Source organism: Dama dama, chromosome 2 (assembly GCF_033118175.1).
Source record: "Dama dama isolate Ldn47 chromosome 2, ASM3311817v1, whole genome shotgun sequence".
Taxonomy (NCBI): Eukaryota; Metazoa; Chordata; class Mammalia; order Artiodactyla; family Cervidae; genus Dama; species Dama dama.
In genome coordinates, this window is record NC_083682.1 from 14,563,899 (window position 1) to 14,805,624 (window position 241,726).

Here is a 241,726-nt window from a genome sequence, read left to right on the forward strand (position 1 = left end):
GAAACTGGCAGAACAGGTCTTCAGATAGTTAGGTATTTTCATGTGCCGATTTTATGAGCCCAATTCTTGTATCTCCGCAAATCAAGAAAAGCACTAAAACTTCGTGGTGACTGCTATTTCTCATGACTAGCAGAAAGCTTCACGAGACCAGCAGAAACCTTCTGAAAAAAAAATATGTGCTTGACTGCATGTACTCCTGCTTCCCCAGAATCACATATACACTGTCCTTCCCCAGGACCTCTTCAGAGCAGTTTCTCAGAGCTCTCTGAGGTGCTGTCTCCTGGGCTGCAGTCCTCATGTTGCCCGCAATAAAACTTAACTTGCAACTCTCATGTTGTGGTTTTCTTTTTTAAGTCGACACAGTTCAGGGGTGCTTCAGAGCCTCACCAGCCTCCAAGCCTTTGACGTCACAGCACGTGCACCATTGTCCCAAACCCTGCTGTCCACGGGCAGACTCCCTGCCTCTCGCTCTGTCTTGCCCTTTCTGCCAAGATCACTCTCCCTTGGAAGGAACTAGCTCTGCCTCTTCCTCGGAATGCCTCTGGAAGCCAGGAACTGTTACCTCCCTCGGCAACTTTCTGGCCCGTGTTTGGAATGTGATTTACGTTACTGACCGCAAGTGCAAGAGAAGGCAAGGCCAGGCCCTCCCAGCTGAGTGCAGGGCTGGGTAGTTCCAGGTCCCCGCAACAATGCAGGCAGGGAGGGCCCCCTTCCAGAGAGCAGTGAGGGGTCTCTGCCTCTAGGGCCCCACAGTGTGGCGGTGGCAGAAGGGTCTCTTCCCACGATGGTACAATGTGGATACCACTGCAATGCCCTCCCAGTCCAATGGGTTGGTGGGTTAGGGTCCATCTGGGGAGCTTGAAGGAGATGCTGGGTTTGCTGGGACTTGCTGCTGGGACTGCGGGCTTCAGGCCTGACTCAGCCAGCAGGGCTGGGCTCAGGCCAAGGGCCGTGGAAAGACGGGGTCACACACGCGGCCACAGGCTGCGCTAGCTCAACCGCTGGGGCGGCCAGGGCTCACTGGGCAGCAGAGCGCGGCCCAGGGAGTCAAGACCTTTACGCAATTATAGAGGCTTTTTCTCCACTTTGGCAAGAAGACATTGCTCTCCCGAGGAGGAATTATGAAGCAGATTGTTCCTGACTCTCTTCAAAGGCCAGGGAGGTTAGGACACTCCTTCCTTCTCCAGGAGGCAGGTTTGTCTACTTTCCACGCTTCAGTGTAAGCCGCTGCCTCTGGTACCTTGACAGAGGCACCTCTGAGCCCCCAGTCTGGCTGCCAGTGGGACGCAGACTTCTTCTCTCCCTCTTTTCTAAGACTTTTTTTTCCCCTGTGAACCATTTTTAATGACTTTACTGAGTTTGTTACAATATTGATTCTGTTGTCTTTTATATTTTTGGTTTCTTGGCCTCGAGGCACCTGGGATCTTAGCTCCCTAACCAAGGATCAAACCCACAGCCCCTGCATTGGAAGGCAAAGTCTTAACCACTGGACCACCAGGGAAGTCCCTCCCCTTCCTCTCTTATTTGCTACAACACAATAAGATATACGTGTGCTGGTCCTTGTCCCCTGGTTCCTGACACAGGATTCCTAAAACACTTGTGATTTCCTGGGTGACAGAGATGCTAGAGGCATCCTTCTGTTCTATCATTTGGTCTTTGATGCTGGTTTCTGGTACAGAGCTCCTAAATCCTTGGAGTTTCCCACGTGAGAAAACCTCCATAAAAATCCCTCAACTATGCGGATGGGAACACACTATATGGTTGGGAAACTATTCTGGATTGGTCAACACACCCATGTGCTGAGGACGACACGCCCCAAGCCCACATGCGTAGGGACCCTCCTGGACCTTGCCCAGTGCACCTTCTCACCTGTTTGCCTGTGTCCTTCATCATGTCCTCTATCATAAACCAGGAAACATAAGCTAACGTTTGCCCCAGTTCCGTGAGCCGTTCCAGCTCAGAACTGAGAGGGAACCACGGGAAGCCTCAGCTTTTTAGTCAAGTAGGTCGGAAGTGTGGGGGCCCTGAGGACCCGTTACTTGTGACTGGATCTGAAGTGTGGGCAGTCTTGTGAGATAGAGCTCTTAACCTCTGGAGACTGATGCTAATTCCCAAAATGACTTTAACTAGAGGACACCCTGTTGGTGTCCAGAAAGCTGGAAATTGGGTGGCAAGGGGGAAAAAAACACATAAATTTGGTGTCAAAAGTGTTGCAAAGGTAGAGAAACAGCTTTTCCTTTAGCCTCTAACCCATGGGAACTTTTCCTCTCAGAGCTTTTACAGGCAATTGCTGCAATGGAAAACAGGAGGGACAACAAAAATAACAACCCCAGAAACGTGACAACGTTTTGGGTAATTTTACAAAGATCTTACAGTTGCTGACTGCCAGCTGAGACATCAGCCCCAACCCCCTCCGGATCCTGTCCAGGCTGCCAGTAGCTTGGAGAGCCAGGCAGGCTCTTCTAGCCCCTTGCTCCTTCCACCAGAACTTTCTGTCAAATGCTTTGTCCAAGCCCCCATCCTAGCCCCTCACCCTGGACCCCTCTCCAGGAGAAGCCCACTCATCTCTGAATCCCAAGTTAAAACCAAATAGTCACCCACCAAATTTGACTGCTTAACTGTGCTTGGAAACCCAGACTATGGACTTAAACACACCCTGAAGAAATAGGAAATCTACCCTCCCCCTAAATCTCACGGACTCCCTCCGTCACTGGGCAGATTAGGAAATGGGGCTCCAGAGACCGTCTCAGATCTGAGATCACTGCAAGTTTCTCAACCCTTAGTTGGATGTTCTTTAAAATATGTCATGCCTCTGCCCCGTCTGGAAATCTAGCATTGTCTGATCAAACCGGAACTAGGAAGAAGGAAAGGTTCTCCAGACGGAATGAAGCTTTCCCTCTGGAAACCTGGGATCCCTCCTAAGGCAGGTAGGGTACTGGGCCCCCTGACCTCAATCCAGCCCAGAGGCCGCCCCTCAGGCTGCCTGCATAGCTGTTCCTTCTGGCGCCCAGCCCCAGCCCCCACTCAGCAGGGTATGCTCCTCCCCACCAGCCCTCCTCCCTTGATCCCTCCCCCACACCCACTCCCGCAGACCCAAGTGCTTCTGCTCAGCCCAGGCCGACCCCTCTTTGCACTCACTGCACCTGTCACCACCTGGATCTTTTCCAGCCTGGGCGCTCACTGCACCAGGCAGGGACCCAAGGGCTGGCCCTCGGCGGGTGCTCAGAGAAGGTATGTAGAGAGAAGATGAAGGCACAGAGGCAGGACACGGGTCTTAAATACAGCTTTATTGGGAGCAGGCCGTCGTCCCCGCAGCAGCCAGCTCCCACGTATACACAGTATACACAGCCCCGCCAGCACCCAGGTCCTTCCGTCCTTCTACAGTACCCGGAATGCAAAAGAACCAAACACAAGAGGGGCTCTGTCCGTGACAGTGTCTAGCGCCTCTGAGAGCCAGCACCCAGGCCGAGGATGTTCAGGACCTTCCACCGGTCCTCAGCTCCCCACCCCCGCCCCCCACGGCAAGACCTGCGAGGCTGGGCCCCTGGAGTCAGTGCACTTGACAGGCAGACCCTTGCTGGTGCACGCCCCACCCAAGAGGTGGCTGCAGCCCCCAGCACGTTCCTCTTCTTCCACAGACATGAGAGATCACCTTAACTTTTTGCTCCGTCACCAGAAACCTGTGCCTTCAGGCTTCTCTCTGCTCATAGAGAAGAGTATGTTCTTGGAGAGTATGGTTGGATGAGTGACGTGGTCCCAGACAAGACATACCTCCCAACTTGTCTTGCTCGTACTTCTTTTCAAAGGGAAAAAAAAAAATGGTAAAAGAAAAACATCACGACAGAAAAGAGCATTGAGATCCAGCATGTGTCAGGAACAAGATTGGTTGTCCCTCCTTAAAATGATTCCTCAAGCCGCTCTGCTAGGGGCCAGACGCCCCCACGGACAGCCGCTCCCTTCCCACCCACCTTTCTGCACGTCCCCGCGCCACCTCACCTCTCCTCACCAGGGAGCGGTGCGCCGAGCGCGGGGTGCGGTGCTGTCGTCAGCTAGCGGGAGTCCACCTCTGCCCTGCAGCCCCCCAGCATTCACTCAGGCAGGAAGGGGGTTTCTCCTCTCTACCTTCTTCAAGGGTGACAGCAGCCCAGCCTAAGAGACCCACCTGCCCTCTGCCCCCAGCGGGAGCTTGTTCAAGGGCTCAGCCAGGGTTAGACCAGGATTAGAATACGGTCCCAGGCTCGCTGGCTGGCCCGCTGGTCTGCAGACTCTGACTTACAGGGAAACCCGATACAAGTGCTGACTGCCTTTCCCAGGGAAGACACTTGTTTTGCTGTCGCCTCACTGAGGTCCAGGACTCGCCACCTGCCCTCAGAACCAGAATCTCTGGTGTTCGTGCTAGCGCAGCTGCACCCTCAAGAAATACCCTGCTCAGCCAAAGAAGCTCTTAGCCCAAAGCATCTTCCCACTTGGAGCTGTAGGAAATATCCTGGTTTCCATTCCCCTACTGTGTCTCTGAGACAGACAAGTCTCCAGCAGCACCAAGGGCCTCTGGGTCAGCTAACTGATTGTTGCTGCCTCTTGAAACCTGTCCCCAAGGCACCTGAAGAGAGAGACCCTGTCGCATTTGGGGGCCTGGGGGATGGCCAGGCTGTGGGAGGCAGGAAGCAGGCACCCTAGTTCATCTCTGCGTCTGGGCAGCTCAGTCTATGGAGGACGACAGCTGGGGCTGCTGGAAGCACCAGGGTCACCACTGCCCTGGGGAGGGAAGGGCGTGTACCCAGAGAGCAGACCTGAGGTAGCAAACAGAGAACCCCATTATCCAACTGCAGAAAGTGTGGCCTGCGATGCAGTGGGATGGTCCCCAGGGCAGACCACGTGCAGCTGTTCAGACGATGTCCACCTGGATGTTCGGCACCTGGCCCTTCTGGGAGTGTCCCACGTCCCTCCAGCAGGGTAAGCACCATGGCCATGCTGGTTTAGGATAACGGCCTTATTTATACCTGCCTCCCTGGAGGAAGAAGCCTTCAGAACTGACGCCTCCTCCTCGCTCCCTAGGGTGACATGCCCTCAAAGCCTAGCCCTCGAGACAGCAGACCCTTCCAGATCACTCTTCACTGCTTCAGCAACAGAGCCTGTCACCCCTTGAAAGCTTCAGTATCTCTTTTGGGTGATCGGATCCCTCGTGAAGAAGACAACAGTCTCCGTGCTGCCCGCCTGCCTCCACCTGCAAAGCCTCAGAGGACACTGGCATGCAAGCCCTCCCACTAGTGTGGAGACCAGATGACATGGGGAGGAGAGGGGGCCCTCGGAGGGATGGCTGAGAGAGGAAGGCAGATGCACCCAGGCGGCTCCCCGCCCCTGCACACACCTCGTTCCACATGGAGTGGCCCAGGCTCCAGTTACACCTGCCCTGCCCCTGCCCCTCGGCTCTGCCCACCCCCAGCCAGTTTTCACTGTTCAGTCCCGGTCAGGCAGGAAAGAAAGTGGCTGAAAGCACCATAAACACCTGCCTGTTCAGAGACGGCTCAGAGCCCTGGGGCCCCCTGAGGGTGCCAAGCTGCTGGGCCGTGGCTCTTCCAGCAGCCTGCGACCTCCCTGCAGGGGGCTGGTCCCTGAAGTTCTGCTGCGAGGCGCCCGTCCATCCTCCTGTCCCTGGGAGGCTGGGCCCGCGCCTCCGGCCCAGCTCCGCACCCCTCTGAGCTTCGCTGTGAGGCTGGCCCCGGAGGAGCCGGGCGTGAGGTAGACTGTGCCTTAGTGACTTCGCTTCCCCGCCCAGGTCCTTGTCCCTGGATGTGGGTGACCTCGTGGCCTGGGCCCCGGGCCGCTGCCTTGTGTGGGCAGCTGGCAGGGAGGCGGCAGCATGACGGCCGACAGTGGGCAGGAGGGCCGCTGGCTCAGCACGGCCTCAGGATGCAGAAGTCCAGCTCCTGGGGCTTCCGGCGCAGGTCGCACTGGTCACGCGCCAGCAGCCGCCCTCCGTGGCCCACGCACTTGAGCGGACGCCGCTTGAACCCCCGGCCACAGCTCTTGGAGCAGGGCGACCAGGCGCCCAGCTCCCAGGTCGGACAGGGCTCCCCACAGCTGCGCGTCTCCACCGGGCGGTGTGCAGCGTCGCAGGTGGATGCCCCGCGCTGCCCCGGGGACCCGCGACAGTCCACCGGCCGCCGCTGAAGGCCGCCCCCACAGCTGGCCGAGCACGGGCCCCAGCTGCCCGCCACCCAGCGCGCGGGGGCCCGGGCGTCCGGCTGCTCCACCTGGTTGGAGAGGCTGAGGACGCTGTTGTGGTGTATGGAGGGCGCCCGGGGCTCCTTGGGCAGGTAGAAGGAGTAGCGGACCCGCGGCGGCGTCATCTTGCCCACGGAGAGCACCTCCACCGTCAGGGGCTCCAGGATGGGCCGCGAGGCCTGCAGGCTCTCCACCGCGGTCCCCGTGCCGCTGTAGCGCAGCAGGCTGCCCTTCACCACCAGGTCCCGCTCCACGGCCGACACCACGAAGTGCCCATTGAGCAGGTATTTGCCTTGGCTGTTCTTCAGGGCCAGGTAGTTGTCGTCTCCGATCAGCCCCTTGTAGCCGCGCTGGCGGATGTCGATGCTGGAAGCGCCTGCTGGGATGGCCACCACGAAATTGTAGCCGTGCCTGCAGTGGAAGGACGCGCGTTACAGGGCTGCAGGCCTCCTGACCCCACTGCCCTCCACCCCGAGATCAGTTCCTCTTCCCCAAACCCCCGGCGCTCACACAGGTGACAGAGCCCATAGCCTGGCCCCGTCCAGGGTCACACAAACCAAGTGGTGGTGAGACTGCCTCACCCACAACCAGATCCTTCAGAGGGAGTGGAGAGGAAGGAGGAGCAGCAGGTGGGGGGAGGCTGGGGCTCTGCGGGGAGGTGTGTGTGCATGCTCAGTCACTTCAGTTGTGTCCCGACTCTGTGCAAGACCGTGGACTGCAGCCCGCCAGGCTCCTCGGTCTGTGGGATTCTCCAGGCAAGAATAATGGAGTGGGTTGCCATGCCTTCCTCCAGGGGATCTTCCCCACCCAGGGACTGAACCCAGGTCTCCTAAATCTCCTGCACTGTCAGGCCGGCTCTTTACCACTAGCACCACCTGAGTGCAGGGAGGTTCATGGCCCCAGAGTCAGGGACCGCAACCAAGCCTTGACTGGGGTGTCAGCTCCCTGGTGACTACAAGCGAATCAGACTTTCTGGGGTCCACGGCTCATCTACACAATGAGCAGGTTAAAAGAACTGATGTCTTAGGCTCCTTCTGGCCCCACTAATCTATGAAAGGGACACCTGCCATTCAGCTGGTGAAGCAAGTCAGAGAATCTACCTTCAATTCCCCACTGGGTCTCCCCTGCAGGTCCGACTACAACAGCATTGGCTCCCAGTGTCCAAGCACCCAGAGAGGTTGCACCCAGGGCTCGACAGAGGGCACCGTGTCCGGGGCACAGTGGAGGCTCCTGGACAGCCATCAAGGCCTTCCTACCAGCAGCATGTGGACCCCCAAGTTCTCAGAGCCAACCACATCCCCTCAACTGAGACAGCAGGGGCTCCGCTTGCCTCCTCTTCTCCCAGAGAGTGGGTTTGGACTTTCCAAGGAGCACAATCCCCTGAAAAACAGGGACTGTGCTGGACCTTGCAAAGCCAGGAGCCCAGGCTCTGCTGGGACAATTCTCTGGATGATCCAGGCACCCATGTCCCAGGGAGGGGGCTCCCTCGAGCCAGCTGCTCACTCCCCCATCTCCCTGAAGTTTAGTGCCATTCTTGCCTTCATCCCATCCCAAGGCCAGGGCCTCATGCTCAGGAATCAGGGAGACTGTCACATCTATCCCCAGGTACCTTTTGCTTTTTATCAACATCAAGAACATTTAGTGAGCATTTATTATGCACCAGGTACTATGCTAAGCATGTTACTCGAATTAATTCCCTTAACCTTCACAACAGCAGGACTGGAAATACACTAGCACCATACTCACTTTACAAGGGGGTAAATCTGAAAGCCTAGAGATGGCGTCACTGGACCAGGGTCATTCAGAAAGTGGGAAATGGGATCTGAACTCAGGTCAGTCTCACTCTAGAACCCAAGACGGGCCCTAATGACTTTACTATCTCCCTAAATATCATCTCCTGCTAAGCAGGGTCCTACTCAAGACTCCATCTTTGTTGGATGAATGAATGAATGAATGAACATCACACTCACGGGCAAGCATGAGTGGCCTCCACAGCAAGGGTGCTGGCCAGGATCTGACATTTAACCCATCTAACCCACACTTCCGGGGCCTGGGGGGTAACTCCTCCCCTCCCGCCCCCATCCCTCCTCTCCCTGCCCTGGACACACCCCCAGGGCCCAGAACTCACATGGGCTTGGTGAAGAGTCCTGACACCTTCTTGCAGCTCTTATTGTCTCCTCCACATACCCCACACTTGTCGAACTTCTTTTTGGAGCCCAGGTTCCCATCACAGCCCGCCTTGATGCACTTGCCCTGGACGCAGACTGAGGTGGAGTCTGGGGTGCAAGGCGTGCCATCCACCACCTGCAGGGCCCCCCGGGCAGGGAGAAGAGGAGCAGGGGCAGCTCAGCCCAACATTCCCCAAGACTGTGTCCCCCCACCCCCTGGCCTCCTGCCCGGGCTCACCCACCTTGGGAGCCAGCACGTAGAAGTAGCCGGTGCCGTTGGCTCGGCAGATGAGCTTGCACTTGTCCCGTGGGGAGACGCCCGAGTACTTGGGCACCCAGGCCACGGCCAGGGTGAGCCGGTTGGTGCTGTGGTTGTAGCCGTTGAAGGCCTCGCACTGCTCCTCCCGGAAACTCTTACCAGAGGCTGGGGAGGGAGGAAGCACATGCAGGAAGCTAAAGGGAGGGGCAGTCGGAGAGAGGGCAAATAGGACCCTGCCCCGTGTGGTTGCTCAGCCTCCCTTGGCTCTAAACAGCTCCTCTCCACCCTCGGCTGAGTGGTCCTCATCACCAAATCCACCCCATCTCAAAGGACCAATGCAGGCTGGGACCAAAGGATGCAGGATACAGATGATAATGCATCCCCCAGGCAATGTGCCACCTTTCCCAGTGGTCCAGCCTTAAATTCCCTCTACAACAGGAATCCTAAATAGAAGTCTTCAGTGACCTATTGAGACTGTTTGCAGAATGTTCCTAAATGCATAAAATACATACATAGATCACAAAGAATACCAATTATATTAACACACAACAATCAATATATTTTGAAACATATTTGTGATGCATGTGCTTCCTTGTTAACTCATTACATAACAAGATTCAAAGATGAGTCTAAAAAACAACCAGAAGATCTTCCCTGGAGGTCCAGGGGTTAAGACTCCAGCTTCCACTGCAAGGGGCGAGGGTTATTTCCCTGATTGGGAAGCTAAAGGTCCTACACGTCATGCCACACAGACAAAAAAATAAAATTAGGTAAAATACTTTTTTAAAACTTAAAAAAAAAAAACACTAAGTGTGAAGTGGTGGTGAGCACAAATGGCATTTTGAGAAATCTGCCACAACTGAAAATATGTAACATATGAAAATACCTGGGATTTATAGTGGTGGCAGAGCCACAGACCAGCAATATAGTTTGTTGCCTAACTAAGAGAAATACTAAATTTTAGGTGGAAAGGTTAGCTATGTATATATATACTAAATTTCTAACTGTTTAAATTTTAGATTAAAAAGTTAATAAATATAGAGATGTCATCTTCCCCCCACCCAAGTTCAAGAGGCTTGGATGAAAAATTCCTGCTCATATGTAAGTAAGAACCATCTCTGAGTTCTAAGCTGGGCTGTATCTATTCCAGTCTCATAAAAATAGCAAGAAACTGAGAATGTGGAAAAGATGTAATTTACTTTTATCCCAGCAAATTACAGAGAGCTGATCATGGTCTATAGGAAAGTCAAACAAGGGATATGTAACAATTTTTCTTTTTTTTTCCTAAACCATTTTATTTTCATTCTACTATTGTTATTGCAAAGGATTATTCTTAGAAACCAAATAAATTAAAAGCTAACCTGTCTAAAAGAATTCCTGCTTATGAAGATAGGCTTGTCAGTGCTCAACTAAGAGGGTTCTAGTGTCCTGTCCCCCTTGGACCATTTAGCCTTCCAGCCTCAGCCTCAGAGGATAACAGCCCTGGCAGAGGTGAGTGGGCAGAGAAATGATACCCTGAGGTACCTCTGCACATGCAGACTCTGCCCCAGGGGTGAGGACCTCAGTTGAAGTAGCTCTGGGGCCTCCAGCCCACCTCCCCAGCCATGCCACGGGCACCCCCTCCTCACCCGAGCTGGGGCAGGACTCCAGGTTGCAAGAGCGGTATTTCACCCTCACCCCCTCACAGTACTTGCCGCCGTTGGTGGGGGTGGGGTTGCTGCACTGCCTCCGGGCCAGCTGCACGCCCCCTCCACAGGTGCGCGAGCAGGGGCCGTAGGGCTCCCACTTGGCCCAGGAGCCGTCCACCTGCAAGGAGGGGACTGTTACACTCCTGCAGGGTCCAGGCGCCACACCCACACCGGGATCCTACAGGAGAGCTACACAGGGACAGCCTCCACCATCCCAGCCCACCAGAACAAAACCCACTTTGTTTCCGTGCCCGGGACACACACCACACTGTAGCCTGGAGATGAGCAAATGGCCACTGCTCTCAGTTACAAGCCAGGCCACACGGGAGGACGGGGCTCCTGGCTGTAGAGTCAGTCAGGGACGCTCCACCTGTGCCCTCACCACGTGGGTGGTCTTGAGCAAAGCAGAAAAGCTTCCTTAAGTTTCAGGTGTTTCATGTGCAAAATGGAGCCAGCACATCTGACCTCAGGCATGAGGTCAGGTGGAAGATTGAAATGATGTGTGATATTTCCTAGTACCTCACAGTAGCTCAAGGTTCTTCTTTACATATTGTTAGTGTCCTTACAAGAGTCTCTGGATCTAAAGTGGCCAGTAAACCATGTCACGATAGATATCCAAATAGTCTCATCTGTAAGATTTCTAGAATTCAGACTTTTCACCAAACCAGATTGGTTGTCACCTCAGTCTGGGGTTGCATTTTTGAAAGTTTTGTTATAAGCAGATGTAATGTTTGGGTTCAGAGGAGATAAAGAGAGGAGACTATTAAGCAATCCTCAAAGTCTCTTTGGCTTTGGGGTGAATTATGCAGTGTTGTTGTACTTTTCAAGAGGGTGGAGAGAGGAGAGAGAATTTATAGTCTTCATTATGTTTTTCTTAGGATGACAGTAAAGTTAAATTCTCGGCACTGAAAACACATGGGTTGGGCCACAGGGGCTGAGGCCCCACTGTACAGGCTGGGGTGGAAACACGGTCACAGATCATCCAAAGCCACCAACCCAAGAGGAGATAGATACTATAACTGATGTAGGTACTCAGAGCATTTCGCCCATCTGTTCTCTGTCAGAAAGTTTCTGTTTCATTGTTGCCAGCGTGTCTGTTTCATCCTGCAGAAGAACACTTTCCCTTAACCCTGCTTTCTCCTCAAATCAGAGCCCACACCAACTCAGCGCTCCCCTTCCTCAGCGAGTCAGCTACACCTGCTCTTTCTACCTGCTGCCTCCTCTGTGCCTCGCACACAGGAGCCCCCTGGCCAAGGCAGCAGTGACCCCCTAGAGACTGAAAGAGTCCATGCCCAGGCCTGTGGTCCCCAGTCTTCAATATTTAACTTTGCTCCTGTGGCTTCTGAGATGATGCTACATCGTTTTACCTGGCATCACTTCTTCCTGCACGCTCCTACAGGAAACACTCCTGCCATGCGCCATCCAACCACTCATTTGCCCAGTATTTATTGAATTGTTACTAGAAGCAAATCTCTGCCTTCAGAGCAAACACATCCCAGCAGGGAAGACAAACAATAAAAAGAAGCCTGTGTGCCTGCCGTCAGATGGGATTGAAGCAGGTGGGGTAGAGGGAGGTGGGGCTGGTCCTGGCAAGGTGGGCCGGCACCACTGGGGATGGGAGAGAGTCAGATGCCACGGGGGGGTGGCTGAGCCCAGTGAATACAATGAACAGGGACGGGGCAGGGGAGTGTCTGTGAAGGAGTGATTCCAACGCTGGACCACCAAGTCTTCACTCAGTAACAGGCTGGTGAGGATCTGAGATGCGTGAGGGACGATGGAAAGATGGTCAGATCAATGGATGGACTGTACATAAAATGGACTTGAAGAATTGCTGGAGTGCAGAAGCTAGAGGCAGTTAAGCTGGGGGAAATGGGGCCTCAGTGGACAGAGTAGGATTCTTGAACTGAGGTCACTGGGGTGATTAATAAGCTCTGTGCTTTGACCCTGACTGTTGAGGGCAGTGACCCCCTGAAGAGCCAAGGTAGAGAAGGGACAGTCTGTTCAGAAGTGAGGTTGAGGACAGAGTGGATTTGGCTACTGATGGGCTGAGAGATCCAGAGCGCCTCTCACATCACATTTGCTATACCCAACATCCTCTTAACCTATCTCTTTACCCTCCAGACTCTTCTTCCCAAGAGAATGAACCGGCCATGACTGGCCTGTCCTCAGGAGCTCCCAGCCTCTGTGCAGCAGACGAGGGGTCCAGGCAGCCTCGGGCTGGTTCCAAACCACCCTCTCAAAGATGTCCCTGACGGAGCGCTGATCCCCACAAGCCTCCAGCTCAGCCCACCTTCCGGACTCAGCCCCATCTCTGCCGTTGAGACCCTACTTAACCCTCAAGACTCTCTCCCGGTCACCCTCCTCATCAGTGCTTTTTCAGGCCCCCCCCCCATCATCAGTGGTCTCTCACCCTTGTTCTCTACAACATATGTCATGCTCTGTCTCAACATACAGCGTACACGCCTCCACCCCTTGGATGACAGTTACATTTCTAATTTCCCCACTAGACTGTGTGCTTTCTGACATGGCCCATGTTTTCTTTGTTTTTCTGACCACCCAGAACAACCCAGAATACAGTGGGTTGTTGCCTAATGAATGAAGTTTTAATTAAATGTATATTCCCAGAACAGAAGATTTTACAGAATTCTGTACCAAACCCATCTCAGGGAAATTGATAAAGTATTTGATGAATGCTTTTTTTGTCATGTTGCCTCTGAGTACATAAAAACCCCAAGGCAAGCTCTCCTATGGCCAGGGCCAAGGCAGAAGATGGATGGACAGTCCCCATCAGGATCAAGGGAGAGGGTGGACCTCCTGCCTGGAAAAGTGCCAACCCCTTTGCTACCCCAACCCAAGATCTGAAAAATATAAAACTCTTACTATATTCAGAGAGTATAGTTCTGGGTTTTGAATTTGTTCTGGTTTGGTTGGTATTCCTGTTTATCAGGAAAAAAATAACTTTCATTCATTTATGTTTCAACTTCAAAAACAACCAATCACAACAGAAACTGAAGCTAAGTTCAGGATATAACAAATGAGCCTGGTGCACCTCGGGCTCCCTGGCCGTGAACTACCCAAAAAAGGTAGAAATGAAGAGCAGATCATGAGCCAGTCGGAGCTTCGGGGGCTGGAGTCCGGGTCCCGAGCCCCTCCATGGGAGATGGGGTGCAGTTCAGGACTGGGAGGTAGGAGGCTTGCCAGCTTCCCTGACTGGCCACATCATTTTTCTCCAGTCTCAGAATCAAGAAGAGGACAGGGCCACTGCCAGTCATGGAGACACACACAGCAATCTGTGCTGAGGCTGGTCCCCTGGGGAGGCTCCTGAGCACCCCCCACCCCCGACCCTCCGTGCGGCGGCAGCCCACTCACCCGGTACTTGCTGAGGTTGTGTCTCTCCACGCAGGCCCCCTTGAGGCAGAAGCGGCCCTCGCCGCAGCCCGTGCCGTCTGCCCAGGGGAAGTGGCGCGTCTGGCACACCATCTGGCCCTTGGCCTTGCCCGTGCACCACAGCTTGGTGCAGGACTGCATGTAGGGGCAGGGTTTGGAGCCCACACCGAAGGCCAGCTCACACTGCTGGCTCAGCGGGTAGCTGGCGCCCGGCAGGTCCTCGGGCAGGGAGACGGGCTTGCTGGGCTGGTCCAGGAGGCAGTCTCCTGCGGGAGCCGAGGGTGTTCATCAGGGACGGGCCCGGAAAGGCGGCCATGGCCAGCGTGGGGTCTCGAAGGCAGGGAGAGGACGAAGCCAGGGACACGGAATGGGCCCCGCCAGAGCCCGGCTCTTTGGGTCGCGAGTGCGGTGGGTAACAGAAGACAGATGGGCCGGGCGGCCCACCTCCCCAGGCCCCGCTCACCGTGCCCACTGTCCAGAAAGTCGGTGACGATGGCCGCGCTGCAAGCTGACCAGGGGTTGGCACGGTCGATTTGGATGAGTGTTGGGGACATCATGTGGTTGCCCCGGAGCTTCCCGAATACCTCCTCGCACACCTTCACATTGTCGTGGGGCATGTTGAACACGTGACCTGCAGGGGAGACAAGGGGCCTCAGAGGGTGGCCGGGGCATGGGCGACCCATGCGGTAGGCCCACCCAGAAGAGAGAGCCACTGCTAAAGGGCCTCGAAGGAAAAAGACAAATGCCCACCCCTGCTCAGAGCAGCCAGCGCACACCCAGAGGGAGCAGAAGGGAGCCCTGCCCTCTCGACCCCCACCCCGAGAGCCCTGCGTACCCAGCTCGTGGGCGGTGGTGAAGGCCGAGGGCAGCCCATCATCCTCGATCACAGAGCAGCTCCTCTTGGGGTCGCACATGGTGCCCACATCGGCCATGCCCAGGGTGTCACAGGTGGTGGCCCCACACAGGTCCTGCCAGGGCAGGGGAGAAGCAGAGGCCAGCAGAAGTTAGAGATGTAACATGGAGACCCATTGAGAAGAAAGGGCACTCAACCCACTCCCAGGGCACATGGGCCCATCACCTCCCAGCCAGGCCCTTTGCCCAGCGGGTTGTGGGCTGCTATTTCTGGAATCAGCCCAGGCCTCAGGAGGGAAGCTTACTGGCTTGTGAGCTGAGAAGATGCTGCCCAAATCCTACCCAGGGAAGCCCCGGGGAGGAAATCAAGGGGCCATAATTACACGAGAAGGACCACTGCTTCCTAGAGAGGCTACCTTCCAGCCCAGGAAGTGGGGACTCCCCAGCTGGGTGAGGTTCTGGTCGTGGCTAACTGGGCAGAGGGGGTGGAAAGCCAGCGCTCTCCGAGCAGAGTCTGCTCTGGGAGCCTGGGTCCTCGATGGGGGATGGACTTCAGACAACCATGAATTAAGCTCAGACTCTCAGCCAGCGGGTCACTGGCCAAGGACCCGCCCTGCCTGAGGCCCAGCTGCTATGGCTGGGAGGGGCAGAGAGAGGCAGATGCAGGCCCAGATCTAAACCCCACTCCACTGGCCATAGAGCTCAGGGGACCACAGGCTTGACAGCCGCTACGAAGACTATACATTACAGGGGCCATGACCTGAGCAGGAAGGGCTGTCCCTCTTTTTGTAATGAAACAAGCTGCAGCGGGCCAGGGCCTCCAGCAGCCCTCAGGGAGTGTATCCCACAGGGCTTGGGAGCACCGTGGGCCAGTGACACGCCAGGGACCTTGGCACCCGAGCGGGATGAGAACAGGACCCCTGTGCACATTCTGATCCTCCTGAAAAGACACTCTGAAGAGGTGATACTGATGCTGTCTGTGTCCTATCCCTGCCTGCACTGCAGAAGGCATTAGGCTGTTTACAAGAAGTTTACGGGCAGCATCTCACATGCCCCAGCACAGGCTGAGGAGGCAGAGGTGTTATCACGCACATCTGCTGAGGGTGGAGCCTGCGACTCGTGATCACATCTCATCACGGTGGTGACCTTGGGTCTGCACCTGACGCGCAGAGTCCTGGGAATCCTCCAACCCAGCCCGGAGTAGGGCTTTCGGCACCACCCTCTACAGACGCCCTCTTCAGACGACCCTGAAGCTCGGAGATGCTCAAGCCCCAGCCAGGACCTGGGGTCTGGACACTCAGGCTCCTTCGGCCTCATCACTGCCATTCACCCAGCACCTCGAGAGCCCCCCCGGGGGAGAAAGCGCTTCTGGTGTTTCCCTGGGGAGCCCAGCGGCTCACACAGCACACACACAGAGCTGTGCTCGGCTGTATGTCTCTAGGGGTGTGTGCATGTGTGTGAGCGTGCACACCCATGCCGATGTGGGGAAAATGTAGGCAGCCCGGAGGCATAAGTGGGGCCAGGGGGCATGGGAGGAAATGCGGTCATAGTACAGAAAATCAGCAAAATTTAATCTCGAGCACTTAGAGGTTTACCACCTGAGCAGTCAGGCTTGGCTTCCCACAATCAGGTGACAGTCACAGCTCCTCACAAGTTCACAGGGCTTCTGGCCAGAGAACCCCCAGGGGATCAGACCAAACCAGAGGACACCCGAGTCACTGGTGGGTGAAATGCGTCTCACCCTGGCTCACAGCACCTCCGCCCCTTCTTCAAGCCCTGCAGACACACCTCAAATTCCGTCTCTTTCAAGTACCCTTTCCTCATCAAAGGCTCAGAAAGCTCTCCTTTCTGCCCCACCCGCGGCCCCTGAGTTCTGAAACCCAGAAAACACCTGCTGACAGGACACGGCAGGAAGCAGGGAAGAAGCTCACCTGACCAGTGGTTCAAGGACCGTGGCCACCGAGGAGCAGGCTGGGTGGACAGAGTGACCTGGGGACAGAGGACGGAAGGGAGACAGGAATGGAAGGGAGGCAGGAAGGCCCATGCAGGGGCAGAGTGAGGGGACACGGGAGCACAGGACTCCATAGAGGTGGTGACCCCTGGAAGTTCCAGCCCAGCAATCACAGCCTGCAGGGACAGCCTCTGCCAGACAAGCGTGTCACACTGTCCCAGGCTGCCATGGGTGCCCTGCACTGGCCTTGAGTGGGAGAGGGCAGGACCAAGAAGCCTAGAGGCTGACCCTGACCCATCACAACACAGATGTGTCACACTGTCCCCAGATTACCATGGGCACCCAGCACTGGCCTCATGTGGGAGAGGGCAAGACCAAGAAGCCTAGACCCATCACAACACAGACATGTCCCTTCAGGCAAGTCCACCTATTCCTGGGCCTTGCTCCCCTCCTGGAAGGGCCAGCTCACACTGAGAACCAAGACAGTCCAAGTGCTCTGAGCCTCTACCCCTTGTCAGCTCAGAGGTGTCAGCCCCTCTGGCCTCTAGGTTATAAAAAGAACACTCAGAATGGTCTACTTGCAGAATGGAAGAAACCTAAGGCCGATCTTGTCTGCCGACACACACTATGCAGCTGATAAAAGTGACTCACAGAAACGTGAAGTCACCCACAAGGAGACTCAGAGGACCAGCCCCTGCCTTGCTCAGTGGAAGAGGCCGGAGCAGAGCGAGAGCTCAGGCCAGGGTCCAGCGGCTGCTGCAAAGCCCGCCTCTGCAGCCCGGAGGCCCTGGAAGCTGAGAGCTTTCTCCTTGCCCTCTCTTCTCTCTTGTCCTCCTTCCTCTCGGGGAGGCAGGTTTTCTCTGCAGCAGATGTGCCACTGCAGGCCCCTCCTGGCCAGGAGCAACCTGTTCTTGCCATCAAGAAACCCCAGTTTCTCTGGATCAAACAAGAGGAACAAGGCAAGAGCCGGCAACCTTCCTGAGGGTCGGGGTGCAGCCAAGAGCGGCCATGCTGCAAGAACCAGCCTGTCGCTGGGGGAAAACCACCTGCTGGGTGTCAGGGGCTCTGCCAGGCCCTCAGCCCCGAGTCAGGACTCAGAGGGACTCTCGCTGGGCCTCCTGCTTTCAACGCCCACGGGTGACTGTGCAGGGCCCGCCGTGCCTGCCTTGTGGCACTGAGTCTCCACCCTTTTGGAAGGATCTCACACGCACTCCAGCTGTCTTAACCGCTTCACACGAAGCACTTGTCTCCAGAATCAGAGCCGCTTCTGGGTCCTTCCACCTGCAGGGTGCCGGCACCGCCCAGTCCAGTCACCATCTGCCTCACTATTTCTGGGGACTTGCCGATTCCTCTTATAGCCACAGCCACTTTCCCAAAGGACCCAAGAATCTTCTTGGCCAAGAACCTAATCCTCCTGGATCATTCTTCTCTGTCTCTTTTTATAACAATAATTTAGGATTGGAGCCACAATTTGAAAACAAATAAGGATAGCACCTCACTCAGTTAGGTAAAGAATCCACCTGCCATGCCTACAATGCAAGAGACCCAGGTTCGACCCCTGGGTTGGGAAGATCACCTGGAAAAAGAAATGACTACCCACTCCAATATTCTTGCCTGGGAAATCCCGTGGACAGAGGAGCCTGGCAGGCTGAGTCCACGGGGTTGCAAAGAGTTGCAAACGACTTAGTGACTGAGCCACCCACACCGCTGCCACCTCACAGGGCTCACCCTTTTCCCCCAGACTGTGAGCTGCACACACACCACCCCTCCCGACCAGTGTCCTCCCGCAGTCCTCCTTCCACCTCGTCTCACTTTCCCCACCATCTACTGAGGTGCTTGTTGTTTTCCGGCAGCATGAAGAGAGGGAACGACAGAGGGTGAGATGGTTGGATGGCATCACCGACTCAATGGACATGAGTTTGGGTAAACATGAGTTGGTGACGGACAGGGATGCCAGGCATGCTGCAGTTCATGGGGTCGCAAAGAGCTGGACATGACTGAGTGACTGAACTGAGACTGAACTGTATAGCTCAGGAACTCTACTCAATGACCTGTGGTGACTTACATGGGAAGGAAATCCAAAACAGAGAGGATATACGTATACCTGTGGCTGATTCACTTCACTGTACAGCAGAAACTTACACAACATTATAAAGCAGCTATTCTTCAGTAAAAATTAATTTAAAACATCAAGCACAGTAAACTTTTTAATGTGGCAGAAGACACATGTTCTGATGGAGACAGCTTTCCCGCTCACATTGAATTTCTGGGCATGAGAGCCCACACTCATGGTTGCAAGTCACATCACAGCTTCCAAGAATTCTACCCACAGTTCTACACAGCCTCTCTCTCATTCTACAGGTGAGGAAACCGGGGCTCCAAGGGCTATGATGACTCCCTGCCAAAGCCAGGCCACTTTGAAGTAAAGAATGGAGATAGAATCCACACCCTGGGACACCCAGGGCAGCAAGGCCTTTAGTCTGAACAGAATCATGTGAGCTAGGGCTCAGTTCACCACTGGTGAGACCACCTGCACTGGTATTAACATGGCCCCTGTAGTCGGTTGCCCATCTGAATCTCTCTCATGCGTCACTGGAGTTCCTCGTCAAACTCAAAACCCACTTCTGTTTGCAATCCCCAAGGACAAGATGGCCTTGCTTTGCTAGAAGGAAAAGAATCTGTCCGTTCAGGGTCTGGGCAGCCTGACTCAGGAAGCCTGGTGAGAAGAGGCTGGCGTGTCCTACCAACTTGTATCCGCAGGTTCTGTTCCCCCAGGTCTCCTGCGTGGCAGATGGATCATTTACTGCCTGAGGCACCAGGGAAGCCTGATTCTGTTCCACCAGAATACAGATCCCTTGAGATGCATGGATCAGTGTCTCAGCAAGAGATGGAGGGAATCAGACAGGAAGGCCCTCAGCGAGGAAGCAGAGGAACCCACAGTTTGCAGGGGACCAGACTGTCTCCAAAAACCATCCAACAGTCACTAGCATTCACGTAGCAGATGCTGTTCTAAGCACTCCACCTGCTTGTTGTTGGACTCCTCACTGCAGCTTTGTGAAGGAGATGCCACAACCAGGCCCCATCTACAGATGAGGCCTGGGAGACCATGCATAACCAGCCCAGGGTCAACAGTGAGCTCGAGGTGAGATGGGGAAGGAGGATCTGAGTGAGGGCTGAACCCAGGCCGTGAAGTCATGGAGCCTGATCCTCCCCAGGCCTGTGTGCTGCCTCTGGGGCACGAACACTCCAAGAATGAAGGGGCTGGGGAGGGGCTCAAGAGGACAAGGTGGTCCACTCCAGACCCCTGCCCCCCAGAGCTCAGGCTGGTCACCAGTGGGGAGAGGCCGGGAGAGACCTGGGCAGAGGCGAAGCAGGCTCAGCGGCCAAGAGTGCTCTGGGAGAGGGGTCTGTGCCTGGCTCCTGACGCCATACTGACACGCCGAGCCCACCCCTGTGGTGCACCAGGGCAAAGTCAGAGGCAAAGAGCCTCAGTGCGATGCCAAAGAACCTAAGGCTCCCTCTCACAACTCTTTTAGGCAACAGCCTCAAGCGATGGAGGAACGATCCACCAGAAGGAAGGTGAAACCACCTGAACACCCAGGGTTCTGTGGTCATCCCACCCCATGAATGACAGCAACGTGCAAGGTCCCATCAGAGGGGCTACACAGATGCAGGGAGGCCCTGCCTGAAGGCAGTTTACACATCCCTGGGACTGGCCACTTTGGAGTCCAGAGTCTCCACACACAGTGAAAGTGTCAGGGCATACCTGCAAGGGGCAGAAGGCTTCGCAGCAGGGCCATATTAAACCTAAGCTCCAGCCAGGGGCCCACCCGCAATAACTGGACAACGGCAAACACACAGTGAGACTGAGGCAATGATAGTCACAGGGCACCGATTCTGGAACACTCAGTAACTCATCCCCTCAGCAGCCCTGCACAGAATCATTATCCCTGTTTTGTGGAAGAGGATAGAGAACTTCAAGCGGCTGATACATTCAGTGTCATGACTAAACATGCAAGCACTGAGATCCCAAGTCAGCTCCGCCCGCCTCCATGCCTGTGTTCTTTCCATCACTCCACGCGACCCAGGCAAGTGTCACAGCAAACAGCTGTGAGACGTTCAGAGGCAGGGGAGGGGCAGGACCCACAGGGGACAGACCTCGCTGGCTCTCCTGACTAACCAGTGTCTAAAAACGCAAAGAAAAGTTTTCAGTGCACGTTCCTCCCTCCAAACATCCCCCCCACCCTGGCCCATCACCCTTGGCTTCCTTATGTGCTGTAAGTGAGAAACGGGGCAGAAGAACCATCTCCTACAGACGGGGAGAACTGTCTCCCCTCTGTGCTGTCTGCCTCCTCCCTCCCTGAAGGAGCGCGGCTGAGTTTCCATTTAGTGATCAAGATTTACAAACTGTTAAATACCAAATTTACAGCTGTCTCTCTCTCTCTGCTAACATCTTCCTCCAAGGCTTGACTTCAAAAAAGATCCTGACAAAAGACAAAAATTCTAATTCCAAAAGATACACGCTCCCCAGTGCTCACAGCAGCACTATTTACAACAGCCAAGACATGAATGCAACCTAAAATTCCACTGTCAGATGACTGGATAAAGAAGATACAGTCTCTATATACAATGGAATATTACTCAGCTATAAAAAAAAAAATGAAAAAAAAAAAAAGAATAAAATAATGCCAGTTGCAGCAACGTGGATGAATCTAGAGATTGTCATACTGACTGAAGTAAGCCAGACAGAGAAAGACAAATACCATATGATATCACTTACATGTGGAATCTAAAATATGATAAATAAACTTATTTACAAAACAGAAATAGAGCAAGAGACATAGAAGAAACTTATGGTAACCAAAGGGGGACAGGGTTAAGAAAGGGATAAATTAGAAGTTTGGGATTAACATATATACACTAAGATATATAAAATAGGTAATTTTACAATAAGGTTTTACTGTATAGCATAGGGAAATATACTCAATATTTTGTAATCATCTATAAGGGAAAAGAATCTGAAAACGTGTATATATATATATATATATATACACACTCAGATATATGTATGGCTTCCCTGATGGCTTAGCAGTAAAGAATCCACTTGCCAATTCAAGAGCCACAAGTTCTTCCTGGGTCAGAAAGATCCATCCTCCAGAGAAGGAAATGGCAGCCTACTCCAGTATTCTTGTCTGAGAAATCCCATGGACAGAGGAGCCTGGCAGGCTACAGTCAGTCCACGAGGTCACAAAGGAGTTGGACTTGACTTAGCGACTAAACAATAACGATAACAATATATGTACATATATAAATGATTCACTTTGTTGTATACCTGAAACTAATACAAGGTAAATCATAAACAAAAACAAACAAACAAAAAGATCTTGACAAAATTATGATTCTTTTTATTATATTGATAGATATGTATGAAAGACATTTATCATTTTACTATTAGCCTTTTTGTCTGAACACTAAATTTTACTGTCATGTTGCATCTAGTTCATTATGGAAAGAACTGACCTCTATTTCAAATAAGACTCCGGAATGTCGATCGATCCTATGCAGTGTAGGATACAGATTTGTTGTTCAGTCGCTAAGTCGTGTCCTCTCTTTGCAGCTCCAGGGAATGCACCCACCAGGCTCCCCTGTCCTTCACTAACTCCCGGAGTTTGTTCAAGCTAATGTCCATTGAGTCAGTGATGCTATACATACACATCTATGCTGTACATATACACATGGTATACATACACATCCCCACAAAACCCAAGGCCAGAACAGGAAGACGAGTGCCAAGCTTGAGATGTGAAAGGAAGAAAGGTAAGAGCAGGAGTTAGGAGAGGAAGAGGATGACAGAGACCCTGCCTTGACGACCTTACAAGAGGAAGAAGAGAGCTTGGAGGAAATTAGGGAAGGGAGCAGCTAAGGGAGCAGCATGCAGGGTACTCAGCACACTCAGGAAAAACAGGTACATGAAGAAATAAGCGGGCAAACCCTGCAAACTACAAACCCTAAAACATGTCAGTCCCAGGGAGAAGACATCACAGGGAGCAAACTAGAGCAGGGACTGGAGGAGCAGGCCTCCCACAAGAAAGAAGCAAGCTTCCTGTCCCATCAACACCACCTACTTCCTTCCCGCCAGTCCTTCCATCCAGCATCTGTTTGTCCCTTGTCCTCGGCTTCTGCACTCTGGCGTTAAAGAGAATGATTTGGCCTCCAGCAAAGAGGGATCTTAGTCTTCTCCAGGGCAGTCACACCACCTTGTATTGGTTGTTTCCTTGTTGGAGGTCCCTGACACACGGTGAATTCCTGGGGGCCAGAGGCCACATCTTGCAAGTATCTGTTATCTCCACAGCCCAGGAAAGCACTGCAAGTAATAGATGCTCAGCAAGCGTTAAGAGAATGTATGGATAAATGAGTGGAAGTCAGCCAACTGCAGAGCTACCCAAAGTGCACAGGCATCCAACCTAAAGAAGAGAGAAGACCCAAGGAAGTGTGATCCCACTGGACCTCTGCCCAGCAGAGCGGAAGCCATAGAAACTTCTCCTCATAGAAATAAAAGTCCACGCAGAACAACTGGCTCTCATTCTCCACAGATCCTGGTTCCAATTCCGTGTGACCTCACCCCGCTGTTATGAGCTGGAAGCTGATTGCTTTGCAGAATCCAACATGCACTCTTCCTCCAGGAACTTAGACTCATTCTGAATCTTTAAGGAAACTCCTCAAATTGTCAAAATCCTTGCTGTGTGATCCATGGTTCCTCCTTTGTGGACAGTAAAGGATCCTCCCTGGGTCTCGTCTTCCCAGTGTTTTGATTTCAACGCCCCACATCCCTCCCTCCGCCTGCCAAGAGGACAGCAGGCTCCCCACAGCCTGGCCCAGGCTTGTTTCCACCACTGCAGCACTGAGAGGTTGGAAGGGAGCTCCACGTCCGCCCGTCCAGCCCTTCTCCTGCTCTTCGCCGGGCACCCCAGAGCACCTGGAGCTCCCCAGAGCTGCTCGCCCCTTGTCATCACAGGAGGAAATACGACCCGGACAAGCCCGACCTCTCCCTAACTGCTTCCACCCCGTGAAAAACACAACTGTGTGATCAGAGACAATCACACCATTTTTCCACTATCTCCAAGAGAGCCAAGAAATAAGTGACTCTAAATGTGCCTGTCAGTTCAAGATCCTTTAGAGACAAAAGGTAATTTACAAAATGAGCGCATTTCTAAAAATGTTTAATCCAAACAAAGTATATATGGCTTCCCAGATGGCATTAGTGATAAAGAACCTGCCTGCCAGTGCAGGAGATTTAAGAGACTCAACTTTGACCCCAGATCGGGAAGATCTCCTGGAGGAGGGCATGGCAACCTACTCCAGTATTCTTGCCTGGAGAATCCCAAGGACAGAGGAGCCTGGCGGGCTACAGTCCATGGGATTGCAAAGAGTCAGACATGACTAAAGCAACTTAGCATGCATGTATAATTCTTTTCAAATTTTAGTTTGAAAAAGCATTAATTACACCAATATTCTGATAAATATAAGCAGAGAAGCTCACACATCCAATTTAAAGGATTACTCCTGACCCTTACAAAAGTAAAGAATCTGCCTGCAGTGTAGGAGACCTGTGTTCAATCTCTGGGTTGGGAAGAACCCTTGGAGAAGGAAATGGCAACCCACTACAGTATTCTTGCCTGGAGAATCCAAGGGACAGAGGAACCTGGTAAGCTACAGTCCATGGGGCTGAAAGAGTCGGACACAACTGAGCGACTAACACAATAACTTACAAAGTGAGACAAAAGTCCCTCTTGTGTTGGCGCAGAGAGGTGGCTCCAGACTCCTGGAGCCCATGCCGGCCTCTGTCTAGAAAGCGCAGCTGTGTGCTGGCGTTCTCATCTCATACTGTATCTTCCCCCGGGAGCTCAGGAATGAGCCATTCCTAAGACTCTGAGAACGCGGCAGGCCCCAGAGTCTGTGCTGGTGAGGAGGTGGGGGAGAGACGTTTGCTCTAAAGCATAAAGCACATATCTGCAGGATGGGCCTGCCAACACAGCCTCCCCACTCTCTGGCTTTGCCCTCACGATGCCTAAGGGAAAGACAGCTTCTAAGGGGTCACACCGCACACACCCCTGCTTCTGACCCAAGTGGCCACACATCTTGTGTCCATTATGCGTGGCCAACAAGGCCCCCTGGGAGGGGGGAATCTAGCCCACACCAGCAACAAACAGAAGCTGTCACGCTGTTTGATTGCTGCTACTTTACAAGGCAGATCCTTCCGATAGCATGACCTACACTCCTGCAGGAATCCTGTTCCCAGGACTGGTTCCAAAATTGAGCCACGCCACGAGGCGGCGGAGACACAGGTCTGTAACATTAGACCAGTGAGCAACCTTCACAGGGCATCCCAGGTAGTAGGTAGGCCAACAGCTGCTTTGCCCATTAAGAGATCCTGTTCTTGGCCTCTGCTCTCTCCCCAGCCATCTGACTGCTGAGCTGGTCTGTGTGCAGAGGTCGAGGCCTCCTCCCTTGCAGCTTTCCTGTGACTCAGGCAGAGCTAGGAGGAGCCGGGCAGTGACAGCTCCACAGACCTCAGTTGGAAGAATGAGCACAAGGAAACAGATTCGGGCCAAAGACCTCCCTAGAGGAGCCAGGTGGTGGGAGGAGAAGGCTGGGAAAGGAGGAAGTTCAGCCCCAGGAAGGGCCCAGCTGTGCCAGCTGGGTCAGTGTGGAAGGCTCCTGCCCCAGCCCCGTGTGCACCAGTCCACCTGCATTCAGCAGAGACTCAGGACCCCACAGGTACCTGAGGGCTCCGTGCCATCCCCAGAAGGCTGTGGTTATGACATGAGCCAAGTGAGAGCCTGGCACTGATTCAAGCCCCAGCTCCCAGGGTCCGAGGAAGCAGGTCACACTGACGCCCTCTTCCCTCGCAGTCTCTCATACCTGAGAAATTTCAAGAGTCTGACAACTCAGCACCCAATCTATGAATCTAAAATGTCAATAGATCCATAGCACCAAAGGCTTCTCTGATCTGCTGTTCTGACCTTTCTAATCCCCAGACTCAGTGCCTTTCCAGCCCTGCAGCCGGGATCTGCGGACTCTGTCACTGAGCTGACTCCTTCTGCGCGGCCGGGGGTGGGAGGTGGAGCCTTCACAGGACGTGCCAGTGAGCCTGCTCCTGCGGAGCTACCTCAGGGAGCCCAGGCCCCCCATCCCCCGACCTGCCAACAGGGATACGGGACAACTCAGCTCAGCTCCGAGCGAAGCTCCACTTGGAGCTCCAGGCTCCGAACTCTCTGACTACTCTGCCTGCTCTGAATGGGCCTGAAGCCCCTCCGAGAGGAGCCAGACCCCGTGCTGCCCGGGGAGAGAGAAGCAACAAAAAGAGAAGGCTCCCTTGTACGTGAGTCTGCCCTTTCGCTGCAACCCACAAAAAAATCCAAACGAGCCCCCCACCCCAATCCAGACCTCCCAGGCCCAAGACAGAAAGAGGACTGCAACGTGCTGCCCTCGAGAAGAACAGCGAGCGCTCAGCTCCCAGGTCCCGGAGCAGAAGAAGGAAGGCTGGGAAGGAGGGTCCGGAAGGACTCGGACGCCCCCTTGAAGGAGAGAGCCGGACTCTCCAACACCATCCTCGGGGCGCCTCCTATTGGCCGTGCAGACCAACCGCTGCACCGGGGCGGCAACTTCCTGGGTCCCGGCCCCTCGGCGTCATTGGCCGCGCCGGGCCAACACCTTCCGAAGGAGCGGGTGTTCCTCCTACCGCCCACGTGCGTCCGCATGCAAGCGAGTCAGAGCTCTGCCGAGGCTAGCGGCAGGCTTTCCCCGAAAAGCCCAAGTGGCAGTCGGAAGAGATCAACGAAATTCAAACTCGGAGGTGAGGAGGTGACTGCGCAGCATAAAGGACATTCGGAGAGTTAAGGGCGGGCACTCCCGCTCCCCTCCCCCCCAAAATGGGGGCTACCTGGGTCCAAAGAGATGACGGGTCGACTCACCTGCCGGGTGAAGAGGATGGCCGTGTCCCAGTACTCCGGGTGCTTGTCACTCACTTTGTTCAGCTTCTTCTGCCACGCGCAGAAGTTGCGCAGCGTCAACGCCGCATTGCCCGTGACCTTGGGCCCCGTGTCGCGGTCTCCGAGAAGCAGCACCTTGACCACGACGATGTTGATGGGGTTGAGGATGCTGGGGTGGCGGTACAGCCGCGCCGCGGTGGCCAGCAGCGTCAGCAGATAGTGCTCCAGGTCCGCGCCGTGGAACTTGACCATCGACTCGTCCGCCACCACCAGCGTCTCCACGTATCGCGGGATAGAGACGAAGCGTTTGGCGCGCCCGGACCTGCGTCGGCTGCGAGCCTCCCCTAAGCCGATCCGCCGAGGCGTGTAAGGGTCCAGGGCCCGCAGGATGGCGGGGTTCCAGCCTGAGCCCACCCCGCAGCGAGACGTGGGATCTCCTGGAGGCCCGCCGGGGGCGCCCCGGCGCTGGAGGAGGTGTGCGCCCTGGCTGTTGCGCTGCGCCGCCGGCGCGCTGGTGTTGGGCAGCGGGCTAATGACATACTCGGCGCCCCGGTAGCCGAAGGCTCCGCGTAGCCCCCCGCACAGGCTCAGGGCAGCGAACGAATCTGGCTCGGCATTCACGTCCCCAGAATAGAAGCAACGTCTCAAGTCCGGAGAGCTGCGGATGAGTCCCTGGAGGGGGACGCCCAGATGCTCAGTGGCAAAGGCGGGTGCCAAGAACTGAGCATCTGGCTTCAGGTGTAGGTAAAAGTCCTCCTGAAACGCTGTGATCTGAAAAATGAGTCCCTGATCCCCGGAGTCCTCGGGACCCTGCCAATAGTAGTGGCGGCCGTTGATGTCCGGGTCTAGTCGGATGGGAACCACCACCTCCCGCTCTGGCTCTGAGCCGCCAGCGGGTGCCCCGGCGAGAACCAGCATTAAGATGCCCAGCGGAAGCATGGCGCCGAGCAGCGCACAGCCGCGCTCTCGGAAGGGCCCGGCCCGGCTCCCCGGCCGCCGGCACAGTCTCCTTGCAGCCCGCACACCGGAACCACCGACGCCCCGGGCCGCCCGCAGCTCCCAGAAAGGAGAACCCCAGGGAGGGAGACTCCTCCCAGAGCTGTGAGCGTGCACCGGGCAGCTCGCGCCTCCTACCTGTGCCTTTCCAAGCAGAGCGCGCCCAGGGAGCTTAAGTACAATCGCTGTCAAGTGCAAGGACGAAGATTTGCAGCGGAGAGCTAGAGGGAGGTGCCGGCCGCTTCTCCGAACCCCAGCGGTTCGCAGCGCCTCAAACCAGGAGCTGGGCGAGCCTATTAAAGGCCCCCTCCTCTTTGGACTGCCCAGTCAGCGCTCTCCCTCCCTCCTCTCCCAGCCTCCCAAAGCTTGCAGCCTCCTGGGGCCACCGAAGAACTCGATCCCGCCTCCCGAACACAGAGCCACTTGGCGGGGAGGGAGTGGCGTTGCGCTGAGGCAGGAGGCGTGGGCTGGCCAGAGCAACCAGCGGCGGAGTCTGCATTTGCGTCCGGCCCCAGTGCCCAGAGCATCAGTCCGGACCCTCGGCTGGCTGCGCCCTGGGTCTCAAGGCAGTTGGGGTCAGGAATGCAATATGAAGACTGGAGGCTAACCCCCTCTCCCAGACCCACCTCAGCCCTCCCGTTGCAATTTCCTCATCACAGTGTCCCCTAAAAAATCCAGAACCAAGAATTGCCCCTGTACATGTGCTACTGCTGCCAGAAGGGCACATTCTGGGGCCTATGGAGAGCTTGTTTGGAACCCATGGCTGCCCGGGCCACGGGTGGGCAGGATGGGCTGGTACCAATGGTTCGTTTTCAAGAACTTTGCCAATCAGCTGTTACACAGTTGTCACTAACATTTTAGTTATGTGAACTTATAAATCATGTGTAATAACAAGCCCCATCACGTCCTAATGATTTGAGCACAATTATCTGTGCTCTGGAGCCTGGGGGATCATCACCAGTCCTCCAGGACAGACCCCGGCACCTTGCGGGGGAGGTGCAGAGAGGAGAGCAGAGGGTGAGGGTGGGAGGGCAGGACTGAGCGGTGCCCGTCCCACATCACCCCGTGCAGGGGCATCATGACAGAAGCTCGGACCAGGTCCTGTGGGAGTGTTCATACCGCTCAAGGGGGCAAATGCTGCCACCCAGGACTGGAGGGGGTTGGGTGATGGAGAGCCATATTTAGCACTGACCAGCAAGCACACCAGTGCCCAGGGATGTGGAGAAAAGGGTGGTCTTCCTGCCAAAGAGGGGCTGAGGCACTGGTGGACAGTGGAAAAATCATCAAGAAAAGGTACTTTCTGGGACTTCACTGGTGGTCCAGTGGCTAAGACTCCAGACTCCCAATGCAGGGGGGCCCGGGTTCAATCCCTGGTCAGGGAACAAGATTCCACATGCCACAACTAAGACCCAGAGCAGCCAAATAAATAAATGAAAATAGACATTTTTTTTTAAGGGAGCATCCTCAAAGTATTTCTTAGAAAAGAAAGAAAGAGTACTTCCTCCCTGACTTTCTCTCCTGTGATCCTTGACCAAACACAGGAAGGACACTGGAGTGAGAAGCTGAGGGTGTGCAGTGCCATCAAGTCACGAGTTCGAGCTGACTTTGAGGGGAGTCTGGGAGCCCTGTTTCAGGCTCTGGGCCCCAAGGTCCTTCTTAGCTCTCAGTAAAACCTACGTCTTTCTTCTGAGAAGGATGGAGGGCAAGTAGAGCAAGGAAGGCTATCCTGTCTCTCCTGAGACCTAGAAAATCTTTCCAAAACCAAAGGGCTCTGGGTTGAGCCTGTAAGAGGAGGAGCAGGAGTGGGACAGTGCGTGAAGATCTGAAGCATGAGAAGGGGGTGTGCGGAAGAAGTTTGGAATTTTCTTAGGAGAGTGGCTGCTGGAGTCAACAACTCTGCTGTGGAAGGGAACGCTGGGACTAGTCCCAGAAAGAGCACTTTCTGCCCATTATTCTCTCCCCGTAAAGGATCCGGGCGCAAGAGCCCCCCTGGGGCTTTGGAACAGGAAGAGTGCTCTGGTGCCCACTATTCTCCTGGGGCCCCGCTTCAGCTGAGATGTGTGGGGCTGAAATTCATTATGTGAATGAGTAAGAGATGGTGTTTACGCTCTGGAAATGAAAGGGAGAGTGTGCATGTGGAGGTCTGTGAGAGAGAGAGTTCACGTTGACAAAGGCCTTCTGTGTCCAAGTGTTTAAAGAGGGGCTGTAATTAAAGAGAAACACAGACAACCAAGGGCGATCATAAGTCACCTCTTTAGGGCAGGCAATTGTTTTCCTACATGCAGCAGTTTTAATGGTGAGTTACAAGGTTTCCAATGACATTTTACGTGATCCATGGGGTTTGGTAAGGACTGTGATGTGTCACTAGCGATGACGGGCTCAGAAGAAGAAACCCTTCTCCACCTGTTGGCCTCATTTCCCCTTCCCCAGTCACACCTCAAGCACAGAAATGGGCCATGTGGACATCCTCAAAGGCGTTGGTGTACACTGAGCCCTTACTCTGCGCTTAGCACTACACCAATTTTCATGTGCGTCTTTTTCTGTGACCCTGGTCTCTCCCCTCTTGGGGAGCTTCACTCTGTCCAGTTGCTCTTGCCAGGGGTTCCTAAGCAGGGTTGAGGCTCTAGGAGAATGCAGGTTGAGCATTCACTAGAGTAGAAGTCAGGAGAACTCCACATGGACCCTCCGTTTCCATCACTTATCTGATTCTCTGACTCTGTACACTCTCATCTGTCAAAAGAAGAGGGACCGCCCACCATCAGAGGTCTTCAGTCAGAAGACTGCATTGGAAATCTCAAGTCTAGATACCATCTAAGATCACTTCCATATCAAATACTGAATGACCGCTGGAGGCCTGTGGAAGGCAACAAGAGCGCGGTGACTGAGAACCCAAGCTCAGAGGACCCCATGTGCGTCCTGACTCCACCCCATCTTAGTTGTGCCTGATTGGGTGAGTTACTGTACCTCCTGAAGCCTCAGTTTCTTCATGATTAAAATTAGCATACTGATACAAACCATGTCCTATACTCATTTTGAGGATTAAATAAGTGAATTTTTAAAAAGTGCTCAGAAGTGCTTGATGCATCATAAAAAAGCATTCTTAAAGTTATCCAGCAGTGCTGTTCGTATTTTTATTGTTGCTGTGTTAGTTGCTCAGTCTGTCTGACTCTTTGTGGCCCCATGGACTGTAGCCCGCCAAACTCCTCTGTCCATGGGATTCTCCAGGCAAGAATACTGGAATGGGTAGCCATTCCCTTCTCCAGGGGATCCTCCTGACCCAGGGATCAAAGCCAGATCTTGTGAACTGCAGGCGGATTCTTATTATTTTTATTACTACCAAGCCTTACTTGATCCTCCAAGATGCTTCCATCATCACCTTCTGGGGTTTCTGGTATTTCTATTGGGAAAAGAGGAGATCTAGTGGGCCCACCTTCTCCTAACTCCCCTCAGGGGCCTTCAGGGTCACTCCAGTGGCCCTGCTTTCACACTAGGACAGTGCAAGTGCCACCCTCCAAGATCTTAAGATCTTTGGGAAATAAAAAAGACCTCTCCCCCAGAGAAAGACTGGGGCACTCCCTGCTGTCAGATCTGAAGGCCTCAGCTTGGTCATCATACCCTTCACCTATTGAGCTGACCTATTCCTGGCCTTCTGGCCTCAGCCCAAGTGCCACTCCTTCAGAGAAGTCTTCCTAGACCACCCAACCTAGCAAGCCCAAATCATGACTATGAGCCTGTATTTTATTTTTCTCCACAGCATGTACTTCTATCTAAACCTATTTTGTTCACTTGGATCTTTACTCTTTAATTGACTATCTGCCCCCCAATTCCTCAACTAGAACAACAGTCAGACCTCCTCTGTCTCATGCACTGTTACCCATCCAGGGCCTGGTCCACTGCTTGGCCAGTAGGAACTCTCCATAGTGGCTCAGATGGTAAAGAATCTTCCTGCAATGAGGGAGACCTGGGTTCGATCTCTGGGTCAGTCAGGAAGATCCCCTGGAGAAGGGAATGGCTACCCACTCCAGTATTCTTGCCTGGAGAATTCCATGGACAGAGGAGCCTGGTGGGCTAGAGTCCACGAGGTCACAAAGAGTCAGACACAACCGAGGGACTAACACACATACGTAAATACAGAGTAAATGAATGAATGCACCCAAATCTAACCTCAGCTCAGCCTCACAGCAGACAGGGGCTCCAGATCTAAAATGGGAGTAAGGGGCTTCCCTGGCAGTCTAGTGGTTAAGTCTCTGCACTTTCAATGCAGGGAGCATGGGTTTGATCTCTGGTTGGGGAATTAAGATCCCACATGCTGTGCAGTGTGGCCAAAATAAAAAGTAGTAAGAAAAATAAATAAAAATTACAAAAATACAATGGGGGTCAGGCTAGCTCCTAGGAGGATTGGGAAATTGGGATTGCCTGAAATACTCCTGCTATAATTATCTGTGTCCCCTCTGTGAGGGGACCTCAGCCCAGCACCCTAGTCACCCAGCCCAGGACCCTCATGTCATAATGGAGGCCACTGAGGTCTAGAGAAAATTCCTTGTCTAAGGCTGCCCAGAGAGATGCTTTGCTCATCTCATAACTCATTCTCTTTACCCTTTCCATGAAAACCTGGCTCTGGCTAAATTAATCAATTTGGCTTCTTCTGCTGCAAAGCTGTTGCTTCAGCTCGCCACCTCCCCAGTGCGGGGGTTGCCCTCTCAGCCTCACCTCTGCTTGTCTCAACCTCTGGCCTCCTGTAGGAAACCACTTCATTTAACTCATAAAGCTTTGATGGCTCCTTTTGTCTTAGCTCCTTCAGCATTTGTGTATTCCATTTCTAGCAAATGAGTATTTGATTTGAACTTGCTTGTCTTTCATCGAACTCAATGGACATGAGTTTAAGCAAGCTCCGAGAGTTGGTGGTGGACAGGGAAGCCTGGCGTGCTGCAGTCCATGGGGTCACAAAGAGTCAGACATGACTGAGTGACTGAACTGAACTGCTTGCCTTTTGCTAATTAAATGCTACACCTTTTCCTGGGACTGGGCTACAGGCACCCTTGACTGGAAACTCATCAAAACCGGGGCTTCTTTTCCTTTCACATGATTCTCCATGACAGTCCCCAGAGCAGGTGTGGAAGGCATGGCTGGGCCAGGTGGGTGCAGAAGATTTCAGGTAGGAGATCAGCCCCAGAGGGTGATGCCCTGAGGCTGGAGAGGGGTTCTCTTAGGAGACTCAGAATTCACCCCTTTCAGGTTCTAAATATTCACCAACATCAGGACCAAGGGTGACTTCTGCCTCTTGAAAAAATCAAGCATCCTGGCATATCTTCTCAAACAGGAAATAAGAATTAAGGAGAAAAGAGCTGGGGAGAAAGGAGGAAGAAATTCTATGGTCCAGGCAAGATTTCAGTGGGGAGGGGTGACTCGCAACTCCTCAGATCAGGTATTATTAGTTCATTGGTTTACCATGTTCAAGGTATCCTTTGTGGCTCAGATGGTAAAGAATCTGCCTGCAGTGCAGGAGACCTGGGTTCAGTCCTTGGGTCAGGAAGAGTCCCTGGAGAAGGAAATGGCTACCCACTCCAGTATTCTTGCCTGGAGAATCCCACGGACAGAGGAGCCTGGCAGGCTACAGTCCATGGTGTCGCAAAGAGTCGGACATGACTGAGCAAATAATACTTTCCATGTTCACATTTAGATCAGAAAATAGATTTAAGAATATACCATTTTTGTGCTGTATGTCTCTGGCATTCTCTGGCAAAGATCCCTGAAAGTCCCAAGTATGTTTAATCTGCTTTTCATGGACACCATGCCCCAGAGTCAGGCAAAGCAGACAACATCCACTGAGGCATTTGGGAAGCTTCTTGGAAGGCTCAGGAAGTGTTAAACTGTGGAGACATCAGCCACGGGCTCCCAGCAGTGCCGGAGCTCTTGGCCTGTCTTCCCCCAGATGTGGAGACAGCTGAAGCAGCTGGAGATTCATCTAAGGCTCCATGAATTATAGCCCTGGGCTTGGGTCCATTCTTCTCTGCTCAGAGGAAATATTTAACTCTATTTTTTCCCTCTCTGCCACCCACTCTGTTTTTTCTCTGGGGCTCAGTATTTAACAGATGTCCCTTTGGTACTTAAGTCCTGTATCTGTCCTCTTGGATGCTAGGGGGCTATAATAAAGGGTCCTGAGTTGGCCTGGGGACACTCACCAGGCAGTTCCAGGCTGCCTCCTTCTTGTACCCTGAATACCCCTCATACCATCTTGAATAGCAGCCACCACCCTCATATCTCAGGCCCACCAATTTAGTAATGCATTTCATAGATTTACACACACACACATATACACATCAGTGTGAATGACTGGGACTCTTAGCTGTTTAGGATCTCGCTGGTGTTCGAACTGGTACAGGAGGAATACCTAGGACAGAGACAAAATGTGTGCTAAATCCTCAACTCCTGCCTGGGGATTTAGAAAGCACTTGTTCTTTCTGCCAAGCAAGCTTCTCTCTGCTCTGCTCCTCTCGCTGTACAGTATTCTCTTTCCCACCACCATCAGCATCCAGAATGGTAGCTTCAAGATCGAGCTTGGACTGGAGCCTCAGGCCCCTTGTGCAGTCAGTGGGAAGCACCACCTTTACACAGGATGTCAGGATGTCAGGTGAGGCCCCAAAATAAAATTCATCCTTCCTCCCAAGTGCCATGTTTTCTTCCATCAACCCATCCTCCTTCTTAATAAAAATACTTTATATATACAAAAACAGCATATGGTTTGTAAATGAGTTCATATATATTGTCTGACTTCATCCTCACAAAACACTGGGGGGAGTGGTGGGACAGGAATTATTAACATCTCCACTTTGGGTAAGAAAAACAATTAACCTGATGGCCCTAATGTCTTTGGAGTTTTTACAGAAAGTCACAGAGAACTCCCTAACATAGTATAGTAGAGGTGTGTTATTTGATTTGTATTCAAAGGGCATTTTTTCTGTTGTATTCAAATATTTTCACTTCCTTCCTTCCTTCTAAGCTATGACATTAAGAGAACTCAGCTCAGTGGAACTCGGTTAGATTGCAGTTTGCTCTGATGCAGTGATCCTAAGCCACTTCGGGCCCACAGAGGATGCTGTAAACACTGAGAAACCCGATCCTTGGAAACACCCAGACACGGACACACACTCAGAGCTTTGCCCGTAACTTTGGGAGATTTGTAGATCCCCCAAGCAAGTCCTGCCTGTGCCCAAGCAGAAGGAAAAGCCTCCTCTCATACCTGTTGTTAAAAATGCAGAACAGCAGGGAACCTCCCTGGTGGTCAGGTGGCCAAGTCTCTGCACTCCCAATGCAGAAGCCTGGGTTTGACCCCTGGTCAGGGAACTAGATCCCACATGCCGCAACTAAAAGCTTGCATGCCACAGCTAAAGATCCCACATGCCTCAGAGAAGATCGAAGATCCTACATGCTGCAACTAAGACCCGGTGCAGCCAAATAAATAAATGTTTTAAATACTTGAATATCAAACAGGCCACATGGGACATGGGCAGAAAACAGCAGCCCTTATGTGACTGAGAGTAGCTCACTGCTCCAAACTGCAGATCTGCAAGCTGGGGCCCAGCCCCAGCCCTGCTTGGTGGTGGGTTGTTCGTGGTGCCAGCTAAGTGGCCCTATCTCCTACAACTTAGAATTCCTTCTGAATGAAAAAGGAGGGATATTTGTACTGTCATTAGTAAGGACACCATTTAGAACTCTTGCAGTGAGAAAGTACAATACAGTTCTCACTTGAGGAGTTTGCAAGGAAAACGGAGGTGAACTGCAGGCTCTGGCTGCCTTCCTGTGGATAAACCGAGGTGGGACGTGCGGCCTGTGGAAGCCAGGGCCGCCAGCGCCTCTTCTCCGTGCCAGGCCCTCCCCCTTCTTCCCCTTTCACCTTACCCTCTCTCCAGTTCTTCTCCTGCACCCTCTCTCCCCTTTCTCAAAGTTTGCTGCTGCCAGCAGTTTCATTTTCACTAAGGCCAAGACAACTCATAACAGCATTATATTGTTTCCATTCACGTATATTTACACCTTAAAAGAACCCAAGCCTTTTCCAAAACAAAGTAGACAGTAGACTCTCAGACAGCAGCTACCAACGGAGCTGCTTATACCAGGAGAAAACCGTCACTCAGAAAGACAGACACACCCCAGTACTCACTGCAGCACTATTTACAGGAGCCAGGACACGGAAACAACCTAGATGTCCATCAATAGAGGAATGGATAAAGAAGGTGTGGTGCGTACATACAGTGGAATATTACTCAGCCACAAAAAGGAACAGAACTGTGCCATTTGCAGAGATGTGAATGGACCTAAAGAGTGTCACGCAGAGTGAAGTAATCAGAAAGAGGAAAACAAATATCGTACATTAACACACTTATGTGGAATCTAGAAAAATGGCCTAGATGATCTCATTTGTAAAGCAGAAGTAGAGACACAGACATAGAAAACAAATGTATGGATATCAAGGTGGGAGGGGTGTGGGATGAATTGGGAGACTGGGATTGACACATACATACACTATGTATAAAATAGATAACTAAGGGGAACCTACTGCATAGCTCGGGGATCTCCACTCAGTGAGGAAACCGAAAAAAGAGGGGATATGTGTATGAGTATGGCTGATTCGGGCTTCCTTCGTAGTTCAGCTAATAAAGAATCTAACTGCAATTCGGGAGACTTGGGTTCAATCCCTGGGTGGGGAAGATCCCTGGAGGAGGGCATGGCAACACACTGCAGTATCCTTGCCCGGAGAATCCCGTGGACAGAGGAGCCTGGGGGCCCACAGTCCATGGGGTCGCAGAGTCGGACACGACTGAGTGACGAAGCAGAGCAACTGTACTCTCATAAAAAGTGCTTTAAAAAGAGCGCAGGCAGGGGACGGGGTGGCACCAAGACCCTCCCAGGCAGGGTCACAGACCAGCTCCAGGGGCGCGAAGAAAACCACCTGTGCAGCATCGGAATCACGTCCCACCTGCTGCCACTCATCTCACTGCTCTTCACTGTAAAGTCGCCTGCCTCGAGTTTTCTCCTCTGGCACCTCCTATAGAAATGCTTTGTGAACTGCCTCTCTGCTCTGTCCGGATCGCTGAGTAACCGAGTCCATGCGCTTTGCCTCAGCCCAGGCTTCAGGAACTCTCTGCCTTACCCCGGAAGTGGAGAAGTGAGGGGAAAGGGGCCAGATATGTGGATGGCCAAGCACAGAGCAGAAGCCAGAGCAGCAGAGACAATGCCCGCCTGAGCCTCCGTGACCCCACAGTCTCGGCCATGCTTACAAGACATCAGAAATCAAAGGGCTGACTGGGAATTCCCTGGAAGTCCAGTGTTTAGGACTCTGTGCTTCCAGGGCTCCAGTCCTTGGTTGGGGAACTAAGATCCCCGGTGTTGTGAAGCTTGGCAGAAAGAAAGAAATTAAAAGGCAGAAAACCCTGGTGTTTAACTAGAGAATATAGAATGAGCCCCTGACAAGGCCAACAGGAGAAATGTTACTCTGGCTCCCCTGGTACAGGCCCCCTCCCACCAGAGTGAGGGTCCCAGAGCAGAGACTGCTTGCTCCCACTCTGGGTGCTCCAAAGCTCTTCCAGACCCAGGCGTTCCCCCCTTCATCAGAGCTCTGCACGCTCTGCCTGCCCTCGCCTCCTCCCTGCACCTCTGCATGGCCTCCCTTGTCACCACTGAGAGCCAAGAGGTGATGGGATACAGCAATGTCACTGCTTAGCCAACCTGGCAGAAGCAGCCCAGCAATGCGTCCAGTATTTTCCAGCTGGGGTTGGTGAGACTCCAGAAATCGAGTTACTCCAAGTAGACATCCGCCTTCCTCTCCTGCTTTCTCCAGACCAGCCAGGAATCCCCTCCCTCACCAGGACATCCCACCCTGATGTCTGAATCAGGAACGGACCAACCAGGAGACACCTGCAGACTACAGAGCCCAGGTAGGTGCAAATCACTGCATTTCATAAAGGAAGACAGAGGGTGCTGGCTCTTGGAGAAAGACCCCAGACCGGCAGGCTGGCCTCACCTGTGCTCTGGGAAGCGCGAGAAGAGAGGACAGTGAAAGAATGGGAGATGCTGAGAAGATGAGTAGAAACTCAGGAGGAAGTGAAGAGGATCCTTGACAGCACATGTATTTGTAGATCAGGGCATGCACACCGTTTCAGCCGCCATCCTGGCAGCCGGCTCTGCAGCCACATACCAGCGCCATCCCTGCCTGAGCCACGAGGGTGTGCATCCATCCACACCAGCCATCCCAGAAGGTGCTCCACAAGCCTGGACACAGACGTGCTTCTCCCTCCACGCACGTGCCCAAAGCTTGTACATGTACACCTTTGTCCTTGTACACGGCACCTCCACCCACCTCCCCTCTCCGCAGGCGCCTCAGCCCCATCTCCTCTTTCCCCACAGCTCCAGAGGCCCCAGTGCATTCCTGCCCGTCTCCACCACCCCTTCCCTCAGGCTCATGCCGCCTCTGGAAAGCATGCGCTAACAGGTCCCCATCACTCCAATCCCTGCCTTAATACCACCCCGGTTTTTACGTAACAGCTGAAGTCATCCTTCTACAAGAAAAATGCAGCCATGTCACTTCCCTGCATACAAGTTCTTTAATGAATCTGCACGGCCTGCTGGAAGAAAAGTCAAGTGCCCAGGTCAAAAATACACCCTCACACCTGTGCCCACAGCACCTGTTTCACTGCCCACTTTCCTACACTCCCACCTGCAAGGCACACCCAACTCCATTCCTTCTCAAGTGCAAAAGCTTCTTTAATGTCCTTGTGTGTGTCTGTGTGTATATATGCTAGAGAGAGAGAGTGGGTGTATGGATATGAGTGGGTGTGTGGTGCGCGCGCGCACACCACACACCCACACCCACACACACACACGATGTGGAAAAAAGCCTTTGACATTTCCAAGCTTCAAAGCTAATCAGAAAGTTTTCCCATGCAAGGGCACCAGCCCTTAGTCCCTGTCCTCTTCCCCTGCCTCCCCAGCCATGCGGCTGCTCTAAGTCCCACTTTCTTCCTAAGTCCCCAGGCCTTTCCTATTTCCCCACCTCCTTTTGAGGCATTCAGAAGACACCTCCACATTCTTAGGATCACTCGGAGTGAAGCCCTCCTTTGTAAATCATTAAATATGGCTAAAGTCTAAATACTTGGAATTCTTCCTCAATGGAAGGCTCTTTCACTGAATAAAAAGCAAACAGCCAAGGAACATGGTGGCATGCTAGGTGATGCAGCACACTGAAACACACCAGCTGGCCCTGCTGCAGCCCAGGGGCCAGGGCTCTGGGGCCACAACCATCTTCCAGAGGGGCTGGGCCTGGCTGGAGGCACAGGATCCCTCCAAGCTCAGGTCTTGCTCTGCAGGAGCATGTGGCCTCAGATGGACACAGAACACTGGGCTGAGAACGCACCTTCACACCCTGAATTGCTTCTCTGTCAACCAGCAGTGTGACTCAGGGACAAGGATGGCCTTGCAGGCCTCAACCTCCCCATCTGTAAAGTGGGAAGATGGAGGAAAGACCTCCTGCTCATCTAATGTCTACATTCCTCTTTAAATTCTCTAAGGCAGTGAGCTTGATGAGACCGCAAACAGGGAGGACTGCTTGGAAGAATATTCTGAAAAAAGAGAAATAAGTCCTGTGCCCTGAGGAAATGGGTGGACAATTTGCACTAGGCCCAGACATATAAGAGAAAAAACCTGGATTCTTTAATCCAGAATCAAGAGAATGCTTGTTTCCTCCACTTATCTGAGGACACCCAGAAAGCAGAACAAAGGGGGCTCTAACATTCTCATAATATCGTCTCTCACCCAATTCAAACGTCCTCTTTTAACTTGAAAAAGAATGGATACATGTATATGTATAACTGAATCAGTTTGCTATACACCTGAAATGGGCATCATGTTAATCAACTATACTCTAATATAAAAGCTTAAAACATCTGCTTTTAACACCCTTGCAGGTGCCTCCATCTGTCATTTAGGAGCCCTGATGTGTGTCCTTGGCCCCCAGATTTCTCACTCAGTCTAAGGCAACCATGTCTCAAATTCCACCACTAGTTGTTCACTTATTTTGGTTTCCCTTACTCGAGACTCTTAACATTCAAATACTCCTAGGAGTACTTGCTATTAAACCGAAGTGTTAATGACTTGAATTCCCTTCTGTGGATGACAGCAGATCAGGGAAGCTCCCTGATGACTCTAAAGAAGAGACACTGAGGATGAGGGGAATGAAGCGAGGTGAACTAGGGGTTGGGGGGTAGACAACTATGATGACGTTTACACAAACAGTGACCGTTTAACATGCCTACCGTGAGTCAAACACTCTTCTTGGTACTTCCCATCCTAACTCACAGGGAAGATATTTATAAAACATAGATCATTTTTATATGAAGTTCCTTGATGACCTAGAATTAAGCACTTCATATGCCCTGAAATCACCCTCCATCCTGAAATCTCCTGCATCCCTCTTTTCTTCCCCCAACACAAGGAGAAATGGTATACAGCTCTGCAAGTTAGTACAATAAAGTATATATTTATACATATATGTGTGCCTGTGAGTGTAAAATCAAAAGTGGTAAATTAGGAGCATCCATTAGAGCGATTTGAGACCCCACATCATCGGCTGTAAAAAGTAAATGTGACAAGACTCCCACCTGGTGGTACGAGTCAACCATGAAGATATGAAGGAGATGTACTGTTTTCACTAAAAATTAAAGGATGCACCAGAGCCAAACCATTCTCACAATTAAGGTGGTCCCAGGCCTGAAGACACCTCAGCTTGGCCAACTCTCCAAGACTGCCAGAGAATTTGAGTTGAGAGACACTTGTCTGATGAAGACCAGTAATTATAGTAAGGAAAAGTAAAAATGTTAGTTACTCAGTCGTGTCCAACTCTTTGCAGCCCCATAGACTGTAGCCCACCAGGCTCCTCTGTCCATGGGATTCTCCAGGCAAGAATACTGGAGTGGAGTAGTGATCCCTGAGACCACCCAGGGATCGAACCTGGGTCTCCCGCATTGCAGGCAGATTCTCTGAGTCACCAGGGAAGCCCCAGTAAAGACTGGACAGTGGAAAAGGGAAAAACACAGGTCATGTCAAGCACGATGACCACAGGATACCTCCTTCAACATTCTCCAGGGACTGGGTGTAAGAAACAGAATGAACATTCAGATTTATGTGTATAATTTTGAAAGATTGCTGTCTCAGACTTGCATGCTGTGATAAAAATGTCTAACTTTTGAAGAAGTTGCTCTGTAAGGGGAAAAAAAAAGAAGAAGAAAAAAAAAACTAAGCCGATAAATAGCAAGTTGAACATTGCCACCTGCTGGCCATTTGATGGTAAAGCAAGCAAGACCCGAGTCAGCCATTCCTTTTTGTGGACTTTGTAAGACTCAAAATGCGCAAGAGACTGAATGGCCAGTTACAGTACTGACCACAGATGTTCATCACAGTTACATCCCGGTTGGGATCAACCTTATATGGGGGTGCCCAACAATGAGCCCAAGACTTGGCAGTTAGTCATTGAAAATACAAAGTCGGAACAAAAAATTTTGTTTGCTGCAGCTCCGGGTACTAAAATCAATCAACATCTGGCCAGCAAGAAAGCCTACGTCAATATCAGACTTAAGTTTGTGCTAGAGCTGGTTCTCAGTGATATAAATAACAGAATTGGGAGTGTGCCCACTGAGACTGTAAACACCAGACAGCCAGATGAAGATAGGAAAAATAACCAGAGTAGCTTGTGCTCCGCGGGAACTGGGACATTGAACTTAAAACAGCCTCAAGAATATGAATTAATGATTTTCCATATACTGTGTGAAGTTCCAAATGTTCCAAAAGATGGATGCTTAGGACTAAGGGATAAACAGATAAAAATACAGAGGAATGCTTGTGTACAAGTGGTGATCACAAAACTCTGCACACCAAAGGGAGTACAAAGGCACGTCAGCACAAAAGTGATATCAAAACCAAACCCTGACTGCTGGGAATCTGAGCTCACTAGTGAGAGAGAGGAGAACCAGGAAATCCTCCCTCTGTTATAGGCAACATGGAGGCCACAGCAGTTAGCCAAAGTTATAAAAATGAACATGAATTGCAGCAAAAAAAAAAAAGTATTACTTTGTTTAGAAAAAAGAACTCTGTTTATATTTAAATGCTATCACAGGCTTTTGAGAAAAGTTGTTTATTTCCTTCTTTGAAATCTTTAAAAATGAAAACCTAGAGGTCCTTCCAGCTCAGTAATACCATGATTTAATCATTGGTTCTAAACAAAGAAACACTAAATCAGTGTAGGATGATGTCACTAGAAAAATATTATATTTAATTGGTAGTTTATGAATGCGACCTTTAGTTAAGAATGCCGTTTCCACCACTTATTAACTGAGTGACCATAAGCAACTTATCTAACCTCCCTAAACCTATTTATCTATGGGACGTCTTTTCAGAGGATTGTCATGGTGATAAAGTGAAATCATGTTTGGGGGCTGTTCAGCACAGTGCCGAGCCATAGCAAGCAGTCAAAAGGTGGATGCTATATTTACCCAAGACTTAAGGAAAATTAAATTTAAATGAGCCTTTAGAACAATGCCTGGCCCAAAGTAAGCACTCACTTTTAACAAAAAGGTATGGATTACAAATGAAATTTGAAAGCAATAAACAGTTTTTTTTTTCCTTAATCTTTACACAGGAGGTCCCATAGTATTTTAAGAAAATTTGTTACCACTAATTATGTGCCTTGGGTAAGTCACTGAAAACTCTACATTTCTACTTTTTCTCTGCAAAATTTGAGTGGAAGTGGATTAGATAGCCACTAATGGATCTTCCAATTGAAAAGAGATTCTAGAGAATACTAGAGCTTAGGATATATTAAAAATTTATAATATATACTCTATAAAAACCTAATGATAAACTGAGAAATTACCAGTTACTAATAGTTATGAGTTAACTAAAATGTCAATATTCACAACAGATCTGTAGTACTGCTGTTGTTCGGTTGCTAAGTCGTGTCTGATTCTTTGTGACCCCATAGACTGCAGCAAGACAGGATCCTCTGTCCTCCACTATCTCCTGGAGTTTGCTCAAATTCATGTCCATTAAGTTGGTGATGCTATCTAACCACCTCTTCTTCTGCCGCCCCCTTCTCCTTTTGCCTTCAATCTTTCCCAGCATCAGGGTCTTTCCCAATGAGTTAGCTCCTCGCATCAGGCGGCCACAGTATTGGAGCTTCAGCTTCAGCATCAGCTCTTCCAATGAATATTCAGGGTTGATTTCCTTTAGGATTGACTGGTTTGACCTCCTTGCTGTTCAAGAGTCCAAGACTCTTGAAAGTCTTCTCCAGCACCATGATACGAAAGCATTAATTTTTTGGCATTCACCCTTCTTTATGGTCCAGTTTTCACATCTGTACATGACTACCAGAAAAACCAAAGCTTTGACTATATGGAATTTGTCAGTAAAGTGATGCCTCTGCTTTTTACTAAACTGTCTAGGTTTGTCATAGTTTTCTTTTCAAGAAGCAAATGTCTTTTAATTTTATGACTGCAGTCAGCATACACAGTGATTTTGGAGCCAACAAAAATACCATAAACATAAAAATTCTTCAGTTACTTAAGGACTAATTAAATAATAAATAACTGCTAGATATAGGATTCAAGACAGACACAGATATTTTAATTTTCATTTTTAATATGTTAGCCTTCATATTCAGAGTAAGAAATCATGTAAAAACTTCCTATTCCACATTAATCACAGACACTGAGTCTAAATAATCCCACATTCCAAATCTAAGCACTCCAAATTAATGCTGCTTTACTGTAATTCAGAGGTCAGAAAACTATTTCTGTAAAAGGTCAGATTGCACATATATTTTAGGTGTGCTTAACCCTGCTCTCAAAGCATAAGAACAGCCAGTGTGTAGACCATGCACAAGGCAACCGTCTTTCAATAAAACATTATGTATGGACACTGATATGTGAATTTCATACCTTTTTCTAGCATCATGAAATTTTAGTTTTCTTTTTCATGTTTTTAATCATTTACAAAATGGGAATAGGAAACATCTTTAGTTTGTGGACGATACAAAAACAGGCAGTGTGCAGGACTCAACTCATGGGCCGCAGCATGCCTCCTCTGCTGTAATTACATACTTGGGGAAAGAACATGGTAAGGTAGGAAATCTGCAACTGGCAGATAGCCCCTGGGAATTTCACTAGCTGCTTGTTGCATTCATTTTCTTGTGCTGTGTCCACCTACCACTCTCCTGGGGCTTTCACCACAAACCAGGGAACCCCCCTTCTCAGTCCCTGTATACAAGGCACCAGATGGAAGCCTGACACCTTGAGGACACAGTGCTAGCGGCAGGCACAGGCCTGGAGTTACTGGCAAGGCCCACAGAGCTGTGGGGAAGGGTGAATCCTGGAGGGCGGACGGAGGCCAGCCATCAGGTTCAGACCCACGTCCTCAACCTGACCTCTCTCCAAAGAACTGTCTTTGGGGACATCTCATTCTGTTTAAAAACAATAACTTCCAGAGACTTCCCAATTGAAACCTGGGGGCCCAAGGATGTCTAAGAATTTCCCTGATCTGGTTAAGACTCCCACCTGCAGCCATTGGATTTGCTGAAAGTTTTACTTTCATTATAGGTTTAAAGGATTTGTTAACAAAAGAAACCACTCATTACATACAAATAAAACAATTTCAGTTTCTTATAGAATATTGGTTGTCTGAGGAAACCTTACAAAACGGTTGAGGAGGCCTTACAAATAGTTGAGAAAAGAAGAGAAGTGAAAGGCAAAGAAGAAAAGGAAAGATATATCCATCTGAATACCGAGTTCCAAAGAATAGCAAGGAGACATAAAAAAGCCTTCCTAAGTGAACAAAGCAAAGAAATAGAGGAAAACAATAGAATGGGAAAGACTAGAGATCTCTTCAAGAAAATTAGAGATCCAAGGGAACACTTCCTGCAAAGATGGGCACAATAAAGGACAGAAATGGTATGGACCTAACAGAAGCAGAAGATATTAAGAAGAGGTGGCAAGATTACACAGAAGAACTATACAAAAAAGATTTTAATGACCCAGAAAACCATGATGGTGTGATCACTCACCTAGAAACAGATATCCTGGAGTGCAAAGTCAAGTGGGCCTTAGGAAGCATCACTATGAACAAAGCTAGTGGAGGTGATGGAATTCCAGCTGAGCTATTTTAAATCCTAAAAGATGATGCTGTGAAAGTGATGCACTCAATACACCAGCAAATTTGGAAAATTCACTAATGGCCAAAGGTCAGTTTTCATTCCAATCCCAAAGAAGGGCAATGCCAAAGAATGTTCAAACTAGCGCACAATTGCACTCATTTCACACACTAGCAAAGTAATGCTCAAAATTCTCCATGCTAGGCTTCAACAGTACATGAACCAAGAACTCCCATACGTTCAAGTTGGATTTAGAAAAGGAAGGGGAACCAGAGATCAAGTTGCCAGCATCCATTGGATCACAGAAAAAACAAGAGAATTCCAGAAAAATAACTACTTCTGCTTTATTGACTATGCCAAAGCCTTTGACTGTGTGGATCACGACAAATACTGGAAATCTTCAAGAGATGGGAATACCAGGCCACCTTACCTACCTCCTGAGAAACCTGTATACAGGTCAAGAAGCAACAGTTAGAACTGGACATGGAACAACAGACTGGTTCAAAATTGGGAAAGAAGTACGTCAAGAATGTATATCGTCACTTTGCTTATTTAACTAAGATGCAGAGTATATCATGCAAAATGCCAGGCTGGATGAAGCACAAGCTGGAATCAAGATTGCAAGGAGAAACATCAATAACCTCAGACATGCAGATGACACCACCCTTATGGCAGAAAGTGAAGAAGAACTAAAGAGCCTCTTGATGAAGGTGAAAGAGGAGAGTGAAAAAGTTGGCTTAAAACTCATCATCCAAAAAACAAAGATCATGGCATCCAGTCCCATCACTTCATGGCAAATAGATGGGGAGACAGTGGAAACAGTGACAGACTTTATTCTGGGGGGCTCCAAAATCACTGCAGATGGTGACCGCAGCCATGAAATTAAAAGATACTCCTTGGAAGAAAAGCTATGACAAACCTAGATAGTGTATTAAAAAGTAGAGACATTACTTGCTGGCAAAGGTCCATATAGTCAAAGTTATGGTTTTTCCAGTAGTCATGTATGGATGTGAGAGTTGGATCATAAAGAAAGCTGAGTACCAAAGAAGTGATGCTTTTGAACTGTGGTGTTGGAAAAGACTCTTGAGAGTCGCTTGGATGGCAAGGAGATCAAACCAGTCAATCCTAATGGAAATCAACCCTGACTATTCATTGGAAGGACTGATGCTGAAGCGGAAATTCCAATACTTTGGCCACACGATGGGAAGAACTGACTCATTTGAAAAGACCCTGATGCTGGGAAAGAGTGAAGGCAGGAGGAGAAGGGGACAACAGAGGATGAGATTGTTGGATGGTATCACCGACTTGATGGACATGAGTTTGAACAATCTCCAGGAGTTGGTGATGGACAGGGAGGCCTGGTGTGCTGCAGTCCATGGAGTCGCAGAGTCAGACATGACTGACTGAACTGAACTGATAGAAGATTATTGTTGTTTTTGTTTGGTCACTCAGTCATGTCTGACTCTTTGCACCCCCATGGACTGCAGCAAGCCAGGTTCCTTTGTCCTCCACTGTTTCTCAGAGTTTGCTCAAATTCATGTCCATTGAGTCAGTGATGTTATTTAACCATCCCATCCTCTGTTTCCCCCTTCTCCTCTTGCCTACAGACTTTCCCAGCATCAAAGTCTCTTCCAATGAGTAGGCTCTTCCCATCAAGGGGTCCAAGGTATTGGGAGTTTCACCTTCAGCATCAGTCTTTCCAGTGACGATTCAGGGTTGATTTCCTTCAGGAGTGACTGACTTAATCTTCTTGCATTTCAAGGAACTCTCAGCAGCCCTCGAAAGCATCAGTTCTTCAGTGCTCAGCTTTCTTTGTGGTCCAGCTCTCACATCCGTACATGACTACTGGAAACCATAGCTTTGACTATACGGACCTTTGTCAGCAAAGGGATGTCTCTGCTTTTTATAGAAGATTATTTGACTTAATGTCAATATACAGTCATCAGAGGAAGAGAAATAGAAACAATAGAGAAAAGTAAGCACAAATATCATCAAAGTGCGCTGACAACATACATCCAGACTTGAACAGCAATGGCAAGTCCCTGGTTACGAGTAATCTGCAGTCCCAGTTCAGAAAAGGTCCCAGGCTGTATGTCCACTCCATGGGTGAGACTTCAAATTGTAGTTTTGGGGGCTCCTGCTTATAATCCCAGACCACAAACTGATATAATCATCAGTTCGTGCCCCCAAAATACAGGCTTGGTTTTACTTTAACTTTTACAGTGGTGTTTGTTTCACCTTGTGAGTCGTAGGATTTCATAAGACCTGGGGGGTAGGCCAGGCCCTTACCGGTTTAAGCGATTCCAAGACCCACTCCTTTTCCTATCTAAAGTGCTACCTGACTTGCTGTGCTTGCAGGAGGGCAAAGCATCCCAGTGGTCTCCAAGCAGCTCAGAAACAAGGAGAGGTCTGCTCTCCTGCTTCTAAAAACTGAACACTTCCTCCATTTTAATTTCCCTAACAGTTGGCCTCAGGATTGTTTAGGCTGAAGAGCATAGGAATAAGGCAAAATAACATGAGCAGTCTTCTTAATTCTCTAACTCAAATAACAATTCCAGATAGTCCATAGAAATAAAGTGATCAAAGAAACAAGTAATGGGATAAACAATGCAGAAAACAATTTTTGAGCAGTAGGGGATTTAGTATCAAAAAAGTCCCACCCACCACAAATGAGAAGTATGCTCTTGTATATCAGCTCCTACATGCATCAACTTATGGGTAGCAATAATAGTAACAACAGGGTGTTCTATCAAGTTACAATTAGGTTTATTTATGAAACTTTGTAACTGTTTGGTTCCTTACAAATGTTAAGTAAGGTTTCTAAGAGAAAACTAATACTGGGAACAGAAAGAGTAGGGAATAACATTTGAGTTCACAATACCTGAGTTCTCATGGATAGAAAGTAATAGGTGGTCCCCTTCCAATATAAAGGATCAACATGTGTCCGTCATCGGAAAAAGTGGTTTCTACCTGATACGAAGAAATCGTTTCTACATTATTATTTACAATACATAAAAATTGAGGGGCCATTTTCAAAAAACAATGTAGTATAGGATTTAGGGAAGATAGTCCATTCACAAGAGTTGATGGAGTTCTCCAATGAGCAGGATTCCAAAATGCGAGACATTGGTCCACACAGCAGTCCCTTGGTAAATCCTGTCACAATCCATCAGTCAATGACTGTGGCGATCAAAGCCCAAATAACTCCCAGTGAAACGAGGCAACCAGTGTTCTTCTCCACATACAGTAGGTAACACATGACACTGGCACATGCTGTGCTAACTCTGCCATAATGATAGAGTGCTACTTGGCACCAGGCGTTAGTGCACTTTGTAATGCCATCGAGGATAAGCACTCAATGACTGGTAGGAATCCATTCTCTAAATAAGTTTTGCCATGCACACACATTAGTAGACATGACAATTCCTTGGGATTATTCTTTCAAGCAACATAATATAATAGATGCTTAGAACAAACAGTCCAATCAAATATGTCAATTAATGACTTAGTTTTGTGGAGCTGGAATATTACTGAGTCATTGAACAGCTGTAAAACAGTCTTTGTTACAAATCAAGCTGAGGTCGTGGGGCTTTAACATTATAGGCACCCATTTAGCACTGATAGTTAAGGCCCGAGCTATGTCTTTGCCAGTGCTGTCTAACCTAGCAAATAGGTACATTTTGTCCACAGAATGTCAAGGTTAAGAAAAGACAGGTCTTGTTTGCTGGGCAGGTGAACTTATCCTGAGTTTGAGTCCAAATTGTGTTTCTCCAGCTGGAGATTCCTCAGTAGCTTTCTTCATAATTTTAATTTTAACACATCCTTGAAGGTTGAGGCATGAATGACAATCCACATTACAGTCAGAATTCCAAGAATAATCCATTCACGAGAGTAACAGTGACTGATGACACATATTTCCATGCCTCCTGTCCAGGAATCATTAATACGGTCTTATCCATTCCCTGCAGAGTGACACCAGTGGGTCCAGGAGGACCGCTAGGTCTGAGTGAAGCTGCTTCACCCAGACTTTAGTTCCAACTGCACTTATTCCATTTGCAGATCCAAACCCTACATCACCTCTAACTGCTAGATAGGCTGGAAATTCTCCTTTTTCTACTTTGCCAATTACACATAGAAGAACCAGAAATTGGGCAATTAGATCATGTTTAGTAATAAATAGATCATCCTTTCCTTTATTCTGTTGAATTACTCAAATTTCTCCGTGGTAGTCTGGGTCTATAACTCCACCATGGACACAGATCCCTTTGAAAACTGAACTGGAGCATTCTTTGATTAATCCAAAGTGTCCGGGAGGCATTTTAATTCTGATACCAATCGAAACAGCAGACATCAATCTTTTAATAGGTCTGTGTTCAGATACAGATACAAATCCAGTCCTGCGACCTCAGGAGTAGCCCAGAAAAGAGAGAGTGCCCCAGGCTAATTTCAAAATACTCAGTTGTCTCAGGATAGAAGTCTATTTTATGAATCTGTCAGTTTGGAATAGTCATTCTCATCAAATGAGTTTCTGATTCTCCTGTAGGTCTATTATATAAAATGTTGAAGGCAGTATTCAAGTTAGTCCTCCAGTTTTTATAAGAGCCCTCTTCAAGTTTAATTAATTGTTTAAGCAAACCATTCATTCTTTCAATCAAACCCGCAGCCTGAGAATAACAATATGAAAGATCCATTGTGTAGTATGTTAATGGGCAAATGCTTGTATAAACTTACCTTTAAAATGTGACCCCTTGTCACCTTGAATATAAAGTAGAACACAATATAAATTAATTATTTCCAATGTTTTAATGGTATTAGTCTGATTGCCATTCCCAAAATGAATTACCAATGAATATCCAGAATAGGAGTCCATAGCAGTACACACATATTGGCATCGTTTATTTTGAATTAATGGACCAATATAATCAACTTGTCATATCTGCGCAGGCAGCCTGCCACATGCCAATTGTCCTTCGACTAATATGTCAAGCTTCTCTGCTTAATATGTTGACAAACTGGACATTGTAAAATAACAGATTCAATGAGATCCATAGGTAAGGAAATACCTTGATCCTGAGCCCACCTGTATGTTGCTTTTTTTCCCAGCTGGCCACATTTTTGGTGTGCCCACAAGTCAAACCTTTTAAGTCACTGGAGTGTGGATCAACTTCTACTGCTTGGATATGGGTTTGTTCATCTGTAATAGAGATAGAGCACCATTCATAGAATTTGGAAGACTGAGAGAATCTACTGAAAGATTAGTAGCTCAAACAATTCCCAAATGTCAGACCATAATTCCTTTCCACATAGTTCTCTGGAGTGAATTTGCCAGTTATTCTTTACCCAAAGGGGAAGCCAAGTGGCCAATCCATTGGCCACCAACCAAGAATCTGTATATGTGGCATTCAGTTAAACTCTCTTGCTTAATACCTGGTGAATAGCATATAATTCGGCAAATTGGTTACTTTTACCTTCCCCAGTACTTGGCAGCAATTTAGTAGTGACAGAATTATTTGCAACCACTTTTCAATAGCAAGTGCATCCTATATATTCACTGATCCATCAGTAAATCATGCATGCTGTTTTTCTTGTGCAGTTAAAAAGAGTCAAATGACTTTCCCCATTTTACAGGTGATTCAGATAGATAGCTCATGCTTAATTATATCCTCTTGCTCCAGGCCTTCCATAGAAATCCTTTCATGTAAGACAGCGACCCCATGTGGTCCAGGTTTGGCTTGGTCCTAAATACAACATTTTCATTTGATTATGCTGGACTCCTGGGCTTGCTGAATGCTGTAGATTTGGGGCGAACTTTGTACCCATTGCATGATTGTCACTTGAGGTCTTAATACTATAGTATAATCTATAATCAAATGTTACATATCAATCAGAGCCCAGTAACAAGCCAATAATTGTTTTTCAAAGGTAGTGGCATTTCTCTCTGCCTCTCAGAATTTCCTACTCCAGAAGCCCAAAGGAACTCTCTCCACCTTGTGTTTTTGCCACAAGATCCATTAGCATACAATTCTCTTACAACACACAAAATTCTACAGCACTGGGTTGTACTGGCCAGAAGTCTAAAGCATGTTGAAATGGACTTTTAGTGGCATCAAAAGTCTATTATCATTAATCACACCACTGAAATTCGTTATCTATTCCTAGTTACTTTGTAAAGCAGATTCAGTACTGACCCAAATGTGGAATACGCTGTCGCCAGATACCAAAGAGCCCTATAAATTTCTGAGCCACCTTTTTTGTCTGGGGAGTTTTAAACTCCATTGTCTATTGTCTATCGGTAGGTAAAATCTATGTCCTTTAACCCATTGTATCCCCTAAACTTTACAGTCAGACTCCCTCAAAGCTGTTATACTTCTGTGTCCTTATGTGTTTTGCTCATTTTTGGAAAGGATTGAAGAGGCCATTCTTTCCATTCCCCTGCCTCCAGAAGTGTGTTTTCCCACACTGAGTTATTCCTATCTTGTAAATTACCCAGGAAAGATTAGGCGGCATGCTAGGATAGAAAGCTCAGCTTTCTGTGTTTCTCAGAAGCAAGGAGCAGGGACCCTTGGAGAGGATTTGCCAGGACTTGCCCTGGTATTCCGTGATCACTAAGGAACGTCTGTGTCTGTGGGGGCCTCCTCTTTGAGAGTAAGAAGCCCTGAGAGGTCACATTCATGTGGATCCTCCATAGATGGTGATGGAGTGGGAGGACTGAAGTGAAGTCACCATCAACTGCACACTAACTGCAGACACCATAACCCAGGCGGAGAGTCAGGCAGCTGGGGCAGGGGATCGGGCAAAGGAGTTCAACGTCCTGACCTCTAGGAATCTCCCTCAAGGACACCTAGGAGCCCATCCTTAGAGAACAGGACCCTCAGGCGAGCTCAGACCTTGGCCATTAGGACTGGGGCATCATCAAGTGCTGCATTTTGTGTTCTTCAAAGAGGTCTGTGGACTATTCCCTTCTCCAGGTTACAGCCCCTCTCACCCCAGGGAGGTGATGTTGCAGGACACCATAATCCACTCGCATCCACATTGGAACCCACAGCCACAAGCAGTGGGGGGAGGGATGCCACCCATCCTGAGGTGCCAAGGCAGCTGAGCACTATTCTGACTGACTTTTCAGGGCCAAAGACGAAGTTGCAAGCGCTTACTGCCCCCTCCCTTCTGGTAACTTACCCCCTTGCTGAGTTCTGCTCCCCTCCCCAGCCTCTGACCAGGCAGTGAGAGTCCTTAGTTGTGTCAACCAGGTGGTATTGTTTGCACTGATCCCCAGTTTGGGGTGAAAAACGTGATTTTTAGCAGGGAGCTTGAGTTTAATATGATCTTTCTCACCCCTCTCCTTTGCTTTACAATGAAAAGCTCTAGAACCCTCTCTGGGAACCTCGTTTTTGCAGTCGGATCCCCAAGTTACACTGTTGTAGGGACCTGTGCAAGGGTCTCCTGGGGGTGTGTCCTGGGCACCTGACCAGAGAGGAAGAAGCGACTGGGCCCTCCCCAAGACCATTGACCGAAGGGCACGTCCAGAGCTGGAGGAATTAACGTGGCACCACGGAAAACGAGGGGGAAAGAGCTGGTTTTGACTCCTACAGGAGGAGGGGCGGGGGAGCCAGTCTCGCTGACTCCTGATTGGTTTTACATTTCATCCAGAATTTTTTTCTCTCCTCTCTTGCTCTCTCTTTTCAGTTTCTCTCTCTGATCCCAGGGGAGGGGAAACGGGAATAGTGAGAGATCAAAAATAAACCTCTTATGTCAAAGCCGGGAAGGAAGTATAAATACGAAGAGCTCGGCAGCCCACTCGGTGCTTCCCGGGGTGTGGAGGAGGCGGGCGTGAAGGGCGCGCACGCGGCCAGGGCGCCAGCTGCTGCAGCTCCACTGGCCGGGCGGGCGCGAGCCTGAGAGGTTGCCTGGGGACCGCCGCCGCTAGACGCCCACCGGACACACGCCCGGCCAGCCGCCGAGCGCCTACCCGCGAGGACAGCGGCCGGGCCGCCCGCACCTGCCCGCGCCGGGCCCCCTTCCTGCGCCTTCCGCGCCGCCGCCGCAGCCCCCATGCCCCGCGCCGCCCCCCGGTGGCCGCCGCTTCTGCTGCTGCTGCTGCTGCCGCCGCTCACCCGCGGCGCCCCGGCCCGGCCCGGAGGCAGGGGGCCGGCCTCCGCGCTCGTGGTGCCCAAGCGGTTGCAGAGCATCGCCGGGGAGGTCGCGCTCCACCTGTCCGCCTTCGGCCGCGACTTGGAGCTGCGCCTGGAGCCCGATGACAGCTTCCTGGCGCCGGAGTTCAAGATCGCGCGCCTCGGGGGCTCCGGCGGGGCGGCCGGGCGCGAGAGGGAGCTGCGCGGCTGCATCTTCTCTGGCACGGTGAACCGGGACCCCGAGTCGCTGGCGGCCGTCAGCCTCTGCCGCGGGCTGAGCGGCACCTTCCTGCTGGAAGGCCAGGAGTTCACCATCAAGCCCCAAGGCGCTGGGCACTCCCTGCATCAGCCACACCTCCTGCAGCGCTGGGGGCACGTGCACCCCGCCACTGCAGCCCAGCCCCTGTCCAGAGCGTCTGAGAGGGAGGCGCAGACGGGAGAGGGTGAGAGGCAAGAGAGAAGAGCCGGCACAGCGGAGGAGGACGAAGAGGGCCAAGAAGAGGAGGAAGAAAGTTCCAGCGAGCCACCACCAACTCTGGGGGCCAAGAGCAGGACCAAACGGTTTGTGTCGGAGGACCGCTTTGTGGAAATGCTGCTGGTGGCCGATGCATCCATGGCTGCTTTCTACGGAGAGGATCTAGAGGTAAGACTTGCTGTGCAGGGGTATCCTGATCACCTCCCAGAGTCTCCAAATTGTTCCCTTTCCCGTCCCTCTGAGAAAATCCTTCCCGCTCCTCACCCCAAATAGGGTCCTCTCCTTTCTGAGAACGGAAAGTAACTCTTTTCATGACCTCTGACACCCAGGAGACCACCTGCTCCTGCCACTACCTCCCTTCTGATTGGAGGGGAGGCCCTAGGCCCCCTTCTCCATGTCCACCCCCATCCCACAGATGCTGAACTGAAATTGGGTTTTAAAGCACCCCCACCCCAGACACCTGCCTCGCCCAGCAGAGAGGATAAGTGAGCATTTGGGAAGAGCATCTACCCCAGGCCCCATTTCTCAGCCCCCTACTGTCTCCAGACCTGAGGGGCTCCCAAGGAAAGGCCGCTGGGATGCAAAGGTGTCCTTTGCCTGCAGAACTGAGGCTGACTTAAGTAAAAGACACTGTTTGCAGGGAGTTGAGGCTGGAAAGGGGCTGCCCAACTTCTGTGTGCCCAGCTGGTTCTGATCAGGGGCACAGATACCTTGCCAACCTGGCGCTCAGCCCTGGCAGAACTTGGCAGCACCGGAGTCAGCACGAGAAGGGAGGGGAACAGAATTTCTGTCTGGGGACTCAGCCCAGGAACCTGAAGCTTCAGGGGAGAGGGAAGGAGAAGATGATGGGGATCTGACCTCCTGTGGTGAGTGTTCCTGGTGGAGCCAGAACTATTCTCGGCCCACCTGAGCTGCCCTCCGCCCAGACACAGCTCTCTACTGAGCTGGGGCAGGGCACTGAGTCCAGGGGACAGCTCCTGCAGCCAGGCCGATTCCAACTAGATTTACTGATGCTGCAGACTCAGCAGGAGGTGTGTGTGTCACCCTACACCCCAGCACCTCCTCCAAGGACCAAGTGAAGCAGAAGGCTCCAGGCGAGGCCACACGCTCTCTTATCCTGGGAGCGCAGAACCAGAGATGTGCCCCGTGGAGGACTGACCTCCCCAGAAGGCACCGATTCCTGAAACGGGCACCCTGGCCGCAGCTGCAGCTCAGTTGCTGCCATTTTGGTGATGGCAGTCTTGGCCACCATCCTATTCTAGCCTCAGCCTGTGCCCAGCTGATGCCTGCCTCGAGGGCTTTGGCACCACCTGTGCACAACAGTCTACATGAAGCACGGTGGGCCCTTCTATTTCTTGCCCCAGCTTTCTCAGTCTGTCAGTCACTGGGAAATGCATTCTAGGTGCAAAGGTGGGAAGAACTGGAGGTGAAAGGTCCATGTGGCTGCTTCCCTGGATGCTGCCAGGGTGGTTCAAACCCGTCTGTGTATTGGCAGTGTTGGCAGTGTTGGCAGTCTGTGTATTCGCCCCTCCCAGAGCTTGGGATGACAGCTTTGACCCCGCAGCCCAGTTCTGCCCAAGGACTGTGGGTCTGCACTGACCAAGTATCTGTTTCCCGGCCTTCCAGGAGAGCAGGGAAAGGTGCCAGCCACCTCCTCTGACTCCTGCCCCAGCATGTCTTCCAGAGGGTGGCAGGTGGGGCTTCTCCCTTCTCAGGTTGAGGACAGCCATACCTGGCTACCAGGGACCCTGGCAAAGTCCCTCCAACTTAAACCCAGAGTGCGGTGCTGCGCCCTCCCACACACAATTCCTTTCTGACAGCTGCCTGACAATCAGAAGTGGGAAAGAATAGGGAGACGCAGCGGGAAAAGTCATTGCTTTTTGGTCTTCAGAGTCAAAATGTCCTCCCTGATGTTTCCCTACCATCTCAGCTCAGCTCAGCGCCCACACACTTACGATGCTGTGTATTTGCCTCCAGCATGTACTCGGCAGCTCCAGAGGTCAGAGCCACCTGAAAGCAGACATGCGGGCTGCCAGGCACCAGGCTTCCCAGGCCGCTGAGGCAAGGGCAGGGCTGGGTTCTGCCCCCAGGTCTGCCGCACCAGGCAGCTGGCTTCCTCTCTGCACCCAGGGCCACTTGTACCCTCACAGGACTCTTGGCTGGATGACCCATCATGTGCATGTCCCATGTGGTCCCCTCCACACACACAGGTTTCTGGACATTCACAGACGGGACTGCTGCAGCAGCCCAGTACCCCCCTGGGTCAGAAGAACACCCCAGAAGAGCCGTCAGGCACCTTGAAAGCTGAGGTCCTTCCCTGGGTGGGTGGGGCTCCCTCTACCTTTGGGGCCAGCCCTGACACCTCTCCCTTCCTGTCTCTGCCTGCATGCCCTTGTCACTGCCCCAGGTGGGGCTGAGGCCGAGGCACAGTTGTTTCTATGACTGACCCCTGGCCCCTCTGCTCTGACTGTTCACCCGCTATGGAGATGCCACAGGATAGACCTGAACTTCTCAGCTCAATCCCCTGGACTGGCCCATGAGCTCAGCCAAGGCACAAGTGAATGTCAAGGCCAGGTTCCCTAGGACCTGGCCTGCCCAGACACACCTCCTCAAATATAACCTAGTTCTCTGCAAGTAACTCTTCAAGGAGTCCCCTGGAGACCTCGTTCACACAGATGGAGGTGCTTTGGGGTGTCCCAGCCACCAGGGTATGTAATGAGGATAAAGAGGTGCTTCCCCCTCCCCTGTGAAGAGACGCACCTGGACTTGGTAATGGAGTCTAGTCTAAGCATTGCTGAGGCTGCTTCCTAGTGAGCCTTCTGGAAAGTTCAGCACCCCGTGGGGAAGCCACACGCTGAGGACATTCAATCTGCGGAGCGGTTTACAGGGACCACACAGTGCAAACACCTGTGAGGGGGCAGAGGAAGAGAGCGAAGGTTACAGAGGATCTGTGACCTCCTCCAGGTCTCCTCACCCGACGGCCGTGCTGGTGCACTGGGCCCTGCCGCTTGCTCAGCACAGGAGGGTTTGTGACTCTGGCCCTGCCTCCCCTGACATCGTCCATGCTGTGGGAATGGGTCACTGAGCCCAGCAGCCCAAACAGGTCCAGCCACCGTGGGAGGCCCAGTCCTGAGAAGAAACTGCCTTCAAGGCCAGAGAAAGAACCATGCACAAGACTGGCTTCACCGCGAAGTGACAAGGAAGTTTTCCAGACTCTGTACACTTGAGGAGCGCAGACAAAGGGGACTTTCTGAGAGGGGGGACCACCTCAGAAGAGACCTTAACTCTGTATGCACCCAGCCGCTGCTGACTGTTCCTGGATGAAACCGCACGAGGAAGGGGCGATAGTGGGGAGCAGCGCCCCACGCTCAGTCTGGAAAATTGTCTAGCCAGACCATCAGCTGCTGAGCTTCTCAAGGTGCTGCTGAGCAGGGAGGTCCCCAAAGAAGACCAGAGGCATCCCAGAGTCAAGCTACTAGCCAGTGGCTTCAGGGAGGGCTAAGTCACTTGTTCCCATTCCACTGCCCTCCGGGAAAATGTCTCCCACCAGCCCTATCACCAGAGTGGCCAAGTATCCTGGCTTGCCCAGCACAGCCCCTGGCTAGGATTATCTTGACTTAATTATTAACACTTCATCTTCACTCTCAGAAGTGTCCTGTTTTGGATAATAACAGAACAGACACATGTCTGAGTCTCTGCGGGCATGTTATATGCCCGTGAAGTATGAACCCCCACTGGAAAAGACCAAGTCTTCATTCCTTCAGTCTGTTGCCATCAGAATGATCGACCATATAAAGTACTTCCCAGTTTAAAAAGGCCCTAGTCTTCAATGGTCCTTGAGTCACCACGTAACTCTCCTCCTGTCCCACTGGGAAGGCAGGTAGGACAGAGACAATGTCAAGGGCACGCGGTCTTGCTTGCATACTTTGTTTTCACTGTGCTGCAGTTGTCCTTGCAACAGCAGAGGTGGGTGGCAGTCAGTGCCATGAAGAAGAGCATAGACTTTGACGGAAAATAGACATGCATGACTTGAGTAAGTTACCCCTTTTTCTGAACCTCAATTTCTTCACCAGCCTGACAGGCACTGTTATACCAAGGATCTGGGAGTGTCTGCAGGAGACAGTAAAATACGAAAGGCATCTGACCCAGGGCCTGACACATAGCAGATGCTCAGCAAAGCACAGCTAACACCAGAGTTGCCTTGGATGGTACTTTTGGGCCTGCCCTCTGTGGGACTGGAAGTCAGACCTGCCCCCTGGACCAGGAGATAGGCCCAGAAGTGGGGTTCACAGTCTCATGGCTGCCTGCCTGCCCAGGCCTGGCTCCCTGCCCCCAGGGTCAGTTAGATGCACAGGCATCCAAGCCACCAGTCCTCAGAGGAACTTCTCATCCCCAAAATCTCAGTGAGATTAGAGAAATGGTAGGTGGGCCAGACCAGGACTGCGGACTTTAACAGACACTTTGGACCATACAGGCCTGGCAGCCCTCTTGCGATGGGAATTATCTTAGAAGAGAGCATCCAGGGGAACCTTCATTGTCCTCCCATAAAACCCACTGCCTAAAAGGAAAACTGCTCTCAAGCAGGCTCAGCCTGCCACTTGCATGATTGGAGAGGATGCTATGAGCTCCCTGAACCCCAGGGAGGAGAATCCACGAGCCCCAGGCCGTACATCCTGTGTGCTCATGTGGGCACCCTGGAAGCAGCGGATAACTGGAGGGAGGCGCCTGACAGGCTGCCACTCCTCAGCCCTCACCCCCAGCTGCCTAATGAGGTGGTTACTTGTTTCCCTCAGGAATCTGACTCCGGGAGCGGGTGCCAAGTTTCAGCTTTGCTGATAAGATGTTTGCATCAGCCTAAACGTAGCTGGAACGCCTGACACACTAAGTGACCTGCCGACCTGTTTATAGGGCTTACCAAATATCTGGCTGGTTGCCGGTGAGATGAACAGACAGATCCCATTCACAAATAATGGGATTCATCTGGAACTCCCACACATGGCCTCAGCCCCGGAATGTCCCTCTGTAACCTTTCACCTTCAGTTCCTTCCTTCCAGTCCCACCTTCCAGATCACAGGAGGGAAGAAAAAGAGGCTACAGGAGTGTGGAGCCCTGAGGGGCAAGGAGCAGGACTGGCCACACTCCTGGTGGAGGACCATCCCCTTGGTTTCCTGTTCTGTAAAATCATCCTAGATGACGCCCTTCTGGAGGTCCCGGAGGCAGGAGGGTGACCTGATCTGGCCTCCCCGGAGGTCTTGGGAGCTGTTGGCAGCCCAGGGTTGGGCAGAGGCCAAGCACCGATGTCCAGTCTTCCTCTCACCTTGGTGGGACCAGAAGCAGTGTGAGCCTGAGAGCCTGGGTCTCACCAGCCCATCTGGTTCTCTCCTGCCTCAAGCTGAGGAGAATAAACCCCCTGGGCTGTCCAGGCAGAAGCCAGGAGGCCAGGCCCTGGGAAGCTTAATGAGAAGAGTGTAGACCTCAGAGGCAGACATGCCTGTGCTACACTCCAGCTTTAAGAGCTGGGTGGCTGTAGACATGATATTTGACTTGTGAGAACCTCCACTTCCTTGTTGGAGAAATGGGGATAACCATCCCTACTGCCCAGATCATTGTGAGCATTTCCTGAGGTGACGCATGTCCAGTGTGCAGAGGAGCTCTTGTTAGGAGTGACCATTACAGCAAAGTTTCCTTCCTGAAGAGTAGGGGTTACCCCAGCAGACTGAGGACAATTTTTCATGAACTCTAACCTTGAGTGCTCAGACAAGTGCTTCTGGGCTGACAGCATGAGGGGACGGGTGACTGGCAGGGAGACGGTGGGTGTCCAGGTTAAGGTAGATAACACGTGCAGTCCAGTTGAAGAACTTTCTGTGACGATGGAAATGTTCTGCAGCAGCCATGAGTCATATGTGGCTATTGGTGCTCTTGAAATGTGCCTGGTGTGGCAGAGGGACAGTGATTTTAATTGGATTGAATTTTAATGGATTTAGATGTCCATGGCCATGTGTGGCTGGGCAGGATGTTAAACACACAAGCTTTGGAGCCAGGCCTTCAGGGTTCACGGGCTGGCTGACACACTAGCTCTGGACCTCAGGCCACTTACTCAGCCATGAATTTCTAATAAGTACAAGGAAGGGAAATAATGCCAGTACTTGGGGGGTTTTAGGAGCCTACCCAAAGAGGCTATACACCAATGCCCTGCAGTGAGGAGTGCACAACTCAGGTGACAGCAGGGGTGGGCACTGCTGGGAGGTTGATCCCTCCCTCTCCACCCCTGCTTCCCCCAGAACCACATCCTGATGCTGATGTCCATGGCCGCCCGCATCTACAAGCACCCCAGCATCGGTAACTCCATCAACCTGGTGATGATAAAGTTGGTGATCATGGGGGATGAGAAGCTGGGCCCCGAGGTGTCAGACAACAGCGGGCTGATACTGCGTGACTTCTGCACCTGGCAGCGGGATGCCAACCAGCCCAGAGACCGGCACCCCGAGCACTTCGACACGGCCGTCCTGCTCACCAGAGAGGTTGAAGGCCTCCAGACTCTGTGGGGAAAGGGGCGGGCACATTGCTGGTCAAGGGGGGGTGTGGCTCAAATGTGGAGCCAGCCCAAATGTGGCGACTGGCTCCCTGCTGGCCCTAGCTGGACAGAGAGCCTTGAATTGGATGAGGGGGAGGGGGAGGAGGAGGAGGTCACGAGGACAAGTATGAGGTATTTCAAGGGAAGCAGAGGAATGCATAAGGGCTCTTGTCCAGGAGTTTGCGACCAACTGTCTGCTGAGGTCATGACAAGATGAAAAGGGCTCAAACTGCCCTGAGAGACATGTGGAGATGGAACAAAGTTCAGAGGTGCGGCTGCAGGTGCGGGGTTTAAATCCAGGGGCAGGTAACCAGGGCCTTCCTATAATGTCTCCAAATCAGGAGGCCTTTCCACCTTCCTAGTGAGGTTTAAGTAGGTGGTTTCCTAAAGCCTAGCCAGAGTCATCATGGGTGGAGGCCCTGCTCCCTGCCCCACAGGCCTCAAGACAACCCTGAGGCCAATGCTGCATGTTTAGCCCCACTTCACAGCTAGGGAATCCGAGGTCCAGGGGTCAGAGCCCACCAGTCTCCCTATGGGGGGGTCCATAGCCTCATCACTCATCAGGCTATCCTGCCTCCCAGGACAGACTTCCCAGGCCCACAGCCTGATGTCTTGCTGATCTAGATGACAAATGTCCTTTGTGAAGAAATAGAGATTTGGCTGAAAACATGTCCCTCATCTCAGGAGGTGCAGGAACATGCAGTTCCCGTCCTCTTTCTGTCCTCACCCCTCACTTTCTCCTGAGCAGAACCTTTGCGGGCAGGAGGGCAGGTGCGACACCCTGGGAGTGGCCAACGTTGGCACCATCTGTGAACCCAGCAAGAGCTGCTCTGTGATCCAGGACCAGGGCCTGCAGGCGGCCTACACTCTGGCCCACGAGCTCGGTGAGACTCCCACCTCCAGAGGCCACGACTGCTGGGCGGGGGGACCTGCCTTCCAGAGGCCAGTGGTGCAGCCCCAGGACTGTGCCATGCCTCCTGGTTGTCACAGAGTAACTGCCCTCATGCTCTCCATCCCGACCCTGCATGAAGGGCCAGCCTCAGGGGGCACAGTGCTCAGATAGAGCCGCGAGGGGGTGTCCTGGCTAGGCAGTCAGGATTCAGAAGGTCAACTGCAATGACAGTGTGAGAAAGTGAGCAAACGATTAAGGGGAATGTGAATCAGCAAAGGCCCCAGCAGAAAAGAGAGGGACCCCAGTGCTTCCGGTTCCCCTGGGAGAGTGGGCTGAGAACTGTCCTTGAGGAAGAAGTAGGTGGGGTTCCTGGATGAGCTGGCACTGCTTAGGTCTTCAGAGCACTGTACCCCATGGCTGACAGCAGTAGAGGTGGCAGGTGGACTAGGGGTCTCGTCCTCCGCAGGGCACGTCCTTGGCATGCCCCACGACGACTCCAAGCTTTGTACTCGGCTGTTCGGGCCCCTGGACAAGCACCACATGATGGCGCCGCTCTACGTCCAGCTGAACAAAACACGGCCCTGGTCCCCCTGCAGTGCCTCGTTCCTCAGAGAGTTCCTGGACCGTGGGTACGGTAGGTCCCCCGCTTCTCCCTGGCCAGTGGCGGGCACCCGCATTCCTGGACCATGGGTATGGTAGGTCCCCTGCTTCTCCCTGGCCAGCGGCGGGCACCCGCATTCCTGGACCGTGGGTACAGTAAGTCCCTGCTTCTCCCTGGCCAGCAACAGGCACCCTCATTCCTAGACCGTGGGTATGGTAGGTCCCCCACTTCTCCCTGGCCAGCGGCGGGCACCCGCATTCCTGGACTGTGGGTATGGTAGGTCCCTGCTTCTCCCTGGCCAGCAACAGGCACCCGCATTCCTGGACCATGGGTATGGTAGGTTCCCGCTTCTCCCTGGCCAGCGGTGGGCACCTGCATTGCTGGCATCTCGGGATGGGAGACACTGGGCAGCTGTGTCCTCACTGCCCTCCAGGGCTGAGTGCTCTAACCACTCCTCTAGCCTCAGCCCAGCTTCTAGCACCAATGAGATTATCTGCAGAGCAGATAGAAGTGGTCTGAGAAGGTCTGTTGGAAAAGGTGGGTTCCCACAGACCTTGAGGGAATGGAAGACTGTTTGTCATACAGAGCAGAGAATGGAGCCTCTGGCTGGAGCCATACATCACAGGGTAGTGTGAAAACAGCAGAGAGGCAGGAATGCCCCCTGAGAGCAAGGAGTGGGGCAAGGTGCCTGGTGCAGGCAGCCTGGCTTGTGCAGTAAAGAAGTGAAGACACAATTGATTCTTGATGCAAAAATAATAGATTGTTCAAACATCAGTACTTTGGCTTTAATTCTCTGGGCCTGGATTTAAGAGTCCATTTACATCCCCAATTATACTGTGACTTAAGATTAGTGTTAAAATTAGCTGGCCTTCCCTAGGTAACCACTGACTACAAATAAGACGTTCCGGATGACAAAGAATTCAATCCTTTAAATAAACGTGCTACTGATAGTCAAAACTTGGGAGGAATTTCTCTAGATGATGGAGTGTTGACAGCTTGTGGACTGAGGTCAAGGAAACCTTGAGTGTCAAGTGCGAGGAGGGAACCCCTGGCCCTTATTCCTGTTTCTCTGCTTCCTCCATTCCTCAGGGGACTGCCTTTTGGATGCCCCCTCCTGGGCCATGGCCCTGCCCACAGACCTCCCTGGCCGCAGGGCCCTCTATGACCTGGACCAACAGTGCAAGCAGATCTTTGGGCTGGGCTTCCGCCACTGCCCCAACTCCTCTGAGCAGAACACCTGCGCGCAGCTCTGGTGCCGCATTGATGGCCCCGACCCCCTTTGCCACACGAGGAATGCCAGCCTGCCCTGGGCCGACGGAACACCCTGCGGGCCCAGGCACCTCTGCTGGGAGGGCAGCTGCCTGCCTGAGGAGGAAGTGGAAAAGCCCGAGGTGAGGGATGACCACTGGGTGTCAGGGAGAGGGAAAGGGGGAGGGCTGTTTCCATGGAGGAAGCCACACTTGAAAGCTAGGAACCAGGAGACTTGGGGCCAGATGCAACTATGAGTAGAACCACACATCCTTTGACACACAAAGCAAAGCATATTTATTCAAACACAAGAGGAGCCCTTCAAGGGTGTACTCAGAGCAAATGGACGATGCTATCAGGGCTTGGGTGTTTGGGGAGCTTGCCTTTGGGACAGCGGTGGACTCTGACTTGGAGGATTGGTGCTAGGTGTGGACACTTCTGCACAAGACTATCGTGGACACTCAATAAACAGAAGCCATTATGAATTCTATTATAAATAGAGTGAGTGACAGCAGAGAGGGATATCCCATCAAGAAGGAGGGGAAAGTATTCATGCCCTACCCATGTCTGAGGTGAATTCATAGCTAGGGGTCAGGACAGTGGGAGGAAGTGTGGGGACCCCTTGTTCCAGGAGGAGGGAAGAAGGAAGGGGAACCACCTCTGAGCCTCAGAGAAAACTTGGCAGAGTGAACCTGCAGGAAAGGCAAGGCAATGTTGAGAAGGGGTTTTAATTGACAGGCTCCTTTGCCCTGCTCTTAGTACTTCCAGACTGTGAGGCTAGTCACCTTTCTCTAACTGGAGTCACTGAGCCATCTCTGAAATAATGTCCGATGGGTCCCAGCCTGGGTCTGGCCCAGCTCTGAATCACCACGGTGGCCTGCGCTCGCACCCTCCGGAAGGCTGTCCTCAGGGCACATCCTGTGCACTGAGGCCCAGGGGCCTGTGTGGCCAGGTAATCCACACGTTCCTTCTAAGCTTGGGCCAGGATGGGCATCATGGATTCATTCTAAGCCCCCTCCTAGCCCCTGCCCAACACGTGGCTTTTCCCAACCCCGTCCGGTAGTGTGGGCTTCACACAGTCCTGAGGGGGAAAGATGGGAAGGGGGTCCCCTCCCACCTTCCCCAGCAGTGCAGCCAAGCTCCACACAGGAAAAGTTAGCCAGAAAGTGATCCCAGGCTAGTGCTTCTAATGTATTTTTAAGGGGAAAAGACAGATCGGAAATACTGCATATATTGACAGAATCATGTCTCTGTAAAATAAAAACACAGCACCTTCATGATGATAGTCAGAGCAAAGGTACAAAGGGATATTGATGAAAATCATGTCAGTGGCTTCATCTAGGTAGTGGTATATTTTTAAGCGTTACTTTCTCTCACATCTTTCCTATTTTTCATTTTTTATAGGATCACGTATGACTCTTGTAACCTTTAAAAAATTATTTTCATTTTTAAAACTCTGTGTACCCATCCATCACAACTGCCTGACCTCAGGGTCAGTTGTAAAGTTGGATGCGACTCTGTTTGTTTCCAGCATGTCCTACTCACTCCTGGACCTGGTGGCTAGTAGAGTAGCAGCCTCACCTCCCAGAGAGCCTTCCTTTAGGTCAGCGCTGCTCAGCCTCAGCACTGGTGGTGTCCGGGCTGTGTGCACCCTGGCTGTATAGGCTGAGCAGCTCCCTGCCCCCCACTCGCTGGAGGCCAACAGCGTACACCCGGCCCAGCTGTGACAACCACAGTGTCTCCAAACACTGTGGGAGTCTCAGCCCCCATGGGAAACCACTGTATTTTCTTCAGCCTTATTCCCATAAAAGTGTTTCATTCAGCAGCTCCTACTGAGCACCTAATAAAGGGCGAGGCACTGTTCTAGACCCCTGGGTGCTTGGGGGGCAGCCGAGGGCCAGGCCAGCACAGACCGTGGTCACTGGGAAAACGAATCGGGCAGTTACCAAACTCCACCCACCAGTATAAGCACAGGTAGGAGAGAAGGTCCCACCAAGAGCCTAGGCCCTCTCCCCTCCCCCCACTCAGCGCGGCCTTGTGTGTTGCAGGCTGTGGTGGATGGAGGCTGGGCCCCGTGGGGACCCTGGGGTGCATGTTCACGGACTTGCGGAGGAGGAGTACAGTTTTCATACCGCGAGTGCACCAACCCCGAGCCTCAGAACGGAGGGAAGTACTGCCTGGGTCAGAGAGCCAAGTACCAGTCGTGCCACACCGAGGAGTGCCCCCCGGACGGTAATGGCCAGAGCGGCTGCTGCGGCGCCTGCAGCACATCCCTGGAGGAGGGCGGTCTTCCGGGTTCAGGGCTTTCCAGGGTGTAGACAGAAACGGGCTCTCGAGGTACCACACTTCGGGGCAGCCTGCAGCGCCCCTCACTGTGCAGGGAGAGCCTGGCGAAATCAGAGAGAAACAGCCCTGGTTTTTGGAGACATGGACATGGAGGACCTAATTCCCAACCTGCTTATGCACTGGGGTCGGGGGAGGGCTCTGCAGAAGGCGAGAGGACAGTAATACTCCTCCTGGAGGAGTCTAAATCCTGGTCTGTGTGCAGAACAATGGAGGCATTGTCCAAAGCAATTGTTGGAGCCACCTCCAGGGTCACTCCAACCGATGTTCAGCCCAGGGCAGAGGGAAGGTTTCTGAATCTGATCCTAGCACACACTTCTCCTGAGAAGGTTGCCCATCTCCCCTTGGGGCCATGGCATCTGCCTGCGGGAACCTTCCTGGGAAGTGGCCTCATGTCTGCCTCCCAGGCACATCCCCCAGTGCCCACAAGAAAGCACAAGCCTTAACTCCTTAACTCAGAGCAGTGACAGCTGCAGAGACATCAGAGGGAGTCCCTGCAGATCTTTGCCCCACCACCCTGTCCAGCTCCCCGTCGCAGTTTCAGGGAGTGTGGCAGGTAGCAGATGGCACACACTTTTAGGGAGGTTAGAGAAGTTCCTCCAAGCACAGAGGCCCAGCCCAGGGAGGGCAAATAGCGAGAGAGTCTGGAGGCTTTGTAGTTTGGCAAGACGAGGAGGAGCTGTAATGGCAGGAGTCTCTAGAGCCTCTGCCTGGAATTGTGGGCATCCTCCTGGCACACTAGTGAAGGGCTCCTGGGGAAATGAGAGAGAGAGGAGAGGAGAGGGGAATGAATACGAGGCACGAAGGAGACACAGACAGGAGCTGAGACCAGGATTTCAGGTGCACTGGTACCAGCCATCTCTGTCAGTGGGTGTCTAGCACCTCTTGTGAGCCTCAGCTGTCCTGACACTCTCTCAGGAGGGGGTGTGGCCACCCGGGGTTTGAAGCTCCACAGACCATGAAGGTGTCCAGCTGGGTGGGGAACCTCAGCAGTAAGAGCAGTGCTAACTTCAGGACCGCGAGAAGGAAACACCCAGGTCTTCCTGTCTTAGAAGCAGCAGGATGGGTGGGAGACTGGGCACCAAGTCTCACAGGAAACCCCCAGCCTTGGCTTGTGAGCAGTGGACTGAGTTGCGGAGTGTGGGAAGGAGCATGCAAAACCTCAGCTCATCCTGAACAGAGGACAGGACTTAGTGACATGCTGGAAATAGCAGATATAGGTGCTCAAATGTCGAGAAGATACCAGGGTTCCAGTCTCAGGCAGGAAGGTGGTAACATCACCCAATGAAGAGTCAACCAGGTGATGGAGGAACCACATGGAGTCGGGCCTCACTGAGCTGGAGGTAATCGCAGTGTCTCCAAGTGGACTCCCCCAAGGGCACCCAGAATTACAGCAAGTAGAGTGCAGAGGCAAGATCAGAATTAGGGGCAGAGGGGGCCTTTGTCTAAACATCCAGTGTCAAGAGTCATGATCAGCAGAGGGTCCAAAATATACCTCCATGTGTCATTCTCTGCTTCCCAGGCCTACTGAGTTATCCCTATGCTCACCTAGGTTTGGTGTTGGTGGTGGTTTAGTCGCTAAGTCATGTCCAACTCCTGCAACCCCATGGACTGTAGCCTGCCAGGCTCCTCTGTCCATAGGATTTTCCAGGCAAGAATACTGGAGTGAGTTGCCATTTCCTTCTCCAAGGGGTCTTCTCAATCCAGGAATCGAGCCCAGGTCTCCCGCACTGCAGGCGGATTCTTTATACCAACTGAGCCATGAGAGAAATCTAATCGGTAAAGCAGAATTAAGACCCTCCCCAATAGAAATGCTGTCTTTCCCAGAAAACCCCCCCAGGGCTGGCTGCTCCTTTCCTGCCTCATGAGTCAGCACCGAGGTCAGTACTGAGGAAGGGAGGGCTAAGATGACTGGCATCCTGGGGCCAGGTCAAGTCCAGGAGGAAGAAGGTTGCCCGGAATCTAGGCATCTCCCCCTCGGGGTCCTCCCTGCTTCAGTTCAGCATGGTGACTCCGTGACCTCTCATCCTTGTTTTAGGGAAAAGCTTCAGGGAGCAGCAGTGTGAGAAGTTCAATGCCTACAATTACACAGACGTGGAGGGAAACCTACTGCAGTGGGTCCCCAAGTATGCGGGGGTGTCCCCCCGGGACCGCTGCAAACTGTTCTGCCTAGCCAGGGGGCGGAGCGAGTTCAGAATATTTGAGGACAAGGTGAGGAACCTTCTGGAACTCAGATGCACGGGTGGGGAGGAAGGCCTCCTGGCCCAGACCATGTGCAGGCTGCATCTATGCTCAGGTCCCTTGAGACCCCGCTTCCTTTCTGCAGGTGATCGACGGCACCCTGTGCGGACCCGATACTCTGGCCATCTGTGTCCGTGGCCAGTGTGTCAAGGCTGGCTGTGATCACGTGTTGGACTCACCTAAGAAGCTGGACAAGTGTGGGGTGTGTGGGGGCAAAGGCGACTCATGCAGGAAGGTGTCTGGCTCCTTCAGTCCCTCCAGGTGGGTCTCCCAGGAGTCCTGTCCCTAGCTGCGGGAGTGGACCGGGCTTTAGAGATAGACAGTGGCAGCCCCTGCATACCCAGGAGCGCTAGCTGCAGTGTCTGCATGAACTCGGTGTCCTCTCTGTCTCAAAGTGGTTGTGAGGGGTCAGGAGGTGGGAGAGCACATGGCGCAGTCTGATCAGCAGAGGGACCACTGGAGGCCACGTGCACAGGGCTGCATCATCTCTGAGTCAGTCGGCAGCAGATCTGCGCTGAGTAACCAGGACCCCTGCCAGAAGCAGCTGCTCCAGGCCTGCTGTGGGAAGGACGTTTCACCTGTACCTGGCGGGCCCTGCCCTTTCTGCAGGTGGATCTTCAGAAAGGGGGTTCTTGGGGGACCTTGGCAGTCTTGGAGCTTCCTGAATCTGAGAGCCCCAGATCCTTTCTCACACCTTAAATCCATAAGTTCATGTGAAGTGAAGTGAAAGTTGCTCAGTCTGGTCTGACTCTTTGCGACCCCATGGAGTATGCAGTCCATGGAATTCTCTTGGCCAGAATACTGGAGTGGGTAGCCTTTCCCTTCTCCAGGGGATCTTCACAACCCAGGGACTGAACCCAGATCTCCCGCATTGCAGGAAGATTCTTTACCAAATGAGCCACAAGGGAAGCCCTCCTATATTTAAGTGCTTTCTGATTGACTCCTAATATGAGTCTGTCAGGGCCAGGATGGTCATTCCCTGTTTATAGATGAGAAAACGGAGGCACGAAGAGATAACATGATCATCTGAGGTCACCATGGCAGGTAACGACGTCCAAGGAGAACCCAGTTTTCTCCTTTCCTAGGGGTTTTTTCCTGCCCTGCACACACTTCCTAGAGAAGAAGGGCAAGGGTCCATGGCCACACTGCACCCCTACTCAACTCCTTCATGCTACCTCATCTCATCAGAATCAAAGAACAGAATCTGCTTTCAAATACAACTCGCGAGTCTGTTCAAATTTAAACTCAATGATGTAGAAAAGAGAACCATGGTGTGTGGGGCGGTCAAAGGGGGAGTCCCCACAGTGCTCATTCAGGCCTTAGAGCAGGGGCCAGCGTCCTCTCAAGCTTCCCAGTGGGCATGAGGCAAGAATAGCAAATAACAGAGTGACCGCCCTCCTCAGTCCTCTTCACCTCCCTCCTAGCCTGTGAGACCAAATACTTTCTACCCGCAAAGAAGAATAAGATTCAGGGTTCTCCATCCCACAGAAAGCCCAAGGCCCACAGTAAAGGGGAGACATTTGCCCCAGAGCACGCTGTCCCCCCAGACGGCCCAGCTCCTGGTGCTGGCACACCCAGGAGAAGGCCCCTGGGCACAGAGTGTCACCCTGCTCCCTGCCCTCAGCCACACAGCCACATCTCCAGGAACAGACGGACTCTGGGAGGGGAGTGAGGCATCCATCTGGTCAGATCCTGGAATGCGCATGGGGAGCAGAGTCTTCCACGCGGACTCGAGCAGCAACAGCCCAGCTTTCACTTCCCTTTGGGCTGCCTTCCCCTCTGTGCTATCGTCAAGATCTCATCTCCAAACATTTACAATAGAGCTGCCGGGCAAAGCAAAAATCCCAATGTACAGAGCATTCTTGCTGGCCTCACCAGCTAATTTACTGGCAACTTTATGCAACTATTTCCTGGTTTGATAGTGCAAATTTTTGTCTGCCCACCTCCAATCACTCCACTCTGACCTCCTGAGTGCCTGGCTGGGGAGCCACAGGTCCTAAGGGTATCTTTCTGTTCCTGTCACAGTTATGGCTACAATGACATCGTCACCTTCCCAGCTGGCTCCACAAACATTGATGTGAAACAGCGGAGTCCACCGGGAGTTCAGAACGATGGCAACTACCTGGCCTTGAAGACCACAGATGGGGAGTACCTGCTCAATGGAAACAACGCCATCTTTCCCACAGAACAGTACATCCTGCTGAACGGGACTGTCCTCAGGTACAGCGGTGCCTTCACCTCCCTGGAGCGGCTGCAGAGCTTCCAGTCCCTGCCCGAGCCACTGACCTTACAGCTCCTGAAGGTCCATGGGGATCCCCTCAAGGTCAAATATACCTTCTTTGTCCCTGACGACGTGAACTCCAGCAAACAGAGCAGCAGAGAGAGGACAACCACCAATGTCATCCAGGCCCTGCTCAACACGCAGTGGGTGCTGGGGGACTGGTCTGAATGCTCTCACAGCTGTGGGGCTGGCTGGCAGCGGCGGACAGTGCAGTGCCGTGACCCCAGCGGCCAGACCTCTGCTGCCTGTGACGAGGCTCTGAAGCCTGAGGATACCAAGCTCTGCAGAAGCCTGCCTTGCTTCTCGTGATCCAGAGCAGGTGACTTCTGCTCATGGACTCGGGGTGCGGGGTGTAGACAAGGCCGCACTATGGTGACCCCACATCTGGAGGTGGTATTGCCAGCCTACCCAGGCCTTACACCGCCATGGCCCTCCATCTGGGCATGAATCTACAAGGGGAGGAGAGGAGAGTGGAGACAGACCACAGATGCTGTGGGGTGGACCCTCCTTGGTCCAAGTAGAGGGCATAAGGTAAAAGGGACACAAACAGAAGATTCGTTCAGCCTATTTGAAAGGGGGAAGCAAAGTTAAATGAAAAAACTGTTTTCTACTTGGTTCCCTTGATAAATAATCTACCTCAGTGAGGAAAATATTAGTCACAGAGAGACGGGGAGTTGGGGTGATGGTGAGCATCAAGGCAAGCCCCGTATTTGCGCCCTGAGGTGTCTTCAGAGATGACCGGGACTATCTCCAGTATTAAACCCATCGGCTGGAGGGCTGCAAGCCCAGAACTGTGAAGAGCCCCGTGTTCTCAGGCTCCCACCTGCAGGGGTGGATCCACTTCAAGTATTTATGCAAATGTGTCTCTGAACTAAAGTGTGCGCTTGTGCCAATTCAGTGGTCTGATCTGGCTCTGTACTTCTCTGGAAGGGCAGGGGACCCTGGGCCCCAGGACAGAGGCTGAAACTAGGTCAGCTCACCTTGAGCACACCCATGGAAGCTGGCACCTTGCCTGCATCTCTGAGACCTCCCTCTGAGTGCTCTTGTCTGCCGAGTCCAGACAGTTGAGGCAAGGCTGTATCTGCATACTCCAGACTGGAGGTTTCCCAACTTCAGTGGGCATTAGGGTCATTAAAGGCCTGCTTGAAACACAGATGGCAGGGCCCAACCCCAAGGGTTTCTGAGTCAGTGGGTCAGGGACTGCAAATCTGCTTTTCTAACAAGTTCCCAGATGACATGAAGGCTGCTAGTTTGGGGACCCTGCTTTGAGAAGCCCTGCTCTAGTGGAAACTTCCAACTCTGGGGTAACAAAGGTTTGGCAATGCCCTCAGGTTGCTTATTCTCGGGAAATCCTCTCCCATTCCACTCTGCGTGCATCCTCATCCTCATATTTACATACCAACCAGCCGGAGAAACAAGATTCTCTTAGCATCTGAGGAATGCCGCACCTGTTTCTAAGGACCATCATCCCAGTGACCTCAGCTCCTCTCCACATCGAGTTCAGCCCCAAACCACAACTCTTTTGACTACACAAACGGCAGCTGTCCCCATCAGCGCTGTTACACAGAATGACCTCCCCACCAGCACCTGAAACCTGCCCGAGAACCCCCTGATCCCACCTTACTCCAGGTCCCCTCATCTCTGCCTGGCTCTGAGCAAGCCCCCAGCTCAACTTCCATGTGGTCTGGTGTACAAGGAGCTTAGTCCCTGGGCACAGTGGATGGAAAGGAACAGACGACATCAAGAGGCAACACTCTAATGAAGATGGGAGAACTCTGAATGAGGATCTTCCCTTTTCTGTCCCCTTTGGCCCCCTGGTCCTTCCCTTTAGCATTCTCCAAAGACCCCTTCTAATGAAAAGTGGGCTCAGCAGAGAGGATGCTGCACAGAGCCTGTGTGAGAGGAAAGGTGCCCCTGGGAGGACTTGGTTGTGGGAGGCAGGCAAATGGTATTTCAGCCCCAACCCAGCCTTCCGAGGGTTGTCTTGATGTGGTGCAAACTCCACGTGGTGGCCGTGGACACCACTGACCACTTTTCCCTGACTGCCATGTCCTTGGTGAGTGGGAGGCCAGGCTTGCCTCAGCATAAACAAGCACACACAGGCATGTTGATGATGACCAGAAGTGCCATATTTGTCCTTGTTGCGCACCAGCTTTGTTGAGATAGACTGTGTATTTCTGCAATTCTTTGTCTCTTTCCGTCCTCTTTCTCCCCCAAATAATCAAGGCCAAGTGTGTCCACAGTAACTGCCCAGCATGCCCAGCTGTGCCTTCCCTACAGGCTGCATCATTACCGGGCACAGAGTCTGCTTGGCACTCAGCTGGCAGAAGAGCTGCTGGTGCGCAGAGCAGAATAATATCCCGCTTGGCTCCTCCTTGCTGTGTGGGCTCAGCAAGGCTCACAGAAGACAGGCTTGTTTGTGTCTGGAAACTCAGCAGCTGCAGCTCAGGGACTCCGAAAACAGATCTGCGGGGAGAGACAGGCTGTTGCTCCCCCAGCCCACCACGACCACCCTTCTTGCCCAGAGAGAAGACTGACTTTCCTCCTGACAGCTTGCACCCTCAGCAGGGATTCTTCACCGAAGTGGCACCAGTGCCTCCCCTGAAACTCCCTGAGGCCCTGACTTGGCAGGTAACATGGTCATTCCTGTGGGCCCTCTGAGCTCCTGGCAGAAATATTCCAAAGGTGGTCCTTTAGCCTCAAAGTTTATTTCCGACCTTCCATCCTTGAGATAAGTCAGTCCTTGTTGGGGTTATTCTCTCCCCTTCACTCCCCTGTAGCTGACCAGAGGGTGTGTGACTTCACAGAAGTGTGCTATCTCACTGTCCCCGACCAGCTCGGTAAAGCACTGCTCTCTCCCAGGGCGAGGGGCTCGTCTCCCCGCTGCACGTGGTGCTCTCTGAAGGCGCCCACCCGGCGTTATGTCCTGCATTTGGGGGCTTCTTAACCAAGTGTGCCCTTTAACTGAAGACCTCCCCCTTAGCATCCAAACATCTGTTCTTCTTGCTTTCCTCTGGGGCCCTCTTCATTTTTACCATGCCTTCCCTCCACCAAAAAGAAAAAAATGACAGGAACAATAGGAAAGTCCTTCAGAGTATGCTGTCTTATGCTTTGTCGTGTGACCTCTATGTGGTCCAAGAAAACTGAGTGACTTTGTCACAGTTGTGTTCTCAGATCTGCAAAGTAAGCTGGTGCCTCTGCATACGTCCCAAGAACCCCATGTCTGAGTCTCCCCAGGTCTCAAGGAAAGGGGGTCCGGAGCCCCAGCGATATCTGCTGTGTGGGCTCTGCCTCAGATCCCCAAACTCCTCAGGAAGCAGCAACCTCCCCTTGACTATTCGGGAATTAGGACTGGTTTGATTACAAGAGTGAATACAATGTGGAATTTACCAAAGAGAATCAGGTGCAGTGCTATCCTTGGAATTCGAGATTTCTCCGGACACAGCTGCATCACTGCCTTTTGCCTCTTGGGTGAGTTGAAGCTAAATTATTTAATACTCAGTCAAAGTTAAAGACAAGACACGGTGAGCATGATGAAGGCTGTGAAGACAGAGTTCTAGGCAAGAATGCATCCACACCCCGACACCTATCCTCCTCCACCCTCTCCCCGTGCAGAGTGGAGAGACCTGTATCCACAGCAGTATCTTCCACCCCTAACTCCACCAGGGGACTGGATCCTCAGCCACCCCAAGGCCCTGAGCAGGCTGCCCGTGTGTCCTGGGAGGAAGGAGGGGAGGGCACAGGCAGTACCACCCTGCCCTGTAGAAATGCAAACCAGGGTTGGCCGACCTGTGGGGGCTGTGACTGCAGGACAGCATGTCTTTCTAAGAAAGGTCTCTACTAGCACGGCACGTTTCCCCACCCCATCCAGGTCCTCTGGCTGAGCCTGTAGCTTCAAGAAAAGTGCCCACGGAATGTGAGAAGAAATGAGGGCACAAACCTAAGTTGATGTTTTTGCTAGTTCAATCTCGTTGATCCGTGGAGACATACTGTGGTCAGATCAACCTTACATAAGAAACAATTCCAAACAAATCAACATAAAGCGCAAGGGGAATGAGAGGTTGACAGCGCTGAGCAAGCAAGGCGGTTGGGCTGTGCCCCTGCCTAGAGGGCACCTCATGAGCCCCTCTCAGGCGCCTGTCTGCTTTCTGGTCAGCACTTCCCCACAGCCAGGTCAGGCTTACAGAACAGGTGCACCCTGTGACAGCTCAGTGCCCGCTTCCTCAGAGGGAGACCTCTCTGATATCCCACTGGGAAGGTAGTGGGCCTTCCCGGCTGAAAACTGAGTGTCAACCAACCCACAACCCAAAACTAAACCCTGCTCAAGTACTGGGAAGAAAAGATGAGACCCAATGCCCAGTGGATCCTGAGCTGAGATGCTAGAGCTGGGAGAAAAGCCCTCAAATGCACCTGTCTCTTTAGGACATATGTTCCCTCAGGCCTGGGGCTCAGCAACAAAAGACAGGAAAGTTCTGGCTGGCTTTGCATCTCCACCAGCTGCCCAGCCCATCCCTGGCAGACGTACAGATGCCCCCAGGAAAGGAGAGGGAAGAGGAGTCTTCCCCAACCCTCACTGTTCCTCATTCCAAACATTCTGTGAGTCCTAGCACACTGGAAGAGTGTGTCCTCAGCGAAGCACAGCTTCCTGTTTCTAAGAAAGGGAATAAAAAATAGTTGAAAGGGTTTTTGGACCATGGAGAGCTTAAGTTTCTAGTAACACAAATGAATCAGACACAGGTGAAAGAATTTTCTCCAGAAGTAAAGAAAGATGCTATGAGCTCCTCTTATTGGACCAGAAAGTGGGGAAAGGATAGCTGAGAAGGGACATGCATCCAAGGCTGAAAGGAAGGAGAAAACCATTGTGAATGGTAGATCAAAGAGAGGGTCTGGTGACGACCCTCCCAAGGGTCTGGAGGTCTGGATCCCAAGGCACATCCTGAACTTGCTTATAACTCAACTTCACCTCCAAAGTCATAGATTTATTTTTTTTTAAGTCATACATTTAAATATTGTGTCCACCAACCACAACTTCCAATCTTTCCAGACCTTTCATGCTCCCTCAATACTTATTCTAGGGACCCCAGATCCTTGACCATCACCCACACCCACATCCCCATCTTTATTTCACCTCCATCTCTGCTTCTTTCCCTGTGCACATGGAGTCCATATCCCAGCACGTCAAGCTCCATCTTGCCAACATTCCCATCTTCCTTGCCCCACTGACTGAGTGGGACTCTGCAGCAGGGCCCACAGAGACCACTGCACCCTCTGCCCCAGGCTTACCATCATGGTGTTGACTCTGACAACCAGGGTCCATGCCACTGAAGTTCAAGGGGCCACCACGAAGTTAGCATGTCCAGTGGAAGCTCTGACCAGCCACCCAACCAGGCCTCCCTCATTAGTTCTATTGCTGATCCTATACAAAATTACCTTCCACTTTCTTTACTCTTCTGATGAGTTCATGATCCCACCATGAGTGGAAGACCTCACCTCTCCCAACTCAGCAGAACTCAACCCGACATCACCCATGATTTGAGGAGAAAGGACACACAGTCTCGCTGTTGACCAGTCAGGCAACAGACCCGAAGCTAGAGGAACACCCTGATTTTATCTTATTTTAGAACCAAGAAGCATATTCCAGTAACTCTCAAGTCCATAGTAGAGGGGGTACTTGAGACCTTATTAAATTAATCTCCCAGGTCCTCCAGGCATAGCACATAGGCTTCCAGGACTCCCTACTCCGTCATCCTTGCCTGCCCCTCTCTCTTCTACCTCCCACCCAGAGTCCTGCCTTTCCTTGTGCTTGCTCCCTGACATGATTTATCAGTTAGTCCACACTGTCTGCTGTCACTGCTGCATGGACCTGGATCTTCAGATCTCAGGGTAGATGAGGGGAAGCTAGACAAGCCCTCATGGGGACACAATCAAGGACAACAATGACAGCAGCCTCCCCACACTTGCCTATCTCTGAGGCACTGTGATGCTGGAAGAATGTGTCCTTCTTCTCCATCTGGAGTTATGTTACCAAAGATCTGTCTATTTTTCTAGTCGCCAGATGTGCTAGATCTCAGAAAAGGGATGGGATTAAAAAAAAAAAAAAAAAAAAACCCTGCCCACAAGAGAATGAAAGTCATCATATAAGAAAGCACAGTATCTTGCAACCAGTCTTAAGGTCTGACCCATAGCTCTACTTAGTCTTTTAGAACCATCCTTTTTTCCTGTTTCTGTTACACACTGAGCTATTTTCTCCAGGTAGAATCACTTCCTTGCAGACACCACAGCCCTCTCCACTCTCAGGTCCTCAGCCCACATCTATTCTTCCCTCTTCCCGAAATGACCTTGCTCCCTTTTTCTACTCCCCCAACTTCAACAATGCCCTACTTATTCATAAATTCCCAGATTCAAGGTCACTTAGTCAAAGAAGCCCTCAGGTTAGGTGCAACACGCCACAGCCTCATGTACTTTGCTTTTCAGACACTAAGCTGGACCACAGACCCTGTGAGGCCAGGACCACACCCTGGGTTCACTGCATCACTGGCGTCTGTTGCCTGTCGTACAGCGCACTTAATAAATAAAACAAATGATCAAGTCATTTCCATCTTACAATGTGTTTACATCTCCCCACATCCCTCTGTTCCTTCCACTCTCCTAATCTGCTACCAAGTCACTCTCCCCACAGCCTCCCACAGGACTGCTCGCAAGGCTGACAATGACCTTGCTCAGTCCCGCAGACGTTCCTTTCTCCTGCCGCCTGAGTCCTCACCTCCTTTGTGGTTCCTGCCCCCCAGTCACTCCTAACTTGTGGAGACCCTCAGGTCCCTACTCATGCTTCCTGGGGCATCTCACACACTCCCATGCTCATGGTTTTTTCCAACATGCAGATCATTCCCAAATTCAAATCCTGAGACTGTGTCAGGGGTCCCCAAGGTCACCTCATCATCAGAGATTCACTAGAATGCACAACATTCAGTGCAAGTTGTGTTTACAGCTGAGATTTATTACAGAGACACAGAGAGAATAGTGGCCGAATCATAAGGACAGAGATACAGGTGGGTCCAGAGGAGTCACCGTAAGGCTTCCCTGTGCTCACTCCCCCCCAATATGAGGGGTCACACGGAGCTCACTCTTCCCCAAACACATGCCTGTGAGGTGTCAGCCCAGGGAAGCCCAGCAGGGACTCAGAGCTCAGGGCTGTCCCTGGGGGCTGCTCACAAAGGTGCCCTCTGCCTCACATACCAACATTCTAGACTCCCAGAAGGAGAACAGGTGTTCAGCATAAACCACATGGTCTGCACAAACAGTCCAGGCACCAAAAAGCAGCCTTATCAGTTAACTGGTGATGGGGACACTTTGAGAGCCAAGTTCCCAGATGCCAGCCAAGGCCAGCCTTGTGACAGGCCTCTCTAGGGACAGCAGCCTGGGCCCGATGTGTCCCTTCCTTTCTGCACAGGCTGGATAGGTCTCCTGAACCATGAGTCCGTATGTTTACAGCTTCCCACCAGACTCAGTGCCTCAAACTCACCCTCTCCCAGCTGCTGCGCCTGTTACCTGTCTTCTGTTCCCCTCCCACTCCTCACCATCCTGTGCACCGGCTCCCACATGAACTACATCCCTTTAATCTGCCTGCTGCTCAGGACCCCCAAACCTAGGTCAGCATCCACCATGCATCCCACCCCTCCCATCTGATTCTCATGTTATTCATAGTTTTCCTTAGAAGGAAAGCTATGACAAATCAAGACAGTATATTAAAATACAGAGACATTACTTTGCCAACAGAAGTCCATTTAGTCAAAGCTGTGGTTTTTCCAATAGTCATGTATGGATGTGAGAGTTGGACCATAAAAAGGCTGAGCACGTAAGAATTGATGCTTTTGAACTGTGGTGTTGAATAAGACTCTTGAGAATCCCTTGGGCTGCAAGGAGATCAAACCAGTCAATCCTAAAGGAAATCAACTCTGACTATTCATTGGAAGGACTGATGCTGAGGCTGAAGCTCCAATACTTCGGCCACCTGATGCAAACAACCAACTCATTGGAAAAGACCCTGATGCTGGGAAAGATTAAAGGCAAAAGGAGAAGGGGACAGCAGAAGATGAGATGGTTAGATAGCATCACTGACTCAGTGGACATGAATTTGAGCAAATTCCGGGAGATAGTGAAGGACAGGGGAGCCTGGCATGCTGCAGTCTATGAGGTCGCAAAGAGTTGGACAGGATTTATTGACAGAACAACAATAACAAATCTTTTAAATACAAACATTGGATCATTTCACTTCTCCACTTAAACCCTCTCATCAAGATGTGCCAGTTCCCAAGTGACCATCACCTGAAACTCCCAGTGACACTGTGTCTTGTCAGCTTCTCCCCAAACCTGGTCACCCCAGGCCTTGCACGCCCTCCCCAAGGCTACAGTGCTCTTTCTTCTGCTCAACCTGCTCCCTCCACTCATCCTTCATGTTGAAGACTGAAGTCACATCCTCAGAAGTCCTCCCCCACTTTCCATAGTCTAAATGAGGCCTGATTGCTCTCTTCCATAATAATAACTGTGTATGTCTGCGAGGAATATTCATCTGATGCCTCCTTCAAGCTCCATGGAGCCAAGACCCTGTGTTTGCCCTGGATTTCCAGAGCCAAGCCAGTGCTGAGAAATGGCTGTGTGCTTCTCCATCTGGGCAGGCTGCCATGACAAAGCCCTGGAGATGAGGGGCTTAAGGAACAGGAATCTGATTCTCACTGTTTCAGAGGCTGCAAGTTCCGAGACCAGGGTGCAATCATGGTCAGTTCCTGGTGAAGACCCACTTCCTGGCTTGCCAACGGCTACCTTCCCTGTGCCTTCTTAGGGCTTTTCCTTGGTACATGCTCATGGGGAGAGGGAGAGAACTTCCTCCAAGTTCCTTCATAATTCCCTCCTCCTGTAGGACAATTCTTGAGGTCCTCAGCACAGCTTCTGAGCTTGCGCACAGCCAGCCCACCTCTCAACCTGGTGTATCTCTCAGCAGCGCCCCTGCGAGGCTCCCTCTTCTCCTGCAGAAGTAGGTCCAGTGCCCCGGCTGCCCTCACACCCCTGCCTCCTACAGGGCGGCACTCTCTGTGGGGCCAGCAGACTGCACCCACAGCTCCTTCACACCTTACTTTCCTGCATCAGGGGTGGTGCATCCAAGGAAGCCTGGTGAGTGGATGCAGCAGAACCGCCCAAACCTGTGTTCGTAGGAGCCAAGGCACTGCCAGAGACACATCCCAAGGGAGGAGCCATACCAGTGAGCCAGGGGGCAGAGACCAGCTCGCTGTGCTCACTCAGCACGGGGTCCAAAGCCCCTCAGTCCCTGGCCGCCGTGGGGAACTCCCACGCCCACTGCTGGAGCAGAGCTGGCCCACCATGCCACTGCTTCCACTGCCTCTGGTGCCTGTCCTCCCCAAGTTCTGAGCGTGGCTATTGGTGAGTGAGGTACACAGTGGACACTTCTTACATAGAGGTCCTCCCTCCCTCTTCCTGCTGCCCCTCTCTAGCCCACCCCTGACTCCACATCACACGTGTGCCTCCTGTCCTCCACCCTCCCGCCATTCTTTCCTCCTCCTTGGACAACTGGCATTGACCTCACCGTGTTGTATACCACTCCAGGGGATCCATGTGGATAAACTGGTCCATCATCCCTTTTGTCTGAAGAGCTTCAATCTATCTAGTGATGGAAATAAAAATTGAGCATAAATTGCTAGCACCTCTGCCATATTCCAAGTTGAAAGCTCACTTGGATGTCACACATGTGGCAAAAGGGTGAGCATATGTACTAGAAAAGCAGCGGACGGAGTGTTAGGTGACCTGGCTTCCAGCTTTGTGTCTGTCAGTTATCAACAAAGTGAACTTGGGCAAGCCACACAGTCCCTCTGAGAAAAGTTCCTTCATGGAGAGAATGTCCTGCCAACTGCAGAGCATTTGTACAAGATTTAGATGAAAGAATGCTATGTGAAAGTGCACTGCCAATTATCACATGCTACAGAAATGTAGGGAATTCAATACGCTAAGTCTTGGGAGAGTGGACTTGCTGGATCAGGATTTTGGTTACAATTAAATCCCTGGGTTGGAGAAGGATGTAGGCAGAGAAGGAGAAAGAAAAGCATGCAATTACCTAGCTTAGTGAACACCAGAACTGGTAGCATAAGTCCTCTATGTGATGACAAGTTGATGGGGATTGGGCGGAACCAAAGAGCCAGCCTGGACGTGCCAGCCCCAGTGGTCCGGGGCTTCACCTCAAGTGCCAGACTGGGCAGATGTTCAGAGGGTGGGCCACACTCCTCTCCCCTCCCAGTACTGAGCCTTGAGAAATAAACACAAGCTCTGAGGATCGAATAAACTGATTTATATTTTTATTACAACAGCAAAAGATTAGAAACTACCAAATGCCTGTCATATGGAACTTGTTAAACAAATTATGGAAATTCATTCAATGATACACTACATAGCCCTTTTAAAAGGTGAAAAAAACAAAAGGATGCTAAACAATATAGTATGCTACCAACTGTGGGGAAATATATGATTTGTTTGCTAATGTACATTTAAAACATGTGCAGAGGACCCTGGTGGGCTCTACAGAGGGGACTAAGAAGCTAAGGGGCAGGAGTGTGGGAAGATGTATACGCCCGTTGTGTCTTCTGCATTTTCAACTATGTGACTGTGAGACCACCTGCCCTGTGTGCACCTGTGTGTGCATGCGTGGGTGCATGCATGTATGTGTGTGTGTGTGTACAGCTTTATTGGACTGGATCAATGCCTTGAACCTGAAGCCAATGGGCTCTCTCCTTCCTAACAGTTGGGTCTCCACCCTAATTTCAGGCCCTATGACCCGCACATGCAAAAATCAAATCCAGACAGCAACATGCGTGATAAGAGCAACAGAACATGTGCTGTCGGTCCCTGGGAAGCAGCCCAGGGCTGTGGACAGCAGTGCGGTTCTCCCAGTCTCGACAGTGGGAAGAGAGGGCTTGGACATTTCTCCAACTGGATGGCCTTTCCCTGCCATGTCAATGTAAACGGTGGGCTGACAAGCATCCTCCCTAACAGTACAAGAAAAGTCAGCATCAAGTGGAGGAAGAAAAGATAGACCACATATGTGAAACGGTTGAAGCTGGGGAGGTGCGTTCAGAGAAGGAAGCTGATCAGAGTCTGCAAAGCTAAGTCAAAGGATTCTGAGAAAAATTAAGCGGTGTCAGAGTGTCATGGGTCACAACTTCCATGAGGGCCAAGGGCCCAAATATTTTATATTGCATCCATTAGTAAGACGGAAGCATAAAGGGGATGTAACCTTTGATCTGGCATAATGAGCGGGTATGCTGACAAGATGGGAGCATGATTCAGTCTGGTTCTAAGGAAGCCCCTCCCTTTCCTGGTCCCTCACTGCCCCTCACTGCCTTCCTGCTCCCCACTTGGTTCGGTGTTCCAGCATTCTGTTTTACATTTGGCTTTGTTCAATTCCTGCATCTGCTTAGCCAATTTCTGCTTAGAAGCTAAAGTGCCAAGAAGCTACACGAGAAGACAGGGCCTGGGCAGGATCAGAACTGCTGGAGATTTTGCCACCAAGATTGCCAGGAGAGCTTTGCAAATGGAATCAATCTGAATGCAGCTGATGAGAAACATGTGAATGAGCAAAGCCAGCACAAACAGAAACTGTTGAGTTTCCCACCGCAGTAGCCTGGAGTGGCTTCTCCAGAGATTCTACTCATATGTGTTTGCCTTGCTGTCACAAGGAAGACACATGCTTCTTCTTGGAAACGCTTCCAGATCCTGCTGATTAACCCTCACCTTACAAAGCCCATGTCTCCTTGAGCCCACTTAGCGTTCCTTTGTGTGTAGTTTGCCCAGTAGCCAACTGGTTCCTCTGTTTGGTACGTGCTTATGGGAGACGGGTGGGAGGTAAGTTTTGTTCAGTATGGTGCCTCCTCTTCCCTGGAATTTGAAAAGGTTAGAAAAGCTCACCCCTGACTAGGTATGTCCTCATCATCCCCAAATAAAAGATCAAGATGTCTCTCAAATGTAGTCAAAGAATTTGGGGCATTCTCCTGTAATTTCTTCAAAGAGGCATACTTGATGTCAGACATTCATTGGCATCATTCACTGTGACACGTCTCAGACGAGGTTATAATAAAGGAACATGATTATTTGCCTAGAGCTAAGAAAAAGAGTCAGATGGTAACAACTGAACAGAGGTTGTCAAGCAACTTCTGAGGAAAAAGGCACTCTGATTCCTACTAATTCTTGCCCTGGAGCCCAGTCTGCTATGTGTTCAGAGTAGAGCAATCCCAACACCCCCACAAGATATTAACTTCAGAGAAACATAGTTCTGGCAGTGTCTGGTTTCCTTTTCCTAGTCCATCTTCACCACACAGCCTTTTCCATCTCAGTTGAGAGCAGCTGGCCAGCTCCAACGGCCCTGACAGTGGCCATTAGCTACCCGGACATTATGCTTTATCTCTCAGGTGCTGTGTGTTTAGCTGGCATGATTTTGGGCAAATGCCACATGGGGATTTGGCATCTGCAAAGCTCTGGTCCAGACCTGGGAATGATAGTGATTGATGGCTCTGTGATTCAATATTTGGGAGTCATCTAGCCACCAGTCCAGAAACAATTAAACCACTGGTCAGGGAGTTGTTCTATTCCTTAGGTTCGCTGAAGGATAACTTAGCTATGTGTTACTCTGAGCATAAACATTACACTGACCTCGATCCAGGAATTTAAACAGTGTCATTTAATGTAAACGCTAGCAAATACCTTCTTGCTGAAGTGGTCTGTTTTCAGGATGGCTTAGTGTTTCTTCTCTCCAAAAGTACTTTGGGGCAGTGGATTTTAAACTCTTAGTCAGATCTGCATTTCTTCTCTCATTTACATGGCTTGGCCTCCCGAGCATCAGTAGCCGCTTCTAAAGTTGAGGGAGCCCTCTGCTGATAGCCTGGGTGTAACTTCACAGCACACAGCAAGGAGATTAAGGGAAGTCTCCGGAGCTCCTGAATTTGAAAACTGTCTAGACGCACAGCACACTTTGCTGTGAAAAGTCTGGCTCTAGAAATGTCCTTTATTTCCTTGAAGTATCCACATTGTTTCCAATTTTATTCTTCCAGGAAGTAGAAGAAAAAAGTCATCTGTCTCTCTCTGCAACTGCAATGCCATGATCCACTCTAGAACAACTCTGGTCAGCATGTGTCCTGCAGTAAAGGAGTGGGAGCTGCCAGAATATATACAGAACCCCAGCATCATGAGACTGGATTTAGGAACATTTACCCTTTGTGGTGTGTCCAGACCAAGAACTTGATGAGGCCACAACTTGAAAGAGGAATTATTCCCAGTAGCTGTGGCCTTGATGCTTGAGGTTAACAGCTTAACACCAGGGTGTGGTGCCCAATCTTGAAGTCTGAAAATTTACGGTGATAAAGGCAGGCTGCCTGCCAAGGCCTGCAGTGTGAATCCCAAGAGGAGCACCTTCTATTCTGAGACCTCTCTCAACCCAGGGCACACCGTCCTATGCTTTGATGACTGTCCCACCTCTCTGCCTATATACTTCTTTCTCCAACTCCTTTATTCCTAAACTTTCTTTTCAACCTACAGACAATGAGGACAACTTACTCCTTGACCCATCTGACTCTCAGAAAAGAAGTCACAAGGTAAAGTGAGTGAAATACCTGCCCCAGATGTCAGCAGGGAGAACAAAAGTACAACTTCCCTTGCTGCAGGCATCAAAGGGAAGGGTAAAGAAATGGCAAACAGAGTTTCAAACCTGGATGAAAGGGAACAAAAGAACAATAAGATCCTTTTCCTTGAGATGGCTCCCCTGGAAAAAAAAAGAAAAGTGAAATCTCATGCCTCATAACACAACCAACACTACTAATAACCACGGCAGAAGGAGCCATCTGGAAAATCAAAAGGTCTTTGGTGCTCAGAATTCTTCAGTGAGTCCCCATGGCCCAGTGCAACCTCAAGTTCTCAAGAGGATATTCAGCATGCTTTGCTTTTTCTGCTGCAGTCCCTACCTGACCCAACACATGGACACAGAGCTCACTCTCATTTTGCAGTTAGACCATTTTCCCCTCATGTCTTCCTGATCCTATCCCTTCCTCCTCCGTTTGTCAGAGGCACACCCACCACCCCATTCTTCAAGACTGAGCACAAATGTCCCATCCTCCATGAAGGCTTCTCCAGCACTGCCAGACAGAATTAACTCCTCTCTCCCTTACCTTCCCAAGGGTTTTTGTTGACATCCTGCTCCACCCCCACCATTATCACACTTAATGTACAGTCCTGACAGTCATCTCCTCTGCAGTTTACAAATAGGATGAAGCCACACATTCATTCCTTCATCTCCCCTCGAATTCCCTCCTCCACCAGGTTTCTTCATACCCTACCATTCACCAACCTCATTCTTCCTTCCAAGGGACTATCATAGCATCTTTCACATTGGACAGTCTCAATACTCTGCTTATTCCATTAAATTACATTAATAACTAAGAAGATCAGGAGATTATTGTTCACTCTAAAGACAGAAGAAGGCAGTAATATGACAACAGGTAAGTGAGATATTACTTCAGATCTTAAGTCATAAACACCCTCGTTTGTCAGCTCCAAGAAGCTCGTCTAGAAGCTTCTCAAAATTTCTAATTTCTCCAGTTTTCGAACCCTGCCTTCTATATGTGACCATAGAGCACTGAGAACAACTTCTGAGCAACTGTGAATTAGGAACCACTCCCCCACCCACCTTGCTCAAGACACTTTACTTCCATCTGCTAGAAATTTGTCATAAAAATGATCCAAACATGCTAAGAATAGGGGCCAAGTGCTGACCTCAGAGCTGTGCAATGACTAGCCCTAAGTGGCCTCGAACATGAGAAGTTGAAAATATCCAATCAGTATTTGTCCTTCAAGATGATCATCACAGTGGTCAATGGACTTTGGAGTCTAACAAACCTGAATCCAAATCAAAGTTAAACATTTTAACCTTCAGTTTCCATACCTCTGAAATGGAGCTAATAAAATCTCTCTTCATCATCAGGTTGCTTTTAGTATTAAACGGGATTTTGAATATTAAGTACTTAATTACTCACAAGAAATGCTCAGTAAGTGAAAGCTATTCTTATTACAATAATGCTTCCATAATTTAATACATTTCTGAAAGTTATCTTTTGGAATCACCTTCAAAGCCCTTTTACAAGTCACATGTAAAAATCATGGTTTTTTTTTTTTCTAATTTTTTTTATTCCTTATTTTGTACTAAAACAGTACCATCTTCAAGTCTCTATTTTATTAATTAGATTTATCTAAACATTTTATTTATAGGTTCACAAAAGTCAAATCCACTGTTTAAAGAACAAGTGTTGCAATCACTGCCTATATGTTTCAAGTACTTATGGAATTCCAAAGGCATTGTTCAAAACCCAAATACTATATAGAAAGCATTTATATCTTACACAAACATCCCAGACCCATTCCCCACAATAGTAAAAGGTTAGAACTACTGTTCCTAGCTTAATTCAAATCAAGTATTTTACTGAGCAAATGAATATATGAAGGTTATTGAGGGATGGATACTGCAAAAATCAGGTCTTTTGAGTTCATAGAATAGAATGCCAAGAAACCCCAAACTGTGGAAGAAACCCAGCTTGGAAGTTGAGTTAAGCTGCCATTCTAGATGACTCAAGGGCACTTCAGTGGAGAGATAAGTCTCTGAGCTCCCTTCTGGACCTGAGAATAACTTCAATTATTACCTCATATTCCAATTTTTCACTGCGTAGTCAGAGAATGTCCTTGAAAGGCCACTAGATTCACTCAGACACTGCTAGAGCTCTGCTTCTTCAAGAGTGGATTATTATTCATTTAGAGGTGGTTGGATGGCATCACTGACTCAATGGACATGAGTCTGAGTAAACTCTGGGAGTTGGTGATGGACAGGGAGGCCTGGCATGCTGCAGTCCCTGGGGTCGCAAAGAGTCAAACACGACTGAACAACTGAACTGACTGACTGAATCAACAAGCACTTCCTGGCTCCTTTTGTATATATAGCACTTAACACCATAGGAAGATAATGCATGGCCCCTGACCTCATGGGCTTTCTGTTCTAGAGACTAGAATCTAGAATTTCAATGTGAAAAATGTCCATTCTAAATAGTACATGAGACTACAAAGAATCTATCATAAGTAACATAGTGATTCATTGAGTAAACAGTAGAAACAATGCATGCTATGGAGAGAAAGACACCTATGAAGGGAGTGGTCCTGGAGGCCCTGGAATAAAACTCAGCCCAAGAAGAGAGAAAGGCTTTCAGTAGGCAGAGAGAAGGGGAGTGATTCCAGGGGAGGGGACCAATGCAATAAAGGCAGAGTGATATAAGAGGCCTTGGACCAAGACTCTTAAAGAGTCTAAAGTACGAATGGAGTGGTTATAGAGTGAGAAAGGTAGTTTGGGACCAGATTGTAAAGCATCTGAATGGCAGGAATTCATACTTAATCCTATAGAGTCTAGGACTTAATATTACCCTGTTGTCGGCTGGAGAAAGTTAGGCAGGAGACACGGTAACAATAAGCTTTCAATGGGCCCTTTTGACATGAGCTCCATAATCAAAGGGTCTCACAGTCAACTGAGTCTAAATTTTCTGCCTTAGAAAAAATAGGGGGATTAGCTGTACATTTTAGTCTTCTATGTTCACTCTGGCCTCTCCAACTGAGGGTCACCAGTGATGGGCAGCTGAAGCAAGAAAAGCCAAAGAAACTCAGAGCTGCAAGTGGCTGGAAAGAAATTGTCCCTGGCAGTGAAATCTGCCCCACCAATGCCTGGGATAGAGCAGTGGGATTAGGTGGTTTGCTGGGCCCCATGGCATGGTCTGCGGTGCTGTCAGCAGCCTTTCATCAAAACCTGATGTTGCAGCAGGCAGTGGTGGCTGGTTTATGTTCTGGATATGAAATGCAGGCTTACGTGTCCTCTATTTATACATGCACCCAGGCCTGCTGGATGACTGCCATTCCATTCAAAGGAGGTAAAATAAAACCTTCTCATGTAGCACGCTGACACACACACCACACATTCCTGGAAGCAGCAGGCAAGAAAGGGTTTGACCTCCAGCCACAAAAAGAGAATCCAGTAGGGGAAACCACACAGTGGCCTAACAGACCACAAAGAAATCCATTCTCAGGGTGTGGAAAGCTGGTCTTTGTAAAAAAGCAGTAAGTGGCATTTTGAACAAACCAAACCAATTTTGAAGCAAGATGAAAGGCACCAGGGGAACCACCTGTCCCGTTTGCATCAGCTTCATTGTCAGACTCGTCTTATCGAAATTCTTACATTGGGAGCCCACATAGTTTACACTAACTTCATCCCCCATGCCTCAGGCATATCTTACAGCAGAAACTAAGCCAGTTTCAACCCAAAGAGAAGCAGATTGCAGAAGTCAGCATGGCTGGTTGTATGATGGCTAAGTTAAATTTGAAGGCTCCTAGAAATACAGCTCGGAGAAGGCAATGGCACCCCACTCCAGTACTCTTGCCTGGAAAATCCCATGGACGGAGGAGCCTGGCAGACTGCAGTCCATGGGGTCGCAAAGAGTCGGACATGACTGAGTGACTTCACTTTCACTTTTCACTTTCATGCATTGGAGAAGGAAATGGCAACCCACTCCAGTGTTCTTGCCTGGAGAATCCCAGGGATGGGGTCGCACAGAGTTGGACACGACTGAAGTGACTCAGCAGTAGCAGAGATACAGCTGGGATTTCCTAGGTGGCGCAGCAGTAAAAAAGCAGCCTGCCAGTGCAGAAGATGCAGGAGACAGGGGTTTGATCCCTGTCGATTCCCCTCCAGGCAAGAGCCCCTGGAGGAGAAAATGGCAACCCACCCCAGTATTCTTGCCTTGAGAATTCCACGGACAGAGGAGTCTGGTGGGTTACAGTCCATAGGGTCACAAAGAGTTGGACACAACTGAGCGACTAAACAACAACAGAGATATAACCGGTAGGCTGAGTACTCTGACAAAATCCACCACTTCATGGACCTTCAGTTTCAACTCCCAGCCTCCCATTCCTTCCAGATTCCCCACGAATGAGTGTCTATAAACAGACCCATATTTTATTTTATCAGCCACCTCCTTCCTAATGCTTTCCCAGGTTTCTAGGATTAATGCCACCTCTTCTGAACTTGTGATAATCTCATGGCACTTTTCACATACCTCATTTTGTCTGGTTATTTACATATACAGCTTTTCCCATGCTAGTTTGTGAACCCCTGTGGGTGAGATATAATCTCCCTCTCTCCCCATATCACCTTAAACATCAGAGATATTCAATAAACTCTCATTGAAAAATATATACAAATACTTTTTGTATCATTGGGAAACTATAAATCATTTAGGAAAAAAGTGGAAACTGTCAAAGATTTATGAGTGGGAGACCACTTAGGATACAACTGCCATAGTTCAAGGAACATTTAGTCAGCATCCGAATTTAAGGGGGCAGGGGTGGTGGGCAGACAGAATGAGACATGTGGCCTCGATACGTGCTGCTGACTCGTTCATTGACTTTTAGAGCAAAGTAGCAACTTAAGCAAAGCACAAATATCCTCCAAGATGAAGATCACAGTCAAATAGGACGCTCTCTGTCCAAACTTTGACTGGCTCTGAACAGATAATTGGGTATTAAAACCAGTACTATTCAAATCTAAAAGTAGAAGAACCATCAGATTTGAGGAGGTGACCACCAACCTCGAGGCAAAGAAGGAAATGTGAGCATTTTTCCCTCCAGCCTCCCTTCACCTTCATCCTTCCTTCCCTCCCCCAAAGTCATCTTTTCCCCACCCAGTCCTCACAGCCCCTTCTCTCCTCTACCCCCTGAGTTAAACGCTCACTGTCCCCTGAACTGTGGCAGTTGTCTCTCACTGATAAATAGTCTCTGGTTTCCATTTTTTTCTAAATGGTTTATAGTTTCCCAAACACGTCCCACACATTCCCACCCCCAGATCTCTGTTGAAGGCTTTGTGGGGCCAGTGGAATATTTTTCCCCATGTCTGCCTATTAAAATTTTATTCTTCAAGATTCAGTTTAACCACTTCAACCTTCACTGAGTCTTCTCTAAAATTTCCTGGACACAATTTCTCTTTTTCTGAACTCTCATAGCACTTGGCATCTTTTTACTATATTTAGCACACTCTATCTTACATCTTTCCATGTACATCTTCACTCTCCAATTAAAATGGAAATTCCTGAGGACACGAATTTTATCTCCATGGCATCATGCATTGCTAATTTCATATATGTGCTCAATGAATATTTGTTGGGTGGATGATATTTGTTGTATGAATGAATGAGGATATAAAACAATATAAATAATGGAATGAATGGGATGGATTTTCAATATTTCTCAGATTTAAGGAAAGGGAAAGTCACTCCAGATATTTTTGAGGTTGAACCTCTTACTTTTTACCTTTCAGTTAATTATAATTAGCCTCATAACACAGACAAAGCAATTGAGGTCAATGTAGACTAAATGCTTATGGAAATCATATTGCCCAATGCAAGGCTCTTTATTTTATGCCATTCTACTCAAAGTTAGTCTCTATTTTTTTTAGTATCTGGCACATATATCATGGGGTTATCTTCAAGAAAACAAGAAAAGATAACCTAGTTCTTTTTATTCCCTTCTCATTAACCCTGTTTTATTTCCATGCCTTCATAGAGGGTACAGATAGATGAGCACTTACAATAGGAAGATGTCCTACTCAATAGAAACAAAACAGACCTGGTCTAAGTATATCCAAAAAGCAAAAGTCTTTCAGGATCAAAAGTAATTACCAAAGAATTCCCTGGATGTCCAATGGTTAGGATGTGGCACTTTTGCTGCCATGGACAGAGTTCAACTCATGGTTGGGGAACTGAGATCTCACAAGCCACGTGATGCAGCCAAGACAAAAGGAATTTCCAGATTAGAGTCTATGAACATGATAAGGAGGAAACTTTTATCAAAAGAAATGGCCTACTTGTGCAGAATATGAGGAATGACTCAATCACAGGTGCCTCCTTCAAGGCCAGGAAAACAACTGGCTGCCAAGTGTTCCTGTCTCCCCTGGTCGTAACACCACAGGATCTCGTTGGTAGGTGGCTCCCTGGACTTGGGTCAAAGCCCATGAATGGAAACTCTCAGGGCAAGCTTATTCTTCTTGCTGCTGGCAAACTGCCACAGCAACATTCCAACCCCCTGGGCTCCACCAGGAAGCAGGCATCAGATCAGAAGAGCAGAGCACCAGCAGTGGACTTGGCTCATTAGAGGCCCCAGACTCCAAGAAGTGGGAAGATCACTAAACAGGTTGATTCTGCTGCAGCAGGAAGACTTAAGGCCTGCTCCTGAGAAATCTCTGGCAAACTTTCTCACAGTATGAGTTGTGAACAGCAGTTCCTGATAAAAACTCAGAAAGAAGATAGTAGCTATTAACACCCTCTGGGCTGAGGTCTGCAACTCTCTTGACAGTCTTTCTGCATGTTAGACAAAGGTGTGCAGAAAATCAGAACGATTTACAGGCAGGTGGGGGCTATAGCTGCAGACTGGAATCAGAAGGTAGTTCTCACCTGGCCTTTCTAAGAGATAAAAAGATACATGTTTTTGTGCCTCTATCTCCCCAATTGGAGGTTGGGTTTTCCTGGATTGAGACTGTTGTGCTTGTATGTAAAATGCTGGAATCCATGTTCTGTAAGTATCAGCCAAATGTCCTACAACCACATCAGCCTGGAGTGGGAACCCCAATGGTCACTTCAGGCTCACCTTCTCAGGGGCTGCTTCATCCTGGCAGCTCAGTCACTGGACATTGTCGCCCTTCCTCTGGCTACAGCAAGCCCACTGGATCCCCAGTCTGGGCCACAGAGCTGTGCTGCCCCTGCAAACACTCGTGCAGCATTATGGTGCTCGGCTCCAACCCTCTCTCCCAGAGGGTAGGCATCTGCTGCTCTCAGATTGCTTTACATTCTCTTCTTGAGCTCCCACATTACACAGACCTTGAGGGAAGTCTCTGACTGGTTTCTGTGGTTCACTAAGCTTCCTTGGAGGGTTGGGGTAAAAGACCATTCAAAAGGCAATTTCATCATGTCATACTCTTCTAAAGTGTCCTTATCTTGGGACTTTCCTGCCGTCCAGTGATTAAGACTTTGCCTTCCAATGTAGAGGGTGTGCGTTCAATTCCTTGGGGAGCTAAGATCCTACATGCCTCCTGGTCAGAAAGCCAAAAATATAAAACAGAAGTAATATTGTAACAAATTCAATAAAGACTTTAAAAATGGTCCACCTTAAGAGGAAAATAGAGTGTCCTTATCTTAATGTTGAGGACATTTTTAAACATAATCACTATGCTTTCTTATTGCACTTTGTATTGCAAATTTCAGACCTAAATTGAAGAAAGTAGGGAAAATCACTAGGCCTTTAAGGTATGACCTAAATCAAAACCCTGACAATAATTTAGTGGAAGTGACAAATAGATTCAAGGGATTATATCTGATAGACAAAGTGCCTGAAGAACCATAGACGGAGGTTTGTGACATTGTACAGGAGGTGGTGACCAAAACAATCCCCAAGAAAAAGAAATGCAAAAAGGCAAAATGGTTGTCTGAGGAGGCCTTACAGATAACTGAGAAGAGAAGTGAAAGGCAAAGGAGAAAAGGAAAGATATACCCATCTGAATGCAGAGTTCCAAAGAATAGCAAGCAGAGATAAGAATAAGAAAGCCTTCCTTAAGCGAACAGTGCAAAGTAATAGAGGAAAACAATAGAATGAGAAAGACTAGAGATCTCTTCAAGAAAATTAGACATATTAAGGGAACATTTCATGCAAAGATGGGCACAATAAAGGACAAAAACGGTATGGACCTATCAGAAGCAGAAGATATTGAGAAGAGGTAGCAAAAATACACAGAAGAACTATACAAAAAAAAATCTTAATGACCCAGATAACCATGATGGTGTGATCACTCACCTAGAAACAGATATCCCGGAGTGAGAAGTTAGGTGGGCCTTAGGAAGCACTACTACAAAAAAAGCTGGTGGAGGTGATGGAATTCTAGCAGAGCTATTTCAAATCCTAAAAGATGATGCTGTGAAAATGCTGCACTCAACATGCTAGCAAATTTGGAAAACTCAGCAGTGGTCACTGGACTGGAAAAGGTCAGTTATCATTACAATTACAAAGAAGGGCAATGCCAAAGAATGTTCAAACTAGTGCACAATTGCACTCATTTCACACACTAGCAAAGTAATGCTCAAAATTCTCCATGTTAGGCTTCAACAGTACATGAATCAAGAACTCCCAGATGTTCAAGCTGGATTTAGAAAAGGCAGAGGAACCAGAGATCAAATTGCCAACATCCATTGGATCACAGAAAAAACAAGAGAATTCCAGAAAAATATCTACTTCTGCTTTATTGACTACGCCAAAGCCTTTGACTGTGTGGATCACAACAAATGCTGGAAAAGTCTTCAAGAGATGGGAATACCAGATCACCTTACCTGCCTCCTGAGAAACCTGTATGCAGGTCAAGAAGAAACAGTTAGAACTGGACATGGAACAATGGACTGATTCTGAATTGGGAAAAGAGTACGTCAAGACTGTATATTGCCATCCTGCTTATTTAACTTATATGCAGAGTACATCATGCAAAATACTGGGCTGGATGAAGCACAAGCTGCAATCAAGATTGCAGGGAGAAAAATCAATAAACTCAGATATGCAGATGACACCACCCTTATGGCAGAAAGTGAAGAGGGACTAAAGACTCTCTTGATAAAGGTGAAAGAGGAGAGTGAAAAAGCTGACTTAAAACTCAGTATTCAAAAAACTAAGATCATGGCATCCAGTCCCATCACTTCTTGGCAAATAGATGAGGAAACAGTGACAGACTTTATTTTCTTGGGCTCCAAAGTCACTGCAGATGGTGACTGCAGCCATGAAATTAAAAGACACTTACTCCTTGGAAGCAAAGCTATGACAAACCTAGATAGCGTGTTAAAAAGTAGAGACATTACTTTGCCGAAAAAGGTCCATATAGTCAAAGCTATGGTTTTTCCAGTAGTCATGTATGAATGTGAGAGTTGGACCATAAATAAGGCTGAGTGCCAAAGAATTGATGCTTTTGAATTGCAGTGTTGGAGAAGACTCTCTAGAGTCCCTTGCACAGCAACAAGATCAAACCAGTCAATCCTAAAGGAAATCAACCCTGAATATTCATTGGAAGGACTGTTGCTGAGACTAAAGCTGCAATACTTTGGTCACCTGATGCAAAGAACTGACTCATTGGAAAAGACCCTGATGCTGGGAAAGAGTGAAGGCAGGAGAAGAAGGGGATGACAGAGGATGAGATGGTTGGATGGCATCACCAACTCAATGGACATGAGTTTGAGCAAGCTCCAGGAGTTGGTGATGGACAGAGAAGCCTGGCGTGCTGCAGTCTGAGGTTGCAAAGAGTCGGACATGACCAAGTGACTGAACAACAACTGTGCTTTCATCACACTTACCAAAAATAACAATAATTCCTTAATGTCCTCTTTTACTAATCCCTATGCATATTTCCTTGATTTTCCCAATCTTCTTCTTGTTGATTTGTTTCCATCAGGATCCAAACAAGGGTCTCACAATGTATTTGGTTATGTCCTCTTAGTCTGTTTTACCTGATAGTAACTCACTCTCCCTTTTCCCATAATGCCATTTTCATTGGAGCAGAATCCTCATTTGTTGGAAAAACTCAGTCACTTTTCCTACAGGATGTCCCACCTTCTGGATTTAGCTACAAACATTGTATCCTTGTCATTTGGACTTCTCAGACGGCACTAGGGGTAAAAAACCTACCTGCCAATGCAGGAGACACAGGTTTGATCCCTGAGTCAGAAAGATCCCCTGGAGGAGGGCATGGCAATCCACTCCAGTATTCTTGCCTGGGAAATCCCATGGACAGAGAAGCCTGGTGGGCTATGGTCCACAGGGTTACAAAGAGTCAGATATAACTGAAGCGCTTAGCATGCATGCACACACACATCCTTGTCATTTAAGTAGTTCTTCCATCCCCTGTATTTCCTATAAATTAATAGCCGTTCTGATGACTTGATTCAAGTCAGGATCAATATTTTAGGCAAGAAACATTCTAGGAGACACTTACTGTTGCCTCAGTCCATATAATGTCTGTGCTGCCCCCTTTTACAGAGGGTAAGACTGATCACAGGGTGTAGGTGGTATCAGCCTGATCCTTCCATTATAATGTTCTGCATTGACATTTCAGTTAATAATTTTAGCCTCTTTAATGGATGTTGCCTGGATCAACTATTTCTTTAGAGGTTGAAAATGGTGCATTTTTTAAAATTCTGTTATTTCTTCTGCATTTATTAGATGGGATTCTTCTATTATAAGACCTACTTTTATCAAAGATTTAGTTACCCAAAATATATGGCATAGAAAAGATAAAATATATGCTTTCTCATTATTTATCCATTTTCAGAATAATAAGTTATTACCTTTGCAACTCCCAGTGGCAGGTTATTACATTGTTTATAGGGTTTTTTGGTTTCATTATGAACTCATGGTTTTTATGTATGTGACAGTTTTTAATCCATTATAGTTATCCTTCTTTTTGATGCAGAAATTGCCCTATTTGGACCAATAGGAGTGCCTTTAAAGTGGCTCCTGTGTTGTTTGGACATGATTTCAGCTAGTCTGGGAGAGCTTTCTTGCAAAACAAGTTGTCCATGGCTCATCACGCAGATTTCTTGTCTGAAAGCTGAACTCAGCCATCTCACCATGAGGAATGGTATTTAGAGACTTCAGGATTTTTTTTTCCCCAATTAAGCATTGCAAAAATAATTGAGACTTCCTGTGCAGACATCTCTCAGATCTCATTGTCTTTTTTTCCCCATTGGAGGTAAATACTACCATGAATATGTTGTTTATCACTCTTGTTTAGGTTTTTATTCTTTTATTATGTATTTTGGGTACATATATTTTAAATGGCATTGTCTTGCAGATATTTAAATCTTATTAGATGGTATTACACTGTGTGTATCTTATTTCAACCCATATTTTCCACACAGAGCTATATTCCTTATACTTACCCATATTGGTAGATTTATTGCTGGTTCATATTAACTGCTGTGTGTTATTTCATAGTATACACATACCACAATTTTTTTTCCTGTTGATGAATTCTTTGGTTCTCAAATTTTGCCATTACAAACAAAACCTCAGTGAAGATTGTTGATCATACCTCACTGCAGACTACATGAGAATCTCTAGGGTATACTTCTAGATGCAAACCAGCTCAGTCATTGGGTATGAGCACTTTCACATTTACTAAATACTGTCAACTGCTCTTCAGGATGGTTGTACAAATTTATGCTTCCACCAGCAGTGTACAAAAGTCCACACTTTCTTCCTACATCCTCACTCAAACTTGGTATTATCAGATATTTTAATTTGTGAAGTGATTTCTCCTTGGCACCTTAACTTCTTGGCACTTTAACTTCTCTGCTAGTGAGATGAAAATTCTTCTGGTGTGTGTGTTGACTCTGTGGGTTGATGTTTCTATTGCATTTGAGAGTATAGTAATTAAAACCATAAGATCTGGAGCCAGAATCCTAGGCTCAAGCTCAGCTCCATCTCTTAACTATCAGTGACGTTAAGCATGCTATTTAACCCTTTCTCTATTTCTTTACCTGCAGAATGGGGGTGATAAATATTTGTCTCATAGAAATATAATAAAGATTAAATGAGTTAGTATATCTCAAGTGCTTAGGACAGTACCTGGCTATTATAATCACAGTCATTGTTATTGGTTTGTCAGGGTTCTTTCCATATTCTGGGTACAATTTCTTTGTCAGATTTTGCATTTTAAATATCTTTTCCCAAATGTTTGTGATTCATTTTTTACTTTGTTTTTTGGTATCTTTTACTACTGCAGAAAGTTTAGGGTTAATAAAAATTTGTCCTTACTTTTTCCTATACAGTTGGAAGTTTTGTTGTAAAGCTTAGGGAATCTTTCTTAAATCTTTCACAAGGTCCTAAGGCCTATATTTTCTTTAAAATTTTTTAAAGATTCTTTTTTGTATCCCTTGTAGGATTTTTAACTTACTTGTGATGTAAGAGAGAAACCAAACTTTGTGTTTTTCCCCACAGATAATTGATTTTCCAAGCACCATTTACTGAATAATCATTGTTTTCCCATTTATTTAAAATTCTACTTTTATCATATATTGTGTCCACAAATATGTGGCTGGGTTTCTGGGCTTCTTATCCAGTTCCATTGATTCATTTTTCAATTTTTGCATCATCCCACTATGTCCAAATACCTAAGACATATATAAAAATAAGCCTTCATATTTCACAGAACAAGCCCCATCTCTTCTTTTTTGAGGTGGAATCTAAGTTCTTGGCCCGCTCCTCCATAGAGTCTCCTATAGCCTGAAAGACAGTGAAGACTGTGCCTAACGTCTGAGAAATCTGGACAAGAAACTGCTCTCCTGGCAGAGCAAACTTAGGAAGATCCCACAGTCCCAAGATTTATCTGAGCAAAGTACAGAGATATTTCCCATGAGCCAGCTGTGGGCCATAAGAAAGAGTATTTGCCCTTGTGGGATCATCTGAGATCCATGTAAGAGGACCAGCTTCTACAAAGAGGTAGAGTTGATAGTAATCTAAGTAACCAGGGTGCCTGAGAACCTGTAGTTTCACTTTAGTAACCACTCTAGAAGTCTTGTAAATGGACAAGTTTGGGGAATACACAGAAAGAGACTAAGCATGGGCTTTGGAGTCAGGCCAGAGCTGCATAATGACTCACTCTCTAACAGTTGTGGGCTTAGAATATGCCATTTAATCTCTCTATGCCTCTGTGTCCTTATCTAGAAAGGGGGGTTTGTTGTACCTTCCTGGTTGGGTAGCCATAGGATTAAACGAGAGGACTAATCTACAACACTCTGTGAGATGTCCAGCACTTGGTAAATGGTCATCTTTATTATACAGTCTTCAGGGAAAAGGTGTTAGGCTTAAATTTCTAACCTACAAAGGCATTCATTTGTGAGGCTGACATGAAGGGATAGTGCCTCAGTTCTTCTTGTTTGCTTAGCATTTGGTCCCATTTTTCTGGTAGCAGGGACCATTTTTTCTTAGACAGTCATCACCACCTTCTAGTGCCAGTTCATGTAGTTCAGGCTGATGGATTTGACCCTGCCCTCCACCTCCAGGGCTGAGAGTGATCAAGGCCTGGCCAATCAGCACCCTTCATTCTCCCTGGCTGCCATAATTGGTTCTGAATAAGGGCATGACCCAAGTTGGTCCAATGAAATCCAACCCTGGGACTTGCACTAGAGCTGTGAGCCCAGAGCTGAGCTGCCAGCTGCTCTCTCCCCAGAGGAAGGGAGGGCTCAAACCAGCAGTAGAGGAGAGAAGGGCCAAGATATGGGGACCGTGGGACCAAAACTCAAAGATACTCTGGGCCCTGGAATCAAGACGCTGCTGCTGCTAAGTCGCTTCAGTCGTGTCCGACTCCGTGGGACTCCATAGACGGCAGCCCACCAGGCTCCCCCATCCCTGAGATTCTCCAGGCGAGAACACTGGAGTGGGCTGCCATTTCCTTCGCCAATGCATGAAAGTGAAAAGTGAAAGTGAAGTCACTCAGTCGTGTCCGACTCTTAGCGATATGCTGAAGCAATTCCATCCTGGGACTTTTCAGTTATGTGAAACAATACTTTTTTTTTTTTTTTTTTTTAACTTAAGACAGTTTGAGTTAAATTTTCTGTTACTTGCATTCAAAAGGGTTCTGACAATGATTTTTAAGGCATTTCTTCTACTTTAGTCTCCAGCTTACTGTATAATCATGTAAGCCCCTTTCTTGTCTGCTGCATTTCCTAACTTTATTAGGAAGAAGAAATCCCATGGCCTTAGTATTTAGACTTGATGGATAATGGAAATTGCTAAGGCATGAGCACTCCCTGAGGATTAGAAAAGGCAAATCCTTTCCATCTAAATGGATTCTTTTCTCTCAGGGTGGGAAGAAGCTGATATTTAGGTAGGTCTCCTGTTTTTGTTCTCCAAACTCTGAGAAAGGTTGCTGTTAAAGGGCAACACAACAATTAAAAGCTGTTGGATATGAGAATGACAAGCTTGGCTGGTATGCAATACTGTGCAGCTGAGATGATTATTCTCAATTAATGGGCAAACATTACACAATTGTCTCTTTCAAGTCCAGAGTGCTAATATATAATACACAATCAGAGGGCATTGTACATCGGAATATAACTCATTAGCCAGTGCCAATTCTTTACCCTCTAGAAATAAAATAGTCCGTTGTCTATGAAAGCTGCAATTTTGAGTCTTTTAAATTTGCAGCTATATAGACCAGGTGAAGGATTTCTATTTAGGAAGAATCCAAATGGAATTGCAAGTTGAAATTCCTATTGGGAAATCATTATTAAGGCAAATTCAGCTTTTGTAGAATGGGGGTGGGGGTGGACTTTGATCTCCCGTGACTCTTGCCAGGAACCCCATTCAAGGACTCTTGGCCAATCTGACTGAGGCAGCATCTGCCTGGCTGAGGGACATCCCAGAATGGACATGTCCCTGTGTGACTGCCCAGTGAATGCCAAATCGATTGGGTCATTTTATTCAAACCTGGGGAACTTGGCTACCCAGGCACATGCTCTGTGGATGAACTCACTTTTGCTTTAGTCCACATGGCTGGCAAAGTCTGTGGCTCAGACAGCAAGGGACAGAGGTGAGGAGAATGCAGGGCGGGAGATCAGAGAAGTCTGTGGAGGAGGATTGAGTTACTGTCAGATCACAGGGTGTTGGAGACTCTGGGACAGATTGATGGCAGAGCCTACCCGGCTGGCAGGGAGCTGAGAACCGTCAGCACAGACGGCTGTGCTGCACCAGCTGCCTTGTGTGCACACGCAGAGGGCAAGCTAAACGGGAGCAGTGAATCTCAACAGCTACCAAAACACTAGGCCATCCATCAGCCCACCTAACTGGAAAACAAAGCAGGCCTTTAAACTCCAAATCCCCCAGACCAAAACGAAACCTACACTGTTATCCAGTGTCTTCCTTCCCAGGGCATGTCTTTACCAGTCTTTCCACACACACCTATTAAGAGCTGCTAAAAGTCAGGACTGGCTGTGCTAGGTGCTGGGGATGTGAAGGAAACATGAACGGTACTTCACTCTAAGGCTCTTACCACCTACTAAACAATTACAAAAAAGGTGGAAAATGTAGTAGGAACTGGAATAAAAGAGAGCACAAACACTGAAAGAACCCACTAAACAGGCACCAGCTCATGTAAGTTGTGATGTAAAGCTAAGGAATTTATATCTTCAAACATGCATGAACTACTCTTCAAATGCCACCCAACAGTTGTCTCTCATCCAATCCAGGCTCATATCCATGACCTCAACATGATAAAAATATCCCCAGGGTACTTAAGGTCTAGCAATAATTTAATGTTTTGTTCTTCTCTGTATGTTCTCTGATACATTTTCATATCTTCAATGTCTTTCTTCTTGAGGGTGTTATTTACTCTGGTTGGTAGGATATGATATTAAAGGTCAAGGCTTTAATTTTGTGGAGCATTTAGCTTCATTTGGAAAGAGAATTAAGCCCCGACAACCAGAGGATTGCCCCTCATCAGAGTCTCAGTCATTCACAAATGTCAACTATGTCCTTCCTTACTGGGACCAGAACAACAGACAAAGAGAGGTTCACTCCATTCAAATCCATCATCATTACCAGACAATACACCATTGGCAGAACACAGCCGTTAGGTAATGTGGCAGCATTACTGTGATCATAAAAAATAGTAAACATTGGTGTGTATGTATATGTGTGCATGTGTAATGTCTTGCAATCTTCTTGAGGACACTGGAAATAGTAATTACTATGAATGACAAGCAGAACCCCAGATGCTAACAAGTCACACTCCCTCATATCTTTCATGACTGTACTTAACATCACCTCCTCAGAAAGTCTTTCCCTCATCACCACTAGAATGTAAATTCACTAGGATTTTTGTCTATTTTGCTCACTGTCCACAAAATTAAAGGCCTGAGCTTTTTAAATATCATATTCCACTGAGTATATTAAACAATATATTCAAGAAGAAAGATGACATATATAGGATGAATAAACAACAGGTGTTACTGTATAGCACAGGGAACTATATTCAGTATTCTGTAGCAAACCATAATGGAAAAGAACATGAAAAAGAGTATATATGCATATGTATAACTGCATCAGTTTACTGTACAGTAGAAACTACCACAAGATTGTAAATCAACTATACTTCAATAGAATAAATTTTTAAAAAAAAGAAAGATGACCAAGCTGTGAAAACATATACAAAGAACCTACACAGAGGAGAACACAAACATTAAATTGTTACTAAAACTATATGGCTTGGGATATTTTTACTCTGTTTAGGTCATGGATATGAGACTAATGGGACAAGAGAAAACCACTGGACAGACGTAAGAGAAGCTGTGGCATCTGAGAGTGGCTTCTGTGGCTGAGAACAGTAACAAACTCTTCAGCTTTACATCACAGCTTACATGATGTGGTGTCACCTTCTGGGCGCAGCTCCTAGAACAGTGCCTGCCATATGATAGGTGCTCAGAAACTTTTATTGAATGTCAAGTGCTCTTTAATAAAGCTTTCATTTGGTTCCTTTAACAATTTAATTTTGTAACAAGGTAGTATGTTGACATAGTTCAACATTCATTTTAGTGTAAAAAGGTAACACAAAGCCTTGTTCTAATCCTGCTCTCTGCCTAACCGGGTCCCACATCTTACACAGCAAACTTGTCCTATAACCATTTCTATTACTTTTCTTCCAGACTTTGTTTCTGCAAATCAAATACAACTATATTTTTACTTTATTATGCAAAAGATAACTCTGATATTAACCTTGATTTTGGTTATTTGATAATATAACTTGATGAATGGGTAAAGAAAAATGTGGTATATTTATATAATAGAATATAATTCTGCCATAAAAAAGAAGGAAATTCTGCCATTTGTGATAACATGGATGGACCTTGAGGGTATCATGCTAAGTGAAATGAGTCAGACAAAAAGTCAAACACTTCATGATCTCATTTATATGTGAAATCTAAAAAAAAATCAAACTCAGAGAAACAGAGAACAAGTTGGTGGTTAGAGGCTGGGGGTGGGTATGGAGAAATTGAGTGAAGGCAATCAAAAGGAACAAACTTCTAGGTCTAAGATAAAGAAGTTCTAGAGATGTCATGTGAAACATGGTGAATATAGCTAATGCTATATAGCGTATTTGAACGTTGCTAAGTTCCCATCACAAGGAAAAAATAGTTGTAATTATATGAGGTGATGGATGTTAACTAAGCCTATTGTGGTGATCATTTTGCAATACACTTGTACATCAAATCATTATGTTGTACATCTTAAACTAATATAATGTCATGTCAATTGTTTCTCAATAAAATGGAATGGAAAAGATACAATTTAGAGATTCTTCATATTCAACTTGGTGTCTCCAATTTTTTTTACAGTTCTAGTTAATTCTACTGTTTAAATATTCCAGTTTATTAAACCAGCCCATATGGATGAACACTTGTGTTGTTTCCAATCTTTAAAGTAATTAAAAAATGAACCAAAAGAACTTAATACTATATAATAATATAAATTCCCAGGGATAGGATTGCTAGGTCAAATAGTCTATGTATTGGTAATTTCATATACATATTGACAAATTGCCTTCCAAAAGGGTTATATAAATTTATATCCTCATCAACAATGTAAAAAAAAAAAATGTCTTTTTTTCCCACAGCCTTTCCAGCAGAGTCTTATCACACTCAGAGTTTTGCTAATCTAGTTAGTAAAAAAGAAATATCTCAGTATGGTTTTTACTTGAATTTCTCTTGTGACACAGAGCATCTCTTTATTTCTATGAATGAACACTTCATATTTTTCTTATGTTTCTGTTAGGTTAATAGTCTTTTTATACTTGGCTTATAAGAAGCACATTACATAGAGGGAGAGTAGCCCTTTCTCTGTGAGTTTCAATTTTTTTTTCCCAGTGGTGTGTTGGCTAGTGTTTAGTAATGGTCTCTGGGGAAAATAAATCCTGTTTTATAGCATGTGCTAATATTCATGATGTAAACGTTCTCTCCACAGCTACCAACATTCTACATCTGTGGAATTTGGGAGAAATGTGTAACACCAAGCCATTATGCAATATCTCCATGATACAGACACAATAGATGTCAATCACTCCAAAAGTATGAATGATAACAAAATGTAGTTAAACAATTAGAGTGATGAGTTTTTGGATATATATTATCTTTGTTTGTAACATTCTTTATTCATAAGTTCACATAACTTAATTTTAAATAAGTTGACAACCAGCTTACAAATTTTCTAAAATTTAATAATCAGCTTCTATGAGCTAGTATAGGGCATCTCCAACACACCACTGTCTTTTATTCTATTTGTTTCCTGCCTTTTGACTTTTTTTTCAAATGATATTTTTCATCACACAAATGTTTTTGATGTAGTTTTATTGATCAGTCATATTCTTTATGAGTTCAGAATTCTGAATAATGATTAGGAAGACCTTCCCCATTCCAAGATTATAAAAGAATTTTACCATGTTTTCTTCGAACACTTTTATGGTTTCATTTTTACATTTAAATCTTTAATCCATTTAGAGTATATACTAGTGTGCGGAGGCGGGTGCGGCTCCTCCTTGCATTTTTTTTTTTCCAGATGCTTATTCAGTTGTCTCACAACAGGCATTGAATAGTCCATCTTTTCCCACAGATTTGTAAAGTCATTGTTATATGATGCAGCTCTCTTGATTTTAATGAACATGGTATTTATAATTACCTAAATAATGTTTTAAGTATGACTCTAGTTTATAAACAGCTTCCTTGTGTCTGCTTATTTGATTCTTTAACCTGCAGTAGTAGGTTTGGTAGATTATAACAGCTACAATATTTTCATGCCCAGCATAGTTTTCCATCCTCTACCTCCTTAATCCTTTAGGGAATTCTCCCTTCATGCATGTAATCCTGGAGAGGCAGTCAGTTGTGTTACCCTGGCCAAATACTGGGTTATACATCTGACCTAGGATGGCCAATCCAAAAATGCCAACATGCAGTGATTGATTAGGGTTTGGACATCTGACCTGAGCAAGGCAATATCATCTTTAAAATTATATTTAAAAACAACTTTCTCTTAGAATCGTTAAGCTGGGAGATGTGTTCTTTAGATCATCTTAACTGACACATAAATTAAAACCATTTAAGGAAAAGCCAAACCAAAATAAGCAGAAATAATGGAGGGCCAAAAATTTCTAAAGGCATCCTTTGGATCTTTGGATCCAGCTTGCCCAAAAGCCAAAGATCTTGGACATCCAGGAGTAAAAACCTACAAATTCCTTTTTTTAAATTTCTGGTTTATGTTCATATGTTCAGTATGGCTTCTTATAATTTGTAATCAAGAGTTCTAATGCTCTTCAATAGATATTAATGCTTCCACATTATAGAGGAAGAAACAGAGGCTGGGAGAAGTTAAATTCAGTCAGTGATAACATGTTTCCCACTCTTTGCTCGTACTTTCTGGGACCTGTCCTTCCAGAACCAGCAGATCCTTAATTTGTATACTGTATTCCAAAGATTTTCTGATGATGACTGGGAAGAAAGGCCATATAATGTATGGAGGCTGCTTACTATCTTCTAAAATAGTCAAGATTTACGTTAGATTTGTTCTGTTCCTCCTCAACAGCCTTTCCTTTCCTATAGCTGTGTGAAAATTTCCCTGACTTGACTTCTCAACATGGTCAAAGTTTTGGCTTTATCCTTGGTACCTCTGACTGGAAAAGTATAAAAGCTCATTATCCACTGATGTCACATTCAAGTCAGCCTCAGAGCTTCTTTTCATACTGGGAGGAGAAATTTTATTTTCTAAAGCCCTTTTATAATTAGGAATTTTTTATACTACCTAGAACAGAGTATACCTTAAAAAATATTCTGAGTTAGAATTGGTCCTCTAAAAATTCTCTTTCCCATGGAATATCTGGGCTTTCCTGGTGGCTCAGACAGTAAAGAATCTGCCTGCAATACAGAAGACCCAGGTTGGATCCCTGGGTCAGGAAGATCCCCTGGAGAAGGAACTGGCTACCCACTCCAGTATTCTTGCCTGGAAAATTCCATGGACATAGGGGCATGGAGGGCTACAGTCCATGGAGTCGCAAAGAGCTGGACACAACTGAGCACGTAGCGTGCGCGCACACACATGCGCGCGCTCGCGCACACACACACACACACACACACGGAACAACTAATACTTAGAGCTTCGCAAATAGAATTGTTTTTTTTTCAGGACTTTCCTAGTGGTACAGTATATAAGAATCTACCTGCCAATGCAGGGGACAAAGGTTCAGTCAGTCCTTGATCCAGGAGGATTCCATATGCTGAGGAGCAATTAAAGCTGGTGGGCGATAGCCCCATGCTCTAAAGTCTGTGCTCTGCAACAAAAGAAGCCACCTCAAGGAGAAGCCTGAGCAATGCAACGAGGAGTAGCCCTTGCTCACCACAACTAGAAAGCCTACGTGCAGCAATGAAGACCCAGTGCAACCAAAAATAATAATTTTTAAAAAAATAAATGTTTTCTTCCAGCATGAAACACAGAAACTTCTGTTAAAATGCAAACAGTCCCTAGACAGGTTTACATACAAGTCTTATTGGCCATATGCACCTTAATGTGAATTTAGCAGATCAGAACATATTTTCACTGAGGGAATAGGAAACAGAGGAGAGTTAAGTAGTTGGGAAAAAAATGGAAGGAAAGGCAGGGGATACTACTGATGGGAGAAGGAGTGAAGACATGGAGAGGCGGAGACAATTACTAAAGGCTTTCCTCCCAAGTCACTACTGAGATACAGCTGTGAACCACAGCCAGGGTCAGGACAAGCTGATATGACAGCTACCACTAGGAATGAACTGAATTAGACAGATTCTCTGAGCTCTGAAGGGAGAATCTAATTTACCACCAGAACCATATCATTATCTTCACATTTTCTTCTACTTGGTCATTTTTGGCATTACTCAAGACCCCTCATGAGCTGGAATTAGTATGCCTCCAGAAATCAAACCCAACCATTTGCAGCATGTAACTGCAGCTGTCCCACACTGTCAGCAAGCACCAGCTCCCTGAGCAATTTACTACCTGGACAGAGCTGCATTTCACAAGCCTATCTGTTCTCAACTGTCATCCAATAGCCTAGTGGATTCCTCATCTATAAAATTTCAGCTTTCCAAGCAAGTTCCTATTTCAAGCCTCCTTACAGTGGCTCAGAGGTCTTTGTTCCGCCATTTTTCAGTGACTGCACACACCTTCTCTTAGATTACATGCCGAGTGCTCCTTGTTGAAAGTCCAAAGTGAAGGCGAAACTACGTTAAAGAAAAAGACATCAGCAAAATGGTAGCCTAGGAAGCTCCAAGTTTTCATTTCCCAACAGAAATATATTTTAAAAAGGCAGCAACTGTCTGAACCATATTTCCTGGACCTCTGGAAAACACTCAAAGTTTTATAGCCACCAAACAAATACCCAGTCAATAAAAAGCCATCTTCAAAATGGTAGGAAAGTTTTATAGCATCTTCACCTACCATTACTCTATCCCTCTCATACTTGGCAGTGATTTTGGTCTTGAAGTGGTGGCAGCCTTGTTTCCAGTATCATTCCTCAAACTAGAAAAAACAAAGCAGAAATTATTTGCAAATTATTGTGTATATTTGTCCTAAACTATCTGGTGGATACCTGAAGGACTGACACAAGAGCCTGTCTGTTACTTCTAACTCAGAACTCAGGTGGTAAAAGTGGTGGGTGCTACTCATAAAACTTGCAAGATGACTATAGACCCACAAAATCCTGGAGCAAAAAATTATAGGTGAGAACATACAACAGACCTTCTAAGACACAGAAGAAAAGCTGGGGTAAGACTGAGTATCTAGGACATTTGAAAGCAGCCAAAAACATGGCAGGGGAGGGGGATTTATTACTGCACGGTAAGGGTTGTTTGAACCCTTGGATGTCAAACAGAAGATCTGGAGAACGAATTCTAAACTTATAACCAGATTTTCACTGTGTGGAGGTTGGAACCCCAACCCTTAAATTTTCAAGAGTCAACTGTACTTAATACTCAAAAGGATGAATAATACCCAAAAAGCAAAAAAAGAAAATTACAAGTGTTTATGAGAATGAGGAGAAATTGGAACTCTTGTTTATTGCTGGTGGAAATGTAAAATGGTGCAGCAACTATGTAAAATGGTATGATGATTCCTCAAAAAGGTAAACAGAGAACTACCATATGATCTAGCAATTCCACTTCTAGATAGATATCCAAAAAAATTTGAAACCAAGGACTCAAACAGATACTTGTACACCAGTATTCACAGCAGCATTATTCTCAGTAGCCAAAAGGTTGAGGCAATCCAAGCATGTGTCCATTAACAGATGAATGGATAAAAAAATAAGAGTAGGTAAATAGAATGGAATATTTTTTTAGCCTTGCAAATGAATGAAATTCTTGTACATGCTATAACATAGATGAACCTAGAAAACACTATGTTCAGTAAAATAATACAGATACAAAAGGACAGATACTGTTTGAATTTTAAGAATTGCACTTATATGAGTTACCAAGAATAGGCAAATTCACAGAAACAAGACAGTAGAGGTAACCAAAGGTCACAGGGAAGGTGGAATGTACAGATTTTCTGTTTGGGATAATGAAAGCATTCTGAAAAGAGTTAGTGGTAATGGTTACAAAATAAATTGAATGTACTTGGTGTCACTGAATTGTATACTTTAAAATGGACAAAATGTTAAGTTTCATGTTATAAATATTTTACCACACAAAAAAAATGTTAAGCTAAACTGAAGATAAAATGTGTTTTCATAGCCCTCTCAAATCACCCATTAAGTGTCATTTAATCTTTTCCCCTTATTCAAGTAAAATGTATTGATTGCGACATATATATACCTATGGCTGACTCATGTTAATATTTGATAGAAAACAAAAAAATTCTGTAAAGCAATTATCCTTCAATTAAAACATAAATTAAAAAATTTAATGTATTGATTGCTACAGCAGATATCAGCTGATAGGTTCTCAGCTTTCAAAGATACACGGAATAGTCTCTGTCATAAAGAGCTTTATAATCTGCTTGGAAAGGCATAAAAGTAAAATTAACGGGCCAAACCAGGTGATAAATACCATGACATTGGTATAATGTACAGAATTTAGGAAGCATGTAGGTAGGAGCATTTAGCTAACCAGTAAATATCTGGAAACACTTTCTGAAGGATGTTAGTGACAGAGCTGAGTCTCAGCATACACAAATGGCTAACTCCTGGCTAGGAGAAAGGGGATAAGCTTCTTAGGCAAGAAAAGTAATATGTAAAAAGACACAAACAGCAAAGCGAATATGAAGGTATTAAGAAAAATAGGATAATATATGAAATTGGTGGGGTGGGGTGGAGAGAGGAGTATGAATATTGAAGAGTTGGAAAGGGTTCAGAAAATACATTTTGTTTTTTTTTTAATACTTTCTTGGCCACACTGCACAGCAGGTGAGATCATAGTTCCCAACCAGGGATTGAACCTGCATCCCTTGCCTTGGAAGCATGAAGCCTTAACTATTGGATCACCAGGAAAGTCTCAGGAAATGCAAGAGTTTGTACTTTATCCTAAGGGTAAAGAGTAGCCATTTTATAAGGTTTCAGAAAGAGGAATCACGTGATCAGCTATGTCTTTAAAAGAGACCTCCCTGGCTACACCAAGGACAATGGACAGAAGAGGGGCTGGAGCCAAGTGAGAACTAATGAAGGGCCTGAATAAGGCACTGGCAAGACCCACAGAGCCTGGTAGACAGAGTGAGGAAATGTTCATGATAACAACTCATAAGACTAGTTAATGTTTGGATGTAAGTGATAGGAAAACTCTTTGAGTTTCTAGCTTGGGAAATTTGGTGAGTGGTAAGACAGTTCACTGAAATGAGAAACCCAGAAGAAACAGGTCTGGGGCAAGAGAGGTCCTTTCTGTTCAGAAATGTTGCACCAGAGGCAACTGTGGAGCAAACACAAAATAGATGGCTATTTAGGTGTGGGGTTTAGGGAAAATGCTTGACATACATATAGATGGGAGAGCCCACTGAAAACAAAGGAAAATGTGCCTTAAAGAAACCAATGTCTAAATGTACAAGCGCATTATAGAAGTAATTATACTCCCATCCACCACAGAGTAATTCAAGGAAAGGAGCAGGTCCTCTGTGTGACATCAAAGTCAAACCATATGAGCAGCCATTCACTCAACCTTCCATGTAATAAGGCTTATGAGAATAAACTGATTATCAAATAAACCTGCCAACTTTCCAAATGGTTTTCATTTTGAAGCAACAAGAACTTCTGATATATATCTTGTGTGTGGCAAATCAAATCCTAAATCTATATTTATATTTGAGATCAATCCTTTGGGAATCTTGTCAACAATCAGAAAAGAGTAGCTATAAAACAAAACAAAAATAAAACAAGTTTTAGTGTACTCTGTTCTTTTTTAAAAATAGGCATCTGTCCATTTTCCCCATATCTGTTGTTCTTTCCTTCCAGTGCTGACAAAAATGTTTCTTCCAAGTAGATAGATTTTACCTACAGAATTCCAAAAAAATAAATGGATCACATCATATACAGAAGACAAAGACAAGACTTTGAGTATGAAAATCCTGAGTTTGGATTTCATCATTTACAAGATCATGGACAAATTTATTTATTCACTCATTCATTCAAGCAACAAACATGTATGGGTTTCTATATGATATGTCTTGTTCTAAATACATATATTATACTTAGCTGAAAGTGCAAAGTGTTCATAGACCAATGAGGAGATAGCTATGCAAACACAATATCGTGAATATGGTAATTTCTAGAAAATTGGGAAACACAGTTCACCCAACTCTGCTTTTTAGAAAAGCTTTACTGAGAATTGAAGGGGGAGATGTTCAGCAGGTAAGAGAGATGCTAAGAACTGTAAGAGACTAACGGACCCTGGAGAGATGGGAAACAGAGTGGGAGGGGATTCTTGGTAGAAGGAAGTGAGACCAAAGTTAAGATGGCACTAGAAAGTAAACATTGGGTTCTAAGAGCTTCAAGTCATTTTTATAGGGCAAGTACATGAATGACAGAGATAGGTGTGAGGCTTGGCGCTCAAGCTGGTTCCACATCATGCACGTTCTTCTTGCTTTGTTGCCTGGAGGCACCATTGAGGCATCCTCCTTTCCCTCCACTTAGACACAAGAAATACTACTCTTTTGGGTAAATACTGCCTTTTCATGTTATTGCTCTCATCTCTCTACTTCAGAAACTCCCACTCATTATTTGGGGACTCTGTTTGTTCATATGCTCCTCTAAATTCTATAGCATCCTGTTACTCAGGGGTTCTTCAGAGAAACAAAACAAATAGGATATAGAGGTACAGAAAGAGAGATTTCAAGGACTTAGCTCACACAATTGTGGGGGCTAGCAAGTCCAAAATCTGCAGGGCAGGCCAGCAGGCAGGAAATTCAGGCAGGATTCCATGTTGCCATTTTGAGGCAGAACTGCTTTTTCTTTAAGAAACTTCAGCCTTTAGGCTTTCAACTGATCTAATGGAACACATCCACATTATGAGGGATAATGTGCTTTAAACAAAGTTTGTGTATATATGGGCTTCCCCAGTGGTGCAGTGGTAAAGAATCTGCCTACCAGTGCAAGAAACACAGGAGACACAGGTTTGATCCCTAGGTCAGGAAGATTCCCTGGAGTAGGAAACGGCAAACCACTCCAGTATTCTTGCCTAGAAAATTCCACAAACGGAGGAGCCTAGCAGGCTACAGTCCACGGGGGCTGCAAAAAGTCAGACACGACTGAGCAACTGAGCATGCACATGCATGGTGTATACATTCACGAGCAGGCAGAGAGAGAAAGTTAATCACACTTAAAAATACATCTTCACAGAAACATCTAGACTGGTGGTTGACCAAATCACTGGGTACCACAGCCTAGCCAGGTTGACACACAACATTAACTGTTGCACATCCTTTGAGACTTCTTTTTATAAACTGAAATATAGCTAATTTGGGGCTTCCCTGATAGCTCAGTTGGTAAATAATCTGCCTGCATGCAGGAGACCCCGGTTCAATTCCTGGGTCACGAAGATCCACTAGAGAAGGAATAGGCTACCCACTCCAGGATTCTTGGGCTTCCCTTGTGGCTCAGCTGGTAAAGAATCTGCCTGCAATGCAGGAGACTTGGGTTCAATCCCTGGGTTGGGAAGATCCCCTGGAAAAGGGAAAGGCTACCCTCTCCAGTATTCTGGCCTGGAAAATTCCATGGACTCTATGGTCCATGGGGTCACAAAGAGTCAGGCACGACTGAGTGACTTTCACTTTCATTGTTGATTTTTTAACACAATGTTATGTTAGTTTCATGTGTGCAGTAAAGTGGTTCAGTTATACATATATTCTTTTTCAGATGCTTTTCTATATGTTGCTTTCCCTTTCCTTCTAAAGGTTTGTTTATTTTTAAGTTATGGATATCTTTATGGATATTTGTCTTTTCCAGAAGAATAACATACACAATTTAAGTCATATGAGTTCAAGTGGGCTTGAGAGAGAGAAACCTAAGTGTAATTTCGCTAAGTGAGTGGATGCTCAGAGTGAGCAGGAGGTAGGAGATGTGAATCTGTCATTTGCTTGGCTGGTCCCAGTATCTGGATGCGTCCCATGGTGTGGATGCCCAGCAGTCTTGAGTGAGAAGCTCACAACCTCCTCTGGTACCCAAGAGAGGAATGAGCAGTCTGTCCCCACACTGCAGGGAACACCCATTGGGTCAGTGGCATGTCAGCCTCCAACACGGCTCATCAATACAATGCACTGTACTTTACAGGTGACTAAGAGATTTTCCAAGGTAATTTCAACTACAACTGATTTTTAAAATTTATAACATGTGCTGTTTGAATATTTTAGGAATTTTCTACATTTACTATAGAAAATAAGATTTTAAAAAAGGAAGGAGACTAGATGAAACTGAGTATTTGAAATGAAAGTGAAATGAACATTTGAGGAATGTTGGAGAGATATAAAAACAAGTGGAGCGTACATGTTCCAAACTAGATAGAAAGGGAAGGAAGGACCAAGATGTACCAAACATTCATGATTCAGTAAATACATATGAGGTACAACAAGCATCCAACGTTTATGAGGCCTTAAATCAACCACCCACAGATAATACCATTCTGGCCCCACTGGTCATCTGCCCAAGAAATGTAGATGAGACCACAGCTACTCACCAGGGTAACTGACAAGATACAGGTCTTTGCCTGATATACTTGCCCTTGCATCTTTCCAATAGACAAGTGTATATGATGCCCCCATGTACCTTCAGCCTGTGGGATCCCGTTGCTCAGACTCAACTCCAATTCCCATAACCCCACCACCAGATAGGCAAGCTGACACAACAAGGAAAAAACAGGACGATGAACTTTGTATTAGGCTCAGGTAGAGTTGTTCCTCCACTCTGTTTGTAGCTTATCCAATGTGTGTCCATCCACACCTTTTCCTTTACTTCTCATTATGTGTTTTAAACTTTTTTGATAAACTGTGATTTTACCTCCTTAGTTTGGTCTGTGAACTTTTCTTCTTTGTGGCCTCTGGGAAAACTTTACCTAATATGGATCTTGGAGTTTATCTCTGGCTCAAGGTAAACTCAGCAGCAGGAGCTGACTTTAGAATCTTTGCAAAAGAATGTGGCTCTCCATATGACCCAGCAATCCCACTTCTGGGCATACACACTGAGGAAACCAGATCTGAAAGAGACACGTGCACCCCAATGTTCATCGCAGCACTGTTTATAATAGCCAGGACATGGAAGCAACCTAGATGCCCATCAGCAGATGAATGGATAAGGAAGCTGTGGTACATATACACCATGGAATATTACTCAGCCGTTAAAAAGAATTCATTTGAACCAGTCCTAATGAGATGGATGAAGCTGGAGCCCCTTATACAGAGTGAAGTAAGCCAGAAAGATAAAGAACATTACAGCATACTATCACATATATATGGAATTTAGAAAGATGGTAACGACAACTCTATATGCAAAACAGAAAAAGAGACACAGAAATACAGAACGGACTTTTGAACTCTGTGGGAGAATGTGAGGGTGGGATATTTCAAAAGAACAGCATGTATACTATCTATGGTGAAACAGATCACCAGCCCAGGTGGGATGCATGAGACAAGAGCTCCAGCCTGGTGCACTGGGAGGACTCGGGGGAATCGGGTGGAGAGGGAGGTGGGAGCGGGGATTGGGATGGGGAATACGTGTAAATCCATGGCTGATTCATATCAATGTATGACAAAACCCACTGAAATGTTGTGAAGTGATTGGCCTCCAACTAATAAAAAAAAAAAAAGGATTTAAAAAAAAAAAAATATATCAAATCACTGTGTTATACACCTGAAGAAAAAAAAAAAAAAAGAATGTGGCTCTCTTTTGATGGTCATTAAATTTGTGATTTAGCCCATAGGTTGCGAAATTCTGTCAAATCATATCCAGACATGATCAACAGAGATTCTGGGAATCAGAGATGAATGCGGTAGCTGGTTATATCTTTAAATGGTTTCTCATTAAGGAGGCAAGGTATCTGTTTTTCTATGTGGGGAAAGAGCATGATGTTAGACAAGGGAATTGATGATATTGAATGTATGGGGAGAAATACATGGGGTACCCTCAATGAGATTTCCTTCCTGGCATGACCCCTTCTCCTGGAAATTGTCCCTCTGCATGGAATCTACATGTCCTGATGGTGGCCACTGCACTGATCTTGGTTGGTTTAGGAATGACTACCTGACTTGAGCTAAGCCAATGAGCCCCTTCTCTAGGATTTTCGAATTTAGGACTCAAAAAATTGAGATCAGCTCCTCTCCAGTACAGACAGCTGTATGGTGTATTCTTACACCCTGACATATATTAGGGTTCTAACCTTATATTGGGGCTTTCCTGATAGCTCAGTTGGTAAAGAATCCACCTGCAATGCAGGAGACCCCGGTTCAATTCCTAAGTTGGGATTATCTGCTGGAGAAGGGATAGGCTACCAACTCCAGGATTCCTGGGCTTCCCTTGTGGCTCAGCTGGTAAACGATCTGCCTGCAATGCTGGAGACCTGGGTTTGATCTCTGGGTTGGGAAGATCCCCTGGAAAAGGGAAATGCTACCCACTCCAGTATTCTGGCCTGAAAAATTCCATGGACTTCTATAGTCCATGGGATTACAAAGAGTCAGACATGACTGACTTTTTCACTTCAACCTTATATGTTGGGTTCTAGAGCCAGATTGCTTAGATTTGAATCCTGATCTTTACCATCTATGTGAACCTGGGCAAATGGCTTACTCTCTCTTCAGTTCCTTAACTGTCAATTAGAGATAATTATAATATATACTTCATAAGATAAAGATTATAAAGAGTATTATGAGAATTTAGGCCAGTACCTTATACTCACTAAATGTTAGTTATCTTCACTCTTTGTCTCTTATTTATTTTTCCCAAATCTGACTTCAATTTGTGCTGAGTTGCTCAGTCATTATCTGACACTCTGCGACCCCATGGACTGTAGCCTGCCAGGCTCCTCTATCCATGGGATTCTCTAGGCAAGAACACTGGAGTGGGTTGCCATTTCCTCCTCTAGGGGATCTTTCCAACCCAAGAATCAAACCTGTGTCTCCTGCACTGGTAGGCAGATTCTTTACCACTGAGCCACCTGTAGCTTCTATTCACTGTTATTCAATTCAGCACTTATTTTTTGCACAGATGCTATTGGGTTGGCCAAAACGTTTGCTTGAGTATTTCTGTAACATCTTATGGAAGAGTCCAAACAAACGTTTTGGCTAATCCAATATATTCCAAGCATTAAATTAAGCTTAGAAAAAAATATGGTACCAAAGTAGACATGGTCCTGCCTTTTTGGATCTTTTAGTTTAATAAGGGAGGCAAATATTAAACAAATATTTAATTGTTCAGTTCAGTTCAGTCGCTCAGTCGCGTCCGACTCTTTGTGACCCCATGAACCGCAGAACGCCAGGCCTCTCTGTCCATCACCAACTCCTGGAGTTTACCCAAACTCATGTCCATTGAGTCAGTGATGCCATCCAACCATCTCATCCTCTGTTGTCCCCTTCTCCCCCTACCCTCAATCTTTCCCAGCATCAGGGCCTTTTCAAATGAGTCAGTTCTTTGCATCAGGTGGCCAAAGTATTAGAGTTTCAGCTTCAGCAACAGTCCTTCCAATGAACACCCAGGACTGATCTCCTTTAAGATGGACTGGTTGGATCTCCTTGCTGTCCAAGGGACTCTCAAGAGTCTTCTCCAACACCACAGTTCAAAAGCATCAATTCTTCAGTGCTTAGCTTTCTTTATGGTCCAACTCTCACATCCATACGTGACTACTGGAACAACCATAGCTTTGACTAGACGAATCGTTGTTGGCAAAGTAACGTCTCTGCTTTTTAATATACTGTCTGGGTTGGTCTTTTCTTCCAAGGAGCAAGTGTCTTTTAATTTCATGGTTCCACTATCTGCAGTGATTTTGGAGCCCCAAAAAATAAAGTCTTTCACTGTTTCTACTATTTCCCCATCTATTTGCCATGAAGTGATGGGACAGGATGCCATGATCTTAGTTTTCTGAATGTTGAGTTTTAAGCCAACTTTTTCACTCTCTTCTTTCACTTTCATCAAAAGGCTCTTTAGTTCTTCTTCGCTTTCTGCCGTAAGTGTGGTGTCATCTGCATATCTGAGGTTATTGATATTTCTCTCGGCAATCTTGATTCCAGCTTGCACTTCTTCCAGCCCAGCGTTTCTCATGATGTACTCTGCATATAAGTTAAATAAGCGGGTGACAGTATACAGCCTTGACGTACTCCTTTCCGGATTTGGAACCAGCCTGTTGTTCCATGTCCAGTTCTAACTGTTGCTTCTTGACCAGCACACAGATTTCTCAGGAGGCAGGTCAGGTGGTCTGGTATTCCCAACTCTAAGAATTTTCCACAGTTTGTTGTGATCAACACAAAGGCTTTGGCATAGTCAGTAAAGCAGAAGTAGATGTTTTTCTTGAACTCTCTTGCTTTTTTGATGATCATGGATGTTGGCAATTTGATCTCTGATTCCTCATAGGGGACTGGAATACAAAAGTAGGAAGTCAAGAAATACCTGGAGTAACAGACAAATTTGGCCTTGGAGTACAGAATGAAGCAGGGCAAAGGCTAATAGAGTTTTGCCAAGAAAACACACTGATCATAGCAAACATCCTCTTCCAACAATACAAGAGAAGACTCTACACATGGACATCACCAGATGATCAATTCCGAAATGAGACTGATTATATTCTTTGCGGCCAAAGATGGAGAAGCTCTATATAGTCAGAAAAAACAAGACTGGGAGCTCACTGTGGCTCAGATCATGAACTCCTTATTGCCAAATTCAGGCTTAAATTGAAGACAGTAGGGAAAACCACTAGACTATTCATGTATGACCTAAATCAAATCCCTTACGATTATACAGTGGAAGTGACTAATAGATTCAAGGGATTAGATCTGATAGACAGAGTGCTTGAAGAACTATGAATGGAGGTTCATGACATTGTACAGGAGGCAGTGATCAAGACCATCCCCAAGAAAAAGAAATACAAAAAGGCAAAATGGTTGTCTGAGACTTCCAAACTGGTTAATTAACATCAATTCCTGGTAAAGGTTGAAACTGCAGTTAGGTCAAGTACTAAATCTAGTTTTGCTATCATGGGCTTCATCAAACTAATGCCATTTGGGCGTGTGGTTTTTCTCTTTAAATACTTATATATGTAGAAGAGATGTCAATTGAGATGAATTAGCTAAGGAACAAAGTATATATACACAGAGGGAATCATGTGCACATTGGAGGAAAGTGTGTGGCATTTTGAAGATTCGAAAAAAAAATCTGCAGCTGGCACAATTCCTTGAAAGAATATGAGAGTTGAAGCTGAAGTTATATATTAAACAGGCTCATGTTATGTAGCTGTGAAAGCCATGATAAAAGTTTGAGATTTTATCCTAAAAACAGTATTCCCGGTGAATTTAAGGTTCTTTCTTTGCAGCAAAAGAATTCACAGATAAAGCAGGGAGGTTAAGAAAGTTAGAGCTTATTTAAGAGGAGGGAGTGGCAGAAGACATAGCTAGATAGCATCACAGACTCAGTGGACATGAATCTGAGCAAATTCCAGGAGATAGTGGAAGACAAAGACCAACAAAGGTCTGTTTAGTCAAAGCTATGGTTCTTCCAGTAGTCATGTATGGACGTGAGAGTTGGACCATAAAGAAAGCTGAGCACCAAAGAATTGATACTTTTGAACTGTGGTGTTGGAGAAGACTCTTGAGAGTACCTCTGACTGCAAGGAGATCAAACTAGTCTATCTTAAGGAAATCAGTCCTGAATATTCATTGGAAGGACTGATGTTCAAGCTGAAACTCCAATATTTTGGCCACCTGATGCAAAGAACTGACTCATTGGAAAAGACCCTGATGCTGGGCAAGATTGAAGGCAGGAAGAGAAGGGGACGACAGAGGATGAGATGGTTGAATGACATCAATGACACAAAGGACATGAGTTTGAGTAGGCTCTGGGAGTTGGTGATGGACAGGGAAGCCTGGCTTGCTGCAGTCCATTGGGTCTGAGTTGGAAGCAACTCAGCTGCTGAACAATGATGCTCTCAGAGGGCAAACAGGTGAGGAGCTGCAGCCCTGTGTTTCTTTGGCAAGCTGGTTATGAGTGGCATACAAATGAAGGGGCAGAAGATTCACCGGGGAAGGAGTTTAGGGATTGTATTCCCTAGAATACAATTTTTCATCCCAGCTCCATTTTCCTGAGGGGAGGAGGGATTTTTGTCCTTTAGCTTAGATCAGAAGTTTCATCACTTCAGAGCATGATTGGTACTTATCTGCAAGGCTAATTTTATTTTAAGAAAACAATGAACAAGGTTACAGTTGGATGCAGGAGATTCCCGCTTTTCCCCACCTTTCTTTTTCTGATTCCAGGACACTTATCACCTCAAAGGTGTGGTTTCCTGTCAGTCTGGAGGTTCCTGTTTTTCTTTGTCTGCCCATGGACCCCCGCTATTTACAAGAGTTGCAAGATTTCCTGCCACCTGGTCCCTGCCCCCATTCTCTGCCCATACCTAGCTATCTGCCTGCTATAACAACAGGAAGCCATTGTTGTGTGATACTAAGCATTGTAACTCTGGCTATGCAGAGTGAAGAGAGGGGGCAGTATATTTGGGAAACCAGGTAGTCAGTATGACAATTCTCTGGGCACAAGGTATTGGTTGTAGTTAGATTAGGATGGTGGCCGTGGGAATGGCTTCCCTGATAGCTCAGTTGGTAAAGAATCCACCTGCAATGCAGGAGACCTGGGTTTGATCTCTGGGTTGGGAAGACCCCCTGGAGAAGGGAAAGGCTACCCACTCCAGTATTCTGGCCTGGAGGATTCCATGGACTGTATAGTCCATGGGGTTGCAAAGCATCAGACATGACTGAGCAATTCACACAGGAAAGGACAAAATCAGCAGGACATGTTGATGGGTTGGAACTGAGATGTGGCAGAGCAGTGAAGCTGATGGGCTCAAGTGGACAGATGATGAACTGAGAATACTAGAAGAGGTCCAAGTTTCAGGGTTGGGGAACAAAAAAGATTAATTTCGTTAATATAGTTGGAACATATTAATAAGGGAGCAAGGGTGCTGTGTGCAGTAATGAGTTCTCTACTGGAATTATCCAAGTCGGACCAGAGATCTCTGAGCTATGTGTTCAGTGTTCATACTCTGAAGTAAGTTGTGGACTAAATAACCAAGTTCCTATTCATCCCTAATGGGTGACCACAAGCTAGTGCCATTTCTGCCAGAATTTGGTCCCCCAAACAGTTCACGAATAAAATAAAACCCTCTTCTTCTGGAATTTGAATTCCTCAGAATCACCCACACCAGGTTAATAATTAAAGGTTCCTCATACTGTCTTCCTTTGTTTGTTTCACCTGTGTGCAGGATTCTGGTTTCATAAAATCCTCCCAGCAGTATTATTTAATCTAGTGTCAAAGAAAGGTGTGTATATTCCACCAACCCAAGGGCAAGTCTCTACTAGCCCAAGAAGGTGGGAGGCGCAGAAGCCACAGAAACTGACCCTGCCCAAAGCCAAAACAGAGGAGAGGACTCCTTCAAAGCTAACCTTTGTATTTTTTCTCACACCCTATCCAAGCATCTAGCACTGTGCCCTTAGGGCCCCACAGCTATTCGCTAGCCCCACAGATCCACTGATCCTCCAGTCCTAGGGTGGGGGTGAAAGAATGATAATTTTCAAACATAAAATCAAAAATAGAAAAGTATAAAAGGGGAGAAGAAACAAGAGAGTAATATATATTTTGTGTCAGGGCTGCCTCCTCAGTCCCCAGGGAAGCAGTAAACATAAACACTTGCCTAGTGGTCCTTTTTTGACTGTCCTATTAAATGCCCTAGGAGAAGTCGAGGGGATTTGTTTGACAGCTTCATTCCCACCCGATTCTTCTCCAGGTACTAAGTCGCACACCTACCCTAACACAAGGCCCACCAGGACTTCAGGCTCCTGCCCTTCCTTCAGACTTGCTCTGTTGCTGCTGTTCCTCTAAGGGTAAGCATTTCGCCTTCTTTTCCTTCTCCTTCAAATCTCAGCACAAAACTTTCTGGGCCTCATTTGCATCTTCCTGACTTTCCTCATCTCTGAAACGGGAATAATAAACACGATAGTGGGAGTAACAGTAAAACTTAGCCTATTACAATTGCTGTGAGGATTAAACATTATGTATACTTGAAAACCTGCTGGAAACCGCAAAACACTATAAAGTTAGATTTTGTTTTCTGGCCTTTATTTCTAAAGTATATTTAGGTAGTTGGAATGGGTGGGTACCAGAGTGCTATTCTCTCAGGTAGATTAATGCCGTTGCCAAGCGTTTCAGAAGAAAACGCCACTCTGCTTCAAAAGGGACGTCAAGCCCACCTTGCACATAGCCTTTTGGTTGTCTTTCGGTGCAAGAGCTGGGGGCGTGGGAAAACGATGTATGCAGATGCGGGGCGCCTCACGAGTCGCAAGCCGCAGCCTCTCCGCCCCCGCGCAGCCCTCCGCTTGCCTGGGGCGCCCTTCCTCCACCCCCTGCCTGGGGACGGTAAGGCTTGGGGTCTCGAGAGCTCTAACCCTGAGCGCGATTCTGCAGGTGACCGAGAACTCTCGAGCCCCCGGCAGAACTTATCACTTCTGGGCGTCCCGAACACGCCCTCGTCGGAAAGTCAGGTTAGTGGAGGTGGAACCCAAGGAGGCTCCAGGTGTGGAAGGAACAGGCCTACATGGGGAGCGGCTCTAGGTGCCCTCGTGTTGGGGGAGCAAGGTGAATCTCGCCACCCATTTCAGAGCCGGACGTCCCGCCAGGCGGCCGGGGGACTTTCTAGAACAACCCCCGGCGCCGAGGCCGCAGGGGGCCGGAACCCGGTCGGGCGCGGTAGCCGGCGGGGCTCGACGTCCTCACCTGTCTGGGGCCGCCTCTCCGCAGGCCTCAGTTTCCGTGTGTGAGAAATGGGCTGACTACGAGCTCACCCCCTCACCGAGAGAAAGCGGCTGGGGTGTTCCGGCTCAGCGCCGCTACAGAAACCACTCGAGAAAACAGAGTCTGTTTCGGTTTTAGTTCAAAGAAGGAAAAAAAAAAAAAAAAGCAATAGCTGTGAACCTTGCCCAGAAATGCTTGTCAGGTTGAGCGAGAAGCCGGCTAAGCGAACGAGCACAAGAAGGACGAATTGGCCAGGGCGCAGGTGGCTGGTGAAGGTAACTCGGCACTTGTGAAGATGCACCGGCCGTATCAGAACCCACCGCTGCCTCAGGAGACTGAGTCGCAGACGGTTGAAGTAACGGCTACCGGGAGCGGCCTTCTCTGCGCTTGCGCAGTACCCGCGTCTCCCCCGCCTCTCGCTCGCGCCCCGCCCCCGAGCTCGCTCTCGCCCCGCCCACTTGCCCTCCCCTTCCCCAGCCCGGCCGCCCGCGCAGAGCATTGTGGGACACAAACAAAGTGCCCCCAAACAGGCTGGAGTGAGCCGAGCGGCAACGGCGGCGGCGCCGGCCCGCACGCGCGCGGCGGCGGCTCCCTCCCAACCTCCCCCTCCCTCCCCCTCACTCCCCTTCCCCTTCCCCACCCCGCCCCGCCGGGAAAACGCGAGCCGTCGCCGCGCTCCCTAAACCGCCGCCTGCCCTCGGCCAACCGCCCCCAACGGCCGCCCGCGCGTGGCTCGCCAGGCCCCCTCGCTCCTCCCCCTCAGGCCCCCGGAGCGCTCCCCTCCCTCCGCCTCGCACTCTCGCACCTCGCAGGCTCGCCGCCGTTGGGAGCTGCCATGCCCCTGCCGCAGGCTGTCCACGGGCCTAGGCGCGGCGGCCCGAGATAGGGTCCCCTCCGCCTCCCGGGGGAGGAGAGAGGCAGCGGGCCGCGCGCTCCGCCCCCTCCCCCCGGGCCGCCGCCGCCGCCGCCACCTCGCCGCCTCAGCCTGGCGGGGAGGAGGAGGAGGAGCAGCAGGCCTCCGGCCCCCGGCACCGCCGTCCGCAGGTAACCGGGAAGGGAGGGCAAGGCCGGCCCCTCCTCGCCGCCCGCGCCCTCGGGCGGCCCCCCATCTGGGTGCTGGGCGGAAGGGAACGCCGGGTCTCGTCACCCCCATCCGCCCCGGGAGACACCCCGCAGGTTCCCCTCAAAGGCGTCTAAGCCTTCAGGGAGGAGATTGGCCCTGCGTCCCGCCGTCTGGGAGAAATTGCCCCGATCTCCCAGGGCGCCCCTCGACCGCGCGCGCGTGTGCTCAGCACCCTGACCCCGAGGAGGCGGGGTGCTAGCGTTTCACCTGGTCGAGCCAAAACACACAGTTACCCCCGCTCTCCCCCGCTTCTTTTTCTTTGGTATTGGAAAGAAAGGGGTGGCATTTATTTAAAAAACGAAAACCTTTTTTCTTCCCTACCTGGGGCACAGTCTGCATATAGGCGTTTTCTGCTGGCCTAACCAGAAAAGGGCTACCTGCGAGTGAAATGATGAGTACGTTAGAAGGAAACTGCATGCTTGTTAGTGGTTTGAAGCTTAACCAAAATTTAGAATAAAGCCTAATAATGGTGTGCCTTATTGGAACTTAGAGAAATGAAGGCCAAAGCTTACATGTTTTTCGGCAGGTAAGTGAATTATAGATTTTGGTTAAGACATTCTAACTTCCACTTATTTTCTTACTGTTTTATTCGGATAGAGGCTAATACCAAAAGCAAACTTCACAATTTGAGAGCTACTAATAGTTTGGATAGGTAGATTTTTTTTGTCTAGAGGGTTTCAGTTGGAATTACTGCATTTAAAACAATACTGTGTAAATCTTCATGTATAATGTTACTCTCATTACTTCCCTTTGACTGCCAATGAATATTTAATTTTACCTGATGTAGTTTCCTAATCACAGAATGTGGCAGTAATGAAGGGAATGTTTTCTTATAGTCTTGTATTTTACAGTGTTTGCATTAATTAATTATGAGAACCTTTTCCATATCTGATCTGATTTGCAGAACAACCTAATGACTTAGATATTATTACTTGAGTTTTACAGGTGAGACAAACTTAAGTAATGTTAAGTAACTTGCTTTGGGCCACACTACTAGTGATAAAGGTGAGATTTATACCCAGATATGTTTCCAGTGTAGGTGTGTTTTCTACTGTACCTTCAGTACAGGTACACCATTTTTTTAACACTTATTTATGAAAAATAATCAGTCTCTTTGAAATTGAGGAAAAATTTCAATGACTATCTAGTACCTAGGTTCTGTGATTGACATTTCTGCCATGTTGTTCCCCCCTTTCTGTGTGTAATCACTTGAAAGTAAATTGCAAACACCGGGACACTCCCGTATTTCCTCCTGTGGTTATACTGACCCCAATATCATTATCAACACTTTTCTAAATTAGCAATCCATATGCAAATATCTGGGGTCTCTGGAAAATCCACCCCCACCCCACCCCCCAGCTGTATTCAGTTAAGATTCACACATTGCATTTGTTATTATGCCTTGGATCCTTTTTTTAAGAAGACCAGTACCCATCTCCTTTCATTCTGCCAATGAACCAAACCACTTGCTTTATAAGAATGCTCCCAGTTTTAGGATTTATTCATTTCCTAATGGTGTCATTTAATGTAATCCTCTGTCCTCCTAATTTTCCTCTTACTGGAAGTTAGGTCTAAAGAAAAGCTAGATTAGTTTAAGGAAAACTTTTATTTGGCAAGAATATTTCATAGATGATGCTATGTACCTATGTACTTTTATGTTACATCATGCTACACTATTAAGGATACTAAATGTGACCACTTGCTCAGAGTGGTAACTACCAGATTTACTATAAAGGTTTGGTTTGCCTGTTTGTGATTTATATATGATCTTGGGGTAATATCTTGACCCCAAACATACAACCTGTTTCTGGGTACCTTTTGCTCTGTGATAGCATCCAGCGATGACTCTTGCTTCAATCAGTTATTTTATTGGAGATTTTCTGTCAAGATTTCTTTCATTAACTAGAAGTGAACTGAACTTTCTCCTAAAAATGTTAATGTCCTCCTTTTAGTTACTAGCATTCAGGGTAAAGAGTTGGGGAGTTAGTCACCCCCACTGCGTGCATTGCATAATGGTGGCAAATCAGAATTTTTTTTTCTCCTTATTTGTGGGAATACTATGGACGGATGAGTTTTAATCTTTTTTTTAATATATATAACCATTACAGTTTTTTCTTTTTGATGCTCAAACTGTCCCAAATTTGGACAGTAAAACCCTTTCAAATTGGTTCCTGTGTCTTTTTAATGCTCCTGCTCACCATTAGTCTTGGAATGCTCTCTGGTGCAGAATATCCCAGGCTTACCTTGTTACTTTGCTTGTTCCAGATCAGGAATGGGCTTTTCATCCAAGAAGTCCTGACTCTTGTTAGTGAGAAATGGTGTATGGAAACCAGGATCTGACTGTTTGGCATATTCATTGCTGCTGGAGCGTCACTGCATCTAGGCCCTTTGAGAGGGGAGAACAAAAAATGGTGTTTTGCTTGTTTGTTTAAGCAAGTTCATAGAGATATATCCAATTCAAATTTAACATAGCAGGTTTTTCTTTTCTTTGATTCTGTATTTGTCTCTCGTCTTAAACGAAAATCTTAGTTCCTAATAAAATGAACATACTTGCAGTATCCTACTATATATACTTAAAATCATTTCAATATTTTACCAATATCACTACTAGCAGTAAACTTCTTAGTAAAGTTTTAAGATTTCTTTGCATTTATTTTTGTTGTTAGAACATATTGCATGAAGGCTGTGTAATCAGAGTATTTATATTTACTGTGTTCAGAAGTCACTTGAAGTACTTTCTCTGGTTATGCTGCCAATTTGTTATGGTTCATTAGTTCCATTTTTTATTTTATGGTTTTCTTTTTTTTTATTTTCCAAAAGAAACAACTCTTTATTGAAGTACAGTTGATTTAAAACATGTTAGTTTCAGGTGTACAGCAAAGTGATTCACATATATATATTCTTTTTCAAATTCTTTTCCTTTATAGGTTATTACAAGATATTGGATATAGTGTCCTGTATCATACAGTAGGTCCTTGTTGCTTATTTTATATCTAGTAGTGTGTATCTGTTAATCCCAAACCCCTAATTTCCTCCCCGCTTTGGTAGCCATAAGTTTTGTTTGCTTTTTGTGCGTCTGTTTCTGTTTTGTAAATAAGTTCATCTCTATCACTTTTTTTAGATTCCACATATAAGTGATATATGATATTTGTCTTTCTCTGTCTTACTTCCCTTAGTATGATAATCTCTAGGTTCATGGCATTATTTCATTCATTTTTATGGTTGAGTAATATTCCATTGTGTGTGCACATACCACATCTTCTTTATCCATTTACCTGTCGATGGTCATTTAGGTTGCTTCCTTGTGTTGGCTGTTGTAAATAGTGCTATATTGAACACAGATACATGCCCAGTAGTGGGATTGCAGGATCATTTGGTAGCTCTGTTTTTAATTTTTTAAGGAACCTCCATACTGTTCTCTATAGTGGCTGCACTAGTTTACCTTCCCAGCAACAGTGTAGAAGGATTCCCTTTTTAAATTTTATTTTTGAATGTATAAATTATACGTGCTTAGTCGCTCCATCAAGTCTGACTATTTGTGACCCCATGGACTATAGCCTGCCAGGGGGACTTGTCCATGGAGATTTTCCAGGCAAGAATACTGGTGTGGGTTGCCATGCCCTCCTCCAGGGGATCTTGCCAACCCAGGGATTGAACCCAGTTCCCACAATACAGGCAGATTCTTTTTTTCTCTTTTCTTTTTTTCTTTTCTTTTTTTTTCCATTTATTTTTATTAGTTGGAGGCTAATTACTTTACAATATTGTAGTGGTTTTTGTCATACATTGACATGAATCAGCCATGGACTTACATGTGTTCCCCATCCCGATCCCCCCTCCCACCTCCCTCTGCACCCAGTCCCTCTGGGTCTTGCCAGTGCACCAGGCCCGAGCACTTGTCTCATGCATCCAACCTGGGCTGATGATCTGTTTCACCCTAGATAATATACGTTTCGATGCTGTTCTCTCGAAACATCCCACCCTCGCCTTCTCCCACAGAGTCCAAAAGTCTGTTCTGTACATCTGTGTCTCTTTTTCTGTTTTGCATTTAGGGTTATCGTTAACATCTTTCTAAATTCCATATATATGTGTTAGTATACTGTATTGGTCTTTATCTTTCTGCCTTACTTCACTCTGTATAATGGGCTCCCGTTTCATCCATCTTATGAGAACTGATTCAAATGAATTCTTTTTAACGGCTGAGTAATATTCCATGGTGTATATGTACCACAGCTTCCTTATCCGTTCATCTGCTGATGGGCATCTAGGTTATTTCCATGTCCTGGCTATTATAAACAGTGCTGCGATGAACATTCAGGCAAATTCTTTACCATCTGAGCCACTAGGGAAGCCCATGAATACTGGAGTGGGTAGCCTGTCCCTTCTCCAGAGGGTCTTTCCGACCCAGTTATTAAACAGAGCTCTCTTGCATTGCAGACAGATTCTTTGCCAGCTGAACTACCAGGGAAGGCCATATAAACCATATACAAGGTTCAGAAGTCAAATATTTTAAAAGTATTCTTAAAGCCTTACCCAAGTTTTAAAATGAAGTGTTATTTAACTCTGTCATACCTTTTAATATCTAATAGACTTATATTATCTTCACTGTAGGAGGATTAACAGTGGACAGAGTGTGTTACTTAACGTGAAGTGATATTGGAGTACATAATTTTGCAATTAGATTCCAGTTTCTCTGGCAAAGAGCACTAGACTAATCTTTAGAGGTGAGCAGAGAAGTAGATTTCAGGCTAATTTTTGCAAGCTTTACTTTGAAAATCACTTTATTGATGGGTCAGTTCTTTTTTCTTTTGGCCACATGGCCTGCGGGATCTTAGTTCCCCGACCAGGTATTGAACCTGGGCCCTGGCAGCAAAAGCCTGAAATCCTAACCACTAGGCCACCAGAGAATTCTGAAAATCATAATCTTCAAAGAGGCAGGCAGTTGATACAGTTTTATAAATCCATCTACTTATATGTCACACAACAGAACTGGCGTACATATGCTATCTGCAGATATAAAAGGTATTTGGATGTGTGATCAGTGAAGATAGCACTTTTTTTTGATTGGGCAAAATGTGATAGAATCTATAATTATGCCTTCAGATGAGGATTTAAGAGGGAGCAATCAGTGGCTGTCTGAAGTGAGAATACAATTACACAGTTTATCAGCTGCCTGTTACCCAGGAAAAGATGAGCCCACAGTGTGTTTCCCTCTGTACACCAGCACTGCTTTTGTTAACAGAGCAAACATTTCTTTCCTCAAGGAATAGAGTGGGAAAATGAGCAATGCATATGCATTGGGCCCATTTGCCTTCATCCTGTCTTTAATCTTGGTGAAATATACTGCTGAAGATTATTAGGAAACATAAAGTGATGAAAAAGTGCCACAAACAGTAGCACAGGTATATATTCTTACATAGCAGCTAGAAACTGTTTTGGTAGACTGAGTGGGCTAATACAGTTATGAGAACTGCCAGCATTTGTTGAGCCTTTCAAAAAGGTATCACTATGCTAAATATTTTATACATCATCTCATTCAGATCCCACTTTAACCCTTTGTTATTGCCACTTGTATCTTTGCAAATAAGTAAAGTGATATCCAGGTGTCAAACTAAAGTCTGTCTTCAGTGTTGTACTTAACACATTGCTGCATCTCACAATTAAATATGTGTCATAAAATTGGATATATTTTCATTCATCATGAATCAAATACATGACTGACATTAGTCCTACAGCAACACTGAAGATTGCATCTGAAATTTTCCATAATGTTGGAGGTTTTAAACTTTGAGGAAATCTTTCTAGCCTTGTAAAGGCTAGAATTCTCTTGTTACTGAAAACGCTGAAGCATCAGAGATTTTTGTAAAGGGATTTCCCTCATTAGTTAGAGGGCTCCAAATTAATTGGGCTTCTTCCAACTATAGTTTTTAATATATATATTGAATATGTGTCTGTGTGTATATGTGAAGTGAGTGAAGTCGCTCAGTCGTGTCCGATTCTTTGTGACCCCATGGACTGTAGCCTACAAATCTCCTCTGTCCATGGGATTTTCCAGGCAAGAGTACTGGAGTGGGTTGCCATTTACTTCTCCAGGGGATCTTCCTGACCCAGGGATCGAACCCGGGTCTCCTGCATTGCAGGCAGACACTTTACCCTCAAAGCCACCAGGGAAGCCCTAATATATATAAATACATATATGTCCCCGCCAACCCCACCGTGGTTTCCTGGCATTTTGTAGACTACAAGTGAGCATATCTTTATATATGCTATAATGGGATGTCTTTACATTAAATGCAACCACCACATTCATGATTGAAACAGTTCTTCCTGTATCTTGACTGATTTCTTGAAACTTATCTCCTGTTAAACTGAAAGCCACTTTAGTTTTTTCTTTTGTTCTTTATATAAGAAATACTTCATAATGAGCTGGAAATCTCTGGATTTTTAGTCACGGCATCGAAAAATAGTGATTGTATATGTGCCTTTAAAAAGATAAAGATACATTAAATTTATATTACACTCCTGCTTGATGGGCACTTTCTTCACTAACATTATCATTAGTGCCAAAGGTGACTTTAGCCAGCACATTTTTACATAACTGATTCTGGGGTAAATCACTGACTTATATCATTGTGATCTTTCACATTGATAATTCTGTCTTGCTGCTGCTGCTGATTCGCTTCAGTCGTGTCTGACTCTGTGCCACCCCGTAGAGCCCACTAGGCTCCCTTGTCCCTGGGATTCTCCAGGCAAGGCTACTGGAGTGGGTTGCCGTTTCCTTCTCCCATGCATGAGTGCTAAGTCACTTCAGTTGTGTCTGACTCTGCGACCCTATGGACAGCAGCCCACCAGGCTCCTCTGTCCACGGGATTCTCTAGGCAAGAATACTGGAGTGGGTTGCCATTTCCTTCTCTGAATTCTGTCTTATAAGAGTGAAAATTGATGAATGAAACTTATTAATGCCTCAGTTTTCTAGGAGAACATGATTTCTGTCTCTATATTAAATATTCTTCCATTTTAGTAATTATAGCTTTTTTAAAAAACCCTTAAAATTACAAATGTTTGATACCCCAGTTTCAATGTTCTATACTGTTATCCTATAGGTATTAAATGGTATAGGTAGGTTGGTTTTGTGTTTTGTTTTTTTTTTTTTAATGTTGACATGATTTGCTACTTACTTGGTTTTAACTGTTTTTGATGCATTCAGCTTACAGACAACTTAGGGTTACATCTAACCAAGAGTTTGAATATTTGGAATCAGGATTTTGTGGAACTACTACCCTCTGGCTTATGAAACAATATAACTCTTTTTAAAAGTGATTTTTCCTTAATTCAGATCTTAACCTATGTATCTGATTATCACCTACTGTTAGCAAGCAAGCCTGTTCAGAACTTTGTTGTTTTTTAGTTGCTGAGTCGTGTCCAGGCTCTTCTATCCATGGCGATTTTTCAGGCAAGAATACTGAAGTGGGTTGCCATTTCATTCTCCAGGGTATCCCTGGATCAGGGATTGAACCTGTGTCTCCTGCACTGACAGGTGGATTCTTACTACTGAGCCACCAGGTAAGCCCCTATTCGGAACTGTCCTCTATTAAATGTGGCATGTTTAGTTTTGGAGGCTGGATAATTTCATTAGGCTAATGAGTGGGAGGATTATTCCAACTATTTTGGAGAAGGGGCAGAGAGTTTCAGGAACTGGGCCACTGCCTACTTTTTAGGCTTTATAGTCAGCCTTGGAACTATCTTGGGGGCTTCCCAAGTAGCTCAAATGGTAAAGAAACTGACTGCATATGCCAGAGACCTAGGTTCAATCCCTGGGTCAGGAAGATCCCCTGGAGAAGGACATGGCAACCCACTCCAGTATTCTTGCCTGGAGAATCCCATGGACAGAGGAGCCTGGCAGACTCTATAGTCTGTGGGGTCACAAATAGTTGGACCCAGGTGAGCAACTAACACACACAGACACACACACACTTGGAACTATCTTGGCACCTGTGGATGTTTCATTTAGCGTGCTGCTTGTTATAGTGAGTTAGGCTCAGTGTCTAGTGGAAGTAGACTTGTGTGCCACCTTGGTCCTACTTGCTTTATGTCATGTCCTCGGGCTATATCATTCTTTTAAAGGCTGTGCCCTGCCACCTTCCCTCCTGTTTCATATTTGGAGTGCTTCCTAGGCGGGAAGTGAGCCACTTGAGGCTAAGTCACTCTGGTGTATACAACTGGCCTCAATTTGGGCTTTTTTCTCTCAAGTCAATTTGTCTTGCATTTGATTGGCATACCCTGTTGAAGAGAGGAATTGTTGTTAGACTGCCTGATTTGGGAACCGGTTCATTTGCTTTTCCAGAGCTAGGCTTGCCAGTTTGTTTGGAGGCCTCCATTTGGGAGTGGAAGTGAAATTTTAGACTACACCTCTTCTGATTTTCTGTGTTACCATAGCTTAGTTGGCTTAGTTGTTATTTGTGTTTTTGTGTTTGTCACTTTGGGATAAGCTACATGTAGTCCTTTTTTCTGAGCTACACTTGCATCTGATTATTTCTTTGTGGGGTAATATGTATGTTGTTTGTATGTGTGTTAGTACCTGCATTGGCCAGTTGAGACATCTTTGGTGAATGACAGGGCTTGGTTGTGATAATACCAACTTTCTTTTTTTTTTTTTTTTTTAAAAATATGGAACGCTTCACGAATTTGCGTGTCATCCCTGCGCAGGGGCCATGCTAATCTTCTCTGTATCGTTCCAATTTTAGTATATGTGCTGCCGAAGCGAGCACAATACCAACTTTCTTATTGCTTAGGTTTCGCCTGTGGTGGAGCGTTGGTTAGGATCTTCGCTTTTGAACTATCCTTGGTCATTCATTCAGCTTTATTGCCGATGGAGCATTGGTTGGGTGCTAGGGAACTGTGACACTGAGAGAACAATTTGAATTGCTGTTTGCTTGTTAATTGGTGACACCAGCCATGAATAATTAAGTGTAGATGATCAGAGTTTTTATTTCATCTTATAGTCCCCTGGGGTTATTTGCAAAACTAAGAAATCTTTAGCTATGCTTTGTAAATGAACGAAAATGTATCAATCAATACTCCCTGAGATCTGGAAGGCAAAGGCCCCTAATAGATTGACTATTTTGTCAAAGTGGGTCTTTTGCAGTTGCTTTTATCTTGAGGGTGTGTGTGTGTGTGTGTGTGAACGAGTGTCTTGGTACCTGAATCCAAATCTTTTTCTCATTTTGCTGTAAAAAGACTTGCAAATGTGAGTGGATGGTATGTATTACTGTATTTGTTTAAACTGACTTGTTTCACTTAGTGTAATATCCTCAAGGTTCATCATAGCATATATCAGAATTTTCTTCCTTTTTAAGGCTAAATAATATTCCATTTTTATATATACCACATTTTGTTTATCCATTTATCTGTTGATAGATATGGGCTATAGTGAATAATGCTCCTATGAACATTCATGTTACAAGTATATGTTCATGTCTCTGCTTTCAGTTCTTTGGAGTATATACCCAGAAGTATAATTGCTGGTCGCATCACTTCATGGCAAATAGATGGGGAAACAGTGGCTGACTTTATTTTTGGGGGCTCCAAAATTACTGCAGATGGTGATTGCAGCCATGAAATTAAAAGACGCTACTCCTTGGAAGGAAGGTTATGACCAACCTAGATAGCATATTAAAAAGCAGAGACATTACTTAGCCAACAAAGGTCCATCTAATCAAGGCTGTGGTTTTTCCAGTGGTCATGTATGGATGTGAGAGTTGGACTATAAAGAAAGCTGAGCACTGAAGAATTGATGCTTTGGAACTGTGGTGTTGGAGAAGACTCTTTAGAGTCCCTTGGACTGCAAGGAGATCCAACCAGTCCACCATAAAGGAGATCAGTCCTGGGTGTTCACTGGAAGGACTGATGCTGAAGCTGAAACTCCAATACTTTGGCCACCTGATGCGAAGAGCTGACTCATTTGAAAAGACCCTGATGCTGGGAAAGATTGAGGGCAAGAGGAGAAGGGGATGACAGAGGATGAGATGGTTGGGTGGCATCACCGACTCAATGGATATGGGTTTGAGTGGACTCCCGGAGTTGGTGATGCAGAGGGAGGCCTGGTGTGCTGCGGTTCATGGGGTCGCAAAGAGTCAGACACGAATGAGAGACTGAACTGAACTGATGGTAATTCTGTGTTTAATTTCTTTGAGTAACAGCCATAGTATTTTACATAGTATCTATGCTTACATTCCCACCAACAGTTCACAAGGGCTCTTTATCCACATCCTTGGCAACACTTATCTTCTGTTATTTTGTCTTTTTATAGTAGTCACGTTAATAAATGTGAGATGGCAAAGTGTGTGGGGATAGGTCACTGATTTTCTAGACTGTCTTCTCTTTGTATACATTTAAAGGTATAAATTTTACTCTAAGCACTACTTTATCTGCATTCCACAAATGTTGATAATGTTGTATTTTCAATATCGCTCAGTTAGAAATACTTTCCAGGGATTTCCCTGTCAGATCTAGTGGTTAAGACTGCTTCCAAGGCAGGGGCCATGGGTTTGGTCATTGGTTGGGAAACTAAGATCCCACATGCTCTGTGGCAAAAAAAAAAGACGAAACAAAGCTTTCTAATTTCCTTTGTTGATTCCTTCATTACTTTGGGTTATTTAGAAGTGTATTATTTAAAATACCTGGAATTTTCTTGATAGTTCACTGATTGCTGATTTTTAAATTTGTGATTAGAGAACACACTCTGGGCAGATTCATTCTTTTAAAATTTGTTAAGATTTGTTTTATGGCCCAATTGGTGAACATACCTTGTTGCACTTGAAATATGTACCATTGATTTTGTGTCACTGGTAATACTTCTTGTCATGAAGTATACTTTGTCTCATGTTAGGGATAGCCAACTCTTGCCTTCCAGTACTTACAGTTTGCATGGTATATCTTCTAACATACCTCTTTGATTTTTTATTTAAAGTAGATTTCTTATAAAGTGCATGTAGTTGGGCTTGCTTTTTCAATCCTATGATAGTGATAGTGAAAGTTGCTCAGGTGTGTCCGAGTCTTTGTGACCCCATTGGACTGTTCAGTCCATGGAATTCTCCAGGTCAGAATACTGGAGTGGGTAGCCTATTCCTTCTCCAGGGGATCTTCCCAACCCAGGAATTGAACCAGAGTTTTCTGCATTGCAGGCAGATTCTTTACCAACTGAACTGTCAGGGAAGCCTAGTCTCTCTTCCTTTTAGTTGAAATGTCTATTAGTCCATTAAAATGTAATGTAGTTACATTTTACAGTATTTCGAAAAGCAGACACGTATTTGTCTGCTACCACTCCTCTGGCAAAAGTACCACAACCCGGATGGCTTAAAAAGAAACTTGTCTTCGCTCTGGAGGTTAGAAGTCTGAAATCTTGGTGTTGGCAGGGTTGGTTCCTCTTAAGGGAAGGAACTTATGAGGGAAGGAGCTCTTCTTGGCCGCTCTCCTTGCTTTTGCTTGTGGCAGCATAATTTCAGTCTTAACATGGCCTCTGTCTTTGAATTTTACTTTATATAAGTACATCCTGATTACCTCAGTTTAGTTTGATTACTTTTGTAAAAAGCCTGTTTCCAAATAAGGTAATATACTCAGGTACTGGGGATTAGGATTTCAACATATCTTTTAGGGGATACGCTTCATAAGACAGCAGTGCAAAAGCGTTTTGGGTAAAGTCACTATACTCGTGTACATATTTTAAAGCATACAGAGTAGGACACAGAAGTACTTGGTATGAACACTTAAAAACTCTTTAGGGAAACACAGAGCTCTTTAAATGCTAATTGACTATAAAAGTGACTTAAATTTGACTTGCTTATGTAAGGATCCAAGAGACTGAATAAGATATACCCTTTCTTCAGGCTTGCTTTTTAGTAAGAATGATTTGATGTTAACTGCTGGTATTCCTTAAGTATTGTGGTTGAATTCTTGTAAATGGCAACTTGTAAGTTGGGGAGAAGGGACTGAATCTGTGTTTGTTAGTCAGATCTTTCTTCAGATCCTGGTTTTATTCTTATAGGAATGTGGACAAGTTAATTTAACTTTCTATTTCCTCCTTTTAACTGGATCTTGAAAATTCTTTCCTGAGAATTGTGACCACGGTGAAATAAAGACACTTGGTGGGAATTACTCAGTGTATATTAATGTATTTGCCCTGGATGTAAAAATTAATAATAAGCACAACTCTGGTTAACAGAGGAAATTCTAATAATTTAATGTTACTGGTTTTATTGATTTATTGTTTTAACTCTAGGTAAATCTCATTCTTTTTCTCAAAGTGCTGAACTAGAAAGAACTTGTTCATGTAGTAAAATGATTAAAATTTTTACCTGCTTTACTTGATTAAAAAGTGGCTAGTTATAAAAGTTAAAATGACCTTTTTTTATAACTCAGATACAGTAATTCATTTGGAATTCTTTGTAAAAAATCAAGACTTAAGGAAGACCCTTGAGGGTTAAACTGTTGTCAGATAAAAATCACATGCACTTTTGTTAGTGTTCATGCTCTCAAATATGAGTACTCATATGAAAACGTTGAGTACTCCATTAAAAAAAAAAAGGTGTGATTCCTTTCATGGGAAAATACAGATACTTGTTTTTGCTTAGACTGACAACAGTGACAGTTTTTCTTACAACAAAAATTAAAGTATGAGGCACTGTAGCATTTGTCCAAAACAGTTGATTCTAAAGGAAATGATAGTGAAAGACATTTTAACAATAACTTTCTGGAGAAGAAAGTTGGTGAGTTATAATTTTCACTACTTCACTCAGATTTCTGTGTAATTTGAGCATGAACTTTTTTCTCCCATCCTTACTTAAACCATGTATATTGACAAGTTTTATATAAAATATTTGTATTTTATATAAAATCATAATTTTATATTTTAAAATATTTGTATGTTAAACTCCTTAAAATATATATTTTAGGTATTTTGTCTGAAGCTTTAAATAATTGTACTTTTATTAATAATATGAGTGAACATAAAAGAATATGCTTATTCCAAAAGTAAGCACCATAAATCACATTTATTCAGCTTTTTTAAAAATGTACCCTCGTCTGTGTTAGGCAGTTATAGAATATACACAGGCTAAATGTTTTCCCACAAGTAGCATATGGATCTATAGGAAAGCAAGATCTGTAGACACTAATTGACTACCTGTGATACATAAAATACTGATTAATAGAGCAGTGATCCTTTTGTGGCCATAAAGAAATGCCCAGTTGAGAACCACTGTACTATAATAAGCAATGTTTTGATAAGAGTGTAGCACATGTTAATGGTGTAGACAGAAATGATTAAGAAACTGCTGGTATGTTTACATGAAGACTGCACAAATAGTCATAGCAACTTTATATGTAATAGCCCCAAACTGGGAACAGCTCAGAGTTTGTTCTCTGTTAGGTGATAACCAAGACTGTGGTAATTGCACACAGTGGAATAGTATTCAGCAGAAAACAAAAAGTAACAAAAATTCTGGAGCCTAACAGCATAGATGAATCTCAAAATAATTATATCCAGTGAAAGAAGCCAGATGAATAAGAAAATATGTACTACCTGATTCTGTATATATTAAATTCTAGAAAATGCAACTAATCTAAAATGAAAAGCAAATTAGTGGTGGAGGGGAGAGGCTGGTGGGAGAGATTATGAAGAGGCACAAGGAAAATTACAGGAGTCATGGAAGTGTTCCTTATCGTGATATCCTGATGATGCCTGTGTGAAAACTGACCTGATTGTGTTGCAGGAAGGGGGACCCCTTCCAGGGCCCAAATGGTAGCATCAGGATGTCAATTGCTGTTTACTAGCCTTATGAACTTAGATAAATCTGTCATTTATTCTCTGAGCTTCAGTTTCCTCACCAATATAATGAATCGTGGGATAATAGTTGGCCTTAGAATACCTAAACAGACATTTCTCCAAAGAAGACTTAACACAGCTAGAAAACACATGAAAAGATGCTTAACATCACTCATTATTAGAGAAATGCAAATCAAAGCTACTGTAGTATCACCTTAAACCGTCAGAGTGGCCATCATCGAAAAGTCTACAACCGTAAATGCAGGAGAGTATGGGAATCCTCTTGTGCTGTTGGTGGGAATGTAAATTGATACAACCACTATGAAAAACAGTATGGAGATTCCCTAAACTAGGAATATGACCCAACGGTCGCACTTCTGAGCATATACACTGAGGAAATCATAATCGAAAAAGACACACGTACCTCGCTGTCCATTGCAGCACTATTTACTATAGCTAGGATATGGAAGCAACCTAGATGTCCATCAGCAGATGAATGGATGAAAAAGTGGTGGTAAGTATGTACAGTGGAATATTCAGTTCAGTTGTGTCCAACTCTTTGTGACCCCGTGAATCGGAGCACACCAGGCCTCCCTGTCCATCACCAACTCCTGGAGATTACTCAAACTCATGTCCATCAAGTCAATGATTCCATCCAGCCATCTCATCCTCTGTCGTCCCCTTCTCTTCCTGCCCCCAATCCCTCCCAGCGTCAGGGTCTTTTCCAGTGAGTCAACTCTTCACATGAGGTGGCCAAAGTTGTAGTTTCAGCTTCAGCATCAGTCCTTCCAGTGAACACCCAGGACTGATCTCCTTTATGGTGGACTGGTTGGATCTCCTTGCAGTCCAAGGGACTCTAAAGAGTCTTCTCCAACACCACAGTTTCAAAGCATCAATTCTTCAGTGCTCAGCTTTCTTCACAGTCCAACTCTCACATCCATACATGACCACTGGAAAAACCATAGCCTTGACTAGATGGACATTTGTTGGCAAAGTAATGTCTCTGCTTTTTAATATGCTATCTAGGTTGGTCATAACTTTCCTTCCGAGGAGTAAGCGTCTTTTAATTTCATGGCTGCAGTCACCATCTGCAGTAATTTTGGAGCCCCCAAAAATAAAGTCAGCTACAGTTTCCGCTGTTTCCCCATCTATTTCCCATGAAGGGATGGGACCAGATGCCATGATCTTAGTTTTCTGAATGTTGAGCTTTAAGCCAACTTTTCCACTCTCCTCTTTCACTTTCATCAAGAGGCTTTTTAGTTCCTCTTCACTTTCTGCCATAAGGGTGGTGTCATCTGCATAACTGAGGTTATTTATATTTCCCCCAGCAATCTTGATTTCCAACAACACAAGAGAAGACTCTACACATGGACATCACCAGATGGTCAACCCCGAAATCAGATTGATTATATTCTTTGCAGGCAAAGATGGAGAAGCTCTATACAGTCAGCAAAAATAAGATCGGGAGCTGACTGTGGCTCAGATCATGAACTCCTTATTTCCAAATTCAGACTTAAATTGAAGAAAGTAGGGAAAACCACTAGATCATTCAGGTATGACCTAAATCAAATCCCTTATGATTATACAGTGGAAGTGAGAAATAGATTTAAGGGACTAGATCTGATAGACAGAGTGCCTGATGAACTATGGACAGAGGTTCGTGACATTGTACAGGAGACAGGGATCAAGACCATCCCCATGGAAGAGAAATGCAAAAAAGCAAAATGGCTGTCTGAGGAGGCCTTACAAATAGCTGTGAAAAGAAGAGAAGCAAAAAGCAAAGGAGAAAAGGAAAGATATTCCCATTTGAATGCAGAGTTCCAAAGAATAGCCAGGAGAGATAAGAAAGCCTTCCTCAGCGATCAATGCAAAGAAATACAGGAAAACAACAGAATGGCAAAGACTAGAGATCTCTTCAAGACAATTAGAGATACCAAGGGAACATTTCATGCAAAGATGGGTTCGATAAAGAACAGAAATGGTATGGACCTAACAGAAGCAGAAGATACTAAGAAGAGGTGGCAAGAATACACAGAAGAACTGTACAAAAAAGATCTTCATGACCCAGATAATCAGGATGGTGTGATCACTCACCTAGAGCCAGAAATCCTGGAATGTGAAGTCAAGTGGGCCTTAGAAAGCATCACTACGAACAAAGCTAGTGGATGTGATGGAATTCCAGTTGAGCTATTTCAAATCTTGAAAGATGATGCTGTGAAAGTGCTGCACTCAATATGCCAGCAAATTTGGAAAACTCTGCAGTGGCCACAGGACTGGAAAAGGTCAGTTTTCATTCCAGTCCCTAAGAAAGGCAATCCCAAAGAATGCTCAAACTGCCACACAGTTCCACTCATCTCACATGCCAGTAAAGTAATGCTCAAAATTCTCCAAGCCAGGCTTCAGCAATATGTGAACCGTGAACTTCCAGATGTTCAAGCTGGTTTTAGGAAAGGCAGAGGAACCAGAGATCACATTGCCAACATCAACTGGATCATCGAAAAAGCAAGCGAGTTCAAGAAAAACATCTGTTTCTGCTTTATTGACTATGCCAAAGCCTTTGACTATGTGGATCACAATAAACTGTGGAAAATTCTGAAAGAGATGGGAATACCAGACCACGTGACCTGCCTCTTGAGAAACCTATATGCAGGTCAGGAAGCAACAGTTAGAACTGGACATGGAACAACAGGCTGGTTCCAGATAGGTAAAGGAGTACGTCGAGGCTGTTTATTGTCACCCTGCTTATTTAACTCATATGCAGAGTACATCATGAGAAACGCTGGGCTGGAAGAAGCACAAGCTAGAATCAAATTTGCTGGGAGAAAGATAAATAACCTCAGATATACAATGGAATATTATTCAGCCATAAAAAGGATTGCATTTGAGTCAGTTCTTATGAGTTGGATGAACCTAGAACCTATTATACAGAGTGAAGTAAGTCATAAAAAGAAAAATATCATATTAATATATATATATGGAATCTTAAAAGATGGTACTGATGAACCTATTTGCAGGGCAGCAGTGGAGATGCCAACATAGAAAACAGACTTGTAGACACAGTGGTGGAAGGAGAGGGTATGGCGATTTGAAAGAATAGCACTGAAACATATACATTACCATATGTAAAATAGATAGCTAGTGAGAATTTGCCATATGATGAAGGGATCTCACACCTGGTGCTCTATGACAACCTAGGGGGTGGGAGGAAAGTGGGAGGTTCAGGAGGGAGAGGACATGTGTATACCTGTGACTGATTCATGTTGGCACATGGCAGAAACCAACACGTTATTGTAAAGCAGTTATCCTCCAAAAAATAAACTAATAAAAAATAGTCTGCCTTATCTCAAGTGTTTTATATATTGAAATCAATTGATATCGAATGATATAAATGCAAATGCTGAGAATTCAGTGCTGTTAAGAGTCGTACTGGGTGATAGCTAAAGCATGAGGTAATTGCTGGACTAAAATGATTGGATTTTAGACAGTTTGAACAGTGAGGGATTAACTCAACATTGGTGAGACTAAAGGCAGGGAGAACAATCAGGATGTTCAAGGGCAGTGGCCAAAAAAGAAAGGATTGATTTGATATAGGTCTTAGTGACCAAGTCTGTGTTTGGAGGAAAAGTGAAGAACAGAAGTTGTATTAGTTTCTTCCGGCTCTTGTAATAAATTATCACAGCCTGGATGGCTTTAAACAGCAAACTCATCCTTTCACAATTCTGGAATCTAGCAATTCATAATTGGTATCATTGGATTGAAATCAAGATGTTGGCAGGTAGCGTTTTTCTCCAAAGACTCTGGTCAGGGTGGGAAATCCATTCCTTGCCTCTTTTAGTTTCTGGTGACTATGCATTCTATGATTTGCAGCCTCATCACTCCAATTTATGCCTGTCTTCCCCATCACCTTCTCTGATATCGGTGTCATATCTTCTAACTTCTCTCTTAGAAGGATGCTAAAGATTGTACCTAGGGGCCACTTGGATATCCAGAGATGTCTCCCTATGTTGGGATACTTCACCCCACCTGCAAAGTCCTCCATAAAAACCGTTTGCAAATTCCAGGGATTAGGACATAGACTTATCTGAGGGAGTGACTTTTTTTAGACTACTGTAGAAGTCAAAGATGACGCCCAGGTTTTTTGCTTTTTGGAATGATGGTATCTTGGGCCAGAGAATTTGAAAAGAAAGAGTACATTTGGAGAAATGATGATTAATTCATTTGGATCTGTTGAAGTACCTATGGGGGGGGTCTCTATGTGGATATTTATTTTGTGGATCAGAAAACTTTTATTTTATTTTTTATTTTTTATTTTTTTTTGTTCAGAAAACTTAATGGAATGAGTTAAAACACTATTTCAAAAAAAAAAATTCTAGAGTAAGGCAGCTTCAGAGTTAATTACTCTGCAATTCAGTGACATCATCAAGAGCCTCAGTTCTCAACTTTTTGTTTTGCCATCCTTAAGTTAATTCTCGTTATGGTTCCGAGGTGACCCACCACAATTCTAAGACTTAAGTTCAGAGATGAAAACACCTAACTGAATTTTGTGTGCCTTTTTATTTTTTAATCACCCTAACCCCTGAAGCTCTGAAGCAAGCTCTATTCCTTTTAGCCAGATAAACCTTTTAATGTTTTCTTTGTTATCTTTTACCTAAATAGACCTATTATGTCTATGTTGCAATTGGAACTTACGATTGGACAAATGGATTTTACTACTCTTTGATGTGCAAATTTGAATACACAAACCATGTCTCTGGCCTGGCTCAGAAAAGCAGCCTGTTGACCTTGTTGAGCCTTTTCTATTATTAGGTTCTTGGCTAAAAATTTCTAACCATCTCCTGATTTAACATTAAATGTTAAGGCATTTAAAAACATTTATAATTTTTCTGAATTTGCCTATGAAGCGGGGAGTAGCTAAGGGAAAATTTCCAGATTTTGAGAGGAGATGGTGAATCAAAAATAAGTACTAGATTTTAAGCTCTGGGGGAATGGTTAATTAAAAGCATCTATCATTAGCAGTTAGAAATCCTGTAGTGGAGTGTCAGTTGAGAAGAATTTGAGTTCAGTTTCAGGCAGTGAATTTGAAAGATGGCAGACCTATTCAGATAGAATTGCCTAGCATCCTCGCTGATCACACAGAGGAGCCTGGCGGGCTACAATCCATGGGGTCACAGAGTCCGGACACAACTACGTGACTGAGCACACATGCACTAGCTCATAAGAGGCCCAGAACTGGAGCTCAGGAAGGGCGCTGGGGTTAGAAATGGGAGATAGACCAAGCCAAAGGTGATAGAGACCTGTCAGAATAGACTGATCACTCAGTGCTGAATGGCGTTCTTCTGTGTATGCTGTGTGCTAGGCACTGGGCACTTCCCATGTACTTGTTTTATCTTGCTTAACTCCTGCCACATTTAACTAGTTTAAGGGCATCCAGTAAGTTCAGTGATACAGACATGATTAAGATCCAGGTTTGTAGAGGAAGATAAATACTAAATGATACTGCTTATATGTGGAATCTTAAAAAAAGCAACAACAACAAACTAATGACCATAACATAAAAGAAGCAGACTCACAGATCCAGACAACAGATTAGTGATTTCCAGTTGGGGTGGGCAAAATAAAGGTGCGGTGAATCAGAGGTACAAGCTATTGGCTATAAGACAGACTCAAGCATGTATTATACAACATGGAGTATATAGCCAATATTTTGTAATAACTTAAAATGGAAAGTGACCTTTAAAATTGTGTAAAAATAAGGCAGCTTTTTAGTTTAAAAAAAATTCCTTGAAGGTCCAGCGGTTAGGATTCTGAGGTTCTGCAGGAGGCATAGATTCAGTTTCTGGGTTCCTGGTTAGGGAGCTGAGATCCGACAAGCCATGTAACACAGCCAGGAAAAAAAAAGGACACTGAAGCAGACCCACAGACATAGAGAACAAGCTTATTACCAAAGGAGAGGGATGCAGGGACAAATTAGAAATTTGAGATTGTAACAGATACAAACTACTATACATAAAACAGATAAGCAACAAGGATTTGCTGTATATATAGCAGGGAATTGTGCCCAAAACCTTGTAGTAACCTACAATGGAATATAATCTAAAAAAAAAAAACAAAACCAACACTGAATCACTGTGCTCTACCCTTGAAACTAATACAGTATTATAAATTAACTATTCTTGAGTAATAAACAGGTTATAAAACAATAGCAACAACAAATATCCAGATTTGTCTGAAGTACAAAGCAGTGCTCTTCCTACTATATAAACTATTTCTAGGCAACATTAATTTATTGATACTGAATTGGGTATAGTAAAATAAAGAATGCTTAGTTATACATGAGGTGGAGAAGTCTGTTATTGGACTTGAGCAATGTGAAAAGACTTTTAATTAATGCATTATACTGTGTCAAAAGACTTAATGTATTTATCCTTATAGAAGTTTATCATTCAAAGGGACATGGATACTGAGAGTATCTATCTATTACATATATCTAGAATTTAAAACCTTAATAGCAATTGAGGAATTATGATATATATATTGCTCATTGGGGACATGTGAGATAGTAGTTTCTAAGAAAATTTGAATTAAGAGGTGTTTTTTTAAAGACTTCATTGTATATTTCTATATAGATTGAAGAGTTGTAACAATAAACATGTATTTTTGGGGGGCAATCAGATAATCATAATAGGCTAATGTTTGGTGCTTTCACAGTCACCTTTTCCTCTTTAGGTTATTTTGCAGCAAAGACTAAACTCAGCTTTTAAAATTCTGGTCCAACAGCAGTTTCTTTATTTCAAACATCATTTTGTTACAGAATTTGCCTAACTAAATCTTTGACAATTTAGAAAGGTATTTAATGAGTCCTAACCTTTTCCTATCCCACGCTGTTTCCAGTTGTTCCTATATGGAAACAGTTATTCTTACACTATTATCAAATCAATGGAAAGAGTACTTGTTGTAATTTAGGAGTAATGGTTGCAGGTCCTATTTTTAACTGTGATTTTTGTACAAAACAGTAGACTCCGAGAATCAAGTAATCTGAGGCTCCACTCCTGTCTTCCATTGAGTTGTGACTGGTTAACCTTTCTGGGCTTTTTAGCATAGTATTTATATTTAGCACCTGATAATGTTTGTTGAGCTAAACTTTTTAAACCATAATCCTCTTTGAGCTTTAAAATTCAAATTCCTTCATTCTATTTTCTGAGGGTTTTTGCCCCCATTGAGGGGGGAAAATTTGCCTCTTTTCGATATATTCCTCCATTATCTCTTTAAGCTTTAAGATAATGATCAAGCCATGATCTTACTCTGTAGAGTAAGAGAATGAAAACTCTCAGTTCCAGAGACATACCTCACAGTCTGCCATATGGTTCCTCTGGAGACACTTAATATAGTATTGACTATATAAAAGTGCAATGTTTTTCCATGGTTGTCTATATCTTCAAATACTGGTGATGTCCAGAGTTACTGTAGGAATTCCTGTTCTTGACCAGTTTGAGTCAGGAGTCTTCAAAGGACTGGGTCTTACCAGAGGGTTTTGTTTTTTTTTAATTGGAGGCTAATTACTTTACAATATTGTGGTGGTTTTTGCCATACATCAACATGAATCAGCCACGCGTGTGCCTGTGTCCCCCCATCCTGAACCCAACTCCCTCCCTACCCTATTCCTCTGGGTTGTCCCAGAGACTGGCTTTGAATGCCCTGCTTCATGCATCGAACTTGCACTGGTTATCTGTTTACCAGAGGTTTTGTGATTGCTCTTAATCAGTTGTGAGTTAAAGCTAGAGCTATTGTATAGAACCATTACTAATGTACGGTACCACTAACAGTTGTGGCAATTGTGAATTATTTATGTGTTTGTGATTATCACAGTTACTTTTATTTTATTCTATCCATGAGTAAATTTTTAATGAAAAAGATGAGTCAGCTAGACGTCAATTGCATGTCCATATTGCCTATAAGCAAGAATGATTCAGTGAAAAAATTTGTAGTAACATACAGTGTAATTCTGTAAATTTTACCTACCTGTGTGCTGCCTTTTTAATATTGCCTGTGGAGTAGAGAATCAAAAATAAAATCAAGATCCCTTCTTATTAAATAAAGCTCAATTTTTAAAAATGAAATTGAACATGTTTTCTTTATATAAAATGAAGTTTCTTGATATATTTAAATGATGAGCTTATTTCTTACACACTTTGTAAGATTCTTTTGGGACTATCATGCCAAAGTAAAGTCTGTGATGCTTTTGTTCTCTGCAGTTCTTTTGAGTGTTCTCAAAATCTGTCCTTGTCAATGACAAAATTTTAGAAGTAGATAATGGTGCTATCTGCACAGCAGTGTGAATGTACTTTATGCCACTGAACTGACACTTAAAATTGTTTAGAATGGCAAATTTTATGTTAACATGTATTGAGCACAGTTTTTTTTTTAATCTGCCCTTGCCCATGGAGGTGTATCATACATGTGAATATCCTCTGTCATATGTGCCATGGCTAAATTAAAATACTGGTGGTAGTTTCCAACTTGGAAAAGAGAAATGTGAACAGTTTAAAGTGGTAGCCACTTAAGATGATACAGAGTTTTTTAATTGTGATAATTTGTATCAAATTATTTAAATATTAGAAGGCTATGAAACTAGATGACCTCTAAGATTGATCTCTACCTGGAGATTCTTTGAATTTGTAAATAAATCCTGCTTTCATTAGTTAAGTAGAGAATTAAAAAACAACACAAATCTTCATCAGATTCATCAGATGCATATGTAAATAAAATATACAGTGGGATATTATACAGTCTTTAAAAAGGAGGGGAATTCTGGTACCTGCTACAGAGTGGATGAAGACTTCGTGCTAATTGAAATAAGCTAGTTGCAAAAGGACAACTGTTTGATGCTTCCACTTACATGATGTACCTAGAGTACGAAAATTCATAGAGATAGAATTAGAAGGTTGGCTGCCAGAGTCTGGTAGAGAGTGGAGGATGAGGAATGAGGAGTTATTGTTTGATGGATACTGAGTTTCATTTCAGAATGATGAAAAGTGCTGGACATACTGGTGATGGTTGCACAACAGTGTGAATGTCCTTAAAGCCCTGTACTGTACACTTTAAAATGACAAATTTTGTTTTATTTTGCCACAGTATTAAAAAACCTATATTAACTGCTATTAGTTAAATAACGGAGAATGTGGGCGTTTTCATTTATAATAGAATTTTGGAGAACTTTTTTTAAATAAAGTGATATGTGCACATTACTAATTCAGTACAAGTGCTTTTTTACATATTACTTTAAATGTGTCTAGTGACATTGAGAGCTGAATTTTCAATTTAATTTAAATTAAAATTACCACGTGATCGGCAGCTCCTTCATTGGACAGTATAATTCTGTATTTTTTTCATCCTTTTATAGTACTTTAAACCTCCTTATATCATTATTTTGAAATGAGTGTCTTATGGTAGTTGGCTCATGTTTTTAAAATATCCATCCTACCAGTCTTTGTCTTCTAGTTGGTTTTATTTGGACTGTGTACATTCAAGGAAATTATTGATATGTTGAGATTTAAGTAGACCATTTTATTTTTGTTTTTATTTGTTCCCTCTGTTCTTTGTTATTTTCCTGCCTTCCTGTGGCTTATTGTACCTTTTTGAAAATTTCATTTTGATCTGTCCTTGGTGTTTTGAGGGCATGTCTTTTATATATTATTTTGAATCTGCTCTAGGTATTATATATACATAAATAACTTTTTTATCACAGTCCACTGATGTCAATACAGTATCAGTCTGAGTGAAGGCTTACCTCTTTTTGAAGTTACACTCCCCTGTTTATAATTTTCTTAAATACTAACTTTACATACTTTGAGAATCACATCAACATTAGGATAGTTTTTGCTTCAATTATGTGAAACATAATTTAGAAAAGTCAGAGGGAGAGGGAAGACTAACCTATACAGTTGACCCTTGAACACGGCAGCAGTCAGGGGCACTGAGCTGACCCTGCAGAGCAGATAATCTGCATATAAGTATAGTCAGCCCTGCGAATCTGACAGTTCCTCTGTATCCGGGGTTCTGCATCTTCAGATTCAGCCAACTGCAGACCAGGTAGTAGTGTAGTATTCACTATTGGAAAAACACCATGTATGAGTGGACTTGCACAGTTCAAAGACTCAGCTATATGTTTTTACTATTCATTACTCTTGATCTGAACTTATTCTTTGTGGGTGAATCTGCTGACAACAGCCAATTCTCTAGTTTTCTTTCATATGAGAAAGCGTTGATTTTCTCTTTCTTCCTAAAGGGTGTTTTTGTTGGCTGTAGTGTTCTTGGTTGGCTGTTCTTTTCTTTGGTTACTTAGAAAGTGTTGTGTCACTTCCTTCTTAGCTCATGGTTTCTGATGAGAAGTACTCCATTATTTGAATTGTTTTCCCCTTATAAGTAGGGAGTCATTCCCTTCTTGCTGCTTTTAAGATTTTTCCCTTTGTCTTTTTGTTTCCAACAGTTTGTATCTGAGCATGGACCTATTTGAATTTATCTTGTTTAGGTGTGTTGAACTTCTTAAATCTCTAAGTGTAGATTTTAAAATTAGTATACCATACCCTACATATTCACCCATTTAAAGTGTACAGTTCAGTGACTTTTAGTGTATTCGCTGATTTGTGTATCAGTCACCACAATCAATTTTAGGCCATTTTCTGTTATCTAAAAAAAATCCCTGAGTCCCTTAGCTTTTAACCCCAAATTTCCCCCACCGCCCCCCCAACCCGAGGCGACCACTCATTTACTTTCCGTCTCTATAGATTTGCCTGTTTGGAACATTGCCTATAAATGGAATCATACAATATGTGGCCCTTTGTAACTGGCCTTTTCACTTAGCATGTTTTCAGATTTTATCCGTGTTGTAGGCATGTATCTACTTAAATTCTTTGCTGTAAAGTAATATTCCATTGTATAAATATACCACATTTTATTTGTCCGTTTATCATAATGGATATTTGGATTGGTTTCACTTTTTGAATATTATGAATAATACTGCTATGCTCTATACGTTTCTGTATGGATATGTTTTCTATTCTTTACGGCGGGTGGGAGTTGCTGCGTCGTATCTAAAGGTCCTAGTATCTGCTACTAAACACAGTCAACGAGTACAGATGTTTTCGTATGTAAATTCCACCTGGATATTCCTATTGGAGGCATCTTAAACTCAGAAACATCAGCAACTTTCTTTTCTGTCCTTAATCTGTTTTAATGAGAATATAGGAGGGAAACAAAATTATATCTGGCATTTCCCAGTCTAATCTTCATCTTCCTCCCATCCCATACCTCCATCTTTACTATGCTGTGTACCATATGTGTGTAACCATTACGTTGTACAAACATGATGTACAGAAGATACTTAGAATTTATTTTATTTTTGTCTTCCACCATACATATAAATTTGCTCTGTAGGGTTAGTACTCCCTCCAGTTCCTTGAAGGGCAAGTCTTAACTTTTCTGGTCACTTTTAGGGAATAGAAACATTATTTTCAAGAACTAATAAACTTAATTCAGAGTTAATGGTTTTCTTATTTGCCCACCTCAGGCCTACTACAGGTCTGCAGTGGAAAGAGATTTGTTTGGCTTCCTTTTTCTTTCTGTTTTTCCCCCTCTGCCTTTTTTTTCTTCCTTATTTGGTGACTGTGGTTTCTGGCCCATCCAAGACTGGGAGAGGCACAGGATTGAGTAAGAAGAAAGTTCTCTAGTAACAGTAGCAGCAGCACCAAGACTGATGTTCTGTAGCATTTATTTCATGCTGAGTACTGTTAAAAGCACTTCACATGTATCAGGCCAGTTAATCCTCAGAACTCTCTGAGGTAGGTTGTCTTACCCTGTTTCACTGCTGAAGAAATGAAGGTGCAGTATGGTGACTTGCCTAAGGTCCCACAGTGACACAGGGCAGAACAGGGCATGCACCCAGTGTTGGGGCTCCAGAGGATCGTTACCACTCCAGGTATTGCTTTTATTTACTGTTGGGAAGTAATAAGCATACTCCCTAGTCTTGGCCAGGGTTTAAATCAGACCTGTATCCTTTAGATTTGTTTCAAGTGTGACACATTTTCCATAGACCTAAAACAAAGGGCAAACTTGCCTCAACTCCTTTCCCTTACAGGGGAGTACAAGGGAGTGGGAGAAGGATTGGAACTCAAAACACACTAATCTCTCTCCGCAGGAATCTTTTTCTGATATTTAACTCTTTACCTCCTTGCATAGGTTGCCTTGCACCTCACTTTGAAATGGTAGTATCTGTTGTTTGGAACCTCCACCCAAATTGCGATTGAGATGTTTTCAACATCCCGTTGCACATACTCTCCAAACACATTATTTAATGTCTTGCCTTCACACCTTTGTTCATGCAGATGGTCCCTGGATTATGAGTGTCACTTGCTTAGAGGCATGCTCCTGCCTGAACCGTGTGATCGCCATCAAACTAAGTGCTCTTGATGGTTGGACTTTTAAAGAAGCCAGTTTACTGGGGTGTAGCATATGGACAAAAAACTTGATGTAAAACCTTCCATTTTTTTTTCGTCTTCATTTCATTCCTATGAGAGAGAAATCAACAGTATGTTGACCGATACTCTGGTTAGATCAATCCTGGCTGCCTGGTGTCTTATGTTTACTTGTCTTTGGGAAAGTAGAGTGGAGCAGGTTTATGTTTGAACTGTTACCTCTGATGTGGTTAACTGTTTCAGTGGCCTTACCTGGCTGTCTTGGCACAAGGCTTTATGCCATTTATTGTGTTATCAGACCAAGAAGATTCTTAAATTTATCATTTTGTCTTCTTATATTAGAATATTCTAATTCTAATTAGAATTATTAGAATTCCAATATATCATTTTGTCTTCTTATATTAGAATATTCTAATTCTAATTAGAATAATCTAATAATCAGTGGATTATTTATATCTATTCAGCTGGAAATCATTATAATGTCTTTTTAAAAATTATTTCCCCTTCACATGTACATTTACCTACAAAGGACATTCAAAGGGGTTGTTTATATAGTGGATTGATGTTTGAACTGACGTTGACCTCTTCATCCTTCACATTTAGAATAACTTCCCTGGTGGTTCAGATGGTAAAGCGTCTGCCTACAATGAGGTAGACCTGCGTTCAATCCCTGGGTCAGGAATATCTCCTGGAGAAGGAAGTGGCAACCCACTCCAGTATTCTTGCCTGGAAAATCCCTTGGACAGAGGAGCCTGGAAGGCTACAGTCCATGGGGTCGCAAAGAGTCGGACATGACTGAGCGACTTCACTTTACAGTGCCATTAACAACAGTCAGCCAGTACAGTGCACCTGAGGCACGTCAGGATGGTGGGCCCTCACTGAGATCATGTGAGGTCCCATGAGAGCTTGGTGCACCTGTTTGCTTTATCACCTGCAGAGTTCTTTCATGAGGCCCTGCCCTCTGATTCCTCTTCTGCCTTGCAAACTCAGAATTAAATGTTTCATTGTTTGCTTTCACGTAGCACTAGCTGTGTAGTCTTAATTAAGTACATATGTCATTTTCATAAAGACTGTAAGCTTAATGAGGTAAAGGACAATGTTTTACTTGTAATTGTGTTCCTCTCTTACATAATAAAGTTCCTCACATCTAATAAGTCGATTATTAAGTTTTCATTAGTGTAAACAAAATCAGTAGTATGGCTTCACTGTCACAATACCCAGTTTAGTCTTATTTGTGCCGAGACAAGGAAGGTAAAGATAGTAAAGTTATGTCAAGTTATAATTCTGCCGTACCTGTCACATTGTATGCAACTCTTTGAACCAGTCTTAAGGGAATATGGGAAGTGGAGATTGTTGAGCCGAGCGAGGATATTCATTAAATTTTAAGAGGCACTTAGAGGGACAAGGGATGTTTAACTTATAGAAGAGAACCTTAGGAAAGGAATGTGACTGCCATCTTCAGTTTTGAAAGCTTTTTCAAGGGGAAAGAAAAAGGCCTACTCTGCATGACTTTTGGGGTCCAAACCAGGAGAAACTGAAGCCCTAGTATGTGTGTGCATGCTCAGATGCATCTGACTCTCTACCCCGTAAACTGTAGCCTGCCATGCTCCTCTGTCCATGGAATTTCCCAGGCAAGAATCCTGGAATGGGTTGCCATGTCCTCCTCCAGGGGATCTTCCTGACCCAGGGATCAAACCCAGGTCTCCTGACTTGTCAGGTGGGTTCTTTACCACTGAGCCACCTGGGAAGCCTCAAGCCCTATTACACTGCTTTTTCAAAGGAAACAAATGTTTAATGTGAGAAAGAATAAACACCCATATGTTACCAATGATTTGCATAAATATGAAGAAACTATATGCAGACATCTTTCTGTGTACAGTTTCAAGAAGATCATGGCCCCTTAGTGAATCCATGAATCTCTAGTTAAGATCTTATGTTCTCTTGCTCTGTGTGTGTGTCTGTGTGTACAAATACATACATATATGTATATATTTCACAAAGATGGTTATTGTCTGTGTACTTTGATGACATTTTTCACTAAATACATAACTACTACTATTGAGTGTTCACTGTATTTAGTGATTGTGCTTTAATTAATGCTCAGAACCACACATTTTCCCAGGTCAATTAAATATTCATCAACTTTTAAACATCATTTTTTTTTAAACTGGTAGCTCTGATTTTGAGGTATTTGAAACTTCTTTAACTAGAGATGGCTTAAAAAAGTATTTCCCCAAATATGCTTTGTTTTATATTTATATTTATTTTAGTACTTTTTTTTTTTTAAAGGTTATTTATCTTAGATAATAGCTATGTGTTTTCATATTGGAAAAGTACTGTGATCAAACAGTAAAAAGACCCAGATCTTAGCTTTGGTTATCATTTGTTAGTCACTTAACTTCCCTGAGTATTAGCTTTCTTATCTTTATCAAGGGGCTAACATAAGCCTCCCTGACTTCACATAGAGGATGTAAAAACAGTTTAAGGGGAAAGTACTATAAGAACTAGTATTTAAAAGTATTATTAGATTTGAGAAATTAAAAGTATTTAAGAAGGTCAGTTTTTTTTAACTTTTAGTAAATAAATGTAAAATCTGATAAAGGCAAATCAGTGTTTTGTTTTTTTTTTAAGGAAAAACCCAATCAAGTGTCTGATTTTAAACATTTGTTTTATAAATTTCCTTCCAGAAAGGTGGTTTTGTTGTGTTAGTAATATAAAAAGCAGTCACTTTTTTCTTGTCGCACAAAGTGCCGAATACCGTGCTTACGCATGTGCTGCATGTGTTTTATTCAGATCTTATAACAACCTTGGAGGAATTGTTGAAGAAAGAATGCAGACCTATTACATTCTAAGACCTAGACTCTTGGCCACTTGTACTCACCTCATATCCTGAAAGAGGCAGGATAAAGCATTGAGGTTTAGGGTGCAGGTTCTGGGGCCAGCCTGCCTGGATTTGAACCCTAGGTCTGCAACTTAACAACTTTGACTTCTTCAAGGTAGTTAGCCCTTTTCTCTTCAACAGCAGTAAAATGTACCTATTGGTAGAGACATGACAATCAAATTATGAAATGTGACACATTTGAACAGTATCTGGCATGTGGTTTGCAAGCAGTGGCAGTTATAGGGGCTCGTCTTGTGTAAGCTATGCGTATGACATGAGCACACAGACTCCTCTGGTAGGATGCTTCAGGGCGCAGGCACCGGGAGTATATTTTAACGTGGTTCTTACCTTGGACTTTCCCATGGCCACCTTTCACCTTTCTACTTAGCATGGTGGCCTCATGAAAACAATCTCAATCACCTTGTATTTCAGCTACTGAACCATTAATTAATGCTTATTTTATGTATCTTTTAGGACATTTCTGACTCATTTGCATCCTTGAAGAGCATCTATAGAAGAGGAAGGGAAAGATGGGTGTGAAAACGTTTACTCATAGCTCCTCTTCCCACAGCCAGGAAATGCTTGGAAAGCTAAATATGCTTCGAAATGATGGACATTTTTGTGATATCACTATTCGTGTCCAGGACAAAATCTTTCGGGCACATAAGGTGGTACTAGCAGCTTGCAGTGATTTCTTTCGCACCAAACTTGTAGGCCAAGCAGAGGATGAGAACAAGAATGTGTTGGATTTGCATCATGTTACAGTGACTGGCTTTATACCCCTTTTAGAGTATGCATACACAGCCACTCTGTCAATTAACACAGAAAATATCATTGATGTTCTAGCTGCAGCCAGCTATATGCAAATGTTCAGTGTTGCTAGCACCTGCTCAGAGTTCATGAAATCAAGCATTTTATGGAATACACCCAACAGCCAACCAGAAAAGGGTCTGGATGCTGGACAAGAAAATAACTCTAACTGCAATTTTACGTCTCGAGATGGAAGCATTTCTCCAGTGTCTTCAGAGTGCAGTGTGGTAGAAAGAACCATCCCCGTCTGCCGAGAATCACGGAGAAAGCGCAAAAGCTACATTGTTATGTCTCCTGAAAGTCCTGTAAAGTGTAGCACACAAACAAGTTCTCCCCAGGTGTTGAATTCTTCAACTTCCTATTCAGAAAATAGAAATCAACCAGTTGACTCTTCTCTAGCTTTTCCCTGGACTTTTCCTTTTGGAATTGATCGAAGGAATCAGCCTGATAAGGTTAAGCAAGCGGAAAATACCCGGACTTTAGAATTACCTGGCCCATCTGAGACAGGGAGAAGAATGACTGATTATGTGACTTGCGAGAGCACAAAAGCTACCTTGTCTCTGGGTGCTGAGGAAGATGTCCGGGTCAAAGTGGAAAGGTTAAGTGACGAGGAGGTCCATGAGGAAGTATCCCAGCCTGTCAGTGCATCTCAGAGTTCACTGAGTGATCAGCAGACAGTGCCAGGAAGTGAGCAAGTGCAAGAGGACCTTCTGATTAGTCCCCAGTCTTCCTCCATAGGTATCATGTCTTCTGTGTTTTCCATGATGCTATAAAGTATGGGCAGGCATTTTTAAATGCTTACTAGATAAGTTTTGTACTGTATCCTATAGGAAATATTAAGAAGAATAAAACATGGTAACTGAGATTTTTTAGATGCTATCAGTCCTACCATATTTTTTTAGTGAGTTACACATGAGTAGAAAGAAAGTAGTTGAACAGTATCTGATGGGACACATATATTATGGCACAGTTCATATACCAATGAATTGTGAATTACTTTCAGTACAAAAAATACCAGTTTTAAAAATGCAGTTAGTGTTTTGTTCTTTACTAAAATTATTTATTAAAAACTTACCATGTGCCAAACTTGGGGGAATAAATGATGAAAAAGACAGTGCTTGCATCCGAGGAGTTAACACCATTAATTGAGAAAGCAGATGAGTAAGTCAACAATTAAAACTAGGCTAGAGGTATAAACAGTGTTAGAGGTTCACACAGGAGAGATCAAGTTAACACTGCATGTTTGAGCTGGATCTTACGTAATAAGTAGGAGTTTACCCAAGTGAGGGAATAACATTCCTTTGAAAATGTATAGAAGCTCAGAGATGTGGAAGAACATTCACTGCATGTTTGATAAAGCAGTGAATTCAAAGCACAGTGATGTGAATAAAGCATGAAAACCTGCAAGTATAGAATATAATGGGAAATAAGAAAAATGAGTGATTGAGAACATGTTTGAAAAGCCTCAAACACTAGTTTCAGTTAGGATTGCATTCAACTGCATATAACAATCCCTTCAAAGTGGCTTAAACCCAACGGGATTTTTTTTTTTTTGCGTAGAATGTTCAGAAATAGGAAGTCCAGGAGTAGTATAGTGGCTCTGCAGTGGCCTAGGTCCCTTGTATTTTTGCAGTCCACCATCTTTAGTCTGTCATCTGTATACTTCGTGGTTACAGGTTTTTTGCTTCATCTTTAGCCTTGTATTTTAGAAAGGGGTAATGCTTGTATGGAAAATGTTTCTAGAACTCTCAAAAAAACTTCTGCCAGATAATGTCATATGTGTGGCCTTTCCCAGCTGCAAAATAATCTGGGGGTATATATATATTAGTTGAGTATGTAACTACCTCACAAAATTATAGGAAAATAGATATTGTCTGCAACTAGCAGTGTCTACCACAGCTAGGGCAAGTAAACTTGGGTTTTATCCTAGTGATAATAAGGAGTCTACCTTAAATGGAATGAAAAAGTATTTTACAGATATTTTAGGAAAATTGGTCAAATTCATAAGGGGTTGGCTGGGGAGAGACAGTCCACAAGCCAGATATAGTACAGTTGTCTTTGTGTGAAAGAAGATACTTGAAGTCATACTGTAAAGAAAATGGGTATGAAGAAACTTTGTAAAGGAAGAATCATTACTACCTGATGTTAATGAATATGTGGTTTGAGGGAATAAGAAGGTCAGGGTTCATGGATGACTAGAAAAAGAGATAACATTATTGTCATTGATTATAAGTCACAGTTTTTCACATTTTATTATCTCTAAATTCAGATATGCTTTACAATTAATAATCTTTACAGTTACTTTTTCTTTCTTAATGGTGCAAAAAATAATGGTAATCGTACACTTGATAGGAATCTATTAAATACCATAACTACGATGAAAGTCATTGGGAGGAGGTAGAAGCCCAGTTTTAAGAGTTAACTCAGCAAGATCAATTCTTTGTGAACTGTGCTTGGGTGATGACTAGGCAACGTGCCTCAGAGCCCTTGAGGTCAGGACTGGAGGTGATCACTTTAGCACTTTTAGCAGTGACACATTGACTCTCAACAGGAAAATGTGTTTGTAAGAGCCAGAACCAGAGAACTGCTCCTTGAGAAATAATCTATATTCAGGGAGAGAAGGGAAGCCAGCAGAGATGAGTGAAGAGGATTTCTCCACGAGGTTGGAGAACCAGGAGGGCTGTGTTAACGTTGTTACGTTCTTGGATTCTGATGCACTACATGAGTTTCCCAGGGTTGCCACACCAGCCGCTACAGACGTCACACGGCAGAATTGTATTCTCTCACAGTTCAGAAGGCCGAAAATCTGAACTTAAGGTGCCGGCAGGTCTGTAGGGAAGGATCTTTCTTTGCTCTTTTCTAGCTGCTGACAGTCATTAACACTCCTGATGGGCCTCAGAGTTTAGCTGCATCTCTTCACTTTCTGCCCCCATCTTTCTGGGCCTTCTTCCAGATCTCCCTCCTCAGGACACCAGTCATTGGATTATGGCCCACCCTACTACAGTATGATCTCTTCTAACTTGTATATTAGCTGGGTATGAAACCACCTCACAGAATTGTAGGAGAATGGATATTGTTTGCAACTAGCAGTGTCTACCACAACTAGGTAGAGATAATCATATACTCTGTTGTTGTTGTTGTTTAGTCGATAAGTCATGTCCGACTCTTTGCTAGCCCACCAGACTCCTCTGTGCATGGGATTCTCTAGGCAAGAATACTGGAGTGGGTTGCCATTTGCTTCATACACTCTAGGTAATGGTAATTACCTAGGTCTCTCTGCAGAGACCTTGTTTCCAAATAAGAGTATATTTACTGGTATTGGAGGTTAGAGCGTGAGTATGCCTTGGGGGGGATGGGAAGGAATGCAGTTCTTCCCACAATACCTATTAAAGATAATATTTCTAAAGTTGGATCAAGATAATTTTGTACTTTCCAGATAACCACACATTGAATAATGTATTTGATGGCAGGAGATCCTAGCTATGTGTCAATATAACCCGGTTTTTGTTAAATTACTGACATCTTTAATCTTGAAAACACCTTTGTACCTTCTAAATAGTGAACTAACAGGTAATTATTATTACTATTAATTATTTATCTGAGAACTTAGAAATCAAATACTAATATAACTGAACATCTTGCTAACTAGCTATGTGAAATAGCCTTATTTTAACCACTCTCGAGTATACCTAATCAGCTCAAGCTTTGCCTTGTTATTAACACAATTAAATAGAGAAGTTAGGACCATAGTACAATAAGCCTTTCAGTTACCCAAGAATAATTTCCAGTATATACTATTACAAATGTAGATTCTGTTACAGATCAGACATATGAAAGAACTCTGATCTGAATAATCAAATTATCCAAATGAGTTGTCTTTTCTTTACCTTCAGAGCAAACGCACTAATTACTCTCAGCTACCCCTGTTAACTCCAAATGTATACACTAAACGCCTTACAGAAAAGTGAAATTCAATGAAATTTGTTTAAATGAAAAGGACTCTAGACTCTAAAATCTGCCATTAAAAGAGAAGTGATTGTTACGAGGGTCAGTTAAGATGTTGAGAAATAGTTTGACAGTTTCTCGGTAGCATTAGTGAGTAGGTAAACTAGTTGGGGTGAGCAGTTAGAATGATGGAGCATATGTGCAGTATGGGGAAATGATGAAAAGTTCAGGACTTGGAGTCAGGCAGGTCTAGAATCTGCTCTCAGTTTCTGCCGCTTACTAGATGTGTGACTTTGAATAAGTCCCTGAGCCTCACTAGGTTCCCACAACCATAAAGTAATGACAGTAGTCACTCTGTGTTGTATGTCAGTGCTCTCCAGCAAGACCACCAGGAATACACCTGCAGTTGAACACATTGAGATGGTGGTTTGAATATCTGAAAATCCCTAACAATTAGCTAACTATACAGGATAAGTTAGTGTGCAGCAAGCTTGGGTAAACCCTGTGTCCACATAGAAGTAGTGTTCTAGTAGTGGGCATATTGAAAGTGTAAGAACTGCTCACTGCAGCAGGAGTGAGGCAGTTTTGGTCCCTTAAAATGGACAGATTCTTTGAATGGAGTTAAACAGTTTCTGCAAGTCAGACTCAAGTGTCTCTGAAGAGAACCAACTGGCTATCATAATTGGGATGGTTCTAGGATTCTGGTCTTTCTGACTGAATAGGCCTTGCTGTTAGGATTGTAATTGCAGCAGAAGCATGTTGGTTTGAGGTCAGGGTCCATTTCTCTGTGGCAGAAGGCTGAAATATGATATATAATGTTGCCTATAAAAGGGACTCTACCTTCTGCGGTGCTTAAAAGAACAGTTACTAAATTTTTGTCAGCAGGGTCAGATGGAGGATAATAGATCCAACAATCTGTTAAATTCATATTAGTGACTGTGGTCTAGGGTGGGGGTACAAGAGGTTTTTTCTTAAGTGGCAGAAGGAGATCTTAGGAGGTCAGAAACAATAGGGTGAAGATGAAAGACCATATTGGCTTTAATAGGAATGATTAATAGTATTAGTAAAGAGAGAAGTACTGAAGAGTCAGAAAATTAATCTGATTTTGCCATCTTGGGTAGGAGCTGTCCACTTTTGAGGTCGTTACCTTTTGGAGAATACCTTAGAGGGAATGGATGTACAGGAGTCAGAAGGATGTGATGTCTTTCAAGTTGGAAACTATGAATCCAGTGAATGTCACCTCGAACTGTTACTGCTGAACCAGTGGTAACATCTGATCAGTTCCTTTCTATTGATACCACTGGACAGTTTTCTCTGGTGGCATCTTTTCCAGAAGACAAAACTCCAGATTTTAAATCATTCATAGGCTCTTCTGTGTTTGTGATAAACCTGGAGTATCATTGTAGTATTTAATCGTATCAGTTGGTAACCAGGTAGAACCTAAAATTTAAACCAAAATTCCCACCTGAAACAGGAACCCACTGTTACCTCATAAGGGGTCACCTTGTGGATCTTAGAGATGATTTATCTTATTGCCATCAAGACTCTTGGCAGTACTTAGGACTGTGGAAGTTTGAGGGTTCTTAAGTGCTTTGATAAATATAGTTTTAGAATTCCATTTGTTCTCTTTTTCTAAACTTTTGTGGATGATGGGGATATTGGAGAGTCTGTTTTTAAAAGATCATGCTTATGGGGTTTTTCCAAAGCAAAATCAGTGTAATGTGTGGTCCTATTACTTGAGAAATAGTTGCTATTTCCTAGTCAGGAATACAGAATCTGCTCATTTTTCTTCTGCCATTACAGCATAGCCCTTTAGCATGAGGAAGCCTCAATCTACCTTAAAAGTAAACAATAAACAAACCAATAGCTCATTTGAAGGTGTTTAAAAGTGTACCTCAGTGCTTGGTTCTTGTTCTTGTCTTAAACAAGGTTATGTCATTTCCAGGAAGACCATACGCCAGAAGCATCCATCGGGGTACCTCTTGAAGTCCCTGCTTCAGTGTTGGTACAGTGTTGATGTATCACAAATGAACAATCTTGTTCATGCCTGAAGCTCCCCACAAAACTGCTACTTCCAACTCCGAATTGTCCTTGGTGAAATTGAGTCAGCTGAGAGATAAGTGTAACGTGTTAGTTACGGAGAAAGCATGAAGGAAGCAGATGTTTGGCCAGAGAGAGATGCAGTTTCAGATTGAGATACCCCATGAGAACTGTAGCAGTCCACAAGAATAATGCTTGTGTAATTTTTTATTTCCAGTTGCAGAGGCCAGGGATCGGACAAAATCTGGTTCTGGGCATTTGAAACTAAGCAAACCCATTCTCAGGACACGAAGACAAACTTGAAGTCAGGTCCTTATAAGGTTTTTTTAAACGTCTTTATTGAAATACAATTTATATATCATGAAATTTACCCATTAAAAGTGTATACAGTAGTGGGTTTTAGTATGTTCACAGAGTTGTATAGTCATCCCCCCAAAAGAAACCCCACAATCCCTCTCTCCAGGACCCACCCCTAGTCCCAGATAAATACTTATACACTGTCTGTATAGATTTGCCTGTTCCAGATATTTCCTATAAATGAGAGCAGCAATATGTAGTCTTTTCTGACTGACATCTGTCATTTTACATTATATTTTCAAGATTTTATGTCATACCTTTTAAAGTTTTGAAATGTTTTTGCCAGTCAGCGGTCTTTCTGACCTCAGCCTCGAGGGCCAGTTCATAGGGACTGATCTTGTCTGTATCCATCCACTCATTACAGTGTATTCCTCTTGTAGATGGGAGTCGACTCTCAATAGGTTATAGGAGCAGGTGTTAGAAGGCCAGAAAATAGTTTCATCAAGGAACAGTGACAAGTCTAATTGGATACCCAGTATATTCCCCAGAGACCACCAGGAGCCACCTATAATTCAGCAAGTTGAGTTCAGTGCCCATTTGCAGTGAGGGAGATCACACACTGGTGGGAGCGGGGCCTTCAGGGCTTCTCATAAGAACGTGTTGGAAAGGACTTAGTAGAGGGTTTGGGCTTGTGTTATGTGATTTTAAGGAGGATTCAAGGAAGTGGGATTTGCTCAGGGACTGGTGATATCAGAAATCACAGATGACTTACTGAGAATCTTAACAGAGATCTAGGAATGCAGACCAAAGTGAACCTAAAGCAGCAGGGACATCCATTACTTTTGCAAGGGGAGGTTCAGTTTGTATGATTGCACAATAACCTTGTTTTTGTCTGTGCTTAAAAAAAGTTACGTGTTTGAGACCAGTGTGACAGGGTCCGATGTTGATATTCTGTGAGGTTGTTTTACGTCCAACAGAAAAACGCGTCAGTGTCAAGCCAGTTCCTCTTTCTCAAGTATGACATAAGGTGTGTTTAACACATGCAGAGCAGTGGCTGGCGTATGGTAAAAGCTCAGTAGTAGATGACCACTGTGATTATTTCTCACCACCAGAAGGGTTTTTTAAGTGTCTTAAGTACTTAAACAATGGTTAGCAAAAACAAGACTCATTTTGATGGAAGAGCACTGCTTAATGGTGGAAGAGAGTAGAATCTCTCTTGATAAGGTAGCCTTAACATATAAAGCTGGTAAGTCAGAATTCTTAATCCCCATACCACTGAGAGCAGAATTCTTATAGTTTAAACAGGAAACTTTGTTATAATAATTTAATAAACATCACTGTTACCTCAGCAAAGTAAATGCTGTGTATCCTTCTATTAAATCGGTTCAAGTAACATTCCAATTAATATGATTACTTGCATTGATGGGCAGAAGCCATCATGTTAGGAAAAAGAAAAAATTTACAAGATTTATTTTTGTGTATAGTTGCATAACTGATACAACACTGTGTTACAGTGCCCACAGTATGGATAGATTTCTAAAAGTCTGTTTTAACTCTTAATTTAGCTTGGAATGGTTTTTATTTTTAGCTTTTGGCTCATTTAATGTGTCATGGACAAGAAGAGAGTGCCCTTTGTTTTACTTTCCATGCTTTCTATCTATCAAGTTAGGGATCTAGAGGCCAAGGTTTAGATATTTTAGAATGTGGAAGTAGATTTGTTTTAAGAGGGACCATCTGTTAGGTATGTCTTGTTCTCCATCTTAGTTCTTTTTGACCAGCTTTTAAAGCAAACTCTTGGTAATACCAGAATCAATCTGAAGCACAGTGAGTTTTATTTCTACCTCACCACGACCCCACCCTCTCCTGAAGTATTATAGCTTGCCTTGCCTGGTGGTCATATGTCAGTTAGGTCAGTCTTTCTGGCCTGCCCAAATCACACCCCCAGGCTTTTTTTTTTTTTTTTTTCCCGCAAATCTTTACCTATAAGCTTTAATGTTGCCTGCATTCTGAACAACTGCAGAATACTATAAAGTAGATTTGTTTGTGTGTCCATGGTGACCATATCCAAATACTGAAACTTTTCCAGTTTTTATCCTCAGACAGATTGAAATGTTAGAGTTCCCTCTTCTTTAAAGGAAAAAGTGACAATGGGAAGAAATTGACAAGAGCTTTTTCTTAAACAAAATGCAGCATTATCTGGTCTTCCAACCCACATCTGGTTTGAAAACCAATGAGAAGGATCAGGAATAAGTTGGATGAGTAGGCGTAAGGAAAAGGCATAAATGTCTTGACAGTAAGGGAAAGAGAAAAAGAAAAGGCATGCACTGAAATGCCAAACACAGACCAGTAAGGGAGAGAGATGGCATGGGGGTGGAAGGAATAGAGGTGCAGTTGGGGATTAATGTAAACACATAGGGTCTTGTCTCCTTTCGGAAGCCTCTGTCAGTGTATTGGAACAAGGTGTAACAATTGGTGTTCTTGAGTCATCAAGAAACAAGAAAAAGTTAATCTTTAATGTTCTATATTTAAGAAGTCAAGGCAAAATATACAGCTCTGGCACAAATTTTGTAATGCAAATGATTTAATAAAGTTTGGATGCCTTAAAAGGGATTAGGTTAGTTTTTTAGGAGAATTTTACTTAAGTGGAAAGCATATTCATTTCCTGATGTCACCTGGTTCGAGTGTTCCAAGAGGGAAAACTGAAGTGCTGGATTCTAAATTTTCACTGGGAGGAAATTTAATCTTATGTGTCTGTTAACAGATGATGTTTATTAAATGTTCACGTGTATGTGGTGTTGTACAAACTGTTACAGTTAGTACATTTTAGTTTTTTGTTACAACACTGCCACCAGAAGAGTGTACAGCTGCAGAGGCTCCTTGGTTCAGTTGGGGCAGCACAGCTTTCTGCACATGGTAGACACATCGACCGAATTCAACACCTGATGAGAGCTGGCGAGACTGATTGGATCTACCCTCCCATTGAAAACAAAAATACCTTTTTTTTTTTTTAAGTCACCTTTTAAGGTATTTGAAAAGATGATCAGGGTTAATTTTAAGGAAGAGTCTGACCCGGAGAGGTAAGTACTCACCAGAGCACTAAAACCTGTTTTTCCCTAAACATTTGCCTAAACACGAATGGGCTTTGGTTCATCAGCTGAAAGGGTGAGGGAGACAGAGGTCAACCCAGAGCATAGGAAAGCTGCAAAGTCTTAGAGAAGGTGAATGCATGAAGTAGGGGCCCCAGAGTTCACATAGCACAAGGACTGCACCTGCTCACCTTCCTTCAGACTCCAGGGGAACTTTGGAGACAGCTACCTTGGCAGTGGGCTGCCTAGAAGATGAAAAGGGGGAAAAAACACACCCCTGAGATTGATGGATAGAACCCTTGCAGATTTCTGTCATGCTTGCTCCTTGCGGGCGCAGGCCAAGGAATCTCAAACAGTAAATTGGTTTAGATAGTGCCTACCTTCCAGGAACCTCACAGAGGCAAACAGAAATCTTTTCTGGAAGAGGGCACATTCATCCTTCCCTCAGCAAGTCAGTCCTCTCCAGGGTGTTTTCAAGGGCAATAACCACTGTCAGAAACAACCAGCACAAAGGAACCATGGCTAATCAAATATTTTGGCAGCAGGTTGAATTGAGCAGAAGAGAGAATTGGCAAATCAGAAGATAAATTAGAAGAAACCACCCAAGCGCTGCACAAACTGTTAGGGTTCTCCAGAGGAACAAACCCAGTAGGACAGATAGGCAGAGGCGTATGCAGGGTGAGGCGGGAGGTGGGGGATTCGCTCACGTGGTTATGGAGGACCAGAAGTCCCGGAGTCTGCTGTCTTCTAGGTGGAGGCCAGGAAAGCTGGTAGTGTAGTTCCAGCCCAAATCCTAAGGCCTGGGAACTTCAGGGCTGGTAGTATCAGTCCCAGTTCAAGACTAAAGGCCTGAGAACCAGAAGCACTGATGTTCAAAAGCAGGAGACCACGGATGTCTCAGCTCAAGCAGAGAGCAGTTTGCCCTTCTTTCACCTTTGTGTTCTGTTCAGCCCTTCACCATACTGAATAATACCCACCTGCATTGGTGAAGATGATTCTCCTTACTCGGGTCTACCAAAATGCTAATCTTTCTAGAAACATGCTCACAGGTACACCTGGAAGTGATATATTACCTGCTCTCTGGCCACCCCTTAGCCCAGTATGTTGACACAGAAATTAACCATCACAGAGATAACGGTAGAGACTGCAGGTGTAGAAGAGGGTAAGGCTTATGGACGGTACGAATGTAGGTATATTTAACTTCTTAATAATGTTAGAGACCAATGAAATGATATCTTTAATGTGCTAAGGAAAATAAATGTGAATCTAAATGTCTGCACACAGAGTATCTTTGAAGAATGAAGGTGAAATGCATTCTCAAAGAAAAATGATTCAGAATATCATCACTAAAAAAACATTTAAGGATAGACTACAGGTAGACGTAAAGTGAACATGGAAAGTTTAATATACAAAAGAATGAAGAGCAAAGGTAAACATGAACAGATGTGGACAAACATTGCTTATATGAAAAAATAGAGGCTTTATCCAGATAAAGAAATAAAACATCAGGCAGTAATTTGTAAATTGCAAAATCCTTCTGTTGTCCAGGCAGAAGTAGTTTTCTTTCGATTTTGGTAAGTACATGTCTGATTTCCAAAGCAACCAGTAAAGTGAATAGGAAAAGATTGTGTAATTTCCAAACTGATAGAAAGGGAGAAATGAAATAATTATCACTTACATTCAACAAGTTAATTCTAAAATGTATAAAGAAATGCAAAGATATTCAGGAAGGAAATGAGCAAGGTAAGAGGATTTACTCAGCCTGACATCAAGATTATTCTAAAACTGCAGTAAGTACAGTGTGGCATTCATGCAAATACAGACCAGCAGATGGAACTAGTACCTGGAAACAAACCCATGCCTTTAGAGCTCTGCGGAGCAGAGAAGAAAGGAGACTTTTCAGTAAGTGTTCCCTTCACAAAATCAACTCCAGGTGTGTTCAAGAAAGATATAAGTGTCGAGGGCAAAATCTAAATCTTTCATAAAGTAATTTGAGATAGGAAAGGATTTTTAAAAACAAGCCCCCAAAGCCATAACCATAAAGGAAAAGACTGATCAATTAAAGTATAAATCTTTGAGTCATCAAAAGAAACCATGAAAAGAGGAGTCATGGAAGAGGGGGAAATATTTGTAACATCTTTCACTGATAAAAGACTTTGTATCCAAAACATGGAAAGAACTTTTATAATGAAGGGGGCAACTCAGTAGCAAGACTTGAACAAGCATTTCATAGAAAGTGAATATGGTAGTCACTCAGTTCATGTCTGACTCTATGACCCCACGGACTAGCTCACCAGGCTTCTCTGTCCATGGGATTCTCCTGGCAAGAATACTGGAGTGGGTTGCCATTTCCTTCTCCAGGGGATCTTCCTGACCCAGGGATTGAACCCCAGTCTCCAGATTGCAGGCAAACTCTTTACCAACTGAGCCACCAGGGAAGGGTTCAACAAATACATGAAGTTAAAAAAATATATATCCTATGACCAAGCAAATCCATTCCTGATTTAGATACCATAGGGGAAAAAAAAAAAAAAAAAAAACATGCATACGTGCACTGTTGTACAAGAATACTCACAACAGAGAATTCCCTGGTGGTCCAGTGGTTAGGGCTTAGCGCTTTCACTGTTAGAAGTGCTGGTTGAATCTCTGGTAAGGGAATATTCCACAAGCCACATGTCACAGCCAAAAAAATGAAGAAGGGTGAGGAAAAAAGGAAACAAGTTATAACTGTGAAAGACAGGATGATGATTGCTCTTGGAAAGAGGGGTTTGTGATCAGGGAAGGGTAATGGGGACTTTAAAGAAGCTGCCAGTGTAGTGTGTTAGGGTTTGTGAGAACATTGTACACATGTTCACTCTACAGTTGTCTTTTTATTTGTGTAAAAAGTGTATGTACAAGTTAGCTGTGTAGCACCATAAAATGTCTTTAAAAAAACTTGTCAGTGATTCCTTAAATGTTACATTATTTAGTTTTATGTCAATTTTTGTTTCATTTATATTTGAATTTCTGTGCTCCTTTCTAAATTAAATACTCAAAGAAATAATCCAAAGAATTTAAGTAGTAATATAAGAATCTGTTGTTTTACACGTGATTTTTAAAATCACATGTAGATAATCTGTTCAAAGTCTTACAGACAGAGCTTGCAATTTATATCCTGGTTTATTTATTTCACCTGAGTACTGACAGCTGTCCTCTTGTTCACAGGCTCAGTAGATGAAGGCATCACGGAAGGATTGCCTACACTTCAGGGTACTTCTAGCACCAACGCTCACGTAGATGATGATGATCGGTTAGTACCAACACAGTAGGACGTTTTCTTGTAAGGGTCCCGCATGTAATTCTGAATCCGAGCATTTTATCTAGGATTACATAAAAGTTTACTGAAACCTGACTTTTGTATATTTTGTAATCATGAGGTAGCCACATAAATTAGACAAGGTTTTTCAGGCATTTCCTAAACTTCCCAGCTCCATTGCTTTAAGTAGTATCTGTTTCAAGTGTTGGCAAACTTGAGGCCCACAGGCCAATTCTCTCTCCCACCATCTTTATTTGTAAATCAAATTTTATTGGGACACAACCATGCTGTGTCTGTGGATGGCAGAATTGAGTGGTTGATATAGAGATCACGTAGTGTGCAAAGCCAAAAATAATTATACCTGACCTGCTACCAAAACAGTTCACCAAACCCTTTTCCTTATACTCATGTTTCCCAGGTCATTGTCTTCACATTGACCCTTCCTGCTGATATCCTCACATAGATGTAGCAGGGCCATTTCAGACTTAAGACTAAGACAGTGCTCCAGCCTCCTCCCTCAGACCTGCTCTTCTAGCCTTCCTGTCTCAGTAAACCGCATCATCATCAAGCCCCGATTTCTTCGGCAGTGTCTCTGGGAATTATACTTGATCCTTTCCCTCAAACCCACCCCTGTGTTTCATCCACAAGTCCTTTGGGCTCTGCATCCAAAACACGTTCCTTGTCAATCCACTTTTCCTCCAGCTCTGCTGCAACCACCTCAGCCCAGGTCACCACCACCTTTCGCCTTGACTGCTGCAGTAACCTTCAGCTGGCCCCTGATTTCGTGATCCCCTCTACTCCCGTCCTTCTCCGTGTAGCAGCCAGAATTTTGTTTTTTACATTAAGTCAGATTGTGTTGCTGTTCTAAGTAGCAAACTCTTTAAATTCTCCAGTAGTTCAGTTCAGTCGCTCAGTTGTGTCTGACTCTTTGCAACCCCTTGGACTGCAGCAAGCCAGACCTTCCTCTCTATCACCAACTCCTGGAGTTTACTCAGACTCGTCCATTGAGTCGTTGATGCCACCCAACCATCTCATCCTCTGTCATCCCCTTCTCTCGCCTTTAAACTTTCCCAGCATCAGGGTCTTTTCAAATGAGTCAGTTCTTTGCATCAGGTGGCCAAAGTTATGGAGTTCCAGCTTCAGTATCAGTCCTTCCAGTGAATATTCAGAACTAATCTCATTTAGGATGGACTGGTTGGATCTCCTTGCAGTCCAAGGGATTCTCAAGAGTCTTCTCCAACACCACAGCTCAAAAGCATCAATTCTTCAGCACTCAGCTTTCTTTACAGTCCAACTCTCACGTCCATACGTGACTACTAGAAAAACCACAGCCTTGACTAGACGGACCTTCGTTGGCAAAGTAGCGTCTCTGCTTTTTAATATGCTGTCTAGGTTGGTCATAACTTTTCTTCCAAGGAGCAAGCGTCTTTTAATTTCATGGCTACAGTCACCATCTGCAGTAATTTTGGAGCCCCAAAAAATAATGTCTGTCACTGTTCCCACTGTTTCCCCATCCATTTGCCATGAAGTGATGGGACCAGATGCCATGATCTTAGTTTTCTGAATGTTGAGTTTTAAACCAACTTTTTCACTCTCCTCTTTCACTTTTCATCAAGAGGCTCTTTAATTCTTCTTCACTTTCTGCCATCAGTGTGGTATCATCTGCATATCTGAGGTTATTGTTATTTCTCCCAGCAATCTTGATTCTAGCTTGTTCTTTCACCCAGCCCAGCATTTCTCATGATGTACTCTGCATATAAGTCATTTAACTTATTTAAGCAAGGTGACAGTATACAGCCTTGACCAAGTACCCCTTTCCGGATTTGGAACCAGTCTGTTGTTCCATGTCGGGTTCTAACTGTTGCTTTTTGACCTGCACATAGATTTCCCAGGAGGCAGGTCAGGTGGTCTGGTATTCCCATCTCTAAGAATTTTCCACAGTTTGTTGTGATCCACACAGTCAAAGGCTTTGGTGTAGTCAGTAAAGCAGAAGTAGATGTTTTTCTGGAACTCTTACTTTTTTGATGATCCAACCGATGTTGGTGATTTGCTCTGGTTCCTCTGCCTTTTCTAAATCCAGCTTGAACATCTGGAAGTTCATGGTTCACAAACTGTTGAAGCCTGGCTTGGAGAATTTTGAGCATTACTTTACTAGCGTGTGAGATGAGTGCGATTGTGCAGTAGTTTGAGCATTCTTTGGCATTGCCTTTCTTTGGGATTAGAATGAGTCGATTTTTTTTTTTTTTCCTATTACCTTTCTTTTTAATGGTGACCCTCTTGGCAGAGATTTCTGATCACAAAATAGGCCACACTCTTTTCAGGATTCTATTGGATTCTATTGGGTGGTCCCTTTGCTTAGGATGTTCTCCCCCTCCCCCATTAACCCTTTAAAGTCTAGCTGAAACGTGCATAGAGCTTTCTTTGTGAATGGTAGCCCCTGTGCTGAACAAAAGGCAGGCCAGTGTCTATTTCATCTCAGTATAATCCATTATACTTTGTACCAATGAAATGAGTAGATTCTTAAATCTAGACTCCTCGCCATGCCTTGAAAGCCGTACACGATGTGATTCTAGCCTGAACGCCCTTCAGACCATACGCCTCGTAGACCACGTTCTGGCCATGCTGACCTTCTTCAGTTCCTGGAGTCGTCCATGTTTGTTCTGGTTTGCAGGCCTGCCATTTTAAGGCCTTTCTTCTGCCTGAAATGCTTTCTTCCCTAATTTTCACTTTGCTCCCTCTTTCTTCATTCTTCAGATCACTGTCTGTCAGTTCTGAAAGTTTTTCCTGACCACCAGTCTAAAGTAAAACAGCACCAATCATTGTTGGATCACTCCACTTTAATTCTCTGTTCTGATCATTTTTTTGAGTGCTTATGGTCTGTTTCTGACCACTGAATATAAAACTTCACTGCAGTAACACCTCATCATTTGAGTCCAGGACAGACTTTAGAAGTGTGTTGAAAACTCAAAGGATTCAAAGAATTCAAATACGATTTACTGTATTTGAGAAGATAACCTGGTGTAGAGCAGGTTGTGAACCAGAGTCCTTTGAGTAAATTATTGAAGGTGTAAGCAAATGGAAATATGCCTAGATTCCTTAATTTCAAACATGAATGGGGTTGTCTGTTCTGTACTAGATACTCTGCTGAGTGGTGGGGATATTGAAATGAGAGGTAACCCTTGTCCTCAGAGGTCACACCGACACTGGGGCCGGGAGAGAGGTTAAAGACAGACAAGTAAGCAGATAACATGAGTGATCTGCAGAGGAGTCTTGCTCTGCATAGGAGAGTACTTGCCTAAATCACTGGTGAATCAAAGAAGGCTTTCAGGAGGAGGAGGTAACTTCTTGGCTACATCTCATAAAATGACTGGTGTGTTATCTAAGCAAAAAGGGTAGGCAGGTAGAGGAAGTTAAACATATGAAAGCACAGCACTGAGAGAGAAGTGTTAAGGAGGCATTGCTTGGTATGGGTATGTTTGGGGAGTATGACAAGAATGAAACTGGAGAAGTATACAGACCCAGATCATGAGTCTTGTATGCCTTCATTCTGAAGATAGCAGTGAACCATCACAGGACTGTTATCAAGAGACTGATTTAATCAGATCACTGTGGAAGGGGTGTGGGGCAAAATAGAAAGAGATAGCCATATATTGACCAGAGCCTGAATTAAAGCAGTAGTAGGAAGGAAAGGATTATTAGATTAAGGATATCTAAAGTAAAATCATTTAAGTGTTTATTTCCTTTTGTTCATTTAAACTTGTGCAGAACTGTTTATTGAACTTAAAAATCAGAGCCTGGTTGCCTTCTTTGGTCTGTTTTTTAGATTGGAAAATGTTCAGTATCCCTACCAACTCTACATTGCTCCTTCCACCAGCAGCACAGAACGGCCAAGTCCCAATGGTCCAGATAGACCTTTTCAGTGTCCAACGTGTGGGGTGCGATTCACCCGTATTCAGAACCTGAAGCAGCACATGCTGATCCACTCAGGTAATGCCATCGTTCCTCTTGTGGCATAAATGAACCCGCTAGAACATTTTATTTTGGAAGTCCAGTTAAAAATAGTAAACAGATGCTTTTGAGTTAGGAAAAAGTATATCTCTGGGAAGTCTAGTGAGAACTGATAAATTCAGGTCTGTTGCTGATTTGTTGCATTGTCAGAAAGATACTTGCTTAATACGTTGGTCACAGGCATAAATCTTCTGATTGGAACTTGGGGCAAGTGTGATATGCACGTGATACACATGAAAGAGACATCAGATACATGTATGTGTGTATGTGAGGGAGAAAAGCACGAGTGCATCTGGTAAAGCAGATGGGCCTGAAAGGTCGTATGTTGGCGTTCTCTGTGCTGGTCTTCTCATTTTTCTTAAGTTTGTAATTCCAAATAAAAAGTGTTTTTAAAAGTACAAGAATTTTATTTCAATTGTGCAATCCTAAATTTCTCTGTGTCCTGAGAAATTTCTCTGTGCCCTATTCAGCCAGCCTTGCAGTATTATTTTAGTGTAAAAAAGATTTTGGATAAATGGTGGGTAGAACATACTTGAACCTTAAGTTCAGTGTCCACGTAAAGACAATAAAATTCTTATGGATAGAACACTGGCCTCTGATAACGAAGAAATCTTTGCTACTATTCTCAGCTGTTTAACTGTCTCACTTTCCTCTTCTTCAGATAGGTCTAACAATCCTGTTGTAACACTAATTCCCTGTGACTTTGTTGAATCAACAGATTATGTTTTGAAGGTTTTTGATATTTTTTTGCTAAGACTGTGATAATGAATTGGAAGAGACCATAAATGCACTTTACATTTCATATATTAATCTCTACATATTTATGTCACTATTACATTAAGTACCCCAAAACTTAACCAAAGATAGTTCTGTTACAATCACTAATTGTGTTCAGAGACGTTAGAATTTTTCTTTTTTCTTCTCATTTTTCTCTGAGATAGGAAATGAAGATTAGATAACTGATCAATTTACACATCTTCTTGATATAAACCTTACTACTTTAATGAAATGAAATAATAATAGGTGAAGAATTGGGGTCTGCTTAAATAAATACTCTTGTTAAATTATATTTTGAAGTCTAAGAAGATTTGGAAGAATTCGAAAATCAAATGGAGTATATATCACTTTGATTACCCGCACCCCCGTGGTGCCTTTCTTGCTTGCTTGCTTTTTTCAAGCACTAGTGACTTTTCAGATGTTTTGCACTTTTTCTAAGATGCTGAATTTGGGACTCACTTCTGCTGATGATTTTTATCTTTTCAGATTATCTCTTGCTACAAAATTATAGTTCAGAAATTTGTGAAGTTTATGGCATTTCCATTTATTTTGTTTTTAGATAATATTTTGTATTGCTTTATTTTATAGGAATTAAACCATTTCAGTGTGACCGCTGTGGGAAAAAGTTCACCAGGGCTTACTCGCTAAAGATGCATCGCCTAAAGCATGAAGGTAAACGCTGTTTCCGGTGCCAGATATGTAGTGCCACTTTCACTTCCTTCGGGGAATATAAACACCACATGAGGGTTTCCCGGCATATTATCCGCAAGCCTCGGATTTACGAGTGCAAAACATGTGGCGCCATGTTCACCAACTCTGGAAATTTAATCGTGCACCTGAGGAGTCTGAACCATGAAGCGTCAGAGCTAGCAAACTACTTCCAGAGCAGGTGAGGTGCACACCGAAAATGGAACCAGGGAAACTGCTTTCTAAACTCTCTCTTCCTGTTGTTAGGGCAGCCTGCTGTGTTTTGTTTTGTTTTTTAATCAGGTTGCCAGCTAATCAATCACATTCCTTAAAAATTCCCACTATCCAATAACACTGATCTCCTGATAAAATTTTCCTAATTCTTCTAAGTATAAACAGTTTTAAATACTTTTATAGTTGGCATTAGAAATCTTTTCCTACAGAGATAGACTACTTATCCACTTGTTTTGGGTTTTGGGGTTTTTTTTGGGGGGGGGGGCGTTGTTGTGGTTTTGTTTTTTTGTTTGTTTGTTTGTTTTTTAATGTAAGGTTAAAGTAATTCTGTAGTAGATTTTAAATAGACCTGACTGGAAAATTTACCATGTCAGATGATATTTGGCGACAGTGGATTACTTCCCATTCTTTGGATGTTGGTTAAATTCTTGACTACTTCTCTCTTTTTTTTCTCTAAATAATGAGAGAAACTTCAGCAGCAACTATAATTGATAGTTTACATCAAATGAAGTTTTCCTCTTTTTCTTTCAGTTTAGAACTCCATACTTTGAATATTAAAAATTTATGATAGAGTTAACCTTTCTGATTTATCGGGTAGCAGAGGATCGGGTTCTAGTTCTGGCTCTGCCGCTCACTGCTGGTATGATTGAACACGTCACTTCACAGATGAAGAAGCTTGAACTTAGAGAAGGATAATGTGTAAGCTTTAAAGATGATTGCTAAGGTCTCCTCTAGATATAAAATTCTGTTGTCTATTTTTAATACTTTATCAGAATTGTACATCTATAGGAATCCTTAGTTTCTTATAAAACAAAATCAAATTTTACACCACCTTTATTTTTTTAATCTTATTTTTCTATAAATTTTTTTCTTGCATTGATTTTGTTTTTCTCTTCAAGCCAGACATTTTTCTAATGTAATCATTTCTGACTCTGAGTGTCTGGTTATTATATCCCTAAACCTATATTATACATGACATATCAAAGTTTGTTCAGGAATAAAATCGTGTCCCAGTTAACTAACTGCACAGCCTGTTTTCTGTATCTTCCCTGTGCTGAGCCCTCTGTCCTCCACTCTTTAACATCTGAAGACTTTTTATAACCGAGGACATCTTAAATTGCTTTGCAAATGAGCAGACTTTAATTTTTTTAATTAATAGTGGACAAATTATAAAATAACCTAAAGTATATTAGTTATTGAGATTATAAAGTGTAATGAACATTTTTGTTCAACAGTAAAGATTTAAATAAAGCATCTTAAGTGGTTTTTTACATTTTTCTATATGGTAGATTGTATATAAGGTCATTTATGCATGAGGATTAGTTTTTTAACTGTATCCAAGAAGTAATAAAAAGCTAGGTTTATATACCTTATAATTAGTGTATAATCCAAGAAATGTTACACATAAGTTATTCAAATGATTTTGTTTAAATGAACATGCTATTTGCGTTTGTTTTGTGCACAGAAACTCTTCTACATAGAAGGAGAAAGGCTGTTTAGGTGTCCACAGTGACACTGAATGTGATCTCTCTCGTGATGGTAGGGAGAATTGATATACTTGGGTTCTAATGGATGGTTTTGGCTCATATTTAGGAAAGTTTAGAAGCTGAAAATTCCTGAGTTATAATCTTCATTCAAGAATTAAAGAATGAAAATTCCCAATCTTGTTTTACAAATCAGGTCTTTTTATTATGTCTTATTTATTCTTGGCTTGAAAATTGACTCCCTGTTTCATCCTTTGCCTCTTACCTAGTGATTTCCTAGTACCGGACTACTTAAACCAGGAGCAAGAAGAGACCCTTGTTCAATATGATCTTGGAGAACACAGTTTTGAAAGCAACTCCTCTGTTCAAATGCCTGTAATTTCACAGGTCTCCTCGACCCAGAATTGTGAAAGCACTTTTCCCTTGGGGTCTCTTGGGCTGACAGAAAAGGAGGAAGAAATGCCAGAGCAGCCAAAGACCAGTGCTTCTGCCGAGGCAACCAGAGATGACCCCCCAAAATCAGAGCTGTCTTCTATAACTATTGAGTAATTTCATAGTTTGGCTTCATTTTTAATTTTTGGAAAGTGCCTGTGCTTGGTCTTGTACATTTGAATTTAATTTTTTAAGCAAAAAAAAGGGTTTGGAAAAATTTCCCTTTTTACTTTGTAAGTCCTGCAACTGATGTTTTATTTTTCATGACTGAGAGATTGCTTCTGTAAGTGCACAATAACATGGTGTTGAAATACAGTAGAAACCCTGAAACTTAAGGAGAGAGAAGCAGTTGACTTCACACTTATATCAGTTTCCTCTTCCATCATCAGGAGTAGGCTAACAACATATCATTAGGTTGAGAAGAAATCAGATGATTATTGACCTTCCTGAAATGAAAGGATACACCAGAAACATACTACTAAACAAATTTGGCAAATGGCCTGAATAGATGTTTACTCCTGTACACAGGACATTGTACAATCTTCTGTAAAGCCTGTTGTTTCTGGAAATATTTATGGTGAGCTTTCTTAAAAATTATTAGGGTGTGTACTTCTGAAATTCCACGTTTTTTTTTTTTTTTTAAGCTTTGTCATTATAATTTTTTATGGTGAAAATTTGGTATTGGGATACGTATTCCCTGTACCTTTATAATAGTACTCTCCAAATTATCTTTCTTCTGTGAAAGACGGCAGAGAGCCACGGTTGAGAAGAGTCAACCTGTGCATGAAGTGACCAGGAATGGGGAATATAGTGTGTGAATCTCAGCTTCATAGGAACTCTTTCATACTGCTTTTCTGGTTAAAATCATTGTTTACCTGGTCTTTGAATGTTAATGCCTGGCTAATGAGGTCATTGCCTAAGTCAGTTTTTGTCTTACTCTGTCAACAGTACTTTCTTTTGCCTATACTTGGCATGATCCCATAAAAAGGAAATATACTGGAGATGTTCTATATTTTATATATAGGTTTGTGTATTATTGAGGATGTTTTCATTCTGCTGTTTGGACAAAATAAAGAATTCTCTGTTAAGGCTATGTTCTTAACCCAACTAAGATTGTTTACAAAATACCATGTGACAGTGATATATTGTCCTTATTCCACAATATTTTTAGACATTGTGAAATGTCATATTGAAAGCAGTTAGTATAGTTTTTACAGAATGTAAGCAATAATAGAGAAGAGACTATAAAGTGATGATCTGTAACTCAGATCTATTTGGGGAAAAAAATTGTTAAGACTAAAGAAAAACTAAAAACCTTAAGGTAATGAATATTACCTCTTGCTGCTAAAAGAAAGTGAAACTTCCTGGTTTATAGTTGAAATACATATGATACTCTAGACTGGAGTATACATTTTACCTGGTGCCGTTAAAGCATCGCTTACCTTGATCCTAAATTTCATGAGTCCATGAACAATGATCTTTTGAGTAACTTTTTTTCCCTATGTATATACCCAGAGTTTAATCATTATGAAGACACCTGATTAGATTAGAAAAAGACAATACAGTTTCTTATTCAAAACACAAGATCTCAGTTTTGTCTGGGTGCTAGACCTCAATAAAAATTTTTTAAGTTACAGTGATTCGTTTCATTTTTTGAATGGCTCATTCTGTAGCTGACCTCTTACTAATGTAAAGTAAGGGAAAGTGAACTCCTTGAAGTTTTTTAGGCTAATGTTCTTTTTGTTTTCATATTCTGCTGTTTTTAACTTGCTTCCAACTCCTCTTCTCACTCAAGAACCTGTTGTTTCCTTTTTCCTCCCCAAATAGCTATAGTACCTTAAGGAAAATGAACACGTACAGATTATGATAGCCTTCCATCATTTATGCTTCTTTATCAGTAGTTTGAATTACTTTTCTTTAGCAAGACTATATGATACTAATAGCAGTACTGCTGTGTCTCAACAGAAAAGGTCAGGAATTTTTATTTTTAATATTATATAGATTCTTTGGAAACTGTTATGCCTACCAGTAGATAAATCTCAAAGTTAATTTTAAAATCTTACATGGACAAGACAAGAATAAGTGAAATTATGACCAGGAGTCATTGTTGCCCTCAGTTCTAAGAGTTATTTTTTTTAGAATAAGGAAGGAAGAAAAGAAGGAAAGAAAATAGAGTTGATGAGAAGATATATCAGAACTTGGAGATTTGTTGATTGAAAGTAATTTAGCATACCCCCTGTCCTGAGGATTTTGTACTGAGAGTCCTGCACAGTTTTGCCCATTCTGAGGTGTTCTGTATTCTCAGAATGTAGGATTGCCGTCACTGGCTATTTTTTCCCAAATGGAAACTTTAAATTTTCATTGGTAATTACAAATTATACAGATTTCCAAGTTTTATGAGACATTTGAACCTACTGTGAAAATGCTTATTGCTAGTTGTCTGTTCCCCACATCTTATCAATATAGGTAACTAACTAATACTTAACATGTGATATAAACATAGGCCTTTTTTTTTCTATTTCAGTGAGGCTTTACATTTTTCTTGATACATAGTTTAAGGTTACTTAGCTTATGGGCCTGTTTAAGAAAGTAGGCTGCAAGAAAATAATTGTATATAGTGTTACTTAGATTTATTTAAAATTCATCTAAGAGAAGGATGCCTGGATGTATAATTTTTACCAGAATATATGGGGGAAAAAATACAAAGATGAAAACCCATTATACTATGTCATCATTAGAAATTACCAGTATAATTGAACATAAAAAAATTCCAGTTTAGAATACCATAGCTATCTTGCTTAAATTAGGCCCCAGAAGGTAACTTTGTGATATTTAAAGGGCTTAAATTTTAGGATGCAAGATAAATTGCCTTTTTAAACCAAGGATTTTATATAATAAAAAGATTTATTTTCATTTTGAAGCTACCAAATAAGTATGCTATATACTTCACAGATGAACAGAGATGTGTGCTCTGATACTGGGTGTTTCAGCCCCTGCAGGCATCCTTTCCACTTTATAAGGCTGTGTTCTAACAGTGCAAGCACTTGGCATGTTAGTGATTGCACTAATTCACAAACAAAAGTTTAGTGCTCTTTTTTTGTTTTTTTTTTAAGGTTTCAAGAAAGGGATGCAGATGGAGGTTATCACCCACAAATAAATTTGAATGAGTATTTCTTACTTTGAAAGTAATCCTTAAGTAATTAGCTATCTATTTAGTTACATTACTAGTTTTTAAAGTTCTCAATTTCAGTGAGATAAAGTGTACTAAAATGTTTAAATAGCCTCATTTATTGTTACATTTTAACAGTTCAGCAACCATTCTGGCTTACAGAACTTTACACTCTGATTCCTTGTTATGACACATGCCCTTAGGTTTTAAAAACAAACAAAACCCTTCCATTTTGTTAAAATATGTTACCAAGTGGAAAGAACTATCTAGCACATCTAATGTACTTATTGTTGGTAACTCTGTTAACTTCTGACTACTGAGCCAGTCTCTGCTGATGTATAAATGGTTCCCTGGGAGCCTTTGGAAGCTGTACTAATTCTTTCAGTTTTTATTTTACCTCTTACTAATTTTTATTCTCATACTTAATCTAAATAGAGGCCACTTACCTAGTTCAGTGGCTTTTATTTTGAAGATTCTCGGGTCACGGTTTGCTTTCTTTCAGCTTTGTAGCCCCTGAGAAATACATTACCTTATAATGTTTATTATGGTTGTGTATGCTAGAATAACCACATGGAGAGAATTACTACTTGATGAATGAACAATCCTAAAATTATAACTGAAAGAACTTTGAGATTTAAGGAGTTGATGAAGAGAATTAGCAACTTTTGTGTGGCATTTACTTTGTTTTCACTCATCCACAAAATATGAAGTCATAGCTTTGGAGTATACATCCTAGTGAGGGAGAGTAGTTTTCTAGTTATTAATTGGGAGGGAAAAAAACGAGAAAAATTCACATCGGGAAGCGACCCAAAGTTGCTGAAAGATACTAAATGCTATTTTCAGTTATTGACAGAGATGATTTAATTTAGATTTTGAGAGTTAATGAGAGAAGCATATATACAAACTTGATTTTCTTTTCTGAATCAGAACAGAATGGTGGATGAGTGCTCAATTAGAGTAACCATATCTATGAGGAATGTTAAAGCTAAGCATACTCCTACAGGCATTAGGTGCAGATCATCCAAATTTAAGTTATTCTTTATTTTGCTTGTACCCATTTTTATCTTTCAGTGTCATTTTTGCCTGACAAAATGTTGGTGACATAGGGTATTTTTATTTGGAAAGTCCTCAGCAAGACTAATTGCCAAAGCAATAATGGCTCACGTTAACAATGAAGTAGAATTAATAGCCAGGTTCAACTAAGGAGCAGATAGCCTATGGCTATTTCATTTTTAGATTATAAACATGCTGAGATTTATTAATGGGGAATTAAGCCTATGTCAGATTATGGGATGACTCTTCGTGACGTTACAGTTGTACTTTTCTTTAACTTCATACTCAACTAATACACTTAGATATTTATACTACATCATAGTGATTATATTTTTATGATAAAAAAGCAAAAGTTCCATATCTTTACAAATAGTCTCTGCAGAGATGTCTGGTGGTGGTGGCATCTCAATTTGACAGTATCTGAAAAATGAGACTGCCTTAAAGTGTACTACATAGCTCACTCTGCATATGGTCCAGGCCAGTTCCAACTAACATCAAGGTTTTTATGTACATAATAGTTTACAAAGAATTTAAAGGTTTGGACTATTGGTTGAAAACAAAAACTTAAAAAAAAATTTTTTTTAACTTAAAATTTTTAAATTTCATTTTGAAGTGCCTGGTTTATAAAAATCAGATTCTTTGATTATTGCCTTTCTCTTTTAAACTGACTTTTTGCTGATTAAACTAAAGCCCTAGGCTCAATTGTGATGATTTATTGATAAAATTGCTGCTTGATGGTGTGAGGGCCCAAGTGTCAAGATTTTATTAAATTGTCCTTGTTTTTCCAAATACCAGTCTAACCATATCCAAATTTCATCATTCAGGTAAGCAGGTTAAAAAATCATCCTGTGAATGAATGTTCAGATTACCAAAGTACATGGTCTGCTGAGGAAAGGTCAGTCTTCCCTAAATTAATTGTATTAGTGGAGGTTGTATTCACTTAAAGATGGGCAGCCTTTCGTGCTGTTCCTAGAAACACATGTTTTTTCTCGAAAGACTTTTTTTCGTAATTTCTGTAATAGCTTTCTCTTATTTCAACCATCAGTTTAATTTTCAAGTTGACAAATGCTATGTAAAGTCTCTCATGCTGAGAGTGGTCTGTTGAGTTATTGAAAGTCGCACTGCTGTTCATCTTTCAGGTACCTGAAGTGAATGCCATCAGCTGAATCAGGAGTAGGATCATAAAATTTTAGTCATTTTCTTCCTTATACAAAATAATGGCTTCTCGTGCTTATATTTCAAGATATTTTTTAAAAAGACCACAGCCCAGGGACTTCCCTGCTGCCCCAGTGGTTAAGACTCTGAGCTCCCAATGCAGGGGGCCCAGGTTCGATCCCTGGTCAGGGAACTAGATCCCACATGCTGCAACTAAGACCTGGTGCAGCCAAATAAATGAATAAATATTTAAAAAAAAAAAAAAAAAAAAAGACCACAGCCCCTACTAGAGTACAATTTGATCTCAGTTCACATCCCAATAATATGTTTGATATCTCTCTTGTTGCTGGTGCCTCCTGTTGCATCAGATAGAGATTGCCTGCCTCTTTGTAGGACACCCTCGTGGCACCTTATGTCCAGTTGGAAGATGGCGTATGGCTTCATTTTGTGCCTCTGCTATCTTCTCAAAAGCCATTTTATAAAAATCCTAGGTAGCCTATTTTAATATTTAAATATATATATATTTGTGAGAGATACTTTTAGAACAGACTTTTTTTTACTTTAAAATTCCTGTATTCCCATTTTTAACAGTAAATTTAAACTTTCCAGAATTTGAACTTTTTCTGCAGCAGCATAATGAAAAAGTCAATTTGAGATAATAGAATGTAATTCAGTGATAGAAGAGATTGATGTCTGGTTATAGGAAACAGAAGGGAAGGGAAAAAAGTTGTTTTGATGTAACAAACGAATTTTTAATAAAAATGTTTTTGTTTCTGTAATTTTGTATTTGCTGCTACAGTAGCTCAATATTTTACAGAGCTAACATATAGATCTGGCTCCATTCAGAAACTGGAGTACTTTCTAGTACAACCAACCTAGGAGGAAGGTGTGTACCACAGTCTTCCAGAAAGGTGACTGGCGGCCCTGTTTAGCTGATGCATGCTTTAAAATGCTCCTGTATGTAGCCCAACATCACGGAAGTGTGGGAGAAACTTTTATCTTGCTAATTAATAGCATTATGATTCTTTTTGGGCCCTGGCATTTTGTGAAACCCTTGGGGGAGGGAAGGTGGTGCTGGAGAAGAAATGTGAATTAAATTATGTAGAAGGATGTTTTCATGCTTCTGTCCTCTCCTAGAACCAGAACAACTTTCGTATCTGTGCCAGGCTCTAGTTCACCAGCTATGTATCCAGTTATCATCTCATTCACATTTGGCTTTACTTGGTGACAGTGGCCATAGCTAAGTTATTTGGCATGTTTGACTTTCAACAGTAACAAAAATGGTTTTGGATTTTATTTCCTAAAAATGTATACGATGTCGAAACTTTACATTTTATATACTAGTATCTGGCTATTAGTATTTTACAGGAACCATGGTTCTTGGTGACTACATATATATATATATATATATATTTTTGTGACTTTTTTGTATACTAAGTGCCGTTTCAATGTTACAATCATTTTTAGAGTTATTGTAATCAATGTGAATATCATGTTTTTTCAAATCTGTTCTGAGCCTATAGTGTTTGCTTTGTGAATATATGTGTATTGTATATATTCTGTATAGTAACATTGTACTGAAATATTAGCTTGTTTGATATAAGGAAAGTATGTATTGAGTACTTTTTGCTAGTTTGGTTGTTTAATCTTTTTTAAAAAGGTTTAATCTTTTTAAAAAGCAAAAACTTTAAACCGGCCTTTATTACATGGTCACAAATAAAGTTGCAGTTAGAAGGGAATGGGCAGGGAAAAAAATAGTTTTGAGTGTCTTTGAATAGAAACAAGACTAAGTTTTTAAGTTTTGTTTGGTTCCCTTCCCCCCTTCATTAAAATATCTTATTAATGCTTTATGGAATAAAACTTCCTGCTGTTGTCATTTACTGTTGGCTGGAAGGAAGAATTGCTGCTGCTGCTGATTGAGGTCAAGTGGATAAGAAAAGTCGTCAGAGTAATGCGTTTCTTAAGCAAGCATCCATTGAGTGTGTACAGACCAGAGAGTGCTCTATGAGACAGTACACATCAGCTTCCTGGGTAGCTAAGAAAAGAGTTCATGAACACCATCCCTGAAATCGAAAGGAGTATAAAGGAGGCTAATAGAGAAAGTCATCAAACCCCAGAGCGACTGAGCCAGGTATCTTGTCAGAGCTGCTTTCCTGAGTGCTGGACTGCTTTCTTCTGAGGTTGTGCATTATTGATTAGAGACCTGTTGGTGATACTTCTGTAATATCTTACAACCAAGGAGTAGAGATGGTACTTCGTGGGGGAAGCTGCTCTTCGCACATGTGAGGAGCCTGTGCAAGCCCTGAAGGAAGGCCGTCCTACCTGTAGGTTCCTCTTGCTATGGATTTTGACAGTGAGTGGACTACAGAGTGAGAGTAACAGGCAGGGGAACTGTTCACTGACCCCAGGTACCAGCATCACTTCAGTTCTGGGAGGAAATGGGTAAATTTTTAAGAAGCATTTTCTGTTATTCCACGAGCGTGTTGAGTATTTTTAACAACAGTTTACCAGACTACTCAGGTCAGCAAACTGCTGGGGTCCTCAGTAGCCACAGCCAAAGGTGATCTTCTACAAATGCAGAAGGCAGCATCCATAGAATCATGCCCTATAGTTTATTAGAGACCAGAAAGATTGCTTCTGGAGAATGATACTTAATGTGATAACCAAAGGTGTGTGTATCCTTGGCACGTGGCACAGGGATTGAGAGCTGCTTTTCTGGACAGAATGTTCTAAGTACTAACCCTGAGAGATCTGCAGACATACTGAGAGTATCAGTGGGCTATACTTGCCAGTAAACATCAAATCCCAAAGTGTAACATAGTTCCCTTTTCACATGGGTAAACTTTTATACAGATGGGAAAACTAGGATGGGGTAGTCCATCCAGAAAGAGCTTCCTCATCAGCAAAAGGATGAGAACTAGAGTTTAAACAGCCATGGAGAGGAGGGGAAGCCCATGTTATTAAACTCTTGGTTCATTTACTTGAATTCTTATACCAAAAATACTGAATTTCTATACTCATCCATTTTGTAGATAAACAAGTCATTGCAGAGGCTGTGGGCAGAGTTGTCTTTAGAATCCTGTCAGGCTTCCATGCAGCCCCACACCCTTCTGTCTGTTCTTGCCTATGTTTTTTGGGTTTTTTGTTTGTTTGTTTTCCACAGCTAACATTTTTGGCTGCCTTTGGCTGAAGTCTAAATGACTGAATAAGTGAATGAGTGAGTCTCACTGACCAGAGAACCTGAGCATCCACACATACCCACAGCCTCTGGTGAGCCTGGCCATCTAGAGATCCTTGGGAAGGCTGCTTTAGGACAAAGAAGAAAAGGTCACACCAAATAGAGCTCCACTCGTCCACTCTAATCGAGGGGCCGGGGCACATGTGCTCTCTGGGGTGCAGGCGTCAGTTGGGCATACAGCAGGACCTGTGTGCGTGATTGATAACTTGTCCAGAAACAATTCTTGATTGCAAACAAGTCTACCTGCAGGATGATCAAAGATTCCTTTTCAGTATGTGTTACAGCTTATAAAAGGCTAGCACTGTGAGTGACTTGGTCTTCAAAGCCCCAGTGGCATAGTAACAAACATGTGACCTGCACAGATAGTTGGCACCCTTCCTACCCACTGTGAAAAGGCATAAGGTCCACCCTGAAACCTCCCACAGGGCTGGAGCCCAAGAGGTGTTGAGCTGACAGAGCTCTGTGCTCTGCCAGGCCCAGTGATGGGCAGAGACGCCAAGAACTTGACCCAGTCAGTGCCAGCATCAGAGTTCTTCGGGGCAGTAGCATTTGGGGAGAATCCCTTGGGCAGTGCTGGCAGAAAACATGAGTTCAGTTATGGAAGTGGGTGTTTCTGTCTTTCATGCCAGGGCCTAGTTCTGAAGGAGAATCAGGTTAACTTACTCTTGTGATGTATAACAATTGCACGTGACCTTGTACTATGTAAACTTCTGTAATAACGTGTGCTTTTACCTAGCTAAATACCACCTCTGGACTCTCCTTCCCACCCCTGCTGGTAATAACATCTATTATTTTCTCCATCCCTACTGCTGGTACTTAATTGGAGCCTTTGTTATTGCTGGCCTAGCAACAAAAACAGCCCTGTCTCCTGCCAGGCCCACTCTGGTCCATCTGGCGTCATCTTTTAGTTGGGTCACTGCTCTACTTCAAATCTGCCTTCTTTTCTCTTGGGAAATGGCCCAGCCTGCTGAACTTGGATAGCTGTAGTTGGACTTCACAGCACAGATCAGGCTTCACCTGCTCTCAGAACCCACCCCTCAGCCCCTACTCTCATCTTCCTCCAGTGTGGGGATGCGGTCCCTCCTGTTTAGATTTTGTTTAGCTCCCAACAAGCCACATCTCAATCACATCATCTTGTAATCTTACTTCATGGGGTGATTGTGAGAATTAAAATGAATTATATGTAAAATGCTTAGAACTGTGCCTAGTGTGTATATCAGTCAGTTCAGTTGCTCAGTCTTGTCCAACTCTTTGCAACCCCATGAACTGCAGCACACCAGGCCTCCGTCCATCACCAACTCCCGGAGTTCACCCAAATTCATATCCATTGAGTCAGTGATGCCATCCAACCATCTCATCCTCAGTCAGCTCCTTCTCCTGCCCTCAATCTTTCCCAGCATCGGGGTCTTTTCAAATGAGTCAGCTCTTCGCATCAGGTGGCCAAAGTATTGGAGTTTCAGCTTCAACATCAGTCCTTCCAAAGAACACCCAGGACACACAGTGTGCGTATAGTAGCCACTGGGTGTATATAATAAGTCCTGTCTATTTATTACTTGTCTTCCTCAGCTGACTTAATTCTTGACGTCAGAGACTGTGTCTTCTATTTGTATATCCCCTGCAGTGCCAAGCACATAGTAAAACTCAAAAAATGTTGAATAATTGAATGTTCCAGGAAATGCTCACAGGTAACTTTATGCTCACCAGGGAACTTTAGGACAGAATGCCAAGAATCATGTCACCCGGTAGCTTGCCTCCATTCCCACTTCACCATATACATCAGAAGCCTACTCATCCTTAAGTGAAGGTCTGAAATGTGAGGCTGTAGGCAGTGTAATCCCTAAGTCGTGTCCGACCGCAGCCCCATGGACTGTAGCCCAAGCTCCTCAGTCTGTGGGATTTCCCAGGCAACGAGTATAACTTCAGATATAATCCTCAGAACAACTGCCATCAGCCTGACCAAAACTTCCTCAAATTATCTGAAACGCTGGTCCTGCCGTTTTTCTCCCCTTGTCGGGTTTACTCATCCATCAAGTCCGCAGCTGCACTGGCTTGGGACTTGCCTATCAGGTTCACAGAGCATCCTATGCTTCTATTACAATGGTAATTGAGGATTTAAAAGCAGTCCATTAGTTTTGGTTCCATTAGGACAGGGCCCTTACCCATCTCTTGTACTAAGGTGTCCTTGGGGCCGCGGTTGATTGAATAAAGCCTCAGACCTTAGGAATTAACAGTTTCTGACTTGAAGAATTCTAAAACTCATAGATAACTGCCCTGAGAGAACCACCAGAGCATGTGCTTTGCAGATTTGGAGGGCTCAGAGAGGACATGTGGAGGAGGGCCCTCCCTGTCAAGAGGCCTAGGATTTGTGTGAGTAGAAGGGGGAGGGGGGTGCGGGCGGGCACGGGAAACGGCCCTGAGCATGGAACGGGGAGTGTCCACGGGTGACAGCGGTTCAGCACCCCCGAAAGGATTGAATGTTGGAAAGCAGACTGGGGTAGGATCAGAGAAGGTCTTAAGAACCTGAACTGAATCCCGTAGGAAATAGAGAAGCATCACCCATTTTGAGGCAGAGAGCTTAATCAGAGCTGGCTCTAGAAAGATGAACCAGTGTGGAGTAGGATAGAGGGCTTACAGGCTGAGCTGAGATCACAGAAGAGTTACGTCAGTAGTTGAGGGAAGCACTCAGAGGAGGGGGCCCTGAGGGGCTAGACAGGGGTCTAAGGAGGGCTTTGATGAGACCTGGGCCTGGGATCTGAAGACATGTGTCGCCTCTGGACAGTGGACAAGATGCTCCTTTTCAAGCCCTCACAGTGCCACTTCCTTGACCTTGTCAAGTTCTCAGGCAGACTCCCCTTGTTCCTGAGGAGGAACTCTGTATCCTAGACAGTAAGAGTCGGGCAGGGTTCCGAGCTGGGTTCCAGAGCTGAGCTCAGAGTGAAGGTGAGGAGAGGTTTAAGAATAGTCCTGCAAGAAAAGTTACATAGCTGGAGGGCTCTCTTCTAGCAGAGCCTGGCTTCTGCTGAACCAGGTTGCTGGGGCTGAAAGTTCCCCTTCGCTCTGCTTCCTACATTCCGTCTACTTTCCTTCAAGCAGATTGCTGCACAGGGCACTGTTCTAGGCACTGCAGACAGCATGGAACGGCGCAGCAGAGACCCTGCCCTCGTGGAGCTCATCATCTTGGGGGGGGAAGGGGCTTGGCCAACGATAAACAAGATGAAGTGTGGGAGTGGGCAGGGGAGCAACTTGAGGTATGCTGGCCGAGGTGAGCAAATGGCCAGTGAGCCGGCTCCAAGCACACGGGGGCCAGGGCGCTGCATGCAGGGGGTCACCAAGGTCAGGGGTGCTGCCCGGCCTGTTCAGGAAGGAGGCCGGGCTCCTCCCCACCTACGTCTCTCTGGGAAGAAGCCAGAGGAGCAAAGGCTGTGCCAGGAGATTATAAAGGGAAACTGAGAACAGAGGACGTTTCCACGTGTGATGTCTTTTCCTGGACAAACTCAGAGGAAGTCTGTTTCCCCAACACAGGCCAAGGAACGGGTTGCTCGGAGTTAGAAACTGAGCTTAAAGGCCAGTGATGGCAGCAGCTGTAGATGTAACATCTTAACGCAGCTGAGCTCCTTCTCCAATCCAAATTTTTGGCCTCTATCTAAGATGGCATTTAAGAGACCTCTGCATGTGTCAGATATCCGGGTGCAGCCTTTCCTGCCAAGATGGACTGCACACAGGCTCCTACGCACACGGCCCAGAAACAAGGTGTAGACCGCCAGCGTGTAATCCCCGTTCACCCAGGAGATGGGAGGTGGCTTTTGTAATACAGTTGCTCTCCACTCAAGAACCTCCTGACAGGCGAGCAGACATGCGTGACTGCCCAGACAATCTTACTGCCCCCCCGAAGAGGTACAAGAGGGAGGTCCAGGGCAAGGAGGAGGTTTAAATGCAGAAACATGCACTGATGCGTGCAGTCCTGCTGAGTATGTGCCAGGTGCATCCATGCACAATTTCTAGCCAGAGTTGGGGTTCCACAGCACCCCCAGCCTCCCAGGTACAACCATATGCCATCTGTGAGAGCTCACATCCACTGTCTGACGTGGCAGGGCTTTCCACATGGTCCCAGGAGAAAGACTGGCACAGGTCAGCTTTGGAGAAGGCCTCACTTTGTCTTGCATGTTGTAAGTGCCACAAAGCAAATGTATAGACACATACACAAACACAAAGTAAGGACAAGTGAAGAGGGCCGGCTTCTCTACCTCAGACAGGGTCCATCTGCAGCTCTGGTCTGCCCGTGGCCTTGGAGAGCTGCGTGCCAGGATTCCTGCCTGTCCAGCACCCCTTTGCCAGGGCTGCCGCCAGGCCCTCCCTCCTGGGGCCCCGAGCCTGCACCCCTGAAACACGTGAGGCCAGAAGCCCTTCTGTGCCCCCACGGGAGCTGACACCGCCCCCCTGCCGCCACTACCTTTCTGTTGGCAACAGCCGCCATTCCAGAGCGAAACAGTTCTAGCCGTGTACTTGCCTCTGTTTGCATGCACCAGGTGTGGAAGGCTTTTCCCCAACGTGCTGAATCCCTTCCCACCTGGATGCTCGCTTGGTCCCGAGTTTACCCAAGCTGTCATGTGTGCGTCAGCGGATTTTCTGGCTCCTCTCCCACCATAAAGTGTAGACTGAAGTGAGGGTGGAGGGGTGAACAGAGCCAAGAGCAAAGGAAAAACCTAGCGGCTCAGTGTGCCCAGTCGGAGCCAGATGCCCCCCCCCCCCCAGGCCCAGCCCACAGCGCCTGGGCTCCAGCACCTTGGAATGCAGGCCTCTCCCTGGCTGCCCACACGTCACTCCAAGTACATTACATAAGCATAATCTGTTTTCAGCAAAGATGTGAAAGTTTGGTCCTTGCTTCCCAGAATTTATCTATAATGCAGTCTCATGAATAATCTAAGTACAAATAGAAGGGGCTCACTAATCCCAAGGAGAATGAGAAATATGTGGGGAGGTCAAGTCTGAACATAACTCAGACTGAGTCCAAGATAATGTTAATCTCGGGTGACAGGAACATGTGGTAACAAATGTGCTTAAGACCTTTCCAGAGCCAAAACCTCATCTGTGAGTTGCTGGGCACTGGTAAGTTTTCCATGAAGCCATCAGCTCTGCCTCCTGCCTCCTGACGTTTTCTCCACCCCCTCTCCCCCGCTGACCGACACACAGGACAGACAGGTGTATGGGCATCTGAGCCGCTTACTTCCCCAGGCCTCACTTTCCTCCCCAGTTACCGCAGGAGCAGCTCTGGCCCCCCACCGCCTGGAGCAGGCCTGGCACACACTGAGAGGTCAGTGTCCTCGGAAAGATTCGGTCAGGAGGGACAAATGCACACCTTGAAAATGGACTCATGGGATAATCTATCTGGTCACAGTTAAAAAAAAAAAAAATAGGTGTAACACCTGTAACAGGTGTGACCTCAGCACGCTTCCTGCCTCTCACTCTCATCCTCAGCGATGGACCACAGGTGATGCCAGCTGCTGGTGGAGGAGTGAAGCTCCTCAGCAACTTCCCCAGACCTTGATATGAACACGACCGAGAAGTCAGAAAACAGCCCCAGGGAGAAAAGGCCAACAGGACCATTTCCACATATTATCCATGTACGCTCAATCGTGTCCAACCCTTTGTGACCCCATGGACTGTGGCCCACCAGGCTCCTCTGTCTGTGGGATTCTCCAGGCGAAAATACTGGAGTGGGTTGCCATTTCCTTTCCCAGAGGATCTTCCCAAACACAGATACATTAAGTGGGATGAAATAAATCCACGCCTTGTAAAAGGCCACCCAAGGAGCTTCTGTGGGCCCTCTACTCATCCCCCCCCCACCCCAAGAAGAAAGAAAAGAGGATACTGCATCCCCATGGTAGTGACGATCCCAAACCCCCTGGGCCTCCCGTAAACCTGCTCCAGCCTGAGTCTGCCAAGCGAGGCGGCGCCACGTGCAGAGGTAGCGTCTGCCAGCCTCTCCAGGATGGTGGGCTTCCCATGGGGACCACTGCCCGGGAAGTTCACATCCTGGAGTGAGTGGCCTGGAAGAGGAAGCACAGCACGGTCCCCCAGAAGGCTGCCTTCACGGGGCCCACACGTGGTGTTCCCACACTTGGCAACACAGGGTTCCGTCTGCTGCAACACAGGGACGCGAGAGACTCACCGTGAATTGGGTGGGAGAGGGTCATGGAGAGAAGTTGCCCACCACGCCTTCCTTCTGGACGTGGCTGCTTCAGCCACTGCACCTGTGACGTGCAGAGCGTGGGTGCCCTCTGCTGCCCTCACCTAGAATGGGCCCCAGGGTGGAAGAAATCTCTGCCTTTAACCCAAACTTACAAACTATATATATGTACGCATGTGGTTGGCTGCACCATGCTAAGTTCACCAGGTCTTAGCTGCGGCACATGGAATCTCTTAGCTGCAGCGTGTGGGATCTAGTTCCCTGATCAGGGATTGAACTTGGGCCCCTTGTGAGCACAGAGCCTTTAGATCATGAGGGAAATCCCAAACTTACAAAATATTTATTAAGCCTAATCAAAAGGCTTTTGTTTACAATAAATACCCAGTGAAGACAATTCAGACTGTTAACCACTCACATATTTTTCAAAAGCCCTTAAACTAGAATGAGATGGACCGTCTTCTCAGCTCTAGGGGTGAGACTCCCCCAGGTCCTGGTTGAAAGTCCCTGTCATTGGTGACCAGAAGTACTTCTGTCCCTCACACATGCTCATTTCGTGGCTCGCTCTTCGGAAGAATCTTGAGAAAGGGGATTTCCTGGACTCAGCTGGCTTTCCGTCAGCCCCCCTTTTCCAGGCTCTCCTCCAAGCCCAGGTGCCCCATCACTTTTGGTCTCTGTTCCTTTTGCTCCAGCTTCCCCCACAGCCAGCCAACGCTCAGCAGAAATGGCTCCAGGGAGGAAAGTGGGGCCAGAATAATTGATCTTTCTGAATCACAGGTCAGAACATGTTGTTTAGCTGCCCAAAGGCGAGACCTCAAGGAAACATTTTCTCCCTCCAGTCCACGCTAGCCTCGGGCAGGGGGACAAGGGAAAAGCAGATGGTTTGGCCCCTGAGAGAAGGAAATACCCAGGGGCTGCTGGGGCTGGCCAAGGAAATGGGGACGGGAAAGATTTTTAAATGCTGTAGGAGCCCTTCCAGAGCCCAGCTAGCTCATTTTGACCTCGTCCACGTGTGCCTGAGCCAGGGAGCTGATCACCGGGCAAGAGGTCCCGGATCCCTGAGGCTTCAGGTGGGGAGTGCCTTGCTCCCAGAAGGCAGTGCAGGACGTTACTACACAGTGGCTGGAATTCATCCTTCCTCTTTTCTCTTTTTTTTTTTTTTTCTCTCTCTCTACTTCTTTTTAAATGTAGTTGTTTTTTTCTTTTTTTAAAAAAATAATTATTTGGCCACATCAGGTCATAGTCATTTCTCAGCCTTTTGGCTAAGATCAAGTATGGGGGCTTCCCAGGTGACTGCCAGTGCAGGAGATACAAGAGACTCAGGTTTGATCCCTGGGTCAGGAATATCCCTGGGAGAAGGGAATGGCAACCCACTCCAAGCCTCCCTTGTGGCTCAGCTGGTAAAGAATCCACCTGCAATTCGGGAGAGTGGGGTTCAACCCCTGGGTTGGGAAGATCCCCTGGAGAAGGGAAAGGCTACCCACTTCAGTATTCTGGCCTGGGGAATACTATACAGTCCATAGGAATGCAGAGTTGGACACGACTGTGTGACTATCACTTTCAGTTTCCTGTATCCTTGGCGGGAGTATCCCATGGGCAGATGAGCTTGGCAGGCTAGTCCGTGGGGTCGCAGAGAGTTGGACATGACTGAGCTACTGAGGAGAGCACATGGGATCTTTCATTGTGGTGTGTGGACTCTAGAGCACGTGGGATTAGTTGCCCCATTGCATGTGGGATCTTAGTTCCACAACCAGGGATTGAACCCACATCCCCTGCATTGGAAGGCGAATTCTTAACCACTGGACCATGAGGGAAGTCTGGATTCTTCTTCTTTCGGAGGAACCCTGAAGCAGATGCTCTGATGAGGAAGCAGTGATGGAATACACACACAGCACTCAGCGCATGACGCCCCTTATTACTGACCCCTCCTAGATACCATGGGAGCAGCTCCCTACCCCCGCACGGACAGCAGTGGGAGACATACAGACGCCCAGCAGGGCAAGTGTGTGGACGTGGGTGTCCTCGTACCTGGAAGTCTGTCTCCCAAGGTTAAGCAGGTTCCTACCGACCAGACTTTTGAGTTTCTTTCCAGCTGTGAGATTGAATGGAGGTGTCCTCTCAGTTCTAAAACTCAGGCAGCTATTATCCCACCAAATAACAGTGGGGGAGGCACACAGCCATCCTGCCAGGCACCCGGAAAGGCCGCCAGCATAGGCCCAGGAGACAGGTGGCCAGATCCGGGGACCCCACACCTCCCAGGAACGTGAACCCCCAACCTACCACTGCCCATTTCCCCTGTCACGAAGGGCACAGGCCGGCCCTCGGCAAAATCTTGTTGAATTGACTACTTCCTTCTCCATCTTCCCTCTGCTATCAATAAGCTTGTTACCATCTTCTTGCAAGTCACGTGTTTCAAACATAGATTTCAATTTTCTCTAGTCTGTTTGTACACATTTTTCCTGCCCTATTAGTTATCTGGACAGTACTTAGGTTATGAAATTCAAAGAGGTATTGGATGCCCTGTTTACCCTGGGAGCTGGTGGTCCCTGACAGGAGAGAGATGGAGAGACCTTCCCCACCCTTCTCTCTGGACCTGGTCCTTCTCGCCCACCCCACCCCAGCCTCCTTCCCCCGCCCCCCTCCACACCCCCACCACACACAGCTCTTCGGAAAAAGAGCACAGGCTAAGGGGAGAAGAGTTTCCTTTTCGAGTTAAACAAGTCCGTATGAAGTTCCAGCAGAGAGGTCTGGCGGAGAGACTGAGTTATTCTGGACCACAGGGGTGTGGGCAGGGAAAATGCTGATAACCTCAAGGTGAAGGAAGCATGTGGTGGAGGGAAGCAGAGAGCCAAGGGGAAGGGCGAGCTGGGCTTGCACCCCAGGAAAATACACAGCCCTCCCACTGGAAGGTTCTGAGACAATGGAACAGACAGACAATGGGGTTGATTCCACCTTGCCTGGAAACAGTCTGGACCCTGACTTTTTAGGAAACAGCTGGAAGTGAGGGCAAAGGACAGACTGAACAGTCTCCCAGATGCAGGCGCAGGGTAGTGATGACATGGGAGTGTGCACCCTCTGAAGACAGAGAGGGGAAAACATGATGGTACAGACTGAAATCCTCAGAGCTGGGGGGTTTTCACCAAAATGCAGGCATTGCCGTAGGCATGTCAGACCCTGAAGCATCAGTGCCTCCTCAAGTGCTAACCTGAGACTCAAGGCTCAAGGCTGCTCTTTCCTCAGCCTCTCTCTTGCGGTGGGCGGTGGGGTGGTGCAGACAGCCTGAACTTAAAGACAACCTAAACCCAGGCCTCCCTTCAGGCACAGCCTGCTTGCTCCTGCTTTTCCTGATGTTGTCAGAGTTAGCTCACCCTCCTTCCATCCGCCATGAGCTCAGTGGGCTAGTCCCGGGGAGGAGGTTGGCCACCCCGCAGGCCTAGAGGAAGGGCCACTCACTCAAAACCTCTCTGACAACGTCCCTCCCCAGCGTCAGTGCCCGTGTTCGTCATCTTGTGCAAGGACTCTTTGGACCACCTTCTAGGTAATACCAGGATGTAAGCACAGGTGATAAATATTTAAATTCTGCTCTGGGGTTTGATCTCATCATCTGAGTGGTATCTGGTGGCTTTCCAAGCTCTGTTCCTGATTGCCACCCTAAGGAATCCCAGACCAGCAACCAGATACCTGACCTGGCAGCATGTCCCCACCCGCTTCCAACAGACACTTTCCCCCTCCCTCCCTTAGCCAACCACCTTTACAGGGCAAGAGGAGACGCCCGAGGGCTCATGCAAACCCAGGAGCATCCTCACCACCTGGGACTTCGCTGAGGCTCCTGTCCTGGGGTGCTTCACACCCTCCCCCCACCCTCCTGTCTGGGGAACCTCGGGTAAGAGCAGAAACATAGCCCCCTGCTGGCCCTGGGTAGGTCACGGGGTACTGTGGTCCCCGCTCTCAGCCCGACCCTTTAGGATCTGGGCTGAGGGGAATTTAAACCCAATTTCTTGCTAGTGGAGCTAGAAGAGCCCATCAAGTCCAGTAAGAAAAAAAATTACCTAAAAAGAAATAAAGTGTTTTACTTATACACACAAATACACACAGTGAACCCCACCCTGGGAGCCGGTAAGACATTCTGATCCTGGACCCGGCTGACGTCCAGGGCCTTCGGGCCTGGGCTTCCTGAAGACTGCGACCCTGGGGGCGCCACCAGCCCCACCGAGGGGTCCCAGAGGCCACACGACAGCTGCTTCCGTGCTCCAGGCAGACCAAGCGAAGCAGGCCAGCTTGGAGCGGGGAGGTTCCGTCCTCCAACGCGCCTCCCGGCACAGCCGGGTCCTCCTCGCACAGCCGGGTCTTACCCCCCACCCCCACCCCCATTTACGAGGCTGAGCTGGAAGAGAGCACCCCCCTATCCGCAGTCTCGGGGATCAGTTCACAGTCTGGGTTCCGGGGCCCGAGGCGGGGTCGTGCGGAGCAATCCAGTCCTCGGCCCACAGGTGTGCACCTGGGGTGACCGCGGCTGGACCTCGCCTCTATACACCGATCTGCTCTTTAATCCAGTCCCGGAATACAGGGAGCCTCGTGTACACACCGGGCTTGTTCCTCTGCGCGCAGCCCTCGCCCCAGCTCACCACGCCGGCCTGAAACATCCGCCCATCCGCCTCCGGGCTGGACAGGGGGCCCCCGGAGTCGCCCTGCGGAGAGAGCAGGCCTTGGAAAGGCGTGCCTCCACCCTGGTCGCCACCCTCAACCCCGCTCCCACCGTGCCAGCTCCGCCCCCACCCCACGTCCCCACGCGTCCCCCCGCCCCCTGCGTCCCTGCCCCACGCCCACCTGGCAGGCGTCCACGCCACCGCTGAGGTAGCCCACGCAAATCATGCGTGGGGTGATCTGCTGCGGCAGCAGGTGCTCACAAGTGGTCTGGTTGATGACCCGGATCTCGCCCTTCTGCAGGATCATAGCCCCCTGGCCTGCCGAGGAGCAAGGGCAGACATGGGCAGCTCGCCAAGCTGGGCCACGGAGGCAGGACCCGGGTCCAGGGCTGGCGGAGCCGGACACAGTGGTCAGGGTGTCCTGACCATCGCCGGGGGGTGGGGGGGAACCCTGGGAAGGCGTGTGGGAAAGGAAGGGACAGAAGCACAGACACGAAGCCCCCGAATCCCAGCGGAGGGAGCAGACCCTCGGCCCCCACTCACCGGCCTCCTGCGTATGGCCCCAGCCGGTGACCCAGATGGCCTTGCCGGTGGGGAAGGTGTGGTCGGCCGCGGGCAGGCAGATGGGCCGGATGGTGGCGCTGTACTCCACCGGCCGGTCCAGTTGCAGCAGCGCGATGTCGTAGTCGTAGGTGAAGTCATTGAAGAACGGGTGCGTGATGATGCGCTGCAGCCCGCGCTCCTGCACCCCCGGGGCGCTGCGCTTGCTCTGGTCATGCAGGCCCAGGTAGGCCGTCCACACGCTGTGTTCCGAGTACCTACAGCGGGCAGCGAGGGCCCGAGAGGGAGGCCTGAGCCAGGACCCCAGCCAGATGCCCTGCCCCAAGCCTGCACCCACTCGGAGACAATGCTCTGAGGCCTTCCTTCCTGCGGCCCTCTCTCAATACACTCTTATCTCACTACTAAAAATATCTCCCTTCTTATGAACCTACCCTTCCTGCCCGGAGAGATTCTTGAGAGTCCTTTGGACAGCAAGGAGATCAAACTAATCAATCCCATAGGAAATGAACCCTGAATATTCATTGGATGCTGAAGCTGAAGCTCCAATACTTTGGCCCCCTGATGTGAACAACTGACTCACTGGAAAAGACCCTGATGCTGGGAAAGAGTCCGGGCAGGAGGAAAAGGGGACAACAGAGGATGAGGTGGTTGGATGGCATCACCGATTCAATGGACATGAACTTGGGCAAACTCTGAGAGATGGTGAGGGACAGGGGGGCCTGGCGTGCTGCAATCCAGAGACGTGACATGGCGACTGAACAACAGTAAGCAGGATGAAAATAGCACATCAATCCAAGTACTTCTCTAGCGCAGCGGTACATATTTTAAGTACCAAATAAGCTGAAAAGTAGATGGAACTTTGTTTCCCAGGTTTGTAGATGGTAGAGGGATGCAGCAATTCTAACCATTGCACATAGGAGGACTGAACCCATAAGGACAAGACCCTGCTGTTGCTGGGAGACAGGGAGATGCCAGCAGGCAGAGGTGGAAGAAGAGGAGAACTTGAACTGGGAGGAGGGCATAGCAACCCACTCCAGTATGCTTGCCTGGAGAATCTCCAGGGACAGAGGAGCCTGGCGGGCTACAGTCCATAGGGCCTCAAAGAGTCAGACATGTCTTAGTGACTAAACAACAAAAAACACCAACAGGGTAAGTACCTTGATAATGGAGAAAGCTGGTGGACATCACCCTAACCAAGGAATCAGACTTTTCTCCAAACGGTCCTCCATTGATGGGGACTCGTGTACTTCTTGAGAACACATCACCTGTGCAGCGTTTCCTGACCAAAAAAATATTGAACCTAACTCTCCTCATGAAGCAACAACCAGGAAAATCCACATCAAGAGACATTCTGCAGAACAGCAGCGAGGACTTTTCAAAAATGCAATGCCATAAAAGAACAAAAATTAAAAGGCTGGGAGAGACTATTCTAGACTTAAAGAGACGAGCATTGTAAAGCAACTACTCTCCAATTAAAAATTTAAAAAAAAAAACAAAAAAACTAATGACTAAAACAAAGCATATCCCTTGACTGGATCCTAGACTTTTTAAAAAAACCTATCAATACCGGGAGAATTGGAGGAATCAGAAACCAGGCCATATGCCAGCTAATTTGCTATGTCAGTGCACTCGTTTCTGGGTGATAACTGTATGGTGGTGACGTGGGAGGATTTCCTTGTTCCTGGGGGAGACCAGTGGCTGTGCTTAGGACAGAAGCGCCATGATGGCTGCACCTAACTGGGAAATGGCTCAGAAGGGTGTATGTGAACGTCTCGGGAAGCACGGCTGAGATGTGACCAGCACGCTGGATGACTATAGTATCTGAGGGAAGAAAGAATCTGAGAAGACTTTGGTGTCAGTCAGCAGAGAGGGCCTGGAACTTCCAGAAGACAAGAGAAAAAGAAGCAGGGGAAGAAAAGACAAAGTGTGAAGCCCCCTGCAAGGTCATGAAGAACGCTGGTCGTGCCGAGGCAGCGAGCGACACTGCGTGCTGCACCGTCACACGCACATCGGGCTGGATGGCTGACAGGGAAAGAATCAAGAAGGTCACGCATCAAGAGGTAACTCAGCGACAGCTTAGACAGCAGCACGAAACACGTGCAGTAAACCCATTCCGTTGAGACTTGAGTCAAAAAGCAGAGGTCGACCAGTCAACCAGAACAAGCACTCTTCCAGAGGCTGACATGCTAAGTCATCCTATCCCCAGACACCCCATCAAAGTGGTCATGGGCCACCGACTCAACCCAGCAGCCTGTGCTCTTGACACATGATGCTACCTCTCAGGAACAGCCTGGGGTCACCTGCTGACTTAGAAATGTGTGCAAAGTACCTGCACTTCAGGTCCTAGCATACTTCACCCCTGCCTGTCCCTGCTCACAGCCCTGCCTTTACCTGGAAGGTCTGAGTCATCTGGTCCAGTGACAAACACCCTCACGTTTCAACACCAGACTGGACACCCTGCCTACACAGGCACTCCCCAGCGGTCACTCTCCCCAGCCTTCAGGAGAGCTCTAACACCACACACACTGGGCCCTCGACAGCCTCTCTCACACATGTCACATGTACACATGTGTGTACTTTGTCCCCCGACCCAGGGACACCTGTAAGAGCAGGGACCAAGTCTACTTCAGCTGTGTCTTCCCATGCCAGTGATAACAATGGTGTTGAGTGCATTCACCGACAGAAGGGAGACTGCTGAGCAGGAGAAGATGAAAGAAAAGGAAACGAGAAATGAGAAGATGCAGCAGGGGAGCGAGGGCCCGGGGGCGGGTGCTTCAGGAAGCACTTCCCAGCTCACCCGGCTGAAATAGGACTGTGGTAACCAAGGGGGTGCGCAGTGCTTGGATCTTGGTTTCTTCTCAGGGGAATACCTAGTTCTGGGGCTGGACCAGGAAAATACAAGATGAGCCTGGAGTACCAAGTAGTGTCAGCACGGAGGTGGCTCAGAAGAACAAAAGAAGTGGGGGGCATGTCAAAGGGAGCCAGGAACCAGCCTGGAGAGTTCCCACTGGCCAGCCCCAAAACAATCAAGAGACAGCACACAACACGGTACCAGATGACAACCCAAAATACACACACAAGTCCCTGCTCACATAAACAGATGATTAAATAAACACACAGGAGAGAAGGGACAAATCCTCCTTACAGAACAACGCCAAACTGACTCACTTCCAAAGAAGAGAGACCAGAAGAGGGAGATCCAGGGAGGGAGTGGAGGAAACTGGCATCAGCCTCTGAACCAGATGACCGAGCCGAGCATCACCAGCGATCAGCCACGGTGACATCATTTACCTGCTGATAAGACATGGCTGTCTTCCAAACACTCATGACCCCAGGCTAACCATGAGAACAACGTCAGCACCCACCAACCTTCAGACAGTCCAGGTCACGAAAAACACACAAAGACGACCGAGAAATGGTCTGGGACAGAGGAGACTGGGGAGACAGGGCAGCAGACGCTAAGGGGGGCACCTGGATGGACTTTTGCTGCAGAAAGGACACTGGTATGAAACTGGCACCTGAGGTGGGGGGGCGGGAGAGGAGCCCTGGGGCAGCCCCCAGGCGAGTTTCTAGTAAGGAACTGTGTGTTTCTCGGAGCTGACAAACTCAGCACGATAACATCAAGGGAAAGTATGTGTGGGGGGTGGTATAGTGAATTCTGTCCTGTCTTTGCAAGTTGTCCACATTCCAAAATGATAAGTTCATTCTAAACTTTCCTCAGTAGGCTCCCACCACCCCGAGAAGAAAGCAGTTCACTTCTGCCCAGAGTGGTGTGGAGTATGATAGTGAGAAGATGGGCCACGTTCACCCACCCAGCCAGGCCCGGTGACCACCGCTGATCCCGAGCCCCCACAGGCCTCTGGGACCCCTCCAGCACATGCATCTGTCAGGCCCCACCATCTGGACACAGGCCTACTTCCTGCTGCGGGCCCCGTCTGTCCCAAAAGTCCATGGTGCTCATTCTCTCTTTTTGCAAAAGGGTGACCGTGGCAGCCTGGGTACCCTCCTCCATCACCCTGGGTCCCCTCCTCCCACAGCTGCCCAGGGCTGGAAGGCTGGCGCCCGGCAGGAAAGGCCTGAGGGAGGGGGGCCCTCTGAGCCCTCAGTCTCACTCCCACAGCCGATGGCCTGGGCGGGCTGGACCCAAGGCACAAAGAGCCCCAGCCCCGGGCCGCCTGCTCCCGCTAAGACACCCTGAGAGGCCAGCTCGGCCCAGTGACGTGCTTGGTGACCCTCCCCGGGGTGGGTTCGGGTCTGCACGGGCACCAGCATGGGCTCAGCGCTTCATCATCACCCTCGTGTTTCCTTCTCACACCTCTCAGCCTACAAGTCACAGCATCACCATGAGTCCCCAGGAGCCCCAGGCTCAGAAAACTTGCCCATGGCAGCCTGGCAGCCTAGAGCTGGGCCGTGGATCTGAGGGCCCTGAGAGGGGATCCCGCCCTGCAGACACTGACCGCTCAGGCTCAGGAGTCCACACACCGGGGCTACATCTGGTTCTGCTGCTTAAGAGCTGTACAACCTCAGGCAAATATCCTTACCTCTCTGATCCTCTGCTTCTGTGAGATGGGCACACATGAGACCTGCCTGCCTGGCTTTTAGGAGAGGCACTGAGGGCCCGCCGGACAAGCAGGGTCTCCCACTAAACACTTAGTGTTTCCGTTACCAAGCCCCACCCCTCCAGTCCTGCTCCTGCCTCACCTAGACAGGACTCACAGACACAGGGCCTTTCCACCCCAGGAAACACAGAGGGGCCCCACTCAGGGCCCTGGAGAGGCCTCCTGGCTCCTGCCTGTGACCCACCTGAATCCTCTGTCGTCGATGAAGCAGTGCGCGGCGGACACCATCCAGCTGGGGGAGATGAGAGAGGCCCCGCACAGGTGGCCTTGGCCCAGGGCGTGGAGGCTCACCTGCCAAGGCCACTCGCCTTGGTCTGAATTCTCACCTCCGACGACTCGGGACTGCCTGGTGAACGACCGTCGCCCACAGTCTGGGAGAGGCAGAGGCAGGAGTCACAGGGTGGGAGTGGGGGAGGGCGGGGGGCAGCCCCACTAGACCAGCCTCCTGGCCCCTCTCCCTGCCCCCGGACTCAAAATCCTCACTCCCCACCCCTGGGCTCCTACACAGGTGCCATCGCAGGCCTTCAGACCTCTGCTGGTTTGCTGAGATTTAATTTGGGTGTCATTTGCCTAGATGTCCTCACTGGGTGCTGAAGGACACAGCTCTCAGAGACAAGAGCGATGGGTGACGGCAAGTCAGAAGGGCCCAGCTCTGCACACATTGAACCTGTGGCCAGAGCTTCTGAAATATGCAAGGGGGCTGCAAATATGGGCGGGGTGTGGACAGAACCCTGCCCAGGGCTCCAGGAGCTATGCTCTCTCCTCTAGGTAGTATGGAGAAGCCCGGCCTTGCCCCCATGGCCAGGTCTACAAAGCAGGGGTCAGCCCAGCACTGCAGCCCGGCCACAGAGGCCTGACATACTAGCTGCCCTGGGCCTTGCCTCTAGGATCAGAGCTGCCGGTGAGGCAGCACCTGGGTGCCAGTCAGCAAAGTCGTCCTTTCCTCCAGCCAGACACATCCTCTCCCCGGGACAGAGCTGGGTGAGTGAGGCCCTGGTGTGATTTCTGCCTCTGCATGCGCCTTGCTCAGTGAACAACCTGCACAACTGTACGCAGCAGCCCTGCTCACCACAGTCCTTCTCATCCGAGCCATCAGTACAGTCCTCGTTCCCGTCACACTGGGGGTTGCTCTTGTCCACACAGAGCCCGTTGAGGCAGCGGTAGGTGTGTTTGGTGCAGGTGACGACTTTCACTGTTCGAGCAGGAGGACATAGGGAAGGCAATCCATTCTCTGAGGCACCCGATCTGATGCCCCTCTCTCGGGCCTGCCCCACCCACCCACAGTGACACCCACTCTCCTCCTGGCCCTTCTGGACGATTCTCTCCCAGCTGACACCCTTTCTCATCATGCTCCACGCTGAGTGACCCCGTGGGAGGCGGGCCCCGGCCTCACCGTCCTGGCACTTGGCCTCATCGGACCCATCGCCACAGTCGTCCTTCCTGTCACACTGCTGGCTCTGAGGGAGGCACTTCCCGTTGTCACACTTGAAGGCATTGGGCGGGCAGCCTGGGGAGCACAAGGACTCAGCAGGGACTCGAGGGCCAGCAGCAAGGCCACGGGGAGCTGGGCAGAGACCCCCCACCCCGCCCCCGGCCACACTCACTGCAGCCCTCCTCGTCGCTGCCGTCCTCACAGTCCCTCACGGAGTCACAGACCCAGAACAGGGGCTTGCAGAACTTGTCCCTGCACGTGAACTGGTAGGTGGCGTTGCACTCTGGAGGGGCGGGGGGGCAGTTAGATGCCAGGCTCACTCGGTACTCAGGTACTCGCCGCGCGCGCCCCTGGGGATCCCATCCCGCCCAGTCGTGGAGGCTGAACTCAGCGGCACAGGCTGCAAAGGACAGGAATGACCCCCACCCCCCCACCTCGGGCCTTCTTGCTCGGGGTTGCAGGCAGAAGCCGGGCACAGAGGGGGCAGAGGACGCCAGGGGACTCACTGCAGTCGAGCTCATCACTGTAGTCAGTGCAGTCGGCCCAGCCGTCACAGCGAAGTTCCTTCCGGATACACCGCCCCGTGTTACACATGAAACTGCCTGGGCACGCTGTGGGCAGAGGGTAGGCCTGAAGTCCACAGCCACCCTCATCACCTCGACTGCTGGCTTCCTGACCTTGCAGCCAGCCGCACTGGGTGCCAGAGGAGACCTCCCAGCCCAGCCCCCAGTTCAGAGGAGTGAGGCTGCAGCTGGGGGTCTCCAGACCCACTGAGCTGCGGCAAGGTGTTCCTACAACCTGTGTGGCGGCCGGAGAGGGTGGGGAAGGTGCTGGTTGAGGTCCCTCCTGCCCACCATGACCAGGAGGCCCCGGGCAGAGCAGAAAGAGGCCGGCAGGTGTGCACTGATTTCTACTGCCCCGTGTCCTTGGCCGGCCATGACCCCAAGCACCAGGCTCCCCATCGGCAACCCGGAGCAGCAGCCACTCGGCAGACAGATGACGTGCGTGTCCTCCCCCAGGCACCAGGAATCGCTGGATCTCCTTAATTCTAAGATGTTTCCACACTTGAACGTTTCTGAAACTAGGGTGTGTCTGACAACTGATGTCATCGGGCAGATGACAAATTGAGAGGAACCTGTTTCCCTTTCTCTGCACAAGTAGCTTTGTCACTTACCAAAGGGGTTTGCTCATCTGATTACACTTTGCGTGGTGAGCCATGCAGCTGAATGTGAACTCAAATTTGGATGCTTGTGTGCAGTTAAAGTGTCTTCCAAAAGGTTATTCCATGATTTGTTATTGTTTACTAGCTAAGTCGTGTTCGACTACATGGACGGCAGCCTGCCAGGCTCCTCGGCCCATAGGACTTCCCAGGCATGAATACTACAGTGGGTTGCCATTTCCTTCTCCAGGGGATCTTCTCAAACCAGGGATTGAACCTGCATCTCCTGCATTGGCAGTTTTTTGACCACTGGTAGCCACCTGGGAAGCCCTATTCTATGATACAAGGTTGAAACAAACAAAAAACCCCCACTGTGGACAGAGAAAAACTGATATTCACAGCAGACAGTGAAATTAAAGGCCATGGAAACAGTTAAGATCTCTTCAGTAGAGATCTCACAATTTTCAGAGCTAGGAGTGGTTCATGCGATGATCCATGCCCCAGTGTGCTGTCTCAAAAGCATGCTATTCATCTGACAGCTGCTAAAAGGCCAGAGACAAGCACAGATTTTCAAAGTGGTGCAGAGCCAAAGGGACAGTGGCCCAAAGGCACTTTGGGTTCCCTGGCCTGAGGGGCCGCTCCCAGGGACCTAAGGGCACTGTTGGCTCTTTTTTTCTCAAAAAGCTACTGCAATGACTGAGATGCACCCTATGGGCTCTGGTGGCTCAGCGTCAGAAATGCTAATGAGATGCAGAATAGACGGCCAATCTCAGGTCGGCCCTCCAGCCAGGCCCCGCTTCCTGAGCGCGATACTCACGGTCACGGGCATCGAAGGACAGGAACTCCGCCAGGAATCCGGTGTCGGTGTAGGAATGGTCCGAGTGGAAGTGGACGGTGATCTTGTTGCTCCTGCTGCTGGCAACAAACTGGGACCTCTTTCCGCAGTACCTGGGGGCGGCGGGCAGCTCAGCTGAGGAAGGGGATCCACCCGGGGCTGGGGTACCCCCACTCGCCCTCCCCCGGCACTCACTTCTCCCCGTTGATCTCCACGTAATCCTTGGTGCAGGAGCCCACCGGGACATTGGGCTCCTGCAGGAAGAAGGCTTTGAAGCGCACCTTCACGTTTTTGTTGCTGGGCACCTGCAGAGAGAGATGCTGCTGTGGGCCTGTCTCTACACAGCCTCCCTCTTTCCTGGGCTGGGGGGAGAGGGAGGGGTTCTTCCCCCTCCACCTGCCCGCCTGCCCGCCTGCAGCCTGCAGGGTAGTGAGGACGCGGCAGGAGGGAGCTGGAAGGAAGACCTTCCCGACTCGCCAGCACACACACACTGTGGTGTTCTAAAGAAGACCGGGCAGTTCTCCCACATCACTGACTGGACGGCGCGCATCTCCTGCCGTCCAGTGAGCGTGTCCTCCTCTGCACGGCACTCGCTGTCCCCAAAGCTCCTCTAGGAGGTCCCAGAGCCAGCTGTATCCCAGACCCGGGTCCCTCCGGCAGGCACCGGCCACAGGAGGGGCTGAGTTTGGGTCTGCTGGACGCTGCTTCGAAAACTGCCCCGCCCACAGCCTCCACACACACCCCTTAGGAGTGGCCAAAGGTGCTCACCGCCCTCTCTCCTGCCTCCTTGGAGCACCCCCACCCCCGTCCTCCCTGGAGCACCCCCAACCCCTTCCTCTTTCCTCCCCCCATCTACCCCTCAACCAGCTTCTCTAACCCCCCAGAGCACACAGCTCCCACCTCAATGTGCCAGGTACAGTTGATATTGGGCGGGTAGTGGCCTGGATAGTAGGGGCTGTTAAATGTCCCCTGGGCTGCCCGCAAGTAGCCTCCACAGCCTGGAAGGAAAGGCAGAGAGGCGCATGTGACGACTGAGGTCCCAGGAGGGCAAGGGGCGGTGAGGAGCCGGCCGGCCTCCCTCAAGCCTGGGCACCAGACGCCCCACTTCCAGGAGGGCCTGAGCTTCAAACCCCATGGCCCCGAGGCCTGTCCCCGCCTGGGCCGCCTCTTACTACTCATCCGGGGCAGCTGGAAGAACACAGCCTCGAAGCCGGGGTGCCTGCGCTTGGTGCTGGTCACCAGCGTGATGAGCAGGACATTCTGGGAGGAGAGGAAGGTCAGGTTGTAGGAGGGAGGGTAGGTCCCACACAGCCTGCGGGGCAGAAGGGGGAGTGTTATGGGAGTCACAGAATCCCAGCAGCCGTTTAAGTAAAGATCTCCTCATAAGACTGTCTTTGTTTATGAACAACTCAGAAACACTGAACGCCTAATGATAGAGGACTCGCTAAACAAACTACGGGCCAAATAATTGCAGCAGCAGTCAACAGCAGCAACTGTTAACTCTAACACTTACTAAGAATATGCCAGGCACCATCCTTACTGCTTCTACATCCATTAACTCGGGTATTCATCACAACAACCGCTAAATGCTATCATCCCCATTTTACAGAGAAGGAAACGGAGGCGAAACAGGTGAAATAGCTTGCCCAAGACTGCACAGCTGATAAGTGGCAGGACTAAACGAAAAAACAACCCACAGAATGGGAGATAATATTGGCAGGTGATACAACCCACAAGGGATTAATCTGCAAAATAGGCAAACAGCTCATGCAGCTCAATATCAAAAACAAAAAACAAACAAAAACAATTTAAAAAATGGGCAAAATATCTAAATAGACATTTCTCCAGAGAAGACATAACACATGGCCAAAAAGCACATGGAAGGAGAGTCAACACAGCTAAATATTAGAGAAATGAAAATCAAAACTACAGTGAGGTATCAGCTCACACTGGTCAGAATGGCCATCATCAAAAAGTCTACAAACAAGAAACACTGGAGAAGGTATGGAGAAAAGAATCCTTCCTACACTATTGGTGGGAATGTAAATTGGTGCAGCTACTATGCAAAACAGGATGGAGGCCTTAACTAAACAAAAATAGAGCTACCATATGACCCAGCAATCTCACTCCTGGGCAAATATCCAGAAAAGATGAAAACCATAATTTGAAAAGATACATGCACCTGAAAGTTCGTAGCAGCACTATTTACAGTAGCCACAATGTGGAAGCAACCCGAATATCCATTGACAGATGAATGGATAAGGAAGATGTAGTATCTACATACAATGGAGTATTCACTCAGTCACCAAAAGGAACGAAACAATGCCATTTCCAGCAACATGGACCTAGAGATCATCATACTAAGTGAAGTAAATCAGTCAGAGAAACAAAAATACCCTATGATATCACTTATGCGTTGAATCTAAAAACAATTATACAAATGAACTTATAAAACAGAAAGAGACTCCCAGATAAAGAAAAGAAACTTCTGGTTACCAAAGAGGGAAGGGAGGGAGGGATAAATTAAGAGGTTGAGATTAACAGATACACACCACTATATATAAAGTAATCAACAAGGACTGACTGTATAGCACAGGGAACTCTACTTGATCCTCTGTAATAACCTATATAGGAAAATAATCTGAAAAAAGAATAGATATAGATATGCATAGCTGAATTACTTTGCTCTACACCTGAAACGAACCCAACACTGTAAACAACCACACTCCAATACAAAATAAAACATGTTTTTTAAATTTTTTAATGAGTGACTAAGTCAATGATGGAAAAAATCTCTGTCCACCAAAAAAAGCAGCAGGACTGAATTTCAGACTCGTCACTCGGGCACCAGAGCTCGTCACTCGTCACTCATTAGCACCAGAGCTAATGAGTATGGCATATGAGCTGACCGACACCACCACCATTAACAGTGACACAGACATGCCCCTCATCTGGGAGGGCCATCATAACATGCTTCCTCTTTACAGAGCAGACAGTGCAACCAGGTGTGCCATATAATCCTACTTTTAAATAAATACACAAATATACACATAGCAAAAAAAACCTGCAAGAAGGTACAACACACATTTCACAGTGACCATTTCCAGATGGTAAGATTATGAGTGGTGTCTGGCCTCTCTGCGCACGTCTGTTCTACCCTCGGCCTCTCAGGACCAGGTATTTACTGGTTGCACAGACGATCAGTTAGAGAAAGAGAAAGAAACCCGGCGTGAAAGGGGTGTTTAGATAGAAGTCCTGGCTACAAAGCTGTGGCAGCAGATGGCTCTCTCTGGGTTTCGGCCTGAAGTTTAGCCCCTTATTAATCACAAAACATCTGTCCAGCTCATTTCTATAGGCAACAATCGAAGGCTCCGGTCCACTGAGTCCAAGGCGTCGGGGGGAGCTGAGTGGAGGCAGTTCACCCCTACCTGCTGGCTCTGATTCACCTCAGCACCCCCTAACAGGTGTACTATGCCTTTTTTTTAAAAAAAAACTTTTTAAAATAATTTATTTCATTTTTGGCTGCGCTAGGTCTTCGTTGCTTTTGCTTGGGCTTTCTCTAGTTTTGGAGAGTGGGAGCTGCTCTTTAGTAGTGGTGCACAGGCTTCTCATTGCGGGGGCTTCTCTTGCTGCAGAGCAGGGGCTCGAGGGCGCACGGGCTTCTGTAGCTGCGGCACGTGGGCTCGGTAGTTGTGACCCCTGGGCTCCAGGGCACATGCTCAATAGTTGTGGTGCATGGGTTCAGCTGCTCTGCAGCACGTGGTATCTTCCCAGACCAAGGATGGAACCCCACTCTCCTGCAATCGCAGGTGGATTCTTTACCACTGAGCCACCAGGGAAGCCTCTAGGCCTCTTCTTAATTGAAGTGTAGTTGATTGACAGTGTTTCAGGTGTATAGCAAAGTGACTCAGTTATACATACATATACTCTATTTTGGACTCTTTTCCATTATAGGTTATTACAAGATATTCAATATAGTTCCCTGTGCTTATGTATTTTATATACAGTGATGTGTATCTATTATGCCTTTTTATTTCCTATAATTCTGATGCTCTGACCCCTGGGGGCTTGCTAACCCTGGAAAGGTAGCCTTCCCCCTCCCTGCCCGCCCAGGGCTAGTCAATCCCTCGAGACAGTAAAGACTTGAGCAAGACTTTTACATGCAGACAAACCGGAGCCCACACCCCAACACCTTCTCTGTGGGGCTCTTCTGCTGGAGACCACTCTCTACCTCGCCTAATTGTCCAGGTACCAGTCTAGTGGAGACGACCCCAGGCTACAGAGCCTGCTGGAGTTACTCAAACCAACCCGTCCTAAGGTATAACTCTGCCTTGCCTTTCCTGCAGAATCCACACAAAGGTTCTTGCCCACATTATCCTCCAGGCCCCTCTGCCTCCTGAACAACCCTGGTGCCTCCCCCTGTTGCCCTGTGTGGCTCCTCCTCTCAGCAACTAACTGTCAGCTTGTGAATAACAAACTGTCTTTTCAACAGCAGTCATCTCCCATCTGTAGGCCTCAGCATCACTGAGCAACAATAAAACCTTCATTCACAATAGCAAGGGCGGGGGGAGAGGGAACTTCCCTGGTGGTCCAGCAGCTAGGATTTGGCATTTTCACTGCCATGGCCTGGGTTCAATCCCTGGCTGGGGAACTAAAATCCTGCAAGCCTTACGGTGTGGCCAAAAATAAAAATAAAAAAGAGAGAAAGAAAAAAAATACAGTAGTAGGCAGCACCTTCACAGTGGCAGGTGAAGGACAGATAAAGAAGCACCCTGCTCACCAGCATCTAGGGACCCATGGGCCTCCGGCACCCTTGCCAAGGCTGACGGTCACCTCTAGATGCCCCCTGCAGCTCGTGCTGAGGACCACGCCACCCCTGCTCTGTGATGTCTGCAAGTTCGCCGTGGCCTGAAGCTTCAATCTCCACAGCGGTCATGCCGGAGGCTCAGCCCACCACGGGCAGCCCACTGCCCACCTCCACTCGCCCGGGACACTCACTGCACCACAGCCCGGGGTTCCACGGGGCTCAGGGTGTCATACACCATGACCAGGTCACTGCCATGTTCATCGCAGGTGGAGACATCGAAGCTGCGGAAGGTGAGGCTCAGCACAGAGTCAGCGTCCCCCCGCAGCGTCCACTGGCAGCGGGCGTGAGATGGGTAGGGGCTGTCGGGGAAGCCGGGCGTGCTGAAGCGGGTGGGCTCGCTGCCCTGGGCGTGCAGGGCAAAGCTGCAGCTGTCTGTGTGGGGCAAGAGGACACGGGCCAATACTGGGCAGGGGAGCCACCATGACCCCCGCCCACAGGGGTGCAGCCAGGCCTGGCCCTTCTGGACCCAGGAGAGGCCGGGAAGGGGGTTTGTCCTGGCCTGAGAGAGGCAGAAGGATGTGCTGGCCATCACCACGTGTGACTTTGGGGGACCCCCTTGACTGAGCGGGCATCTGGCCACATCGCTTCCCTTCTTCAGGAGGAGGGCAGATACTTACTGTCCTGGGTGTTCTGTACTATTCTGGGGTCACTGGCTGAAGAACAAGAGGGAGAAGAAAGCACTTACTCACACAGTCCATTTCCTCATTCCCCTAGAGGGAGGTGCCCGGCCAGCTCGCAGTCTCCTCTCCCAGGCACTGACTCCGGGAGAGCTGAGGCCCCCACAACAGCCTAGGAGCAGGCCGTGCTCCAGGCCGGACCAACGCCCACCCCCGGTGCCCCCTGCACTCACGGAAGGCCACCACCGAGGTCATCACGAAGGAGCTCATGGAACGGGCTCGGGGCGGCACTGTGACCATGCGCTTCTCCGCCATGGCCTGCTCGGCTTCCTTCACCAGGTGCTTGGGGATGTCGAACTCCGACCAGTAGTAGGCGATGACGCTGCCCTCGCTGGGGAGAGAGGGGTGAACCTGAGACACTGGGGCCCACACCTTCCCGGGTGCCCGGTGAAGACGGGGCAGGATTAAGAGCCTCCCGGCTGGAGGAAACACTCACCAAGAGACCCCCTCCAGGCCGGTCCCCCCATGCCGCCTTAGGCTCTTGTATGCCCACCCACCTGCTGACCCCTGAGCCAGAGGCCTGGGCCCTTGACTCTCAGAGTCTCACCCTTGACTCTCAACCAGACTTGCTGGGGTTGCAGCTCGGGCTCAGGAGTGAGAGAAAGCCTGGAGTGGAGTGTGGGTTCTCCCTCTAGCCTGGGCGCACTGACAGCTCGAGTCTGTTTCCTGAACTTGAAAGGGGCTGACGGTGCCGCCTGCCATACTGCCTCCGTAGAAGATTAAATGAGACTAGCAAGATCTAAAGTACTTTCCGGATAAAGTCAGAAGAAGGACTGGCGGGCATCTTGGCTCTTCAAGCAGGGCCTCACGGTCTCATCACCCCAGCGGGCCCCGCACCCTGCCCGCCCCCCCCAGCGGACCTCCCTCCCGCCAACCCTCCCAGCACCCACCTGAAGGCAGTCACAGTCGACGTCTTGTAGTAGGGGCCCAGGACCGGGATCCCACTGTATAAGAACTTCAGCTGAGGGAAGGAGGGGGGGCTGATGGCAGGCCAGAGAGCGCCAAGGACCCCGGCCCCCAGCCCCCAGCCCAGGCCGCACCCTCCCTCCTGGGACCTGGGCCCCCTTCCCAGGTGCTGGAGAGCCCCCGTCACACGTCTGGGGGCAGCGGGGGCCTCCCTTCTGCTGGGCGGAGGTGGGGGTGCCAAAGCTGACAGCAGCTCCGGGGGCCGGGACTCACCGCCGCCTCCACCTTCTTGGCCAGGTTCGCAAACTCAGCGGAGGTGGAATTCTCGTAGGCATCCAGGAAGTTCTCGTTCCGGACACTCAGGTAGCCGTTGAAGATCTTCTGGACTCGCACGTTCCGGTCTGCGAGAGACCCGGGGAGGACGGTGGTCGGAGGGAGGGACGTCCGCCCTCCAGTGCCCCCACGGGCACAGCTGCCCTCAGCCAGCCCGGGGAGCGCACCCTGCCGTCTCCTCTCCTTCCCCCGAAACGGATCCTCCCTCCATCCCGAGGAGGGTCACTCACCCTGGAAATGCCACGCCAGGAGCCCCGCCAGGAGGGACAGCGCCAGGAAGGCGGCCAGCACGGCCACCAGCACCACCCACCGCCGCGGGCCGCCCTTCTCCACCTTCCTGCTGTTGTTGGCCGGCAAGAACTCCACGCCCTCCTCACAGCCATCCATATTCTGCAGAGAGACCAATGCACCGCCGTCAGAACCCCCGGCTCTGCACCCTGCCGGCCCCCCTGGGGAAGGACAGCTCCAGGCTCTCGGGTCCAGCTGTGCCAGAAAAGCCGGGAAGATGGAGCAGCGGCCTCCCCTCCGGGCATCCACAGGCACGCACTGCCTGAGAACTGTGAGTGTAAATAAAAATGAAACAAGCAGCCCGGCTGAGCTCAGTCAGTGGAGACTGTCACCTCCGTGAGTCACCTCGGACATAGGAGGAGGGCCAGGCGTGGGAGGAGCCAGCCCAGCCCAGGGATCACCCCCTCAGCACCACCCGGCAAGCTGCACTGTACATCCTGACCCCAATCCTTGCTCCGCCAGCGTGGAACCAGCCAGAGTAAAAAGGCAGTAACCTGGTCAGCTATGCCGTGCCACGGCAGGACAAGTCTCTCTGCCTTGAGCCTGAAGTCTCCCAGCCCAGGACACGATGGTGACCTGGGAAGGCCAGGTCTCTACTGGAACCCATCCGTGTCCGTGATCAGACACAAGAGCATGAAAAACAAACGAAACTTCCAACAAATAGGACGGCGTTGGGGGGGGCCTCCAGGACTAGGGGGTGCAACTATGGACAGGGAGCTGGGGTGTCTGCAGCAGGCGATGGCAGGTGGGCACACTCGTCCACCGACAGCACACAGGCTATCCGCCGCCTTAAACCCTGGGGAGGGACTGTGCCCTTTCAGAGTTAACTGCCTCATACCCACTCCAACAGGGTTTGCCGTAAAAGCAAAAGCCCCACCCTAAATTCCACAGAGGTGCCCGTTTGCTGTTTCCAGACGTGGCTGTTTTCCTGTGGATGTCATACTTGTACTTGAGCTGACATTTCCTGGTTTGTCACACTCAGACATCATTGCACGGCTTACTCACTGCTGCGAGAGTTTCTCCCCACGCCTGCCACGTTTGGGTACCTGTATCTCGAATTTTAGTTTCCTAATGGGTTATGTTTGTGACTTCATCTAATATCAAACCCAGACATACATCCCACAGCTAACCCTACCATGACCATCGTACTACAATATATAAACGTATCAAACCAAAATGTTGTACACCTCAAAATTACATCTCAAAACGAAATAAAATTTTAAAAACAAAAAAGAAGCAAACCCCAGAGTCAACCATTTAAGATGTTTTCAACCTGCTTGTTCTGGAATTTGTCTCCATATTTCTGAATAATACGCCAATGCCACCAACTCGATTCATCTATAAAATATAATCAGCTGACTTATATTACGGTAATGTGTATTTCAAAGTCCTTCCTTCTGTCTTTCACTCATCTTCCCAAAAGATACAGAGCTAAAGTTTTTTTAAAAATTATATCCATACTCTATGTTTTCATTATCAGTCTTGAGAATATTGTTCACTATAGTTTCCTTCTCACTACAATTGATTTGTTTTTCCTGCTGTGAATATTCATTTACTCGGGTTTTTTTTTTTTTTTTTTTCACATATATCTAAGTCTTTCCATACACTCTAAGTGCTCTGTAACGTCTTTCTCACCTTCCACATAAACTCTGCCAAAGAACCTCTCATTTCATTTTCCTCCTGGAGGCACCCTGTCCTTTCCCGCAGCTGCTGTCTGGAACTTCCCCCACCACCATGACTCGGGGGAGTTCCTGAATTCAACTTCCTCTTGGGTGGAAAGCATCTGTGACTTTTAGGATTATAGTTCCCTGACCAGGAATTGAACCCAGGGTCATGGCAATGAAAGCATTGAGTCCTAACCACTGGACTACCAGGGAACTTCCAATTCCCTCTTGCATTAAAACCCCTATTTCCTGGATTTCATGTCTTCATTTCTGTTCGCTGACTTCATTTTGGTGGACACATACTTCAGTACTTTCTAGAGAGCGACATTTCTTGCAACTTTGTATGCTTCAGAAGAACCTTAACTCTGTACTCATGTTTGTTGATGTCTGAGCTAGGTATAATTCAAATAATTTTCACTTAGAATTTTGAAGTCCCCAGTGTTCTACACTTTTTAATTATGCTTTGTAGAAATAAGATAATAGTAAAAATCCATCATTTTTTATTCGTAATTTGTTGTCTTTCTCTGAAAATCTTGAGGAAGTGCTTGGAATTGAGTCTTTCAACTTCACAATGCTAAGCTCTCCATCTGCCCTTTGAGCTTGGAAAGTCATATCTTTCAGTCTGGGAAAGTTTCCTGTGTTGTTTTAGATTATGTCCTCCCCTTTATCTTCTCTTTTCTCTAAGCCCTACTATATGGATCCTTTATTTATCCTTTCTCTGCACTATTATTCATCTTGGTTTTTAATCTTTCTACTGAGTTTTTCACTTCTGCTATCAAAACTTTCATCTCCAAAAGTTCTGATTTGTTCTCTGACTTTTGGATACAAAAATCTTCTCATCCTGATATTTCTATTGCGTAACTTTTCTCAACAGAGAAACTGCTGTTGACTTTCTCTTTTGTGCTGACGGCTTTCCTTAAATGCCTAAGAATAGGAGGCTATTTGCTCAAATTCAAGAATGAAGTCCTAAAGGTTGTTTGGAAGCTCTGTGGACATGGCTGGCCACAGGTGGCTTCACTTTGGGCCACAATTCAGTGACAAGCCAGATACTTTACTGGACACTCCCAACTGCCAGGCTGCGTAGATCTTTTCTATGGGATGGCTTAGTTACTGCAGAGAATAATTTTCTAATCTCCAGGATGGGGTAATTTAAACCTAGCCACTAGCATTCAGAACATGGGAAAGAAGAGACCTACGACTGTTTTCGCCCTCACTGCAGCCCTCTGGCACCCGTCCTCGAGTCTGAAGAAATCAATTTCCCATCCCTTCTAGGGGATGTGTGGGTAGGAGCATTTTTGTTTGGAGTGGAGGTGGGGCTCTGGAGATTTCTAATAATGTCCTTCCCTGTCTCACCTCTATCTTCTATAAATACCTGAGCCCCATTCCTGAGTCTGACAGAGGACGTTACCAGAGAAATACTAGAAGTATATTTCCAAGCATTAAAGAGAGTCGTATCTCTTCAAAGGGCTCACTGAATAATGAGAGAGATAAATGAAAAAGCACACATAACAAAATACATCATGATGAAGTTTCAGAACACCGAGGTTTAAAAGTACATCCTCTATTGCATGATGTGACCAACCAGGGCTTCATTTCCAAAATATCCAAACAGCTCATACAACCCAGTAACAAAAAACAAACACCTCAATCGAAAAATGGGTAGAACGCCTAACCAGCCACTTCAAAGAAATGCCTAAGAATGGCCAACAGGCACATGAGACAATGCTCAACCTAGATAATTATTAGAGAAATGCAAATCAAAACTACAATGAGGTATCACAGGTATTTACTGGTCAGAATGGCCATCATCAAAAATTCTATAAATAATAAATGTTGAACAAGGTGTGGAGAAAGGGGAACCCTCTTCCTGTTGGTGGGAATGTAAACTGGTTCAGCCACTATTGAAAACAGTATGGAGGTTCTTCAAAACACTAAAAACAGAGTTGCCATGTGATCTCGCAATTAGGCCCGGGCCTATATCGGAATAAAACTGTAACTCAAAAAGATACATGTTCCCCTGTTCAGGGCAGCACTACTCACAGTAGCCAAGATATGGGAACAACCTAAATGCTGACCAAAGATGAATGGATAAAGAAGATATATTTATACAATGGAATATTACTCAGCCATAAAAAAGAATGAAATATTGTCATTCGCAGCAACATGGATGAACCTAGGGATTATCATACTGAGTGAAGTAAGTCAGACAAATACCATATGATATCACTTATATGTGGAATCTAAAAATTGATACAAATGAATTAAGCAAACTTTCATGGTCATGGGTTGGAAAACTCAAGATAGTTAAGATGTCTTATTTTCTTCAGTTGCCTACAGCATGAACACTATCTTGATCAAAACCTCAGCAGGTTGTTCACAGAAACTGATGAGCTGCTTCTGAAATTCGTACGCAACAAGATCTGAAAAAGAACAAAACTGAAGGACTTACATCGCCTTATCTTGAGATTTACTGCAAAGACAACAAATTTTTTTTTTTAAGTCATGCATTTCATTTCCAAGAGTGACTTTTATTCTTAGATGGTTCTTTTTTTAACCATAGCCTTTTCGATTCTATGAATTCACCACCTTCTTGTTCTTAGGATCCCAACTTGGTTGTTTTTATATGATCTTCAGAATCATGTCTTTGCCCGTCGAGGTTGCATGTTTGCTTTAAATGTCCAATGGTTCTTGGTTGTCTAAACATACTGGAAAATGAAAAAATAGTAAGGCTTCAGCTAGACTCTGAGCAAACTGTGTGTCTGTGTTTATATGTGTTGGAAGAAATGTAACAGAATAATAGTTTATTCAGTTTATTTTCAGCGTACAGGGTAACTTCACAACAGTTTTCTTACCAAGCCCCACAACAACCCAGAAAGCATTCATGACAGGTATCCTCACTACCATTCTACAGAAAGGCAGGAAGAAATGATGACTTTGTGGGATCACACAGCCACGAGGTGGCACTCCAGATTTGACCTTCATCTTCGGCCTCCCTCGGTCAGCATCCAGAACTCGGGGAGCAAGTATTCTGGGAAATGGGAAAGCAAACTCCTTGGTAAGGAAAGGTGGCTGACAGCATGGACAGTGGACGCCAGGGGCAACCCCGGGCTGGCTGCGGAGCACGGTGTCAGCGATCGGGCTGGCTCCTAGGTCTGTTCATCCCTGCAGTGTGAATCCTGGGCTCCGATCAGCCCAGAAATGCTGTTTAATCAGTAACTAGATGACCTCTTTTATTACCCTACTCTTGGCTCCATTTTCAGGTATATGAGAGATCATCTTGCCTAACCCAGTCATTTTACTGATAAGGAGACTGAGGCTGAGAGACAGGGAGTGACCTGTCCAAAGTCAGAAGGGAAGTGTTGCTGCTGTTGTTCATCACTCAGTCGTGTCCGACTCTTTGCAACCCCATGGACTGCAGCACGCCAGGCTTCCCAGTCCTTCACCATCTCCTGGAGTTGACTCAAACTCATCTCCATTGAGTCGGTGATGTCATCAAACCACCTCAACCTCTGTCACCCTTTTCTCCTTTTGCCTTCAATCTTTCCCAGCATCAGGGTCTTTTCTAATGAGTCAGCTCTTCCCATCAGGTGGCCAAAGTATTGAAGCTTCAGCTTCAGTCCTTCCAGTGAATATTCAGGACTGATTTCCTTTAGGATTGACTAGCTGGATCTCCTTGCTGTCCAAAGGACTCTCAAGAGTCTTCTCCGACACCACAATTCGAAAGCATCAGTTCTTCAGCACTCAGCCTTCTTTATGGTCCAACTCTTACATCTGTACATGACTACTGGAAAAACCATAGCTTTGACTCTATGGACCTTTGTTGGCAAAGTGATGTCTCCGCTTCACAAAGGGAGTGAAGCCAGAAAAACAACAAAGAGGGGCCAGCCACACCAACCCTTGTGGCTGGCGTCTTACAGATGCATGGGACCGGGAGGCCCCCAGGGAAATAGAAGGCAGGTAGTTCCCACCAGCTCAGGCTCAACGGCAAACATAGCCTTCTCCCTACATGCAACCACCTCTACAGGCCACAGATCAGACGGAAGAAGGAGGATGCGCATGCCCACCTGGGCCGCTCCTTTCTCTTTCATAAAGTAAACACGTTTGCAGGTGCACACATAAAACCCAGTGCTGAAGCAGGTGCTGGCCTACCACAAATAGAGGCCACACAACGCTCATGGCCTCTTCCCCCCAGCCGGCTTGAGTCAGATCCTGGAGGCTCAAGGCCAGCTCAGACAAGAGAGTGAGGGACGACTTCCTGGAGAACAGACAGACATCACAGGTGCACACACAGCTCCTGGAGGATGACCCAGGGAGCGGAACACCGGGGCAAATCAGATCACCACCGTGTCCACCCGACTTCCTGGAGAGATGGGGGGATACCACCCAAAGACCCAGGAGGAGAGACATGTAAGCCCTGGAGAATACCATACTTTCTGCCGGTTTAAAGCACGCCAATGCAAATGATGCCTATCCTCCCCAAAGTCAGGGGTTGTCCAAAAAATGAATTTATAGATGGTAAAAAGGAAAAGGCATATTTTATTTGATGTTATAGGAAAGATCCTTGTGGGCTTCCCTGGTGGCTCAGTAGTAAAGCATCCTCCTGCCAGTGCAAGAGACGTGGGTTCGATTCCTGCATCAGGGAAGATCCCCTGGAGAAGGGAACAGCAACCAACTCCAGTATTCTTGCCTGGAGAATCTGGGACAGAGGAGCCTGGAGGGCTACAGTCCATGGGGTTGCAAAGAGTCGGACACAACTGAGTGACTAAACAACAGACCCTTGTGGCCACCCTACTTCTGTTAAGTACCAAACTCACCAGATCTAAAAGCTACATGCTTAGCGAGCAAAACTGTGTCCAAGTCAGCCTCAGAAGCCTCTGGGCAGCACCCTTCCCCCAGTTCCCCCGGATGGGCTGGGACCGCTGCTCGCCCGCCAGGCCGGCTCTCCCACCAGCTCCAGGGACCAGCAGATCCCGAGCCAGCAGCTGCAGCTGGCAGGTCATTATGGTCCTTGCGGGAGAACAGCTACTGGTAAGTGCTCGTGTTTACAAACAACAGAAACGACAGTAATGACCCCAAAATCCACACGAGATTCCAGTCAAAACAGACAGGGAATAAAGCAATCTTCACACCAGGCTCTCCTTTTTAAGACTGTTCCTCATTTGGCCAAGGTTGGGTGTGATCTGTTGGGAAGGCCAGGGATGAAGCTGAGGCTGAAGAGGTAGCGGGGAGTCCTGGGAGGGGCCACGAAACGCCCTCAACATGACACCTGATGATGTGCTCCTGCAGCTGAGGATCAAGGTCAAGGGGCAGAAGTGATGTCACTGGCTGCAGACACTGACCTGAGGCTAGACAGGGTGGCTGGCTTCAAGCGCCACTCCCAGCTCCACCATGAACTGCTGGTCACAGGTTCGGTCACTCAGCATACCCACCAGGTGGGACAGATTTCAATTCTTTTGTAAGAGTTATTTATTTCTTTATTTTTGACTGTTCTGGGTCTTAATTGCACACAGGCTTTCTCAAGTTGAGGAGAGTGGTGGCTACTCTCTAGTCGCAGTGCACGGGTCTAGAGCATGGGCTCAGTAGTTGTAGCACACGGGTGAGGGGCTCTGCAACATGTAGGATCGTCACAGAACAGGGATCTAACCTGTGTCCCCAGCATTGGCAGGTGGATTCTTAACAACTGCACCACCAGGGAAGCCCAGGATGGATGCCAATTCCATGATGAGAACCAGAAAATACCCGTGAGATGGTTCAAACAAGAAAGCACGGTGTGCATGCCTGCAATCATTTCCCCAGGTGAGGGTCCATCTCGTGCGACTTCGAAGATGCCTTTATTTTCAAGAGGAAAAGACTAAGCCAGCATAACTCTCTTGGCCACTCCCCAATGCCAGGTCGAGTTGGATCCTGGCCAGAGTCCCTAGAAACTCAGCATGACTCAAGGCCACCAGAGATGACAGAGCAAGGAGTGAATTCCAAAACCTAACACTGTATTTGTCATCCTGGGAGATGCTGAGCACAGTACAATGCATAGCACTGAGATACCAGGGGTGAAACTGAAGAAAGGCCCCTTCTTCAAGTTGCTAGTTATGAAAGGCCCTGTCTCCAGGCAGGAGGGGCCCTACTTAGATGGGCTCTCTCCAGTTAAATCAGCACCATGGGCTTCCCTGGTGGTCCAGTGGATAAGAATCCGTGTTGCAATGCAAGGCATACTGGTTTGATCCCTGGTCCGAGAAGATCCCATATGCCTCGGAGCAGCCTCAATGCCACAACTACTGAGCCCAAGCTCTAGGGCCCACGAGCCCACAACTACTGAAGCCCACGTGCCCTAAAGCCTGTGCTCCAAAACAGAGAAGACACTGCAGTGAGAAGCCCGTGCACCTCAACTAGAGTAGTCCCCGCTCTCTGCAAGTAGAAAAAACCCAGGCACAGCAATGAAGACCCAGCACAGCCAAAAACTAAATAAATACATCTTAAAAAACCAGCACCCATCAAAAAAACCTCGAGCGGCTGTGGGCAGAAAGCAGCCGACATGCAGGCTCTCAAGGGCAGGGACTTCACTCACTCTGCAGTCACTGCAATCCCGGCCCCACACAATGACCAGCACAGAGAGGACATTTGATCCGCTCATCACAGGATGACCGAAGCAACAAAGGAGAAGGGAAAAGATGCCCACATCGGAATCCATTCACTCACCAGCCCTGGGGCGACTGATTCCCCAAAGAAGCCAGATTCTCAAGAAACAGGAGGCTCCCCTCGATCATACCACCCCAGCAATTCCCAGACTTGCCTGCTTGTGAAAAATAATGATTAAAATACATCAGCGAAAGGAGCATAGTGCTTGCCCAGCATCCAGATCCCCTGGCCCCTCTCCCGGGAGGTTCCGATGCTGCAGACAGGGGCATGGCCCCCGGGTCTGCAAGCTTAACCCGCATCCCAGGTCATTCTCGGGAAATGGATCTGGAGAGTACCAGCTGCCTACCCTTTCCCGGAGGCTGCTGGCCCGGCCCACCCACCTCCCCCTCAGTGAGAGGAGCTGGCCGGCCGGGTCATGTCAGTTTCAGTCGGCCTATTTTAAGCAACCACCTGGGATGCAGGGTACCTGCAAGAGGGGCTGGACTTGGCGCCCATGCTCAGGGCCCTCCCACAACAGCTTGTGAGCAGCACCCAGAAGTCCCGGAGGCTGCCGCAGACACACACTGCCAGCCAAGGCTCGTCAGCGGCCGATGGGCTCGCTGAGCCCTCTGCCTTCTTGTTGCTCGACCCTCTGACCCTCCCCTTTCAACCTGGTCACTTTTCTCAGCTGCTGACCTTCCGGGAGATGGGTGAGGCAGCAGGGCCCTACAGAGGATCCAGAATTACCTGCAGATCTGTGACCCCAAGGCATCCAGGAGAACAGAAAGCTGACCCAGAACCGACAGCTCCCACTGGAGGAAATAAAGCCAAACTCCGTACACCTGGTCAGAGTCAGACGGAAAGTTCCCAGGGTCTGACTCAGCCGACCGTGGGCACTGCGGGCCGGGACCTGGGGATTCTCTGCCAGTCAGCGTCCGGCTCCTGCAGGTTTCATGCCTGTATCCCCTCCCCGTTGCTGGCACTGCCCCCGCCTGGCCACGCCCCTGTGGCCCTAGGACCACACACACCTGCAACCAGACTCGACAGACACAGGCCCCTTCTTTCTTTCACGAGGGGTCGGGGTGGGTGGATTTCTACCCCTCCAACACTGGCCTGGGCGTGCTGACCTTGTCCTCAGCCAGGCGGCCCCCAGACCTGTGAGGAAGTAGGTCGGTGCCCATCCCACCACCCTGAAAGACTCGGCTCCCATCACCACCTCCGAAGCCCAGGGCGTCCCCGAGGACAAAGCCAGGGCCCAGCCTCCCCAGGAAGTGTCTGTGGACCACCTCAGTCCACAGTCTTTGTCCCTGGAACCTCCCCTCCCTTAGACCCTTGGCATCAGTGATGTCCCCAGGGCACAGCGGGCAGGCAGGCAGGCCTGGGAGGCCAGGCGCCCCAGTTTCCTCTTCCCACTGCTTCTGCCCCCCACACCCTCTACCCTTGACTTTGCCCAGGGTTAGAACCTGATTGACAGACTGACGGAAGGACTTCCCTCTTCACAGCCAGAATTAAGTAACCTAGCCAAGACAGGTTCTAAGGCCCAGGGAACTTTCCAGACCTGTCTCCACTCCCCTGGAAGGGGAGAGCAAGCTCAGTCTACACCCCAGGGATCAGCTGACAGCTCACCAAGCTCTCTGGTGTCAGCCACCCCGCCACGTACCATACCTTCAGCATCTAACTTCAGATCCTCCTGGTCTCTTCCTCTCCCAGTCCTCAGTTAATTCTATCTCAGATGGGCTCCAAGATTCATAACAGAGCAGCACCCCTCAATACAGCCAGTCTCTTTGATCCCACAAAGTTTGCCCCCACTGTGTCCTTTTTGGTCAGAAACCCTCTTCCTGGCCCAGCCACGCCCACCTTTCTCCTGTCACCTGACCGGCAGAGAAGTATCTGCCTGCAGGGGCAGAACCAGGCACATTCCCCCAGAAGCTAAACTGGAAAGAAACTGAACAAGAAAGGAAGAAATTAACAAGACTAAGAAGCTAACAAAGGAGAAACTGAAGACAGAGGTGAAAACAGCACCGTGTAATTTCTTCTCATCTTTCTTCTTGACTTTTTTATCACTGAGCCCACATTTCAGTTTCATGGGATAGTGCTTTTTTAGTCGTTAACACTTTTGTTGAGATCACTGTAAATTCAAACGCAGTCATAAGAAATAATACCAAGATCCCTTGTACGCTTCACCCAGTCTCCCTCAATGGTACCATCTCATAAGACTATAACACCATGACACTGCTATAACCCACAGATCTGATTCAGATTTCCCATTTTACTTGTACTCATTATTAAGTTCCATAAGATTTTATCACTGGTGTATGTCTGTATCTACCAACAGTCAGGATTCTGAACCAAGACTTCCCTGGCAGTCCAGTGGTTAAGACTCCTCGCTTTCAGCGCAGCAGGCCTGGATTCGACCCCACGGACTGTAACCCACCAGACTCCTCTGTCCATAGGATTCTCCAGGCAAGAATACTGGAGTGGGCTGCCATTTCCTTCTCCAGGGGATCTTCCTGATGCGGGGATCGAACCCGAGTCTCCTGAATTACAGGCAAATTCTTTACCATCTGAGCCACCAGGAAGGCCCCAGGAATGTTAGAACAGTGAGAGTGTGAAAGTGTTAGTTGCTCAGTCGCCTCCGACTCTTTGTGACCTTATCGACTGCAGCCCGCCAGGCTCCTCTGTCCATGGGCTTCTCCAGGCACGAATGCCGGAGTGCGTTGCCATTTCCTTCTCCAGGGCCAGGAACATTAGGTCAACTACAAAACTAGCAGTTTGGGAGAAAGCACTGAATATGCAAAGAAGAAAGCCGCATCACCAGGGAGAGGCCTGGAGGCCCCAGTCCTTGATTACAACCCGTGCAAGGACAGAGCGAGGAGAGAACTGCGGAACCGTGTTCTCCTGTCCCTTCCCCCGGGGGCCACCCTTTCTGGGGAAATAGCTTCTTTTCCGGCTCAGGCCCGCATTACAACGTTATCCCTTCCCCCAGGGTGCTCGGCATCACAATAGCCCAGCATATTAGCATTGCAATAGAACCAGCCTTCCCTGGTAGCTCAGAGGTTAAAGCGTCTGCCTGCGATGTGGGAGACCTGGGTTTGATCCCTGGGTCAGGAAGATCCCCTGGAGAAGGAAATGGCAACCCACTCCAGTATTCTTGCCTGGAGAATCCCATGGACGGAGGAGCCTGGTGGACTACAGTCCATGGGGTCGCAAAGAGTTGGACACGATGGAGCGGCTTGACTCCTTCAGAACCAGCCTCATTCCTCCCAGCTCCTCCAGCTCCGAGCAGATACAGAAACACTCCTCTGGATCTGCTCTTTTTCCAGCTCAAATGCTCAACTCAACCAACCATTCAAACTGAACCTCTGGTCATCTGGTGTCACTTCACAGGAGCGATGTTCCTGTTAAGACCTAGAACCCAGAATTCAGCAGCAGAATTCGAACGGGTCGGGGCTGTTCATCAACTTCTTCCCTCAGGCCCCTGGCTCTGTTTCCATTCATTGTTCCATAACACAGGCAATTAGCACACACAAATACCACAAATAAAATAACAATCAGAATGGCACATCCACAGCAATCAAGAATGGTTTTTCAAAGAGTAGGTAATAACGTGGAAAAAACTCTCTTTAAAAAAGTCAAAGTCAGTGTTGGGCCCTTCCCACCCTTCCAAACTCTCGCTTAGGTGCCTCCTCTGAGAAGCTCCCCAGGAAAGCCCTGCCCCTTCCAGTCTCCCCAACGTCCCAAGCACAGCTCGAGTCACAATTGGTCAGCGTCTCAAGGTCAACCACCTGCTCCTTAAGGATGGAGGCAGGGTCTAGTTCCACAATCCTAGCATGCATAAAGATCTGCAATAAATGTGTGATGGATTAGTTCATTACAATCATGCCTTTAGCGGCAGAACAGGAAGAACATTATGATTCCATTTGGGAAAGAATACATGTACACATATAGATTAATATCCGCAGAAGTATTGGTTCATGCATAGAAGACTGTGGGGGGAATAGAAACCAAACCACTTATAGGGATTATGAAACCTGGGAGAGAGAATTTCAGAGGAATTTCACTGTGTATATTTCTGCATTGCTCAACTTTTTAAAAAAGTCCTGAGGCATCCCTGGTGGTCCAGCGGTTAAGAATCTTCCTGCCAATGCAGGAGACACAGGTTCCATCCGCGGTTTTGATCCCTGGTCCGGGAAGATCCCACATGCAGTGGAGTCACAACTACTGAGCCCACATGTGCTACTGAATCCCACGTGCCCTAGATCCCGTGCTCCGCAACAAGAGAAGCCACCGCAATGAGAAGTCTGCACAAGAGGAGCAGCCCCTGCTTGCCGCAACTAGAGAAAACCCACACAGCCAAAAGTAAATAAAAGTCCTCTCCTAACTCCAATAATCAGAAAGAAGGAAGCAACTTTTTAATAGAAAATATACACAGGCAATACCAAGATATTAAAAAGCCTCTCTAGAGAATTCCCTGGCGGTCCAGGGGTCAGGACTGCATGCTTTCACTGCTGAGGGCCTGGGTTCAACCCCTGGTCAGGGAAATAAGATCCCACAAGCCGTGCGGTGTGGCCAAAAATAAATAAAATAAAATATGAAAATAATTGTTTAAAGTACAACCAAGTAAAAACGCTGGGGAGTGGGGAGATTTACTTGACATTTTAGGGAGACACATTACAGGTGTGGCTTCATCAACTCAAAACTCTGGGTCTGCATGGCACCTTGCTGGCTCCTTGGACTCCTCCGGTCCCAGCCGTGGGAGGCTGAAGGCTTGGCCCATGGCTGAAGGCTTGGCCCATGGCTGAAGGCTTGGCCCACGGCTGAAGGCTTGGCGTCTGCAGTCAGGGTGGTGCACTCACTCTCAGCAAAGCCGGACAGAGTGCTATTCTGCGCGGCCTCCCCGGCAGGCAGCCCAGGGCCTTCTGACTCATGATTAAGTCATCCCAGGTGTCAGCCTTTCCCTCCTGGTAGGATGCCACCGACAGAGCCGATTTCTCCAAGACCACGTCAGAGCTATTCCGATATAAGAAACGACACGGGAAGGACACAGGGGCAGCCCCAAGGCCACCACCCTGAGCGACCCGGGTGCCTGAGGGCAGCCTCTTGGGCACAGCTGTGCGGCAAGACACTCATTCCTCCAGCCTGCAGTCCTCCACTGTGCCCTGCAGACAGGAGGCTGAGACGCCTTCCAGAACATACACCGCACATGTACAACAACACACTAGGTAAAACCCCTGTGCATGGCACAGACTGTACAGAGCATGCCAAACATAAACAATCTGATTGGTTTCCTCTGGCAGGTGAAGTTCTTCTATTTTAAAATTCCCACTATGGGCTTCCCTGGCGGCTCAGTGGTATAGAATCTGCCTGCCAATGCAGGATTTGATCCCTGGTCGGGGAATGGAGCAAGAGCAACTAAGACCGTGTGCCACAGCTTCTGAGCCTGTGTTCTAGAGCCCAGGAGTCGAAACTACTGAAGCCCACGTGCCCTTGAGCTGGTGCTCCGTAGACAAGAGAAGCCACCGCAATGAGAAATCTGTGCAGCGCAACGAAGAGTAGCGCCCACTCGCCGCAACTAGAGAAAGCCCACACAGCAACCAAGACCCAGCACAGCCAAAAATAAACAAATTTTTTTAAAAAATGTTTTTAATTCCCGTAATGATTTTTAACCATGCGTATCCTAAACAAAAGCTACATTTTTCAGCGTCATTTCCAATTGGTCTCCTGGTTTACCAGGTGAGGTTTACCAACCTCATCAAAGGAGAAACCAGTCGGGTGTGGTGTGAGAGGTCGGCAGTGGACCCATGGTTGGCGCCTGGTGCTCAGGACTCTGTCCAACCACATGTTCCAGGGCTTTGCTGGGGATGTGCATCAATCACCCATCCTTTGGCATACAACTGTACAATGGCTTTGCGGTTAAGGCTGTAGACTTTGAAGTCGCACAGATCTAGGTTTGAACTCTCACTCTGCTTCTAACTGCCTTTTGGCCATTCAGTTCAGTTCAGTTCTGTCACTCAGTTGTGTCCGACTCTTGGCAACCCCATGGACTGCAGCACTCCAGGCTTCCCTGTCCATCACCAACTCCTGGAGCTTGCTCAAACTCATGTCCATTGAGTTGGGGATTCCATCCAACCATCTTATCCTCTGTCGTCCCCTTCTCCTCCTGCCTTCAATCTTGCCCAGCATCAGGGTCTTTTCAAATGAGTCAGCTCTTGCCATCAGGTGGCCAAAGTACTGGAGTTTCAGCTTCAGCATCAGTCCTTCCAATGAATATTCAGGACTGATTTCCTTTAGAATGGACTGGTTGGATCTTCTTGCTGTCCAAGGGACTCTCAAGAGTCTTCTCCAACACCACAGTTCAAAAGCATCAATTCTTCGGCGCTCAGCTTTCTTTACAGTCCAACACTCACATCCATATGTGACTAATGGAAAAACCATAGCTTTGACTAGACAGAACTTTGTTGGCAAAGCAATATCTCTGTTTTTTAATATGCTTTCTAGGTTGGTCATAGCTTTTCTTCCAAGGAGCAAGTGTCTTTTAAATTCATGGCTGCAGTCACCATCTACAGTGATTCTGGAGCCCCCCAAAATAAAGTCTCTCACTGTTTCCATTGTTTCCCCATCTGTTTGCCATGAACTGATGGAACTGGATGCCATGATCTTCGGTTTTTGAATGCTGAGTTTTAAGTCAGCTTTTTCACTCACCTCTTTCACCTTCATCAAGAGGTTCTTTAGTTCCTCTTCACTTTCTGCCATTAGAGTGGTATCATCTGCATATATGAGGTTGTTGATATTTCTCCTGGCAATCTTGATTCGAACTTGTGCGTCATCTAGCCCAGCATTTCGCATGATGTACTCTCTATATAAGTTAAATATGCAGGTGACAATATACAGCCTTGACGTACTCCTTTCCTGATTGGGAACCAGTCTGTTGTTCCATGTCTGGTTCTAACTTTTGCTTTGTGAGTTGCATACAAATTTCTCAGGAGGCAGGTAAGGTGGTCTGGTATTCCCATCTCTTGAAGAATTTTTTCACAGTTTGTGGTGATCTACACAATCAAAGGCTTTGGTGTAATCAATAAAGCAGAAGTAGATGTTTTCCTGGAACTCTCTTGCTTTTTCAATGATCCAATGGATGTCGGCGATTTGATCTCTGGTTCCTCTGCCTTTTCTAAATCCAGCTTGAACATTCAGAAGTTCACAGTTCACGTACTACTGAAGCTTGGCTTGGGAGAATTTTGAGCATTACTTTGCTAGCATGTGAGATGATTGCAATTGTGTGGTAGTTTGAACATTCTTTGGCATTGCCTTTCTTTGGGATTGGGCCATTATGAAAACCTTTTGAATCTCAGTACTGTCATCTGTGGGGGCTTCCCAAGAGGCGCAGTGGTAAACAAGCCACCTCCCAAGGCAGGAGACACAAAAGACACAGATTTGATCCCTGGTGGGGAAGATCCCCTGGAGGAGGAAATGGCAATCCACTTCAGTATTCTTCCTTGGAGACTCCCATAGACAGAGGAGCCTGGTGGGCTACAGTCCATGGGGTCACAAAGAATCAGACAGGACTGAGCAACTGAACACATGCACACACATGGTCATCTATAAACTAGGCATTTTTCTCCTATAGTTGTTGTGAGGATAAAGAATAAACCAGAGTGCTCATATTTAGTCATGGGTAGTAAGGACTGTCATCCTACCCTTCTTCACCTTTCACCACCATCACCACCAACTCAAGAGAACAAAGGATCCAAGATTCTGAGCCGTTAGTCAACCATCACAAGGATTCTAAAGATTCTGTTGCTAAGCCTAGAAGAACAAGCAAATTCTGAAAACGCGAGCTTCCAAGATGGAATTCTCAGTAGGACTCTGCTTCTAGAAAGTTCTTAGCAAAGAAAAAAGGGTAAATACTGCCCATGAACATTGAGAAAACCCCAAACACTCTTCTCACCACTGCCAGCCAGGGTGAGAGTTCCATGAGCCTCTCAGAAGTTCCCAGGGACTCTCGCTATACTACCAAATGGTTATTATAAATGTGTTAGTCCCACAAAGTCCCAAGAAGAAAAATCCATCTTCTTACCAAATCAAATCAGCTATTACCCTTAGTGCTTCATACCTTTCTGAGCTCACTGGGCTACTGGCCCTGTCTTTCACTGAGGCGGTCCAAGTGGAATACAGCAAAGCCAGACTGCTTGGGTTCAAACCCTGATCTCACCACTGTTTCGCTCTGTGACCTTAGGCAAATTACTTAGTCTCTCTGTGCTCCACTTCCTTCACTTATAAAAGGATAATAACAGTACTGATGCTAAGAGGTATAAAACGTGGTCCATGCTCAATAAACTCAGCAATGATTAGTATTCTAAACACTCCAGCAGCATGCATGTGGCCAGAAGCCACATCTTTGGGACCTGGGCTCCTTGGGGGCTTGTCACAGTCACTACTTTTCCAAGAACAGACTTTCTCTTTTAGGAGACATAAGCCAATAGCCTGGGCAGAACCACAGGCCAGAGAAGGAGGTGGTACCAGGGGAACTCCAGAACCACGGCAGCCACAGACCATGGCTGGCCGCGAGAGGCTCAGGTGCGGGCGGAGGGAGGGGGCTGTGATGAGATGCACCCACCAAGGAGCCAGCTCATGGCCACTCCCAGGGGTTTGCAGGTGACACAGGCTTCTTCCTTGGGCAGCTGTCAAGCTAGTGTCATCTTCTCTTACCCTCAGTTTCCCCATGTCCTAAATGAAGGCCATGGATTTCCAGGTCTTCCCAGGAAGGTGGAGGGAAGGCTGGGTAAGAGCTGAGGAACACAGGCTTCCTGTCCATTCACAGCACCCAAGGTCTCAGTACCCCCCCAACCCCCCACCGCACACACCTCCCAGCACAGGGCCTTCCCCTTCCGGAGGGGCCAGCACAGAACCAAGAAAGAAGGAAGTGCTTAAAGTTCTGTTTTGTGTGGCGGGAGGGAGAAAGGGTCCCGTAGCCGGTCTCAGCACCATTTCCCTTTCCCAGGAGGACCTTGCTCATAGAAGCCGAGTGAAGGGAGGAGAAATAAAGACTGGAAGAGGGTCTCCATCACTGGACAGACATTCCCTGTGTTTCGGAGGCAGGCCACACACCTATACACCAGGCTGCACCTTATAAAGGGCTTGCATGTAAATTATCCCTTTTAATCTTTGCAATAAGCCTGTAACATACATATCATTTTTATAACATAGAAACTGAGGCATAGAGATATTAGGTAACATCTCTGAGATCACCTGGAGGGAAAGCAGTGGCACCAGGTCTTGGCTCCACATTAAATACTCCTGTCACCACGTCACAGGTGGCTCTGGCTATAATTCACCTACCCTGGTCCTTCAAGCCTGAGTCAGACACCCCTCCTAAGTGGCTCATAAGTTCTGGCTTCTCCAGAATCCAGTTCTTACCATGAAGAATCAAATATCTCTATGCTACACTATGGCATCACTGACTCAATGGACACGAGTTTGAGCAAACTCTGGCAGATAGTGAATGACAGAGAAGCCTGGCAGAGATTGTGTGGCTGGGCTCTCCCTCAGGACTACTGCCCAGGGCCTGGCACTTGCTCTGTCGATGGGCACCTAATAACTATCTGTCATGTGGATGACCAACTAACAAAGAGAGGAGACCCTGAGAATAACCAGAACTGCAGAGCCTGGCCCCCAAAACATCTGATTTTGACCCCACCAAATCTGCTCTCCCAATCCTCGTCTCTACATGCTGAGGGGACACTGAGTCTCACCTGGGCAACACCGACTTGAGAAAGAACCAAGGACTCCTTCCAAGCAGCTGCCTGGCCACCATCTAAGGTTCAGCTGGGGCCAAGACACCCAATGAGGCAGGCTTCCCAGTTATCGTCAGTGTCCATGAAAACTGACATCCGTGCCCCTACTCTCATGCAGGCTGGGCTCACGGTCCCCAGACAGGACATGTACATCAGGTCTCTGCAAACACTGGGGAACATGTAGGTGGCCACCTCCCACTTAATAGTAATAGGATCAGGTGGAGGGTGCTGGGGCCAGAGTCATCAGCCTTGGGAAGGAGGCAGCCAGATCCAAGCATCACCAAACAGAACCTTTCTCCCTCCATGAAGGGATGGAAGTGGCCAGGAGAAAGGAACTCAAAAGCAACAGCGCTCCTGAGGGACTCAGCGTGACCCAGACTGGCTCTGCTAACGCAGAGAACAAGCCCAGGGGCAGCTGCTGCACTTCTGGTCAGAACAGCCAAGGCAGAGTCCGCAGACCCTGGCTGCAAACATGGCAGGGTGATCCAGAGGGTGAGAGAGCTGGGGAAGCATGAAGCAGGAAGGTACAAGGGGAGACTTCCTGGAGAAACTGAAATGAGCTTTGGGCACAGCAAGCTACTTCCTTTAGGAGAGTGTTAAACAACCGCTCAGTCATGTCTGACTCTTGGCGACCCCATGGACTATAGCCCACCAGGCTCCTCTGTCCATGGGATTCATTGGGCAAGAATACTGGAGTGGATAAAAAAAAAAAAGAATACTGGAGTGGGTAGCCATTTCCTTCTCCAAAGGATCTTCCCATCCCAGGGATTGAACCTGGGTTTCCTGCATTGTAGGCAGATTCTTTGCTGTCTGAGGAGCCAGGGGAGCCCAGAGTCATGTCTAATTTTCATGCACATCTCTTAGCATGGCTCTCAAGAGCATAAGGGCCTCCAGGGAAATAACCAAATCTTATTTGTCTTTGAGAGCCCAGCCCAAGACCAGGACACGGTACTGCCGGTTCCAAGGAGGTTGGCGGGAGGAAAGATGGAGTGATCCATGTGGGAGAAAACGGCCGAATTGGCATGGAGAATGGATGAGCTTCACGGAAGGTGAGAAATGAGGAGGGACCAAAGGGGAAGGAAGTGAGGGCTGACGGGTGGCCGTGGGAGCTCAAAGGCCAGTGTGGCCAGTGGGCAGTATCAGCTGGAGAGGGTCCCTGAAAGGGAAGTAAAAGGGAAGTAAGGAAGAGGGAGGGAAGAAAAACAGTCCTGAAATAACACCACCAGACAGCAGGCTCTCTGCTGAGAAGGCAGGACTCTAGAACCCCTCCCTATAACAGGCAATTACCAGGGATTCGCAAACACAGGAATCACGGAAAGGAAACAGAGGCCGGCCACTCGGCTGCATCAGCCGCCAGCAGGGCAGACAACTGGCCACAGACCCCAGCCTCCAGACTGGGTGCTGAGTCCTGCTTCCTCCCGCACGGGGCGGACAAGTGGAGAAAACAGAGTGCCCACCTCAGGTGCGATTGGTGACTCAGCGCACCAGGGCAGACCCAGAATCTAGTCTTTGGCAAGCTCCCTCAGTCCGCACGCCCCTGGAGAAACGGACTGGTCTGTGAGACCCCCCAAATCAGGCCCAATGCGGGCCCAACCGCCGAGTGCGGGCCAGTAGAGGAACTCACTGGCCCCAGGGTCCCGGGAGAGAGGGGGACAGGCCCCTGTTTGCAAAATCCCAAACAGTTCCTGCCTCTCAGCAGCCTTTAGCCCGGTGACCTGGTGTGCAGGGGATGCTGGGGGCCCCACTACAGGGAGGTGGAGGCTTGGCTGCCAATCCTGCCTGGGCACTGCCACCTAGGGTGACCTTTTACTGCCATCAGTAAAGAAACTAACAACCCATTTCCACTCTCTATGGTAAGATTTAATGTTTCCAAGTTCCCGACTCATTAGAAAAGACCGTGAGGCTGGGAAAGATTGAAGGCAGAAGAAGTGGGGGGCGACAGAGGTTGAGACGGTTGGTTGGCATCACCACGAACATGAGTTTGAGCAAACTCCAGGAGATGGAGAAGGACAAGGAAGCCTGGTGTGTGCAGTCCATGGGGTCGCAAAGAATCAGACACGATTGAGCGGGACAGAGCGACGGAACAACAGCAACAGATTCTTTCCGCCAAATGAGAACTCCCTGTTTCAGGGTCTCCGACAGGTTCAAGACACAGGTTCCCACTTCCTTCCCAAAGGGCTCCATCCGCTTTCCGAGAAGACCAAGCAAGCTCCACCCTGGAGTCCTAAGCTCCAGGTTCTACGGCAACCGAAGCTCTGGGCTCCCGGTTGCCTTCTGCCTGGGGGGCTCAGATGCCTTCTGACTAGCAAGACAAGAGCAAATTCCCGCAGCGGCCAAGGATTCCAGGACGCCAGAGCCGCCTGGAAACTTCCCTCCCCTGCCCAAACCCCAGGTCGCAGCCTGCGCCGCGGCTTCCTTCCCGAGGCGCACGGACAGAGCGGAGATAACCAGATGCCGAGACGAGCCCACTTCCAGGCCAGGAAACGGCCCGGGGTTGGGGTGGAGGAGAGGGCCGGGGGAGGGGACCGCGGGCTGAGCCGAAGGTCCGGCCAGGCACCCGCCAAGCAGGAAATTCCACCTGTCGGGCCGGCGCCGCGGTCACAAACCGGCAGCGCAGCGGCTCCCTCGGCCGAGACAAGCGCGGCGCTGCCGGTTCCCCGGTCCCCCTGGTCCCCCCGGCGCCCAAACACCCCCCGATTCCCTGGCCCCCGCGGCCGCCCCCCGGCCGCTCCCCGGAGCCCCCAGACCCCCGAGCCCCGGCGCGTCCCGCCTCGACGGCGCCCGCGCCGCCCACCTCCGGCCGCGAGCTGTACTTGAGTCCAGCGCCAAGGCCACCGGAGCCTCCTGCGCCCCCGCGCGCCTTCTCGCTCTTCATGGTCCCGGAGGCCGTGGGGCTCTGGCCATCGCCGGGGGGCCGGGGCCGGGGCGCGGGACTGGCCTCCTTCAGGTCGCAGGCCCAGCGCTCCGGCCGCCCAGGCTCCGCCCGGCCCTTCCTGTCGCGCGCAGGTAGTTTCAGGGTGTGGCTCCCGGGTCGCCCCGCCCCGACCGCCGCGCCGCCTCACCTTCCCGGCCCGTGCCCGCCCCGCCCATTCCTCCCCCTCCCCCCCACTCCTCCCCCTCCCCCCCACTCCTGCCCCATTTCTCCCCCTCCCCTCCCCCATTCTCCGCCCCCACCTGCCCCCACCCGCCCCCACCCCATCCCCGCCCCCACCCACCGGGCTCGCGGCCGCCTCCTCCCCTGGGGAACTGGGAAGCGCAGCCACCTCCCGAAGGCGGTGGAGCCGCCAGGCTGACTACCTGCCCGGTGGTGGCCCTCGGCTCGAACAGGCCCACGGGAAGGAACGAGCGATGGCGAAACTTAACCCCCCTGCCCTCCTCCTCACCTAGAAGTGGCCCTTTCCGCTGGAAGACAGTCTCCCAGCCGCCTCTCGGAGGCCCGCCACGATTTCCCTCCGTCCCTTCCTCCCTCCATCTTCAAACTCTCCCCACCTTGCTCCACATCCAGGTCCCACGTAGAACCCCTCCAAACCCAAACAGAACTCTGAACCGCCCTTGGGCCAGCCTGCCGCTCCAGCCACTGCCCTAGGCTCCCTCCTGCCAGCAGCTGCCCACCCAGCCCTCCCCAAGTTCTTCAACCTTGTGCCCTCTTCTCTGTCCCTGGCTCCATCACCCATTTGCAGCATCTGATACCCATACGGGCCTCCAATGCCCACTTTCCCTGGATTGTAGTCCTACTTTCTTGCCCCTAAATATCAAGGTTCCCAAAGCTCTCTTTTTCAGCCTCTTTTTCCTCTACACTTTCTCAGCAACTCATCTTGTGGTTTCAAGGAGGTAAATCTGGGATTTCCCTGGTGGTCCAGTGGCTAAGATTCAGGGGGCCAGGGTTGATCCCTGGTCAGGGAACTGGATCCCACATGCTGCAATTAAGACCTGGCGAAGCCAAATAAATATTTTTAAAAACGCACAAAGCCAACATGCCCTGCATTGTTAAAATAACTTAAAAATAAAAAGGAGGTAAGCCTGCCTTCCTAGCATTGACATCACAAAAGAGTGGCAATCTGGCATTAACAGTTCTTTGGGAACTTCTCCATGCTCTACTGGTATTACACAGTCAACAAGTAATACTGAGCACAGACTGTTTTGCTCTAGGTACTGGGAGACAAGAGTAAACAAAATAAAAGCCCTGCTTTGCAGCCAGCAAAGATCCATCTAGTCAAGGCTATGGTTTCTCCAGTAGTCATGTATGAATGTGAGAGTTGGACTATAAAGAAAGCTGAGCCCCAAAGAACTGATGCTTTTGAACTGTGGTGTTGGAGAAGACTCTTGAGAGTCCCTTGGACTGCAAGGAGATCCAACCAGTCCATCCTAAAGGAAGTCAGTCCTGAATATTCATTGGAAGGACTGATGCTGAAGCTCCAATACTTTGGCCACCTTATGTGAAGAACTGACTCATTTGAAAAGACCCTGATGCTGGGAAAGATTGATGGCAGGAGGAGAAGAGGACGACAGAGGATGAGATGGTTGGATGGCATCACCGACTCGATGGACCTGAGTTGGAGTAGGCTCAGGAGTTGATGATGGACAGAGAAGCCTGGTGTGCTGCAGTCCATGGGGTCTCAAAGAGTTGGACACGACTGAGCAACTGAACTGAACTGAACTGAACTTGCAGTCGGCAAGCTCCAAATGTCCTTCCCAGACTTGTTCATCTTGCACTGTTTCCTCCAGTTTTAATATGATCATTCTTCTAGGCTCCAAACCTGGGAGTAATCTCTGACTCTCCACCCTCCTTTGCATCTCATACGTAATTTGTTCCAGACCTCACCAAGTCTTTTTCTTAAGTGAGTGAAGTGTAGCGTCCTCTCTTTCCTCTCCATTCAGAGGATCCCACTCCAAGCTCTTACCCACCGTTGCCGGGATTAGAAAGTGAAAGTGAAAGTCACTAAGTCGTGCCCAACTCTGTGCAACCCCCGTGGACTATACAGTCCATGGAATTCGCCAGGTCAGAATACTGAAGTGGGTAGCCTTTCCCTCCTCCAGGGGATCTTCCCAAGCCAGGGATTGAACCCAGGTCTCCCGTATTGCAGGCGGATTCTTTTTGCCTGTATTAGTGTAAGAATCAAATGGAGAACGCACCCACTGTGTCCATGGAGACAAGCCGTGGCGCTGCGCTCTGGCCTGAGGCACTGGGGCACCTAGACAGGGAGGAGGTCAGCTCCATAGTCCGAGCCACTGTCCAGACAGTGGCCCAGACTATGAGCAAGAGGATACCTTCAGCAGTAAATAAGATAAAACAGCTTCTTAAAGATAAGCCTGAGGACTTTCCTGCTGGTCCAGTGGCTAAGACTTCACACTGACAGTACTGAGGATCCAGGTTCAATCCCTCGTCAGGAAACTAGATTCTACAAGCCACAACAGAAAAAGATCCTGCATGCTGCAACTAAGACCTGGTACAGTCAAATAAATAAATATATATATATATATATATATATTTTTTTTTAAGATAAGCCTGAACACATAGTTTTGAAAATTGGTGTCCCAACCAGGGGTTGTAATGGCCTTTCCTGCATGCTAGAATATACAAAGACAAAAGGAAACTGTGACAAAGAAATTGTTCAAGATGGAGTCAGACTGTTCATCAAGAAGAAAGCACAGCTAGCACTCCTAGAAACAGAAACGGATGATGCTGAAGACACATTGTTTGTGTTCAATAACCCAAATATCAAAGGAAGGTGTGGCTACCGAGAAAGCTTAATATTTGACTCTTCAGGACTATGCAGTCTGTGGGACCCAGGAGAACTGCAGAAGCTCCAAGGTTTATTGAAGAAACCACGTGACTATCACATGCTTAAGATCTGCAGTATCTGGCCACCCTACAAGGAGAACAAAGTGATGCATTTTGAAAAAAATAATAATAATAATAAGCAAATGGATCTCCTGCCTCCAGTTTGGCCACCCTTTTATCTCTCCTACACACGGCAGTCAGGTCACTCATCGTACATCACAGCTCCTTTAAAATCCTCAGTGTTGGACTTCCCTGGTGGTCCAGTGGTTGGGAATCTGCCTGCCAATGCAGGGGACATGGGTTCGATCCCTGATCCAGGAAGATTCCACATGTCAAAGATTCCACAACTAAGTCTTAGTGTGCCTCAACTACTGAGCCAGCAGAGAGCCCGAGAGCTGCAACAAAGACCAGCGCGGCCAGCAAATAAATGAATGAAGCCCACAGTGTCTCCTGGATCAAATCCTGGGCCTCCTTGCCTGGCTGTCACAGTGTGACCTGTCTTCCTTTGCTAACTCACCTCCCAGCACTCTTACTGGAATCCCTTCTCAGCAGCCAGACTTCCCCACTATTGCACTCTTCCTAATGCTTCTCACCCCTGGAAGGCTTTCTCCTTCACAGACATCTCTGCACATCAGGAGAAAGTCACCTGCACAACAATAAGTCATTTGTGTTCTTCACAGAATATTTCTAGGTCTCTGCTTTCTAGGCACAGGTTAGCATTTGCAGTTAGATGTGGCCATATGGCTAGCTGTGGGCAAGGAAATGACAAATGGCAAATGATACACACCTCTTCCAGGTAGGAGCATGAGGAGGCAACGCACAACCCCAAAGTCATCTAGGCAAGACCCCCATCACCCCACAGCCCAGTTGCAGTGAGCAGAGATAAACTGTATGTATCACCTTTTCTTTGCATTTCTGTCAATGTCTTATGCACCTTTGAGTCCTCAGGGCCTAGCACACTGATTGGCACAGTAAATCATGTCCACTGAATAAGTAGCAAAAAAACATCTGCCACCTTCTGCCGTTTGAAGCATTCTAAAGCTAAATAGAAGATGTCAGAATGTGATTTTCTGCATAATGGGACAAAATCACCTACGGAATTTGTAGATGTACAAAGTAGGTGCTCTGCAGTCCCCAGTGATGCAGTATTCTTCAGAGAGGGTAGATGATTGAAAGTAACCCACCCAAGTAATGAAAAGGAGAGACACTCATGGCACTGAAACTGCTGCTCCACCCCCACCCCACACACAAAAGAAGCGTCTCATGTTGTCTCCCAGGTTCCTTCAGCATCCCCTCTTACCTCATGGAGCTGTGAATGCCTTGCAAGTAGAAGGCCCCCAGTGTTGTCATTTGAATGCAATGTACATGTGTGGGTTTACTGCAATCCCAGATTAAAAGAAGGTGATGCAGGCCAAGAGCCTTCCCGTGACACTGTGTCGCATCAGCTTACTGAGTGCACACCATGCATGTGACAGAGGAAGAAGTGTAATCACATATCCTGACACTAAACCCATGACATTTGAGGTCAGTGCTTCTGTTCCTAAATGGTACGTGAAAAAAGCCAAGAGCAGAAGCCTGATCTTCGTAATACGCTCACATGCTCATCAGTTTCATGGCCTCGTGCTTTCCTGCAGCCACGTTTAGAGAGCTCTTACGTGGACCAGGAAAATCAAGACGCCCTGGTGTGCAAGCTCTAGTTGAGAAGAGTTCCGGATTCTGGGGGAGTTGAGGGGGACAGATGAACTCTGCCTGTGACACCTTCATAGGAGTGACATTTGGGCTGAATTTTTGGATTTCACCGGGACGAGGAGAGATGGCAGGGTGGGGTGATATGGGGAAGACGCCAGGAGGATGCGGTGTTGCTGTCAAGGCAAGGGGCGTGGGTGGGCATCCTGCAGGGAGATGGCAGAATCCTTGTGGCCACCAGACAATGGTTATTTAGAATCTAGTGCATGTTTACCCTCCACAGGGAAGTAGGTGTCAAATACAGTCCTTGTTCTAGAAGGTTAAGATATATTCACAGACGAGGGCTCCCTAACTGGTTGACTCTGCTCTCCCCCACTCTTTCCAGACCTCCTTGAGGGCAAACTGGTCCTCACAGGAGTGGCAACTGCAGGCAGGCCTGGCATGATCTGCCTCACCTGGGTTTGCACCCGATCTCATCACCTTGAGCAGCAGAGCTCAGTGATTTTAAAGTCGAGCTGGAGCTGCCTGACATGGCCCCCACTCCCTTCCATGCCATCATCCATTGAAGCCAATGTCTTTCAGCCTGTGGCCAGGTCCACACATGGACACACTCTGGCCCCAGGGATGTTTGGGTGATTGGAGCAGCCATCTGAGGAGGCCCCCATGGACAGAGTCCTGGGGTCAGGAAGAGCAGGACTTACGGGGGTGGGGATGGCAGCTTTGGACACGGAGTGTTTGTGGGGGAAGAGAAAGGTGATGGCAGAGGCTGTGTGACACGGGCTGAGGCTGACACGGGTTCGAGTCTGGACACACCCCTTAGGAGCGTGAGAACCTGGCTATATCCGACAGGCTGTCTGCTTTCAGGTTTCTTCAGTGACCATTTAGAAACAGACACACTTACCCACATGTATAATTTATGAGGATTAAAGCAAGCAGGTTTAGCGTCAGGATATGTGGTTACACTTCTTCCTCTGTCACACGCATGGTGTGCACTCAGTAAGCTGATGCGACACAGTGTCGGGGAAGGGTCTTGGCCTGCCTCGCCTTCTCTCAGCCTGGAATCTCAGTAAATGCATGGCATGCGCATTGCATTCGAATGACAGCACTGGGTGCCTTCCAAGTGCAAGGCATTCACAGCTCCATGAGATAAGAGCGGATACTGAAGGAGCCTGGGAGATGGTATGAGACACTCCTTTTGTGGGCAGAGTCGGGGGGCAGCTTTCAGGGCCATGAGTGTCTCTTTTATATTACTTCAGATCTGCCCATCTTAGTAATATTGGCTTCATCCACTTAATGAAAAAATTGTGAAGACATCTCTGAGGACTACCCTGGAGATCCAGTGGTTAAGACTCCGAAGTCACAGGTTTGATCCCTGCCTGGGATTAAAATAAATTAAAATAAAAATTGATGCCAAAAAAAAAATCCATGATGCGGGCGCGCACACACACACACACACACACACACACACACACACACACACACAAGACATCACTGACTTCTTTTTCTTTGTCCCTCTCAGCCACAGGAAACAAATCTGTCAGTTTTACCCCCAAATGTATTTGGAATCTGTCTACTTCTCGACTTTTCTACTACGTCTGTCTATTCCAAGCCACCATATTCTCCTTCCTGGACTACACACGACCTCCTGAAGCACTGCCTTCTTCCACTTGGTTCCACTCCAGCCCGTTGTGATGATGGATACATGGCGCTGCATCTGCCACCTCTCAGAACACAAAGCGCCTGACTTCCCCGGTGGTGCAGTTGTGATGAATCCACCCGCCAACGCAGGGGACATAGGTTCAACCCTGGTCCAGGAATATCCCACATGCCACAGGGCGACTAATCCCACGAGCCCCCACCACTGAAGCCCGTGTGCCCTAGAGACTGTGCTCCGCAACAAGAGAAGCCACCGCAAAGAGAAGCCCACTCACCGTAACTAGAGAGCAGCCCCCGCTCCACAACTAGAGAAAAGCCGGAGCAGCAACGAAGACCCAGCACTGCCAAAAATAAATAAATAAAAATTTTTAAAATAATAATAAATTTTAAGAAACCCCACAAAGCTCCTGAGGGCCAGGATTGGTATCTGCTTGTTCCCCAGCTCAAACTCAATAAATGTTTGTTGGATTATTGATTTACTTACTTTTATTCAGCATTCATTCAACACGTTTATTGTATATTTACAGCATGTTAGGTACTGCTCTAGTGGAGGATAGACGGGCCTATAGGAGAGAAAATGTTCCTTTTCAGAAACTGTTTCTATTGTCATGGGAGCTTACGTTGTAGTTGTGGGGGTCAAGGGGAGTAAACACTTAAAGAACAAGATAATTTGATAGAGATACATACTATGAAGTGTTAAATTATTTTAAAACTACACGAATAAGTGAAAACGTTTTCTGGTTTTATGTTATCACTTAAAACTTTTTATTGTCAAATGCAACACAAATATAGAAAACAGCATAAAATAAATACACAGTGTTCTGGATGACTCTCAGTCAACAGCATCTTGTCAACACAGCCCACCCTGAGCCTCCATGTGTGGTCCCCAAACAACACCACTTCCCCCCCCTGACTAGCTGTGTTCCCACCTCTCTGGGCATTGCTTGTGTGTTTTTTTAGTGTGGTTTTTATCATGCAGGCTTGAATCTCTGCGCATCAGGGTTTAGCTTCAACCTGCTTTTGGTTTGTCTGTTTTGTTTCAAATATGATTTTTAGGTCTGTTTTAATCTAGAGATTCCCTTTTATCTTCCTTTACGATTTCTTTACTAAAGAAATCAAACCATTTGTCCTGCAGACGTTCCACAGACAGGATTTTTGTGAATTGTCTTCTCCAATTGTTGTCTATTTAGTGAATTTCCTCTCCATTTGTATTTTCTACAAATTGTAGTATCTAGAGGCTTGAGCTTCCCAGGTGGCTCAGTGGTAAAGAATCCTTTTGCCAATGCTGGAGATGCAAGAGACACGGGTTCAATCCCTAGGTCTGGAAGATCCCCTGGAGGAAGAAATGGCAACCCACTCCAGTATTCTTGCCTGGAGAATCCCATGGACAGAGGAGCCTGGCGGGCTACAGTTCATGGGATCACAAAGAGTCAGACACTACTGAAGTGAGCAGAGGCTTAAACAGATAGTTTGGATTTTTTTTTGTTTGTTTTTTAATTAATTAATTTTCTGGCTGCATTGCATGGCATGTGGGATCTTAGTTCCCCAGCCAGGGATGGAACGTGCACCCTCTGCAGTGGAAGAGTCTCAACCACTGGACCTCCAGGGAAGTCCCAGTTTGATTGTTTTTTTGGAGGGAAGATGCTTAATAGCTGGTGATGTATCTTTCAAGTGAGGTCCATGCCTGACTATCTCGTTCTGTTTTGCTAGTTCCATGCTTAGGTTCTAAATTCAGGAAGTGTAACCAGTAGTGTTTTAACTTATCATCCCTTGTTTATTTACATGCTGGAATACTTCTAAATAAGGAAATTTATCATCTATGTGGTTACCTGGTGGTAATGTTTCTACAGGAAGGGGAGAGTAAAGGCCTACTGTTGGTGGTCAGTCACTAAGTTATGTTCAACTCTTTGTGACCCCTGGACTGCACGCCAGTCTTCCCTTACCCTTCACTATCTCCCAGAGTTTGCTCAGACTCACGTCCATTGAGTTGGTGATGCCATCCAATCATCTTATCCTCTGTCACGCTCTTCTCCTTCTGTCCTAAAGGCCTGACTCTCCCTCTACAGCAGTTTTCAAAATAATCAGTTCCCTAGCATCTTCCAAAGGAACCAATTGGTGTTTGCTTTGTTTTCGTATTATTATGAGTTCTTGGATTTAAAAGTATTTGATATGTTTTGGTTCGTTGCCATTTTTATGCTATTGATGTTCAAACTCTCCCCTCTGTGATCAGCAGGAATGTCTTCAAGTGAGTTCTGACTCATTTTTGATCCATTCCTCCTCATCTTTGATCATTCTTTGCTTTCTGGCCAAATATTTCAGATGCACCTTGTACATGCCCTGCCTATACATGCAATCAGCCATTTTTCCAAGACATCCTGTTGTCTTTTCATTGAGTTAGACAAGGCTGTGGTCCACCTGATCAGTTTGATTAGTTTTCTGTGATTGTGGTTTTCATTCTCTCCACCCTCTGATGAATAAGGATAAGAAGCTTATGGAAGCTTCCTGATGGGAAAGACTGACTGTGGGGGAAACAGTCTTGTTCTGATGGGCGGGGCCATGCTCAGTAAATCATTAATCCAATTTTCTGTTGATGGGCGAGGCTGTGTTCCCTCCCTGTTGTTTGACCTGAGACCAAACTATGGTGGAGTTAATGAACATAATGGCAACCTCCTTCAAAAGTTCCCCTTCACTCACTGCCGCACTCAGTGCCCCTGCACAAGCCACCGCCAACCCACGCCTCTGCTGGAGACTCCTGGACACTCATAGGCAAGTCTGGGTCAGTCTCTTGTGGGGTCACTGCTCCATTCTCCTTTCTCACTATGAACAAAGCTAGTGGAGGTGATGGAATTCCAGTTGAGCTATTTCAAATCCTAAAAGATGATGCTGTTAAAGTGCTGCACTCAATATGCCAGCAAATTTGGAAACCTAAGCAGTGGCCACAGGACTGAAAAAGGTCAGTTTTCATTCCAATCCCAAATAAAGGCAATCCCAAAGAGTGTTCAAACTACCACATAACTGCTCTCATCTCACACTCTAGCAAAGTAATGCTCAAAATTCTCCAAGCCAGCCTTCAACAGTACCTGAACCGTGAACTTTCAGACATTCAAACTGGATTTAGAAAAGGCAGAGGAACCAGAGATCAAATTGCCAACATCCGCTGGATCATCAAAAAAGCAAGAGAGTTCCAGAAAAACATCTACTTCTGCTTTACTGACTATGTCAAAGCCGTTGACTGTGTGGATCACAACAAACTGTGGAAAATTCTTAAAGAGATGGGAATACCAGACCATTTTACCTGCCTCCTGAGAAATCTGTATGCAGGTCAAGAAGAAACAGTTATAACCGGACATGGAACAACACACCGGTTCCAAATCCGGAAAGGAGTACGTCAAGGCTGTATATTGTTACCCTGCTGCTTATTTAACTTATATGTAGAGTACATCATGAGAAACACTGGGCTGGATGAAGCACAAGCTGGAATCAAGATTGCTGAGAGAAATATCAGTAACCTCAGATATGCAGATGATACCATCCTTATGGCAGAAAGGGAAGAAGAACTAAAGAGCCTCTTTTTTTTTTTTTTCTCTAAAGAGCCTCTTGATGAAGGTGAAAGAGGAGAGTGAAAAAGTTGGCTTAAAACTCAGTATTCAGAAAACTAAAATCATGGCATCTGGTCCCATCACTTCATGGCAAATAGATGGGGAAACAATGGAAACAGTGAGAGACTTTATTTTGGGGGGCTCCAAAGTCACTGCAGATGGTGTCTGCAGCCATGAAATTAAAAGACGGTTGCTCCTTGGAAGAAAAGCTATGATCAACCTAGACAGCGCATTAAAAAGTAGAGATGTTACTTTGCCAACAAAGGTCTGTCTAGTTAAAGCTCTGGTTTTTCCAGTAGTCATGTATGGATGTGAGAGTTGGACCATAAAGAAAGCTGAGCACCAAAGAATTGATGCTTTTGTACTAGTGTTGGAGAAGACCCTTGAGAGTCCCTTGGACTGCAAGGAGATTCAACCAGTCAATCCTAAAGGAAATCAGTCCTGAATATTCATCGGAAGGACTGATACTGAAGCTGAAACTCCAATACTTTGGCCACCTGATGCGAAGAACTGACTCACTGGAAAAGACACTGATGCTGGGCAAGATTGAAGGCAGGAGGAGAAGAGGACGACAGAGGATGAGATGGTTGGATGGCATCACCGACTCGATGGACATGAGTTTGAGCATGCTCCGGGAGTTGGTGATGGACAGGGAAGCCTGGTGTGCTGCAGATCATGGGGTTGCAGAGTCGGACACGACTGAGCGACTCAAGTGAACTGTTATCTTTTAGGGAAAAACAGCATTTCAAGACAATCATCAGGCCACCACGGATGTTTACCACTACTGAGGTAGTCACTATTTCTAGGGCTTTTGGGGGACAAAGCTAGGAAATTTTTTAAGGAGATAAAACACCCAACAAATTCACATTGATATTTCTGATTCAAATTTAGGACCTAGTGTAGTACCGACTAGAGCATCTTGTGTCTGTATTATCCTTTTTCCTACAATGAGAGTCCTTCTCATGTTACTTTTTGCTTTTGTTTTTTGTGGTATCTCCTTTATTTTCTTTTTTAAAAAGATTTATTTATTTATCACTGGCTGTACTGGGTCTTCATTGCCATGGGCAGGCTTTCTCTAGTTGCAGAGAGGGGGGGCTACGATCTAATTGTGGTTCAGGGGCTTCTCATTGCAGTGGCCCCTCTTGTTTCAGAGCATGGGCTGTAGACGCTTGGGCTTTAGTAGTTGTGGAGCACAGGCTTGGTCGCTATGCGGCATGTGGGATCTTCCCAGACCAGGAATCGAACCACTGTCCCTGCATTAGCAGGGAGATTCTTTACTACTGGGCCACCAGGGAAGTCCTGCACTATCTGCTTTATTAAGGGAAGGCAACAGGTACCATTTTCTCGCTAGAGTTTAGTGAGTTTGCCCTTAATGCAGTTTTTGTCAACTTGCCAGCTCACGAACAACCAAATGCTGTAGCTAATTTGAGTGAAAAAGAAGAGAGAGAATTATTAAAAAGATTCTTAGGAAGGTCATAGAATCTCTGGGCAGGTAAGAGAGGCAAGAAGGGAGGAGACACAGCCAGGAATATGGCCTGACACGCCACAGGGCTGCCTGGAGAGCCCCACTGCCCCCGTCTTAGGGAGACAGCTCATCCCAGTGACATTGACCATGGATGCTTGTCATGCCTCCCTGCTGCCCGGAAGCTGCGTGTTCTGTGGTCAGGATAACCAGAGCGTGGTCTCCGGGCTCTCCTTGTTCCCTCTTGAGCAAGCCTCTTGTAAGTGCCTCTCTGGTAAGCGACACCTGTGCCCTCCCCCTGAGCCAGCTGATAAGTCGAGTTCTGTTCCTGCCTTGGGCAGACAGAATGTGTAACATAGAAATTCTGCCAACATAGAAGAGCTGCTCCGAAAACACCCCGTGGTGTCTCTGGAGGGGGCGGATGCAGGCACTCTGAGCTGGCAGTCTCGGAGCCTCTCTAGACATGTGTTTTATTACTTGCTACTCTGGTGAGCACCACTGTGAATTTCTGCCTTGTCCACGTGGTCAACACGTCAAGGTTCATCCTTTCCTTCACCTGATATTTGTGGCTGCCCTCTGACCCGGGGTGCTGCATGGGGCCTCCATGGGTTTGGTTGTTTTTTTTTTTTAAATCTAAGTACCCAATGCATTTGCTTGCATTCTGAGTCCAGTGCTCGTTCACCAGGTTAAAGGAACTTTATGTTTTAAGCAAATAATGCAAATAAATGTGCACGTGGCTTTACAAGATTCTTGCAGCATATTATCTTCACTGCAAAGAACAAGAAAATGACAAGATTGATGTTTCTACTCCTAATACAATCCCTTCACTGGTCACGTTATCATGTTACAAATATTATCATCTGATAAGAAGTTGGTAAGAATGTTTTATTTTTTGGTTAGGTGGCTTTCAGGATCCTTGTTCTCTGACTAGGAATTGAACCCAGGCCATCAACAGTGAAAGCGAGGAGTCTTAATCACTGGACCATGAGGGAATTGCCAAAAAGTTCTAAATTATCAAGACTATGGATTTACATTGCACATTAATAATGTCCACTTACAACATACATTTAACAATGACGTTCCTCATTCTAAGTGTATGTCGAGTCAGGTGGCACTGACGAATATTTCAAGACCAGCATGATTAATGTCATTTAAGAATTTAATATCCAGAACATGAAGACAAGCCACTACAATTTTTTCAATGCTTAAAGTCATGCAATATTCAATTACGTAATTTACAAAATTTCATTAAGGAATGATAAATACACACCTTGAGGTTCTTAATTAAATGGCAAAGACAGAAAGCCATAAACCATTATGGTTTCAAAAAGGAATCATTTTGTCCTGCCGCAGTAATAAAAAGGCTGAAATAAAACACAGAAGTGACATGTCGGCAGCATAATCCATGGTCCTGTCAGCAAGTGCTGTTGGAGGAAGGTGGATTTGAAGAAACAAGCAGAAAGCCATGTTAGACTACGTTTGGATGAAGTACAACCCAATTTATGGTATGTTGTTTTGTTGTTTAGTCACGTAAGTTGTGTACAACTCTTTCGTGACCCCATGGACTATAGGCCACCAGGCTCCTCTCTGTCCACAGGATTTCTCAGTCCAGAATACTGGAGTTGGTTGTCATTTCCTTCTCCAGTGGATCTTCCTGACCCAGGGATTGAACCCATGACTCCTGCATTGCTCAAACAGCAGGAGACCTGGGTTCGATCCCTGGGTTGGGAAGGTTTTCTGGAGGAAGGCACAGCAACCCACTCTAGTGTTCTTGCCTGGAGAATCCCATGGACAGAGGAGCCTGCAGGGCTATAGTCCATGGGGTTGCAGAGTCGGACACAGCTGAACAACTAACACTCCTACGTTGCAGGCAGATTCTTTACCAATGAGCCATATGGCATTTGCCAATTGTTTTAATCAGGAAGTACATAACTACTTTTTTCTTTTTTTTAATCAATCCCTGTGTTCTGGGAAAAGATGTTTTCAACAAATAACACTAACTCACACTCACTGAGCTCATCAGTACTGGGCATTGGTGTAGCTTTAGCATCTTTCCCTGTGGTCACTCACTCCTGACCCAACAGGCTAGTGCTGTTCCACCCCATTTCTTCAGATGGAGAAACTAAGGCACAGAGCAGTTATGCAACCTCCCCAAGGTCACCAGTCAGTAGGTGGCCAAATTAGAAAAAGCATCACGAGATTTGGCTTCAGAATTCCCACTTGTAACATGATAGTTACCTCTTCAATTTTATTTGTATTTTATGGGAAAGAATGTAGTATGCAAAATCTGGGAAATGTAATACTTTGACTGGGGAAATCAAGTCAGTCAGTTCAGTCGTTCAGTTGTGTCCAACTCCTTGCAACCCCATGGACTGCAGCACGCCAGGCTTCCCTGTCCATCACCAACTCCCAGAGCTTATTTTTTCAAACTCCTGTCCATCGAGTCGGTGATGCCATCCAACCATCTCATCCTCTGTCATCCCCTTCTCCTGCCTTCAATCTTTCCCAGTACCAGGGTCTTTCCCAATGAGTCAGTTCTTTGCATCAGGTGGCCAAAGCATTGGAATTTCAGCTTCAGTATCAGTCCTTCCAATGAAAATTCAGGACTGATTTCCTTTAGGACTGATTTCCTTTAGGGAAATGAAGTATCCCCAGATAAAGTTTGGCACTAGAAATCATTAAGTGCAATGCTACCAAATATCTCCAACCAATAGAGTTAGTTATTCTGGTTAGAATCAAGAACATTTAAATACAAATCTTCACCATATTTTTAAATAAGGCAGGAAGTACCCAAGAAAACATTTTGTACCTCACAGAGAGATTCATCCTGTGACAAAGTATTTAGAGTTGTACTTAATGATGTTAAACTGTTTTCTGTTTTCCATTTTATGTAGTTAATCTATTTTTGGCTGTGTTGGGTCTTCCTCGCTGTGCTGGCTGTTCTCTAGTTGCGGGAGCGGAGGCTGCTCTCTTGTTGCGGTGTGCGGGCTTCTCGCTGCGGTGGCTTCTCTTGTTGCTGAACATCGGCTCTGGACACACAGGCTTCAGTAGGTACAGCTCCTGGGCTCTAGAGCGCCGGCTCATTAGTTGAGGCGCATGGGCTTCGCTGCTCTGCTGCTTGTGAGATCTTCCCAGACCACAGATCAAACTGGCGTCTCCCGCATTGGAAGGCAGATTCTTTACCACTGAGCCACCAGGGAAGCCTTTTTGTTTGCTTTTTAAGCTAAAAAAAAAAAAAAAAAAGCCTGTTCCAATTTGCTTTCTCTAAAGAAAACTATGCTGTGGAGAAATTTGAAAACCAGCATCTGAAAAGTTTTCCATTAGTAGATAATTCTGCTATCAAAAGTGGTGTCTCACCTGAAAGACCCATTTGTATACTTAAACTCGGGAGTGCGATTGGTAGATAGGATTGGAAATTAAGTATTGTGCTGCTAACAGGCATGGCCAAAGATGATTTCTCCCATCCCAGCCTGTTTTTGCAAGGTCTCCCTTCCAGCTTAAAAAAAAAACCAGCTTTATTGAGGTATAATTGACATACAATAAACTGAACATATTAGAAATGTACACTCTGATAAGTCTGATACATGTCAGGCTTACACAACCCTGAAACCATCACCACACTCAAGAACTCTTTCTGCTTTGATAGCCATGAGATATAATAATGAAACAAGCAGACTTTAGAACTAGACTTTCTAATTGCTCTGTTGCAAAGTGTTAGGGCATGATTTGAAAATAAGGTGTGGCACAGCATAACTCCCCACTTCTTATGTCCTTCCAGGGAGGGGAGAAATTGACAAAT

The 241,726-nt window shown here is 46.6% G+C and overlaps 4 protein-coding genes, 1 long non-coding RNA gene and 1 other non-coding gene across 17 annotated transcripts; 2 read left to right on the forward strand and 4 right to left on the reverse strand.

The window, feature by feature from the left end:
* Nucleotides 1–3,274: 3,274 nt before the first annotated feature.
* On the reverse strand, nt 3,275–30,592 carry ADAMTS15 (ADAM metallopeptidase with thrombospondin type 1 motif 15). Its single transcript, XM_061166552.1, has 8 exons — nt 26,505–30,592; nt 14,563–14,695; nt 14,191–14,358; nt 13,710–13,993; nt 10,281–10,458; nt 8,636–8,817; nt 8,354–8,529; nt 3,275–6,636 (listed from the first exon to the last, which is right to left on the reverse strand). The coding sequence occupies exons 1-8, from the start codon at nt 27,459–27,461 to the stop codon at nt 5,895–5,897; spliced, it is 2,820 nt and encodes a 939-aa protein (XP_061022535.1). The 5' UTR covers nt 27,462–30,592; the 3' UTR covers nt 3,275–5,894.
* ADAMTS8 (ADAM metallopeptidase with thrombospondin type 1 motif 8) lies at nt 27,460–70,409 on the forward strand. Its single transcript, XM_061159036.1, has 11 exons — nt 27,460–27,623; nt 27,675–27,844; nt 52,631–53,478; nt 59,592–59,831; nt 60,633–60,768; nt 61,243–61,410; nt 62,467–62,768; nt 64,674–64,857; nt 67,007–67,179; nt 67,295–67,470; nt 69,235–70,409. Exons 1-11 carry the CDS (start codon nt 27,460–27,462, stop codon nt 69,797–69,799), a joined length of 3,126 nt encoding a protein of 1,041 aa, XP_061015019.1. The 3' UTR covers nt 69,800–70,409.
* A 43,113-nt stretch (nt 70,410–113,522) lies between these two features.
* On the reverse strand, nt 113,523–119,582 carry LOC133073178 (uncharacterized). The gene is made up of 3 exons (XR_009696891.1): nt 119,148–119,582; nt 118,182–118,347; nt 113,523–114,750 (listed from the first exon to the last, which is right to left on the reverse strand). It is a non-coding gene; the product is annotated as an uncharacterized LOC133073178 (long non-coding RNA).
* Nucleotides 119,583–119,812: 230 nt separating this feature from the next.
* ZBTB44 (zinc finger and BTB domain containing 44) lies at nt 119,813–172,189 on the forward strand. 12 transcript variants are annotated; one of them, XM_061166566.1, is made up of 9 exons: nt 119,818–120,209; nt 120,621–120,814; nt 123,216–123,255; nt 127,694–127,848; nt 149,933–151,006; nt 162,841–162,925; nt 166,755–166,918; nt 168,305–168,605; nt 170,391–172,189. In XM_061166566.1, exons 5-9 carry the CDS (start codon nt 149,989–149,991, stop codon nt 170,668–170,670), a joined length of 1,848 nt encoding a protein of 615 aa, XP_061022549.1. In that variant the 5' UTR covers nt 119,818–120,209; nt 120,621–120,814; nt 123,216–123,255; nt 127,694–127,848; nt 149,933–149,988; the 3' UTR covers nt 170,671–172,189. The 12 variants fall into 12 exon arrangements, with proteins under 12 accessions (XP_061022574.1, XP_061022575.1, XP_061022576.1 ...); XM_061166579.1 differs by having other exon boundaries at nt 127,777–127,848; XM_061166593.1 differs by lacking the exons at nt 120,621–120,814; nt 123,216–123,255 and adding an exon at nt 170,103–170,176 and having other exon boundaries at nt 119,817–120,209; nt 170,391–170,530.
* On the reverse strand, nt 128,947–129,053 carry LOC133041043 (U6 spliceosomal RNA). Its single transcript, XR_009689110.1, has one exon. It is a non-coding gene; the product is annotated as a U6 spliceosomal RNA (small nuclear RNA).
* Nucleotides 172,190–189,402: 17,213 nt separating the features above from the next.
* Nucleotides 189,403–226,737, reverse strand: ST14 (ST14 transmembrane serine protease matriptase). Its single transcript, XM_061166596.1, has 19 exons — nt 226,537–226,737; nt 205,618–205,777; nt 205,328–205,455; nt 205,039–205,109; nt 204,322–204,479; nt 204,089–204,124; nt 203,603–203,843; nt 199,777–199,916; nt 199,505–199,602; nt 198,800–198,909; nt 198,587–198,717; nt 197,117–197,221; nt 196,783–196,893; nt 196,572–196,685; nt 196,248–196,370; nt 195,363–195,549; nt 190,542–190,816; nt 190,180–190,316; nt 189,403–190,040 (listed from the first exon to the last, which is right to left on the reverse strand). The coding sequence occupies exons 1-19, from the start codon at nt 226,615–226,617 to the stop codon at nt 189,879–189,881; spliced, it is 2,568 nt and encodes an 855-aa protein (XP_061022579.1). The 5' UTR covers nt 226,618–226,737; the 3' UTR covers nt 189,403–189,878.
* Between the last annotated feature and the right edge of the window lie 14,989 nt (nt 226,738–241,726).

Bases quoted from the DNA above. Each gene is read 5' to 3' on its own strand.
- ADAMTS8 (XM_061159036.1), top strand. From the start codon at position 27,460: ATGGCGCCGAGCAGCGCACAGCCGCGCTCTCGGAAGGGCCCGGCCCGG. The intron at 27,845-52,630 runs GTCAGCGCTCTC...CGCCGCCGCTAG, and splicing joins CCTCCTCTTTGGACTGCCCA to ACGCCCACCGGACACACGCC. The intron at 59,832-60,632 runs GTTGAAGGCCTC...TCTCCTGAGCAG, and splicing joins CCGTCCTGCTCACCAGAGAG to AACCTTTGCGGGCAGGAGGG.
- ADAMTS15 (XM_061166552.1), bottom strand. From the start codon at position 27,461: ATGCTTCCGCTGGGCATCTTAATGCTGGTTCTCGCCGGGGCACCCGCT. The intron at 14,359-14,562 runs GTACGCAGGGCT...TCTCCCCTGCAG, and splicing joins CACCACCGCCCACGAGCTGG to GTCACGTGTTCAACATGCCC. The intron at 8,818-10,280 runs GTGAGGAGGGGG...CTCCCTCCCCAG, and splicing joins GGAGTCCTGCCCCAGCTCGG to CCTCTGGTAAGAGTTTCCGG.
- ZBTB44 (XM_061166566.1), top strand. From the start codon at position 149,989: ATGGGTGTGAAAACGTTTACTCATAGCTCCTCTTCCCACAGCCAGGAA. The intron at 162,926-166,754 runs GTTAGTACCAAC...TCTGTTTTTTAG, and splicing joins CACGTAGATGATGATGATCG to ATTGGAAAATGTTCAGTATC. The intron at 168,606-170,390 runs GTGAGGTGCACA...CCTCTTACCTAG, and splicing joins GCAAACTACTTCCAGAGCAG to TGATTTCCTAGTACCGGACT.
- ST14 (XM_061166596.1), bottom strand. From the start codon at position 226,617: ATGAAGAGCGAGAAGGCGCGCGGGGGCGCAGGAGGCTCCGGTGGCCTT. The intron at 205,778-226,536 runs GTGGGCGGCGCG...GTCTCTCTGCAG, and splicing joins AGTACAGCTCGCGGCCGGAG to AATATGGATGGCTGTGAGGA. The intron at 195,550-196,247 runs GTGAGCAGGGCT...TGCCTCTCCCAG, and splicing joins CTCGGATGAGAAGGACTGTG to ACTGTGGGCGACGGTCGTTC.